This window comes from Pinus tabuliformis, chromosome 6, assembly GCF_031772625.1.
Source record: "Pinus tabuliformis cultivar Carrire ecotype Pingquan chromosome 6, CPIR1, whole genome shotgun sequence".
Lineage (NCBI taxonomy): Eukaryota > Viridiplantae > Streptophyta > Pinopsida > Pinales > Pinaceae > Pinus > Pinus tabuliformis.
In genome coordinates, this window is record NC_142292.1 from 1604287731 (window position 1) to 1604576088 (window position 288358).

A 288358-nucleotide genomic window follows, 5' to 3' on the forward strand; every position below is an offset into this window, starting at 1 on the left:
ACTTCTTTGGGAGGATACTTATATTATCTCACCTTTACGGATGATTATTGTCGCAAGACCTAGATCTAATTCTTGAAGAAGAAGGATGAAGTGTTCACCTAGTTCCGACACTTCAAAGCCTTTATCGAAAACCGATTTGAGAAGAAAATCAAGATATTGAGGACTGACAATGGGACCTAGTACGAATCCAATGAATTCCAAGATTATTGCAGATAAGTTGGCATTAAGAGGGAGACTACAACACCATACACTCCCGAGTAGAATGGTGTGGTTGAAAGGAAGAATTGCTCTATTGTAGAAGTTGTCTGTGCCATGCTTCATGATCAAGGCCTTCCGAAGTTTCTATGGGCTGAAGCTGCAAATATTGCCATGTATGTTAAAAACCAATACCCTCATCAAGCATTGGACTCCAAGACGCCCGAATAAATGTTCACATGTAAGAAACCCGATGTCTCTCATTTTAGAATTTTTGGAAGCCCCGTATATTTTCATGTGCCGAAAGAGAAAAGAAGCAAATTGGGTGCATCTTGGAAGAAAGGAATCTTTGTGGGCTATAGTGAAAATTCTAAGGGATATAGAATTATGTGGCTAGTCAAAAGGAAGTTGAGATAAGTCATGATGTCACCTTTGACAAAGATATGACCATCAGGAAGATCAATAACCTTCCTATCCTAAGGAAGGACAAAGAAGCTGACACCAAAAATCAGGGTGCAAAAGAAGACGAAATGATGCTTGATGTTGATGAACCTATGGATCCTATTGATCCTCTTCCTCATGAGCCCTTCTCCTCGAAAAGGAGACCCTCATGGCTTAGGGAGACTCTCGAAGATGCTGAGAGACATTGCATAAGGGGGAATTTCCGTGAAAGCAAGAAGCCGAATAGGTATCAAAGATATTTGACCGCCATGAGCACTATCATTCAAAATCAGCCTTCATCATAAGAAGTCGTAAAGAAAAAAGTATGGAAGGATGTTATGAATGAAGAATACGAGTCAATTATGAAGAATGGTGTCTAGGATGTGGTCCCTAGACCCCAGGACAAATCAGTTGTCACCTCTAAGTGGCTCTACAAAATCAAGCATGGAGCTGATGGAAGTGCAGAAAAGTTCAAGGCTCGCTTTGTTGCTCGAGGCTTCTCTCAAAAGGAAGGTGTAGATTACGATGAGATATTTGCACTTGTTGCCCGATACACCACCATCCGCTCGATCATAGCCCTTGCTGCCTTGCAAGGATGGAACCTACATCAAATGGATGTCAAGACCGCCTTCTTGCATGGTTCAATCAAAGAGGAAGTCTATGTGGAACAACCCGAGGGGTTTGAAGTACATGATCGGGAATCTCATGTATGCAGGTTGAAGAAAGCTCTCTATGGATTGAAGCAAGCACCCCGGGCTTAGTATGAGAGGATCGATAGCTATTTGATGAAGCTAGGATTCACTAGAAGTGAAGCCGATCCGAACCTTTACTTTAAGGTTGAAAATGATAAATCTCTCATTCTGGTACTTTATGTGGACGACCTCTTACTGACAGGTGCAAACCCTCTCATTCACAAATGTAAGAGGGAGTTGGCTTCTGAATTTGAGATGAAGTGCCTAGGACCAATGCACTATTTCCTAGGGTTGGAGGTCTGGTAGAAGCCAGGTGAAATTTTCCTCTCTCAAGGAAAATATGTTGTGAAGATATTGGACAGATTTGGGATGGTGGATTGCAAGCCTGTGACTACTCCGATGGAACTTAACTTTAAGAAGTTATGTGGCAGTGTTGCTGGACCCGAATTGGTAAATGCTTCTGAGTATCGTCAACTCATAGGAGCACTGATGTTCTTGGTGAACCCCCGTCGGGACATATGTTTTGCAGTTAACACATTGAGCCGATACATGGTTGAGCCTCATCATATACATTGGATTGGTGCCAAGAATCTTCTGAGATATCTTCAGGGCACAATCACTCATGGACTGAGATGCGTGAGGTTGCATGGTTATTATGATGTTGATTGGGCTGGCAGTGTAGTGGATCACAAGAGCACTTATGGATGCTATTTTTCTTTCGGTTCTTCTCCGATATCTTGGATGAGCAGGAAGCAAAAATCAGTTGCCTTGAGCACCGCCGAGGCTGAATACATAGCTTCTAATATGGCCTCCTATGAAGCTGTCTGGCTGAGGAAGCTCTTAAGTGAGATGTTTGGACATGTGTTGGATACCACCATGATTCTCTACGACAACCAGAGTGGGATCCGATTATCAGAGAATCTTGTGTTTCATGATCGCTCCAAGCATATAGATATTAGATACCACTTTATTTAGGACATGGTACAACGAGGAGCAATAAGGATCCATCACATTGGGACTGATGAGCAAATTGCCGATATTCTGACGAAGCCTCCGGGGATGGTCAAGTTCTTGGCTTTTCGAGAACGATTTGGAGTTGTGGAGAGACCCTCTTATGAGGGTCCTGTATGAGATGGACATTGAGCTCTGGGAGCTCGGGGGGCTTGGGGTACTTCTTGGAGCGATGAGCAACCATAGGGTTAGTGGTTCAACCTTCCCCTAGTTGTTTGCTCTGTACAGGGTAAGTGGTTCAGCCTTCCCCTGTGATACCCATTGGGAACATGTAAGAAAGATGAGTGGTTCATCCGTCTCTTGCCGAGACATCCTACCCATGCAATCTGGGACTCATGGGAAGTACCTCTCATCTAGCCAATGAGTAGGGAAATGAGGATAGGGACCATAGTACTACTGATGGACGCATCGTGTACTATCGTACTTTCTATGCTAGGATGACCGATATTGATCTGGGATCAATGGGAACTGACTTCAGGTCAGTGAGAGTGGTATGAGACACTTTCTTTTGATTGGGATTGACTTCGGGTTAGTAGAGAATGGTATAATAAATTCTCGATCGCTTCTTATTCATAGTTCAGTAGAGTAGAGCAATGCATTGATGACAAAGATACTACATATTGGCAGATGGAGTTCTCCCTAGTTGAGAGGGAGTGCTAAAATTGGCAACTAGGGCCAAACTCCTGTTGGGTCATCTTTTTTATGACAATTGATATTTTTCCTGAATTCCTCTCTCCGAGAGGTGTAGGATTGATCTAAAGATCATCTGATTCCGACATGTACAAATGAAGTTATGAATTTATTTTTATTATGGACAAATTGTTAAGGTCGGCCAACAAACTTATGTAGGCTCAAAAGCCCAACAGTCACGTCTATTCATCCTCAACATTTGCTATAAGTACATGATGACTTAGCCTCATTTGGACACACTCACTCCACACACATCTCTCTCTCTCCTCATTGATTGGGTACGCATTTATGGGCAGCTTTCTTTCTCACACGTGCAAAGGAAAGGAGGATGAAATTTTTGTTTTGAGCATTGACCGAAATTCTGGGGTACTTTGACCATGCGTTGACTTGTTTGATTGTGTTTTTGAGTGAGGTGTTTCTGTTTGGGCAAGCTGCATTTTTGGGCACAGAAATCGAGGCCAAACGTTGACTTTGACCAGTGTTGACTGCAGCTAGGGTTGACTACAGGGTTGGTTGTTTGACCAGATTTCACTGGGTTGTTTTGAGGGATGATTCATCTTGTTGTTTGGAGGCCGAAGTTGACTGAAGTTGACCAATTTGTTAAGGGTCAAATCAGCCCCGTTGACCAACGTTGACTTTTCTAGTTAGGGCTCTTTTGCTGCTGTTATAAATTATCAAATTTGTAAATTGTACTGTCTCTCTTTGCTGAACTATTGAAGACTAAAAGAAGATTTGATCAAGGGTTTCTGCTATTGGGGTTTGTCCCTAGCTTGTGCCACATCTTACGTCCTCTTGTCTTGGCTTGTCTTCTACTCTTTATGTTTATGTTCTATCTATCGATCATGTTAATGTGATTGCTAATATGAATATTGATACTGGGCTAATAAAGGAATTGAAGTAACATTGCTCTAAAGCATAGGACATACCATTGTTGCCTAAAATTAACAAATGGAGATGCTATGGAGTGGTGGTACCAAGGACTGATCCCTTTGGGTCATGTACGTGTCACCTCCTACACAGAGTTCACATAGATGCTCGTGGAGAGATTTGACCGAAAGGACACCAGACCCCCTCAAAGGGAGTGGACAGGACGAGGACAGTGAGAGGATGAGACCAGGAGGCATTTTTGCTGGTGGAGATCTAGATTTAGATATCAGAAGCTCGAGGAGGAGGTTGGAAAGGAGAACATGCAGGATGGTGAGGGGCACATCAATATCCCCTATGTAGCACAAGAGTCACTATTGTTGGAGACCTCTTTGATAGCACCAGTTGACACCTTGACAGAGAAACTAAAGCATAGACCCATAGGGCCATCTGATGATGTGGTGTCTATCGTTGATGAGGTGCCATCCATTGTTGAGGTATCCATTGATGAGGTGTCCAGGACTGTGCCCGAATTTCCAAGCGATGTCAGCCCACAACAGATTAGGGAGTTTCTTGGAGACACTTCCATTAGTGAGGTGCTGATGGGCACAAAGGCACCCAGAGCCGTGACAGAGTTCTCACACGACAACTAGCTACAATAGCATGGAGGGTACCTTCAGGAACGTGAGCTAGATGAGGATGTTATGCTTGATGAACTACTTGTGGAGGGACAACTCGGGACTCTAGTTCAGCCCATGGTAGAGGAGGATGGGCAGTCATATTTTGCACCTGCCATCGATGGGGAGAAAGTAGATGGGCAAGCGGGCAACAAAGTTGTAGTACTTCCAGTCAGTAGCTCTCTTCAGACTTACGTAGATGGGGCTTGCAACATTATCAGGTTGCCTCTGCACATTGGAGGGATAGTGGGTGAGTTACCTAAACAAATTGTATATGCTGAACGGACCAGTGAGACGGGGTGACATGAGTTGCATAGGGCGTAACACTTGCATGATGGATTTGTTATGTACTCGTGGGTTCTTGCATTTGATCTGTATCATGGGGTTGGGTGGCAAGAAGTATTGAGTTGGTACTTGGTGACGCTGAAAGGAGGTTAGATGCATCCATGTCCATAGTTCAACAGAGGTTATGGATTACCAGAGGGGCTCGAGGGCCAGACTGTTGTTGGGATCCAGGTGGGATTCTCCATCACATCTTGGAGTTGGTAGGTGATGGTAGTAGCTGCGTGATGGACTCGGTGGTCGGGCACACACACCTTTTCATATCCCCTTCAGAGTTCTTGACAGCACTAGTGACAAGTTGCGCTGATAGGGGATCCAGCAGACTCTGTGAGTCGTATTGGCATGTTGGTCGTGTGTGGGGTCATTGGATGATCAGTGTACCCTTACAGCAGGTTATCAGAGGAGGTGGCATCAGCTGGCCATTAGATAGTTCCTTGTATGGAGAGGAGGATTTCCCATGTATATATGGGGTACAATGGTCATCGAGGAGAGACACCCTAGTGACACCACCATAGGCACATAGGGAGATTTTCTTGCCAGATCTCTGAGGGAGGATTAGGAGGGCAGGCCCACTCATCCGAGAGTATGGAGATGAGAGGGTGGATATGGTGGTATTGATAGGATGCGAGTTGATACTTACAGACATAGTTTTAGGCCATGGCACCTAGGGGTGTATAGGGGCATGCAATGGTGCACAACGATATGCAGTGGAGCACAAAGGTGCGCGGTGGTGCATAGTGGTGTGTAGTGTCGCACCAGGTTGTCGAAGGAGCAGTTCGCATCACAGTACATTACCTCATAGAGTGACAGAGACATCGATACAGGAGGGATACCAGTTGATCCGGGATGATGCAGCAACATGTAGCAGGGTTCGGTGGTGCATAGGGATGTGCCAATGGGTGCAGTTGTATGCCAAGGGGCATGAGGATACATGGTTACATACGGCAACGTGCGGGGCTGCATTGCGGACTAGGAGAGTCTTACTAGCAAGGAGACTACTTGACAAGAGTGTTAGGCACGTCATTTAGGGTGACATACCTAGGTTTGGAGAGCGGTTCGGTCACGGGGCCAGTCAGGAGTGTCCACACGGGTTCTCGACCATACCCTCGAAGCCCAAGATCTCTCACTCATTGGCCTTGCAGGTAGTTTATGGGAGCCTCGTGTCTGATCGAGGCCTACATTGTGGGTAGTGGGACTTCACAGACTTTATTGAGATGACTCTATGAGATTCAGTGCATTAGTGGCATGATAGGGATTCCCCGGTGGGGGGCTATGGTCGGTACGCGAGTTGGCAGCCACGGGCTAGGAGATGAGATGATCTTTTGCAGGGGTGGTATACCGCTCATCTTTGGGCCCACACTTGGGGAGCTGATTATGGGGGAGACATGTGCCTCTACTTCATTAGGGCTTGTTGGGATTCTGCATGAGCAGGGGATACTGTGTATAGCTGAGGCAGTTTTCTAGTGGGTATCCGAGCTTCAAACATTGTATTGCCACTTTACTGAGGGTGCGGATGGCATACTTACTGGTGATGATTGGATGGAGCAGGGCGGATCCGCATACACTAAGACGGTTGCAGGCATAAGCCATCTGTCTATTGGCTGCATTCAGGGGGTAGCTATTTGGCACATGTGGTTACCAGTGGTCATCAATACTACGCAGTGGCAAGCATAAGGTAGTTTAGCATGCATCATATTAGTTCATGATATATGGAGCCTATATATTGATTGCATGCAAGGACTAGAGACGCGGCATGGATGGATTCTCGCAGTTGTTAGAGCTATGTTGTAGTAGGTTTGGTTGTGGGATCCAGGGGTTCAGTTGGTTGATAGATCTGTCTCATAATGAGAGGATTCATGGCAGTGAGTGATCTAGTCCACTTGTGGGCCGACACATGGGGGTTCGGGGACGCCTTCATCGTATGGCGAGGCAAGCTTTCCCTGTTGCTACACAGGTTCAGGGTTAGCTTCGAATGGGTAGGCTTTGGCATCATGGAGACACCTAGGCAGGATGTATTTGGCCTTTATCCGTATTTCACCATCGGGTTCCAAGAGAGGAGGATACGACATGCACATGATGGGAAGTCAGTTGTAATTAGAGTAGTGTAACATCAACATGGCGGCATATTTTTGAAATTAGCATGCGACCCTGGTATCGATGGATTCATTTATGACAGGATGGTGCATGGATTTAGGGTGACCCGGTGGCACATTTAGGACCCCAGTATTGTGTGCAGTCACTGTTTGGGTTCGCTGATCGAGAGGGTGCTTGTTCAGGCATTGCTTGAGGACAAGTAATTTTTGGTGGGGAGGATTGTAATGTCCCCAAATAAATTAATTTTGTTAAGAAGAATTCCCATTTTTGCAATTTGTCCATTGGTGTGAAAATTTCTGAGTCCACATCAGAAATTCTACTCCAATCACTGGTTTATGATCTCCTACTTGTTCTTTACATTTAACAAGTTATTTAATTACATAAACATTGATGAAAACACTATTGCAGACTACACATACATACAGATCATGAACTAAAATAAACTGAGACAATCACACAAGGGACAACGTTATTTTTGGACAATCGTCCTCGGAAAAACCCAACTTGGGAAAACTGGTGCAGCATATAGAGGGTTTGTATTATTAAGCAGATTTCCGAATACAACTAGGGTGCCAAATTTGGCTCACCCAACAGAGAATAAACCTGGAAAAAGTACCTCGATTCGGAGACAGATATTTTGGCAAATCCAGCAACTGGATGATCAAACCCCACAAATGACCCTGTTGTCTCCAGTGCTGGGTAGGGATGGCTGCTCCAAGCTCTGCGCTGGAATCGTGTCACCTCCTCTAGGAGCTGCGTCACCCTCTCAGTGAGCCTCCCTTGCTCAGAAAGTCTATATGCCAAACTGCTCTCTCTCTGCCCCACAGAAAAAACCTAGCGCTTAAGGACTTGCGTCATCCCCTCTGGATTTTGCGTCACCCTCTCTGGAGCTGCGTTGTCTCTCCTGGTGGTGCTCTACCTTTGTGCTATGTATTCTTGGCCTTGGACTGGATGTCCCTTTGCCGAACTGCCCCTCCCACTGCAACTTAGATCACTAGCTCGATTTTCTCAGCAAACCTCGCCCTAGAAAAATCGAACTCTTTGATTTCTTGGTATATCTCCAACTGTCCCTCAAGCCTCCTCTTATACTTTTCTTGTTGACGAATCAATGGCCGAGATTAAGTCCCTAATCAATGGCTAAGATTAAAACAGACTTGATCCGCGTCACTTAGAACTTTCTCACCCATATTCTTATTAATACACATTAATATTTTTATTTCCCTAAGTTTAGACTGAGGAACCCATTAAAACTATTAATTATTTTAATAACTCCTCATCCGGGTGGAATTTCTCCAAACGATTTCTGGGTCTTGGAGATCTCATGTGTTCTAGCCCCTCCATAAAATTTCGGTGCTAGAGCACATTCGATGCTACCCAAAAGCAACACTCTTAGTGAGGAATGTGCTCTAGCAATACTTCCCCATAGAAGCATTACACTGATCTACAACATCGGTCCTCTGTGCTGCTAATGCTTGGCCTGATGCCCTTCATCCACTGCAATGCTGCTTCCTGTATTGCTGCCCATGACTCTGCCACTGTCACTGCTACATCTATACTGCAACTCCCTCTCAAAATGTTGCATCATGCTACCCATAGCACTGCCACTGCTAACTGCCGCACTACAACTCAGTTGCTGAGAAGTAAGCAACTGAAACCTCACCCAAAAACTAACATCCTGGTTAGTATGGATGCCTCGTGATGCTAAAGCTACCTCTGCTGTTAACATATGCTCCCTCTCTGCTGCCACTGCGTTGCTGCAATTTTCTTTGTCCCTCTCGCACTGCTACAACCTCCACTGTGTCACCTCAGACTTCGAAACTCTAGCGCTGCCATTGTCGCTCCATCACGCCTCGCTCCAACTGACACCCGTCATTTTTCTACTCTCGTTAAGGGCTCCCGTAGCCATATGTGATCCAAGAGTTTGGGCACCTCAAGGATCTTGCCCGACATGTAGTCCTCTCGACTACAACTCCATGTTGTCCCACCTCTTCTCCAGAGGCACATGAGCACTCATGGCACAATTGCCATCCTCGCTTTCCTTGTTTGCTTTCACTGGAGCAGCCTTTGAGTCAGAAGCCTCCCCCTTGCCTTTCTTCCAGGGGCACTGAGTGGCATAATGTCCCACTTCCCCACAATTGAAGCATCTAACCTTGGTTATGTCCTTCTTTCTCTTTTGTTGTCCCTACTGTCCCAATGATGCGAGCGCTGCACCCTCGTCCTCCTCCTTCTTGACCCGAGCTCTTGCCCGACATGTAGTCCTCTGGACTACAACTCCATGTTGTCCCACCTCTTCTCCAGAGGCACATGAGCACTCATGGCACAATCGCCATCCTCGCTTTCCTTGTTTTCTTTCACTAGAGAAGCCTTTGAGTCAGAAGCCTCCCCCTTGCCTTTCTTCTAGGGGCATTGAGTGGCATAATGTCTCACTTCCCCACAATTGAAGTATCTGAATTTGGTTATGTCCTTCTTTCTCTTCTGTTGCCCCTACTGTCCCGATGATGCGAGAGTTGCACCCTCGTCCTCCTCCTTCTTGACCCGGGCTCCCTTGTCGCTACTCCCTGTCTTGTTCAACCTCCTGAGATCTTCTTGTTGAAGAGCTACCCACATATCCTCCCAATTGGGGAGAGTCGCTTTGCCTAAGATACTTTGGACAAAAGTCTCCTAATCCTCGGTGAATGCATTTAGAGCAGTCCTGACCATGAACTCAGGATCTAGTGTAAACCCCATAGAAGTCAACTGGTCGTGAATCCCTTGCAACTTGAGAAGGAAGGGACCTATCTCCTCTCCTTTCTGCATTTGGTACTGTCTCAGCTAATTTTCTAATAGCATCTTCCACTGGACGGAAGAGCCCTAATACAATGTGGTTAGCGCCTCCCACATCTCCCTTGTTGTTTCCTTCTCAGTAATGTGTGGTACTATATGATCTTTGACCTCGTCTAGGATCATGCACTTGGCCTTCGCCTGGGCCTCCTCGTACTTTTCTGTCGCATTAGCGTCAGCTGGAACAATAACTACTTTCAAGGCATAGTCCTTGATGCGATGTTTATCTAGGATTGCCAGGATCCTGGCCTTCCAGATGACAAAATTGGATGCTCCATCCAATTTGTCCTGATCCCTCAACACATTCATTGCCATCTTTGTTAAAAATGGGACTAGTTCTCTTCTCCCTCTCCTGTCGTCAATCTAGGAAGACTTAGATCTAGATTTCTTTGGCGCAAGAAGCCCTCTAAGGAATAAGCTCCTCTAGACTCCCTCTAAGTCCTGATTTCCCTCACGGAAATCCTCCGGCCAAATGTCGAATCGGTCCTCTCCAATCCTCCTTTGCTGCTGCAACCCGGATCTAGACTTCTTAGCTAGAAATATGTCAACGCAGTGATTCCCTCTACCTTGGTTCAATCTCCTCAGACACTGTTCTGCACCTACAGAACCAGTGTCCCACCAGTTCCTCAAATCAAAATCTGCTCTGCTCCCCTAGCCCCGGCAACTGAAGAATCTGAGCTCCTCAGGCTCTGTGCAGTCACTGTGTGAGCTAGATCAACTCCTCCTGGCCACTGTGTCACTCCTTCCTCGCTCAGAAAGATGACGTGGCTCTGCGTGAGCCTGATATGCGCCTCTCTGCTTTTGCGTTTGCTTGGACAGTTGACACAGTTGCTACGTGGGCTCCTCCCAACTGCTGCGTCACGTTCACCTGGCTCAAAATGCTGACGCAGTCAATGCGTGAGCCTCTGCGTCACCTCTTCTGCACTGCGTGACACCCCCTTCTGCGTCTTTGGCTTTGGAACAACGTTGTCACTCGAGAAAGCTGCTTCTCTGCAGTGAATTCTCTGGATTTCTTGGCTGGTATCTTTAGTATCCTATGATCTGCGATGCTCTAATACCAAGTGAAATTTTTTGACTCTACACATCATAAATCCTACTGCAATCACTAGTTTATCATCTCCTTCCTGTTCTTTACGTTTAACAAGTTATTTAATTACATAAACATCGATGAAAACACTATTGCAGGCTACACATACGTACAGATCATGAACTGAAATAAACTGAGACAATCAAACAAGGGACACCGTTATTTTTGTACAATCGTCCCCAGAAAAACCTAATTCGGGATAATGAGTGCAGCGTATAGAGGGTTTGTATTATTAAGCATATTTATGAATACAACTAGGATTCCAAATAGGGTGAATACAACAGAGAATAAACCTAAGTATCTCGATCCCGAGACAGATATTTTGGCAAATCCAGTAACTGGATGATCAAACTCCACAGATGACCCTATTGTCCCTAGTGCTGGGCAGCAATCACTGCTCCAAGATCTACGCTGAACTACATCACCTCCTCTAGGAGCCACGTCGCCCTCTCAGTGAGCCTCCGTTGCTCAGAAAGTCGATATGCCGAACTGCTCTCTCTCTCTGCCCCACAGAAAAACCCGAGCGCTGCCTCTAAGGACCTGCGTCAGCCCCTCTGGCTTCTGCGTCACCCTCTCTGGAGTTGTGCTCTGCCTCTCTTCTATGTATTCTCGACCTTGGACTGGATGTCCCTCTGCCGAACTGCCCCTCACTGCAACTCAGACCACTAGCTCGATTTTCTCAGCAAACGTCGCCCCAGAAAAATCAAACTCTTTGATCTCTTGGTGTATCTCCAACCGACCCTCAAGTCTCCTCTTATACTCTTCATGTTGACAAATCAACGACCGAGATTAAGTCCCTAATCAATGGCTAAGATTAAAACAGACTTGATCCTTGTCACTTAGAACTTTCTCACCCATATTCTTATTATAACACATTAATATTTTTATTTCCCTAAGTTTAGACTTAGGAACCCATTAAAAATATTAATTATTTTAAATTTTTAATAACTCCTCATCCAAGTGGAATTTCTCCAAATGATTTTTGGGTCTTGGAGATCTCATGTGTTCTAGCCCCTCAAAAAATTTCGGAGCTAGAGCACATCCGATGCTACCCAAAATCAACAGTTGGGAATGTTTTGGCATGTAAACTTAAGAAAAGTGGGTTGAGGGAGTCCCCACTTAAATTTTGGAGAAATGGAGGCCACCAACATTAGAGAAAAAGAAAATTAAATTGCTAGTGGAATATGGGGCCCACATGAAGTACACACTTGGGGGAGAGGAATTCAAATTCCTTGGGTAAAATCGGATTGGTGGAGGGACCCACAAGGAATGCATGGCCAAAAATTATAAAAAGAAGGAATGAGGGAGAAATAGGGGTCTTTTGTCTATTTGAAAATCGAATTTTCCTTAGTTGTTTAGCTAAGCCAATATTGTGTTGTTTAGCACAAGAGGTTCCCAAGGAGAGAAGCTCAACCTTTCTTCGGTGGACTTCGAGTGCCACCCAAGGAAGGATTTCCTTCATCACTGAAACTGGAAGTAGCATGAGCTTCATGTCCCACGCATTTCTGGAGTAGAGTATGCAGTCTGGGAGGCACCATTGCGCAGAGGGAGAAGTCACTTGTTGTTTGTGGAGCAGTGCTGTCGGGAAATTGAATGGAGAAGCTACAGGGGCGTTCTGTCCTCATTTTTAGGAGTGTGGAGGGGAGATACAGCCAAGAGGACCAGCCTACACGTAGTTTTCACTTCCTCATACACAGGACTACGTCATCTCTTCCATGAGTGCACAGTCATTGGAGTGAGACACTTCGGGGCAGCATCATCTGGGGGAGTTTGGAGCTGGGGTGCTGGGAAATCATTTGGAGGGCCATTTGAGGAGGATTGTTGGAGTTGGGAGAGGAGAGATTGACAGAATCAGTCACAGTAACAAAATTCGAAATTGGAGTGGGAAAATCAGGGAATGAAGTCAGGCAGCAGTGTAGTTTTGGAGTAGCAGCGTAGTTTTCTGGAGGAGCTTGCTATTGTAGCTATTGAGCTTTCTTGTATTCATCACCTAGTGCTTGTAGCTTGCCTTGTGCAAGCCCAGGTGAATTTTCTCGAACTCATTTGTACCACAGCTACTACTATTAATAAAATCTTGGCCAGTTTGTGGATGTGGAGAAATTCCTAGCTTATGTGTATGCATTTCTGAAAATTTTTGTGTTGCTATCTTTGCATGTCTTTATTATCATTGTAAAATTTCCATTAGGAACATTACACAACAATAACCCTAAGCAGATTAGGATTTCAAACATAATCATTGACATACCCTTAGGTTAGGGTTTTCATAATGAACCTTTCTAGGGTTCACAAAAGCAATCAAAGATATGAGGAGGTTAAATTTATCTAATGATGATTCGCCCAATCAAGAATCTTTTAAGATACCTCTTGTCTCTTAATAAACCTTGTACTTCTAATGCTTTGTTCTGTGAGACCACCTTCCTCGAGTTTGTAACTAGTTTTTCCTAGACAAGGAAATAAGAGGTGAAATATGATTAATATTTTATGCAAACAAAACCAGATAGGTAAGGAAAACTAAAAATGAAAATGGTAGTAGGATACTTATTTTTGGAGGTTGATGAGGGCTCCCTCCAAGCGCAAGGGATACCTATAACCTTAAGAACAATTTTATTTTATTTTATTTTATTTATTTATTTTTTTTAATGTTGAACCTACGAAACTAGAAATAAAAAAGAAATAACAAAAACTTAGGTCAAAAGGCTTTAGTAGTGTAAGTCTCTTAAATCCAATTCTTCGGGCTTAGTCTTCTTTGGAGATCCTTCTTCAACTACATTGGCTTGATCCCTGCTTCTCTTCTTGTTCTTCGGATTGTCAGGGCAGTCACTTCTATAATGACCCATCTTTTGGCATTGGTAGCTTTCTATTTTAGACATATCAACCTTCTTTCTTGGCCCTTTTGACTTCTTGGTGTGACTTTTCTTGTGAGAGGCAGAGTAAGCATTTGATACATTTACTTCTTCATTGTTGGATACTAAATAAATTCTCATTTCTTCTTGGGTGCAGGCATTCCACAGTTGTTCAAAGTTGGGAGCTCTTTCCAACTATTGAGACCTGAAGCAAAAGAGCTCAAAGTAGGTGGTAATCCCAATAGTGCAGTGATTACTAGCTCCTTCTTCGGTACTATTTCATCTATATCTTGAAGTTCATCTCTAATCCTTGATATCCTTACAAAGAAGGAAGCCATAGTATTATCCTTTGTCATCTTTGCAGTCCTCAACTCATTTTTCAAGCTTGCTACTTGACCTATCTTCTTGATAGTGAATAATTTTGTCAATGCTTCATACATTTCTTTAGCATGGTTTATATTGGAAATGTATGTGACAAGATTGTCGTTATTGCTTTCTACCATTAGAGTCATAGCCAATATTTCCACGTCCCTACACTTCACTTTGTCTGCATCACTAGATTCTTTGGTAGGTTTCTTCACCTTCCCTTTGACCACATCCAAGTCCTTGTTCTTTTCAAGAATGAGGTCAATCCTCTTCTTCCAAGATCTGTAGTTTGATGCTCCTTCCAACTTGTTCTCACTCTTTAATGTGTTAGACATTGTCCTTGAAGATAGAGAGCCTCTTCTCTTATAAGAGCTCCTTATATGATCCCTAGATCAATCCTTTAGATCCTTCTAGTAGATACTCAAGACTGCTTTTTTCTTCCTTCACCTTAGCTCTGAAACCATGTTAGAAAATCAGAAAGGCAGAAAGATTTTATTATATAGATAATTACGCGTGATTCTTTTATCTTTATGTTCTTCTTTATCTTTTAGTTCATCAAGCAATTACCAAAACAAGAACACATGGACAATAGATGTAGGCGGACAGTTAGGTAAAAACTCCTACCTAGGGGAAAACCCAGTCAACAATTCTTCTTTCAATAGTTTCTCGAGATAATCCAAGACTCTAGACCCAAACATAGAATCCCTCCACACCAAGTCAACCCTCAATCCTTCTTGCAGATGACAACCCTTCCAAAGTAACTTCGACCTAGCAGCATTAGCATTAGCTTCAACCTAGTAACAACTTCAACCCAGCAGATGCAACAGCAGCAGCTTCGACCAGACTTGGAGAACTTCGATCTCCCTTGATACACCTCAAAATTGAGTAAGAATTGTCCCAAAATTTCGATCTTCAGCCCTTCTATCTTCATCTTTAAACTCTCACTTCTTTCCAGCTTCTTTTCCAGCCCTTGGACAATTTCGCACTTTTCTAGCTTCTAGCTTCAAACATCGAACTATGTGAGAGAGATTAAGATTCTCCAAATGAATTTGAACTCCTTGTATTATAGCCCTTGTGTGAGGTCGAATTACTTGTCTTGAGACCGACTTGATCTTCTTGAGGTCGACTTGATGTGGAGCAGACTAAATTCTTTTGTGATTCACAAATAATTCTTTTTACATGATCCAAGAGCCCAATAAGGGTCTCTTTAAATGTACAATGACTCTAATGACTCAGAATAAATCCTACAAGTCCTCAATGGGGACTTTGACCTAAAACATGATGACCCAAGCATGAAACCCATGCTTTAATAAATCATAATAATAATAATAATATTTTCTTCATTCTTTTGATAAGTATATCTCAAATATATTTATGAAGACCGAACCTAGTTACAAATTTCAACACCAACAGAAGGAAAGAGGGGATTTTCAACAGTTTTTGAGATGGCTACTGCAGGGCTTAGAGATCAGGATAGGTTGGATGGACCATCCAACTATGCCATCTAGAAGGCCAGGATGTCCTTCCCTCTAGATGAATATGGCTTGAAAGCCTACATTGATAATGTAGTGGCAGCTCCTCAGGATCCAGACCGGCTTAAGGAATATAGGAAGGAGATGGCACGGACGAAGCGTTTGATCCTGGATGGAGTCTGGGACCATATTCTCTCACATATAGCGACCAAGGTAACGACCAAAGAAATGTGGGATGCTCTCTCCATGCTATACCAAGGTACTTCTGAGCAACAGAAGATGTTCCTAGAGGAGAAGCTGAGATGCATTAGGATGCAGAAGGGGGAAGGCATAGATCCCTTCCTCACCAAGATTCAGGAAGTCTGAGACCAGCTTTTAGCTATTGGGCAACGCCTCAACCTTCAGAGCTAGTGCGATTGGCACTCAACAATGTTTCAGAGGATTGGCAGGTCTCCGTCCAAAGTATATTGGGCAGACACACACTACCAGGATGGGACATAATATTGGCTGATTTGCAGCAGTAGTAGTTGAGACGAGCTCTGTTGAAGAGCTCCATCAGTGGCAACAATAGCAACGGGCAGAAGGTGGTGAAGGAGGAGGAGAATGTAGCCCTAACATCTAAGGGTCCCAGTCAGGGGCAGAGGGAGCAGAAAAAGAAGAAGAAGGACCTGTCTAAGGTCAAGTGCTTCAGGTGTGGTGAGTTCAGTCACTACAACATGCAGTGTCCTCTTAGGAAGAAGGACAAGTCAAAGAAGCAGGACCAGCAGGCAGCATCAGCTGAGATCGACAAGTTGTCCTCCAGGTTGGAGGAAGACTTCGCGATGTTGGCAGCCATACCTCCAAGAGTGAGGTGGGGTGACTTGGAGTTGTAGCCCCAAAGAGCTACAAAGATTGGGTAGGGTCCTTGAGGAAGTCCACCTCATGGATCATTACTTGGCTATAGGGGCCCACAATATTTAGTAGCAGGATGGATCAATGGCAGTTGATGTTGTTAGTACCAGAGTGACAGTTGCAGACTAGTAGTAGTCAAAGGATGAGGAGCGCAGTGCAGAGTTAGCAACAACGTAGATTCTTCAATGACAATGCAGAGGCTAGTAGCAGTCAGGACTCGGGAGACAGATCTATCATACTGAACACAAATGATTCAGTGTTTTGGATGCTTCTTAGTTGCATAGTTGCAGTTGCAACAACAACAGATGAGAGGGAGTTGCAGTGTTGGCAGCGTTATGGCAGTGTCAATAGCAGCGCAGATGCAACATCAAAGTTGCGCAATAGTTTGTGGGCAACAACAACTAGACATCAACAGCGTGACAGAGGTGATATAGAGACAAGGTGTTGTGGCAGGATGTGTAGCACTAGAGAGAGAATACAGTCCTCGCTATGAGGGAGTGTTAGTTTCTGTAGCATCGGATGTGTTATAGCCACGAAATTTGGTGGAGAGGCTAGAATACATAAGATCTCCAAAACCCATAAATCATTTTTGGAAATTACACCTAGAAATGACTTAATTAGATTGTTAACCAGTTTTTAAATATTTCCTAAGTCTAAACTTAGGGAATATGGTTAATTACTCAGAATTAATTAAGTCGAGGTGCGAATCATCTAGAAACTCACACGGATCGACTCCAAGATGATCCTATCCATTGATTAAGTTTTAATCTTGGTCGTTTGTGCTCCACCAGAGGATTATAAGAAGAAGTTGATAGGCACTTGGAGAAAACACTAGAGACACTTGGAGGATTCAATTTTCCGGAGTAGCAGTGGTCAGTTGCCGGAGAGTTCAAGCTTTAGTGAGGAAGTGGAGACAGTGAGGGGTAGGGACAGTGACGTTGGAGGAAGTTTTCCAGATCCAATGAGTGCATTCGCAGAGAGGCCGAGATCTCTCTAGGAGGCTATGCAGAGGCAATGCAGAGCCTCAAGAAGGTAGTTCGATTTGCTGGGAAGGAAGACGTTTTTAATTCTAGAAGTCAAGGAGAGGTTACAGAGTGCCGAAGAGACATTTTCCTAGTCAGCAACAAGTAGTACGACTAGACTAAAAGTTAGTTCGGGCAATAGTTATAGCAGGTAGTATCAGGTTGACGCAGAGCCTGTGCAGGCCCAGTTGGACGACTTTCTTTTCAAAGGTAGTCCAGTGCTGGAATTTCCCAGAGTGAGGGTAAATTCCCTCTAGATATTTTTGCCATTATTTTCTCTGTAGGATAACTAGATTTCGACATCTAGATTATTGTACTCAGAATTTCTCGCTGCTGCATAATAACAAAACCCTCAGCTGTTGCACCGATTTTCCCGAGTTGGATTTTTTCGGGGACATTTGTCCAAAAACAACGGTGTACATTTTATGTGTGTGCTAGTATTTTTTAGTTCCAATGCTATTTATTTTCCACAGTTTTTATTTGTGAAGGTTTCAGTGTGTTTATTTCTATGTTTTTGTAGCAAGAAACTGAATAATTAATTTATCAGTTAGAAGAAATAGTACCAGTTGCTGCACTAGGATTCCTGTTGTGGAATTTTCACATTTGCCACATCAAAGGTCACTGCTCAGAAGATCTTCAAATCTGCCTTCTTATCAGTGATTAGCCACATCAAATCCCTAAATTTGGGCATCACCAAAATTTGCCTTCTATCAATAGTTTGGCTCTTCAAACATACTAAACATAAGGACTTCACCAAGCAACCCTCATATCAAGGATATGTCCCTTGCACACCCTGAACTTAGGGATCTCAAAATATTTCCTTCTTAACAATGAAAAGTATGCTCCTTATTCATTGTACTTATTCATTGTAGTAGGGAACATTTCAATTGTTGTTCAACACCTATGAAAAAAACCTACCACCATAGCAGTCCTCTTCTTAAAGATAACACCAAAACTCATCTTGTAACCTCTGCTCAAATTACAAGGGAATTGGCCCTGTTCAAAATGGAGTTGGCCCTACCATAGTGCGAAGATAACAAACCACAGTTTAGACCCTTACCTCAATTTGGACAACCCTTGAACTTGTCACAATTGGCCTCTACTTGTTGTACAATGCCTCAACCCTCATCTAACATTACTTTAGGTCTTAAGGTCCACTAAACAAGAGATTGAAGGTGCTTCGGTCTTCCTGCAATTCCATAAATATGTTTCAGCCTAATCACATAGCTCCGCTACAGCTCGGATGCACAAAAAAACTCGACCTTGTTCTTAGAGAGTCCTCCCAACTTGCATGCCTAGAAAAATGATGCATAGGACCATCACTAGATACACGACCAACCTCCCTCCTTCGACCTATGCTAGAACATGAGACAAAACAAAGCCAACCATGTCCTTTTTATCGTATCCAGCTTGGCTCCTAAGGTCAACGACTACTAGGTTTGTCTTCGCTTGAGAAGATATGCACTTGTGGATGCTCCAAATGGTCTTCATCTCTTTCTTACTTATAGTCGCTATGAGGGTGACCTTTATCCCCCAAAGTTCATGACATAAGCCCAAGCGGACTTGAGTTTTCTTTGCAAAACCCCAACTACCATTAGAAAATAGATTTCTTCGATTTGTTTAAGTCACCCCATTGTAGCCTTAGGTCCCCCTTAGTCCATCAAGGGTGCCCTCTTGCAAACAATGAATAAACAAGTAATTTTCTCCTTGGTTCTTGTTGACATGGGCGTTGTACACCTAAATCAACAAGGAGGAAATGACCCGGACTTAGGCTCTTTAATAGCCCAAGCCAATTGGAGTAGTTACCACTGACGGGTTTATATTCTCCGTTGGCCTTGGATCCTTTCCACTTACGAAGAAGTGAATCCGGGGAAAACTAATCCTAATCTAAACTATGGTTATGCTATACTATTCTAAATTAATTTTACACTAGATTATGATTAAAACAAACTACAATTAAATGATTAACTTAGCTATACAAATGAAATGATGGGAATCAAATAACCTAAAGCTGATATGAGTATGAAATCAAAAGGCTGAATGTTTCACTGTTAATGAACTACGATATACTAAATAATTTTCATTTATAAATTAGAATTAAGAAATATAATACAATAACCACTGCTACAGAATCAAGATATGATACAAAATGAACAAAAATATGTTACATCAAATAAAGTAGGCTAGAACATAACATAATTGACTCAAAAGAAAGTAGCATTGTCAAAAAGCTTAGCAAACAGTGAAATAGAATTCAGTTATGTTCCAGAATATAACTACAAATTAAATCAATGTAAATAATAACAGAACAAGTAATTGTAAATTTACAGGTTCCTTATCCTGGAAGACAAACACAAATCAAATATATTTATTTTCCAGCTTTTACATTAAGAATAGATGTAAAGGATAACTAATATATCTAAGACAAGCTCCATGTTAAATCTGATTATCGTGGATGGAAGATGTCTCTTGATTTGACCTTGGAAGAACAAGTGATGGATTATGTGCAGGGTAAAATCCTTGAGCCTCCTTCAAACGCATCGGCTGCAGCGAAGACCAAGTGCAATCGGGCTGAAGTCAAAGCAAAGAAGATTATCAGTGATTCCATTGACAAGCATCTAGTGGCCTATATCTCTGAACTGAAGACCTCCAAGGAGATCTACGACATGTTGGTCGACATGTTCAAGGTTAGTAATGCTAATCAAATTCTATTTCTCAAGAATAAGTTGAAGGATATTGAGAAGGGAAAGGACGAGGATATTCAATCCTATTTCTTGAGGATTACTGAGATGAAGAATGATCTACTCTCAATTGGAGAATTCATTCCTGACAGGGAACTTACTCTCACCACCCTTGGAGGACTCCCAACAGAGTGGTATGTATTTAGAACCACAACAATGATCGAATTCTAGGGTTTGAAGAATTGATGTCGAGATGCATTCAAGACGAAACAAGAATGGTGGAGCAAGAAATGCCTTCTAATAGAGGCCACCCCACTGCATTCTCCGCTCATTCCAAGAGGAAGAACAATGCAGGTTCAAAGAAGCAAAGTCAAGGAAGACCGAGATTCAAAAATGGAAGGAAGGGAAGATGCTTTGTTTGCAATAAGTTTGGTCACTATGCAAGGGAGTGTCCTAATAGAAGGGATACAACTCGAGATGATGATTATCATAACAACTCTAGGGGAAACTTCAACAAAAACATGGCGGGTCCATTGACAAGGGAAAAAAGAGTGTAGGACATCTAGGAAATGGTCGATCCTCCAAGAAATCAAGGAACTCCAGGTATGAAGAATCGAATGTTGTTAACAATAAGAAAAAAGAGTACTATCTTATATCATCCCTCTCCACTGCCTCTCCTCTAGACACTTTGGGAAATTGCCTGATTGATAGTGGTGCCTCAAGGCACTTCACCAGATACAAGGAAGCTCTCTCTAATTTGATAGAAAAGGAGACAAAGTTGGAGATCATCCTTGGAGACGATGCCACATATCCCGTGAAGGGAGTAAGGAATGTGACCCTTAAATACAATCAAGGTAACACTATTCATTTGCAAGAAGTACTATATGTACCCGATCTAAATATACAAATCAACAACTAAAATAAACTGAGATAACATAAGGGACACCGTTATTTTTGGACAATCGTCCCTGGAAAAAGCCAATTCGGGAAAACTGGTGCAACATATATTAGGGTTTTATTATTAAGAAGTTTTCCAAATACAACTAGGGTGCTAGAAATGGCTCACCCTTCAGAGAATATCCTCGGCAGTAGTACCTTTCTCCGGAGACAGATATTCTAGCTAATCAGTGACTGGATGATAAGCCCCACAATGACTTCGACTGTTCCCTTAGCTGGACAGTGAAAGCTACTCCAAGCTATCCTATAGAACTGCGTCACCCTCCTATGGCTCTGTGTTAGCTGATCAGCTCCCAGTCAGCCACACAAAAACTCCTTAGCGCAGCCTCTTTAGCCCAGCATCAACCCTGTAGCCGTATGCATTGCCTATGTCAGCCTTTGTGGCTTTTGCGTCAACCTTAATGACCCTCTGCGTCCTCTACGCTGGCCTCCTTAGCCTCTGCGTCAACCCTGGCTGCCTCTGTGTCAACCTTCCTTGGCTCTGTGCCGTTTTTCCGGCACTTTCATTGCCTCTCTACTATTTATTCTCGGCCTCTTGCTGAACTTCCTCTCGCTGCAACAAATCACACACTCGATTTCCTCAGCAAACCTCGCCCTAGGAAATCGAATTCTTGATCTCTCTCGGTGTGTCTCCAACTGACCCTAAAGCCTCCTCTTATAATTTTCCTGTTGACGATTCAACGGTCAAGATTAAGTCCCTAATCAACGACTAAGATTAGAACTAGCTCGATCCTCTTCACTTAGAACTTTCTCACCCATATTATATTAATACACATTAATATTTTAATTTTCCTAAGTTTAGACTTAGGAACTCATTAAAAATATTAATTATTTTAATATCTCTTCATCCAGGTGGAATTTCTTCAAACGATTTTTGGGTCGTGGAGATCTCATGTGCCTTATTCTCTCCACCAAATTTCGTGGCTAGAGCACGACTGATGCTACACAAAATCAACCTCCCTCTTAGCGAGGAATGTGCTCTTGCAATGCTTCACCATAGAAGCATCACACTGATCCTCTGCATTGGTCCAATGTGCTGATATTTTGCTTGTTTCCCCACATCCACTGCATTGTTGATTCCTATACTGTTGCCCATGACACTTCCATTGCCACTGCTACCTCTGTACTGCAACTCCCTCTCAAAATGCTGCCCATGCCGCCCGTAGCACTGCGACTGCTCACTGGTACACTGAATCTCAATTACCGAGAAGTAAGTAACTGACTTCACCCAATCATTGACATCCTGTTCAGTTTGGAAGCCTCGTGATGCTGAAGCTACCTCATATGTTGTCCTATGCTCCCTTTGCTACCACTGCGCTGTTGCAAACACCTTTGTGCCTCTCGCACTGCAGCAACCTCCACTGCGCTGCCTCAAATTTTGGCACTCTAGCATTGCCAATGTTGCTCCATCACACCTTGCTCCACTCGACACCTATCATCATGCTATTGTCGCTAAGGGCTCGCGTAGCCGTATGTGATCAAAGAGTTTGGGAAACTCAAGGATCCTGCCCCTCTTTTGTAGTCCTCTCGACTACAGCTCTATGTCTTCCCACCTCTTCTCTAGAGGCGCATGAGCACTCAGGGCACAATCGTCATCAGTCTCGACCTCCTTCTCTGCCTTTGCTGGAGTTGCCTTTGAATCAGAAGCTTCTCCCTTGCCTTTCTTCCTGGGGCATTGAGAGGCATAATGTCCCAGCTTCCCACAATTGAAGCACTTGACCTTGGAGATATCTTTCTTCCTCCCCTTCTATAGTCCCTACTATCTCGCAGATGCAAGAGCTACATCCTCCTCCTCCTCCTTTCTTTGAATTTCGTCGCTGCTACTTCCTGTCTTGGTCAATCTCCTGAGGTCTTCCTGTTAAAGAGCTGCCCACATCTCCTCCCAATTGGGGAGATTTTCTCTGCCCAAAATACCTTAGAAAAATGTCTCCCACTCCTCGGAGATTGCATTTAGGGCAGTCCTGACTAATAACTCTGGATCTTGAGTAGACTCTACTGAAGTAAGCTCGTCACGAATCCCCTGCAACCTGAGAAGGAAGGGATCTATCTCCTCTCCCTTCTGCATTTGGTATGATCTTAGCTGATTCTCTAATAACATCTTTTGCTGCACAGAAGATCCTTGGTATAAGGAGGTCAGGGCGTCCCACGTCTCCTTCGTTGTGTTCTTCTTAGTAATATGTGGTATGACATGATCTTTGATGTTGATTTGGGGTAGTATCGGATGTGCTCTAGCCATGAAAATTGGTGGAGAGGCTAAAGCACATGAAATCTCTGAGACCCAGAAATGGTTTGGGGAATTCTGCCCAGTGAAGGAGATGTTAAAATAATTAATATTTTTAATGGAGTTCCTAAGTCTAAACTTCGGAAAAATAAAATATTAATGGGTATTAATATAAAACTGGGTTAGAAGGTTCCAAATGACATGGATCATGCCAAATCTAATCTTAGCCATTGATTAGAGATGTAATCTCGACCGTTGAAGGACCAACAAGAAAAGTATAAGAAGAGGCTTGAGGGTCAGTTGGAGAACACACCAGACTGATCAGTCATTCAATTTTCTAGAGCGGGGTTTGCTAAGAGAAATCAAATCAGTGATCAGTTGCAGCGAGGGGCAGTGAGTACGAGGTAGAGAGGCAGAGATAGTGTCAGAGGACTAGCGCAGAAGCAGAGAGGCAGATGCAGAGCTAGAGGGAGCCACACAGAGGCTAGCAGGGACTGCGCAGAGGCTAGAAGGGCCTACGTCATCCATGCAGACGCTGTAGGACTGACGCAAAGGGTCAGAGAAGTTGTGCAGAGCCTTAGAAGGCTGACGCAAAGGGTTTCGGGTTGACGCAAAGGTCAGGAGGGTTGACGATGTGCCTCAGATTGTGCTGGAGAGGGTTTCGTGGGGTAGACTTTTCAAATATCTGCTTTTGAATAGAGAGGTATTACTGTCGGATTATTTTCTCTGTCTGGTGAGGCAGTTTTGCACTCAGTTGTACTCAGAAAGACTGCACAATAATATAACCCTCGGAATTGCTGCACCGGTTTTCCCAAGTTGGTTTTTTTCGGGGAAGATTTTCCAAAAATAACGGTGTCACTTGTGTGTTTGTTCATTTCTTTCAGTTGTTGATCTGTAGATGGTTGAGACTGTATTGTGTTTATTTCAGTATTTATGTGATTAAATAACTTGTTAGTAATTAAACAAGTAGGTGAAATAACCAAAGAATATAGATAAAATTTCTAACGGGTAATACTTAGAAATTTCAACATGGTATCAAAGCGTTGTAGATCACAGGAGAGCTGAAGGCACCAGCTGAGTCAGAACATTTTCAACAGAAACAACTGTCCTGAGTGACAGAAGTTGTTCCTAGCAGAAAGCAGCAGAGAAGGGTTGACGCAAAGGGATTGTGTCATTAGTTCGAGCCAGAGGGAGGTCAGCACAGAGTCTGAGGAGGGTGGAGGAGGCTCATGAAGAGCCACGCAGAGACCAGGAGGGTTGACGCAGTTGGCTAGTGGAGAAATTCAGCCAATGCTGGGATTGCGCAAAGCCTAGAGGCTCAGTTCTTCAATTGCTAGGGCATAGGAAGCTGTAGGCAGATTGCGGGGAGTGAAGCTGGTGGTGTGTTGTTGCTGCCGAGACAGAACAATACCTAACAGGGCAAAACCAAGGTAGAGAGAGTTGCTACCTAGGCAGATTTCCAGACATGGTATCCAGATCAGTGTTGGAGGTGCATAAAAGATCGGAGAGGTGCGACTCGACAGTTGGCAGGCGGATTTCCAAGAGGGAAATCGAGACTCAGAGGGAGTCTACCAGAGAACTTCCAGGCGAGAAGTAGAGATTCAGAGGGAGTCGAAGAGAGAACTTCTAGAGGGAAGTAGAGACTCGGAAGAGTCGAAAGGAAGAGCAGAGAGATGGCCATGAATGGACTGAGGGATCAGGATAGGCTGGATGGAGTGTCCAACTTTGTCGTTTGGAAGGCCAGGATCCTGTCCATTCTAGATAGACATTGCATCAAGGCCTTCGCCTTGAGAACCGTGGCTATCCCAGTTAACTCAGCTGATAATGAAAAGTATGAGGAAGTAATGGCCAAGGCGAAATGCATAATCCTTGATGGGGTTAAGGATCATGTGGTCCAACATATTGCCGAGAAGGAGACGACAAAGGAAATGTGGGACACCTTGAAGACATTGTATCAACACACTTCCTTGCAGAGGAAAGTGTTACTAGAGAATCAGCTACGGTCATACCAGATGTAGAAGGGGGAGCAAATAGATCACTTTCTCGGCAGATTGAAGGAGATCCGAGACCAACTGACTTCCATAGGGGCCACGCCGGATGAGGAGATGTTGGTGAGGACCGCACTCAACGCAGTCTCCAAGGAGTGGGAAACATTTGTCCAGAGCATACTTGGCAGGGTGGATCTTTCAGATTGGGAGGAATTGTGGGCGGCTCTTCGCCAAGAGGAGATCAGGCGGTTGAGCAAGACGAGAAGTGGCAGCAAAGGAGTCTAGATCAAGAAGTAAGAGGAAGAGTATGCAGCTGTGGCATCTGCGAGAAAGAAAGAAAAGAGGAAGAAAAAGGACCTCTCCAAGATAAAGTGCTTCAACTGTGGGGAACTGGTGCATTATGCGAACCGGTGTTTGAGGAAGAAGAATAAGGGAGAGGTGTCTGACTCCAAGGCAGTGCCAATGAAGTCAGAAAAGGAGGTAGAGGAGGATGACGATTGTGCCATGAGTGCTCATGTACCTCTAGAGAAGAGGTGGGGAGACAACGAGCTGTAGTTAGGAAGACTACAAGTGATGAGGGGAAAAACCCTTGAGGTACCCAAACTCTTGGATTAAACCTGGCTACAAGAGCGCCGAAGTGAGAGTAGTAGGATGGCGGATGTCAGTAGAAACAGATGCCGATGAAGCGACAGAGAGTGTTAGAAGTGCAGAAGTGCCATGCAGTGCAGAGGGGGTTGCAGCAGTGTGAGAGGCACAGAGGAGGTTGCAGGAGTGCAGGATGGCATAGAGAGGTTTGCAATGTTGCGAGAGGCACAAAGTTGTTGCAGCAGTGCAGAGGCAGTAGAGGGAGCCTGAGATAGCGGTAGAGAGAGCTTCAGCATAGGGAGTGTTTCTAGCCTGATAGGGATGTCAGTACTTGGGTGGATCAGTTACTCACTTTTCAGTAACTGAGTTGCAGTGCCGTAGCACGATGTAGCATGATGAGAGGGGGTTGCAGTGTAGATGCGGTGTTGGGAGAAAGGACCAACAGTAACACGGATGCAGAGGGAGATTCCGTATAGATGCAGCAGTGGCAGAGCCATGGGAAGCAGTACAGGAAGCAGTAGTGCAGAGGATGTTGGGCGGGGAGGCCCAGCATCAACACTTGTACAGGTGTCGTATAATCAGGGTGATACTCGCTGGTGGAGTATTACTAGAGCACAGTCCTCACTAAGAGGGAGTGTTGATTTGGGGTAGCATCAGATGTGCTCTAGCCATGAAAATTGGTGGAGAGACTAAAAAACATGAGATCTCCAAGATCCATAAATGGTTTGGGGAAATTCTGCCCGGTTTGGGAGATATTAAAATAATTAATATTTTTAATGGAGTTCCTAAGTCTAAACTTAGGAAAAATAAAATATTAATGGGTATTAATATAAAACTAGGTTAGAAGGTTTCAAATGACATGGATCAAGCCAAATCTAATCTTAGCCATTGATTAGAGATGTAATCTCGGCCGTTGAAGGACCAACAGGAAAAGTATAAGAACAGGCTTGAGGGTTAGCTGGAGAACACACCAAAGTGATTAGTTATTCAATTTTCTAGAGCGGAGTTTGCTAAGAGAAATTGAATCAGTGATCAGTTGCAGTGAGGGGCAGTGAGTACGAGGTAGAGAGGCAGAGATAGTGTCGGAAGACCAACATAGAAGCAGAGAGGCAGACGCAAAGCCAAAGGGATCCACGCAGAGGCTAGCAAGGATTGCGTAGAGGCCAGAAGGGCCTGCATCATCCACGCAAAGGCTGCAGGACTAACGCAGAGGGTCAGAGAGGTTGTGCAGAGCCTTAGAAGGCTGACGCAAAGGGTTTAGGGTTGATGTAGAGGCCAGGAGGGCTGACGTTGTGCCTGAGATTGTGCTGGAGAGGGTTTCGTGGGGCAGACTTTCCGAATATCTGCTTTTGAATAGAGAGTTATTACTGCCATATTATTTTCTCTGTCAGGTGAGCCAATTTGGCACCTAGTTGTACCTAGAAAGACTGCACAATAAAATAACCCTCAGAATTGCTGCACTGGTTTTTCCAAGTTGGGTTTTTCCGGGGACGATTGTCTAAAAACAACGGTGTCACTTGTGTGTTTGTTCATTTCTTTCAGTTGCTGATCTGTAGATGTTTGAGACTTTATTGTGTTTATTCAAGTATTTATGTGATTAAATAACTTGTTAGTAATTAATCAAGTAGGCGAAATAAACCAGAGAATACAGATAAAATTTCTAACGGGTAATACTTAGAAATTTCAACATTTGACCTCGTCTAGGATCATGCACTTCGCCCTTGCCTGGGCCTCCTCATACTTCTCATTCTCAGCTGGGTCAACTGGGATAGCCACTACTTTCAAGGCATAGTCCTTGATGCGATGTCTATCTAGGACTGTCAGGATCCTGGCCTTCTAGATGACAAAATTGGAAGCCCCGTCCAATCTGTTCTGATCCCTCAGTCTGTTCACTGCCATCTCTGCTCTTCTCTGTTAGACTCCCTCTGAGTCCTGATTTCAGTCCTGGAAATTGTCCTGTCAATTGTCGAATCACTTCTCTCCAATCCTCCTTTGCTGCTGCAACTTGGTTCTAGATTTCTTAGCAAGAAATCCGTCGAGGTAGTGCTTCCCTCTACCTTGGTTCTGTCTCCTTAGACATTGTTATGCACCGACAGAAACAACGTCCCACCATCTCCTCAAATCACAATCTGAACATCTCCCTTAGCCCCAGCAACTGAAGAATCTGAGCCCTTCAGGCTCTGCGCAATCCCGACGTAGGCTGAAATTGCTCCTCCCAACCAATTGCGTCACTCGTTCTTGGTTGAGAAGGATGATGTGGCTCTCTGTGAACCTGTTCTGCCTCTCTTTGCCTCTGCGTTGGCCCTTCCCTTGGCTCGAAATGCTGACGCAGGCTCTGCGTGAGCCTCTGCGTCACCCTCTAAGCACTGCGTCACTTCTTCTCTCGCCGCTTCAGCTCTGGAACAACATTGTCTCTCAAGATAGCTGCTTCTACTGCAAATTTTCAGATTTCTTCTGCTGGTGTCTTCAGTCCTCCTGTGATTTGCAATCGCTCTGATACCATGTGAAAATTTCAGAATCTAACACATCAGAAACCCCTACTGTAATATCTGGTTTACTATCTCCTACTTGTTCTTTACATTAACAATTTATTTAATAACATAAACATCGAAGTAAACACAATTGCAGCCTTCACAAATATATAGATCAACAACTGAAATAAATTGAGATAACACAAGGGACATCATTATTTTTGGACAATCGTCCCCAAAAAAACCCAATTCAGGGAAACCAGTGCAGCATATATGAGGGTTTTATTATGAAGCAGTTTTCTGAATACAACTAGGGTGCCAGAAATGGCTCACCCTTCAGAGAATATCCTCGACAGTAGTATCTTTCTCCGGAGACAGATATTTCGGCTAATCAGCAACCGGATGATAAGCCCCACGGTGACTTTGACTGTTCCCTCAGCTGGACAGTGAAAGCTGCTCCAAGCTATCCTCTAGAACTACGTCACCCTCCTATGGGTCTGCGTCAGCTGATCATCTCCCAGACTGCCCCACAAAAATTCCTCAGTGTAGCCTCTTCAGCCCAGCATCAGCCCTGCAGCGCTCTGCGCTGCATGCATCAGCCTCTACAGCTTCTGCGTCAGCCTTAACGACCTTCTGCATCCTCTATACTGGCCTCCTTAGCCTCTGCGTCAGCCTTAATGACCTTCTGCATCCTCTGTACTGGCCTCCTTAGCCTCTGCGTCAGCCCTCCTTGGCTCTGCGCTGTCTCTCCGCACTTTCACTGCCTCTCTGCTATGTATTCTCGGCCTCCTGCCAAACTGCCTCTCGCTGTGACAGGTCACACACTTGATTTCCTCAGCAAACCTTGCCCTAGAAAATTGAATTCTTGATCTCTATTGGTGTGTCTCCAACTGACCGTCAAGCCTCTTCTTATACTTTGCCTGTTGACAATTCAACGGTCGAGATTAAGTCCCTAATCAACGACTAAGATTAGAAATAGCTTGATCCTCGTCACTTAGAACTTTCTCACCCACATTATATTAATACACATTAATATTTTAATTTTCCTAAGTTTAGACTTAGGAACTCATTAAAAATATTAATTATTTTAATATCTCTTCATCCGGGTGGAATTTATCCAAACAATTTCTGGGTCTTGGAGATCTCATGTGCCTTAGCCTCTCTACCAAATTTCGTGGCTATAGCACATCCGATGCTACCCAAAATCAACACTCCCTCTTAGCGAGGAATGTGCTCTAGTAATGCTTCACCATAGAAGCATCATACTGATCCTCTGCATCGGTCCACTGTGTTGATGCTTGGCCTACTGCCCCACATCCACTGCACTATTGCTTCTTGAACTGCTGCTCATGACACTGCCACTGCCACATCTGTACTGCAACTCCCTCTCAAAATGTTGCCCATAGCATTGCCACTGCTAACTGCTGCACTGCAACTCAGTTACCGAGGAGTAAGTAACTGACTTCACCCAATCATTGACATCCTGGTCAGTCTGGAAGCCTCGTGATGTTGAAGCTACCTCAGCTACTATCCTATGCTCCCTCTGCTGCCACTGCGCTGCTGCAAAGTTTTCATCACTTGTTAAAGCAACAATAGTGTTGGCCTTATTTTTGTAAATCATGTGTTGCAGTGATGATGTGTTTTCCGTCACTTGTTGAAGCAACAATGATATTTTGGCCTTGTTTTCGTAGCTGGGGTATTGTTTCCATTTTGATGTAAACTTGAACACTGAGTATGTGTTATAAACTCGTGGCAAGTATGGGATGCTTGGGTCATTAGTTGGTCATGTAAGTCATGCATGTAATTTGGAAAACAATGTATTACAAGTTTGTAGAGGTTATAGGTGTCGACTCATTGCTTATGGCTCCAAAGGACAAAGGTGAAGGAGAAGGAAGGGTGACTTATCAGACACTTGTAAGTGCCAATGTTTTAAAACTCCAACTCCGACACTAACTCGGTCGAGGGTCGACTCTGACTCCGACTCCGACTCGGTATCTACTCGGCCGACTCGATTTCAATGATTCGGTCGTTGTAAAAAATACATTAAATATTTATTTTTTTATAAAAAAACATAATTTTAAAGATTTTCATTCATGTTTCCAAACACACAGCGTTAGAATATAGATAGAAGACAAGATATGATCAAAGAAGGCTCATGTATATATCCATTATATCAAAATGGCACCAAGTGCACTGTCCAATACATACATGATGATGATATAGAGATCAAAACAAAAACACATAACCAAGGAGGCTAGAAATGGCCTCTACAACAAAAGTAAACTGTGACCAATACTACTGGCTAGTGGCGTCACTGGCTACTGCTAGAGGAGCCAAGATCATTTGGATCAACCTTTGGATCAGAGTCAAGTAGGGGCCCAATGGCTTCTCCTCATCATCATCTCTGACTGCAACTGTAGAAGTGGTAGCACTAGCAGGCTGTGCAGCAGCTGCAAGCTGAGATAGATGAGATATGCGCTTCTGTCGTGGCTCCACAGAAGAGGCACCTGCAACTGGAGGACTTGGGGCTTGACTTGAGGCTGGTGCAAGTGGATCAGGATCTGCATTCAACTGAAAACTATGTTCGAGTGTTGCCTCCACCTGTAAATCCAAATCAAGATCCTCATCAGAATCAAACTCTACTGGATGACTCTCCACTACCCAATCTGATGTTGGATCAACGTCTTCCAACACAATGGGATTTGAATCAGTTCTTTTGTTCAGCAATTGGTTGCGTTTGAGTCAGAGGTTGTATTGGACATAGACTAGATCATTTAACTGTTTGTGATCCAAACGGTTTCTCTTCTTTGTGTGAATCCTCTCAAAGACAGACCAATTGCACTCACACCCAGTAGCACTGCAAGTTTGACTCAAAATACAAATTGCAAACCTCTACAATTCAAGACAATGGCTACCAAAAGCCTCCCACCATTGTGCTACAAAAAACATAGGAGTGTAATGAGTTAACTCAACAAAATTACAAATTATATCCAACTTTCAAATTATAAATGATTTAACGAAATAAGTATTAAAATTTTAAAATTGAAATCTTTGTTTACCTGGCTCATCTACTTCCCTTGCAATCTTTGCTAGGTTCTTCCCAAAGGTACCTGAGGCACTGCTGAAGGTTGTGGCCTGTCGGTGTATCTCCAACTGATCACACTCCAATGGGATCATGCGATCAATGCAGTCAATCAATCCATCTCTAACCTCACCCTTCAATGCTCCTGTCGCCTTAGCTTTATAATGATACTGTGGGTTCAAAAAATACCCAGCTGCATGTATAGGGCGATGGAGTTGATTGTTCCATCTTTCATCAATGATTGCCCAAATGGGTCCATACTTAGCCACTTTATCCTTGTATGCCCTCTTTACTTGCTCCTTTGCTTGATCCATAGCCTCATAAATGAAGCCCATAGCCAATCTTTCCCCATCCACCAACCGCAACACCTTAACCAATGGCTCAACAAGCTTCACAATCTTTGTTGCCTTTCTCCAAAATATTTCTTCATTAACTTTCTTTTTCAATTCTTTGCCTTCCAGTTTGTGAGACCACTGGCTTTGATTCCATTCTTCACTGGAAAAAATCTTTTGCAAGTTTCTATGTTGTGAAAGCATAGATTGCAATGTCAAAAAATGAGTAGCAAATCTAGTGATGGCAGACTTAATAATATCCTTGCCCCCTATGTGTTTCCTCATCAGGCTCAAAATCCATGAATGATTGTAAATAAATTTTGTTATGCTTTTGGCATGATCTACAGTGTTTTTGACCCAATCTAATTTGCCAATATCCTCAAGCATGAGGTCTATGAAATGTGCAGTACATGGGGTCCAAAAGATGGTTTTGTGCTTTTCCTCTAACAGTTTATCAACAAGAACATAGTTAGAGGCATTATCTGTGATGACTTGAACAACATTGGCCACCCCCACCTCCTCAACAACCTCATCCAATAGCTGAAACAACATTTCTCCATCTTTTACCTTACTAGATGCATCAACTGATTTTAGAAACATGGTTCCCTGTGGGCAGAAGATAAGAAAGTTTATGATGGTACGTTTTCTTTGATCAGTCCATCCATCTGACATGATGGTACATCCTGTTCTTGCCCATGAGTCCTTGAAATCTTTCAAATACTCATTAATGGAGACAATTTCTATCTGCAAACGATACCCCCTTAGCTCATGCATAGTAGGGCCTTTGAAGCCTTTTCCAGCAAGATGATGGCATCAAACATAGGCTCATAATATGGTGAACGGGAAGAATTGAAGGGGATATCAACATCATACCATCATCTAGCTATGTAGTCACAAGCAGTCTCCCTCAATTCTTTCTTCCAATGGTCATCTAAAGTGGGTTGCAAATGACTTCTACTAGGTTGAGGACCATGTTCATTTGATGGAGAGGAGGGAGTGAAATAACTTTTGATATTCATATCACCCTTTTTCATTTTACCCTTTCCCTTTTCTTGAATAGACTCAAAAGAGGGAGGAACATATCGGAAGGGGTTGGATGCATCAATACAAGGGATAGAGGAAGAACCCTCAAATTCAAAATGGGGGTTGGTAGCTAGCATTTTTTGTATATTCCTCTTCCTCCCAATTTCAGCCTCTAACTCTTTTTGCCTAGCCTTATCTTCTTTAAATTTCTCAAAGTTGGCTAACAAATCCTTCTTAATCTCCCCAATTTTTGGTGAGGTACATGGAGTAATTTGGCCTCTAATCCCCGCCAAGTGTTGTTTCAGCCTATTAATGCCCCCAAGACCTTCCTTAATTTTCCTATGGCAAAATTTGCAATGCATTTGACTATCAACCATTTCAACATATGCCCAAGCGGCATCTTTCACTCTAGGTGCCATTTTTTGATTTGGAAATGAAAGCAAACAATTTTAAAATGGAAACCAAAAAAAAAAAAACATTGATTCAATGTTCATTTCTTTCACAAAAAAACACTCTTTAGGATTTCTAGATTTGCACATAAAATTTAATAAGAAAAAACAGATTTTTACAAGTGAAAAAAAATACCTCTAGACACAAACTGCCTCCTCAAGCTTTATCCAAGAAACCAACTCCTCAATGGCAAATGCTACTCCAAATGGCTGCCCAAGAAGCTCCTCACTCCAACTACAATGCTTGCCCAAGACTCCTCACTGCTGTTCCAAAACCAAACTCAACAACTCCTCACAAACTCTCACTGAAATTCTCACTCAAATGCATGAGATGGTTGTGAGAAAATGAGAGGGGTTGGGTGGGTTAAATAGGGTTTAGGTCCTAGGAGAGGGGAATGGACACCAAAGAAAAATTAGAGAAAACACATTCAGGTTTGGAGTCGCCCAAAAAAACAAAATTAAAAAAAATTGACTGAGTTATGGGTTTCTGGGCTGCTAGCTCTAACCCGACCGGGTTAATGCGGGCTCGGCCGACTCAGTATTAACCTGGCCGGCCGAATCGAATCGAAGGCCGAGTCAAACTTTTAAGGCCTGGCTCGGACCAACTCGGCCGAGTCGGTTCCGAGCCGACAGGTTTTGAAAACAGAGCTGCAAAGACCTTTGTGCCTCTCGCACTGCTGTAACCTCCATTGCGTTGCCTCAGATTTCAGCACTCTAGCACTGCCACTGTTGCTCCATCACACCTTGCTCCACCCGACACTTGTCATCATGCCACTGTCGTTAAGGGCTCCCGTAGCCGTATGTGATCCACGAGTTTGGGCACCTCAAGGACCCTGCCCCTCTTCTGTAGTCCTCTTGACTACAACTCTATTTCTCCCCACCTCTTCTCTAGAGGTGCATGAGCACTCATGGCACAATCGTCATCAGTCTCGACATCCTTCTCCGCCTTTGCTGGAGTTGCCTTTGAATCAGATGCTTCTCCCTTGCCTTTCTTCCTTGGGCACTGAGAGGCATAATGTCCGAACTCCCCACAGTTGAATCACTTGACCTTGGAGATATCTTTCTTCTTCCTCTTCTGTAGTCCCTGTTGTCCCGCAGATGCAAGAGCTGCATCCTCCTCCTCCTCCTCCTTGCTCTGAATTCCCTTGCTGCTACTTCTCGTCTTGGTCAATCTCCTGAGCTCTTCCTGTCAAAGAGCTGCCCACATCTCCTCCCAATTGGGGAGAGTCGCTCTACCCAAAATACCTTGGACAAGTGTCTCCCACTTCTCGGAGATTGCATTCAGGGCAGTGCTGACTAATAACTTTGGATCTAGAGTAGACCCTACTGAAGTTAGCTCGTCATGAATCCCCTGCAACCTGAGAAGGAAGGGATCTATCTCCTCTCCCTTCTGCATCAATATGACCTCAGTTGATTCTCTAATAACATCTTCCACTGCATAGAAGATCCCTGGTATAAGGAGGTCAAGGTGTCCCACCTCTCCTTTGTTGTGCTCTTCTCAGCAATATGTGGTATGACATGATCTTTGACCCTGTCTAGGATCATGCGCTTCGCCTCTGCCTGGGCCTCCTCATACTTCTCATTCTCAGCTGGGTCAACTGGGATAGCCACTACTTTCAAGGCATTGTCCTTGATGCAATGTCTATCCAGGACCGTCAGGATCCTAGCCTTCAAGATGACAAAATTGAAAGCCTTGTCCAATCTGTCATGATCCCTCGATCCGTTCACTGCCATCTTTGCTCTTCTCTACTAGACTCCCTTTGAGTCCTGATTTCCCTCCTGGAAATCGTCTTGCCAACTATTGAATCACTGCCCAAGGAGTTATAAGGAGGGAGAAACTCTCATTTTGGATTCATTCTTACATCTTGCAAACAAAATCACTTGACTGTTCGCTTTGTTGTTTAGCTGAGTCAATTGGCTATTTAGCCACGAATCTCTCAAGTGGGAGATTCAACCTCTACTTTGGGGGACCATCCATGCCTGCCCTAGAGAGGTATTTCCACAAGGATTTCAGGAATTCCGGGCAGTGAGATAGTACCACCAATGAGCGCAAAGCAGGGAGTGTGTATTTCTGGGCAGCCAAAGAATACGCAGAGGGAGATATAATCCATCAAAGAGCAGATGTTTACCAGGAGAGTTAGAGAGATGAGGAAGCAACATTAGGCCAACATTATTGCTGAGTTTTACAGCCAGTAGGGCTGACATTCCAGCAGTTCGATTTGCTGGGCTAGGGGACAGCGCAGAGGCCACCCCAACAGTTTTCGTGGAGCTTAGGAGCAAGTGTCTTAGGCCAATATCTCATCCAGGAGGTCGGGGATTTGATTGCAGGGGTCAACCCAGTGCTTTGGAGGCATTTCTAGGAGGATTTATAGGCATTTTCCAACACGCCGAGTTTTGCGATTGCAGCTGAAGTTGGGCTCCAAGAGGGACGAATTTCAGAAGTCTAAACCAGCCAAATCCCTTTCTGGGTTTTTCTGGGTTTTTGGCAAGGATCACACTTCTAATTTTATAGAATTGCTGGGCAGATTTAAGGGGTCAAACAGGGGCCCCAATTGAGCTAGCAGCTATAGGAGCTAAGGGGAATTTGGGCCAAAATTCCGAGGTCAACATTTGGCCAATTCCTTTGTGGGTTTTGTTGGGTTTAGGCCAAGGAGCAAGGAGATGAAATCTCACAATTTTCTGAGCACGAGAAGCAATGATTCCAGCGCTTCAAAGTCAGCAAACATAACAGTTTTCTGGGGCAGTGCAATTCAGTTTGGTGCAGCAGTTGTCACAGCCTTCAATTCAACATTTTCTCACGTGTGTTTTGACATGCTTGTCCATTGAGACAAGCCCAGGTGCACCATTCTATTTTACCATTGTATTTGCTCCTGAAGAAGTAATAAAATGGCTTAACAGTTCTCTATTTCTAGTGTTTCCATGGGTGCTTAATGTATATTTCGTTTTTCTAATTGTTGGATTGTTCGCATGCTTTGTATATCACTTATATTCCTGTTTAGGAACATTACAAATTATGACATTTCTGAGACCATGTATAAGGCTTCTCAACCTTCTTCCAATAGCGCTGAGGCCTTTCGGCCTTCTGCAATAATGCAGGTTTATTTCAGCTTCTGTAACTTGTCCTGAGGCTCAAATTGAGGTTGAGGCTCTAACTGAAGTCTTTATTAGTCAGACTTTGGCCTGTTGCAACTTGTACTGAGGTATCTTCGGTTCTTCTTGTAATCAATCCTAAGGCCTCAACAGAACTTCAATCTCCCTTTTAACTCTGTCAAAACATTGTTGTCTCCTCTAACCAATCTAGGGTTATAGATCTGAGACTTAACTAGGCTTGAACCTTCTGAGATTTGACTAGGGCTTCGACCCTTTGCAACTTTAGCTCAGAGATAAAACAAACTTCTCTTTTAGGGCTGCTCCCTTCCCTTAGCTCTGAATCCATGTTGATTTTTAGGGATCTTCTTATCTGATAATTACTTCTTATGGTTTCTTTGATTAATCTTTCTTTCATTTGCATTCATCATAACGCAATTATGCAGAAAATCTCAACAGTAGAAACATAAACGAAAATAGAGACAGCCAAACACAAGAGACAAGCATTTACTTTGGGAAAACCCACATGGGGGAAACCCAACAAACTTTTCCTTAGATAAATTATCAATTTCAATAGAGATACATCAGTCAAATACAAGGTCAAATAGACCAACAATGTAGTTAGGTCTAGTCATGCTTCCCTCTAGTCAAGTCAACAATCTGCTCCACAAACTTTATTTGATCTACTGCCTTTCTTTGGAGATTCGGTGTTGTACTATCTCAAGAATTTGGTCCTGCAGCCTGGCCTCAGAAAAATTCGGTCCTGCAACTTTCTTGCCTCAGAAATTTGATCCTGAAGCCCTATAACAGCTTGGCCCTACTATTTAACACGTGCAAGGAGCAATAGATGAAGATATCATACGAAGGAAGACAAATAAGAGAGAGATCATCACGCTATTCATCCTTCTAGTCTCCTTCTTCTTCACTGGAATGAACAGAGGAATGTTCTTAAGTGTGATCCGAATTGTGCTTGATGAGGAGGTCAAATGACACATATATATAGTCATCTTGTCATGCTGAATGGATGCCCCTTTACTGGGGTCGACTTGACTAGAGGGGAGCTGACTTGATTTCTTTTGGAGCCAAAAATTCATATTTTCTCTTTTCAAAAGGTCATGAAGAACATGCCTTAATATTTTCTTTTTTGACACAATAGCATAAAGAACATGGTTTACATTATACAAATACATGAAGAGTAAAATATTAATTATGAAGACTGACCATAGCTACAAAATTCAACACTTCGTTGATGTGCTTTTGGTTCAAAGATGGAATGCACTCAATGTTGTTTTGGTTATATGTACTAGTTGTATGATTGAATTTGTATCATCATGATGTAAAACTGTAAATGTTTTAGTTTCTAAATTCTTAAGAGATTTGAGTTTTTGTCTATATTTCATTTTGTATGTGTAACAATTCACTATAATTCACTATTTTGTTTTATATATATATATATATAACTTGTCCTCCATGTCCTGCTTCCAAGCTCACTGTGTCCTGTGTCTGACACTCGTATTTCTGTGTCCTCCGTGTCCCATGTCATCGTGTCAGGTGACTTAGAAGGGGCCTTTTGCTGAACAATATTTATTCCTGCAATTTTCTTATTTTGATTTTACCTGTTGACACTCATGGCTTAATTGTAACTCCATATTTATTAAATGTTCATACTCATGTACAGTCTTGTTGACCCAAAGCATGCTCCAATTGCTTCCTCTACAAGCAGGCAAATAATAAAACCCATTTGTTTACCTGTGCATGCCTGTAAGAGAGAGAAGGCCCTTCCCATATGCCCATTCTGTGTTGACAGCCAACACATTAGTGAGGACATATTTTCTTTTCCAAACAACATCCTGGTAGAAAATTGGGTGGGGATTTCAATGTCTCACACTTGTGCTTGTATGGTGTTTTATAAAAGTTTCTTTTGGGTAATTTCTCTTTCTCAAAGTATGGACTTATTTCTTTTGAATTTAAATAATAACATTTCTCTCTGTTTTCAGCCCCAGTTGCAGCCTGAATCAACAATTCAAAACACAGAGAACTTAAGTACATACACTCGTTCGTTGCTTGAGACTAATGTCAATGCATTGAGAAGAGATAAAAAAGGAAGAATGGTGGAAATTTTGAATTGGCAGGATTGGCAATGTGTGGAAGGTAGTTCACTATTCATTTGCATTGCTACGCCCATTTTTGAAAATACATAAATCCTTTTCTAATCTTCATATGACTTAGCTTACATTAGCTTGCATTGTTTCACTTTTCCTGACACCTGCATACTGTTGTAGGGTTTCAATTTATCAATAAATGAATCGTGTTGTCTTTTATAGGGGTTGGTACTTTATGGACAGATGGTGTTAGACGCAGTATGAGAATACAATCACGTCCATTGGTAATTTTAGTTCCTCAAAGTACTCTTCTTTACATTTATATTTTGATAAAAGGGGACTCAACTTTTTCATCATTTCAGCCCAATTCGACAAGACAAAATGAAATGAACTCAAGTAGGTCTGATAGCCGGCCCCTCGAGAAGAATAAAAGCGCATTGAGTAGACGTCAAAAAGGGAGAATCAAAGAAAAATTGAATTGGCAGGATTGGCATTACCTGGAAGGTATTTCTTTATTTATTTTATCACTACACTTGGTTTTGGAATTGCTTTGAGTCTTGACTGGTAGTAACTTCTGGAAAATTGCATATGCGCTGTGTTTCATGGGATTGCACTGCTTTGAAGTTCATATTTGTCTTGCATCTGCACATCTGTAGGAGTTTCAATTTACAGGTTAACTGAATCATATTATTTCTTATAGGAGCAGGTACATCATGGACAAGTGGTCTAAGACGCAGTACAAGAATAAGATCAAGGCCTCTGGAATTCTGGAGAGGCGAGCGGTTCTTGTATGGGCGCATATACAGTTGTGAGTGTTCAATAGTATTAAATTTCATATTGTTGTATTTGATTGATTTTATGCAATGTAAAGTTTGTGCCTTTTTTGGTGTTGAAAAATTATTTCATATTAGTTTTAAAACAATTAAAAGAGAAAATGTATACAAGCATTACAATAAGGCATTGTGATTATGCATTTCATTAAATGTCTGAGCCGGTGTGAAAATATGCATTTGCAAAGTTCCATGTGAAAAATTCTGAACAAGCAAAACTGAGAATGCCAATACATATGAAATAGATCTATAAATACAACTGTCTAGAAACCTATACTATTATTTATGTGAATAATCAATCTTTTTCACACTACAAGGTTACCAAGTTGTTGTAGCTTATAAAGTTGAACAAAGAAAATGAAGGATGTCAGTATGGAGCCATTTAAATACCAATATTCATTGCCAATCCCACTCCAATATCTTTGATAATGGAAGCGCGGGACACTTTGTGGATATAAGATAGTACCATATCTCTATAATATCTATGGTTTCCAAAGCTATCTCTCCATCCACATTACTGTAGCCAGAAAAGTGTTTTCCATATTGGATTGGTACAGGCTACAGAGGTTCAAGAATCAAATCTATTTCATCGAGTGACTGACTTAAGATATCCATGTCCAAGACAAACTCACTTTGGTTCTTAATATAGAATTCCCCCTGATCATTGCTGGAATCAGACGAATGGTCATCAAAAGGGATTTTCTGTAGCTATTCTTCAAGGTTACAATGTATCTTATACCTTTGATTAAAATCTCTTCCTGGTGGAATCCCTATGTCCTATTGCTTGCTGACTGGCAAGCATCCAGATATTAAGACATAAGACTTTATAATGTAACAAAAAAATCATTAGCTTTCACTTTTAGACCACTTAGTTACTTCTTTTTTCCACGGAAAACCTCACAGTTGAACTTAAGGGATATCTCCCCACATTTGTGAACAGCATCTCTAGTAAACCTTTTGGCATAGACTAGTGTGCCTTACCCAAGTGGATTCAAATGAGGCCAGCTGCAGGCACGGAACTAGTCATATGCCCGTCAACATTATTGACAAGTGGTTATGCAAATCCTTTGTGCTAGACCACTTTGTTGGTATGTTTAGTACCAAAGAAACCAAAATGTGAATTTTTTCTTGAGTATGTACATTGTAGTTGGTCAAACAACAGTTACCAGACTTCAAAAAACACATTTGGACATATCTTTCTACAATGTGGCTGTTTTTCGCTTTAATTTTTCCTCCAGTTTTTTTTTTGTTGCCCAGCCATTTCTCATTGATTTCCTTAAATTATCAACTTGCAAGGAATACTTCTCTGATCCAATGCTTTTGGTGTTTGACCTCTTTCTCATGCAGTGAATAGGTTAACTGCCGAATGAGAACCGGCCTTTTCCTCTTTGCTGCTGGAAGATTATGTTGAAGAATCAAGGGCACTAGTGTGTATTAGGATCCTTATCCAGTTGATAACAATTTGTGAAGCACTTCTACAATTATCTTAGCTTGATCTTCTTCTTGTTATTAGTGTGTGTGTTTCATCAAACTGCTACCAAAAACATAAAGAGAAGACCACAAATGTTGGCTCTCTGCCAGGGCCAAAACCTTTCGCTCTTACAGAGGAAAATCCTTCGGTAAGTTTCTCTTATTGGAGCTTCTTATTGATCAATGCCAAACCCTAGACCCTTGACTAGGATGTCCTCCAAGCACAAATCAAGTCCTCTCCTCTTTTCTGCACTTTGTTCCCAGCACATAGACTTCCTTCTTCTGGCACTTTGCTCCCCAGCACTTCATCCTCCTTCTTTGCTGCTTGTCTAGAGATAGACCTTTCTTGAGAGAGCTTTATATGAGATGTTCCTCTTCTATACTTAGTGATGTCCTTTTCTCAAGTAGACTCCTTCCTTCTTTGACCAAACGAGATGTTTCTTGAGATGTAGGAGCAGACTCGATATGACTGTACAGCAGCCCTAAATTCTTCGCATGTGTGGCAGGGATCCTTGTAGTTTAGGGTCCTTTCACCTTCGTTTGAGAGAGACTTCTTCACTTGACTTGGGAGGCCTTGTAGGCCTAATTTCTAGCCCAACCAATAATGATTCTTGGACTATTCTCTAGCTGCTGTTATACCCACAGATTTACCCTCCCTTTCTTCGCACGTGTGACTGTTTCTAGCCCTAGAAACAGTCCTACACCTTCGCTTTATCTTCTCCTTTCTTCGCTGCACTTAGGAGACCCTTTAGACTTGTCTTTTCCTCTCTCTTCTCGGCTTCTATCCTTCGCTGATTTCAGAGATGCTTGGTGGACGTTGAGAGGGAGTGGACAGCCTCTATATATAGAGGACTGTCCCTCCTTTAGGCTGACTTGCTGTCTTTAGGCCGACATGAACTTTCTTCATCGTTTTGCTTCTTTTGGAGGACGTTGTTGCATGGAGAGGACTTGCACTTGTCTTGGAGGTATTCCTTTGACCTTATACATAGTGTAACATGCCCTCTAAGGGTCTTACATAAATACATTGACCTTTTGACTTCCTAGAAGCACTTAAACATGTGCTTGACCTACTTCAATGAGCAAGAAACTCATTGACAAATAATATAAAAATAATTTCTCTTTTCTTGAATAAATACAAATGTCAAAATTACATTTATGAAGACCGAACCTAGTTACATTTCCTTCAACACTCCCTCTTAACTAGGGAGGTATTCATACAACATTGCAAGGTGTTTGGCTATGTTTCAATCTTGAAGAATTCACATAAGAGAAACTGGATTTGCAATCCATCTGTTATAGCATCATAATAACCAACATTGTTTCCACAACAAGGCCTTGAATGATAGCGCTATCTCTCAATAGATCAGAGCACAATGTTGGCGAGACCAATGACTTATAGTCACCTTAGTCACTGTCTCTTAAAGTACATACCCAGTCGGGTTTTCACTGAGTATGACCTTCTAGGACTATTCTTATCTTGGGTTCCCAACCCGTAAAGAATATCGGTCATGTTGACCCTGCCACCTACACCTACTTACAAGTCAGTGAGAAAAGCCTTCAACCCCACAAGGTGTAGTTGGTGGCAGGGAACTTAGAGAAGGGGTTGTCACACTAATCATGACTCTCTCCGTTTGAGCTATCTCCAAGGTTAGCTAAGGGGGGTGGTCCCTAATGAAAAGTTAATTTAAAAAAGATGTGAGTTTCTAGGAGAATTGTTAGAGTTAAATAGATTATCTCTTTAAGATTTATAAGCAAAAAATTGATATGAGCAATAACCATCATAAGATAAGCATCAAATACATAAACAACATGTGCCTTCCAAGTATTTGCTCTTTAAGAAATGAAATTGTATTTTGCTTAAAATGAAGTGAAATGCTTTCAAATGGAAAGCCAAAATAAACCTGAAAAGTGAAACACTAAATTGTTATCAGAAGATATTATAAATGCTTTCAAGATGAATAAGTCTACAAATCAAAGCATGGAAACTATCTTGCTCAAAAGGATACAAAAACTCAAATGTTAGATCAAGATGACAACAAAGTATGTTACAAAAATAATCTACAAGAGGCTAGGCCAAAGAGTATGAGAAAGCTCTCCTCTTTGACTAGCCATGACTTAGCTCTTTGAAATAGCCAGATATTGATAAATGAAGTACAATACGTAAAAAATAATTTTTTCCAAGTTTGATATTTTGATGCAAGAAATAAAAGCTTTAAGAAACTTGAAAGAATCCCTACAAGACACAAATAAGATATAGATGAGACTTTGGAATTCAAAACATGCGGGTTCTCCTTGAATATTTTTCAAGAATGGGTTGATTCCTTCGAGAATTTCCCCTCACGCTTGAAAAGCTTGACCAAATAATGATTCATCTACAAAACTTCACCACAAATCATTAAATCGACATGAAATTAAATAAGTGCAGTGGAAAGAATTCCTAGAGATACATCTATTATCCACTAGAAGACTAGAAGATTCATTTTCCTAAAGCAAATAATTAATTGTTATGCTAATATGAGATAACTGCATACTAACATAACTTGAAACAAACATGAAAAAAATAATGACATGAGGAAATAAATAGAAGCATAACAAGAAGTCAAAAATTTACCACACATGCAAGGAGAAGAACACCATCATGCTTTACTCCAAAGACTATTGTATTATATTGCAAGTAGTGAATACAATTCTGCAGAGTCTCCTCAAGCACAATAGCTCGTATTACATGATACAATATGAGAGCCCATGGCTCTATTATATAGAGAGTTGGGAGCAAATCCCAATGAAGAATGACAATGACAATTGGCATTGGAGCCAATCCCAATGTAGAAGTGATTAAACAAGTGGCATGAGGTGACAATCTCAAAGAGAAATTCGAATTTGTTGAATGGAGCTTCAATGCCAAGTGTAAAAATCGAATTCTAGCAAGTGGACATTATTTTCTTTTTCCCTTATGTGCCAAATTCCAATTTTATGATAGAATGACAAGTGTATATGGGTGGTAACCCATGTGGGGACAATTTCCCACAAAATCCTCCACCAAATATTCTCCCAAATGTGCATTAACTTCACAAATTCGAATTTCCAAGTAAGCATGTTTCTCCTTTAATGCCAGAAATTCGATTTTATTTGAGCGCATGTCATTTCCTTGATTTTAGGATTCCACATCACCTTGGGACTTCACTTTAACTCCCTCATAATTTTCCACCCCATTTCCACAACATTTAGCATGTGTGGATATTTATTTTTCTCCATTTATTTAATTTCTGGCTTAATTAATTGCCAGATTTCCCACTAAACCTAGGAAAAGTGGGTTTTGAGGGTTCAAAACACATTTTTAACCATCAAAGTGTGTCATAGTAAAAAGTTGAGGGTGAGAGGTGCAAATTTCGTTATTCATACCCCATACAAATTCTCTAGACATCACTTATTACATTACAAATACAATTTCATTAGCAATTTTTGTAGTGCAGAAAATCTAAAAAATTAAAAAATGACTACCTAAACCTAACCAAATTCCACGATTTTTTTTGTGTGATCTACTATGGTAATATACATCTGCTTTAGACACTAATATGTGTTATGGGCTCAACCTTCAAACCGTCACCCTGGCTTTGGGGTAAAACGTGAGTGAAAAAACCAAGAATATTATCCGCCTCTGAAAAAATGGATAATTGACCAGATAAAAAAAACACTCCAAGGTGTACTCATTTTTTGATCGAGTCCCAACATCCCAGGCCTGTTACAGACTCAAAAACTCATCATTACTAGTATCACTTATTACAATTTCCTGCAAGGTGTGGAATCTGGGTACAAGAAAGATTATGAGAAGATAGAAGTAGAGTTAAAAAATTTTGTTGACTGATGATATCTGATGGTACAAGTGTCCTCTAGATCATCCTTGGGCATGCAGTGTTCATATAATCATCAGGTGCCACTTTAGTGGTCAACATTTGGCTCCTTATGGGGATGCATGCTAGATACAAAGTGATAGTGTGCAAGAACCTGGAATCTGCATCAACCGACAAAAGACATATATCAGCAGTATCCATTCAAAATATCATCAAACGAAATAAAGTACAGAACGAAGAAATGGAAATTTATTCTAAGAGCATTGTTGTCGCACAGAATGTCTAGGCACCGCGACAATGCTCAAATCGGGGGTTGTCACCCTGATCCCCAATCTCTTCATTTACGTTGTCTCCCTATAGCAGGCTAAGGGGGGTAGTCCCTATGGAAAAATGGAATGAAGAGGAACTAGTTGGGAACCAACCAGTACGGAAGACACAACGAGGTGAACAAGTACTTGATTAAGATTTAGCAAGACTTAGAATTTGATTAGATTTTAAATGATTAATACCAGTGCCTTATGGAGTCAACGATCTTGCTAAGAAAATGAAAACCAAGTAATTGATTAGCAACTGCTGCTTAAGAAACAAAGATATGAAATCTATTTATAATTTCATGATAAAACTCTTTAACAATCGCTTGAAAATATTTGCAAAATGTCTAACATGTTACGAACATTAAATAATCCAAGCAATGACGATAGGTAGATGCAAGATATTCAACAGATGCACAATGTCTTAGTAATTAAATTTTAAGAGATACAAATACTTTAAACAACCACGAAATTTAAATGTTAATCAATTTAGATCCTAGAATTTAAATGATTATGCTTAGTGACCCAAATCTAGGAAATTCACCACTTTCCAATAGTTAATCTTCAAATATAAAAATTTAAGCACATTTAACTATAGAGAAATGACAAATACTAATACCAGAAAAGTTCACCTTTCGATTTTATCCTTAGTACAAAAGACACCAAGAAGGAATTAAATTTTTTTGACAAATTTAATTAGTCCTTTAGGAAATCTTTTTCTCCATATGCTAAGCAAGACTTAATGCGCAATAAATGATTAATCAAGATTTTCTTTTAATGTGACCAAAGTAAATCGAAAGATTAAATATATTTTAAATTTTTTAATGGGCCAGAAACCACATAAAAAATTTAAAAAATATCTTTTAACGCTAAAAATTTACTTTTGATTTAAAAATTTCAGGATGCCTAAAAATCAAATAAAATTAATTTGAATCCTCTTTTAACCTTTTTTTAGTTTTTTATTTAAAAATTTTAGGGTTTTTAGATTATTTATATTTTTTGAAGACTTTGTGAATAAAAAAAAAAAAAATCAAATTCAAAATAAATAAATAAAAAGAGAATGAAAACAAAAGTGAATTCAAGCAAAAAAAGAGAAATTGAAAAACCAAGAAAATTTCGAATTTCGAAATTTGATTTGTTTGTTTTGTTTTGAAATAAATAAAAAAGAAAATATATCAAAATGAATTAGAACAAACAAAAATCATAAAATGAAGACCCTACCTACCTATCTATAAAACAACGAACACACAAATAAAAAAAATGAAAATCAAAGATGTATGAAAAAATGAAATCTAATGTTTGAAACTTAACAACAACAACAAAAAAGTCATGCGAAAGCCCTAACCTAAATACAAACTTAAAACTAAAATAAACGAAATCGCTATAAATCAAAGCTATACAAAACAAAGCAAATCGATTTTATAGTTTTGCAGGTGTTAAGGTTTTCAACAGCCAAAGGAGAAAGTACCTCAGCGCAGACAGGGATGGAGGTGCGATGGAAGCTGCGTTTGAAGGTTTGCTTGCAAGTATGCGGGAGACTTGGACAGTGGTGATGGGGGACGACGACAGAGGAAGCGCTTCAGATTTCTGTGGTAGGGCTGCGGGTTATGGAGGGCTACAGACAGAAGGGAAAGGGAACGCGGGAGGAAAGCGCAGGTAGGAGGGAAACGTTATGGACGTTGATCTAGGGTTGCAGAATGAAGACAAGAGCTGAGGCAGCAGATAAGGTGAAATCGAAGGCAGGAGCTGAGGCAGCGGATAAGGTGAAATCGAGGGGCAGTAAGGAGTACGTGGAAAGTTTGGGCAGCGACGGTAGAGGATGATTGCGAGGAGGAGCAAAGGATATGATGAGGAGGATGAACGCAGGCAGAGAAGGCTGGAAGAAAAACTAAGGAGCAGCGGAGGGTATCGCAGGCCAAATGAAATCACATGGGGAGATGCAAGGATGGCTGCTCGAGGGTGATGAAGAATGGACGTGGGTATTTCCTGTTGCAGGTGAGCAGAGAAAGAGTAGAGATGGATCTGGCTGAACAGTGGATGATCGATGGTAGGGATGTGGAATATGCAAACGTGCAGGTCTGAAGCAGCGTAAAGGGAGGTAGGCTCAAACGCATGGCAACAAACCCTTAAAAAAATTTAAAAAATAATTCTGCTGGAAAAACCCCAAGCAACAAACAAAATGGAAAATCGTTGCCCAATAAAACCCTAAAATTTCCAGATTAAAATGTAATATTATGCTTCAGGATTTATTAATAAAACCTTTAAAAAAAATTCTCCAGATTTAGAAAAGATTTGAAACCCTGGACTGCAAAACAATGCCCCTACGAAAGCTGGTTTTGAGGCCAGATCTTACCCTCCAGGGCCTAGATCTGGTTCAAAACTAAACTTCACCTTCAGTTCTACAACCTGTTCCTGAAAACACAAACACCCAGAATCCCGATATACAACAGATCTATCAGATCTAGCAAGTGTGAGTCCATCTCCGCTCCCAGATCTAATAATCTAAGGCTCTTAAAAGCCAAATTTATCAATTTAGCATAGAAAATTTTTGAAATTTTAAATTTAAACGGAGGTGCTTCGCCCAAAACCCTTCATGCATCACCAAATAAAATTTCTTATGATAAGCCCGGGATCCAATCAAGTTGGGCTGTTCAGAAAATACAAATTGGAAGTTGGCTGGTCCAACTGAAAGCTTCCCCGAACGCCTGATGATCTAAAAATCAAGAATTTCCTGCACAACTCAATTCAACCATTAACGTGGAGCGAGAAAATGATAATAAAATTTAGATTTAATAGAGATATCTGTTATTATATTCAAAACTTAAATTACCATTTAAACCCCAGTGATTGAGCAAGATACTTGTGCTCAAATCACTCTTCAGAAAGCTATCACCAATGGGTAAAAGGAAATCTATGCATGAAAATAACACATCTTATAGTATTTCCACGAAGAGTAAAACCAGTAGAAATTAACCCCAAAGTCTTTCTTTATTGCTAAAAAAATTACAAGAAAGATTTCACTTAGCACACGACTCCTAGATCGAATCATCTCAACTGACAACTGACCTCCTATTTAAAGATAAATTTTCCAATGGCTAGTTCAAGTGATCCTTGTCAAAGGGATCTCGACCGTTGATGAGGGTCAAAATTTCTTTTAATCTCATCCGTCGAAATTTTAAATATTGAGGAAATTTCGAAATTTTCAATTAAATGCATTTTAATTAATTCAAAAATTAAATTTTTGAATTAATTTCCTCAAAATTTTGACTTTGACTTAACCCCAGGGACCAAAGGCCTAAAATTTAGCAAAATAATCAATTTACCTTAGTCCCTGGGCCTCTTAAAATTTGAATTTTAAGGACCCACGAATTTTGCCTTTGGAAAATTTAAATTTACCTAGGACCTATAATTAATTAAATTTTTGGCTTATGATTTTAATTAATTTTGTCTAAAAAATTTAATTAATTAAATTATTTTTCTAACCCTCAAGGCACTTTACATTTTACATTTTTTTACATCTCAAGGGGAAAACCCATCTGAAAAAGACCCTCACAGACTACTCATTTATGCGACACAAATATAATCCAGCAGACTAAGCAATTTGTAATAAAATAACCTAACCAAATAGTTAGGATTATTCCCAAATCACTTTTACACAGACTCAATCTATAACACTAGGACTCGCCTAAGATCTTGGTGACAAAATTCATTCCGGCTTTGGGGTAAGGCTGAAGGAAAACTCTGTCGAGCATCCGAGAATGGATCGGTGAAACAAAAAACCTCCCGGAATTTAGATCGTTACCAGAAAAATAGGTTTACCTAGGCAATTACATACATGACACAGATCTTTTGAGATTATTTACATCAAATATATGCAGAATGGGTTTACATTAGAACATGATAGTCAGGCTAATGATGATAGTTGGACGACACATTGATCAGGTGCTATCCCTTTTGCGAAAAATGGGGTGTACTGCTATGGGTCGTTGACACTTAATGGTCAACAAGCATAAATGATAAATATTCATGAAATAAAATGACGAGGGATAAGGTTAGAAATATGATACAGAAAGATGCCCCATTGCATCAGATGTGCTCAATGAAGTTCCTGCTAAGAACTTGCTTACTTTGAGGTATATCCATGGGCTGCTTTTTTGATGTGCCCTGTCAAATTCTGAATATCTGAGGACTTTGATCAATCCCAACACTGTGTTGTACATGGCCATCAGATTTACCAAATCCTTTCCGCTTTTTTCTTTTCTTCTTAATAGATTGTGATGTTGATGTTGAGGTGATCAAAGTAGACCTTTTTGCCCGATCTTGAAGATGCTCTGATGGAAAATTCGATGTATCCAAGACTTCTTTGATTTGCCTTTGTCCATTTTGCTTCTTCTCTGACATGGGGGATGTATCAATCTCATAAGTATAAACCTGATTCCCCTCAGTTTCCTTGCTCTCCAAGTCTCCATCAATTGGTTATTTTTCGATGGAGTAAATGACCTCCTCATAATGAGATGAAGATTTCTTCAGTGGATCGGGAGGCTTATGCTTTGTTTCTTTGTTGTTTTCCCATCTGTCATCTGTCCTAAGCTGGAATTTTTGTACTTGTAATCTTTCCATTTCCTCCAGCCTATTCTGAAAAGTGATCTGGTTAGCCTTCATAACACTTATTTCTTTGGCATGATTTGTTTCCATGGTGTTGATTAATTGTACTTGTTTTTCTTCGATGGCGAGCAACCTATTTTGAATAGAGGTCATCTGATTAGAATGATTGACTTCCATGGCTTTTATTGCTTGTGCATGATTTTCGTCCATGGTCTTAATGAGTTGAACTTGGTTGAGTTGCATATCCTTAATCATTTGAGTCAACTCCTTGATGAGATCTTTATCATTCTCATCAGTTTTGGCTTTGATCTTTCTTTCATTTGCATATTTTTCTTCAAAGGCATCAATGATTGATTCTAGAGAATCGAAACTGTTAGCAGGTAAGTCTATGAACCAATCCATAGCATTGTCATCTAATGAAAAGATGAAAGTCTCATTTTAACATCCTCAAGGTTAATATCATGGCACCATTTTCTCACACAAAGGTGGAAATTCCTAAGGTGAGTTTCAATATTGATGGCATTGTTACCTAAAAAACTAGGCAACTCTTCAATGGCCTCAATGGCTTCATCCGGAATGAAATTCGGATAGCCTAAAATGTTAGTAAAATCATAAGGGGTGAACAAATCATTCATGATGTCATGCTCACTTGACCCTGAAAGAAAAAATGGATACCAGAGAGAGGCGCCTGTCCAAGATTAGCAAGAAGTCTACAAGAAGCAAGCTTCATGCAGAAATCCTTGCAAAAAATGAAATAAGTGGAGTCGCCACTTGAACAAGAATCTAACTCTAAAATCTACCATGCCAAAACCAAAAGTTAGTCGATTTCCCAGGTACAAGAAGACTTGTCCCCGACAATGGCGCCAAAGATGTTGACCCTGCCGCCTACACCTACCTACAAATCAGTGAGAAAAGCCTTCAACCCCACAAGGTGTGGTTGGTGGCAGGGAACTCAAAGAAGGGGCTGCCACACTAATCTTGACTCTCTCCGTTTGAGCTATCTCCTAGGTTAGCTAAGGTGGGTGGTCCCTAATGAAAAGCTAATTTAAAAAGGATGTGATTTTCTAGGAAACTTGTTAGACTTAAATAGATTATCTCTTTAAGATTTATAAGCAAAAAATTGATATGAGCAATAATCATCATAAGATAAGCATCAAATACATAAACAACCAGTGCCTTCCAAGTATTTTCTCTTTAAGAAATGAAATTGTATTTTGCTTAGAATGAAGTAAAATGCTTTCAAATGGAAAGCCAAAATAAACTTGAAAAGTGAAACGCTAAATTGTTAGCACAAGATATTATAGATGCTTTCAAGATGAATAAGTTTAAAAATAAAAGCATGGAAGCTATCTTTTTCAAAAGGATACAAAAATAACTCAAATGTTAGACTAAGATGACAACAAAATAATCTACAAGAGGCTAGGCCAAAGAGTATGAGAAAGCTCTCCTCTTTGACTAGCCATGACTTAGCTCTTTGAAATAGCTATATATTGATAAATGAAGTACAATACGTAAAAAATAATTTTTTCCAAGTTTGATATTTTGATGCAAGAAATAAAAGCTTCAAGAAATTTGAAAGAATCCATGCAAAACTCAAATAAGATATAGATGAGACTTTGGAATTCAAAACATGTAGGTTCTCCTTGAATATTTTTCAGGAATGGTTGATTCCTCCAAGAATTTCCCCTCACGCTTGAAAAGCTTGACCAAATAATGATTCACCACAAATAATTAAATTGACATGAAATTAAATAAGTGCAGTGGAAAGAATTCCTAGAGATACATCTATTATCCATTAGAAGATTTATTTTCCTAAAACAAATAATTAATTGTTATGCTAATATGAGATAGTTGCATACTAACATAACTTGAAACAAGTATGAAAGAAATAATGACGTGAGGAAATAAATAGAAGCATAACAACAAGTCAAGAATTTACCACACATGCAAGGAGAAGAACACCATCACGCTTTACCCCAAAGACTGTTGTATTATATTGCGAGTAGTGAATACAATCCCGCATAGTCTACTCAAGCACAATAGCTTGTATTACATGATACAATATGAGAGCCCATGGCTCTATTATGTAGGGAGTTGGGGGCAAATCCCAATGAAGAATGACAATGACAAATGGCATTGGAGCCAATCTCAATGTAGAAGTGATTAAACAAGTGGCATGAGGTGACAATCCCAAAGAGAAATTTGACTTTGTTGAATGAAGCTCCAATGCCAAGTGTAAAAATCGAATCCTGGCAGGTGAACATCATTTTCTTCTTCCCTTATGTGCCAAATTCGAATTTTATGATAGAATGACAAGTGTATATGGGTGGTAATATACATCTGCTTTAGACACTAATATGTGTTATGGGCTCAACCTTCAAACCGTCACCCTGGCTTTGGGGTAAAACGTGAGTGCAAAAACCAAGAATATTATCTGCCTCTGAAAAAATGGATAATTGACCAGATAAAAAAAACACTCCAAGGTGTACTCATTTGCTGATCGAGTCCCAACATCCTGGGCTTGTTACAGACTAAAAAACTCATCATTACTAGTATCACTTACTACAATTCCTCGCAGGGTGTGGAATCTGGGTACAAGAAAGATGATGAGAAGATAGAAGTAGAGTTAAAAAACTCTGTTGACTGATGATATCTGATGGTACAAGTGTCATCTGGATCATCCTTGGGCATGGAGTCTTCATATAATCATTAGGTGCCACTCTAGTGGTCAACGGGTCCTTTTGCCTACTCTTGTCTTGGATGCCCTACACATCCTCAAAGAGTATCGGATGCCAGATGATTACCCTTCTTCCCATTCTTTCTTCTTAAGTGAAGGCAAGAACATTGTGTGTATCACTTCCTCTCAATTGAGGAAGACATGCCCAAGTATCCTCTGACAAGGTACTTGTCCAAGTTCCTTTGTAATTGGGAATTTGTTATAACTCCCTCTTAGCTAGGGACTTATCCATTCATCAAAAACTTCTTCTTCGTGGGTCCTCCAGCTACTTTATCTCCTTCCTTCCTTTGATGTCATGAAGTCTTTGTTCGAACTTCTTCTTGGTAAGGCACCATCCATCAATCACTTTCCTTCCTTCTTTGTCATGTCATTGCTTCCTTCGTGGAAAGTAGCCTTTTTGTCACATATCAAGTTCTCTTGTCATCTAATTATTCCTTTTCATCTTGTCTATGCTTCAGACTACTCTTCACATGGATGCTTCTTTGTACTTGCTTGTTCCCATGCTTTGATCTAGTAGTCCTTCATGACTTCATCCTGATATTGCTTCAACATTAAATGGTGCTTTTGCTGGATGGCTTCTTCATCATGACATATTCGTAGAGTAGAATCAGTTATCTACACCTTTCATATCTCCAAGGCCTTCATAGGTATCAAGGGTCCTTTGATCTTTTCCTTTCTTAGTCAGAGTTGTCCTGCCTTCGTTCGAGAGATGTCTTCAATGGATCTTTGTCAGATAATGATTCTTTGTTATCATGGTGTTCTTTACATGCTTAATTTCTTTCTTCACTTGCTTCTTCTTGGATAGATTGGTCAACCACTTTCTGCGCCTTGTGAGAGCACTTCTTCATTGCTTGCTTCTAGGACTAGTCAACATTTTTTTTTTACATGCTTCTTAGTCAGCAATCTTATACTCCTTATGTGAGTATTTTCTTTTGTTGAATTCCGTTGTATTGTATTACATGCCTTCGAGCATGTCATTGGTGAAAGAGATACTTTCCTACTTGATCATGTTATAGAATTATTCCCATGACTCAATAATATACAAATGATAACATGACTAAAATTTGATGCATACATACCTCATCTTGAATCTCCTTTGATCATCTTAGCTTCATTTGGTTGTCCTTGGTGTGGCCCTTCTTGCTTCATCTTAGCTTGCCTGCATATCATCCTTTTCTTGAATCCCATGAATAGGATTCCCAATGAGATATCTGCTTTTGTTTATGAATCTTCTTTTGAAGATTCCATCATAGGATCTTGAAGACCCTTACCCTACAAATTTTTCTTTCCTTTTGATGATGGAGGTCTTCTAATATTCTTAATCATGATCAATTCTCTTTTTTTGTGGATGAGGTCCTATCCTAGGTATGCTCCTTCTACATGAATATCTTGAGCTATATCTACCATGCTCCTATATTCTAGAAGATATTTCTAACCATGCATTTAGTTATATTTATAAATGCTCCTTCTACATGAGTATTTCGAACTCTATGTACATCATGCTTCTAGATATTAGAAGATGTTTCTAGCCATGCAATTTTATTATATTCCTACATGCTCCTATACTAATCAAAACTTTGAAAGAAGACTTTAAGTAAAGAAGTGGATTTAGTCATAGTAGAGATCTGGAGGATCTTCCTTCTTTTGCTTCTTGTCTTCTTTCATTTCTTGAGTCACATGAGCTTCTTCCCTTTTTCTTTTGTTGTTTTTGTACTTATTTAGTTTAGGACAATTCCTCTTGTAGTGTCCATATTCTTGGCATCCATAGCATTGGATTTTGGACATATCTTTGTTGTTTGTTCTTCATGGACCAAATTTGCCAAATTTTCCCTTTCTCTTGGCCATGGTAGCAAATGCTTGCTCATATGATCCCATATCTTCCTTTTCTTTAAGTCTTGTTTCCTCTATTTTGCATAGGGACCACATTTCACTTAGTGGGGTGGCTTCCTTCTTGGAATATATACTTGATGTGAAGTTGCCACATTCCTTAGGTAGAGCATTGAGTACTACGGTTGTCATTTATCTGTTAGACATGACTTCCCCTAGCTCTTGAAGTTGATCCCTCATCTTAGAGATCTTCATGAAGAAGGGAGCTAGTCCTTCCTTTAATATCTTCATCTTGTATAACTCATTTTGAAGAGATATCACTTCTCCAGCCGTACTTACCGAGAATAGCTCTACTAGTTTATCATAGATTTCTTTTGATGTTTCAAGTTTGGAGATATAAGGAATGAGAGAGTCTTTGATGGATTCTATTAGAATCCTTTGAGCTCTTGTCTCATCCTTATTGTACTTGGTTAAGGCTTGATTTTGTTCCTTAGCAGGAATAGTAACATTCCCTTTGATGTGTTCTAGGAGTTCATTCTCCTTGAGAAGTAAATCAATCCTCTTGTTCCATGCAAGAAATTTATTGGTACCTACCAATTTATTGATTTCCTTGCAAAAATACATTGATGTATATTCAGAAGGGGACATATACTTACTTGATAGATTTTGAGATGTAGTAGACTTGCTTTCTCCTTGAAGACTTGATGGCTTTCCTTCCTTAGATCTTGATGTTCTTCAAGTTGCTTTCTCCAAGTGGGCTTTGCTTGATGATGAGATTTGCTTGATGACTTGTAGCTTGATGTAGGTCCTTCTTTGATCTTCTCTTCTTGTAGGTGCCTTTGTGTAAGGCTCTTCTTCTTGCTTTGTAGTCTTTCTTGATGAAAGATAGATGGTAGACCTTCTTGTCCTTGATGTGATAGAGACTTCTTGGCTAGATGCTTCAACTTTTGTAGATGTTCTTCCTTGATGAGTGTTCTTGAGATGCCCTTTCCTTGATGTGTCACCTTAGCTCTGATACCATGTTGAAGAATCAAGGGCACTAGTATGTATTAGGATCCTTCTCCAGTTGATAACAATTTGTGAAGCACTACAATTATCTTAGCTTGATCTTCTTCTTGTTATTAGTGTGTGTGTTTCATCAAACTGCTACCAAAAACAAAAATACAAGAACACAAATGTTGGCTCTCTGCTAGGGCCAAAACCTCTCTCTCTTAGAGAGGAAAACCCTTCAGTAAGTTTCTCTTATTGGAGCTTCTTATTGATCAATGCCAAACCCTAGACCCTTGACTAGGATGTCCTCCAAGCACAAGTCAAGTCCTCTCCTCTTTTCTGCACTTTGTTCCTGGCACATAGACTTCCTTCTTCCAACACTTTGCTCCCCAACACTTTGTCCTCCTTTGCTGCTTGTCTAGAGATAGACCTTCCTTGAGAGAGTGTTATATGAGATGTTCCTCTTCTATTCTTAGTGATGTCCTTTTCTCAAGTAGACTTCTTCCTTCTTTGACCAAACAAGATGTTTCTTGAGATTTAGGAGCAAACTCGATATGATTGTATAGTAGACCTAAATTCTTCATACGTGTGGCAGGGATCCTTGTAGTTTAGGGTCTTTTCACATTCGTTTGAGAGAGAGACTTCTTCGCTTGACTTGGGAGGCCTTGTAGGCCTAATTTCTAGCCCAACCAATATTCTTGGACTGTTCTCTAGCTATTGTTATACACGCAGATTTACCCTCCCTTTCTTCGCATGTGTGCTAGAAACAGTCCTACACCTTCTCTTTATCTTCTCCTTTATTCGCTGCACTTAGGAGACCCTTTAGACTTGTCTTTTCCTCTCTATTCTCAGCTTCTATCCTTCGTTGATTTCAGAGATGCTTGGTGTACATTGAGGGAGTGGACAACCTCTATATATAGAGGATTGTCCCTCCTTTAGGCCAACTTGTTGTCTTTAGGCCGACATGAACTTTCTTCATCGTTTTGCTTCTTTTGGAGGGCATTGCTGCATGGAGAGGACTTGCACTTGTCTTGGAGGTATTCCTTTGACCTTATACATAGTATGACATGCACTCTAAGGGTCTTACATAAATACATTGACCTTTTGACTTCCTAGAAGCACTTAAACATGTGCTTGACCTACTTCAATGGGAAAGAAACTCATTGACAAATAATATAAAAATAATTTATCTTTTCTTGAATAAATACAAATGTCAAAATTACATTTATGAAGACCGAACCTAGTTACATTTCCTTCAACAGATTAAACACACCACAATCTAGAACTTGGAAGAATCAAATAATAATTCTATAAAACAAGGTATTAATTAGATATGTTAGATTTTCCTATTCATGATAGCAGATATGCACTCAAGATTTTAACATACAGCTGAAAATGAAAATGTTAAGAAACTGTGAAAATTCGGAATCCCTGAATCACTACTATAGCAACTGATTATACTTCTCTTATTGAATCAAGTTATTTACAGTATTATACGGTAAACATCAAAATAAATAGAACTGCAACCTTCACAACTTACATAATATGCATAAACAAGAACTGAACAAGAAATAAATAGCACACAAGTGACACCGTTGTTTTTGGACAAATGTCCTTGGAAAAACCCAATGTGGGAAAACTGGTGCAGCAACAGAGGGTTTGAATTATTATGCAGTAATTTTTTAGTACAATTCTTCAGATGCCCAAACTATCAATCCTATACAGAGATCTAACTGGACAAAAACATAATGATATGATCTCACCCTGTTACTGGGAAATCCGGCACTGATCTGTGCTGGAGATGAGCCTCTGTGTTGTCACTACACAATCTCTGTGCAGTACTGCATCACACCCACACAGTTACTACGTCACTGCTGCTGGGATTGCGTTCCACCTCCTCTCAATCCTCTGCTTGCTGGAAACTCCAACCCTCTAGCCTCCCGGTTTCACACCCTAGCTCTGACACTAAATCCCGAGTGTTCCCCAACAAAAATACAAACTACCTCTGAAGCTCTGCACTGCCGCAGCGTAGCTCTACGTTGCCTCTGCGTGGCCTAGCGCTACCTCTCCAGCCTACTCTCTGCCCTCTCTGCCTTGCACTCTCTGAATCAGGAAAACTTCCTTCGGAAAATTATCCCTACCCCTCACTGCAAGAAATCTCCTCGATCACCTTCTCCGGAAAATGCTGCGCTGATCTCTTGAGAAAATCAATTTCTGATCTCTCACTCAATATGTTTTCCAAATGCCCATCAAGCCTCTTCTTATAATCCTCTCGTTGATCAATCATCAGCCGAGATTAGACTATAATCAATGGCCCTGTTAGCGCTGCTATACAAGGGGATAAAAAAGGATCCATGCATGCTGTTGAAATCTCCAAGTTTGGGTTAAAGGCCTTCCACCAATCAAAACCATCATAAGAGGAAAGCCCTTGGGAAGGCGGAAATACACTATCGGGAGGCGGAACTACCCCAAAAACCATGTAAAAATAAAAGTTGCAGGCATAAAGGACCAAATTAATCTCAGCCACTCGATCTAGCCGATCAACGGTCCAGATCGCGTTGGCATATCGCAAGTCGGGGAGGCAGTGGCAGCGACATAATACATCACCGATGAGCAATCAGCGATATCGCTATCGGCGTATCGCAATGGAGGACTTACCAAAGGGGCTTTATTATTCGCCGACAAGTGATCGCCGATGGGCCGGACCCGATGGTGGTGTTAATTCCTCTGCGTAAAATATCGGGTCCGCAGTGATTGGGGCACAAGACTTCGCCGATGAGCGATCGCCGATGGGCCGGACCCGACAACCATACAATGCTCCATCCTATAATATTTCAAATCCGCGCCCGTCGCATTTTCATTTTTTTTATGTATTCTCTTTGTATAAAGAAAATACGAAGGAAGCCTAGGCAAGTGTCAATTGCGATGAATCCCGGACCCGATAGATGATTGAACTAGGCTTGAGGACTTTTAAAGTCCAAATGAAGCAAAAATGGGTGGGATTTAGAAGTGTTGCAGCATTTTCGCCGTTTATAACCCAAACAGACACAATAACGGAAAAGAAACATTCACAGCTATTGTCTGAAAGGGACTGGTGCAGGGATTTCATAAGAACGACAACCACTCCATTGCAGGTTCAGGCGCCAAGCCATCCGTAGCTGAGTCTTGCAATCATGATACACAATAGAAGAAGGATTCGGCGGAGAAGCGGCGGCCGGCAAACAAAGCCCGGAAAGGGAAGGAGAAGGGCCACTACACGCCTCAACCGAAACCGAACGAAATCATGGAGCGTTAACGGCCCTGCCAGTGTAGCGGTCATCCTAACAAACATAATGGGGCATCTTTGGCACAAAGGAGCTCTCATGCATCACAACAGGCCGCCCAAAACATCTGAGTATGGTTATTCCTCTGTCAGAAAAGGAAAAACCTCCGAGCCATACCTGCCTATTGAGGGAATCAAACGGTTATGGGACAAATCAGACAAGTCCAAGACTCCGAGCCTTCTAGAGAGCTCAGGAGCATTGTAAAGGGCCTATAAAGGGCAGAAAACTAAATGTAACAAGGGTTCAACTTTTGGAGATTATTCCTCCCCTGTTCCTTCAAGCTTCTCATCTGCAGTCTTTAGTAATACAAGCTTCTTTTGCTGTTACATGCTTAATGTCCATTTCTCTTCTGTTCTATGCTTGCACTTGAACAATTTTTTCAGGTTTTCTGTGTGTTTAAGGCCAGATAACTGTCATCTTATCTCTGCTTTGATATATTAGATTTGCAAGCTTCTTTGCTGCCTATGGCTAGCCATTTATATGTGGGATTATATGTGCATCTGCCAGTATAGTCAGTAAGTTCATTTGCTGCCTATAGCTAGCCATTTATATAGGTCCATTTATGCAGTTTGCTGGCATAGTCAGTGTTCTCCATCTATCCATTAAATCTACAAACTATTGAGCATTAGCAGTCTAAAGCCTTGTGTTGTTGGGGGTGTTCATGCATGTCTTGAGTGTGAATAGAGCTGAAATGGTTATCCGACTTGATCCAAACCATCTTTCATTCCAATAGTTCAGAGAACAATATTGAAGATTATATGTTACCAGGCATCTCTGATTTACAACCTCGGAGAGTTTCCTGGAGTGATAACATAATTGGCGCCATTGCCGGGGACAGGAGATTGAAGCTCAACTTCCCTGGGAGACGACACAGCTTCAAGCTTTGATGACAGACAAGGTTTGAACACAGATTTTGGTTGTAATCATCTGTCTGGCGACTCCACTGGAGGAAGGCCATCCTTTGGCGACTCCACTTTGAAGTTCTGGCTCAGTTTGTGAGGCATACTAGAAGAAATCCGCAGAAGTCTCCAGCTGTCCCAGTGCCTGACCCTGAGAAGATTGTTAACCCGAAGAAAACATCACAGAAAGGAGCATCAGGATCAGGTAAGCCCAAGAAATCTTATTTGTCTCTGCATGAGAAGTTTTTAGTTGAGGATACGCAGTTTGAAGATTTAAAGCCTAGTATTGCTAAGGAAGAAATACCTGCAGAGATTCATAAAGCTCCTTGTCCATTTAGTTCCCCTTTGAATCTCAGTCCAAAGAAAGCTTCCCATACTGTCCAAAACATCCCAATATCTCTACCATCCATTACATTATTTCCTACTGCTCCATCTGCTAGTGTTCTTCCACAAATTCCAAACATGGCAGGACCACAAGCACCCACCAAAATGGAAAGAATCATAGCCGCTAGGTATGGACCTCTAATACTGCCCACTCCTTTGAATGCTATGCCCACTGGAGAATATCAGAAGTATATGCCTAAGTTCACTGGGACTGAAGGTGTCACTACTGAAGAACACCTTGAGTCATTTTATAGCTATGCTGATAATCTGGATATTAGTGAAGATGATGTGTGGATGAGAGTCTTTTTCCAAAGTCTAGATGGGGAGGCTAGGAAATGGTTTAGAGAACAAGCCCCAAGATCTATAGTAGATATCGAAGCTTTAAATGATAAGTTCCTAAAGCATTGGGGAGATAAAAAGGACTTGCTATACTATCATACAGAGTTTGGAAACCTGAAGAGGGAAAATGGGAATCCTTGTCTGATTTTAATAAAAGATTCAACCGTATGTATAGTAAGATACCAGCTGAGGTAAAGCCTACCCCCACCTCTGCCAAACTTGCCTACGCCAGTGCCTTTGACTCTGATTTCTGTTTGCTGCTGAGAGAAAGAAGATGTGCCACCCTAGCTGAAATGCAGGATGCGGCACTAGAGGTCGAATCTAACATTATGGCTGCAGAAAAGCTCAAAAGTCACGCTGATAGAAGGAGGCAGAGAGGCGAGGCTTCTTCTGCTTCATCCTCAGATACCAAACTTGATAAAATGACTAGAATGATCGAGTCACTGTCTGCTAAAATTTCTAAGCTGGAGATTGAGCAGAACCCTAGGAAGACAAGGCTCCCAAGCACATTTGCACCAAGAAATCCGAATCCATTTAGAAGAACCAGCGAACAATTGCAAATCATTCAGAGGGGTAAAGAAACTAACGAAGATCAAAAAGTTAAGGCTCCTTTCCAAAATGTGGTCATGGAGGAGGAACATATTGAAGATGAGGATGAAATTCTCTGTATGGAAGATAAAGGCAGTGATGCCTTTTTGACATTCGCTGCATACGAAGAGTCTTTGCTGCAGGAGCAAGACAGTCAAAGGTGGGACAGAGAGGCTGTTCTACAAACTAGTGAGCAGCAAAGATATAATCTAAGGTCAAATGCAAATAATATCAAGGAGAATCCTGCCCAAAAAGCTGTCGTCCAAACAGAGACCTAGAATAGCAGACAAAGAAGACTAGCAGCTGATCCAGTCACCCTCAAAGCACCAGTTCAAGAGGTAAAAAGTCCTGACAAGCTACCTCTCTCTTTTAGCTTCGAATCAGAAGTTCAGAAGTTAAAAATAATCGTGCCTCTGACAGAACTAGTGAAGAGTGAGATGTTTAGAAAGCCTATCCTTGAGGCTCTCGAGCTGAAGACCACACGAACCTCCATTGACTTTGTCAATTTGCAAGACGATAGGCCTGCAGTTGTGCTAAGCCCAATGACTGAACTTGCCAAGGATAATTCCCCATATTTTTATGTCTCCTTGACCATTCATGACAAAATTCTCCACAACTGCCTCCTAGATACAGATGCCAGTCACAATCTGATGCCTAAAACTGTCATGGAAGAGTTAGGCCTTGACATCACCAGACCATATCATGACCTATTCTCATTTGATTCAAGGAAGGTGAAATGTTTGGGATTGATTAAAGATTTAGCCATTCCCTAACCCAGCTGCCCATGAAGAGCATGATAATGGATATTGTGGTGGCAGATGTCCCTCCTAAGTTTCGCATGCTGTTGTCCAGAGGGTGGATTAAGAGACTAGGTGGGACATTGCAGAATGACCTATCTTATGCCACTGTCCCAGTTTTCGGAGGAGAAAGCAGGAGATTGTATAGAGAAGCACAGTTGGCGTACATCATCAGTGATGAAAAGAATCCTTCTAATCATCCCATTTACGCGGTGGACACTGATTTTGGAGCATGTATCCTCCAAATTGAAGAATCTCAGAAGGCCTCGTTGCAGCTCAAGAAACCAATTGTTCAGGCTGAGGGGAAGCAAACAAATCAGGTTTGGGAGATGTTCTTTGATGGAGCGTGTTCCAAGGAGACTGCAGGAGCAGGGGTGGTGCTGATATCTCCAAAACAAGAAAGCACACAGCTGTCTTTTAATCTGGCCTTACAAGTCACCAATAATATAGCAGAGTATGAGGCTCTGATACTGGGCCTTAATGTAGCAAAAGACAGAGGAATCCAGAATCTGAAAGTATTTGGAGATGCTGATTTGATCATTCAGCAAGTAAATAAAACGTTTCAAGCGAAGCACCCAAGGCTGAAATCATACAGAGATGAGGTATGGAGGATCAGAGACTCCTTTGATTATTTATGTATTTCATATATTCCTAGGGCCCAGAATCAGCGTGCTGATTCCCTTGCTGTGTCTGCTAATCTATTTATCCCTCCCATGCAGCCCAGGCTGGTTTACGAGGTCCAAATGAAATATAGGCCATCCTTGCCTGATAATGTCCAGCATTGGAAATTTTTTGATGATGACGATGAGATAAATAGGTTCCTGCAAGTCATTGATGAATTTTCCGAAATGCAAATTGACCAAGAGAACGAAGCCTTGCAAGAGACCCCCCAATCCCAGCTTAGAAACAAAATTTGCAAAGATAGCATTGTTCAGCTTCCCAACAATCATATTCCCAAGGGTCTAATTCCTCTAGAAAGACTGTTTGACCAAAACGATGTACCCTACAAGGCTACCCAAAAAGAAGATCCATCTGCAGTCTGTCAGCATGATATAGGAAGTCCAGGTCAGCCTAGATATATAAAGCTGTCTTCTCATCTATCTGCTGACCAAAGTTCTGAATACTGCAAATTAATGAAGCAATTTGCTGATGTATTCACTTGGGAATATAGTGACCTGAAAACTTATGATAAGAATATCATTCAACATAAAATCCCTTTAGAGAAGGGCACCATACCTTTCAAACAGAAGCTAAGGCCACTAAATCCTATGCTTATCCCTCTAATCGAAAAAGAAATAAAAAAATTGTTGGCTGCCAAAATCATAGTCCCTCTCAGATATTCCAAGTGGGTAGCCAACCTAGTAGTGGTGAGAAAGAAAAGTGGAGAGATCAGACTCTGTGTTGATTTCAGAAACTTAAATAAATGCTCCAAGAAAGACAATTATCCTCTACCCAAGATGGAGCACTTGCTGCAGAAGGTCTCAGAAGCCAAAGTGATGTCTTTCTTGGATGGATTTTCAGGGTATAATCAGGTTGCTGTGCATCCGGATGATCAGGAGAAGAATGCATTCACCACTCCTTGGGGCACCTTTATGTATTCCAAGATGCCTTTTGGGTTGATGAATGCTGAAGCCACCTTTCAGAGAGCTATGGATATAGCATTTGTAGGAGAAAAGGACAAATTTGTCCTTATCTACCTTGATGATATAACAGTATACTCCAGCAGCCATCAAGACCATGTGCAACATTTTAAGAAAGTGTTTTTGAAGTGTAGAAGGTTTGGGATTTCAGTAAATCCTAAGTAGTCATAGTTTGCGTTAGAAGAAGGAAAGTTGTTGGGACATATTGTTTCTGCTGCAGGTGTCCGAATTGACCCAGAAAGAGTAAAAGTGATACAGACCTTGTCTGTCCCGAGATCGAAGACGGACATCCAGTCTTTTCTAGGCAAGTTCAATTTTGTAAGGAGGTTTATCCCAAATTTTGCAGAACTTGTGAAGCATATTACCTCTATGTTGAAGAAGGGGTCACAAATCAAGTGGAATGGTGTAGCGAGAAAGTCATTTGAGTCCATTAAAAAGGAAATTATGGAGGCTCCCACTTTAATCAATCCAGATTATAGCAAGGAGTTCCGCATATTTTCTTTTGCCTCTGACGACACCCTTGCAGCAGTCTTATTGCAAGCAGATGAAGAAGGCTCAGAGCATCCGGTGGCATTTTTCAGTAAAACCTTAAGGGATGCTGAGCTGAGGTATGATATTATTGAGAAACAAGCATACGCTCTTATCAAATCTTTGAAAGCTTTCAGAGTATACATCTTGCATTCCAAAATAGTTGCATATGTGCCTTCTGCTGCAATAAAGGATGTCTTAATGCAGCCTGATGCTGATGGAAAAAGAGCGAAATGGATTGCAAAAATGATAGAATTCCACATAGAGCTGAAGCCCACCAAGCTAGTAAGAGGTCAGGGGCTTGCTAAACTGTTGGCTGAAGAAAATTGCAAGTCGTTGGACGTCGATTTCTTGTTCAATGTAGAAGAAAATGGTCTAATGGAAGAGCATGAAACAGTTGAATCGCAGAGAGGACAGTCAGTGGCCGAGGACCTAGCTTCATGTAGCTGGTATGCTGCAATAATTAATTTCCTTTTAAAGCTAGAAGTTCCCTCAGAATTTTATCAAAGTCAAGCAAGAACGTTAAAGCTCAAGGCAATGAAATATTGCATCAATGATAGCTTGCTTTATTGGAGGGACCCATCTGGAGTGCTTTTAAGATGTCTAGACAAAGAACAGTCAATAGAAGTTATGCAACAGTTCCATAACAGCATGTGTGGAGGACATCATCATTGGAGAACTACAACCCAAAATATTCTCAGAGCTGGGTACTATTGGCCCTCTTTATTTTCTGATGCATTTGCTTTTGTTAAATCTTGTGACAGGTGCCAAAGATTTGAAGGTAAGCAGTAGTTAAAATCCCTGCCCCTAAAACCAATAATTGCAAAAGGACCTTTTCAGCAATGGGGCTTGGATTTCATTGGTGAAATCAACCCACACTCCAGTGGCCAGCATAGGTGGATATTAGTTGCCACTGATTATTTTACAAAATGGATTGAAGCAATCCCAACAAAGAAGGCTGATCATAATGTGGTATTGAAATTTTTATCAGAAAACATTTTCAGCAGATTTGGTTGCCCACATAAGCTTATAACAGATAATGCAGCAGCATTCAGGGCTAAAGAATTGGTGGAAATGTGTGATTCAATGGGCATCAAGCTTGTTCATTCCACCTCCTATTACCCCCAAGGGAATGGTCTAGCAGAATCCTCTAATAAAAGTCTGATCAGGATTATTAAGAAGTTGTTAGAGGATAACAAAAAGAATTGGGATGCCAAGATCAAGTATGCACTTTGGGCAGACAGAGTGACCATCAAGAGATCTACAGGAAGTTCTCCATTCAAGTTGGTGTATGGTACCGAGGCTGTTTTTCCTATCCAACTCACCCTCCCTGTGGCAAAGTTTCTCCAAACAGAGTAGGATGAAGAAGATGATATGGCAAGTAGAATCACTGATTTAACAGAGTTGTATCAGATTAGAGAACAGTTGGTTGAAAAAGCTGCAGCACATCAGAAAAAGATCAAGGAAGCCTTTGATAAAGGGACAAAAACAGATAATTTTCAAGTTGGAGACATGGTCCTTAAATGGGATGCACTAAAAGAGAAGAAAGGCAACCATGGGAAGTTTGATGCTTTCTGGACAGGGCCTTTTATCATTTCTCAGGTCCAAGGGAACAATACCTTCATGCTGAAGAGCATGGAAGGGGAAGCAGTTTTTGATGGCCCAGTCAATGGGTGCTTTCTGAAAATCTATGTGATTTAAGGTCTTTAGGCCTTAAAACTGTAAATATTTTATTTTATCAGTTTTAGTATAAGCAAAGTAGACTCCATGCCTAATGGAACACTAGGAAATTTTGGCTAATTTGTTTTCTACAGGAAAGGCATTGCTCTGAAAGTTCTTGAGACCTCACAGGGAGGATCTCATCCCCAGAAGGAGCCAATGTTAGCGCTACTATGCAAGGGGATAAAAAAGGATCCATGCATGCTGTTGAAATCTCCAAGTTTGGGTTAAAGACCTTCCACCGATCAAAACCATCACAAGAGGAAAGCCCTTGGGAAGGCGGAAATACACTATCGGGAGGCGGAAATACCCCAAAAACCATGTAAAAATCAAAGTTGCAGGCATAAAGGACCGAATTAATCTCAGCCGCTAGATCTGGCCGATCAACGGTCCAGATCGCGTCGGCATATCGCAAGTCGGGGAGGCAGTGGCAGCGACATAATACATCACCGATGAGCGATCGCTGATATCGCTATTGGCGTATCGCAATGGAGGACTTACCAAAGGGGCTTTATTATTCGCCGACGAGCGATCGCCGATGGGCCGGACCCGACGGTGGTGTTAATTCCTTTGCGTAAAATATCGGGTCCGCAGTGACTGGGGCACAAGACTTCGCCGATGGGCCGGACCCGACAACCATACAATGCTCCATCCTATAATATTTCAAATCCACGCCTGTCGCATTTTCATTGTTTTTATGTATTCTCTTTGTATAAAGAAAATACGAAGGAAGCCTGGGCAAGTGCCGATTGCGATGAATCCCGGACCCGATAGATGATTGAACCAGGCTTGAGGACTTTTAAAGTCCAAATGAAGCAGAAATGGGCGGGATTTAGCAGTGTTGCAGCGTTTTCGCCGTTTATAACCCAAACAGACACAATAACATAAAAGAAACATTCACAGCTATTGTCTGAAAGGGACTGGTGCAGGGATTTCATAAGAACGACAACCACTCCATTGCAGGTTCAGGCGCCAAGCCATCCATAGCTGAGTCTTGCAATCATGATACACACCAGAAGAAGGATTCGGCGGAGAAGTGGCGGTCGGCAAACAGAGCCCAGAAAGGGAAGGAGAAGGGCCACTACACGCCTCAACCGAAATCAAACGAAATCATGGAGCGTTAACGGCCTTGCCAGTGCAGCGGTCATCCTAACAAACATAATGGGGCATCTTTGGCACGAAGGAGCTCTCATGCATCACAGCAGGCCGCCCAAAACATCTGAGTATGGTTATTCCTCTGTCAGAAAAGGAAAAACCTCTGAGCCATACCTGCCTATTGAGGGAATCAAACGGTTATGGGACAGATCAGACAAATCCAAGACTCCAAGCCTTCTAGAGAGCTCAGGAGCATTGTAAAGGGCCTATAAAGGGCAGAAAACTAAATGTAACAAGGGTTCAACTTTTGGAGATTATTCCTCCCCTGTTCCTTCAAGCTTCTCATCTGCAGTCTTTAGTAATACAAGCTTCTTTTGCTATTACATGTTTAATGTCCATTTCTCTTCTGTTCTATGCTTGCACTTGAACAATTTGTTCAGGTTTTCTGTGTGTTTAAGGCCAGATAACTGTCATCTTATCTCTGCTTTGATATATTAGATTTGCAAGCTTCTTTGCTGCCTATGGCTAGCCATTTATATGTGTGATTATATGTGCATCTGCCAGTATAGTCAGTAAGTTCATTTGCTGCCTGTAGCTAGCCATTCATATAGGTCCATGTATGCAATCTGCTGGCATAGTCAGTGTTCTCCATCTATCCATTAAATCTACAAACTATTGAGCATTAGCAGTCTAAAGCCTTGTGTTGTTGGGGGTGTTCATGCATGTCTTGAGTGTGAATAGAGCTGAAATGGTTATCCGAATTGATCCAAACCATCTTTCATTCCGATAGTTCAGAGAACAATATTGAAGATTATATGTTACCAGGCATCTCTGATTTACAACCCATGAGAGTTTCCTGGAGTGATAACAGGCCGAGAGCATTTTTGCTTGATCCTCTTCTTCTTATAGAATTTTCACCCCCAGTTTAATTAATTCCCTTTAATTATTTTAATTTCTTAAGTTTAGACTTAGGCATCCATTAAAAATAATTAATTATTTTAATAAAACTGTCTCCACGTGGAATTTTCCAAAATGATTTTTGGGTATTCTAGAATACATGTGTCCTAGCCTCCTTGCAAATTTTGAGGCTTAGAGCACATCCGATGCTACCAGAAATCAACACTCCCTCTTAGCGAGGAATGTGCTCTAGTAATGCAACCTGCTAAAGAATCACCCTAACTCTGTAACATCTCCCTCTACACTACTGATGTCTGACATCACTGCCCACCAACTACTGTGCAAATGCTACATTTGTGTTGCTGTTGCCGACTGCATCTGCACTGCAACTCTGCTCCAACTGCTGTTGCTGCCTTCTTCAACAACTGCAACGGAAAAACATCCAAAATACTGAACAGGTGTGCAACATGATGCATCTATTACTGGGGTTCTGACTGCTGCTAGTCTCTGCGTTAACCCTCTGAAGCCTCTACGTTGCTATAACTCTGCACTATGCCAACTGCACTGCTGCCAACTCTACTCTGCACTACTCAGTCTCTGGAGCTCCTAGCCACTGCAACTGTCATTCTGACACTTCTCTGAACCAACTAACACTAGTCCATCCTGCTACTTATGATGTGGGCTCCTGTAGCAAGGTATTGATCCAAGAGGTGGATTCCTCAAGGATCCTGCCCATCTGTGGTTCTTTCGAACTATAGTACTAGATCACCCCACCTCTCCCCTAGAGGTATCTGGGCAATCATGGCAAACTCCTCCTCCTTGATCTTAGTGGTTGCAGCCTGTGGATCATATTTATCATCCTTGTCCTCCTTCTTGAGAGGACACTGTGTAGCATAGTGACCAAATTCACAACATCGGAAACATTTGATCTTTGAGACGTCCTTCTTCCACCTCTGTTTCTCCCGCTGCCCCGTTGATGCGAGGGTCGCATTCTCTTCCTCCTCCTTGGGCTTCGTCCCACTATTGTTGTTGCTATCAAGTTTGCACTTGACTAAGTCTCGCTTCATCTCTTCCTGCTGAAGAGCGGCCCACATCCCTTCCCAATTCGCCGATTTCTCTCTTCCCAGGATACTCTGGACAAATACTTGCCATTCTTCTGAGACTGAATTCAGGGCCAACCCCACCATCTTTGTAGGCTGATGTGATGACCCTACAACTGCCAACTGATCTCAGACTTCCTGAAGCTTCGATAGGAACGGATCAATGTGTTCTCTCTTTTGCATTCTCACAGATTTCATTTTCTCCTCCAAGTACATCTTTTGTTGCTCGAAATATCCCTGATACAACATAGCCAAGGCACCCCACATCTCCTTGGAAGTCCCTTTGCCAACAATGTGACATACAACATGATCCCTTACTCCATCGAGGATGAATCGCTTGGCCTTCGCCATTTTAGCCTGATACTTCTTGAGTGGATCTGCGTTTGCAGGTTCAGCTACCACACTATCGACATAGTCTTTGAGATCATGCTTATCTAGAAGGCAAGAGATCCTAGCCTTCCAGATCACATAGTTGGATGCTCCGTCCAATCAATCTTGATCTCTTAGCCCATTAGCTGCCATCTCTGCCAACAAAATATCTAACTGCCTCCTCTCTCCTTTGCGAAGCTGCTAGGCTGGCCTACACACTCCTTGTTGGAGTTAGTAGATCTGCTCCTTGCTACTGCTGCTCAACAACTGAGAAATAGAATTCCCTGGCTAGGAATTCTTTGAGGAAGAAATTCCATCAAAAAGTGTCTCCTTCCTTCTTTTGACATTTTTTTTCCCCAGCAACTACTACAGAAAACTACGTCTCACCTAAAGAATGCTCTGTGCTTCTCCCTCTATCGCTGACAAATCTCAATCTGGAGATCTTACCTCTCTGTCAACTCACTCAGAGAGAGATCTTCCTTGAGAATCTTTCCCTCCTGGCCTGCAGTGTGCAATCCCTCTGGGGATTTGATCTGTTTCCTACGCAGCACTTCGATCTTACTCCTCTTCAACATTGGGCTCTTCCAATCTGCTCTCTTGTTTCACCTACGCTCTAATACCATGTGAAAATTCGGAATTCCCAAATCACTAATGCAGCAACTGATTATATTTCTCCTACTGAATCAAGTTATTTACAGTATTATACGGTAAACATCGAAATAAATACAACTACAACCTTCACAACTTAAATAATATGCAGAAACAAGAACTGAGCAAGAAAGAAATAGCACACACAAGTGACACCATTGTTTTTGGACAAATGTCCCCGGAAAAACCCAATGTGGGAAAATCGGTGCAGCAGCTGAGGGTTTGAATTATTATGCAGTAATTTCTGAGTACAATTCTTTCGATGCTCAAACTGTCAATCCTATATAGAGATCTAACTGGACAAAAAAATAGTGAGATGATCTCACCCTGTCACTGGGAAATTTGGCACTGATATGCATTGGAGATGAGCCTCTGTGTTGTCTCTATGTAGTCTCTGTGCAGTACTGCGTCACACCCACGCAGTTACTGCGTCACTGCTATTGAGACTGTGTTGCACCTCCTTTCTATCCTCTTCTTGCTGGAAACGTTGGCCCTCTGGCCTCCCGGTCTCACACCCTGGCTTCTGCATTAGATCCCGATTGTTCCCTAGCAGAAATACGAACTCTCTCTAAAGCTTTGCGCTGCCACAATGTAGCTCTACACTGCCTTTGCATGGCCTAGTGTTTCCTCTCTGGACTATTCTTTGCGTTGCACTCTCTAGATCGGGAAAACTTCCTGTTGATTTGGGGTAGCATCGGATGTGCTCTAGCCACGAAATTTGGTAGAGAGGTTGGGGCACATGAGATCTCCAATACCCAGAAAGGCTTTGGGCAAATTCTAAACAGATCAGGAGATATTAAAATAATTAATATTTTTAATGGAGTCCCTAAGTCTAAACTTAGGGAAAATAAAATATTAATGTGTATTAATATGAATTTGTGTTAGAATGGTCCAAAAAGACATCAATCAAGCCAGATCTAATCTCGGCCATTGAGATGTCAATAGAAAAAGTATAAGAGGAGGCTTGAGGGGCACTTGGAGAACACACTGAGGGAGACCAGTCAGTTCAATTTCTGGAGCGGGGTTTGCTGAGAAATTGAACTAGTGGTCTGGAGAGCAGTTAGGAGGCAGCAAGTATGGAACAGAGAGGTTGGAGATCAGCGCGGAAGAGGCAGACGCAGAGCCAGAGGAAGCCACATAGAGGCAACAAAGACTACGCAGAGCCAGAAGGGCCTGCGTCATCCACGCAGAGGCTGCAGGAGTGATGCAGAAGCCCAGAGAGGTTGCGCAGAGCCTCAGTAGGCTGATGCAGAGGGTTTCATGCTTTAGCAGAGGCTGTAGTAGAGATCAGTAGGGCCTACGCTGGTTTTAGGAAAGTGCTGGAAGTTTGTCTATCTATGGGTAAGCCAATTTGGCACCCTGTTGTACAAGAAAATTGTTGAATAATAAAATCCTCCCTTACTGCACTGGTTTTCCCACATTGGGTTTTTTCGGGGACATTAGTCCAAAATAACTGTGTCAATGTGTGCATATTTTTTTTTTGTATTACGATGTGATATTTGCAGTAGTATTTATTTTAATGTTTGTTGAAGTAATTTCATGAATAACTTATGATGAAATAAGTAGGAAAAGTAAATCAGTTGCTGTAATGATAGAATTTTCACATGGTATCAGAGGAAGTAATCAGAGGCAGAAAGGGAAAATCAATTATGGGTCGAGATCGCGATGCAGAGGCTCCACCTTAGGGGACTCACGCAAATTTTCAAAAGATTGCACAAGAGAGAGATTTCGATTTCTCTATGTTGGCTTCCAGGGTGGAAGAAGTGGCGTGCATGACTAGTGCTGCATCATCAGAAGTATTGTATATCCAGTGGAGCCTCATGGCATATGACGGGAATCAGGGAGTGTTTCTTAGAGTATTGAGAAGAGAAGATGAACTTTCAGATCACCATGGGGAACAAGGCAAAGTGTACTCCAGTAGGAAAGGGTACCATAGTTTTTCAGACAGAATCGGGAGAGCGGTTCTGTGCCACAAATGTGCTGCATGTGCCAGGATTGGGGATAAACTTACTTTCCATGTCACAACTACAAGGCAAGGGCTATGATGTCTACTTCATCAAGGAAAAGATATACGTCAAACACCCGAGCTGGAAAAAGAAAGTGCAAATTAGGATCAAAAGTAATCGGTTGTACAGATTACAACTAGAATCTCCAATGGCACTAATAGGCAGTCATGGGGACAAAGACTTGAACAAACTATGGCATGGAAGGATGGGTCACTTGCACCATGGAGCTTTGAGAATTCTCAGGAGCACTATAATAGGAGTTTTGGATCTAAGTACGGAACAAGATGATGTATGCAGGGGATGCACTCTAGGAAATTATGCCAAGGCGGCATTTCCTAGGAGCAACCACAGGGCCAAGAGTACTAGCATTGATACACTCAGATATCTGTGGACCTATGTCCATCAAAGCTCTCAGCGGTGCCGAGTATTTCCTTACTTTCATTGATGACCACTCGAGGAAAACTTGGATCTATTTTTTTAAAACCAAGGATGAGGTTTTCAATCGATTCAAGGCTCTAGTGGAGAATCTGACAGATAAGACAATAAAAGTCTTGCACTTAGATAATGGTGGAGAACATGTCAATAAGGACTTCACTAATTTTTGCGCTAAGGAGGGCATTAGAAGAGAGTGGACAACTCCCTACAATCCGGAGCAAAATGGGGTGGCAAAAAGGAAAAACAGGACTATTGTAGAAGCAACTAGGGCCATGCTGTATGATCATGATATGCCAAAATTCCTGTGGGTAGAAGTATGCAACACAACTGTCTACGTTTAGAACACGACTCCTCATTGGGAATTGGGCAAGATCACTCCAGAGAAAGTCTTCATTGGGAAGACACCTGAAGTCAGTCATTTGAAGATATATGGGAGTTTGGCATATTTTCGCATACCCGAAGGAAAGAGGAAGAAGCTAGATCAGACTGCAAAAAAAGGATATCTAGCAGGATATAGCGAGAATGCTAAGGCATACAGGCTCTATCTTCCAGGGAGCAGGAAGGTAGTAGTACGACGAGTTGTAAAGTTCATGGAGGACAGAGCATTTAGAAGATCTCGCAAAATGCCTTCCAAGGAGCAGTCGAAAGAGGATCCATTGGTCATGCCTCTTCAACCAACGGAAGTGAAGAATCCTTCCTCGGATCAGGAAGATTCTCAGGATGAGGAAGAGGAGCAAACAGAAGCACCTGTTGGCAGAGGAAGAACCAGCAGGGAACTTCGTCAAATTCTGCGTGATGTAGAGAACTTCATCGGAGAGCCAAGGAACAGTAAGAGGGAGCAAAAACAGCCAAACAGGTATCAGGCGTTAGTAGCTCAGGATGGAGAGCCTGCTTCAAGGAGGCAGCTCAACATCAGGTCTGGCTAGATGCGATGGTGGAGGAGTATAACTCCATAATGGTAAACGATGTCTGGGAGGTGGTGTCAAGGCCTTAAGACAGATCTGTGGTAGGTTCAAGATGGATCTACAAGATCAAATATGTTGTGGACGACAGTATTGAAAAATACAAGGCTAGGTTTGTGGCTAAGGGGTATGCTCAAAAGGAAGGGATTGACTATGAGGAAATCTTCGGCCCGTTAGGCAGGTATACATCTATTAGGACCGTGATATCTCTTGCAGCTCAGATGGGATGGGAGATCCATCGGATGGATGTCAAGACGACATTTCTAAACGGGGTAATAGAAGAAGAAGTATACATTGAACAACCAGAGGGCTTTGAAACTCATGAAAAGAAGTCTCATGTATGCAGACTGAAGAAACCCTTGTATGGGCTGAATCAGGCACCAAGAGCATGGTATGGTCGAATAGATTGCTACTTGCAAAAGATTGGGTTTGTCAAGAGTGACGCGGATCCGAATCTCTACTATCTGGTCGTAGAGAGCGAGCCACTTATCTTAGTATTATATGTGGATGATCTCTTCCTGACAGGATCATCCAGACTCATTGAAGACTGCAAGAAGAATCTAGCCACAGAGTTTGATATGAAGGATCTGGGACGAATGCACTATTTTCTAGGGTTGGAAGTTTGGCAGCAGAAAGGAGAAATCTTCCTTGGGCAAGGAAGGTATGCTATAGAAATTCTGAAAAGGTTCGGGATGGGAGACTGTAGACCTATGGCTACGCCAATGATCACCAACTGGAAAAAGATTGATGCATCAGAAGACAATGATTTCGATCCCACCCTATACTGACAGCTCATAGGGTCCCTGATGTATCTAGTCAATACCAAGCCAGATATTTGCTATACTATCAACACCCTCAATCAGTTCATGGTGGAACCAAAGAGGGCTCACTGGGCAATAGCCAAGCACATTCTCAGGTATTTATAGGGAACAATTGATTATGGGCTCTTGCACAACAAGGGGAAGGATATCAGGTTGAGTGGATTTACTGATGCAGATTGGACAGGAAGTTCAGTCGATTGGAAAAGTACCTCTGGGTACTATTTCAACATTGGATTAGGGATAACCTCTTGGTGCAGTAGGAAACATAAGTCTGTGGCTCTGAGCTCATCTAAGGCAGAATATATGGCAGCAAGCACAACTTCATGTGAGGTCATATGGCTTAGAAAACTGCTGGTAAACCTATTCAAAAGAAATATGGAGGCGACCAGGATCATGTGTGATAATCAGAGTTGCATCAAACTCTCTGAGAATCCAGTATTTCATGATAGGTCAAAGAATATTGATATCCGGCGTCACTTTGGCAGTGATTGTGTCCAACGTGGAGTTGTATAGTTGAGCTACACTCCTACAGGGGAACAAGTGGTAGATATCCTCACCAAGGCCCTTGGAAAGTCAAAATTTGACTGCTTTAGGGAAAAGATGGGGATGGTAAAGAACCCCTTTCAGAATTAGTGTGTTAGCAGCACGAATGAAGAGGGAGTTGCAGTGCAGATGCAGTGTTGGGAGCAAGGACCAATAGCATCACAGATGCAGAGGGAGTTACAGTGCAGATGTAGTGTTGGGAGAAAGGACCAACAACAGCACAGATGCAGAAGAAGGTGCAGTGCTGGGAGAAAGGACTAGCAGCAACACGGATGCAAAGGGAGTTGTACAGATGTAGCAGTGGCAGTGGCAGAACCATGGGCAGCAGTGTAGGATGCAGCAGTGTAGAGGAAGTTGGGCAGGGAGGCCTAGCATTAGCACAGGTACCAATGCCGAATGATCAGAGTAATATTCAGTGAGGAGTATTGCTAGAGCACAATCCTCGCTAAGAGGGAGTGTTGATTTGGGGTAGCATCAGATGTGCTCTAGCCAAGAAATTTGGTAGAGAGGTTGGGGCACATGAGATCTCCAATACCCAGAAAGGGTTTGGGCAGATTCTAAACAAATCAGGAGATATTAAAATAATTAATATTTTTAATGGAGTCCCTAAGTCTAAACTTAGGGAAAATAAAATATTAATGTATATTAATATGAATTTGTGTTAGAATGGTCCAAAAAGACATGGATCAAGCCAGATCTAATCTTAGCTGTTGTTTAGGGACTTAATCTCGACCATTGAGATGTCAACAGAAAAAGTATAAGAGGAGGCTTTAGGGGCACTTGGAGAACACACCAAGGGAGACCAGTCAGTTCAATTTTTGGAGCGGGGTTTGCTGAGAAATTTAACCAGTGGTCTGGAGAGTAATCAGGAGGCGGCAAGTACGGAACAGAGAGACGAGAGATCAGCACAGAAGAGGCAGACACAGAGCCAGAGCAAGCCACGCAGAGGCAGCAGAAACTGCGCGGAGCCACAAGGGCCTGCGTCATCCACGTAGAGGCTGCAGGAGTGACGCAGAAGCCCAGAGAGGCTGCACAGAGCCTTAGTAGGCTGATGCAGAGGGTTTTAGGTTGTAGCAGAGGTCAATAGGGCCTACGTTGGGTTTAGGAAATTGTTGGAAGTTTGTCTATCTATGGATAAGCCAGTTTGGCACCCTATTGTACAAGAAAATTGCTAAATAATAAAATCCTCCCTTGCTGCACCGATTTTCCCACATTGGGTTTTTCCCGGGGACATTAGTCCAAAATAACTATGTCAATGTGTGCATATTTTTGTTTCTGTATTACAATGTGATATCTGCAGCAGTATTTATTTTAATGTTTGTTGAAGTAATTTCATGAATAACTTATGATGAAATATGTAGGAAAAGTAAATCAGTTGCTGCAGTGATAGAATTTTCACACTTCCTACGGAAAATTATCCCTGCCCCTCACTGCAATAAATCTCCTTGATCACCTTCTCCGGCAACTATTGCGCTACTCTCTTGAGAAAATCGATCTCTGATCTCTCACCCAATATGTTTTCCAAATGCCTATCAAGCCTCTTCTTATAATCCTCTCGTTGATCAATCAACATCACATATTAGTTTCTAATTAGTGGCTCAGATCATTTTGGCCTGATCCTCGTCTTCTTCTAGAAGTTTCACCCCCAGTTTAATTAATACCCTTTAATTATTTTAATTTCCTAAGTTTAGACTTAGGCATCCATTAAAAATAATTAATTATTTTAATAAAACTATGTCTGCGTGGAATTTCCCAAAACGATTTCTGGGTATTCTGGAATACATTTGTCCTAGCCTCCCTGCAAATTTTGAGGCTTAGAGCACATCCGATGCTACCAGAAATCAACAGAAACATCATTGAAAACTTTAATGGTGAAAACTAGAAGCATAATAGTATAAATTAGAAGTATAGACACGACATATCAGAATTTCAGTTCAATCTGGTAAGTGTGGAGTGTATTTCTAAGAAACACTAAATTTGCAAATAAAATCCAGACAGGTAGAAACATGTAGCAATAATCACATAACTGATTGTTTGAAAGTTTATTACAATGACTACTTATTTGCTAATACACCTTGTCTCTTTTTGTAGAGTGAGAGAGCGGTCCATGTATGCAAATATGTCCAAGAATAGAAAATTGTAACTCCCCAAATAGTTCACCTCAACAGCACCAAAAATAAGTAGACACATACCAAACACACTACTCCAGGGAATGACCACACAATAACACATGTCAAACCACACTCTTATATGTAACTCGTCAAGTAATGCACCTTAAATGTGCCAACGATAGGTAGAGACACACATGCCAAGCACACTTTATGTGGTGGCCACATGCCAAGTACTCAATTCATTATTTCAATGAAAATAACTCACCAATGACTAATCACTAGTCAACGAATGAACTCTAGTCTATAAATAGAATTGTTAAAAATAGAAAATCCCTAAAAGTATGAAATGACATGTAGTGATTGTTTACTTTATTGTTAATCTCCATTTGATGCCATGTGTTGACCCTCTATTTAATGTATTGGTGGATTTATTGACCTTACACAATGGGCAATTAGCCCACCTTAATTAATTTGACTATTTTGGCTAAGATTGACCTAGTCACACTGTTGGGGCTAGTTAGGATCAAAGTTCTCTTATTAGTTTCATCGACGTCACTGGCAAATGCAACGAAGATCGAATGGCTTGATAGATTTGTCATTATAAACACACAGATCACCCACGTAACCAAAGATGTGAAGGAGAAAACCTATTTGGTAATGATTTTGAATTCGGTTTGATCCAGATACACCAAAAGTATGGAGATCGCATTGTTACACTTCAAATCAAGTTGTTGCTTTGCAATTCAAAGAGATTTCATGGTGGGTGTGTTCCTTTTTTGCATATATTGTTCAGAAATCCATTAGGGCAACATTAGGGTTTCTTATTAGTTTGATTTCTCTTTTATTTGACAATAATAAAATAAGATGCTTCTAGAGGCTTGGTGATTTATCCATCAGATCTATAAAAGAGGAGAAGGAGGACATTTAGAGACATCTTGGATTTAGTATTGTTTCTTGTATGAGAGGTTGAGAACCTGGTTCTCTACTCCAACAGGAGCCCCAGGACAGAAACCTTCGGGTGATTCAGTGAGAGTGGGCGAGCACCCATTTCTTCCCTTGGTGGATCCATTTAGGGTTCACAGGTTGCAGTGATTGATTTGAGTTTGTTTTCTAGGCCCAGTGCATTATTGGAGCAGATTTATTTAGTGGCCATACTCTCAGCCATTTCCAGCTTTCTATGTACTCTTATTTTTAATAAAATAAGGCTGAGGATTTTGCATATATTTCTTGTTCATTTTAAGTTGCAGTTTATGCTTCGTGGTTTGGCTGTTAATTCCATGGTTAAATTTGTGCAAATTTTTTATGGTATTGACGGCTTAAATTTCTGAAGAGTTGTTCCAAATTTGTTTCATTTGGGACATTACAGTGGTATTAGAGCCTTGATCTTGGCTCAGTCGTGGGTTACCTTGAAAGGCCAAGTGTTTATTTCCTTACCAAATTGCTAGAGTTTTCAGAGGGGTAGAAGTTAAAATATTTTCAAGGGTCATAATATTATAAATTTTATTAAGTTTGGAAATATTCAAAGGGAAGCCGTCCAAATTGATCTTGAAGAAGCCGTGAAAGTCAAGTAATTTCAAATGTTGGGACGACAAAGTTAGTGGTAGAGTCCTCTCAGAATAAAGGGCCGCATTATCTCCTTGACTACAGAAATCAAATTGTGGTGAATGCCATCTGTATGTTGGGAGCTGAATCTAAGCCACGTGAAATTCAGGAACACGAGGACTAAGTGAAGTCTCTGCAAGGAAAAATCAAAATGCATTTGTTCACATGCTTTCCTCTTCAAGGTTGCAATTGTTAAGGGAATTCAGACACCAGGATTAGTGACCCGTATCTTGAGCATAGTCGTCACCTTGGAGGCAGCGATCGTCGACGAGGGTCGTGGCATGTCTCTGAGCGTGAAACAATCAGGCAGAATTTTGTTGAGGTAGTCGCACACAAAGATACAAGGGTCGATTAGATGCAGGCCAAGTCCAATCTTAGTAATCCAACAAATCCACGGGAGATGATTTGTGGGGCAGATAATGTTGACACAGTTTTCTGAGGCCAATGTATTTTTTTGTAGAAAAAACGCACCACGTCAGATCCAGTGTTGGCTGCCGAAGACACGCTCCAAACTCGAGGTGAAGTTGATTCTCTTCGAGTGACAACACTGACGCTGGTTCACTTGAGTCATTGAATGCCCTTGAGAAATTAGCGAGAACCTGCTTGCAAGGAAAGCGATCTGGTCAATTAAGCGAACACTTAGACGTGGAGTGCAAGAGCAATCTAAACATCGTAAAGTTGCGCATGAAGAGATTTGGGAGATTGCACATCATTTATACATGAGAGGAATAATTTGTGGTGCGACTTGCTGGTATGATTGGGTAAGCGCAACCAAACTTCAGTTGTTAATGCCATTTAAGCACATTATCAAGTGCTAGTCATAGAAGCTGAAATTTTTTGGATGGACAGGTTGCAGGGTGGAGATCGCAGCTATGGCAATGACCCGGTAGCCGAGGATCGAGACTGTGGCTTGAGAGCCAGTTTGTAGAACGACACGGCCATAGATAGGAAGGCGAGCCAATCTGAAGTTGTGGAATGGTTAAGTTAGTTCCGCGATTTGAAAGGATGCGGGTACCTTGGCACAAAGGCCCACGGGGGTGTTGAACATCAGGGGCAACTGTGCACAAAAAAATTTGAACCTACGTGAGAGTGAAGGCAAAGGTGAAATACGAGTCATTTGTGTGTGACTAAAATTTGTGGATCAACATACACTCCTGAATGTCCGATAAAGTAGCAGATTGAAAATGTGCTGCGAAGGGTAGTGATGTCACTGAAGCAGTTTTAGCAGAGAGAACGTTCCAAGCCAAAAATCTGCAGTGGATGACAAAGAGTTGGTTGAAATCCTTACGTGCTTAATATAGAGTATATGACAAAGGGCATGGAAATCAATAGGCAGAGACAAAAATTGTGTGTGCAAAGATCTCCTTTTGCATAACAGAGTATATGGGGCAAAGTACGCTGCAAAGTGCTGGTATATTATTCCAAGTGGGTTGTATTCTATATTGCTATTGACAACCATCTAATACCAGGTTCCCTCTCTCCTATATAGTCACTCTACGTCCAGTTTTCAAATGAAGTTGTTCTGTTGGGTGTTAGATGTAAATTTTTGGGTCTGATACGAACTATATGAATCCATATGGTCTGTCTTTGAAGTTTGTTGAGTACATATTGACTGTTGTATAATCCTTCTGAAATTCACCTGCAATTGTGTGGACCATTCTCGACGGCATCCATAGCGAAGCAAAGGTATTTTGTGATTTTCATTGATGACTATTCTCGTAAATGCTAGATTTATTTCATGTAGAAGAAGGACTAAACCTTCACAAAGTTTTGTGAGTTCAAAGCTTTGGTCGAGAAAGACTCAGGGAAGAAGATCAAGGCGTTAAGAAGTGACAACGGTGGAGAATATGTCTCTCAAGAGTTTAAGGACTTCTATGCAGCAGAAGGAATTAAACGAGAGTTATCGGCACCTCATAACCCACAGCAGAATGGGGTGGCCGAGAGGAAGAACAGAACTATTGTAGGGGCAGCACGGGCAATGCTGCATGATCAATGCCTACCACTTCACTTGTGGGCTGAGGCATGCAACACAGCAGTCTATTTGTAGAATAGAAGCCCGCATCACATACTTGGGATGAAGACACTAGAGGAAGCTTTTTCCTGTAAGAGACCAGATGTGGGTCACTTCAAGATCTTTGGCTCATCAGTGTATTTCTATGTGACAAAGGATGCATGGAAGAAGCTTGAGCTGACAGCAGAGTTGGGGATATTTGTGGGGTACACTGATACACCTCACTACTATCGGGTGTACTTGCCTACCAGTCGAAGGACAGTGGTTCGCAGAGATCTCAAGTTTGTTGAGCAGAAAGCCATGCGAGTTTCCCTTGAGAGGGAGCTCCAACTACAGGCTGTGGAGGAACTGTTGGGTTCTAAGGAGGAGGAACCTCAGACTGATGCGGAGCAGCCGCATGCAGAGGTTCCAGGAGTGGAGACATCCACTCAAGTAGAGTCTTCTAAAGATGGACGGAAGCACACAAGAGAAGCTGACAGATTGTTGGAGGATGTGAGAGAGAATCTGGGATCACCATATTCTCAGTGCAAACAGAGGAGGTCACTTGAGAGGTATACCGGATACATGGCCCTTGCTGGGGAATGTGTTGAGACCGAGCACTCTTCATTTGAGGAAGCAGTGCAGCAGCCGATTTGGGTTGATGCTATGGTGGAGGAGTATGACTCCATAGTTCGTAACAGTGTTTGGGACGTGGTTCCGAGACCAGAGAACAAGTCAGTTGTGAGTTCCCGTTGGCTTTACAAGGTAAAGCAAGCTGCTGATGGTAGTGTGGAGAAGCATAAGGCAAGATTTGTTGCCCGTGGCTTTTCACAGGTCGAGAGGATCATGTTGCTGCAGTATATTTCGACAGAGGAGCAAGATGCTGACATTTTGACAAAGGCATTGTCAAAGTGTAAATTCGAGTTCCATAGAGACAGGATCGGGGTGGCAAATAATCCCTTTCTTGTTGAGAGGGAGTGTTGAAATATGGCAACAAGAATATTCCAATTTAATTTGTCCTTGAATTAAATTGTGAATTAAAATCGAATTTAGTCTTAACAACTACTTGGAAATAATTAATTAATTATTATAAATTAATTAGTTGGAGAAATTCAAGTTAGAAGTCTTTTTGAAGTCATGCAAGAGTTATCCCTTAAATTAAAGAGATAAGACTGAGTTATATTTGAGTTGTAATTAGTTAACTCATTTTACTGAGTTAAGTCCAGTTAAATTAGTTCCAAACTGTTTGAGGAACTAATAGTGAGTTAATAGTCAGTTGATGCATTAATGCACTCAACTAGTGCTACTCCAGTTAACTGAAGATTCCCTCATCAGAAACTCATGCATGTCTATTCTAAGAAAGACCCAGTTGAGATTAATGTTCAAGGATAGTGTACTATTAGTTGCATGTGCTTTCTCATGGAGAAAAATCATGCATGCAGTCAAGGATTCATCCTTGAGGATTGCATAGTTTTGAAGGTTTGTTTTCCACTTGGTAATAGGCTAATCATCCACAAGGAACAACGTAAGGAAATAGGAGCTTGGAGGGCAGAGAGGAAGGCTGGAGAGAAGCCAAGATTGTCTGTGAGAATCTGTGAGGATTTTACTAAGATCTGGCTAGCTGTGAGAGCTAAGGCTTTGTATAATTCCTATGTATTTCCACCATGTATGATAATACAATAGTGTGGGGTTTTTAGCTGAGGCTTTCCCAAAGTATTTTCATGTGTATTGTGCCATTGCTTCTTCTTCTTCTTGTTATATTGTTCAGCTCGATCTTTAAGCTTCCGCAAATTGATAGTAGAAGTAGGTTATAGTATTCTGCTTTGATTTATATTGCATTATCAGGTTAACTTATCACAGATTTTCTACAAATTTTAATGTAGTTCCTAAGTCTAAACTTAGGAAAAATAAAATATTAATGGGTATTAATATAAAACTGGGTTAGAAGGTTCCAAATGACATGGATCAAGCCAAATCTAATCTTAGTCGTTGATTCGAGATTTAATTTCGGTCATTGAAGGACCAACAAGAAAAGTATAAGAAGAGGCTTGAGGGTCAGTTAGAGAACACACCAGAGTGATCAGTCATTCGATTTTCTAGTGCGGGGTTTGCTAAGAAAATTCGAATCAGTGATCAGTTTGCAGCGAGGGGCAGTGAGTACGAGATAGAGAGGCAGAGATAGTGCCTAGAGACCAACGCAGAAACAGAGAGAGGCAGACATTGAGCCAGAGGGAACACGCAGAGCCCAACAGAGACAGCAGCACAGAGGCCAGAAGGGCCTGCGTCATCCACGCAGAGGGCAGCAGGAGTGACGTAGAGGGTCGTAGAGGCTGCGCAGTGCCTGAGAGGGCTGACACAGAGGGTTTTGGACTGATGCTAAGCTTCAGAGGTTGATTGAGAGGGTTTCGTGGGGTATATTTTCTAAATATTTGCTTCTAAATAGAGAGGTATTACTGCCATATTATTTTCTTTGTCGGGTGAGCCAGTTTGGCACCCAGTTGTACTTAAGCAAAGACTGCATAATAAAATAACCCTCTGAATTTCTGCACTGGTTTTCCCAAGTTAGGTTTTTCCATGATGAGTTATCCAAAAATTATGATGTGACTTGTGCGTTTGCTATTTCTTTCAGTGGTTGACCTGTAGACGGTTGAGACTGTATTGTGTTTATTTTGATATTTATATGTTTAAATAACTTGTTCGTAATTAAACAAGTAGGAGAAATAAACAAGAGAATACAGATAAAATTTCTAACGGGTAATACTTAGAAATTTCAACACAAACCCTCTATATGTTGCACCAGTTTTCCTGAATTGGGTTTTTCCGGGGACGATTGTCCAAAAATAACGGTGTCCCTTGTGTTATTGTCTCAGTTTATTTCAGTTCATGATCTGTATGTATGTGTAGGTTGCAATAATGTTTACATTGATGTTTATGTGATTAAATAACTTGTTAATACAAACAACAAGTAGGAGATGTTAAACCAGTAATTGCATTAGGGATTTCTGATGTGTTAGATTCAGAAATTTTCACATGGTATCAGAGTGATTGCAGATCATAGGCGACTGAAGACACCAATCGAGAATTCCGAGAATTCGCAACAGAGAAGCAGTTGTTCCGAGTGACAGCGTTGTTCCAAAGCCGAAGAGGCAGAAGGAGTGACGCAATGCAGAGAAGGTGACACAGAGGCTCATGCAATGCCTGCATCAGCATTCTGAGCGGGTGAGGGAGACGCAGTGGCTAGGAGGAGCCCACGCAGTAACTGCGTTAGCCATCAGAGCCAGTGCAGAGGCAAAGGGGGGTAGATCAGGCTCACGCAGAGCCACGTCATCTTTCTGTGCCAGGAAGGATTGACACAGTTGGCCAGGAGGAGCTGATCCAACCCACACAGTGATTGTGCAGAGCCTGAAGGGCTCAGATTCTTGGAGTTGTCGAGGCCAAGGGAGTTGTGCAGATTTTCATTTGAGGAGCTAGTGGGACGTTGTTTATGTTGGTGCAGAACAATGTCTAAGGAGACTGAACCAAGGTAGAGGGAATCACTGCCTTGACATATTTCTAGCTAAGAAATCTAGATCCAGCTTGCAACAGCAAAGGAGGATTGGAGAGGAGTGATTCGACAGTTGGCCAGAGGATTTCCGAGAGGGAAATCAGGACTCAGAGGGAGTCTAGAGAAGAGTTGTTGCTTAGATGGTTTCTTGCGCCCAAGGAATCCACATACAAGTCTTGCTAGATTGGTAGCAGGAGAGGGAGAAGAGAATCAGTTCTTTGTTGAGCAGAGATGGCAGTGAACGGATTGAGGGATCAGGACAGATTGGACAAAGCTTCCAATTTTGTCATTTGGAAGGCCAGGATCCTAGCAATCCTGGATAAACATCGCATCGAGGACCATGCCTTGAAATTTGTAGTTGTCCCGGACCCCAGTTGACGCTGATGCAGCTGAGAAGTATGAGGAGGCCCAGGCAAAGGCAAAATGCATGATCCTAAACTGGGTCAAGGACCATGTAATACCACATATTGTTGAGAAGACAACAGCAAGGAAGATATGGGAGACCCTAACCACCTTATACCAGGGCTCTTCCATGCAACGGAAGATGTTATTGGAGAATCAACTGAGACAATATCAGATGCAGAAAGGAGAGGAGATAGATCCCTTCCTTCTCAGGTTGCAAGGGATTCGCGACTAGCTTACTTCCGTGGGGTCTGTTAGTGTCAGCCTTCCCAGCCTTCCTCCAATGATCAAATATGCTCTTACAAAGTGGTCTCAGAGTTTCCAAGTCAAATTTTGTCATTTCAAAGAGTTTTCAAGCAAAATTTGGTCACTAGGCATTAGGTCTAGGGTTTGCCTTAACTCCTTCTAAAGTTGTCAAAATGTTGGTCCATGTCACCATTCAGCTGAGTCTATCATCATTCATAGGGTTTTCATTGTCATGTCAGTGTCTAATGAGTCATTTTACATCTTGTTCATGCTTTAGTTGTGCCTTGGCAAGGTCATTTCCCTCTCCTAGGGTTTTGAAAGCCAATTTCTCTTGGATGGTCAAATCACCGACAAAACTTGTTTCCTGATGTTCATACATCTTCCCCTATCCTTAAAGTACCTTATCAAACACTTCCCATCCCTTAGATCCGCCAAATTCCTCATTTTTGCACAAACCCTAGTTTCTAGCTACAATCTGGCAATTTTCTAGGTTTGGCCTGTGTTTTGCCCTTTTGGACCCCTTCCCCTCACTCAATCTCTGAGATTCCACTTTCCCCTGCTTCCTAACATCCCTCCCTATTTCCAAAAATTTCCCCAAGAATTTAGAAGCCCCCTATCCCCTTCATTTCGCTCCATTTCGACAAAATTCCTTGTTTCACACATCGGGACAAGTCGCACTCAAATGATGTTCCAGAGCAATAAAAGATGAATTTTGGAAAACTGAGGGAGGTTTTTGTCCACAACATGCCAAAGAAGAAAAACCTCCTTCACTTTTTGCACAGGTGTCATGGTTTTAGAGAAATGTCAAAATTACAATCGCCGGATCCAAGGCGGTTGGCCAAGGCACAAAAAAGGAGAAAGAGGCCCGATCCCCTCCATATCTTGGCTGAGGCTTCACTCAAAGATCATGGCACTCAATAGCCTAGCCATAGTTCAAATCCCAAAAAATTCTGAAAGTTTTGGGTAATTTTGGCAATTTTTGGAAATTTACAGGTTTTGGCTCCTCAACGGGTCTAACCCCCGAAACCAGTCTTGGGAGAATTAAGTTTTGACAGGGAAAATAACCTCCAAATCCAAAAATTCCAGTTGGGTTGGAAAGTAGACTCACAGACCTTTCCAACGAGCTATCCTGCACCCAATTCTGACACCTGCAAGTGCCTCAAACAGAGCTCCAAAGGGGCGCGACCCGTTGAGCAGATTTTGCCAGAATTGACTTGTTCAGCCCAGAAAACGCAGATTTGACTCTTTTTGACTTTTTGAGGTTAATGATGGTCCTCTTGGATGTAATTGTGACACTTTTTAGATACTTTTACTCTTGTTTAACACTTCTAGAAGATTCATTTATGTAAAGGGTAAAAATTGAATGTATGAATTGGTTTCCTAGCTTATAGAGGCAAGTTGTTTTGACTGCCTAGATTTTAGTGCTCAGTTTAGAATTAGTTGAAACAACTCCTAGAAGGATGAGCTCGACCCCTAGAGGCAAGGGAAGAGGTTGGCTTGCCTATATTATGTATTTTCTTAATCATTTTCAGAGGTTGGAAGGTTGGACTCATGAGGGAGAAGCTATCATTGTATTATTTCACTTGTATCTCTGCAATTTTTGGCTAAGGAAGACCAGGGTTTTGCAGTCATCTTTGGGATTCTTGTGGACTCATGTGTTGATGGTGTGTTTCTTCATGTTCTTGTAAGCTTTGTTATGTGATTCATTTCCTTTCTTTACTGCTGCACATTAAACAAATGAAGTGTTAAAGTATGAATTCATGCTAGCTATGCTCTGCTTTTAAATTTGTTTAATTTCCATGTTTTCTACTGTCTAAAGGGAATTCAAAGTCATTGTTTGCTCTCTTTAGCTCCTCATCTTTCATTCTTGATCATCCACCTCAGTTAAAGGCATCAATACTGTTTCCTACCTTGCCCCAAGGAATCCCCTGCAGAAACTGTGTCCAATCCCCGCACCCAAAATTGCCATTCCCTCAAATTGCCACCAAAAACCCAAAAAACCCCAAATCAACCTTTTTAATCAGTTTACTAGCCTAATATCAGTGTTACCTTGTTGGTCATCTCATCCCATTGAAGATCTACCGAGATTGACCGGAGAGAGCCTTCTCCTGCCCCGTAGGGCTAGCTACGAGGCTAAATGGTTTGATGTAGCCTTGAGGTTTACCTTTCTCAGCCTGAGGTGAAATTTCAAGCGCTAACATACTGGCGACCATACTAGGGAGAACAAACTTGTTTATGGATTGATGTGTGTGTTTCATAAGTCTTAGACGGAGCCTGAAGTTATGCCAGGTAGCCTTCGAAACGCTTTTGCTTTGCATAAGCGGAAGTAGATAAACGCTGCTTCAGTCAATCTCCGTGAGCTTGTGAATACAACACTTCATTTATATTTCACCCCAGTACATGTATCAAGTTCAGATCTGATTGTTGATGGTGAACAACGATCAGACACTTACAAGGCTGAAATCATTCACTGGCGACTCCTTCACTGAAAACTCCAGAGATCAATGCTTCATGGTGACTTCACGGCAGAGAGATCAGTAGCTCTGAGCTTTTCAAGATGGACCAAATCACAAGAAGATATGCTCCCTTGAGCCGAGATCACATTCCAGGTTTTCCAAATAAAATTCTGAAGGTAGATTGGTCAAGGAATCTGCCTACATTTAATGATGATGGTAAGAAGGATGCTGCGTTACATCTAGTTAGATTTCATATGCATATTCGCAAGTTGAAGGTGGATTTTCCTGAAGATTGCTTGATGAAGATATTCTTGGCCACTCTAGAAGGTAAAGCTCAATCTTGGTATGAAAGTTTGCCGCCTGCTTGTATTTACTGTTTAAAGGATTTTCATGCTATGTTCATTGAAAGATATAAGGACTCTTATCCATCATTGAATTTAGTTCAAGACTGTTGCAAGCATGCCTATAGTTTTATTGAAAGCCTTGAGAAGTTTTATGAAGATGATAATTTCATGGATGAAGAGATCATGGAAGCCCTGTATGAAAATCCGTTTCAGCAGCACATAGAAATCTTAGAGGATACTTGTCAAGATCAGCAGGTTGAAGATGGCCATATGGTTGTAATTGATGAAAGAGAAGAGCTTGTTTCAGATCTGCCCACAGAAGAAGACAGCGTGCAGGGTAACCAAGATTCAATTTTAGAATGTAATGCAGTCAACTCAGCTATTTCAGATCAAAATTCAGATCATGGTGACCAAGAATACCTTGTGTTGAATCCTATAAAGAAGAACTCGACTGTTGAGATCAGTTGGCATGAAGAAAACAAAGTTACAAATCTAAGTGCTCCCACCTCACCGGAACTAGATCTTCATGAGGAGGTCATTCAGTGAGCTCATGAACAACAAGGTGAGATCTTTGCTCAAGCAAGTGAAAAAGTTTTTCTGCATGAATTTGTGGTAGACGATATAAATGATCATCTTGTGCTTCAAGGACCATCTGAAGTTTCTTCTCTTATGATTGATGAATGTAATGATAATCTGGCTATCATATCATATGAGGATGACTTACCATGTATTCAAACTACAAAAGATCAGATCATTGAGGATTCCATTTCAGATTCTTCCTCATATGTCTCATGTTTTGAAATGTTATTTCAAGAGGAGATATGCTCATCTACTTGTTCATAATTTTTTGAGGACCAGGAACATACTCTTTCCGAAGCATATGATGAAGGCATATCAGAATTTGAAGCAAAGGATACCTTGTTCTTTCAGCAGGAGGTGGCAATGTCAAGTCTTCATGTTTTCCAGGATCCAATGGCAGATTTGTTGCAGCCAGCAGTGATAGTGTTTATTGCAGTATTCAGTGATGAAGGAGAATATGGTCAACTATGTTTTTGGATGCCCAGTGATAGGTTTGTATTGTTGACTAGAAGATCTAATTAGGAGAGTCAATCAAGAAGGCATCTGCTTGATTGGTTGCATTGGCATTTTGATATAGTTTGATGTATATAGTCTTGTAAGAAACACCGGTGGTTGTCATCATGATTTCACATCTTGATGGACTGCTGCCCTTCTCTTGTTTTAGTTAAGTCAGTCATGAGTCATTTGTGTTTGGTCTATTGAGTGAGTTTTCTTCAAGTTATTTCAGTTTGCCATCGAGTCGGTTTGAGTCAAGCTTCAGTTAAGTTTCAGTCAGTTTTCAGTCAAGTTTTCATTCAATAAATGTGTCAAAGTTTTGTGTCAAAGGTGTAAATAATGACTCCATCGCCCAATGGTTGCAAGCACTGGTCTGCTCTCCCAAAGGTCTAAGGTTCTTGGCACCTCCAAGGAGCTACCATCCCCATTGGAGCCAATGTTAGTGTCAGTCTTCCCAGCCTTCCTCCAGTGATCAAATATGCTCTTACAAAGTGGTCTCAGAGTTTCCAAGTCAAATTTTGTCATTTCAAAGAGTTTTCAAGCAAAATTTGGTCAGTAGGCATTAGGTCTAGGGTTTGCCTTAACTCCTTCTAAAGTTGTCAAAATGTTGGTCCATGTCACCATTCAGCTGAGTCTATCATCATTCATAGGGTTTTCATTGTCATGTCAGTGTCTAATGAGTCATTTTACATCTTGTTCATGCTTCAGTTGTGCCTTGGCAAGGTCATTTCCCTCTCCTAGGGTTTTGAAAGCCAATTTCTCTTGGATGGTCAAATCACCGACAAAACTTGTTTCTAGATATTCATACACCTTCCCTTATCCTTAAAGTACCTTATCAAACACTTCCCATCCCTTAGATCCGCCAAATTCCTCATTTTTGCACAAACCCTAGTTTTTAGCTACAATCTGGCAATTTTCTAGGTTTGGCCTGTTTTTTGCCGTTTTGGACCCCTTCCCCTCACTCAATCTCTGAGATTCTACTTTCCCCTGCTTCCTAACATCCCTCCCTACTTCCAAAAATTTCCCCAAGAATTTAGAAGCCCCCTATCCCCTTCATTTCGCTCCATTTCGACAAAATTCCTTGTTTCACACATCGGGACAAGTCGCACTCAAATGATGTTCCAGAGCAATAAAAGATGAATTTTGGAAAACTGAGAGAGGTTTTTGTCCACAACATGCCAAAGAAGAAAAACCTCCTTCACTTTTTGCACAGGGGTCATGGTTTTAGAGAAATGTCAAAATTACAATCGCCGGATCCAAGGCGGTTGGCCAAGGCACAAAAAAGGAGAAAGAGGCCCGATCCCCTCCATATCTTGGCTGAGGCTTCACTCAAAGATCATGGCACTCAATAGCCTAGCCACAGCTCAAATCCCAAAAAATTCTGAAAGTTTTGGGTAATTTTGGCAATTTTTGGAAATTTACAGGTTTTGGCTCCTCAACGGGTCTCATCCCCGAAACCAGTCTTGGGAGAATTAAGTTTTGACAGGGCAAATGACCTCCAAATCCAAAAATTCTAGTTGTGTTGGAAAGTAGACTCACAGAACTTTCCAACGAGCTATCCTGCACCCAATTCCGACACCTGCAAGTGCCTCAAACAGAGCTCCAAAGGGGCGCGACCCGTTGAGCAGGGGGCGCGACCCGTTGAGCAGATTTTGCCAGAATTGACTTGTTCAGCCCAGAAAACGCAGATTTGACTCTTTTTGACTTTTTGAGGTTAATGATGGTCCTCTTGGATGTAATTGTGACACTTTTTAGATACTTTTACTCTTGTTTAACACTTCTAGAAGATTCATTTATGTAAAGGGTAAAAATTGAATGTATGAATTGGTTTCCTAGCTTATAGAGGCAAGTTGTTTTGACTGCCTAGATTTTAGTGCTCAGTTTAAAATTAGTTGAAACAGCTCCTAGAAGGATGAGCTCGACCCCTAGAGGCAAGGGAAGAGGTTGGCTTGCCTATATTATGTATTTTCTTAATCATTTTCAGAGGTTGGAAGGTTGGACTCTTGAGGGAGAAGCTATCATTGTATTATTTCACTTGTATCTCTGCAATTTTTGGCTAAGGAAGACCAGGGTTTTGCAGTCATCTTTGGGATTCTTGTGGACTCATGTGTTGATGGTGTGTTTCTTCATGTTCTTGTAAGCTTTGTTATGTGATTCATTTCCTTTCTTTACTGCTACACATTAAACAAATGAAGTGTTAAAGTATGAATTCATGCTAGCCATGCCCAGCTTTTAAATTTGTTTAATTTCCATGTTTTCTACTGTCTAAAGGGAATTCAAAGTCATTGTTTGCTCTCTTTAGCTCCTCATCTTTCATTCTTAATCATCCACCTCAGTTAAAGGCATCAATACTGTTTCCTACCTTGCCCCAAGGAATCCCCTGCAGAAACTGTGTCCAATCCCCGCACCCAAAATTGTCATTCCCTCAAATTGCTACCAAAAACCCAAAAAACCCCAAATCAACCTTTTTAATCAGTTTACTAGCCTAATATCAGTGTTACCTTGTTGGCCATCTCATCCCATTGAAGATCTACCGAGATTGACCGGAGAGAGCCTTCTCCTGCCCCGTAGGGCTAGCTACGAGGCTAAATGGTTTGATGTAGCCTTGAGGTTTACCTTTCTCAGCCTGAGGTGAAATTTCAAGCGCTAACAGTGAAAAATTTTTTCTGCATGAATTTGTGGTAGACGATATAAATGATCATCTTGTGCTTCAAGGACCATCTGAAGTTTCTTCTCTTATGATTGATGAATGTAATAAGGAACATGATAACCTGGCCCTTATGTCATATACAAATGACCTACAGCACATTCACACCACAGAAGATCAGACCATTCGGGATTCCATTTCAGATTCTTCCCCATATGTCTCATGTTTTGAAATGTTATTTCAAGAGGAGATCTGCTCATCTACTTGTTCAGAATTTTTTGAAGCCCGTGAGCATACTTTTACTGAAGCACATGATGAAGGTAGATCAGAATTTGAAGCAAAAGACACCTTGTTCTTTCAGCAGGAGGTGGCAATGTCAAGTCTTCATGTTTTCCAAGATCCAATGGCAGATTTGTTACAGTCACCAGTGAAAGTGATTATTGTTGTGTTCAGTGATGAAAGAGAATATGGTCAACTATGTTTTTGGATGCCCAGTGATAGGTTTGTACTGTTGACCAGAAGTTCTGATAGGAAGAATCAGTCAAGAAGCCATCTTCTTGATTGGTTGCATTGGCATTTTGAAATAGTTTGATGGTATATTGTTTTGTAAGAAACACAGGTGGTTGTCATCATGATTTCAAATCTTGATGCACTGCTGCCCTTCAATAAGCTTTGTAAGTTCTTGTTTTAGTTAAGTCAGTCATGAGTCCTTTGTGTTTGGTCTATTGAGTGAGTTTTTTCAAGTTATTTCAGTTTGCCATCGAGTCGGTTTGAGTCAAGCTTCAGTTAAGTTTCAGTCAGTTTTCAGTCAAGTTTTCATTCAATAAATGTGTCAAAGTTTTGTGTCAAAGGTGTAAATAATGACTCCATCGCCCAATGGTTGCAAGCACTGGTCTGCTCTCCCAGAGGTCTAAGGTTCTTGGCACCTCCAAAGAGCTACCATCCCCATTGGAGCCAATGTTAGTGTCGGTCTTGAAAGCCCTCCATCAGTGATCAAAGCTCTTTGCATTTGCATTAGTAGGTGTCTCATCAGTGTCAAATTTTGCATCCCGTTAGGCATGCCATAACCCTGATGGAGGAGCTAGTTTATTTGCACCCCTCTTGGTTTTGCTGGATCAGGTCATATCAGTCATCAAGCTCTTTCAAGCTTGTCTTGTTTTGTCTTAAGGTCAAAGGTCCTAGGTCTAGGGTTTTGGTCATTTATCCCTGCAAGGTCATGTCTTTGAAAGTACTTAAGTGCCCAGCAAGCCAGAGGGAGGATTGTAAACATGTTTCTTTGATATTTTCATCATGTACAGTTCATTTTTAACCTTGGATTTAAAAACTCTGTTTTTAAAGCCAAGGTCATGTTAAAATTTTGTAAAAAGAATAAAATTCCAAAAAATCTTCAAAAGGGCAGCAGTAAGTCCCCTTGCCAAAGTCCCTCAGATGATCTACCTGCAAAAAGAATCAAGTCAAAGCACTCAATGAGTCAAATTCAGGATAAAGGAAACCAAAAATCAGTGGTATAAAGTGTCAAAAGAAAAACATTAGAAAGTGGGTTTGTAAATGAAATTTTTTCAAATGAGACTTATAAAAGCCCAAATTCCCTCCTTTCACTCTCATTGTGCATTTTAACGCTTGCAAGAGAGATAGAGAGAGTGATTGAGAGAAAGGAGCAAAATTACAGCGATTTTGGGCAGCTGAGAGGGGCGCGACCCGTCGAGAGAGGCGCGCGACCTGTTGGGTGGTGCGCGACCCGTCCAGAGCCCTTCTGCAGTTCAAAAAATCAACGTGCGCGACCCGTTGGGAGGGGCGCGACCCGTTGGGCGGCCTGTGCGACCCGTTGAACCGCTTGGCTGCAAACTTCAAGGAAATTTCCCTAATCTTCTTCCAAATCACCGAATTTGCTCGATCATAGATTTCAGCACTTTTTGCAGGCAGAGACAGCAGTTCAATTTGTCCACTTTGCTCCTAAACCATGTCAGAAACCGAAACTTATGAGAAAAGTGATGACCATTCATTATCTACAGAGGTTGAGGTACAGAGGAGGCCTCGTAAGGGTGGTAAGGGTGGACATCATAAGCGAGAGGAGCCCACCTCTTTGGCAGAATTACAGGCTTGTCCCATGGAAGTGACTTGTTTTCAATATATGTCTTGTTATGATTTCTATGAGAGGATTTCCCGGATTCAGCACCATAGAGAGTTGGCCCACTTGTTTGTTTTACACCTCCATGATGGACATGTCACTCTGGCAGGGGTGAACTTTACATTGACACCCGAGGTGATCTCACAGGCTACAGGGATACCGAATGTGGGTGAGGTGTGGCCTAAGTGCAGGTTGCTAGATTTTGTTCAATTTGAGCCCTATGTCCGGCCACCATTCGTGAGACTTTTGACGGGTGTCAGAGGGGCAAAGAGCCCATGATTCATGAGGGTCCGGTGATTGATCTTGAGGCCAGTTCTCCTAGCCAAGAGGCGAAGGAGATCATTCAGCATCTCAGGGCTGAAAATGATGTTTTACAGAGGAGACTTGAGGGTGCCCAATGGACTATTACTTACCTGGAGCAGCGGAACAAACAATTAGAGGAGGAGAAAGCACTTGATGAGCTTTGGAGGATTCGTAGCGACCGAGTCTTGAACCGTAGAAGACCCGGTGATCCATTGCCTGCTGACCGAGAGTCAATGCTCATTAAGGAGAATGCCCACTTGGAGAGGTTGTTGGCTAAGGCCAACCAAGAGAAAAAGCTGCTGAGAAACATGAAGAATCACTATTGGGCAAGGATGCATGTATGCAAGGCCAAAATGAAAATGTTCCAAAGGAGGTTGGCCAAGGCACAAAAAAGGAGAAAGAGGCCCGATCCCCTCCATATCTTGGCTGAGGCCTCATTGAAGGATCAAGGCACTCAATAGCCTAGCCACAGCTCAAATCCCAAAAAAATTTGAGAATTTTGGGTAATTTTGGCATTTTTTGGAAATTTATAGGTTTTGGCTCCTCAACGGGTCTCACCCCCGGTGAGACCCTTTGTCATGGCAGCTCCTTTTTGCAAAAACTTAGCATTTCTAGATTTTTCATGCAAAGTTACATATGCCTATGGATGGACTTGAGTTTTTATGGAGTTTTGGGCCTCCAAAAGGTCAAAATACATGCAAAATTTGACTTTCTGCCCATTTTTTGAGTTGCAAAAACCAGTCTTGGGAGAATTAAGTTTTGACAGGGAAATGACCTCCAAATCCAAAAATTCCAGTTGGGTTGGAAAGTAGACTCAAAGACCTTTCCAACGAGCTATCCTGCACCTGATTCTGACACCGGGAAGTGCCTCAAACAGAGCTCCAAAGGGGCGCGACCCGTTGAGCAGACTTTGCCAGATTTCACTGTACAGCTCGGAAAAGCACAGTTTGACTTGGTTTGACTTTTTGGGGTTGAAGATGATTATCTTTGATGTAATTTTTGTAACTCTAAGACACTTTTACTCTTGTTTAACACTTCTAGAAGATTCATTCATGTCAAGGGTAAATATTTAATGAATGGATTGGTTTCCTAGCTTATAGAGGCAAGTTGTTTTGACTGCCTAGATTTTAGTGCTCAGTTTAGAATTAGTTGAAACAGCTCCTAGAAGGATGAGCTCGACCCCTAGAGGCAAGGGAAGAGGTTGGCTTGCCTATATTATGTATTTTCTTAATCATTTTCAAGGGTTGGAAGGTTGGACTCTTGAGGGAGAAGCTATCATTGTATATTTTCATTGTATCTCTGCAATTTTTGGCTAAGGAAGACCAAGGTTTTACAGTCATCTTTGGGATTCTTGTGGACTCATGTGTTGATGGTGTGTTTTCTCAATGTTCTTGTAAGCTTTGTTATGTGATTCATTTCCTTTCTTTACTGCTGCACATTAAACAAATGAAGTGTTAAAGTATGAATTCATGCTAGCCATGCTCTGCTTTTAAATTTGTTTAATTTCTATGTTTTCTACTGTTTAAGGAGAATTCAAAGTATTATTTGCTCTCCTTAGCTCCTCACCGGTATTTTCCATCCACTCACCTCAATCAAAGGCATCAATACGGTCTCCTACCTCGCCCCAAAGAACCCCCTGCAGAAACTGTGTCAAATCCCCGCACCCAAAATTGCAATTCCTCAATTTTCCACCAAAAACCCAAAAAACCCCAAATCAACCTTTTTAATCAGTTTACTAGCCTAATATCAGTGTTACCTTGTTGGTCATCTCATCCCATTGAAGATCTACCGGGATTGACCGGAGAGAGCCTTCTCCTGCCCCGTAGGGCTAGCTACGAGGCTAAATGGTTTGATGTAGCCTTGAGGTTTACCTTTCTCAGCCTGAGGTGAAATTTCAAGCGCTAACAGGGTCTACTCTAGATCCGAAGTTCATGGTCAGGACTGCCCTGAATGCAGTCACCGAGGACTGGGAGACATTTGTCCAAAGTATTTTGGGCAGATCGACTCTCCCCAGTTGGTAGGAGATGTGGACAGCTCTTCGACAAGAAGAGCTCAAGAGATTGACCAAGGCGGGGAGTAGTGGTAAGGGAGTTCGAATCAATGAGGAGGAGAAGGATGTAGCTCTCGCATCAGCGGGACAGCAGGGGCTACAGGAGAGGAAGAAGAAGGACATCTCCAAGGTCAAGTGCTTCAATTGTGGGGAACTGGGACATTATGCCTCTCAGTACCCCATGAAGAAAGGCAAGGGGGTGGCTTTCGACTCAAAGGCTGCTCCAGCAAAGGCGGAGAAGGATGTCAAGGATGATGACCATTGTACCATGAGCGCTCATGCGCCTATAGAGAAGAGGCGGGGCGATATGGAGTTGTAGTCGATAGGACTACAAGAGGGCAGGATCCTAGAGGTGCCCAAACTCTTGGATCACATACAACGATGAAAGCCCTTAATGCTAGTAGAAAAATGACGGGTGTCGGTTGGAACGAGGTGTAATGGAGCGAAAGTGGCAGAGCTAGAGTGCCAAAGTCTGTAGCAACACAGTGTAGGTTGCAGTAGTGCGAGAGGCACAAAGCAGATTGCAGCAGTGCAGTGGCAGCAGAGAGTCAGCACAAATTAGCAGTAGAGGTGACTCTAGCATCACGATGCTTCACGACTGACCGGGATGTCAATTTTTGGGTGGGGTTTCAGTTACTTACTTCTCGGTAACTAAGTTTCAGTGCAGCAGTTAGCAGTGGCAATGTTATGGGCAGCATAAGGCAGCATGTTGAGAGGGAGTTGCAGTACAGATGTAACAGTGGTAGTGGCAGAGTCATGGGTAGCAGTATAGGAAGCAACAGTGCAGGGGATGAAGGGCATCAGGCCAAGCATTAGTAGCACAGAGGACTGATGCAGAGGATCAGAGTGATGCTTCTATGGTGAAGTATTGCTAGAGCACATTCCTTGCTACGAGGGAGTGTTTATTTTGGGTAGCATCGGATGTGTTCTAGCTCTAAAATTTGGTGGAGGGGCTAGAACGCATGAGATCTCCAAGACCCAGAAATCGTTTGGAGAAATTCTACCTGGATGAAGAGTTATTAAAATAATTAATATTTTTAATGAGTTCCTAAGTCTAAACTTAGGAAAATAAAAATATTAATGTGTATTAATAAAATATGGGTGAGAAAGTTCTAAGTGACGAGATCAAGCCAGTTCTAATCTTAGTCGTTGATTAGGAACTAAATCTCGGTCGTTTAAGGCTCAATAGGAAAATTATAAGAGGAGGCTTAAGGGCCATTTGGAGATACACCAAGAGATCAAAGAGTTCGATTTTTCTGGGGTGAGGTTCGCTGAGAAAATCGAACTAGTGATTTGAGTTGCAGTGAGGGGTAGTTCGTCAAGGGATTTTTTGTCCAAGGCCGAAGAATACATAGTAGCAAGGCAGTGCGGCGCTTGGAGAGAGTGTAGGCCCAAAAGGGGTGACATAGAGCTTGTAGGAGCTGATGTAGAGGACGCAGAAGTCGTAAAGCCTGTCACATGCCCTTAGAGGCAGTACTGGGGAGATTCTGTGGGGCGGAGAAGGAGCAGATCAGCAAAATCATATTTCTGAGCAAGGGAGGCTCACTGTCGGGGTGACATAGCCCCTAGAGGAGTGATGTAATTACAACACAGTGCTTGCAGTAGCCATCGCTGTCCAACACAAGGAATAGACGGGTCGTTGTGGGGTTTGATCTTCCAGTTGCTCAATTTGTCGGAATATCTGTCTCCGGACAGAGTTGCTACTGGCAAGGATATTCTCTGTTGGGTGAGCCATTTCTGGCACCCTAGTTGTATTCACGAATTTGCTTAATAATAAAAAACCTCTATATGTTGCACTGGTTTTCCTGAATTGGGTTTTTCCAGGGACGATTGTCGAAAAATAACGGTGTCCCTTGTGTTATTGTCTTGGCTCATTTCAGTTCATGATTTGTATGTGTATGTGTAGGCTACAATAGTGTTTGCATCGATGTTTATGTAATTAAATAAGTTGTTAATACAAACAAGAAGTAGGAGATGTTAAACTAGTGATTGTAGTAGGGGTTTCTGATGTGTTAGATTCAAAAAATTTCACATCAACACTGGTCAACAGTCAACGTTTAGCCTCGATTTTTGTGCCCAAAAATGCGGCTTTCCCAAACAGAGATAGCGCTCACAAAAACACAGTCAAAGGAGGTCAACGCACGCTGGTCAACGCTTGGTCAAACTATCCAGAATTTTGGCCTCCTGAAATTTCGGCCTTCTAAAATTTCCGACGCGTGGAGAGAGAGAGGCCCAGAAATCCGTACCCAATCAATGAGGGGAGAGAGAGAGAGAAGTGTGAAGATGAGTGTGTCAAAATGAGGCTAAGTCACCTTCTATTTATATGCAACGTTGAGGATGAATAGACGTGACTGTTGGGCTTCTGAGCCTACATAAGTTTGTTGGACGACCTTGACAATTTGACCATAATCAAAATAAATTCATAACTTCATTTGTACATGTTAGAATTGGATGATCTTTAGATCAATCCTACACCTCTCGAAGAGAGGAATCTAAGAAAAATATCAGTTGTCATAAATAAGATGACCCATGTGGAGCTTGGCCTTAGTTGCCAATTTTAACACTCCCTCTCAACTAGGGAAAACTCCATCTGTTAATCCATCTATCAATCTGTACTATCTCTTCCATCAATGCACTCCTTTGCTCTACTAAACTATAAAGAAGAAGAAGTGATCGAGAATGTATCATACCATTCTGTATTGATCCGAAGTCAGTCCCAATCAAAGGAGAGTGTGTCATGCCACTCTTACTGACCCAAAGTTAGTTCCAATCAAAAGAGAGTGTCTCATACCACTCTTAATGACCCGAAGTCAGTTCCAATTGATCCCAGATCAATATCCGTCATCCTAGCATAGGGAGTATAGTAGTACACGATGCATCCATCGGTAGTACTATGGTTCCTATCCTCATTTCACTACTCATTGGCCAGATGATAGACACTTCCCATGAGTCCCAGATTGCATGGGTAGAATGTCTCAGTAGAAGGATGAACCACTCATCCTGCCTACATGTTGCCAAGGGATATCGCAGGGGAAAGCTATACCACTCACCCTATACACAACAAACCGCTAGGGGAAGGCTGAACCACTTACCCTATGGTTGCTCATCGCTCCAAGAAGTACCCCAAGCCCCTCGGAGCTCCCAGAGCTCAATGTCCATCTCTTATAGGACCCTCATAAGAGGGTCTCTCCAAGACTCCAAGTCATTCTAGGAAGGCCAAGAACTTAACCTTCCTCAGGGGCTTTGTCAGAATATCGGTGACCTGCTCATCAGTCCCAATGTGATGGAGCCTTATTGCTCCTCATTGTACCATATCCCGGATAAAGTGGTACCTGATATCTATATGCTTGGAGCGATCATGAAACATGGGATTCTCTGAGAATCAAATCTCAATATGGTTGTCGTATAGGATCATGATGTTATCCAGCACATGTCCAAACAACTTATTGGGATTCCTCAACCAGAAAGCTTCACATGAGGCCATACTAGCAGTTATGTATTCGGCGTCAGTGGTGCTCAAGGAAACTGATTTCTGCTTCCTACTTATCCAAGATATCAAAGTAGAACCCAAAGAAAAACAGCATTCAGAAGTGCTCTTGCGATCCACCATACTGACAACCCAATTAGCATCAGAATAACCATGCAGCCTCACATCTCCGACAATGTATCTCAATCCATGAGAGATTGTGCCCCGAAGATATCTCAGAAGATTATTGGCACCAATCCAATGTATATGATGAGTTTGAACCATATATTGGGTCAATGTGTTAACTGCAAAACATATGTTTGGACGGGAGTTCGCGAAGAACATCAGTGCTCCTATGAGTTGACGATACTCAAAAGAATTTCCAATTCAGGTCCAGCAACACTACCACATAACTTCTTAAAGTTAAGTTCCATTAGAGTAGTCACAGGCTTGCAGTCCATCCCAAATCTTTTCAATATCTTCACAACATATTTTCCTCGAGAGAGGAACTTTTCACCCGGCTTTCACCAGACCTCCAACCCTAGGAAATAGTGCATCGGTCCTAGGTCCTTCATCTCAAATTTTGAAGCCAAATCCCTCTTACATTTGTGAATGAGAGGTTTTGCACCTGTCAGAAAGAGGTCATCCACATAAAGTGCCAGAATGAGAGGTTTATCATTTTCAACCTTAAAGTAAAGGTTCGGATCGGCTTCACTTCTAGTGAATCTCAGTTTCATCATACCAAGCCCGAGGTGCTTGCTTCAATCCTTTCATACCAAGCCTGAGGTGCTTGCATCAATCCAAAGAGAGATTTCTTCAACTTGCATGTGAAAATTTCTAACACAAAATTCAATCCTCTCATACCAAGCCTGAGGTGCTTGCTTCAATCCAAAGAGAGATTTCTTCAACCTGCATGTGAAAATTTCTAACACAAAATTCAACTACAGTAACTGATTTATTTCTCCTACTTATTTCTCACAATAGGTTGTTTCCAAAACCCTTCAGCAAACATCAAAATAAATTCTACTGCAGTTATCACATAATAACATAGAGAAAAATAGTAGTGATATACAAGCATGAGAATCAATCACATCATCATAGTTATTTTTGGACAATTGTCCCCGAAAAAACCCAATGAGGGAAAACCAGTGCAGAAAATGAGGGTTTATTATTATTCTTCAGCGAAAATCTCTTTAGAAGGAATAATTTTGCAGTACATAGAAAAACCTTCAAGAAAACACCTGAGATAATTTTCCTCCTCAACTAGGAGAAATTTTGACAGCCTAGAGACCCCTTAGCCTCCACTGCATCACCCCTGCATCATCTGCATGAGGACTGCGTCATCTGCGTGAAAACTCATCCCTGCCTGCATTGTCTCTCAGAGCTCTCCCTCTGCACTGTCTTTCTGAGGTACTGTGTCACCTCCTCCTCAATCCCTGGTTGATGCTAAAACCCTCCTCTTCCTTCACCCTGCAACTCTCCCTCTGAAATCGAAATCTTTCTCCTTGAGAATCGATTTCCCTTAGGATACTGAGTATTTGCCTGGTGTGTCTCCAAATGACTCTCAAGTCTTCTCTTATACTTTTCCTTTTGATGAATCAACGACCGAGATTAAGTTTCTAATCAACGGCTAAGATTAAAACAGACTTGATCCTCGTCTCATAGAAGCTTCTCACCCATATCTTTATTAATATTCATTAATATTTTTATTTTCCTAAGGTTAGACTTAGGAATCCATTAAAAATATTAATTATTGTAATTACTCCTCATCCGGGTAGAATTTCTCCAAACAATTTATGGGTCTTGGAGATCTCATGTGTTCTAGCCCCTCCACAAAATTTTGGAGATAGAGCACATCCGATGCTACCCAAAATCAACACTACATACATGAGATTCTCAATCATGAACCTTAAACCCCTCGGGTTGTTCCACATAGACTTCTTCTTTGATTGAACCATGCAATAAAGCGGTATTGACATCCATTTGATGTAGGTTCCATCCTTGCGAGGTAGCAAGGGCTATGATCGAGCTGATGGTGGTGTATCGGGCAACAGGTGCAAATATCTCATCATAATCTACACCATCCTTTTGAGAGAAGCCTCGAGCAACAAAGCGAGCCTTGAACTTTTTTGCACTTCCATCAGCTCCATGCTTGATTTTGTTGAGCCAGTTAGAGGTGACAACTGATTTGTCCTAAGGTCTAGGGACCACATCCCAGACATCATTCTCCATAATTGAATAATATTCTTCATTTATAGCATCCTTCCATAGTTGATGCTTCAGGGCTTCTTCGAATGATGAAGGCTCATTTTGAATGATAGTGTTCATGGCGATCAAATATCCTTGACACAGTTCGGCTTCTTGCTTTCACGGAAAGTCCCCCTTGGTGCAATGTGTCTCTCAGCATCTTTGAGATTCTCCCTAAGCCATGAGGGTCTCCTTTTGGAGGAGGAGGATCAATAGGATCCATAGGTTCATCAACATCAAGGATTGTTTCGTCTTCTTTTGCACCCTGATTTCCAGTGTCAGCTTCTTTGTACTTCCTTAGGATAGGAAGGTTGTTGATCTTTCTGAGGGTCATATCTTCGTCGAAGGTGACATCATGACTTACCTCAACTTCCATTTGACCAGCCACATAAATTCTATATCCCTTAGAATTTTCACTGTAGCCCACAAAGATTCCTTTCTTCCCATATGCACCCAATTTGTTTCTTTTCTCTTTTGACACATGAAAATATACGAGACTTCCAAAAATTCTAAAATGAGAAACATCGGGTTTCTTACCAGTGAACATTTCTTCGGGAGTCTCGAAGTCCAATGCTTGATGAGGGCATCGGTTTTGAACATACACGACGGTATTTGCAGCTTCAGCGCATAGGAACTTCGGAAGGCCTTGATCATGAAGCATGGCATGAACTGCTTATACAATAGAGCGATTCTTCCTTTCAGCCACACCATTCTGCTCAGGAGTGTATGGTGTTGTAGTCTCCCTCTTAATGCCAAGTTCTCTGCAATATTCTTGGAATTCATTGGATTCATACTCCGTCCCATTATCAGTCATCAGTTTCTTTATTTTCTTCTTAGATTGGTTTTCGATCAAGGCTTTGAAGTATCAGAACCACGTGAACACTTCATCCTTCTTCTTCAAGAAGTAGATCCAGGTCTTGCGAGAATAATCATTCGTAAAGGTGAGATAATATAAGTATCCTTCCAAAGAGTTTACGGGCATCATACCAGATATGTCGGAGTAGATCAATTGCAATATATCTGTGGTGTTGCTATTACTTGAGGGGAATGGTCCCCTTGTAAGTTTTCCTTCGGCACATCCTAGACATACACCTTCATGCTCTACTTTGAACTCGGGCATACCTTTCACCATCTGTCTCACATCAGGTAGGGCCTTATAATGAAGATGGGAAAACGTCTGGTGCCATAGTTCAAATTGTAGAGATGTGTCGCAAGACATGGCTCCCAATGGACTTCCTCCAACTTGATACAAAGTGTCAACCCTGAACCCAAGAGTAAAAGCATCTTTAAAATTTCTTTTCCAAAAACGTACCTTTCCATCAATGAATTCCACCTTGAATCCTTTGTTCTCCATTACTGAAATGGACACCAAGTTTTTTTTGAGATCAGGTACATATAGTACTTCTTGCAAATGAATAGTGTTACCTTGATTCAATTGAAGGGTAACATTCCTTACTCCCTTCACGAGATAGATGGCATCGTCTCCAAGGATGACCTCCAAGTTTGTCTCCGTTTCTATCAAATTAGAGAGGGCTTCCTTGTATCCGGTGAAGTGCCTTGAGGCACCACTATCAATCAACCAATTTCCCAAAGTGTCCAGTGGAGATGCAGTGGAGAAGGTTGATATAAGATAGTACTCTTTTTTCTTATTGTTAACAACGTTTGATTCTTCATACCTGGAGTTCCTTGATTTCTTGGAGGGTTGACCATTTCCTTGATGTCTCGCATTCCTTTTTCCTTTGCCATTGGACCTGCCATTACTTTGATCATTGTTGTTGAAGTTGCCCCTAGAATGGTTGTGTTAATTTTAGGAAACAATGGTATGTTTTATGCTTTAGAGCAATTTTACTTCAATTTCTTTATTAGCCCAATATCAATATCCAGATTAGCAATCACACCAATTTGATAGTAAAACGTAGATAAAACATAAACATAAACAGTGGAAGACAAGCCAAGACAAGAGGACACAAGATGTGGCACTAGCCAAGGACAAACCCCAATATGGGGAAACCCTTGATCAATTTTTCTTATATTCTTCAATAGTTCAACAGAGAGAGAGTACAATTTATAAATCTGATAATTTATAACAGCAGCAAAAAAGCCCTAACCAGAAAAGTCAACGCTGGTCAGCAGGGCAGATTTGACCCTCAACAAATTGGTCAACTTTAGTCAACTTAGGCCTCCAAACAGCAAGATGAATCAGCCCTTAAAACAGGCCAAAATCAGCCCAGTCAAATCTAGTCAAACAGCCAACATGCGGTCAGCGCTAGTTGTAGTCTACACTGGTCAAAGTCAACGTTTGACCTCTATTTCTGTGCCTAGAAATGCGGCTTGCCCAAACAGAAATATCTCACCCAAAAACACAGTCAAATAGGTCAACGATGTTGGCCAACGCATGGTCAAACTGTCCAGAAATTCAGTGTCCTGAAATTTCGGCCTCCTAAAATTTCGCTCTCTTGAAATTTTGGCCTCCTGTAATTTCAGATTTGTGGAGAGAGAGAGAGGCCCAAAAATCTGTACTCAATCAATGAAGAGAGAGAGAGAGAAGTTTGAAGATGAGTGTGTCCAAATGAGGCTAAGTCACCTTCTATTTATATGCAATGTTGAGGATGAATAAACGTGACTATTGGGCTTCTGAGCCTACATAAGTTTGTTGGCCAACCTTGACAATTTGACCATAATCAAAATAAATTCATAATATCATTTGTACATGTCAAAATCGGATGATCTTTAGATCAATCCTACACCTCTCAGAAAGGGGAATCCAAGAAAAAATATCAACTTTGATAAATAAGATGACCCATGTGGAGTTTGGCCGTAGTTGCCAATTTTAACACTCCCTCTCAACTAGGAAGAACTCCATCTTCTAATCCATCTACCAATTTGTACTATCTCTACCATCAATGCGCATATGAAGAAGAAGTGATCAAGAATGTATCATATTCTCTACTGACCTTAAGTCAGTGCTAATCAAAGGAGAGTGTGTCATACCACTCTTACTGACCCGAAGTCAATTCCAATCAAAATAGAGTGTCTCATACCACTCTTACTAACCCGAAGTCAGTTCCAATTGATCCCAGATCAATATCGGTCATACTAGCATAGGGAGTACGGTAGTACACGATGCGTCCATCGGTAATACTATGGTCCCTATCCTCATTTCCCTACTCATTGGCCAGATGAGAGGCACTTCTCATGAGTCCCATACTGCATGGGTAGGAGGTCTCAGTAGGAGAAGGATGAACCACTCATCCTGCCTATATGTCACCAAGGGTTATCACAGGGGAAGGCTGAACCACCCACCCCGTACATAGAAAACCACTAGGGGAAGGCTGAACCACTCACACTATGGTTGCTCACTACTCCAAGAAGTACCAAGAGCTCCCAGAGCTCAATGTCCATCTCATACAGGACCCTCATAAGAGGGTCTCTCCACGAATCCAAGTCATTCTCGAAAGGTCAAGAATTTGACCTTCTCCAGGGGCTTTATCAGAATATCGGTGACCTTCTCATCAATCCTAATGTGATGGAGCCTTATTGCTCCTCGTTATACCATGTCCTGAATAAAGTGGTACCTGATATCTATATGTTTGGAGCGATCATGAAACACGGGATTCTCTGATAATCGGATCCCACTCTGGTTGTCGCAGAGGATCACGGTGGTATCTAGCACATGGCCAAATAGCTCACTTAAGAGCTTCCTCAACCAGACAACTTCACAGGAGGCCATACTAGCAGCTATGTATTCGGCCTCGGCGGTGCTCAAGGCAACCGATTTCTGCTTCCTGCTCATCTTGGATATCGAAGCAAAACTCAAAGAAAAGTAGCATCTAGAAGTGCTCTTGCGATCCCCCACACTGCTAGCCCAATCAACATCAAAATAACCACGCAGCCTCACATCTCCGACAGTGTATCTCAGTCCATGAGTGATTGTGCCCCGAAGATATCTCAGAAGATTCTTGGCACCAATCCAATGTATATGATGAGGCTCAACCATATATTGGCTCAATGTGTTAACTAAAAAACATATGTCCGGACAGGAGTTCACCAAGAACATCAGTGCTCTTATGAGTTAACGATACTTAGAAGCATCTCCCAATTCAGGTCCAGCAGCAATACCACATAACTTCTTAAAGTTAAGTTCCATCGGAGTAGTCACAGGCTTGCAGTCCACCATCCCAAATCTTTCCAATATCTTCACCACATATTTTCCTTGAGATAGGAAAATTTCACCTAGCTTTTGCCACACCTCCAACCCTAGGAAGTAATGCATCGGTCCTAGGTCCTTCATCCCAAAGTTAGAAGCCAACCCCCTCTTACATTTGTGAATGAGAGGGTCTGCACCTATCAGAAATAGGTCATCCACATAAAGTACTAGAAAGAGAGGTTTATCATTTTCAACCTTAAAGTAAAGGTTCAGATCGACTTCACTTCTAGTGAATCCCAGCTTCATCAGATAGTTATCAATCCTCTCATACCATGCCCGAGGTGCTTGCTTCAATCCATAGAGAGCTTTCTTCAACCTGCATCCATGAGATACCCGATCACAAACATCAAGCCCCTTGGGTTGTTCCACATAGACTTCCTCTTTGATGGAACCATGCAAGAAAGTGGTCTTGACATCCATCTGATGTAGGTTCCATCCTTGCGAGGTAGCAAGGGCTATGATCAAGCGGATGGTGGTGTATCGGGCAATAGGTGAAAATATCTCATCGTAATCTACACCTTCCTTTTGAGAGAAGCCTTGAGCAACAAAGCGAGCCTTGAACTTTTCTGTGCTTCCATAAGCTCAAAGCTTGATTTTGTAGAGCCACTTAGAGGTGACAACCGGTTTGTCCTGAGGTCTAGGGCCCACATCCCAGACATCATTCTTCATAATTGACTCATATTATTCATTCATAGTATCCTTCCAAACTTGATGCTTCACGGCTTCTTCGAATGGTGAAGGCTCATTTGGAATGATAGTGCTCATGGTGGTATTTGCAACTTCAGCCCATAGGAAATTCGAAAGGTCTTGATCATGAAGCATGGCACGAACTGCTTCTACAATAGAGCAATTCTTCCTTTCAACCACACCATTCTGCTCAGGAATGTATGGCGTTGTAGTTGTTGAAGTTTCTAAGTTTACTTAGTAAGAAACCCTCCATGCACTTTATCTTATTTATTCCTACCTACTTGTTATTTTACTTAACAAGTTATTTACAATGTAAATACTGAAAATAAACACTAGTGCATGCTTACCATATTACAGATCAGCGACTAAAGGAAACGGAAACAAACACGCCATATGACACCATTATTTTTGGACTAATGTCCCCAGAAAAACCCAATGTGGGAAAACTGGTGCAGCTCTCTGAGGGTTTTCTTATTAAGCAATATCATAGTACAATTTGGGTGCCGAAATTGGCCTACCCAACAGAGAATTTCCTTATCAGTAATACCTCTCTGTTTCTGACAAATCTCCTATCTGAAACCCTAGATAATCCTTCCGGCAGCTACTCAGCACTAATCTGCCCCAGAAACCCCAGCGTCAGCCTCTGCCTAGACTGCATCAGCCCCTCTGCCTCATGCTGGCCCTGCGTCACCTAGGATGAGTCTGCGTAAGCCCTGGGAGGCCTTGTGTCAGCCCTCTGGCCCTTTGCGTCAGCGACGCTGGCCTCTCTGAGGCTTTGCGTAGCTCCTGGCTGCCTCTACGTGGCCCCGCGTGAGCCCTGGCTGCCTCTGCGTCACTCTCCTTGGCTACTACGCTGCTCTCCCAGCACTATCTCTGCCTCTCTATCTCTCTGTACTCAAATGCCCCTCAGCTGCATCTCCCGATCACTAATTCTATCTCTCTTAACAAACCCCGCTCTAGAGAATAGAATGACTAATCACTCTGGTGTATTCTCCAAGTGATCCTCAAGCCTCCTCTTATACTTTTCCTGTTGACATATCAACGGCCGAGATTAAGTCCCTAATCAATGGCTAAGATTAGATCTGGCTTGATCCATGTCTTTTGGACCATTCTAACATAGTTTCATATTAATCCACATTAAAATTTTAATTTCCCTAAGTTTAGACTTAGGGACTCCATTAAAAATATTAATTATTTTAATATCTCCTGAACTGTTTAGAATCTGCCCAAACCCTTTCTGGGTATTGGAGATCTCATGTGCCCCAACATCTCCACCAAATTTCGTGGCTAGAGCACATCCAATGCTACCCCAATTCAACACTCCCTCTTAGCGAGGATTGTGCTCTAGCAATACTCCTCACTGAGTATTACTCTGATCATCCAACATCGGTGCCTGTGCTGATGCTAGCCCTTCCTGCCCAACATCCTCTGCACTGCTGCCCATCGTTCTGCCACTACCACTGCTGCATCTGTACAACAGCTCCCTCTGCATCCGTGCTGCTACTGGTCCTTTCTCCCAGCACTGCATCCACACTGCACCTCCTCTCATCATGTTGCATCGTGTTTCCCACTGTTGCACTGCAACTCAGTTATTGAGAAGTAAGTAACTGATCTCCCAATCTAACCTCCCTATTGGGCTAGAGACACCCACTAATGTTGAATCTCCCTCTGCCACTAACAAGTGCTCCCTCTCTGACCTCTGCGTTGCTGCAACAACTCCGTGCATCTTGCATCACTGCACACCTCTCTATGCCATCCTACACTAGTGCAACACTCTTGTGCCTCTCGCACTGCTGCAGCCTGCTAGCCTTGTGTTGTCTCGGGACTCCTGCACTGTAGCTCTCTTTGCCGCTCCATCTGCATCTGTCTCTACCCACTCAGCCAGTCCTGCTACTCCTCGTAGGGCCTCTCGTAGCAAGGTCTAATCCAAGAGGTTGGGTACCTTGAGGATCCTGCCCCTCATCACTTGTAGTCGGCCTGACTACAGCTCAATGTCTTCCCACTTCTTCTCAAGTGGCATGTGCGCACTCATGGCACACAAAACAGACAGGATCCTAGCTTTCCAGATGACAAAGTTGAACACCCCATCCAGCGTGTCCTGATCCCTCATCTTATTTATGGCCATCTCTCTGCTCTTCTTTGTCGACTCCTCCGAGTCTCGCTACTTCCCACCTGGAAGTTCTCGATTCTACTCCTGGGGAGTCTACTTTCCTTCTGGAAGTTCTCTGTTCGACTCCTACTGAGTCGACTTCCTAGTTGGAAGTTCTCTATTTGACTCCTACTGGGTCTACTTCCCGGCTGGAAGTTCTCTGTTCGACTCTTGCTGAGTCTACTTCCCGTATGGAAGTTCTCTGTTCGACTCCTGCTGAGTCTACTTCCCATCTAGAAGTTCTATGTTCGACTCTTGCTGAGTCTCTCTACTTCCCCCCGGGAAGTTCTCTTCTGGACTCCCTCTAAGTCCCGATTTCCCTCCTGGAAATCCTCCTGCCGCTATCGAGATGCCCCCTACTCTGATCGTCTTGTCCAACGCACCACTGATCCGGTTTCCTCGGCTAGAAACCCTCAGTAGCAACTCCTCTGGCCTTGCTCTATTAGGTACTGTTCTGACTACAGTACCTCACCAGCTCCACTCTGCAATATTCTCGCAGCCTTCTAAACCCCAACAACTTGAAGGTGAGAGACCGTATGCTCTGTGCAATCCCGGCACCAGCAACTCGGCCTCCTCAGCCAACTGCGTTAGCCCTCCCAGCTACTGCATGAGGCTCCCTTTGCCTTCCTTAGCCTCTGCGCTTCCTCTTCCCGGCTCACCCTTGATGATGTAGGCATTGTGTCACCTTTCCCTTGTTGCTGCTCTACTAGAAACAACTTTTGTCACCTCGGGACAACTATTTTCTGCTGCTATTGCTCCGCTCGGATGATGTCCTTAGTCCTCCTGTGATCTGCAATCTCACTCTGATACCATGTTGAAGTTTCTAAGTTTACTTAGTTAGAAACCCTCCATGCACTTTATCTCATTTATTCCTACCTACTTGTTATTTTACTTAACAAGTTATTTACAATGTGAATTACTAAATACTGAACATAAACACTAGTGCATGCTCAACATATTGCAGATCAACAACTAAAGGAAACAGAAACAAACATGCCATATGACATCATTATTTTTGGATTAATGTCCCTGGAAAAACCCAATGTGGGAAAATTGGTGCAGCTATCTGAGGGTTTTCTTATTAAGAAATAGCATAGTACAATCTAGGTGCCGAAACTAGCCTACCCAACAGAGAATTTCCTTGGCAGTAATACCTCTCAGTTTCTGACAAATCTCTTGGCTGAAACCTCGAATAATCCTTCCGGTAGCTACTCAGCACTAATCTGCCCCATAAACCCCAACGTCAGCTTCTCTCTGGACTGCGTCAGCCCCTCTCTGCCTCACGCTGGCCTTGCATCACCCCGGATGGGTCTCCGTCAGCCCCGGGAGGCCCTGCATCAGCCCTCTGCGTCAGCAACGTTGGCCTCTTTGAGGCTCTGCGCAGCTCCTGGCTACCTCTGCGTGAGCCCTAGCTGCCTCTGCGTCACTCTCTTTGGCTACTGCGCTGCTCTCCCGGCACTATCTTTGCCTCTCTGTCTCTCTGTACTCAAATGCCCCTCAGCTGCATCTCTCGATCACTAATTCTATCTCTCTTAACAAACCCCGCTCTAGAGAATAGAATGACTAATCACTCTGGTGTATTCTCCAAGTGACCCTCAAGCCTCCTCTTATACTTTTCCTGTTGACATATCAACGGCCGAGATTAAGTCCCTAATCAATGGCTAAGATTAAATCTGGCTTGATCCATGTCTTTTGGACCATTCTAACACAGTTTCATATTAATCCACATTAATATTTTAATTTCCCTAAGTTTAGACTTAGGGACTCCATTAAAAATATTAATTATTTTAATATCTCCTGAACTGTTTAGAATCTGCCCAAACCCTTTCTGGGTATTGGAGATCTCATGTGCCCCAACATCTCCACCAAATTTCGTGGCTAGAGCACATCCGATTCTACCCCAATTCAACAGTAGTCTCCCTGTTAATGCAAGCTTCTCTGCAATAATCCTGGAATTCATTGGATTCGTACTCGGTCCCATCATCAGTCCTCAATATCTTGATTTTCTTCTGGAATTGGTTTTCGATCAAGGCTTTGAAGTGTCAGAACCAGGTGAACACTTCATCCTTCTTCTTCAAGAAGTAGATCCAGGTCTTGCGAGAATAATCATCCGTAAAGGTGAGATAATATAAGTATCCTCCCAAAGAGTTTATGGGCATCATCCCAGATATGTCGAAGTGGATCAATTGCAATATATCTATGGTGTTGCTATTACTTGAGGGGAATGGTCCCCTTGTAAGTTTTCCTTCGACACTTCCCGGACATACACCTTCATGCTCTACTTTGAACTCAGACGTACTTGTCACCATCTGTCTCACATCGGGTAGGGCCTTATAATGAAGATGGAAAACCTCTAGTGCCATAGTTCAGATTGTAGAGATGTGTCGCAAGACATGGCTCCCAATGGACTTCCTCCAACTTGATATAAAGTGTCAACCTTGAACCCAAGAGTAAAAGCATCTTTAAAATTTCTTTTCCAAACAGGTACCTTTCCATCGATAAAAGCCACCTTGAATCTTTTGTCTTCCTTTGTCGAAATGGATACCAGGTTCTTCTTGAGATCGAGTACATATATTAATTCTTGCAAATGATTAGTGTTACCTTGATTCAATTGAAGGGTAACATTCCCTACTCCCTTCATGAGATAGGTGTCATTGTCTCCAAGGATGATCTCCAAGTTTGTCTCCTTTTCTATCAGATTAGAGAGGGCTTCCTTGTGTCCGGTGAAGTGCCTTGAGGCACCACTATCAATCAGCCAATTCCCCAAAGTGTCTGGAGGAGAGGTAGTGGAGAGGGTCGATATAAGATTGTACTCTTTTTCCTTATTGTTAACAATATTAGATTCTTCATACCTGGAGTTCCTTGATTTCTTGGAGGGTCGTCCATTTCCTTGATGTCCCGCATTCCTTTTTCCTTTGCCATTTGACCTGCCATTCCTGTGATCGTTGTTGTTGAAATTTTCCCTGGAATGATTGTGATCATCATTATGTGATGTGTCCCTTAGATTTGGACACTCCCTTGCATAGTGGCCAAACTTATTGCAAACAAAGCATCTTCCCTTCCTTCCATTTTTGAATATCGGTCTTTCTTGACTTTGCTTCTTTGAACCTGCATTGTTCTTCCTCTTGGCATGAGCGGAGAATGCAGTGGGGTTGCTTCTATTAGAAGGCATTTCTTTCTCCACCATTCTTGTTTCTTCTTGAATGCATCTCGACATCAATTCTTCAAACTTTGGAATTCGATTATTGTTGAGTATGGTGGTTCTAAATACATACCACTCAGGTGGGATTCCTCCAAGGGTGGTAAGAGTAAGTTCCCTGTCAGGAATGACTTCTCCAATCGAGAGTAGATCATTCTTGATTATTAATCCTCAAGAAATAGGATTGAATATCCTCATCCTTGCCCTTCTTAATATCCTTCAACTTATTCGTGAGAAATAGAATTTGATTAGCATTACTAACCTTGAACATGTCGACCAACCTGTTGTAGATCTCCTTGGAGGTCTTCATTTCGAAGATATAGGCCACCAAATACTTGTCAATGGAATCCCTGATAATCTTCTTTGCTTTGACTTCAGCCCTATTGTACTTGGTCCTCACAGCATCCAGTGCATTTGAAGGAGGTTCAGGGATTTTACCCTGCACATAGTCCATCACTTCTTTTTCTTCCAAGGTCAAATCAAGAGACACCTTCAATCCATGATAGTCAAATTTATCATGGAGCTTGTCTTTACCCAGGAAGTAGGATGAGGAACCCATTGAAACTTTTGTCCTTGTCCAACTGTCTTTGGTGATTGCTCTTTCACTCTTGCTTGGGCTTTGTCTTCACCTCACCTCTGATACCATGTTAATTTTAGGCAACAATGGTATGTTCTATGCTTTAGACCAATTTTACTTCAATTTCTTTATCAGCCCAATATTAATATCCAGATTAGCAATCACATCAATGTGATAGTAAAATGTAGATAGAACATAAACATAAATAGTAGAAGACAAGAGGACACAAGATGTGGCACCAGCCAGGGACAAACCCCAATGTGGGGAACCCTTGACCAATTCTTTTTATATTCTTCAATAGTTCAGCAGAGAGAGATAGTACAATTTACAAATCGGATAATTTATAACAACAGCAAAAGAGCCCTAACCAGAAAAGTCAACATTAGTCAACGAGGCAGATTTGACCCTCAACAAATTGGTCAACTTCAGTCAACTTCGGCCTCCAAACAGTAAGGTGAATCAGTCTTCAAAACAGGCCAAAATGAGCCCAATCAAATCTGGTCAAAGAGCCAACCTGTGGTTAGCCCTAGTTGCAGTCTACGTTGGTCAAAGTCAAGACCTCGATTTTTGTGCCCAAAAATGTGGCTTGCCCAAACAGAAATATCTCACCCAAAAACGCGGTCAAACATGTCAACGTTGTTGATCAATGCATGGTCAAACTCTCCAAAAATTTGGTCTCCTGAAATTTTGCTCTCCTGAAATTTTGGCCTCCTAAAATTTCAGATGTGTGGAGAGAGAGAGGCCCAGAAATCCGTACCCAATTAATGAGGAGAGAGAGAGAGAAGTGTGAAGATGAGTGTGTCCAAATGAGGCTAAGTCACCTTCTATTTATATGCAACGTTGAGGATGAATAGACATGACTGTTGGGCTTCTGAGCCTACATAAGATTGATGGCCAACCTTGGCAATTTGACCATAATCAAAATAAATTCATAACTTCATTTGTACATGTCAGAATCAGATGATCTTTAGATCAATCCTACACCTCTGGGAGAGGGGAATTCAAGAAAAAATATCAACTTTCGTAAATAAGATGACCCATGTGGAGTTTGGCCATAGTTGCCAATTTTAACAGATTGTGAACATCATCATGCGATGTGTCCCTTCTATTTGGATACTCCCTTACATAGGGACCAAACTTATTACAAACAAAGCACCTGCCCTTCCTTCCAACCTTAGATCCAGGTTTCCATGGAAATGACCTTTAGACCCTGCATAATTTCTCCTTTTGGCATCAACGGAGAATGTAGTGAGGTTGCTTCTATTAGAAGGCATTTCTTGCTCCACCATTCTTGTTTCTTGTTGTTGTGGGGAAAAATGCCTATGCAGGACGATCCTATCCACCTAAGATGTGACAGCGCCTTAGCAACAAACGAATATAGCTATTATGATTTCTTCCTTTATGAAATGGGAAAGAGGGCAGATCGGTAGACTTACCGTTGTCTTCCGGTTGTCCCTCGAACTAGATCCTCTTCTCTTTGTCTGTCCACAGCTACTTGCCTCCTCGCTTGATCAAGAGAACAGCTACTTGAATCCCACGAGATCACAAGAGAACAGCTACCTGTGACAAGAGAACAGCTACTTGCGACAAGAGAAGAACACAATACAAAGGCAAATATACATATTCATAAATGATTCAGGATTAGAAGTAAATCAAATACACTAATGTAATCATACAAAATACATCAGCGTATAGGAAAGAATCAAGATAGCTTTATTGATAAGTAATAGGGTTCAGGAAGAGATACAACCCATAGGGCTCCAATCCAGCATCTCCTTCCCAGCAAAATGGAATTCCTTCTTCAGCTCCCTTCAAAGCATTAAGCACCCAATGTTTCCAGTCACAAACCAACAACAATTCTTTGCAATCACCAAATTCCAGCCCTTAGATCCCATGGAGGAGAGATCCATATATAGATGTTTGGAGAGAGGATGAGTCAGCTTGAGATCTGACTAGTGTCCTCTCCCTCTCTCAGTTCTTGAGTCCACTTGGAGGTTCTTGCTTCCACTTGGAGATTTGGAACCTCTTACTCATCACCAGTCGAATTCCTTGATGCAAGTGTCATTTTGGAAGCTTCCTGGGCATTGACACCTTGAGGAATGACCCTGCCACATGTCCAAACTCGCTCAGCGCAGGTAGCTAGTGTTGGAGTTGACATTCAACGCAGGTAGCCAGTGTAGCAGTTGACATTCAGCGCAGATGCTCAGTGGAGCAGTTGACATGATCCAGAATTAGCTTGTTTTTGAGTGTTTTCAGGTGGAGAACTTCTGTGAATTGCTGTGGTTAGTTTGCCTTGTTCCTCTAGGGGTAGGAACAACATGTTTGGGGACTTTGGATCCCTTAGATTATGGACATTTCATGCTCGAGGTTGTAAGGCACAAAAATGTCTATAACAGTTGCCCCCTAAAGTATGAGGCCGTTTATCGGGTGAAATGCTTTATCCAGGAGGGTCCGAAGTTCATCCATTTGCTGGGAGGAGACCTGTTATAAAATACAATACAATACATTATGATTCATACTGCTTTCATGATCTAGCTGAGGCGGGCATTCCCATGCTCAGCTTTATAAATTCATTTTTGTACATAGAACAGACGATCGTCTGATGGTAGACTTATAATTTTGGTAAAATTATCATCCTTTGAGTAGGATGATCATCTGCTGCAATGATGTACATGTCAAATGTCTTTATTTTTCCTGAATATGTATCGCAGCCCGGATGGATGAAACTAGATCCGGGGTCTTCAAACTCGTTCGATCTTCACTCTAAGTACAAGTCGATCCATGTGAGAATTGCGCTGAAGTCGAACATGGAAAGACATCGCTTGATTACCGGTCAATGATGTAAACCATTAACAAGCGCGAGAGGAATCACCGATAATGATAGTGACCCTCAAGGTACTGCAGTACAATTCACGTGGTGTGAATAAAGGACTTGGCGTCGAACACCACGCAAAATCTTCTGGTCGAAGGTCATTGATGTATACCTGTCGCCGGAAGTGAGAAACTTGCCATTGAGGCATGCAAGCTTCAAAGTACTGAAAGGGTTGTTCCTAGATCGACTTCTTGGATAATGAGCTGATGTCGACAAGAAGCGATCCGTCAAAGGAGGGCCTTAATGAATCCCACATCAGTGACACGGAACGGAGCTAATGATTTTAATGGAGGTGAAAACGATCTGTGACATATGATTCAGGGTGGCGGTCATGAATGGATGAAGGATAATGTATGGCAGTGGATGGGACCCGGTTGACTCTTTCTGAACGACTTCTCTTGAACATATGGCGACACTGATGCGATGGATTGGTAGCATTACCCCAAATATGGATGGTATGGTGAGACCATGGTGATGTGACCGGTGAATGAAACAACCCAACCCGAATGTGGTACGGAGGAAAAGTGTCATGTTCAAGCGCGACCTGCTACCATCAAAGTTTTCTTGATTTTTTCCCAATTTTTCCCCAGTCATTACTGACCAGTACCTCTTTATTTTTGTCAAGCTTGAGGAGGATAACATATGCTTGTTCTATAACCTGCCCTTCGGGCAAGCCCATCGCTATGTTTTAACGAGCTCAGCGATAGTGAAACTCGTTCTCGTCTAAAGACAAGTTTGTCGCTATTTAATAATTTTAACGAGTCTAACGACAAGGATAACTCGGTTCTTTTCATTTTTAGAGAGTCTGAAAAGGTACATAAAGTTAACTCCAAAATTCCTTTTTCGTCATCTAATCCCTTAAGTCCAAAAAAGTATAAAACAATACAGAAGGGATGAGTTTTCGATAATTTTAACGAGCCGAATAAAACAAGCGCTCGACCTTTTTGTGCAATAATCCCTCAGGTCCAAAAAGATTAAAATCTAGAGGAGGGATAGCTCTTCCTGTCCTTTAACGAGCTGGAAGGCCAAAACTCGGCAATCTTTTCATATTTTACGAGTCAATTGAAAAGAGCTTAAAGAAGACTCGTCTTTTGAGAAACAAGTGATGAACAGGGTTAGCAGTTGATTCCAGGTACAGGTTGGAATTTTCCAATCACGGCAGTGTCACAAGGATGGCTAGGTGAAATCACTCTTTACAGCTGTTCCTCAAAATGGGTAAACAATCATATGGAGGTGAACGATCGGCCAAATGAAAAGTGGAGGTGGCAGGTGCAAACACGACCATGGCTTTAACGGCTGATAAATTACATTCACAGTGGTTATTTACCGGGATAGGTTCATTTTTTAGTTAAAAATGAGCTTAAACACTGAAGGAAACTCTGCTCACTGCTTATATTTATTTTTTAACGAGCATGAAGACCGCGTTAAAACTGCTCGGATCTTGCATTTATTTTTTAACGAGCATGAACTTTATGCTAAAACTGCTCGATGATAATTTTGCATGCCTCCAGCATAATAATGCAAATCGAGGTGCATGCATATTGGTCACTATTTAAGCATAGTAACACTTGAGGTACAACCCATTACGGGGTTGCGCCAGTGGAATTCCGTCATAATCCATTAACTCGTAGGCTCCTTTTGCTAACACCCTTTTGACAATATAGGGGCCCATCCATAAGGAATTAAATTTACCCGCTCCCAATTTATCGGATTCTTGGTCATAAAGCAAGACCAAATCACCTTCTAAGAAGACACGGGGTTTGACATTTTTGTCGAACTGCGCCTTGACTCGTTTCTTATGGGCTTCGTTAGCCAAAGCGGCGTCACGACGGGTTTCATCCAATTGGATTAATTCCAAGAAACGAGCCTCTTCTTCCAAAGTTCCGGGGAGGAAGTCAATTGCGAGTTTAAGCGACGAAATTTCGCACTGGATTGGCAAGACTGCTTCCAGGCCATACACCAGTTGGAAAGGTGTGAACCCGGTAGCGTTCTTTACCGACGTTCGGTAAGCCCACAAGGCTGAGTACAGGATTAGGTGCCACCTTCTTTTATGAACCTCGATCATCCTTTGCAACATACGCTTCAGGACCTTGTTGATTGCTTCAACTTGTCCGTTGACTTGCGGATAATACGGGGTAGAGCTGTCGTGAGATAGCCCTAGCTTGGCAGCTAATTCGACCATCATGTGATTGCGAAAATGCGATCCATGATCTGTAACTATAGCCTGTGGTACGCCGAACATGGCGACTACATGATTGAAAAAGAAAAGGGCAATTGTTTCACCAGTGTTATCCAATGTAGGCATCGCCTCGGCCCCATTTGGTAAAATAGTCAACAGCGACTATAATATACCCATGCCCCCCGGTCGAGGTGGGGTTACATTGCATGAAATCGATGCCCCATTTGGCGAAAGGCCCAACAGCAACTATTGGCTGTAAAGGTGCGGGCGGTCTTCTGGTTTTGCTATCAAAAATTTGACAAGCATGGCAACTTCTGATTGCAATTATGCAATCTTTGAACATGGTTGGCCAGAAGTATCCTGCTCGTAAGATTTTTTGTGTTGTTGCATATCCAGATTGATGCCCCCCACATGCGCCTGAATGATACTCATTCAGGGCTTTTTCGGCCTCCTCATGGGTAAGGCACCTTCTCAGAACTGTATCGATACCACGACGGTAAAGCGTATCACCGACGATCATGTAGTCTTTAGCTTGGTATCGTATACGTTTTTGTTCATAGTGAGAGGTGTTAGGCCTGAACTTTTGTGTTTGGAGATAAACTATTATATCCCCATACCACTCATTGCTTGCAGATATCAGAAACAAACTTTCGTCCACGATTGATTCTTCGGATGTTTCATCGTTGGACGACGATGGGAGATCTCACAATAATTCCGCGAAAACTAGAGCTTTCTTTGATTTGGATTTTACAAATTCCAGATCAAACTCTTGAAGGATCGCTATCCATTTTGAATACTTGCCCCCCAGCAACTGTCGCGACAGTATATAAGTCATGGGGTTGCAATCTGATAAAATGGTAGTTTCCCGAAAGAGGACATAATGTCGAAACCTTTGTATCGCTTGAACAGCTGCAAGCGCTAGTTTTTCAACATAAGAATATTTACTTTCTGTATCATTCAAGTTTTTACTTAAATAATATATAGGATGTTCAATTCCATCGACTTCTTGAACTAAAACCATCACAATGGTCGTATCCGCTGCAGCCAGATACAGGTTAAAATCTCTTTGATAGTTTGGGCCATACATTAATGATGCTTTTACTAGAGAATCTTTCAGTGCATCAAAGGAAGCTTGCGCTACCTGATCCCAGACAAAAGGTACATCCTTTTTCAAAAGACGAGTGTAACCTTTAGCAAGTTCTGCGTAATTTGGAATGAACCTCCTCAGAAAGTTTGCTTTCCCTTGGAGTTTCTGAATCTTAAGCAAATTTGAAGGTGGAGGCAAATTAATGATTGCTTGAACCTTGCAAGGGTCGAGACGAATCCCATCCTTAGAGACTACAAAGCCAAGTAAACGACCAGAACCGACGCAAAACACACACTTGTGCGGATTGAGTCTTATCTTGTAGTGTCGGCAACGTAGAAATATCGCTCTTAAATGCTGCGGATGATTAGTCCGCTTTCGCGAATGAGCCGGAAGGTCGCCGAGATAAGGTTGAACGATGTTCTTGATGTCATGGAATGCATAATTCATTGCCCTCTGAAACGTCGCCCCTGCGTTCTTTAAACCAAAGGGTAATTTTCAATAAGCGAATATGCCCCATGGACAAATAAATGCAGTCTTTGACTGGTCCTATGGGCAGATATTTATTTGATTATACCCGGAAAATCCATCCATAAATGAAAAGATTTCACATCCGGCGCATTCATCAATTATCTGGTCGATGAAGGGTGTAGGGTAGTTGTCCTTCGGACAAGCTTGGTTTACATCCCTGTAGTCGACACACACTCTAATTGTTCCTTGTTTCTTCATAACAGGGACAATATTCGATACCCAATCGGTTAGAGGAACCGGGTAGATGAATCCAGCATGGAGGAGCTTTTCAACTTTTGCTTTAATGGCAGTGGCTTTCTTAGGGTGCACCTGCCGAAGCCGTTGTCTTACTGGTTTGACATCAGGATACATTTTAATTTCATGTTCAACGATTCTCGAATCTATGCCTGGCATTTCATCATATGACCAAGCAAAGACATCTTTGAATTCGCGAAAAAGAGCGTTATATATTTCCATTTCTGAAGGGGAACAACCTTTGCCGACATAAATATTCTCTACAACATTTGTTTTAGTCGAGATATTTATGGCTATAGTCTCTTCAATATTGGATAAGTTTCGCTCGGAATCCACCGTATTTACAGTGTTTGATAGGAATTCAAAAACTAAAGGGTGATAAAGGTCATGTTGAGTATCTTCTTCATATTCTGGAAGAAGGGAATGATGGTGGTGATCATTCCATGGTGCCCCCTCAATCAACATTGATTGTAGAATTCCTTCGTCAGTCCCATGTACTTTCGACCAAGGATCTAATGGGGTACCACATTCTCTAGACCTATCTACCCAAACGCTTGATGAGCGTTGATTTGGGTTCGCCTCCCATGCTCGAAACATTGATTGCTACAATATTTCTATAGGGCTTGGGGGCGAAACCATTGCATGATCCATTTCGACATCGTCTTCTGAGATCTTTGTGGAAGATATCATGTTGCAGGCTCTTACAAATGCTACTTCTCCTATATAGAATGGAGGTGGAAGTGCGAAAGTTCCCATTAATGTGGGATCTTTCAGTAGGCCTACTCCGATGTCTTGAAGCGAATGGTTGCTTCCATGGATCATGGGAATGCTTCCTGTAACTTGTGAACCATTAGGGAGGAAGTTTTGTTGGTCGACGACCGTAATCCCTCCTTCAAATGGGAATGCGATCTTCCTAAAATAAGTCGACACAACAGCTGCCATGGCATAGATCCATGGTCTACCCAGTAGGATGTTGTAGTCAAGATTCCCATCGATGACCTCAACATCAATTTCCACTGTTTTTCCTCCCAGTTCAACCTTCAAGTTATTAAGGATACCGTACGGGGTATAATTCCTTCCGTCGAAAGCTTTTAATGTCGTCGAAGATCGCGACAAGGTTGGAGATCCTAAAGTTTTCCAGCAACTCATCGACATGATACATGTAGATGCTCCCTCATCAATAATTGTTCTGTGAACAATTTTGTTGAGGGCTTTCACTTGAATAAGGAAAGCTAGTTGAGTTGGTAACTAAGGATCGTATCCTTTGTGATCAAAAGATACAAGATTGGAATCCTTAGGATCAACCCCACCAATAGCTGATAACAAACCCTGCCTTTGGGATGGGCAATTCTGTAGTACTTCAAGAGTCGACATAGCGGATGGCGATTGGGCCAAATCTTCCACTATGTTATAATGCTGCGCCGCTCTGGCGTGAGGATTAAATGTCGACTTGTGCACTACTCCCTTTGGCGGTTTTATTGTTAATTCAGGAATGATGGGCGGTACAACTTCTGTCAAAGTTGTTGTCGAACTACTTGGTTGATCTTTACATTTGTCGTTCGACAGCTGCGGATTCCCATAATCTTTGTTCCTTTTTGAAATCAAAGCGTCATTCTACTGTTTTGAAACCGACAACATAAGCACTTACGACGGGGAAGCGTTTTTCACTATCAACCAGATTTTGACCTGGGTTGGGAAATGGATCAGTTAACACAGCTGAGGTTTGGGAACTTTTAAAGAACCTCTTCAACTCAGCTTTGAATGGACAATTCTTTGTATAATGATCCTCTTCATCACATATTTGACATGGATAAATTGGTTTCCCTTTCCCAGGAGGGTTTGAAGAAGTTTTTCCAGGAGATGACTCACCCTGTTTCTTCTTCTTCTCTTTGTTTTGCTTCTTCTTGCTTCCTGGTTGATTGGTTTCTTTGCCTTTATCTGCTGATACGGCATTTACTTCCGAAGCAAGAATTTCTTCTTTTGCATTTTGATCTGAATTCTTACGGGCTTTCTTAGACGAAGCCTTTATCGATTTCGTGTTTGTCGTGTTAATCACGCCATCACCGGCATGAGAGTTACTATTGGATTTAGGAGGAGGAGGAATTGAAAATTCCGGTCTAGGGGCGTCGAGTATTTTGTCGTAGAGCATGCCAAACTGAGTATAAACTAAGTCTAGATATTGTGCACGAGCAATAACTTGCTCCTCTGTTACGACTCCCCCCTTCGCCACATCTTCCGTTATAGCAGGAAGTAACGACTTTATAAACCATTCAGCTAACAGCTGATCGGGAACGTATGTTTTCACCATCCTACGACGACGACGCCACTCATGTATATGATCAGATATATGAGTGGCAGTTGTCTGCTTGAAGTTGGTTAATATTTCGGTTCTCGTTTCATACCTTATCGGTAATTGAAAATGGGTTAAGAAAGTCGTGGCTAGGGAACTAAAATTGTCGAATGAGGCTCTAGGTAATTCAATATACCATTTTGCCGCTGGACCCGTTAACGTCCTCTGGAAAAGGCGAAGCCTTATCGAATCATCATTCAGGGTGTTTGATGAACACCACAGATGAAAAGTCATTACGTGATTCGATGGGTCTTCACCTGGATTTCCATTGAATTTAGGAATGTTAGATGGAAGTTTGTGAGGAATCGCTGGCCACCAAGGGGCGTAAGCAATCGGATCGTTGGTTAACCGGTGTAAATCGGGTAACTCTAAAGTTGCCACAAATGGTATCTGTTGATTCAGGTTAGGTGAAGCATAACCAGGGTACGATGGAATCGCTTGAGCAGTGGGCCTTTACATACCAACATAATGTAATTGATGTTGGTATGACTGATACGGTTGGTGGACTTGACCACTGTAAAGTGGTTGGTTTTGACCGTTTTGAATATACGGTTGTCCACTGTTCGCAAAGATCTGCTGCTCAGAACCTTGGTACACTTGCTGGAATTGTGGTTGTTGGTATTGCACTAGCCACGATTGTGAAGCCATATTCTGTTGTGTTATGCTAACCGTTGGACCAAGGTGTGGGGTAATTGTACCCGTTTGGACCTGTGTCGCCCCACCAGTTGGCGATTGTGGTTGTGACCCATGGTCAAGGGGCTGTTGCATTACAACCTGAGAAATCTGAGGTTGACGTGCAACAGGCATCGCTTGAACTTGTGACACTGTTACAATAGCCGGTGTGGTTGGGATGTTCATCATAGGTACACACTGTTGCATAGAATATACAACCCTTGGTTGTTGAGGTAGCATAGGTACCCAGCCATTTGATGTAATTCCAGTATAACCTGAATACTGTTGTGAACTCCCGTATGGATACCCTCCCGGAGGGGGTAATGAAAGGGCATACTGCCCCCCATACGGTAGCAATCCGGAACTCAAGGGGATTGATTGTCCTTGGGGACTGGATTGCCCAAACTGACCTCCAAACGGATCAATCTGGCAAGTCTCAACATAAGAGTTGCCGGATATTATTCCGGATGAACAAACTGGAACAGACCACACTGTCGAAATAGTCCCTTGGTGGACTCCTTCTAGCTGTTGCAAGCTAGTCGGGACAGATGGTATGCCGGCAAACATTTTCGGAGTGACAGCAGGGGCTTCCGCTGTCGCTGTGTCATTTGACACAGTCCTAGATGTTGACGGTTGCTCAGACATTTTAAGTCTATCCAATAGATTGCCTAGCAATTCTACAGGAACCTCCACTTGTGGTGGATTAACTTCTGATGAAGGAAATAGAGTGACCCCGAATCCAAAATGGGTTGGAGTACTTGCTTGCGGATCCTCTGCAATTTCCTCTATCGCAATCAAACCAGGTGGAAGAGGAAGACCGTCAGGTCCGTAAAATATTTCTGGTGCCGAAGAAGGGGTTGTTTCGACAACGACAATTGTTTGAGGAACAAAACTCTCTGGACCGGTTACAGATGGAACTGGTTCAGTTACACAAGTATTTGCCCCCAGACTAGGATCAGTATTACTGTCCCTCTGTGGCTGTTGAACTTCTTCTATAGAGGCAGGGTTTCCAGAAATGTTTGGAGTAACCGAAATCTCAGATGTAGTTGGAACACTTGTTCTAACTTTGATGGGAGATTTTGAACCGGTTAAACGAGTTCGCTTTGTCCGTACTGTTTTCGATTCCGGAGACAAAGACGGTTGACTCGTAAGCCTCCGCGAACGACGGGGTTTCAATTGACTTTCTTCCATGATTGCGGATTACTCGATCAACCAAAATACAAAAAGGGGAAATTGGTGTTTCCGAATTGAATGAATTTTATTAGACGCTTTAGACACAACTTGTTTTTTCACTTTTAAAGAGTCAAGAAAAAGCTAAAGATGACTCTAGTCTCCTTCGATGTTTTAACGAGCCCGAAGTGACAAATACTCGGATGGACTTTTTCTGTTATAGAGTCTGAAAAAGGCCAAAAGAAACTGCTCTGGAGTTCTAGGCAGAGGGTGTGCCAAACTTTTCGCAAAACCGCAGAATACTTTTTAGGGTACGGGCGGTCGATCTTCGTGAATGCTGTGTTCACTGCATTGCGATCAGTAGGGCGGCCAACACGGCTTCCTAAGGATAAAAGATATATGCCTATAGGGGTCTCCCAATATATACGTGACGGTACGTGGGAGCACAATCCGTACTAGCGCTACCGTCTCTCAGGAGGAATCACCCACCTTCCACAAGATCGACAGTCACTAGGCTTAACGACGCCGGAACACGTCTCTAGCCTAGACCTCTATGTTGTGCGTTATGTTACAAAGCGTTGTTAGGTTCATTCAGTTTATTTTAGGTTGATCTTTTTAAAGTTTGCCTTTCAAGGTTCACCATGAGATGTATGATACAAATTCCTAAATGCAGTCTAAGATGATAAGCAAGATTTATTATCTTTTCAACTTTGAAAATCCTAGCTACTAAGGGAAAAGAATAACACTATCTTTTCTCAAAGAGCAATTAGCACACTCTAATGCACTTTCCTTAAATCCAACATGCAAACTATCAAATGCAAAATGCACAATGCAGGTGTTTGTTTTCCACTTTCTTAGTATAAATGCCTACAAAGAAAGCTTTTTGCACAACTTTGAATTTGCTTTTACAATGATCAATACAAACAAGTTCACTTTCTTCGAAATCAACAAGGGTAGAAGAGATTACAATCACTTTGCGATTTTCGAAATAAAGACTTGTTTTGACACTTTGAAAGAGACAAATTCAAACCAATAAGCAAAAGTAAATCTATAATCAATCTGAAAACAGCCAATGAACTCTCTTCTAAGATCACTCTAAATCAGATCTGAATCAAAGGCTACAGGATGACTACTTTACTTATGCAAAGGAAAACTGTAAATGACGCCACAAACACATAAAAACATTCACAGTCTTTTTGTACAAAAAAAAGGCGGAATTCAAGCAAAGAAAAAGGTTTATCAGACTGGTACCTATGCTGGTTAAAGGCTGCAAAAACAGAGATCAAAACAGGGCAACAGAGGACAAAGAACCCCAGCTGCACAAAGCCAAACTGGTTCAGCGCAACCTCAACACTGAGGACTTGACATTCAGTGCAGGTAGCCCCTTCGGGACCTGCGTTGAAATGCAGACTGCCTTCACAGTAGTTGCGCTGAAAGAGAAACTCTCGTTTCCCTTGAGTTCTGGGTCATAAAATGCTCAAAAATCAATTGTTTCAGGCCAAATCAGAAACACAAGCAAGGTATAAACAGAGGGATACTTTGATAGGGTACTAAAGACTATCACAAGGATCATCAAATCATTTGTGGATCTAGTTTAGATCATAGACAAGTCCAACCACTGGATCAAAGCAGCAACTTTCTACTTTGCATCCGGGAAAGATGCAGTTCAATAGTTGCTTTCAAGTCTATGAAGTAAACAAATGACGGAAACACAAATGAAATGAATAAACAAGTTCGTCCCCAGTGGAGTCGCCAATTTGTTGTGGGGAAAAATGCCTATGCAGGACGATCCTATCCACCTAAGGTGTGACAGCGCCTTAGCAACAAACGAATATAGCTATTATGATTTCTTCCTTTATGAAATGGGAAAGAGGGGAGATCGGTAGACTTACCGTTGTCTTCCGGTTGTCCCTCGAACTAGATCCTCTTCTCTTTGTCTGTCCACAGCTACTTGCCTCCTCGCTTGATCAAGAGAACAGCTACTTGAATCCCACGAGATCACAAGAGAACAGCTACCTGTGACAAGAGAACAGCTACTTGCGACAAGAGAAGAACACAATACAAAGGCAAATATACATATTCATAAATGATTCAAGATTAGAAGTAAATCAAATACACTAATGCAATCATACAAAATACATCAGCATATAGGAAAGAATCAAGATAGCTTTATTGATAAGTAACAGGGTTCAGGAAGAGATACAACCCATAGGGCTCCAATCCAGCATCTCCTTCCCAGCAGAATGGAATTCCTTCTTCAGCTCCCTTCAAAGCATTAAGCACCCAATGTTTCCAGTCACAAACCAACAGCAATTCTTTGCAATCACCAAATTCCAGCCCTTAGATCCCATGGAGGAGAGATCCATATATAGATGTTTGGAGAGAGGATGAGTCAGCTTGAGATCTGACTAGTGTCCTCTCCCTCTCTCAGTTCTTGAGTCCACTTGGAGGTTCTTGCTTCCACTTGGAGATTTGGAACCTCTTACTCATCACCAGTCGAATTCCTTGATGCAAGTGTCATTTTGGAAGCTTCCTGGGCATTGACACCTTGAGGAATGACTCTGCCACATGTCCAAACTCGCTCAGCGCAGGTAGCTAGTGTTGGAGTTGACATTCAACGCAGGTAGCCAGTGTAGCAGTTGACATTCAGCGCAGATGCTCAGTGGAGCAGTTGACATGATCCAGAATTAGCTTGTTTTTGAGTGTTTTCAGGTGGAGAACTTCTGTGAATTACTGTGGTTAGTTTGCCTTATTCCTCTAGGGGTAGGAACAACATGTTTGGGGACTTTGGATCCCTTAGATTATGGACATTTCATGCTCGAGGCTGTAAGGCACAAAAATGTCTATAACACTTGTTGAATGCATCTCAACATCAATTCTTCAAACCCTGGAATTCGATCATTGTTGGGGCCGGTGGTTCTAAATACATACCACTTAGTTGGGAGTCCTCCAAGGGTGGTGAGAGTAAGTTCCTTATCAGGAATGACTTCTCCAATCGAGAGTAGATCATTCTTGATCTCAGTAATCCTCAAGAAATAGGATTGAATATCCTCGTCCTTTCCCTTCTTAATATCCTTCAACTTATTCTTGAGAAATAGAATTTGATTAGCATTACTAACCTTGAACATGTCGACCAACATGTCGTAGATCTCCTTGGAGGTCTTCAATTCGGAGATATAGGCCACAAGATGCTTGTCAATGGAATCTCTTATAATCTTCTTTTCTTTGACTTCAGCCCTATTGTACTTGGCGTTCGCAGCAGTCGGTGCATTTGAAGGAGGTTCAGGGATTTTACCCTGCACATAGTCCATCACTTCTTTTTCTTCCAAGGTCAAATCAACAGACATCTTCCATCCATGATAGTCAAATTTGTCATGGAGCTTGTCTTCCACGGGGAAGTAGGATGAGGAACCCAATGAACCTTTTGTCCTTGTCAAACTATCTTTGGTGATTGCCCTTTCACTCTTGCTTGGCTTTGTCTTCACCTCACCTTTGATACCATGCTAATTTTAGGCAACAATGGTATGTTTTATGCTTTAGAACAATTTTACTTCAATTTCTTTATTAGCCCAGTATCAATATTTAGATTAGCAATCACATCAAGATGATAGTAAAATGAAGATAGAACATAAACATAAACAGTGGAAGACAAGCCAAGACAAGAGGACACAAGATGTAGCACCAGCCAGGGACAAACCCCAATGTGGGGAAACCCTTGATCAAATATTATTTTAGTCTTCCATAGTTCAGCCGAGAGAGATAGTACAAATTACAAATCTGATAATTTATAACAGCAGCAAAAGAGTCCTAACCAGAAAATTCAACGTTGGTCAACAAGGCAGATTTGACCCTCGGCAAATCGGTCAACTTCATTCAACTTCGGCCTCCAAACACCAAGATAAAATAGCCCTCAAAATAGTCAAATTCAACCCAATCAAAGTGTGGTCAAACATCCCACTTGAATTCAACCCTAGTTGCAGTCAACATTGGTCAACAGTCAACGTTTAGCCTCGATTTCTGTGCCCAGGAATGCGGCCTGCCCAAATAGAGATAGCCCTCACATGCAGTCAAAGGAGGTCAACACATGTTGGACAATGCTTGGTCAAACTATCCAGAAATTGGTCTCCTGAAATTTCGGACGTGTGGACAGAGAGAGGCCCAGAAATCCATACCCAATCAACGAGGAGAGAGAGAGAGAAGTGTGAAGATGAGTGTGTCCAAATGAGGCTAAGTCACCTTCTATTTATATGCAACATTGAGGATGAATAGACGTGATTGTTGGGCTTCTGAGCCTACATAAGTTTGTTGCCCGACCTTGACAATTTGACCATAATCAAAATAAATTCATAACTTCATTTGTACATGTCATAATCGGATGATCTTTAGATCAATCCTACACCTCTCGGAGAGAGGAATCCAAGAAAAATATTAGTGGTCATAAATAAGATGACCCATGTGGAGTTTGGCCCTATTTGCCAATTTTAACAAGATTACGATGAGATATTTGCACATGTTGTCCAATACACCAGCATTTGCTCAATCATAGCCCTTGCTACCTCACAAGGATGGAACCTACATCAGATGGATGTCAAGACCGCCTTCTTGCATGGTTCAATCAAAGAGGAAGTCTATGTGGAACAACCTGAGGGGTTTGAACTTTGAAGTTCATGATTGGGAATCTCATGTATGTAGGTTGAAGAAAGCTTTCTATGGATTGAACCAAGCACTCGGGCTTGGTATGAGAGGATCGATAGCTATCTAATGAAGTTGGGATTCACTAAAAGTGAACTTGATCCGAAACTTTACTTTAAGGTTGAAAATGATAAACATCTCATTCAGGTACTTTATGTGGACGACCTCTTTATGACAATTGCAGACCCTCTCATTCAAAAATGTTAGAGGGAGTTGGCTTCTGAATTTGAGATTAAGGACCTAGGGCCGATGCACTATTTCCTAGGGTTGGAGGTATGGCAAAAGTGAGGTGAAATTTTCCTCTCTCAAGGAAAATATGTTGTGAAGATATTGGAAAGATTTGGGATGGTGGACTGCAAGCCTATGGCTACTCCAATGGAACTTAACTTTAAAAAGTTATGTGATAGTGTCGTTGGACCTGAATTGGGAAATGCTTGTGAGTATCATCAACTCATAAGAGCACTGATGTTCTTGGTGAACTCACGTCTAGAAATATGTTTTGCAGTTAACACATTGAGCCAATACATGGTTGAGCCTCATCATATACATTGGATTGCAGCCAAGAATCTTTTGAGGTATCTTCGTGGAACAATCACTCATGGACTAAGATACACTGCCGGAAATGTGAGGTTGCATGGTTATTCTGATGTTGATTGGGCTGGCAGTGTGGTGGATCATAAGAGCTCTTATGGATGTTGTTTTTCTTTGGGTTCTGCTTTGATATCTTGGATGAGCAGGAAGCACAAATCGGTTGCCTTGAGCACCCCCGAGGCCAAATACATAGTTGCTAGTATGGTCTCCTATGAAGTTGTTTGGTTGAGGAAGCTCTTCAGTGAGTTGTTGGACATGTGCTGGATACCGCCGTGATCTTCTATGACAACTAGAGTGGGATCTTATTATCAGAGAATCTCGTGTTTCATGATTACTCCAAGCATATAGATATCAGGTACCACTTTATTCTAGATATGGTACAACGAGGAGCAATAAGGCTCCATCACATTGGGACTGATGAGAAGGTCGCCTATATTTTGACAAAGCCCCTCGGGAAGGTCAAATTCTTGGCTTTCCGAGAATGACTTGGAGTCGTGGAGAGACCCTCTTATGAGGGTCCTGTATGAGATGGACATTGAGCTCTAGGAACTCCGGGGGGCTAGAGGTACTTCTTGGAGCAATGAGCAACCATAGGGTGAGTGGTCCAGCCTTCCCCTAGTGGTTTGTTGAGTACAGGGTGAGTGGTCCATCCTTCCCCTGTGATACCCCTTGGCGACATGTGAGTAGGATGAGTGGTTCATCATTTTTTCTGCCGAGACATCCTACCCATGCACTTTGGGACTCATGGGAAGTACCTCTCATCTGGCCAATGAGTAGGGAAATGAGGATAGGGACCATAGTACTACCCATTGATCTGAAAATGGGGCACTTAGGCTTTTTGTCTAACTTACAAGGACTTCTTCCACTTCCAAAGTTTAAATGTTCCCAAGTCTTATTGATTAACCAATGCGAAATTGATAATATGCTTGAAAATATAGGTGTATGCTTATGTTTGTTTTAAACTGTTTATGTGCTTTTAAAATTCTGTTGTTTGTGTTGATATGTAAATACATATGACAGTAGACAAATGCAGCAATAAGCACACATAAGACAACAATTTAATATGGATTTCACCCAAAACCCTTGGGCTACGTCTCCTTGAGCTCTAGTCAACTCAACTAGGCTCTCTAGGATTCTGCTAGCTTCTTCCTCCTGTGCTCTCAATCGTGCTCTCTGGCTCTTTTGAGGCATCTTCCCAGCTTTTTGGCTTCCCTGGCCATTTCTCTACGATTCATTGTCCCTCTGCGGCTCTGTCGCTTCACAATGCATCATTGCCTGTAAAAACGCCTACTGCAGCGTGGCATGATGATCAGGAGCGGTTATAGAAGGAATTGGGGCCGTTTCATAGGCAAAAACCCGAAAATGGAGAAAATCCCATTACACAGGGAAGGCCCGCAAAATACACTATCGGGCGTGATTTCCGGACGTGAAATCCCATTCAATCGCCCCTAAATCCCTATCGGGTCCGCCATTAGGCGTTATATCGCATCGCATTAATGTGTTGGGCGAGATCCCTAATACACGGGAAAACCTTCAAAAACCCGACAAAATCCGTCCTATCAGACTTCAAAATATTATCGCAATCGCCCTAAAATCGCATCGGGTTTGCCTTGGGTTGCTTTCACAATCCCCACCGTCGATCTGTTGGATCTCCGATCAACGGTCGATATCCAATTTCGGGCGGCTTAGGAGTAGGGAGGTTACCTGCCCGAAAAGGCAGTTTTCCTCTCTCCTCTGCTAGCCACGTGTTGACCAATGTGTGGGCTCGGGTGAAGCCAGCCCAATACCGCTTTCCGCCTAAGGCCCGCCCGAAATCCTGCCTTATCAGAACTCAAATTTTATATATCACACCTTTAATTCCCCTTCGGGTCCAACTATATTGCTTCGGGGGCTTTTTCCTTTGTATTTCGATTTTTATGCCAAAACACTCTTATACATGGGAAATTCCTTTTTTTCGGAACTCAAATATTATGATGTCAGGTTTATAAAACCCATCAGGTCTAGCGATCGCATGTGCATGTACTATCGCCCCTTTTATCGTCGCAATATGACGTTGCGATGCGATATATCGCAATCGCTCGTCGCATAGCCCGGGGGGTCTGTCCCTTGTCTTATGCCATCACCGATGCCAATCCGCCAATCGGCGATCGCAATGTCGCATCGGCCCAGGTCCTTCCCTCACGTTATATGCACCAGCCTACCTCCGACCCGATATGTCGGGGATCGGCAATCGGGGGTGGCTTCCCCTCTCCGCTTAAGTCCGATTTTGGCCCTCCTCCGATGCGATTTCCCTTTATAAGGGTTTTTTGCCCATTTTAGGGGATTTTGCCTCTTTTTCTAAAGAACAAAGGGCAACTTCTTTTGGTGATAACTTCTGCATCCTAAGTCCATTTTTTCCCATTCAAGTTGCAGTGGATTCAGAATGAAAAGATCTCTGCAATGGGGCTATTTCCAGGAACTTCCTTGGACTTTCATTTTCCTCTGTGAGAAACACTCAGATTTGGGAGTCTATCCAAAATCCATTTTGGATCACCGATGGATGCATCGTGTACTACCGTACTCCCTATGGTAGGATGTTCGATATTGATCTGTGATCAATGGGAACTGGCTTTGGGTCAGTAAGAGTGGTATGAGACACTCTCTTTTGATTGGGACTGACTTCGGATCAATAGAGAATGGTATGATACATTCTCGATCACTTCTTCTTCTTCATAGTTCAACAGCGCAGTGTAGAGCAGTGCATGGATGGCAGAGATGGTATAGATTGGCAGATGGATCAGCCGGTGGAGTTCTCCCTAGCTGAGAGGGAGTGTTAAAATTGGAAACTAGGCCCAAACTCCACATGGGTCATCTTATTTATGGGAGCTGATATTTTTATTAGATTCCTCTCTCGGAGAGGTGTAGGATTGGTCTAAAGATCATTCGATTTTGACATGTACAAATGAAGATATGAATTTATTTATATTATGGACAAATTGTCAAGGTCGGCCAGCAAGAAAAACAGGGACACAAGCCCCCAATTCATCCTCAACGTTGCAAATAAAAAGGAGACCTTAAGTCACTTTCACCATCATCTTATCACACATATCTCTTTGTCCTCTTGTGATTGTGCACGCTATCTGAGACAATCTTCTCTCTCCACATGTGTGAACTAGGGTTTCTGTTTGCTGCGTTGACCGAGTTGCTGGGACGCTGTTTGATTGCATTGACCTGTTTTGACTTTGGTTTGGGTAAGGAATCTCTATCTAAGCAGGCCACAATTTTGGGCACAAAAATTGAGCAGTTTTTACCAGCGTTGACTGTGGTTCGGGCTGACCTCAAGTTGACTGTTTGACTAGAATTTCACTGTTTTGAGGGCTATTTAATCTTGCTCTTTGGAGGCTGAAGTTGACTGAATATTTGAGGGTCAACTCTACCCTGTTGACCAGCGTTGACTCTTCTAGTTCGGGCTCTTTTGCTGCTGTTATAAATTATCAGAATTTGTAAATTGTACTCTCTCTCTGTTGAACTAATGAAGACTAAAAGAAGATTTGATCAAGGGTTTCTCCACATTGGGATTTGTCCTTGGCTAGTGCCACATCTTGTATCCTCTTTTCTTGGCTTGTTTTCTACTGTTTATGTTTATGTTCTATCAGCGTTTTACTTACATGTTTATGTGATTGCTAAACTGAAATTGATCTTGGGCTCATAAAGAAATTGAAGTAAAATTGCTCTAAAACATAGAACATAACATTTTTGCCTAAAATTAACATATCCCTTATGAATAAAGGGAGAATAGTTGTTTTTAAAGTTACAATGATGATAAAAATCCGTGTTTTACAAAAGGAGTTGTATGAGGTTCATTTGGGGTGCTTGAATGCTTCAATTTAACCAAATTTTGGTAGCATCTCCCTTTGTAATTTCGCTGGCCTGTGAAAAACCAGCAAGCAAACAAGAGTAAAATATGGCCAAAAATGGTTTGGAACACCTTCAAATGTTAGTAGACTAATCCCCAAAAGTACCAAGTGAAATGCTAGAATAAAAGTTATAAATTTCTACAATATGCAACTAAGGAAAAGCCAACTTAACTTGGATTTTTCTTAGCTGATTTTACTGTTGTTAGGACAACAATTAATTTAGCCTTCACAATGCTAGATTCGACAATGAAATTCTTCAAAATCGAACCAGAGAGACTAATGATATTTTAGAATTTTATGTTAGAAGGGAAGAGAGAGAGATTGGTGTCTTCAAAACAATTGGAGACACTTGGTGCTAAGTGGGAATAAAGCTTCTTATTGTTTGAAGATGGGTGCTCCAACTAAGGAGGATCCCAAATCTTCAAGCTTAAGGCAACTGATAAAACTTAAGATCTTTGCCAAGAAAACTTGTTAATAGATAGGTGCCCCCTACACATGAAATCTCAAAAATATGTCAATCGACCGAGATGAACATATAATCTAGGATTTCAAAGTGTAAGAAAGAAAATAGACTAACAAATAACCAGCTTTTTGAGAGTCTATTCCTACTGGGTGAAAACCTCCTTTCAAATGCTTAGTATAACAAAGGAATTCAAAAGCAAAATAATTAAATCAATTATACCACAATTTGGAATCAAGCAACCATGCAAAACTTTACACCATGTAGCCTCCAAAGCCTTCTTTTATTAAAATAATAGAACAATACAATAGCAACAGCAATTGCCCAAGCACTCTAACTCCTCAACATTAGCTTACAATGGAGGAGAGAGCTTCAATTTGTAACAATTTAGGGAGGAGATCCCAAAGAGAAAACATGGATCCCAATGCATGGAGGATATCCCAAGGCAAGTATGAGTTTCTAAGTGTAGCATGTGTAGGCTCCAAAGGAGAATGCGTAGGCCTCAAGAAGAATGTGTATGGCCGAGTGGAGCAATGCGTAGCATAAGGACTAAAGGGGGAGTGAATTCCCCACTTAACTGGTGCACACCCTAAGTGTAACTCGACCTCACTTTAAGTGCAACTCAACCTTCAATTAATGAACCAACTCGGCCCCCTTAACTTGTGAGATAACTCGCACTAAGGGAGCTAACACACTCTTCTTAACTCGACCTCTTGAGTTGGCCTCCACTTCATCACTCCACTAATTCATAAGTGGTTACTCACTCATCTTAAGCAATTGAGAGAGCCACTTGGACTGGAGAATATTTTCATTTTCATGTATTTTTCCCTCACTTTTTAAGTAACTCCATTGATTCATAAGTGCTTACTCACTCATCTTAAGTGATTGAGAGAGCCAGTTTGACTGGAGAATATCTTCATTTTTCATGTATTTTTCCTCACTTTTTAAGTAAAAATGAGTTTTCACAAGGAAAAAAAAATCTACCTTGGAGTGCATACTAGAATAATATTGGTACTCTAAAGATAATAGAGACCATGTGATTAATAATAATTATAATCAATAATTATCATTATTAATAATTAATAATTATAATTATCAATAAAACATTTTGACTTGGTTAAATTAACTAAAACTAAAATTAAAATAAAATAAAAAAACATAAAATTAATAAATATAATTATAATTATAATCAATAATTAAACCAACCTAGTTCCATCCTAACTCCGTATGTACCAAGCGTAAAAAGATTTTATCACTTTGAGCTTGGTAGATCCAGAGTTAAGATAGATCTAGGTTGGTGTAAAATAATTCAACATGACTTGCAAAATCTCTAAAATTAAATAAACAATAATCATATATAATTTTATAAATCTTCATTTTATTTATGGTAACCTAGAGTTAATAAAATAAAACAAAAAAAACTTATATCAACAAAAAATTAAATTACAGATGCAAATACAAATACATATAAAATATCATGTGAAGAACAATCTAAAAGAACCAACTGTTAAATTGGCAACTAGGGCCAAATTCCATGTGGGTCAGCGTATTTATGGCAGCTGATATTTTTATTGGATCCCTCTCGTCGAGAGGTGTAGGATTGATCTAAAGATCATCCGATTCCGATAAGTATTTATGGAGATATGAATTTATTTTGATTATGGAATTATTATCAAGCCGACCAGCATCTTATGTAGGCTCAAAAGCCCAATTGACGTGTCTATTCAACCTCTACATTTTTAGTATAAATAAGAGAGGATTTGGAGTCATTAGAGACACATTCTTCATGTGATCTCCTCTCCACGTCTTGGGTTTTTGGAGGAGGAGAGACACTAATGAAGGATGCCCTAAGATAATCCCCTAATTCAACGCTGGAAATAGAGACACTTAGCCGTAGATCAAGGAAGACATTATTACGCTGTTCATGGAGATCTATACACCGTTAATAATGAGGAACTGCACGTTGTTCATGCTGGAGACTATTACGCTGTGAATAGAAACCCTATACGCTGAGCCGGCAATGAAGTTATTAACGCAGTTAAGGGAACGCTGTCCAGAAGCAACCTGCACACTGTTCATGCTGGAGACTATTACGCTGTGCATAGAAACCCTACACGCTGAGCCGGCAATGAAGTTATTAATGCAATCAAGGGAACACTGTACAGAAGCAACCTGCACGTTGTTCATGCTGGAGACTATTACGCTGTGAATAGAAACCCTATACGTTGAGCCAGCAATGAAGTTATTAACGTAGTGAAGGGAACGATGTCCAAAAGCAACCATAAAAGCACAGAACTCATATTCAGATGGTTCTGAGATTGGAAGAGGAGCCGCTGTGATATGAAGGAACCCGCAGTATATATGCACTCAATCACTGCCTTGAAGACTTTAATACGCAGTCATAAAGACCTTTGTGCGCAGATAGACATTGATACACAGTCAAAGGAACTCCACATGCAGTCATGGAGCAAAGGCACAGCTATGTGTGATAGCAAACGCACAACTACATGAACCCTAATCCATTGTATATATGCGTTATGAAGAATGTCATGACCATATACGCACAACACTCTGTCATGATATAACGCAGTCTATACGGGAAATGCAGTCAGGTATGGAAACATCTAATCCGTTGGCAATGCTCTATACGCACAACAATGAACTATATACGCACGGCTATGACTATACGTTGTCATCTATCATAGTGCATGAAGACTCATGACCTTGAAGACTTGATGGTTCAGTAATGCTGATATAGCAGTCAATGGTATGACTGTAACAATCTTCAGTGGAATTGTGTTAGCATATCCATTGACATGGCATGGAAGACACACTATGTATAATATGGCAGACAACATATATGGCATGGGCAGCATCATGATGTAGATCAAGCATAATGCAGCATAGAGATGAGATCATGAGCAGCATGATATATATATATATATATATATATGGGCAGCATGATGTATGAGATCATTTGCATGGGCAGCGCAATGATACATGGAGCATGGACAACATCATGGTGAATGTAATCATAAGCATGGGCAACTTGATGATGAATGAGACCATGGAAGATGCAGCAAGATGAGAAACATGAAGATGAGAGCAGCTCAGTCACCTAGGTCTAGCACGGTGATGGGGCAACATGATACTACACGGTAAGGTGCGACAAATGGACGAGATGTAGTACTATGATAGGTGAAGGAGTCACCTTATAGAATCAGTTGAAGCAATATGTCTTCAACTGATCTCTGCAGATATCAAAATTCAAAGTGTTGACTTCTATTGTAAATGTACTATCTCTCTCGCTTTCTCTGCTGAACTTTGAAGAACATAAAAGAAGAATTGATCAAGGGTTTCCCCACACATTGTGGGGTTTGTCCCTGGCTTGTGCTAAATTTTGTGTCCTCTTGTCTTGGCTTGTCTTCTATGATTTATATTTATGTTCTATCTGCAGTTTATCTTAATGCTGATGTGATTGCTAACTGTGAAGTTTTAAATAAATTGCTCTCGCATAGAACATACCTAAACTTAACATGGTATCGGAGCTGAGGTGAAGACAATGCCCAAGCAAGAGTGAAAGAGAAATCACCAAAGACAGTTGGGACAAGACAAAAGGATCAATGGGTTCTTCTCAATTCACTTAGGGTGAAGTCGAAGTAGAGCACATTATCGGAATGGCGCAGCAGAACTTCTGATGGCATACCTAAAGATCACTTCATTGGGAAGTTCAGATCTAAGGGTGGAAGGAAAGGTAGATGTCTTGGTTATGAGTTTGGCCCTTATGCGAAGGAGTGTCTGAATGGCAAAGATGCAGGTCATCAAGGACATGGCCGACTCTCAAAGGAAGCAAGGAACCCTAGGAATGGAAGTCGAAGGTTTTAAGGTGGCATTCATCGATGGAAAGGTACGTGTTTGAAAATAGAATTTTCAAAGATGATTTTGAGTGCAGGGATGTATTAAGTTACAGGAAATCTACTGGGGACCATGTCCATTGACACATAGCACCGGAAGTCTGTGAGTCAGATGGTGATAGGGAAACCTAAATTCAAAAGGAGGATGAAGATACATGTCTGAGACGTACCGAAGGAAAATCTTATAAGGGGACAATCCCCCTCATGCCACAGGTCCACAGGTTTGGAACAACCTGAGGATTTTGATTCATGATCAGGAGTCTCATGTATGCAGGTGATAGAAATTCCTCTATGGCTTGAAGTAAGACACCCTGAGCATAGTATGAGAGGATCAACAGCTGTCTAATGAAGCTGAGATTCACTAGGAGTGAAATCGATCCAAACCATCCGAAGGTTGTGGATGACAGACCTCTCATATCGACACCTATGTCTAATAGGTGCAGACCCTCTCATTTGTAAAAGACAGAGGGAGTTGGATTCTGAATGTGGAAAGATAAATTGCTAGCCTGTGACTACCTCGGGGATCTTAACTTTTAGAAGTTATATGGTAGTGATGACGAACCAGATTTGGGAAATGCCTCTGAGTTTCAAAACTCATTCGCGTTGATGTTCTTGGTAAACCTCTGTCTGAACATATGTTTTGCAGTTAGCATTGTGAGCTCATATTTGGCTGAGCCTCACTAGATTGGTGCCAAGAATCTTTTGAGATGTCTTCAGGACACAATCTATCATGGATTGAGATACACTACCGGAAATATGAAACGGCATGATTATTCGAATGTTGATTAGGCAGGTAGTGTGGAGGATCATTAGAGCACTTCTTAGTGTTGTTTCTCTTTGGATTCTGCTTCGATATAATGGATGAGCAGGAAGAAGAAGTCGGCTGCCATAAGCACCGCCGAGACCGGATACATATCTACGAGTATGATCTCGTATGAAGCTGCCTGGTTGGGGAAGCTCTTCAGTGAGTTGTTTGAACACATACCACTGTGATTCTCTGTGACAACCAGAGGTGGGATTTGATTATTGAGGAATCCTGTATTCATTAGCATATAGACATCGTCTGGGATATGGTAAGTTGATGAGCAAGGAGGCTCCATTGCATTAAGATGATGTACAGGTTGCTACACTTTGTCAGAGCCTCGGGGAAAGATCAAATTTGTGATTTCCCCGAACGACTTAGAGTCGTCGAGAGACCTTTGTAAAAGGGTCCTGCATGTTGCATACATTGAGCTCTGGAGCTCTAGGGGCTTACGGTTCTTACTAGAGCAACATACGACCACAAGGTGACTCACCCTCCCCTGGTGGTGCGCACTGGAACAAGATGATTCGCTCTCTTGTGGGACAAGATGATTCGCTCTCTTGTGGAACAGGATGATTCACTCTCCTGTGTAGCAAGATTGATGTGTTCTCCTGTGAGGCCTATATTGATGTGTTCTCCATGGCGATTGTAGCAGGATTGATGTGTTCTCCTATGAGGCCTGGATTGATGTGTTCTCCATGGCGATTGTAGCAGGATTGATGTGTTCTCCTGTGAGGACGGGATTGATTAAGTTCTCCTGTCGAGACATCCTACCCATGCAGTCTGGGACTTATGGGAAGTACCTCTCATCTAATCAATGAGCAGGTAAATGAAGTTAGGGGCCATAGTAGTACCGATGGACGCATCGTTGTATCTACTGCACTCCCTATGCTAGGATGACCTCCATTGATCTGGGATCAATGATACTGGTCTGGGACCAGTGGTAGGAGTTGTACCATACTATGACACTGACTTCGGGTCGGTTGAGACTGGTCTGGGACTAGTGGTACATACTCTGAGACTGACTTCGTTTCAGTGAAGTACTGGTCTGGGACCAGTGAGAGTGGTACATACTATGACGTTGACTTTGGGTCGGTTGAGACTGGTCTAGGACCAGTGGTACACTCTCTGAGACTGCAATACTGGTCTGGGACCAGTGGTAGGAGTGGTACCTACTATGAAGCTAACTTCGGGTCGGTTAAGACTGGTCTGGGACCAGTCGTATGCTCTCTGAGACTGACTTCGGGTTAGTAGAGAATAACATGAGACATTCTCGATCAATTCTTCTTCTTCATAGTTCAGCAAAGCTAAGTTGAGCAGAGCAGAACAGAGCCAACAGAGCTGAGCAGAGCTAGGCAGAGCAATTCAGGGCACTGATGGCAGAGATAGTACAGTCGGACTTGTGGATCAACAGATGGAGTTCTCCCTAGTTGAGAGGGAGTGTTAAATTGGAAACTAGGGCCAAACTCCATGTGGGTCAGCTTCTTTATGGCAGCTGATATTTTTATTGGATCCCTCTCGTCGAGAAGTGTAGGATTGATCTAAAGATCATCCGATTCCGATAAGTATTTATGGAGATATGAATTTATTTTGATTATGTAATTATTATCAAGCCGACCAGCATCTTATGTAGGCTCAGAAGCCCAACCGACGTGTCTATTCAACCTCTACATTTTTGTATAAATAAGAGAGGATTTTGAGTCATTAGAGACACATTCTTCATGTGATCTCCTCTCCACGTCTTGGGTTTTTGGAGAAGGAGAGACACAAATGAAGGATGCCCTAAGATAATCCCCAAATTCAACGTTGGAAATAGAGACACTTAGCCTCAGATCAAGGAAGACATTATTACGCTGTTCAGGCCGTTAATAATGAGGAACTGCACGCTGTTCATATTGGAGACTATTACGCTATGAATAGAAACCCTATACGCTGAGCCGGCAATGAAGTTATTAACGCAGTCAAGGGAACGCTGTCCAGATGCAACCTGCACGTTGTTCATGTTGGAGACTATTATGCTGTGAATAGAAACCCTATACACTGAGCTGGCAATGAAGTTATTAACGCAGTCAAGGGAACGTTGTCTAGAAGCAACCTGCATGTTGTTCATGCTGGAGACTATTACGTTGTGAATAGAAACCCTATACGCTGAGTCAACAATGAAATTATTAACGCAGTGAAGGGAACGTTGTCTAGAAGCAACCATAAAAGCGCAGAACTCATATTCGGATGGTTCTAATATTGGAAGAGGAGTCGTTGTGGTATGAAGGAACCCGCAGTATATACACACTCAATCACTATCTTGAAGACTTTAATACGCAAGGCATAAATACGCAGTCATAAAGACCTTTCTGCGTAGATAGACATTGATACACAGTCAAAGGAACTCCACACACAGTCATGGAGCAAACGCACAGCTACGTGTGATAGCAAACGCACAGCTACATGAACCCTAATCCATTGTATATATGCGTTATGAAGAATGTCATGACCATATACGCATAGCACTCTGTCATGATATAACGCGGTCTATACAGGAAACGGAGTCAGGTATGGAAACATATAATCCATTGGAAATGCTATATACACACAACAATGAACTATATACGCACAGCTATGACTATACGCTGTCATCTATCATAGTGCATGAAGACTCATGACCTTGAAGACTTGATGGGCAGTAATGTTGATATAGCAGTCAATGGTATGACTGTAACAATCTTTAGTGGAATTGTGTCAGCATATTCATTGACATGTCATGGCATGACATGGCATGGAAGACACACTATGTATAATATGGCAGACAACATATATGGCATGGGCAGCATCATGATGTAGATCAAGCATAATGCAGCATAGAGATGAGATCATGAGCAGCATGATATATATATATATATGTGTGTGTGTGTGTGTGTGTGTGTGTGTGGGTAGCTTGATATATATGGGCAGCATGATGTATGAGATCATGTGCATGGGCAGCTTGATGATGAATGAGACCATGGAAGATGCAGCAAGATGCGCAGCATGAAGATGAGAGCAGCTCAGTCACCTAGGTCCAGCACGGTGATGGGGCAACATGATACTACATGGTAAGGTGCGGCAAATGGACGAGATGCAGTACTATGATAGGTGGAGTCACCTTAGAGAATCAGTTGAAGCAATATGTCTTCAACTGATCTCTGCAGATATCAAAAGTCAAAGTGTTGACTTCTATTGTAAATGTACTATCTCTCTCGCTTTCTCTGTTGAACTTTGAAGAACATAAAAGAAGAATTGATCAAGGGTTTCCCCACACATTGTGGGGTTTGTCCTTGGCTTGCGCCAAATCTTGTGTCCTCTTATCTTGGCTTGTCTTTTGCGATTTATATTTATGTTCTATCTGCAGTTTATCTTAACGCTGATGTGATTGCTAACTGTGAAAATTTAAATAAATTGCTCTAGCATAGAGCATACCTAAACTTAACACCAACCATTAAAAAAAATAGCTAGACAAATAGGAGTGCCTGTCAAATTTAAACCCTAATTATTAACATCTTATTACATGCATAAATAGATAATCAACTGTAACGTATTACATGCATAAAGAGATAATCAATTGTAATAAATCTCATTTAGCCCATCTTGTTAAAAATAAAACTTTCCTTACCATTTCGCAAGACAAGGATAATCAAGTTTTGGAGGTACATTGACGCCACTCGGATATTTTCAGAATGAAAACAATATTACAAGTGGCCAATGGTTGGAGTATGCGAGGCTCCTATGATGAGCGGGTGCACGAAAAAGATACTCCCCCCATAGTGAACACTTCAGTGGAACTATTCACAGAGGATGATATCTAGTGGTGAATAAATAATTTAGCAAGCGGTAAAGCAGAGGACATAGACGACCTTAAAGCTGAATTCCTAAAATGGGGAGTTGAGCTCCTTGCTCCTCATTTAAAAGGAATTTTCAATGGGATCATCCAAGACGGCTTTCTAGGAGAGTGGACTACTAGTGTGGTCATTCCTCTCTTTAAGAGTGGAGATATCAATAACCCCTCTAACTACCGCACTATTATGGTCAACCCCCTCATGGGCAAGCTTTTTGGGAGCATGATAGAGCGAAGAATCAACAATTGGGCAAAAAGTAAGGGAAAAAGGGCAAAAGGACAAGCAAGCTTTAGACCTAGACACTCTACCATTGACCATTGTGTCACCCTTAGACATTTGATAGAGAAAGTTTGGGACAAGCAAGGTGAAACAACCTATTGTTGTTTTGTGGACTTCAAGAAAGCCTTTGACACAATGCCTAGAGACAAATTATGGAACAAGATGGAAGAGTTGGGTATCCCAAATGATTATAGAGGAGCTGTTCACAGACTTTATGAGAAGGTTAGGGCTAAAATCAGAACAAGTGAAGGAATGTTTGAATGTTTTGGTAGTGACATTGATGTCAAACAGGGATGTCCTCTATCCCCCACTTTGTTCGGTTTATATATCGATAAGCTAGAAGCTTGGTTAAGCAAAGCACATGGAGAAGGGGTTCATCTAGAAAGCTATGTGGTAAAGTTGCTTCTATACGCAGATGATCTTATCCTAATCTCAAAAACAACACATGGATTAAGAGAACACTTAAAGGTCTTAGAACACTTTTGTCAGGAGGTGGGGATGCAAGTGAACATTAACAAGACCAAAATCATTATTTAAGTAGAAAAGACAAACCAGACACTTTTCTTTTCGAAGGTAGTCCTTTGGAGATAGTGAAAGAATACAAATATCTTGGGATTGAATTCCACCAGAAGCTCAGTTGGGAGTCTTGTAGGATGAAGAGAATTCAGGGAGGATGGAGAGCCTCATACTTACTCCAAAATAGGTGCATAAAAGTTGAACTTTGGGATTGGAAAACCAAGAAAACTCTTTTTGGTTTGTTGGTTACGTCGGTTGTTCTCTACGGTTGTGAAGTATGGGGAAGCAACATGTCAACTTGCAGGTGGAGACAGTTAGAAAGAATACAAAAACATCTAATTACTAGAAATCTCAAAGTTGAAGCCATAGTCCCATACGAAATCCTTTTCAATGAAGAAGGCACTTTTCAATTGGAGGAAACAATGATAACGAGGTTAATATGCTATTTAAATAAGCTAGAAACATGAATAACCAGTGTTGGCCCAAGATAACTATGGAAGATGGATTAGATTGTAAGAAAAAAACTTGGATGAAGCAAAACAAAAAGTGGTTGAGTGAGTGGAATATCAAGTTGCATGAATGCCCTTGCACCAATGATGAAATAAAAAAAAAATGGGATGGAAAAATTTAGGACTACCATGTGGACCAATCACAATGGGAATAAAAAAGCATACTACATCAAAGAGTTCAATCCAACTTGTGACCATGGTGAGAAAACATATTTAGGAGCATATATTAAACGAAAAGAAAGGGTGCTAGTGGCACAGTTGAGGACAGGGTCACGTCACCTTAGATGTGAAACTGGCAAGTGGAAGAACCCTAAGGAAGTTTGGGAAGAGAGAACTTCCATTTTCTACGATAAGGGTGTGGTGGAGATGGAATGGCACTTTGTCATGGAGTGTGAAGCATATAAAGATATATGCATTCAATATGAAAACAATCTAAAGGTTAACAACATGCACCATCTATTTGACAAGGATAAGATCAATCAGATTGCTAGCCTTCTAGTCAAGACTCATAGCGAAGATCTGACATCAAAAGGAATATGAAGATGAGTTAAGGTTGTTATTCTCTAGGTCCCTTATGCTGCTTAGCCTCGTGAACGCCATTAAAATCATTCATTCATTTAGCCATCAACATCAAGGATATGGTACATTTGGAAGTATCATATGATCTTCTTCCCCTAAATTGTTCTTTTGTGGTTATCTTCACTATCAAATCTGGGGCGTTAATCTTTAATTGCAAATTTTGTCCATTTGTGGTGGGAGAACTTGTACCTTTGGGCTTGTAGATGATGAGTGTCCATCGTTTTCTTTTTAACTACACCCATGCTCTCTTTTACTCCATTGGGTTCAGTTTCAATGGAATTGATCACATCAATATACCAGTCCTTCATTTGGTTTTACTTCCTTACCTAGTTCCATATGGCTCAGCGTCTTGATCTTCGTGGCCAAACTTTGTAATTGGTTTTCAACAGTTCAACAGACATACATTGAAGTAAATTTTATGCTTTACGTTGGCTTGGATTGATTTTTTCCTTTATAAAAACATATTTCTATGTTGTAATTGCAGATGCATCTAGGGATTTTCTCAATTTCGTTTGGCCTCCTTCCTTGAGACGTGTCTAGGGTTTCATGACTAGTGGCCCATCCCTTGCCTGTGTGAATCTATTGACTATGTTGCAATGTCGATTTGAACTTGTGGTTGGTTGTGGTTAAATCTATACAGGAGACACTGCCCATTCTTGTGTTTCGGGGCATGGTACATAATGTTCAGGTCGTGGCTCGATTACTCATTGATCGCCTGTGGCATAGATTGTGTCTATGACCTGAGATAGGTGCGTGGATGTCTTTTTTTTGTGGCGGCAACACATAAATTTATTTCTTGGGACTTCAAACACCATTATGGGTTTTCTCATTAGTCACCATTCATCGGATGACTCAAAAATTGTGACCACTTCCTCGACATCACTCGTGACTCTAAAAATCCTGTTTATATACAAAGTTGCAATCTGAATGTCGTTATTGTTATTTGCATATTTGGACTCTGTGCAATCGTTGGACACAAGAATCTCCTTCAAAGCTATTTTTTCTGTAATATTACTGTTGTAGCGGCTACAACCACCCTCCAAAATTTTGGCCTGCATCCAAATTCGGAGCCTCCCTTGAGAGTTTCACTTGATGACTGCACACACTCAGGTTCACTTTGTGAGCTCATGTGAGTCTTCACACCCACCTTGCTTGATCATTTCACCTAAGTTTTTGCATGTTGATTTCAAAGTCATACTTGCAACCATTTTCTGGTTGTACTCAAAATCTTCGCTTCGTGTGTACTCATTGTGTTTGCTATGAAAGCATCTGTCACACTCACACACGGAGGTCACAATCACTGTTGCGCAAGCGTCGTCACGGTCGACCAACGATCAATCACAAGTGTCGCGCTTGTCACTTGCACCATCGGTCAGTCATGTTGAACATGTGTGTCTGGATGGTTTGAATCGTCTTGTTGTTGGGTCATGTAAGTGTGTGTTTGTAGGATCACATATGCATCTTTCACTCGTTCACACACTTAGTCATTTTGCTGAAGTTCTGACGACCGGAATCCCCTCTGATAGCCAGACCATCACCCTGCCATCGACTCAATCGATTGTCACCCAGAACAGCGCAGAAGCACCAAGCAAGTCATCTCAAGCTGTGCTTCCTGTAAGCAAGTCAATCAGCCTTCATTTTGGTCAACCGAAGAGTTTGACCCGATAACCACCTTGGGACTTACTCCCCTCAAAAATTGCGCAGAGGTTGCAGACCTTGCCTGCTTCGCTGACTGAGAAAATTGTGGAGACAGGTCGGACAGACACTAAGTGCCCATCCCTGTCTCCCTCAAAAAATTGTGCAGTTTTTCTAGCCAGCCCTCCCAACAGTGGACCGGCTGCTCACCAAGAAAATTGCGCAGTTTTCATGAGCAACCCTCTGCTGCCCGGCAGTGTTCTCAGCTCAGAAACTACGCAGAGGTGATCAGCAGGCCAGCCTCCCAGCATTAGCGCAGTTTTTCCCACCAGCCCACTGCCAATTCCCTCTAGGAATTGCGCAGTTTTTGCTGCCAAGCTCCAACAACTGACTGCCAATTCCCCTCAGGAATTGCGTAGTTTTTGCTGCCAATGACCCAGCAGATAACTGTCAATTCCCTCCAGGGATTGCGCAGTTTTTGCTACCAGTTCCCTCCAGGAATTGCACAGTTTTGGCTGCCAAGCTCCCGCTGCTTTCTCGTTCAGGAAATTACGCAGATTTGGCCTGCCCAGCCTTCCCGCAGCCCAAGATTGTTCCTCTCAAAAACTGCATAGTTTTGTCCTCCAGCTGAGCCAGACCCCGCAGACAGTCACTGTCAATTCGGATTTCCCATCTTCATCACCCAGTGACTCTTGCACATTTTTCATCAGCAGTACCCAGAGCCTCCATCCCGCCTCGCAACCTTGCTACCTCTCCTAGTCACCTGCATCCAAAATGATCATGCATCATGGTAGACTAGGAGGTTTTTGGATTTGATGTCATCTCGTCATGAGTGACTGCAGGTACAGGTACACAAACAAACATGGCACGACGACGGATGGGATGAATGAAGGGAGCACATGCAGAAGGACATGTTCGCCAATGGATGAACAAACGATGCATGCGAAGAGATGTGCTCGCGAATGGATGATCATGCAAAGATGTGTTCGCAGACGGACGGACGAGCAAACATGCAAGATGTGTTCACTGACAGATGAACGGACGAATATGCACTTTTCGTAAACGAACGAACCTGTCAAACCTTCCAACATACAAGCAAGGAGCAACGTGCAAAAGCAACATCAAGTGAACCAACGACCATCGAAGACTCTGCGCATGTTGCCATGCGAAGGTGAAGCTGTGACACACCATGAGGACATCCATCACCAGCAACACTGCAGCTCGACATGCACACCAACAACAGCACGAATCACCAGCACTGTCATGAGTCAGGTTGTCCACATCTCTACTGTGGGCCACACTATCAATCAATGTAATGTAACTTGGAAGTACAAGAGACCCACTTGTTGTATGAAGAGTCATGTAAAGTCGAAGAGTCATGGAAGTCAAACAGTCATGAGGGTAGTCTAACGACCACAAGGGTTAGTTTCACCCTTGGCTATAAATACCCCCTCATTTGTACATGCAAAGGACTTTTCACCTAAGCTTCTCCCACATAACCTTGAGAGTCTATAATCTTTTCTTTAAGGAGTAAGTAGTGGCTCCAATGCCCCGCCCATGGTGTTAGTGATGTATGGTGTAACGATGTTGTTAAAATTGGCAACTAAGGCCAAACTCCATGTGTGTCATCTTATTAATGGCAACTAATATTTTTCTTGGATCCCTCTCATGATAGGTGTAGGATTGATCTAAAGATCATCCGATTCTGATAAGTATTCATGGAGATATGAATTTATTTGTGCTATGGGACAATTCGTCAAGGTCGGCCGACAACCAAATAAACCCCACTTGTGCTCAACGTTTTAGTATAAATAAAGGAGGACTTCAAGTCATTTAGACACTCATCTTCTTGGTGATCTCTTCCTCTCCACTTGTCTTTGGGTTTTGGTGGGAGGAGAGACCTAAAGAGGATACATTTCCCTAAAGGATGCCCTATCCTATATGATGTCATGAAGGAGACCTTTACATTTCCCTAATGAAGATCAAGCTTCAGTCTTGGAGGAGATCTGGCCGTAGATCTAAGAATACCTAGCTACAGTCAATAGGAGTTCTAATGTATAGCAAAGGGAGCCCTAATCCGCAGCAAAGGTAAGGCTCTAATCCACAGTCAAAGGGAGCTCCAATATGCAGCCCTGTCCACAGCAAAGAGGGAGCCCTATACGCAGCCAAGTGGAGGCCCTAATCCGCAAATCTAAGGAGCCCTATATGCAGCCAAGTGGAGGCCCTAATCTGCAGTTAGGAAAGGTCCTAATACGTTGTCCAAAAGAAAATCATACGCAGTCCAGAAGGAGCCTTAATATGCTGTTAACATAGGCCCTAATACGCTGCCTGAAATAGCCCTTATCCGCAGTCCTAAGGGAGCACTCATTCACTGTCAATAAAGTCCTAATTCAGCAACAAATGCAACAATGTTTGTTGTAGGTGACTGTGTGTTAAAGGAAGTTGATATAGACATTAAGCCGCAGTCACGGTTATATAGTGAAGGAAGTGTTGAAGTCTGCTCCTTTGTGTTGCTGCATTAATTTACTTCAGAGTTGCTATGTGCTAGGCCATAGGCCATAGCATCATAGCAAGGGTTTCTTAATGACTGCGTGGAGGGTTGTTAAATGCTACAGCTAGGCCTAGTTTGAAGAAAGAAGGACGCAGGTTTGTGTGGGCAGTTTTAAGGTAAGGGGAAAAAGTTGATTTGGTTGGCTGTAGGTGACAGCTAGTGCAACAACATGATGATATGGTGCAGCAGCATGATGTGTGCAGCATGATGATCTAGATGCAGCAGTTGGATGCAGCATGGAGTGAGAAGCAACAGGATGATGAGGTATTGCAGCATGCATTTGGATGCAGCTTAGTGCAATGAAGAGCTCAGCATGGTGCAGCATGAGGAGATGCAGTACTGTGATGGGTACAGTCATGATTAGCGAAGCATGATGAAATGCAGCATAGTGATGATGAGTGCAGCATGGTACAACATGGTGAAGTGCAGCATGATGACGAGATGCAGCACTATGATAGGTGAAGGAGTCACCTTGGAGAATCAGTTGAAGCAGCATGTCTTCAACTGATCTCATGTATCATCATCCTAGGAGATGATCTATGCTCTGATCTAGATAAGTCAAAGTGATGACTTATGTTGTAAATGTACTATCTCTCTCTCTCTATGTTGAACTATTGAAGAACATATAAGAAGAATTGATCAAGAGTTTCCCCACATTGGGGTTTGTCCCTGGCTAGCGCCACATCTTGTGTCCTCTTGTCTTGGCTTGTCTTATGCGATTTATGTTTATGTTCTATCTGCAGTTTACTTTAATGCTGATGTGATTGCTAATCTGGAAAAGGTATTGAGCTAACTATGAAAATTGAAATAAATTGCTCTAAGCATAGAACATAGCCAAAATAACATGGTATCAGAGCTGAGGTGAAGACGATGCCCAAGGAAGAGTGAAAGAGCAATCACTGAAGACAGTTGGGAAAGGAAAAAAGGATCAATGGATTCCTCATCCCTCTTCAAATTCACCAAGGGTGAAATCGAAGCAGAGAATATTATGAGAATGGTGCAGCGGAAGCTTCTGATAGCCTACCTAAAGATCACTTCAATGAGAAGTCTGGATCTAAGGGTGGAAGGAAAGGTAGATGCCTTGGTTATAATAAGTTCGGCCATTATGCGAAGGATTGTCCAAATGGCAGGGACACATCACTTGATGATGATGACAATCATTCCAGGGACATCTTCAATGATCAAAGGAATGACAATGCAGGTCATCAAGGTAATGACCGACTCTTCACGAAAGCAAGGAACCCCAAGTATGAAGAATCAAATGTTGTTTCTAATAAGATAAAGAAGTGTTATCTTGTATTGGCCCCCTCTTTCAAATTCTTTGGGAATCTGGCTTATTGATTGTAGTGCTTCAAGGCACTCCATCGGATAGCAGGGTACTCTCTCTAATTTGGCAGAGATGGAAATAATCGTGGGATTATACTTGGAGCCAATGCCACCTATTCCGGAAAGGGTGTAGGGAATGTTACCCTTCAATTGAATAACAGTAACTCGATTCACTTACAGAATCTCTTTTATGTACCTGATCGCAAGAAGAACCTGGTGTCCATTTCGGTAATGGAAGTCAAAGGTTTCAAGGTGGCATTCATCGATGGAAAGGTACGTGTTTAAAATAAAATTTTCTAAGATGATTTTGAGTTCAGGGTTGGCAATTTATATCAAGTTGCAAGATGGTCCATTGAGGACCATATCAGTTGACACATCTGATCTATAGCACCGGAGGTCTTCTTATGGGGCCCTACTCGATGTGAGTCAGAGGGTGACTTAGATGCCTGAATTCAAGAAGAGCATGAAGGTACATGTATGAGATGTACCGAAGGAAAATCTTACAAGGGGACCATTCCCCTCATATAGCAAGTCCACAGGAGTTTGAGATTCATGATCGGGAATGTCATGTATACAAGTGGAAGAAAGCCCTTTATGACTTGAAGCAAAACACCCCGGGCATAGTATGAGAGGATTGATAGTTGTCTGATGAAGTTGAGATTCACTAGGAGTGAAACCGATCCAAACCATTGCTCAAGGGTTGTGTATGACAGACCTCTCATACCGGCACCTTTTGAGGACAACCTATTTCAGAAAGGTGCAGACCCTGTCACTTACAGAAGTAAGAGGGAGTTGGATTCCATATATGGAATGGTAAACTGCAAGCCCGTGACTACCTCAAGGATCTTAATTTTCAGAAGTTATATGGTGATGATGTAGGACCAAATTTGGGAAATGCCTCTGAGTTTCATAAACTCATCTGCATTGATGTTCTTAGTGAACTTCCATCTGGATATATGTTTTGCAGTTAGCATGGTGAGCTCATATTTGGTTAAGCCTCACTGGATTGGTGCCAAGAATCTTCTGAGATATCTTTGGGGCACAATCTCTCATGGATTGAGATACACTGTCAGAAATATGAAGCTGCGTGATTATTCGAATGCTAACTAGGCAGGTAATGTGGAGGATCGCTAGAGCACTTCTCAGTGTTGGTTCTCTCTGGATTCTGCTTCGATATCATGGATGAGCAGGAAGCAGAAGTCAGTTGCTATAAGCACCACCAAGACCGAATACATAGCTACAAGTATGATCTCGTGTGAAGATGCCTAGTTGTGGAAGCTCATTAGTGATCTGTTTTTACACATGATGAATACCACTATGATTCTTTGTGACAACCAGGGGGGATTCGAGTATTGAGGAATCTTGTATTCAATGATTGCTCCTGCAGATAGACATTAGATACTACCTTATCTGGGATATGGTAAGTCGATGAGCGAGGAGGCTCCATTGCATTGAGATTGATGTACAGGTCACAGGAACTTTGTCAAAGCCCCAGGGAAAGATCAAATCTGTGATTTTCCCAAACGACTTGGAGTCGTTGAGATACCTTTGTAAAAGGGTCCTACATGTTGCATGCATTGAGATCTGGGAGCTCTGGGGGGATTGCGGTACTTACTGGAGCGACATACGACCACAGAGTGACTCACCCTCCCCTGGTGGTGCGCTGTGTATAGGGTGACAGGTTCAACCTTTCCCCATGATACCTCGCGGCGACTATGGAACAGGATGATTAGTTCTCCTGTGGGTCGGGATGATTAGTTCTCCCGTGGAAACTATGGAACAGGATGATTAGTTCTCCTGTGGGCCTAGATAATTAGTTCTCCCGTGGCAACTATGGAACAGGATGATTAGTTCTCCTGTGGTCCGGGTTGATTAGTTCTCCCGTGGCAATTGTGGAACAGGATGATTAGTTCTCCTATGGGCTGGGATGATTAGTTCTCCCGTGGCGATTGTGGGACAGGATGATTCATTCTCCTGTGGACAGGATGATTAGTTCTTCTAAAGAGGTATCCTACCCATGCAATCTGGGACTCATGGGAAGTACCTCTCATCTGATCAATGAGCAGGGAAATGGGGTTAGGGACCATAGTAGTACTATCGATGGACGCATCGTTGTATCTATCGTACTCGCTATGCTAGGATGACCTCCATTGATCTGGGATCAAAGTAATTGATCGGGGATCAATGTAACTGATCTGGGATCAATATGAGTGATTTGAGACACTCCCTTGTGATATTGATCTGGGATCAATAAAACTGACTTCGGGTCAGTAAGATGAAACTGACTCTGGGTCAGTAGAGAATGGTATGAGACATTCTAGATCAATTCTTCTTCTTCATGGTTCAACAGAGCAGAGAAGAACTGAGCAGAGCAGTGCAGTGCACTGATGGCAGAGATAGTATAGTTGGACATATGGATCAGCGGATGGAGTTCTCCCTAGTTGACAGGGAGTGTTAAAATTGGCAACTAGGGACAAACTCCATGTGGGTCATCTTATTAATGGAAGCTGATATTTTTCTTGGATCCCTCTCATCGAGAGGTATAGGATTGATCTAAAGATCATCCGATTCCGATAAGTATTCATGGAGATACAAATTTATTTATGTTATGGGACAATTTGTCAAGGTTGGCCAGTAACAAAATAAACCTCACTTGTGCTCAACGTTTTAGTATAAATAAAGGAGGACTTCAAGTCATTTAGACACTCATCTTCTTGGTGATCTCTTCCTCTCCACTTGTCTTTGGGTTTTGGTGGGAGGAGAGACCTAAAGAGGATACGTTGCCCTAGAGGATGCCCTATCCTATACGTTGTCATGAAGGAGACCTCTACGCTGCCCTAATGAAGATCAAGCTTCAGTCTTGGAGGAGATCTGGCCGCAGATCTAAGAAGCCCTAGCTGCAGTCAATAGGAGTTCTAATGCACAGCAAAGGGAGCCCTAATCCACAACAAAGGGAAGGCTCTAATCCACGGTCAAAGGGAGCTCCAATACGCAACCTATCCGTAGCAAAGAGGGAGTCCTATACGCAGCCAAGTGGAGGCCCTAATCTGCAGATCTAAGGAGCCCTATACGCAGCCAAGTGGAGGCCTTAATCCGTAGATCTAAGGAGCCCTATACACAGCCAAGTGGAGGCCCTAATCTGCAGTTAGGAAATGTCCTAATATGTTGTCCAAAATAAAATCATATGCAGTCCAGAAGGAACCTTAATATGCTGTTAACATTGGCCCTAATACGCTGCGTGAAATAGCCCTTATCTGCAATCCTAAGGGTGCACTCCTTCACTGTCAATAAAGTCCTAATTCAGCAACAAATGCAGCAATGTTTGTTGTAGGTGACTGTGTTAAAGGAAGTTGATATAGACATTAAGCCACAGTTATACAGTGAAGGAAAGTGTTGAAGTCTGCTCCTTTGTGTTGCTGCGTTAATTTACTTCAGAGTTGCTATGTGCTAGGCCATAGGCCATAACATCATAGCAAGGCTTTCTTAATGACTGCATGGAGGGTTGTTAAATGCTACAACTTGGCCTAGTTTGAAGAAAGAAGGATGCAGGTCTGTGTGGGCAGTTTTAAGGTAAGGGAAAAAAGTTGATTTGGTTGGTTATAGGTGACAGCTAGTGCAACAGCATGATGATATGGTGCGGCAGCATGATGTGTGCAGCATGATGATCTAGATGCAGCAGTTGGATGTAGCATGGAGTGAGAAGCAGCGGGATGATGAGGTATTGCAGCATGCAGTTGGATGCAGCTTAGTGCGATGAAGAGCTCAGCATGGTGCAACATGAGGAGATGCAGTATTGTGATGGGTAAAGTCATGATTAGCGAAGCATGATGAAATGCAGCATAGTGATGATGAGTGCAGCATGGTACAACACGGTGAAGTGCAGCATGATGACGAGATGCAGCACTATGATAGGTAAAGGAGTCACCTTGGAGAATCAGCTGAAGCAGCATATCTTCAACTGATCTCATGTATCATCATCCTAGGAGATGATCTATGCTCTGATCTAGATAAGACAAAGTGATGACTTCTGTTGTAAATGTACTTTCTCTCTCTCTCTGTTGAACTATTGAAGAACATATAAGAAGAATTGATCAAGGGTTTCCCCACATTGGGGTTTGTCCCTGGCTAGCGCCACATCTTGTGTCCTCTTGTCTTGGCTTGTCTTCTGCGATTTATGTTTATGTTCTATCTGCAGTTTACTAAAATGCTAATGTGATTGCTAATCTGGAAAAGGTATTGAGCTAACTATGAAAATTGAAATAAATTGCTCTAAGCATAAAACATACCCAAATTAACATATGTGTCTTGGAACTTTCTCTTAATTCAGAAGCCTACCAACAGGCCAACACGTTTTCACACATGTATTGTAACTGTTGTAAGAGTAATCTTGAACACTTGTAATGCATGTTGCTTTAACCTGTGTTTAACACTTGAACTCATTCACTTGTTGTAATACATATCTATTAATGAAAATGTGTTGTATATGCTGTTAACGTTGTCTCGCTCGTGTTGGTTACCTCCCTGGACATCAAACAGACCTTTCACATAAAACTTGCTATAACAATCGTTGCACTCGCGCAGACTCATTCGCTGAGTGTTGTACGTGTTATCTTCCCTTGTGTGTTGTGACTGTCGCATCCATGTGGATTGTTCTTCCGGAAGTTGTGCACGTCCTATTGTGTTGTGTGTTCCTAACAGAGTTGGGGCTTCCTCCCAACCGACTTGGGACTCACTCCCACCCTCTCCCTCTACAGTGAAAGAACCATTGACACAAGTAACACTAGCAATCACCAAGCACGCGAACCTTACTTCTTGGAGACAAAGCGAACCATTCTCCTATGGTGACAAGCAAGAGTTGAGGCAAATATTTAAGATAATGGCAATCAGGCCATCATATCGAATGGGACTCCCACACCAAACGGTGTGAGTTCTAGTTAGGACTTCATACCGAGGTGATCCCCTGAATGTTAGCGGGTCCAGCGCCGTCAACAAGTACACTGCAATGTAATAGTGGTGAATCTAATGATGGAAGGGCGAACAAGCCCCTTGCTTCCGAGTCGTCATCCAGCTACGTACTTTGGTGTGATTGTAATTATTACAAATTTTTCGGCAGAAAAATGTTTGGTAATATACTCTAACATGAGGTCTAACATAGATACAGTGAGGTAAATTCTACATCCACAATTGTCTGGTAAACCCATGGTTGGATGCATGGTTAGTGACAGCTTGGTCGACATTTTCTTTTGCCCATTTTAGATAAGATAAGATAAGATAATTATATTTATGTCCAACTAATGACCACAAAGTAGGTCAAAGGGACTGTTGAGTACAATGATGTCCATAAAATGTGGGAGAACCAAACGGTCTCCTATAAAAAATACAATGCATGAATATAAAAGGTACAATGTAGGAACATAAAAGATACAATGTATGGAATGCCCTGACAAAGAGGATCAGACCCATCTCTCCTAACATCTAAGACTGATTGAAGAGCACTGAAAAAAATTCCACAAAGTTTGCTGGCCTGATGAAGGGTCAGTGGGAGGTACGGATTGTCCACTAACTCGTTGTCTAGGGGAGTTTGTGCACTGCTGAGGTCTGGAGGACCTAGTCCGTCTCCCAGGGACAAATCTGAGATGGTTTAGCTACTGAGGTCTTGTGTGGCAGGGTGATGTCCCACAGATCCTCATTGGTATAGAGTCTGGATATGAAATGGTATCAATCGTTCTCTTTGTGCCCCTGTCTAAAGATAGTACCCTGAAAAATGTCACGATCCTCTATGTGGGATCTGGTCTGATGGGAGATTGAAGAATATGCGCTTGGAACCTAAGAGCCTCACCTAAGAGCCTCCTGCATATATAGGGCCAAACATCTCTGATTGGTTTACTTGAAAAATTTTGTGAGGGTCTGAGAGTCTCTGAACAAGCAATGGAACCTTCCTCTGATCTCGTAGTAGATAGGACATCCAAAAATGAAGTGCACCTAGGTCTCTACTTCCTGTAAATGACATACCTCACAGATTATGTCTGGCCTATCAATCTAGTGATTCGTCTCTACCCGAAGTCTATGAAAACCTACTCTGAACTGGCCTAGAGGAATGCGAAGAGCATGCATCCAGTGGTGAAACGTATACTAGGGTCGAATAATGAGTCTGTTTCTCAACTCCAAGTGCTCAGCATAGAAGGCCATCTTTGGGTGCAACCCTCCCAGAGGATTGACCCAGGTGACCTGGACGAACTGCCTGTAGATGTCTGTAAGGCTCTGAGTCATTATTCCAGAAATGTAAAGCTCTAAAACATAATATGTGTTTTTTTTAAATCTGCTTACATCTTAAATGACTTAACCAACATTCATATAACTAAATTACTCACTTCGGTATGGAGTACCTACCTGTATTCTCGCGGTTGATGATGCCTCAAGCTGCTCCTGCTTCTGTTACCAAAAGACCAGAAACACCTAGCCAAACTGAGCAGAACCTCGCTCCTCAGTCCAGTAAGCTTCTCAGTTGAAGCAAACTGTCCCCCGTGCCCAGAAACCTCAGAACAACCAGCTCTCCTTCTATTGGTAACTCAAGTCTGCAAAGATTTGTCCTTCTTTAGTATCCCCTTCCTTCGTTCTCCCTTCCTGCCTTGAAAACTGTTCTTTCTGGTTTATATCGTGTTTCTTGACAGTCGTCGCCCTTTCACCAGCGACCCACCGTTTCATCTCCTCGTGACACCCTCCCATGTCACGTCATTTCTTTTAATATAAAGGTATTATGAATTTAAGTTTAATATTCTCTTTTTTTATTTTATTGCTTTTAATATAAAGGTCCTAGGATTATACTAGGAACCTTACCCTTAGTTTATTTATTATTTATATTTTTCTCTAATCATTTAATTAACTTATTAATATAATTTATTAATAATCTAAATGTATAATTATATAACCATCTTTTAGGATTTAGCTTATTTTTTAACATTTATCTTTTATAATTATTTTTACGTTATACATTTTAAATTTCGTATTTACCCATTAATCATGACGTATTTAAGCAATATGGGTATTGATGGGTGAATATAACTTCTGTTTGAAGAAGCGTCATGATATTTAATACTTATAGTTAATTTAGTATATAAATACTAGTGCAGTGCATGCGACACATGCATATGCAGCTATCATATGCATGCATCGTATGCCTGCTATTATTCTTGTGTTCTCTGTATTATAGATAGGTCGTTACAATGTCCTCCTTGATGATCTTGTTAAACTCTTGTCTAGTAGTTAGAAGGTGACCAGGAGCATCTAAGGAATATCCAAAAGGAGGGAGATGATCCAACTGAATGCCCACCGACTCTAAGAGATCTAAAACTCATATAAACCAACATCTAGCCTAGCTTAAGGGAGTAGAACGAGCAATATTCTTAGAAGAGAAATATGCCAAGTAAGGGTAATGGTCCCTACTCTTTATCGAGTCTGCAAATCCCCGGACACAATGCAAGAATGAGACCAAACTGAAGACTGTCTCAAGATGAAAGGGTTGAGCTCAAAACTTTGCAAATATGATGTGCTGAGGTATTTTTTGTTTGCATCTAATGATGCGGTGGAGAAGAAGAGTCTGGACTCTCCCAACTAAAGCCCAATCTGACTCAAGTAAAGACAATCCCCAAATCCTTGAGCCATATAGAACAGTGGGATGATTCAAGGTGTCCATGAGGCTCATCTTGGACGAGATGTCCTAGAAGTGATGTTGAAAGCACTGTCTCTCGAGAAGGGCTAAGAATCCATATCCTTTGTTGATCCGAGGCTGAAAAATTGGTCGCAAACTAAAGCGGGGACCTGAGAATTGCACCCCCAAGTACGTATACATGTTGGTGATATCAACCTCCTCCCCTCTAAATAGGAAGTGAAGGTCCGAAGTTTTCTTCACCCCATTGAAGATCATAACCTTGGTTTTACCCAGGTTGACCGTCAACTGTCGAAGATCACAAAACAAAGCTAAGGCATCCAACTGCCTCTGTAATCCTTCTGGAGATGAGGAGAGGAGGACCACGTCATCAGCAAAGAGTAGAATAGATATCATGACCTGGTGAAGAAGGCAACCATCAGTGTCCTAGATATGCTTGTGTAGAAAAGCCTCCAACTCATCAATATAGATCCCAAACAGGGTAGGGGACAATGGACAACCCTGTTTAACCCCAATAGTGCTTCGGATGAAATCATACATCCCATGAACCATGTGGATACGACTAAGGATGGACTCATATAGGCACATAATAGTTGTCAATAGGGTTGTTGAGATGTCAATATCTCTAAGTCTTTAGAGTAGGGCTTCCCTCGGAACAGAGTCAAAAGCTTTCCGAAAATCTACGAAACAGCGGTAGACTTTCGAAGAACGATATCGTGCCTCCTCAATCACGGCGCGAAGGGTGAAGATGTGGTCAATGGTCTGATGAGCTGGTCGAAAACCTGCCTTTCCCATAGCTTTGACTTGTCTCTGCTCAAGGTCACTGGAGAGCTTCCTATGTAGAACAGTAGCATACAACCTCGAGAACGTGTGGCCCACCATGATTGTTCTGTAGTTATTAGGATTTGAGTTGAAGCATGATTTGTGGATCGTATGGATGATGTGGTGTGACCATGTCGGTGGAAAACCTTCACAGACTACATGGTTGAAGAGATCGACCAAGTAACTAACCAAAGCACGGAAATCGTATTTAAAGAACTCTGCTTGGTAGCCTTCCTCATCAGTTGTTTTGCTGTTGTTCATCACCCAAATGGCCTCTCTAATATCTTTGTTTGAGAATAGGTAACATGAAGGGGGTGGGGAGGTAACACGAACTTGGCCTTGCCCCAAAATATCATAAAGGTTGGAAGTGTGAGAGAACATGGATGTAGGGTCGAGGTCAGATGGAAGAGGTGAGCGTCGAGGAAGGACGGTATGCCAGAATTGTTTCGGGGAGTGGGCAAGGAGAGCAAAAATTTCTCGTCTTCTATGAGAGACAAAGAGTCATTTCTTGCGACGAAGGAGACGATGGTAAGAAGATTTGATGTTAGGGTAGAAGTGTTGAGAGTGGGTGAAAGAATATCAAAGTTCTCGATGTAGAGTCTTGCATTCGTCATCGTACCATTTGTCCATGGGGCAAGATCTAACTTTTCGGGAGTTGAAAGTGGAACGAGTGGAGTCTATCAGTGTATCAAATCTCAAAGAAGTTCAAAATTCTTTATCTCCTCAGATGCATCCATAGAAGCACTGTTGTCTTGTCTCACGAAACTAGAAGATTGATCAATCTTGTTTCTCCTATATGTCCTCCCATCTGACATGATAGTGCATCTGATTTGTCTCCTTGAATCACTAATAGCTTGCATGATCTCTTTTACGTATCGAACTACTTCAAGCAACATATAAATTCTTAAGGCCTCAGAGGCAGAGGCTTTGAAGCCTAGGCCAACAATAACAATAATATCTATCATTGCCTGCCAAAGGATCCTAGCCACGTTGACGGGAATAGTTGAGTAATAGTAGAATTCAATCAATCTTGGCTTGTTCATGACATCTTTCCTCCAGCCTATGTTACCCAAGGTAGGTTACGAGCTTGGTCTAGTACCAAGTGCTAAGTCGGCATGCACATTGCCTCAACCGGCATTAGGAGCCTTAGTAAGTTGCCCCCCTTAAGAGAATTCAGTCTATCAAATCACAAAGAAGTTCCACATTCTTTATTTCCTCGGATGCATCCATAGAAGCATGGTGCTCTTGTCTCACGAAACTAGAAAATTGAGCAGTCTTGTTTCTCCTATATGTCCTCCCATTTGACAGATAGTGCATTTGATTTGTCTCCATGAATCACTAATAGCTTGCAGGATCTTTTCCACGTCTCGAACTGCTTTGAGCAACATATAAATTCTTAAGGTCTCAAAGGCAGAGGCTTTGAAGCCTAGGCCAGCAACGACAATAATATCTATCATTGCCTGCCAAAGGATCCTAACCACGTTGACGAGAATAATTGAATAATACTAAAATTCAATCATTTCTTTTCTTGTTCATGACATTTTTCCTCCAGCCTATGTTACCCAAGGTAGGTTAGGAGCTTGGTCTAGTACCAGGCACTAAGTAGGCATGCACTGTTACCCCAACCGTGTTAGGAGTCTGAGTAAGTTGCCACCCGCTCCCATCCCCCGCCCTTTTGTTTCTATGTATTCTTTTGAGATAACCCAATTTCTAGGAATTCTTGTTGTTTCTTTACTTTTGCTTCTTCTTCAGAACCATACTTTGCATCTCTTGCCGGTTTATTAAATGACCCACCAATATCAGCGATGCTTTTACTCCAAGACTCAAGTTGAATTTTGGTCTCATGGGAGGTTTTTTGTTAGGCATTCGTTATTGCCTCACCATATGTATCCTTGCATGTAAGACGCATTCCCACTGTTACCTAGAATATGAGCAATTTGTAGTTCATGTTAATTGTATTGGGTGTCAACTAGGACCAATCCATAGAGACAATTTTACTGCTAGATCATGTTTGAGTCTTCAGAGTCCTAAGAATTGAATTTTACACCTATGTTTGAACTATGCAATGAATACGCACACCCATGCCTATGCTGTCACGAGATACATGACCATGCTTTTCCATCACAGCATCCGTTGAAAATAACCCTGGAGAGGTAAGGGGTCTCCTTTATTTTGGTTTTACACTAGGTTTACCTCTACAAACACATGAATTGTTACATTTCGTATTTATGTTTTATTGACCAAACTATTACGAGCTGCTGATACTATTCGATATGTGGTCTTCATATTTAATTTAGTTTTCACGATCAGTTGTCTAAATTCTTAAAATTATCAGAGATTTGGCATGCATGGCATCTCTGGTTACTTCTATGTATTGTTATAGATCTAGTGTCATTCCAGGAATTGGTAAAGTTTGTTTTTGGAATAAATAATGACTTGAGTAGATAACGTGACAAGTGTTTATAGCTTTGTTATAAGGGGATCGGTCCTATCTCAAAATCACTCTAAAATGAGAACGTCACTTTAATATCTTAACTGAGTGAGAATGCAAAGACACTGTATGTATTCTCCTTTTCCAATATGGTTGATTTTCTTCCAAAGTCATGCTTCAGTGCAAAGGTACAAAAAGATTGATTGGAGGAAATGCATGATATAGTTTACTATTCAAAATGTTGTTTAATGTGAGGTGTAGCTTATCTTTGTTGGTTAGTATTTTGGACAAAAGCTAGAGAGACATTTAAAAGTTGTGTGAATCCCTTTGGTTACGTTTATGTAATGCTTCTGAGCCAACTTTTATTTGATACATGTGGAAAATTGTTCAGCAATTTTGAAATGCACGAAATTTGCAATTCAGTTATCTCTGTCCTTTCATGAAATGTGCCAAATTATGGTTTTATATGGTCAAAATCTATCCTAATTTATAGCCCTTTTCTAATTCTGAAGTAGTTGGTAATGCTATATGCTTATGTTATTTCTCTAATTCTTCAGTGTTTGATATGCGATTGCTATATGTTGTTGTTAAATATTTGAAAGTATACTTCATTGTTATCCTTCATCCATTACATGTTTTATATGGAAATCCCTGACTGAATCATCAAGTAACCATTAAATTAAACATTAATTGTAGTATTTTTTAACTAATTTGACACTATCTGTCTGAATACTGGTATCAAAATGTTTTTCAAATTGTTTGAATGATTATTTAGATAAATTAAATCAAGATTTATGTAATTGGCAGGTATGACAACCGTCATCGGTATCAAATACAGATCTCCAAAACCTTCAATGGTGAGAAAGGACAGTGTTGGAACCTTCAAAGTACAGTCATATGTAGGCAAAAAACATTCTCGCATTGTCAAATTTGCTGCCTTGTAATGATGTTTGCTTAGTTATTTCATTACTTTTATTACTGTGGAGCTTTTTATGCACCATAAATTTGAATCATATGTATATTGATTCATGATAGAATCAATAAATAGGTTGAATTTTACCGATGATGTTAATAGAAATCATTCACCGCCCTTACATCTGTTGTCGAAGGTCTCCACTTTGAAAGAATTATTTTATTGCCTAAATTTTAGTTGCTCCATTATAAATTTAGAAATATGCCATCATATCCTATTTAGTCACATACTTGTGCAATCATATAAAACTAGCTTAGATCCATCTTAACCCTGGATCTATCAAGCGCTGAGAGGTATCAAATCTCTTGAGGTGCAAACCTATTTTTTGAGTGCAAAACTTGAGGAAAGGCTTGCACCTCGAGAGATTTGATCCCTATCGGCGCTTGATAGATCCGAGGTTAAGATGGATCTAGGCTGGCTATATAATACTATATAATATCTATATTTGTATCTATGTGTCTCTTTCTTATTTTGTCTCTCTATCTCACCCCCCAAACATACACACACTCTCTCTCTATATCTATCTATATTTCTCTCCCTTCCTCTTCCTCTCCCTCTCTCTCTCTTCCCCTTCTCTCACTCTATCTTCCCCTTCTCCCCCCCTTTCTCTCATGTCTCTTCCCTCCCGCTCTCCTCTCTCCTTCACTCTCTCTCAATCTCTCCCTTGTCACTCACTCTCTTTCTCCCCCTTGTCACTCTCTCTCTCTTCTCTTTTCTCCCTCTATGTCTTTCTTCTTCTGTCCCTCTCTCTCCCCCCCCCCAACACCAGCTCTCTCTCCCTTTCTCTGTTGAGTCCTCTCTCTCTTCCTTCCTCTCTCTCTCCCTCTATCTCTCTCCTTCTCTCTATTGATTCCTCTCTCTCTTCCTTCCTCTCTCTCCCTTTCTCTCCCACCTCCCTCTATCTCTCCCCCTCATCACTCTCTCTCTCTCTCTTCCCTCCAACTCTATCACTATCTCCCTCCCTCTATCATTCTCTCTCTTCCCTCCATCTCTATGTCTCCCTCCTCTCCTTATCTCCCTCCTCTTTTCTTCTCTCTCTTCCCTCCTCTCATCTCTCCCTCACTCTCTCTCCATCTCTCCCTTGTCACACCCTCTCTCTCTCCACCTCTATCTCCCTATGTGTTTGTTCTTTCCTCCATCTCTCCCCCCTCCAACTCTCTCTCTCTCTCTCTACCCTCCAACTCGGTCACTATATCCTTCCCTAACTCTCTCCCCCCCCTCTCTTCAATTTGATCCCATTGTATTGGGTTTAAGAAAGTATCTCAATTAAAAAAAACTCAATTGATTGTAAAATATTGAACCAATATTTTGGATCAATCATGTCAAAGAAAACACAATAATGAAAAACTTAAACGAATCATGCACTATATTTCCTATATTATTGTTAGTCACTTTGCTTGCTCTCATCGCTTGGATTCTTAGTTAAGATGGATCTATGCTACTTCTTAATAATAATATCTATATTATATTAATTTCACATCTTTATATATAAAAGTATTCTCATTTTTTATTTTATTAAAACCTTGATTTCATTTCTATAGGAATATTTTAGTAGTCCCGAAGATAGAGGGTTTAGATATATCAAAAGTAATTATAACATTTTCCCATTTATATTTAATTAAAAAAGTATTATAAAATTAAATTAAATTCAAATAAAATATTTTGATTGTGAAATAAGTTACGTTTTTTTGGCATGTGGCATTGATAATCCATGGTATTGTAACAAAGCTTATTCACAAGTTAATAACAAAAACAAAATATAACAAATTGAATTTTATTATTTTTATTACTTTTAACTTTTTATTATTAATTGAACCAACATTTAAATGTTTACACTTATCACAATAATGGGGTTTATATTTCTTTTAACTTTTTATTTATTACTTTTAACTTCTTCTTTTTTATATTTTTTAATTGACCCAACAATTAGAATTGTTTGCATACTTACATTACACCTACACATCTACCCTATATTGTGTTGTAGAACGCTCGGCGCAATAATGGTGACGAGAACAAAGCTAAAGCAATACAATTTTTAATATATTTGCCGACCCATTGTTGTAGAGTTATCTTTATTATAATTAGTACTAATTTATAGATTTTATCTTAACTTTGAGGTTACCTTTTCTGTTTTAAGGTTGAAATAGTAAATTACAATAATATATACTCCATTTTGTCTAACTAATTAGACACCTAGTTAAAGATAAATACTGCATTAATGTGTTTTAATGGAATAGTGTTTCAAACTTTCCTAACATAAATCAGATTTGAAAATAAGTTATAACAATAAATATGTTCATTTAGCTTCTTTTGTGTTTCATATATCATTTAACAAAATTTGTTTATTGTTATTTCAAATTGACATACATGACCAACACAAAAAGTTAGATATATGAATACACAAACTTTGGATGTCAATGAACTCTCCATACACAAACACACATATATAATAAACTCTCCATACACAAACACACATATATAAAAGGAAGTTGCTAGTGTATACCATGAACTTAATACAAGTTGGTACAACTCATGCTCTCCAAATATTAGCAGCTTAGCAAGAGCATCCACCATAAATAGCAAGCCCTAGCCACTAGCTACTTGTAACTAGGAATCACTCACAACCAAAATTGGTTGCTTTGTGAAAGCTTCTCCACAAGCAAGTATGCACACCAAAAAGTCTTCCATGGTGTCTACACTTGCTTCTCACAAGTGTGCAAGAGAATCAACAGATTATCTCTTCATCTTCTCCACATCAAGCACTTCAAGTAGTACAAGGGTTTTCAACCAACACAAAACCCTTGCCTTCTTCTTTCACAAGCCCTCGAGATCAAGTAACCGTAAATGCCACTAACTCACACCGCATAAGTACTTGGACTTTCCATACTACAATAATTTATAGTGCATTAATTTTGCATTGAAAAGTTGTCATTCAAGAAATTGAAATATTTTTTTATTAACTAGCAACAAACAAACTTTTTTAGAATTATAGCCCAAATAGGAACTTTGCACATATGTTTAGTGTGAATGTGCGAGAAATAATTTGAGGTAATTTTCGAAAAGTAATTTTTGTGTTTGGAAAAGTAATTATATTTTGTAATTCACCTTAGTATAATAAAGTGAAAGTCTTGTTTTTAGAAGTTTAGTATAAAAATGTATTTCATGCATGACTTAGACTAGGAGTGGTCTTAAAAATAGGTTTTCAGCGAAAATTCTAAACATAGGTCATGGTAGAGGCCTTTAACACACTTATAGGTTGAGCAATAGGAGAGAATGCATGCAACCAAGAAAGAGACATTTTTAGACAATGCGTAGTCCCATATGGAGATATGTACAATTTTGTTTAACATATGGATTAGTTTTGTACATCTATACTAAAAATTTGAATGGTCATACAAACATACCATACAAAAGTTTGTACAATCAACTGCACTTCTCATGTGCTTGCTTCTCTCAAGTTCTGGGTGATTTTGATAATCATGTAGTGATATTTTTGTGGGTAGTGTGTGGAGGTTTCATTGTAAGCTTTTTTAAGGAATGAAAAGCTAATTTGAAGAAGTACTAGTGTATGTGTGAAATTGTGTCTTATGCTTCCGCTATTTAATTTCTAGCTATTATGTAATTGATATTATGGACTAAAATTTAATTTCAATATTAATTAAATTCGATGATATACTTGTTTGATTGAGATCAAAATGAAATTAGTCACTTAGAGCTTGAAATTTTCACATGGCATCAAAGCTAAATTCTCTGATTGAGATTCTCAAGGGTTTGTAGTTGTAAATCAATTGTCGAGAAGGAGAAACAATACTTAGAGGGTTTTAAAGTTTTATTATTAGATTTGGGATTTTTTGTTGTAGATCTTATAGAAGGCATCGACTAGCCTTAGTTTAGAGGACATATTGGATGGTGGCTTGAATTTCCTAGCGTGGAAGGTGAGAGTTATACTCTTAGTAAAAGAGAATGATATTTGTGATATTTTCAAGGACACTATGACTTCGCCTATAGATCCATGGTTGTTGGAAGCTCACAACAAGAAGGAAATGAATGCCAAGCGAATGAGCTTGGATGCCATAAAGGATAATCTAATCCCTTATGTATTTCATAAGAAGACAATGAAATGGGTGTTTGATGCATTGGTTAGTCTTTTCCAGAGTTAGAACATAAAAACAAACTTAGATCCATAGAGATGACCAAATCAGGAAAAGTATTAATTACCTTATGAAGATTCATATTCGTGATAAGCTTGCCACAATTAGAGAGAAAGTTGAGTACATAAAGCTAGTGAACATCGCACTAAATGGTTTCTCAGCTTCATGGGAATCATTTGTCAAAGGCATTTGTGCTTGGGAAAACCTTCTTGAATTTGAGAGGCTTTGGGATGATTTTATCTAGGAGGACATTCAAATGGAGTCAAAAGCCATCAAGAACGGTGGTGATGGGAACCCAACTCTATTTGGTCAGTCAAATAACAACAAAGGTAAAGTACCCAGCAAGGGTAAGGGAAAGAGTGAGGAGTCAACCTCACAACCAAGAAAGGACTTGAGTAAAATAAAGTGATTTGTTTGTTATAAACATGGTCATTATGCATCACATTGTCCAGAGAAGAAAAGGGTAAAGGGAAGCAACAATAGAAGCAAGTAGTAGTGTTTACAAAAACTCATATGAACAAGTTTATTGCCATGTTCGAGAAGGATTTCTCAATTATATATCACCATCCTACCAGTGTGATTATGAGGAATGTTTGGTATGTGGACAATGGGGTTTCCTGACATATAACATTAGGTCGACATTTTTTTTCTAATCTGAAGAAGCAGGACTTAAGAGTACAAGTTGAGCTTGGTGATGATGCCAAGTACCTAGTAGCAGGAGTTGGTACTATTCCCTTCCATATTTAGTTAGGAAATTCTTTATATTTTTATAATGTGTTGTTTGTTCCAATTCTCATGAAGAATTTGCATTTAATTTCAATCATGGAAGTTATTGGATTTGTAGTTGAATTTCATAACCAAGTATTCATTATCCCAAAGAATGCTAGCCAATATATAGCTTAGAAAATAAGGGTTAGAGAAAGTTATTTTGTATAAGCTACATGGTGAATGCATTCAAAATTCGGTGCATAATAGTCACAACATGTGCGAGTTGTAGCACAAGAGGATGGGCAACTTGCATAACAGGGCATTGTCTATTTTAAGGGAGTTGGTCAAAATTCTTCCAGAGTCCATTATTGAATAGCATGGTGTATGCAAAGGGTGCACAATTGGCAAGCATGCCAAAGTTGCTTTTCCAAGCAATAGACATAGGTCTAAGGGGATGTTAGACTTAGGACATTCAGATGTTTGTGGACCAATGTTAGTAGCATCAACAGCATGAAGCATGCATCATGTTTCCTTCTTGATGATTTCTCATGCAAAACTTGGAACTACTTCTTAAAGACTAAGGATGAGGTCTTTAGTAGGTTTCACGAGTTCAAAGCTCTAATTGAAAGGTAGACAGGGAAGAAGATCACAGTCTTGAGAGAAGACAATGCAGAAGAGAATACCTCTAAGGAGTTCAAAGGATTTTATAAGTAGGTAGGAATCAAGAGAGAGTTAATAGTTTCATATAAGATACGATATGGGGTTGCAAAGAAAAATAATTGATCCATTATAGGGGTTGCCAAGACTGATAAATAATTAGGAATTGTCAATTCTCTTTTGGGCAGAGGCATTCAACACATCAATATACATCCAAAACTAGTGTCCTCACGGGATCTTGGTGGACAAGACATTAGAGGAGGCATTCATTAGTGTGAAGCTAGATGTAATTCATTTTTGCATCTTTGGTTGTTTGGTTTATATTCACATACTAATGGAGAAGAAAAGCAAGTTGGTGCTCTCTGGCATGAAGGGTGTATTTGTGGGTTATAGTGAGACTCCAAAGACTTATAGAGTCTATATTCAATGGCAGAGGAAGACAATAGTGATCTAGGATGTAAAGTTTGAGGAATATTTTGCAACCAGGAAGTCTCATGAGCTTATTCTAGTGATAGAGGATGAGGAGTAGGGAGCTCTTAAGGTTGAGTCAGGGTCACTAGTGATTTCTAGGATAGTAGAATAGCCTTTAGGTGAAGAGGAGGAGACGAGAGCCCCTTCCAACACACTTCAGCAGTTGAGTAGGTTGAATGATAGAGAGAGGGAGAAATCATAGGAAGCCATGAAAGAGATGTTTTCAAGTAGTGTCTAGTCTTGTACATGAATCCATAAAGTTCCATACATGAAACTATGTATGGAACGATTCTATATATTCAAATGGAAGTCCATACAATCATATGGATATGATTGTACAGATTCATACAATGACACATACATATCATACATGTGTTCATATAGTCAGTTGTACTTCTCATGCAATTGCTCCACTCACATTCAAGGTGATTTTGATAACCATGTAGTGTTGTTTTTGTGGGTACTTGTGGAGGTTGCCTTGTAAGTATTCTAAAGGAAAAGTTGATTTAAAGGAGTAATTACTTACGTATTGTGAAATTGTATTTTTGTAAATTTTTAGGGCTAGTTTGTTCTCTGTTGTAGATAATTGCATTTTTTTTGCTTCAAATTTTCAACAATTTCACATTACATTCACCCCATAACATTATATCATCATTAGTAATCATGTAGAGATAAAAATAACATTAAAAATGCAGTGGAATAGTAAGGAACAACAAAAGAAAAGCATACACAATATAGACATCAGGATTTTGGTCAGAGACTAGGGCAAAACCCCACAAGGGGGAAAACCCATAAATTAATTCCTCTTCTTCTGTTAGATATTCATCAATGTTCAACTGAGATACAATATACAAATATCATGAGACACAAGTCTTTCAACATCAATCATATTAGGCCTCATAAGTCCAACTTGAGATCATACATGATCCTCGTAAGTCAAGCAAAGAGACCATTGAAAGGGGCAATCTCCAAATCACTGTAGATAGCATTGATCTCTGCCTGAAATGGCACTGACAACGCAATCATAAGTATCATTGTCTTCAATGTCATATTACTATCATGTACAAGGACAAGTAACATTTCCATGCACTGCCATTACCATACACTGTCATAAACCATATATCACTATTATTATTGTCACGATGGCACTATCACACATCATTTTCAGTATTGTCATGAAGGCACTTTAACCCACCATTGTCAATATTGTTAATATTTTCATATTGTCACACATCACTATCGCTATTGTCATATTGTCACATGTTACTGTCAATATCGTTACACTGTCATGAAGGCATTGTCACCCATCACTGTCAATATTTTCATATTGTCACACATCACTATCAATATTGTCGTGAAGGCACTATCACCCATCTCTATCAATATTGTCATATTGCCACACATCACTATCAGTATTTTCATACTATCACACATTATTATCAATATTGTCATATTGTCACACATTACTATCAATACCGTCATATTGTCACACATAACTGTTGTTATTTTTTTGGCAGATCAGTGACAAATTCCAACCATGGGACAAGATTCCTCTTTTCGAGAGGACCAATTTTGTTTATTGAAGCGCTCGATTTAGACAAGGGAAAGTGTATTTTTGAAGAAAAACCCACGATGTCTCATTTGATCAGGATGGCCCTCACAGGAAATTGGTCACCCTAGGAAGCATATAAATACAAGTGGCTTCAAGCTCATTTGGATATCATCAGGCATCATCTTCTTCTCTTCTACATTTATTCTTTTGCATAGGTTTAAGGTTGGGTTGAGGAAAGTGGTTCGTGCAGGTCCAAAAATACAGGGTCCGAAGCTCACACATGTTCTAATGTTTTGGGTCACAACTGCAGGCTCGTCAAAAGCATTTTTCCGCTGTAACTGCATGCTTGTAGGCACAAGGGTGTGGTTGGAAGATCTCAGCTACACACATCCTTCTTCCTCCATGTAGTTGAGTTCCAGGGTTGGATTTTGACATTTGACCGAAGGCGGGACAAGTTGACTTTGATATGGGCTGATACAGGGAACATAACTGTGAAATTTGTTGAGTTAATTTAGCTGGATGATTTTGTATTGGGATCATTATACTCTCTACTGAACATTTTATGACAATCTAATAGAAGAATAATTTTCAAAGGGTTTTCCTTATAGTGGGTTTTTCCCTATTTTTTACCAAAATCTAATATCTCTTTTTGATGTGTTGATTGTATCCTTTGTCATTGCATTTACTGTTCTATCTTCAATTATTGTTGATTGGAAATATCGGAAATATTAATTAGTGTTGAAAGATTTCTAATTGAAGAATTGAAGTGGGATAAAGTAATTGAATCAGCATTGAGTGGTGGGAAAATTAACATGGAATCAGAGTTAAGGTGAATCTCAAGCCCATAAGTAGACAATAGTTGAAGCAATCATATTTGGAAACTTCAATGAGCCTATCTAATCAAGTCAGTATGTCTTCTTCAAGGAACATGAGAAGTTGGGTGACTCATCTAATTTTGCCTCTTGGAAGATCAGGTTGGAGGATCATAGATGATAACAACGATGTTTTGGAATTCATTCAAGGAAAAGTACCTGAGCCTCCAGAGAATGCTGATGAGCACCAGTATTGCAGCAAGGATGCTGCAACTCCTGGGCTACCTGTTACACTAAAAAATGTCACCATGACTATTTACAGTCAGTATGGCTCAATCAACAGTCATACTACCCTTTTGAGCAAGTCTTAGGCCTCTGCTATTCATGTCAAAATCCAAGAAAGAGAGAAAGTCCTTGTAAAATATGTTTATCTCTGGGTACGCAGGTTCTCTCAAGCCTTGCCTGCGGGTACGCACCTTTTGTTCACAAGGTCTGCGTCCAAGGACGCTCTGTATCTTAAGGGGCAGGTGCGTCCCTCTGAAAAGGTTAAAATGCGCGAGTTTCATCTTCAAAAACTTACTTGTGGTCACTTCTAGAGCTTTCTAGAAGATTCTTGGATGAATATTGAGCGCCTCCAGATGGTTCATGCACTCCTATCAAAGAGGAACTTATCCCATCAATAAGGGAGTGATCCCATCCAAAGAGGGGACTATCCCATTGATGGTGGACCTGATTAACTTCCTCTTGAGCACTATAAAAAGAGGCATTGAACCAAAAGGAAGAAGGTGGAAAGCTATAGATTTCTAAGGGTAAATGCTGCAGGAATTAGGACTCCCATTTAGAAGTTTGTGAGGAGAGATTTTCACCCTTACTTGTTCTACTTGGAAGTGGGTGAGCTTTGTCAAAGTAGAGGAAGACTCTTGTGGACCCTGGAAGGAGCTTGCACAACACCAAGGCTCAGGTTGTAATGGTTCCTTTTGATTACCTTTAATGCAAATTGGTCCATTCTTCTCAATAGCTTGTTGTTAATGGGTTATTTCATGTACTCCTTGGTCTATATGTTGAATATGCTTTGTTTTATGTTATAATCAGGTGCTATTTAATTGTTTGAACTGTTGGTGATTGCAGGTTTTGGAGAACGGGAGGAGCTCATCCGGATCAACAAAGCTTGGACTTCTACAATAGCGTTTGGACAGAGGTAAGAACGAAACACCTTGATTTCTCATATCATAATGTATGTTTAGAGAAGGATAGCTCCAGTTTGTTTTGTTTGTCATTAGAATGTCTTAGACTTCTAGGAAGGTCAGTTGTGTCCGCACCCTTGACCGATTCCGTGTGACAAATTGGCGACTCTGCTGGGGATAGTTTCCATTAATGAAAAGAGTCCTTTCTTTTGTTTGAACTTTGCTTTGAGAAAATTGATTTCTTTTTCTGGTTTTGGCTCTGTGATCTTGTCTCTGGGTGGGTTAGCTTAGGATTAGTTTGATTTTTGGTTTTCTTGAGTTTTTCAGTAGGACGCACCCTCTGAGTGCTGCACAGTGCGTCCCTGGACGCACTTTTGCTGTGTGCACAGAGCGGGCCCGCACCTGTGCTAACGGGTTGCTTGCGTCCCCTGCCAAAATTTAAGAAAATTCCATTTTTTGCCTTTTTTGCTCTTAGATTTTGTTTTTTCTTAGTTTTTTCTGCCCAGATTCATCAGTCCCTTGTCCAGAATCTTCACCTGAACTGGTTTCATTAGTATTAAGTGTTTTAGTGGATTTCGTCGAAGTGTAAGCCCTAGGGTTTGATTTTGAGTAGGTCTTGTAGTGACTTTAGCGGTAGGAATTGTCAAAGCCTTAGATCTCTCTGGTTTTGTCAACTTTCTAAGAAGTCAGACCTGTTCTAAAAGCCTACCTATAGAAGTAACTTACCATCAAGTTGTCTTTTGGGCCATTTTCGAAGTACTTGTTATTTAAGTCTTGAATTCCATTTTATGAAAAGAACAAAAAGATTTGAATTTTGTTTTGGCTAGTCTTTTGATTCTGCATTAGCTAGCCCTTGATTTGCTTTTGATCAAGTAAAACATCCTAGAATCGCCTTTATGAGCTTTTGCCTTGTTAGGTTTACTTAGAGTAATCTCTTTTTTGGTTTGCTTGTGAGTTAAAATTTCATAGTTTTATAGCTTTTGAGATTGTTTTTGTTAAAGGTAGGTTTACACGCTTTATTGAAAATAGAAAATACAAAAATATCTCCTTTGAATAGTTTTGTTTCAAGTAGCTTTAAAATTTTTTGAAAGAAAAAGAGTTTTTCGTGCAAGTAAAGAGTGGTTATGTTTGTATGCTCGAAAAGAAAAAAAGAGAATTGTTTCTTTGATTGTCTTTTCTAAAGAAGTTGTTTCCTCTAAAAATTGCATTCTCTCAACTCTTTTAGTTAAAGATTTTCATTGAAAAAGCAAAAGTAGTCTAGATCATCTTAGGTGCATCTTTATAGTGGTTGGAGTCGAGTCTATACACCATCGGTTTCACTTCCATCACCTTGTGACTTTAAAGAACAACCTTAAAAGTAACGTTTAAAGTAAAATTGAACTAGTAACTTTTATTTTCTAGGGCTCTAAAGCACCAACATAGCTTAGGCTAGTGTCTTGGAATAGGTGAGTACTTAACTCTCCAAGGCAGTAAAACAAACAAGTAGTCGATCTTGTGATAGAATCAAATCCAATTGTTACATTTACACTCTGGGAAAGCTCCTCTTAAAGGAGAAGCACGAGCTCATGTCCGAACCAGTGAGGGGATCATTCCCCCCTCGTTGGGAACGACGCCAGGCAGTACGTATTACAAACGGTAAACCTCGGATTAACCATTGTCGAGGAGCCAGGGGTCACTTATCGGTAAACCTTGGATTACTGTCAAGGAGCCGGTAAGGGGATTGAGCTTGCTACTCTGCCCTTGCGTGCTGTCGGAGTTTAGACTGTTCCCCCAGGTGTACTTGTGGCCGTTGGTAACCTTAGTGACCATAATCTCTAGGATTCTACCCAAGGTGACGGTGGAGGGAAGGTCCCACTGTACCTGGAGCAGACGTCGGCTATACTCACTTGGATTTTCTGGGGGGTTCACTTCACTTCGAGACGGTTAAAGTGGAGGAACTTGGTCCAGTCTATTCATTAAGCAGGTTGTCGGCGTAACTGTTCCACCCGCCATTTCTGTACTGAATCCTGCGAGGTTGGACCTAATCACCAACTAGCGCTTTTGGTCCGGAAGATACTGTTTGTGTTTGGTTTGACGCTCTAGATTTTTTAGGCGTGTGATTCAATTTGTTTGGTTCTTTAGAGGCTTTAGGTGGTTTGATTTGAAATTTTATTTTGTTTTCGTGTGTAGTAGTTAAAAGTTTTAGCTGTGGCGGAATTACCGAGACAGTCCCGTAGAATTCGGGGCAAGTCTCCTGAGATTGTTACCGGAATAGATTTGTTAAGAAAACTTCGTAAATCGCGGGGTGAATCTCCTGAAGACATTCCGGGTCAGTACGAAGGGTTAAAGGTCCTTGTAACTCCTCCTAGTGACAGTAGAGTAGGTTCACCTGAAGAAGGAGAATCTTCCTTGGTAGTCCATCCAGATTACCAAAGTTTAGAAACAGGTTACAATCCCGAAACTGTTACAGTTTCCGAGCTTGCTGGTAGTTTTTCATCTGCCAGTGAAACAGGCGAAGAACCTGAAATATCCGAACCTGTTACTCCGACTCCTAGTGTTCTTGATTCACCGAGAATAGAAAGAATTATCACCGAAAATCTTCCTGTTGGTTTGATTGCTATAGAAGAACTTGTTCCAGAGGAAGAAATAGGCGTCTCTGATCCTGAAGATCAAATTACCCTTGATCTAAGGGAGCGTGAATCCATCTTTTACAGTCCTCCTAGAAGTACTACTTGGTACCTCTCATTAACCAATTATTTAGAAAACTTTGGTTTTTCCACACCTCGAACTCCTTTTCCACCTAGAGGAATTCATACTCCTGTAAATATGTCTGGTTAGTCATCTGTGTTTACACAAAGTCCTGAATCTTTTTTACATGGCGGTCCTTCTGTTCCTACTGGGTATCAATCTCTTTCTGGTACCTTTGCGGGAGCATCTCCTCAACCCATTGATCATGGGTTATTAGTTGGAAACAGTGGTAATGTACCATTGAGTGTAGGAGACATTTACATGATGTCAGGTTCAATTCCCGTTACCCAACCTCAAGGTGGCCAATTACCGCCTGGGGGGCAACCTTCATTAATGCCTGGGGGGCAACCTCAAGGTACTTCATTCGTGTCTGGGGGGCAACCTCAAGGTCAGTACGCTCCTATGGGGCAATACATACCTCAAGGTCAACCCCAGCCTCAATATGTACCCCAAAGTCAACCTCAGTATCCATATCAACCTCAAGGATGGCAACCTCAAGGATGGCAACCCCAAGGGTATCAACCCCAAGGGTATCAACCTCAAGGATACCAACCTCAAGGTCAAGGTCAACCCTAGTACCCGTATTTACCTCAAGGTTATCAACCTCCGGGTCAATACTCTGGTCAAAGTTATCAACCACCTCAAGGGAAATCATATGGGACTGCACCTTACAATTATCAACCCTATCCTCAATCCGGCTATGGATCTCAGTATCATCAACTTGTTATGGGTCAATACCCTGGAATGTTAGTGTGGGATCCGTCACAGGGTCAACAGATGTTGCAACCAAGTATACAGTCGGTACCTCAAGCAGGACAACCTGTAGTTCCTGGTCCACCCCAGCAACCGCAACCTGTCAAGTCAAGTGTTCAGACCCCTGTAACTTCGGTAGTTACTCAGCCGCCAGTTGCACCTGGTACTCCATCTCAAACGGCTGCAGCAACTACCGCCACATCTACCATACTTACTTCTGGAGTATCGGCAGCTCCGGTTTCTACTGTCCCTGTAACCACTCCTCAGACATCTGTACCGTTGTCTGGATCTACGATTCAAACCACAGTCCAGATGCCTGTAGGCCAACCTGGTATAAGTACGGTTGTTACTACTCAACCTCAATTTGTTCAACCTCCGTACCAGGGACAGTATCAACCTGGGCAAGCTGCCCAACAACCGGTTTACCAGTATCAACCGTATCTTGGGTACACTTATCAACAACCTCAGCGACCCCAGTACGGTCCGGTTAATCCTGGTTTTCCAGGAGGATATAATATCCCAAATGCGACTCCTGTTCCTAGTTATCCTGGATATCCTCCTCCTGGGGCCGGTATTGTGACCCAGAGTTTTAGAGATCCTAACCGGCAGTTACCGTTTATCGCAACTTTGGATTTACCAGACTTGACGCGCCTAACGAACGATCCAATTCAATATCTTTCGTTCTGGCCGTCAATGCCAAATAAGTTGCCCAGCGATATACCCAAGTTCGAAGGTAAGTCTGGAGAGGATCCGTCCAATCACGTGATGACTTACCACCTCTGGTGTGCCTCAAATTCCATCTCGGATGATTCGATCCGTTTACGTCTTTTTCAGCGTACACTCATTGGTCTCGCGGCCAAGTGGTACATTGAGTTACCACGGGCCTCTTTTTACAATTTTAGCCAGTTAGCTACCTCGTTCTTAACTCATTTTCAGTTACCAGTCAGATACGATAACGGTACAGAGTTATTAACTTCACTAAAACAATCGACCTCCACGTATATTTCAGATCACATCCATGAGTGGAGACGTCGAAGAAGACTAGTGAAAGTTTTTATCCCAGACCAAATCTTAGCTGAATGGTTTGTTAAATCATTATTACCAAGAATTACTGAAGATGTAGCTAAGGCCGGAGTAGTTACTGAGGAGCAAGTCATTGCTCAGGCACAATACCTTGACTTAGTTTACACGCAGTTGGGTACATTACACGAGAAGATTCCGGATCTTCCAAAGTCGAACCAAATCGCTGCTCCTCCTTCGGGATCTCATGCCGCTGATGGTATGATTGGTATCGTGACTACAATGAGTAAGAAGAAGTCTTCCAAGGCTTCAACTACTCCTATTATCACTTTGCCCGATTCCCCGACAGGAGAGTCTTCTCCTGAACTTACCGCCGATATTCACGCTGTAGAGTCATCTACGGCCAAATCAAAAAACGGTGGGAAGAAGAAAGGAAAGAAGAAGGCTAAAGCAGACAAGGCTCCAAAGGAGAAAACTGAAAAGTCGGAAACCAATGACGAAAAGCGCAAACCTCGATATCCTTGTCTCATCTGTGAAGAGGATCATTTTACGAGAGACTGCCCTCATCGGGCCGAGGTAGTGAAAATAGTCAAAGGTTCTCCCACTCCTGCTGTGTTAAAAAATCCATTTCCGGAGCAGGAAAATAAGATGATAGGTTCTTCCTCGAATGCCAGTGAAGAACCCATTTTGATGATGTCTCATGTGAGGATTGCGACTCGATCGCAAGATTATGGTAGTAAGAATCCTGTTGATGGCAAAGAAGCAGAATCTTCTCACTCTAACCCATCAACCTCAGCTCCTGGTTCCGATCCACTACAGATCGAGAAACCTAACTCAGACTTAGTAATTAAACCACCCGCCAAGGGTGTACTTCGAAGGTCTGCTTTCAATCCACATGCGAGAGCGGCCCAGAATTACAACATTGTTGAGGACTTAGTTGTTTCACCCTCAGCAATGTCGGCGTTAGAAGTGCTGCAATCATGTCCAGCACAACGAAAATTGCTTTTGTCGGCTATAGGAGCTGTTGACGTTCAGGATCCGAATCTAATGATCTTCGATCTAGAAAATAGTACACCACGACTCCCCCATCAAATGGCTTTCCAAATTCCAGTGATAGTAAAAAACAGGCCTATTCATCGCACTGTGATTGATGAGGGAGCTTCTACGTGTATTATGTCCATTCAATGTTGGAGATCCCTTGGTTCTCCTTCGTTGAACCAATCCCCCACCATCCTTAAGGCCTTTGATGGCCGTGGGTTCCGTCCGTTTGGTATTCTACAGGAATTGCCTATAGGGGTAGAAGGTAAAACCGTTAGTCTGGATGTGGAAGTGGTTGATGCCCCTCTAGACTACAACCTTCTTTTGGGTCGAAGTTGGTCATATGCTATGACAGCGGTCGTTTCATCGGTCTTCAGAGTAATTAAATTCCCACACAACGGTAAGATCGTGACAATTGATCAGCTGACATACTTTTCATCCGACCCAGCCTCTTCAGAGAGTATCCAGCATGTCAGTAAGACGACAATCCCTTATAAGGACGTTGGTGTAGGTTTAGTTAAGGATTCCGGTTTACTGGGAACTTTTCCTCTCCCTCCACTCAGCGTAGAACCTTCGTTTGCAACAATTCATATGATCACGTCAGAAAACATTATTTATGATGATCCTTGGTATGTTCCATCTGACTCTGAGTTAGACTCGTTCGGTGATGTTATGCCGTTGAGTCCGTATGAAATTGCTTATGAAGCTCTTATGTCTTTTACCGACTTTCATTCAACCGAAGTCGACCAAATGAATGTGGTCAGTGAAGAATCACTTTTCACCTCAAACTTAGAACGGATAGCGTTTCCCGAAGTCGTGTCATCTGACGAACAACTTCGCGAAATCCTAAGTGTAGACAATCTACCATGGGAGGATCTCCATCACAGATCTTCGTTTTTACCTAAAGATGATGCATTTGAAAATGATTTTTCATCTATCTTTACCGCTGAATATGTCAAAGACGCTCAGGATCCAACGAAACATTCTGATTCAGAGTTGAATTTAGGGAATATTTCTCGTACTATTCCCATTGATATTTCAGTAAAACCCGGAATTGAGGAGAACATTCATATAGGTGCCTCATGTACAGAAGAAGAAATCCAAACTTACAAGGCCCTATTCCAAGAATTTCGCGATGTGTTTGCATGGTCTTACGAGGAAATGCCGGGAATCGATCCTGCCATTGTTGTTCATGAAATCAAAACCTACCCGGATGCTAAACCCATTCGGCAACGGTTGCGTCAGATTCACCCTCGAAAAGCGGCTGCGATTAAAGCAGAAGTCGAAAAGCTGTTGAAAGCAGGTTTCATTTATCCGATCCCGTTAACGGATTGGGTATCGAATATTGTTCCCGTCAATAAGAGACAAGGAACAATAAGAATCTGTATCGACTATAGGGATATCAATCGAGCTTGTCCAAAAGACAACTATCCTACGCCTTATATCGATCAAATTATTGATGATTGTGCCGGAAGTGAAATGTTTTCCTTCATGGATGGTTTTTCGGGCTATAATCAAATCAATATTCTACCTGCCGACCAACCAAAAACGGCATTCATTTGTCCATGGGGAACGTTTGCTTATTGCAAATTACCTTTTGGGCTCAAGAATGTCGGGGCCACTTTTCAACGGGTGATGTCTTACGCATTTCACGACATCAAGCACATTGTGCAACCGTATCTCGATGATTTGCCTGCTCATTCTTTACGACGAGCTGATCACCTTGACCACCTACGAGCAATCTTTATGAGGTGTAGGCATTATCGAATTCGTTTGAATCCCCACAAGTGTGTTTTCTGTATAGAAACAGGTCGATTGCTGGGATTTGTTGTTTCAAAAGCCGGCATTCGCGTCGATCCCTCGAAAGTCGAAGCGATCATCAAATTGCCTCCTCCTTCGAGTTTGCGCCAACTCCAAAGTTTGCAAGGGAAAGCGAACTTTTTACGTCGATTCATCCCAAACTACGCCGAGGTCACTAAAGGTTTTACACGGTTGTTGAAACAGAACGTTCAATTCTTTTGGGACGAGATTGCCCAACAATCTTTTGATGCACTTAAACACGCGTTGACCCATGCACCGTTATTGCATCCTCCCAACTACAACCAGGATTACTTCTTATACCTCGCAGCTTCACATTCCACCATTGGGATGGTGTTAGTTCAAGAAGATGAATTCGGAGCTGAACATGTGATATATTATCTTAGTCAAACCTTAAATCCCACTGAGTTAAAATATTCACATGTGGAGAAATTGGCCGTGGCAGCCGTTCAAGCTGTCCAGCGTTTTCGTCACTACATTCTTCTCCGTAAAACTACAGTCATTTCGGATTGCAACCCTATGATTTACATTTTGACAAGACAATTGCTAGGGGGCAAGTACTCTAAATGGATTGTTATCCTGCAAGAGTTCGACTTGGAGTTCGAGAAGTCCAAGTCTAAGAAATCTTTAGTTTTTGCGGAATTGATGTGTGATTTCCCGCGTACTGACACAGAGACTGTGGCAGAAGAGTCCATTGCGGACGAATCTTTGTTTCTTATCAGTACTTTAGATCCGTGGTTCGGGGATATAATCATCTATCTCCAAACCCAAACCTTTCGGCCTGAAGCTTCCAAAGAGGAACGGCGAAAAATTAGGTTTCAATCCCAGCAATACAAAATCATTGGAGATACACTTTATCGCCGGGGGGCAGACTTAGTTTTTCGACGTTGTCTAACTCACGAAGAGGCTGAGAGAGTTTTGAATGATTGTCACTCTTGAGCATGTGGCGGTCATATGTCTGGGTATGCCACAGCTCAGAAGGTGTTGCGCGCTGGTTACTTCTGGCCATCTATGTTTAAAGATTGTATCATTGCAGTCCGGAAGTGCCACAACTGCCAAGTGTTTGATCGAAAGATGCGCGCACCACCTGCTCCTCTCCACCCTATAATTGCCGTTGGTCCATTCGCCAAATGGGGTATCGACTTTATTACTTGTAACCCTCACTCGGCCGGGGGGCATGCGTATATCATCCTCGCGGTTGATTATTTCACTAAATGGGCCGAGGCGATGCCTACATTCGACGCAAGCGGCAAAACAGCTGCAGTTTTCATATTCAATCATATAATAACTAGGTTTGGTGTCCCACAAGCAATTATTACTGACCATGGAAGCCATTTTCGAAACACCATGATGACTGAACTTACAAGCCAGCTTGGTTTGCGCCATGACAGCTCTACTCCTTATTATCCGCAAGCCAACGGTTTAGTTGAGTCTATCAACAAAGTTCTGGTTATCATGATCCGACGAACCATTGGTATTCATCAGTCGAATTGGCATAACATGTTATTTTCGGCGCTATGGGCATACCGAACCTCAGTAAAAAAACTCAACAGGGTTCACTCCTTTCCAGCTAGTTTATGGCTTAGAAGCAGTGTTACCCATTGAATGTGAAATCCCATCACTTCAAATGGCTGTCGAATTACTTCCAGCTACTTCCGAAGAGGAGAAACGTTTATTGTACTTAGCTAAATTAGATGAGACTCGACGTGACGCTACATTGGCAATCGAGACTCACGCGAAGCGAATGAAAGCTCAGTATGATAGAAATGTGACCCCTCGAAATTTTTCAAAGGGAGACCTAGTGCTTTTATATGATCAAGCTAACGATAAGCTAGGTGCTGGAAAATTCGTTCCTATGTGGCATGGACCCTATATTGTAAAGCGAAAGCTAGCAAAAGGGGCTTATGAGCTAGTAGATTTTGATGGGGACTCTTTGGATAAACCCAGAAATGGGCTTTACCTAAAGAGGTATTATGCTTAAATGGTGGGTATGGAGATTTTTAGTTAGGTTAGGTTTTCTTTCTAGCTAGTTTGATTGTTAGTTAGTCAGTGTGCTTAGTTTAGTGAGTGTGTTTCGTCGTTATTATGGCTTATCTTGGTTTTGCTCTTGATATTGTAGATGTCGACGCCCCTCCAAACATACATTGGATTCGCTGATGGTGCTTGTCGTAATACACGGAATATCTCTTCCGCAGCTTGGGTTATCTATTCACCCTCTGACGAGTTAGTTTCTATGCATGGGGTAAGCCTCGGTCAAACAATGAATAACATTGCAGAATACAGTGCAGTGGTTGAATTATTATCCGAATCTATTTCATTTGGAATTCGACGTTTGATAGTGAGGTTAGATTATGAACTTGTTGTATTACAGCTTAATAGAGTTTATGCCATTAGAAATCCTGTGTTATTAAGGTTGTTTTTGAGAGTGCGTCTCTTGGAACGTGAATTTGATTACATTGAATATCAGCATATTCCAAGGTCCTTGAATACATTAGCAGATGCAATTGCTTCTCGAGTGTTGGACAGACATTTACGATAATCATGCAAGTAAATTTAAAAAACATTTCATCATACATGTTAAACAAGATAAGCCGATAATAATGATATATATATAGATAGGAGTGTGTCAAAAAATATACATCGTCTTCGATCATAGGTTGAAAAACACCTTATGATCGGCAAAATGATAAGTACAAAAAGTCAAAATGTCACATGTGTCCACAAGTGACTAGCTAATCACTGGTGGTGCTCCCTGTACGACACCACTGCACGAGCTACCTTGCGCAAAAATCTCCTCAACGGTCCAGGGACCGCGACTACGTAGCGCTGTAGTCTGATAGGAATGTCATCCATAGATGTCTCTGGTATATCTGCCGTCAGACGTTGTAGATCATGCTCCAACTCAGTCAGTACCTCCGCAGCCGCCGCGTCCTGTGGGGCCGGTAGCGGTGCAACTGGATGTCGCCTCTCAAAAAGCCGGAGGTTGGCTGGACGCTGTGGACCAACGTCTGCATTTTGAAAATTTTACTGTCAGTTTGAGACAATATATATAAAAAACAAACAAAAAAATACATAATTTGAAAACTCGTGAAAAATAAAGTACCTCTGTCATCCCATTGTTCTCCCTGTGGAAGAACCATGTCCGGATCACCTCGAAAATCTATTCCGGCATACGAAAAATCCTGGATCGCAAACACCTGGTCCTCTAACCAGTGAAAATAACTGTCAGTGAATCGAACAACTGCCGCACCCTCATCCGGATGCCGGGCCATCACAGCAACCCATCGTACCAGCTTTGGCTCCTGAGGACCCGAAATATCAACAGTGAGATGCTGAGGGATCAGCATTGGTACCCTCTCTAAGGCAAAGCTCACGACTATAGGCCCATATCCAAAGGTCTTTAGTCTGCCGGTCTTTGCCTTGGTCAGTTGGACTTTCAAGTTAGCCAACAGTGCATCGCACCAGTTGAAAATGGTGCCTTGGAGACAATCAATTGCCATCCGAAATTGAGACCCAGTAGCAATATGTAAAGTGGCTGAGCCACAAATTCTGGTCACAGTGAAAGCCAAGACCATGATTTCACGTTGAGAGACATATTTGATCTCTATGCCTTTCTTGTGCTCTCGATCAGGTACGCACCAATCTGCTCGGAGACTATCAAGGGATTGGCCACCCGGCCTAGTCCCAGCCAGATTGAGTTGCTCACCTCTGTTCGGCAAGCCAGTAAGAAAGTAAATGTCAGCAGGCTCTATGTCGAGTTTTTGCCCGCCGATATAAAAGCATTGTTCCTGAACGTTCCATCTCTCAACCAGCCACTCCAAGAACCTTACCTGAGCTCTCATACCGGGAATGGACCAGTATTTGTATAAACCACATCCTCTTAGGGCATCGAGGGAGGGTTGATGATTGATTGCAGCTTCATCAACCTCCTCATGCTCTCTTTCTCTCCAATCCAGCATGATAAGTGCCCTACACATGATTACACAGGCATTAAAATTAGTTTTGAGAAATTTCATTGGGTGGTTTGGGAGTTTGGGGTTTCAAAACCCGCGTTTTGCGGGGGACGCACCCCGCGTTTGGCACACAGTGCGCCGGGACGCAGGTGGCCTGAAGGCAACCTGCGTCCCCCGACCTTTTCCCTGTGTAGGAAAAAGTCGGGGGATGCAGGTCAGCCTTTAGGAAAGCTGCGTCCCCCGCAAGGCGGTTTCCAAAACCCAAAACCCCCTAAAAATCAAAAATGAAACTTAAAACAAAATTCTAAACGGATGAAATTGACAAGGAGGATGTTGTGAAATACCTGGAAGAGACGGCGTTCGATTCTAACGGTCGGTTTTTCCGCAGCGACCACAGGAAGTTTCTTGTCAAAAGCTCCTTTTTCAACCTCAACAGTCAAACGGTAAAAATGACATGGTAAAAAGTCTTTTTATAGGTTTTTTGGATGAATTTGTTCATTTTTCACCATGAAAAGATGTTTTTCGATGAATTTTTGCCTATCTTAAACAGGTATGAGTAATGTGTCGCTTTTGTGCATGACAAAGGGACTTAGAGGGAAAATTGTAATTTTTCACAAACAAAATATCAGAGTCATCTTTTAAGCCCTTTTCTGACTCCTAAAACATGAAAAGATTGCCGAGCGTTTCTTTTACACTCGTTAAAACGGAATTAAAAGACGGTCCCCTTATAGCTCTTTTCTGACCGTAAAATCAGGAAAAGATTGCCGTGTTTTTGTCGTTTCAAACTCGATACGGAAATAAAACGACGTGTCCTTGATCGCTTTTTACTTTTCAGGTCATTGACACTAACTATGAAAGTACTCCTTGGTCGTAAGATCAAGCGGTTCCCCCAGGTATTATTTTATACTTTTTCGGGCTTGAGGGACACAAATTTACGAAAAAGTTCAACTTGGAGTTTCCTTAAGTTTTTCAGACTCTCTAAAATTGAAAAACGCCGAGTTTCTCCTATACTGGGCTCGTTAAACATTTCACAGTAAAGGACCTGTTCAATTACAAACAGGAACGAACCACTCCTTCCTAGGGTTCGAATCAAAACTAGGTTGGACTCGTCCGAAGGATGAGCTTATAATCAAGCATATGTTATCCTCCTCAAGCTTGTTAAAAATAAAGAGGTACTTGCCAGAAATGGTGGGGGAAAAGAGAGAAGAATGAGCCTATTTGTTACCATTTGTCTCAAAAGAAACTTTATTACCACTCTTGGACACGACACTTTTCATTCACCTGGGTTGGGAAATCTTTTACCTCACAGTCAACCAAACCACTTTTTGAAAGTCTTTAACCGGGTTCTGGGGATTAACTTTGAGTTATTTAGCACCAAACCATCTGTCGTGTCGTTATGTGTTCAAGAGGCCTGCAAACAAAACTTTCATCTGCAAAATACTTGTCATCCATTTGACCATCCCTGAGTCAGTCCTTAAAGCAATATTTCTTCAACTTGAACAATGATTTCGTGTTGTGGGCTTGCCTGCAACGAGTCTCTTTCTATCGACATCAACACATTATCTAGAGAGATGACTTAGAAATCGTCGGTGCCTTGAAGTCTGCATGCATCAATGGCAGGTTTCTCGCCTTTGACGTCAGTTTACATCATTGACTTTCGATCGAAGGATTCCGTGAAATGTTCGACACCAACTCATTCATTCACATCTCATGGATTGTACTGGGTACTTTGAGAACCATTGACATTACTGGTGGTCTCTCTCACGCTTGTTAACAGTTCACATCATCGACTGGTAATCAAGTGGTTTCTACCATGTTCGACATCGACTCATTTATTCGCATGGCTAGAATCGTACCAATTCGAGAAGTAGGAATGAAGACCCTGGATCAAATCTTTACCGTCCAGGCTGCGAGGAGTTTTGTATTCATTATCTAAGTAGGCTAATCATAAATAGATGGCTGCGCCCATACTGTGTCTACAAAAGTCTATGATTATGATGTACTACAAAATCATTTCTGTATCAGAGTAGTTTAGTTTGTTAGTTAAAGTTTTTAATTTGAGTATGGGAATGCCTACCTCAGTGATGCTATAATCTTATCCATGTATTTTGTGTTGAAAATTGCAGGTTCCAACCAGGTTCTCCACGAGATAATCCTCGAAATGATAAAGCGCTTCACCCTTCCTAGATAATACAAAACCCTAATCTATTCCAGGCTTCGCACTTTAGGGGGCAATCTGTTACACTAAAAAATGTCACCATGACTATTTACAGTCAGTATGGCTCAATCAACAGTCATACTACCCTTTTGAGCAAGTCTTAGGCCTCTGCTATTCATGTCAAAATCCAAGAAAGAGAGAAAGTCCTTGTAAAATATGTTTATCTCTGGGTACGCAGGTTCTCTCAAGCCTTGCCTGCGGGTATGCACCTTTTGTTCACAAGGTCTGCGTCCAAGGACGCTCTGTATCTTAAGGGGCAGGTGCGTCCCTCTGAAAAGGTTAAAATGCGCGAGTTTCATCTTCAAAAACTTACTTGTGGTCACTTCTAGAGCTTTCTGGAAGATTCTTGGATGAATATTGAGCGCCTCCAGATGGTTCATGCACTCCTATCAAAGAGGAACTTATCCCATCAATAAGGGAGTGATCCCATCCAAAGAGGGGACTATCCCATTGATGGTGGACCTGATTAACTTCCTCTTGAGCACTATAAAAAGAGGCATTGAGCCAGAAGGAAGAAGGTGGAAAGCTATAGATTTCTAAGGGTAAATGTTGCAGGAATTAGGACTCCCATTTAGAAGTTTGTGAGGAGAGATTGTCACCCTTACTTGTTCTACTTGGAAGTGGGTGAGCTTTGTCAAAGTAGAGGAAGACTCTTGTGGACCCTGGAAGGAGCTTGCACAACACCAAGGCTCAGGTTGTAATGGTTCCTTTTGATTACCTTTAATGCAAATTGGTCCATTCTTCTCAATAGCTTGTTGTTAATGGGTTATTTCATGTACTCCTTGGTCTATATGTTGAATATGCTTTGTTTTATGTTATAATCAGGTGCTATTTAATTGTTTGAACTGTTGGTGATTGCAGGTTTTGGAGAACGGGAGGAGCTCATCCGGATCAACAAAGCTTGGACTTCTACAATAGCGTTTGGACAGAGGTAAGAACGAAACACCTTGATTTCTCATATCATAATGTATGTTTAGAGAAGGATAGCTCCAGTTTGTTTTGTTTGTCATTAGAATGTCTTAGACTTCTAGGAAGGTCAGCTGTGTCCGCACCCTTGACCGATTCCGTGTGACACTACCAACTTTACTTATAAACCTGGGGTTCGTACAAACTTGGAGGTGACAGTGCTATATACACAAGTAGAAGTGAAGGTCATGCATGTTGTCACTTGTTCGTCTGGCAAGAGAACCCAGGGGTTCCAAGCTAGACTTTTATAGAGTCAGAAGAAGCTTGATTCTTTGATGGAAGAAGAGAAAATCTATTCTTAGAGAGCTACTCTACTGCAGGAATGAAGAAAACAACATGTCATGCTAAATCACACCATATCCTAATTAACCATTTAAACAGTTATGCTAAGTAGAATTGTTAAATCAACACTAACCTAATGTTGTTGTCTAAGTTACAGAAGTAAAGAGCATCAAACCAAACTAATGAGTAAGAAAGGAAGCTAAACTAAATCTGTTTTCACGTTTTTGTTTTTCTTTGGTAAAATCAAACACGCAAGGAGTCAAGCGGAAGAGCAAGCGAAGATCGGAATCAGTGAAAGGAGGATGTAACGAAGCAGAAATGCATAGGAACCGTTGGATCAATCAGGAACAATATTAACGAGAGATGGGCGGCGAAGATCTTATCACAAAGATTACGTGAATAGATGGACGAACATGGTGAATGAAAGATGAGCAGCAAAGATCTTATCGTGGAGATTAAGTGAATAGATCAACGAACAATGAGCGATGGAGATCTTATTGTGAAGGTTAAGTGAATAGATCAACGAACAGAATGAACAAACAATGAGCGGTGGAGATCTTATTGTGGAGGTTAAGTGAATAGATGGATGAATAGGGTTAAATGGGAGATGAATGGCGGAGATCTTATCGCGGAGGTTTAAGTGAAGACACGGATGGACCACATCAAGTCACGTGGCAACAGGAGGGCAAAAAACGTGTGGAATAATGGAGCGGGTTTTCATAGGTGGTAAGAAGTTTATCGTGTGCCCTCAAAGTTGTAAGCTATATTCTAAAATTTTATGCGATTAGCCTAACTGGATGACACGTAGCACGAGAAAACCACTTTTCTCGCGTGCTCTCGGGCGGATATCGGTCGTGCAAGAATCCGCGCGAGATTGCGCGATAGCCATCAGATCATGTGTGTTTGATCAATGGTGGAGATCAGCCAAGCTAGTTGGTGATCAGGTGACATGATAGCCATTGGATCGAGGACGTGACAGATCGACGGTGGAGATTTGGAGTGCATAAAGTAGGTGGAAGACGACGCGATAGTCGTTGGATCAAGCTAGGAAGATCGACGGTGGAGATCTAAAGCGCATAAAGTCAAGCGTTGAAAGGAATACGCATGTGGTTAATGGTGATTGGCCAGGTTCGTTGTAGATCGGATGGTAGAGAGATCTACATATAATCTGATGAAGACGTGAGTTATTGGCTCCCGCTTAAGCATTTCGCGTTGAAGGAAATGAGAACGTGAGTGAGATCTATTACAAAAAGAGAGTGATGGAAAGAGATGATGACGAAATGAACCAAGTATTGAATCAAAACAACAACTCCAAAGCTCAGGCGATAACTAGAAATCTGAAACACAACCAATCTACTCTACACCACTGTAATGGAAATGCAGCTATTTAAGCAAATGAACGATTAAACCATGAATCTACGCTAACATACATGTACAGTAAAGAGGAGCCTTAGCTGCTAGGGTTGGGCCCTAACCAAAGAGCTTTAGCCCTCTGAGTTAACTTAGTGTTGGCTCAAAACAAAACACATTCTTATTATCAGAACAATGATTACATCAACAACTGTCACAAGTCTTGCAACTTGAAAATAAAGTAAAGTTTTACAATCAAAAGTTTGAATCCTACTGAGGTCCTAGGCCTCTCTACTTATACTTCTGAAGTCTCCAACAACTTCCTTAAAATTAGGGAGGCTCGACCCTCAAACTAGAGATAAACTAGTGTTTTGACTTCCACTTGCTCGGCTGCCTTCTAGTCCTCATGATTTGGCTGTTTGCACTCCGAGTTGATGAAGGAATATTCGAATGGGGGGTAGTTAATGAAGAGGATTTACCTCCTATAATTCCTCTCCCTTGTCCCATTCGAGTTTTGACCAAGGTCTTTGCGAAAATTCCTTGCTTTTATCCTTTAATCCTGCATTACATGCACAAATTTAGACCACAAAGCGAAATATCCAACTCTAACTCATTTCATAAGCAAAATATAATCAAAAGTATGCAATAAGTTGTGAGAATAGTTGATTTGTCTAAGCTAGGAGGTGAATTAAGTCCCATATAATTACCCAATGATGAGGCTCATCATCACCCCCCTATTGAAAGTGTTGCTCATCCTCTGAGCAACTTAGTCAATGTCCATGTCCTTCATGGCTCTGGTAGCCTCTCTGACATCCCATGCCTCTGCTGTTGTCTCTTCTTCTTGTGCATAGAAACTTGCTTTCCTTTCTACTTCTTCCCACTGCCTCTTTTCCTCTTCTTCTTTTCTCCCTTCTAGCATCCCTAGGAGTAGTGGTGGACTAAGTTTTAGGCCTCTCCAATTGACCTTCAACCTTTGCATTGATTGCTTATACATAGGTGTCCTGTCGGGTGCCTCTCTCAACCTTTGAGGTGAGTGATATCCTCTGATCTTCAAGCTGTGTGGCAGTGTGTTCCATCTCCTTGAGCAAGCATGTATACTATTATCTCCTAGCAGCCTAAACATATCCTCAAAATGTGAAATTGCTTACTCCTATGCAGCAATATATCTAGGTTCCAGCTGACGATCATTTGCAATTAGATTATGGTTGTTGATCAGGGCCATGGGATTTGATTGTTTAGCTCTGATGAAAAGAGGTTCATTTTTCTCTCTAGCCAATATTCTTTTCGTCTCTACAACCCTTGACTCCTCATGGTTCATCCATGATGTCAAAGCCATTAATTGTAGATCTCCTAGCTCGGCATTAGGATCCAAAACAGTCATGTCTGTGAGGGCCATGTTTTGTAAGTAAAACTCGGCCATTTTGGCCCTATTCTCTAGTGTACTTTGATCACAAAGATCAATAAACTGCCTATAGTCCCGAAATGGCATGGTGCCCCTTTGTGCTAGTGTTTTAATCTGAAATTGCAGTCATTGTTCTATGAGGTAAAGAGCATATGATTTAGCTAGCATCCTACACTGGATGGCCTCCAAGGAGAGGTTGGCCATACATGCTAGTTGGTTTTATCTTTCCTGCAGTTGTCCTCTCAACCATGTATTTTCCCTCTCAAGTTGATCTATCATTATTGCTTCATTGTCCTTAAGCCACTTAGCTCTTTGTTTTTCTTATCTTCTTCCTCTTGCTGTTCTTTCTCATCCCCATCAGTTTCTTCCTTCGTTTCCTCCTCTGTTTCAGCATCATCCTCCTTCTCTTCTTTGCTTCATCATGTTCCTCTATATCAATTTTTTCTTCATCCATCTCATCCCCATATAGCTCTGTATTTTCTTCTTCTTGTTTTGCCTCCTCCTCACTAACAGAAGGACTAACATTATAGGTGAGGGTTTTGATGTCATCCTTTGCCGGTAATTATCTGAAGACTGACCATGTTATAGGGATCCTGAGGTTTTGGAGGGCATCCTCAATGAGGAACCTGATCAACCCATGGTGAGCCAATTATTGGGAATTCCCTTCCTTTACTTTTTTGTTGGAGTTTATGAGTGATTGTATCAAGAAATAGGGTATGCTAAGTCTTTGGTGAACTGGCGTTTCTACCCCATATCTCAATTCTTCAAGCATCCTAAAATGGTAGCCATAAACAACATTGTATCTACCCTCACATGAGATATATTTGATGGGTTGGTAACCTACCTCACTCCATGGATATGGCAGACTGTCCCTCCTTACTCCATTTTTATCCTCTATGGGTTCTTCACCTTCTAAAAAGAATATCCTTTTTGCCACCTGACTGTCTACTTTGTCTCCTTTTCTCCATGGAATTCCTAGGGGAAGTGTGGTGACCCTATTGATGAGCTCTAGGGTGAGATCTATAGTGAACCCTCTAACTATAATAGTGGCATGGATTCTGTTGTGTGGAGTGAGGGAATGAGCAAATTCTTGAGCCACCTCATCATCATACCCTGTGAATTTTTCGAAAAACCCCATCCATTGGTGTCTTATAAAGATTTCAAGCACTTGGGGGTGTTGTTGTATCCTCACAATGTTTGTGGGTTCTCTCTTATTAAACCCTCATGTCGTCTTGCTTGTGAGGCTTGAGGAGGAAATGAGAGGTTTGACACAAGAATTTTAAATTCAGGAGAAAACAGAGTTTCCTGTGTATGTACTTCACCTCCCACAGTTGTTATATCCACTAGCTTTTAGAGCATTTCTAGTTCATTTTCTTGTAAATGGGGATGGATTTTTAGATCCTACCTCTTTAGAATGGTGGCAGTGGACACCTCTCGTGATATTCCCTCTTGAACCCCTCTCTTCCTATCCTCTAGACTACTTCTGTGGACTGTTTCTGGAGGCTGTTCATGTGCATGCTCCTATAGAAATTCTCTTGTAGAACGATGGATCCTTGCTTCTGGTGGGTGGCCAGAGTTATAAGAGCGACGTGAGGGAGGGAGTTTTGAGGAGGTGGAATGCATGCATGCATGCAAACAATGTTTTGTTTCCCACTCCTCGTAATCAGCTCCCACCTCGTAGATTCGTAGTTAACCACTTCTTGTCCTACTCCTCCTTTGTCTTTGAGTTGACTGCGGCCACATGTGAGAGGACACCCAGTTTTTCATGTGATGATTGAACGAAGGTGGCCAAGTTAACTGGTCACATTTTCACTTATAAACCAACTACCTCGTAACCTTTACAACTTTTGATCAAATTATGCATATGAGTGAGTGAGCGGGATACTTACCTGTGCTCTCGATGCCATGCTGCAGTTGTCGAAGATCAAATGTTCTGCTTTGTTTATTTGTTGCATGGTCATTCTTCTTCCTCCTCTGCTGGCTGCTGGTTGTTGTCTGTTGTCTGCTGTCTGGATCATCTTGGTGAAGACCTATAGTTGATGATTGATATTCTGTGGGATAGGTTGCTATAGGACCTAACCAACCTACCATTCACCCTTGGATTGCTTCCAGTAGGTTTTCAGGGTATCCTGTAGGAATACAGGGAATCCTGTAGAAAACACATTCTTCGCCTGAATTAAAGCAATGAAGTGAAAAAACAATGGTATTGATGGAGGGATGCATGGTAAGGAGTGGAGGAGGTGAATATGTGTGAGGTAGGGTTCCCTTGGGATCTTCTCTTTGCTCCTTGATTGTCTTTCTCGCCTACCTGCAAATAACAATTATGTCTTTTTTCTCTTTTCTCTTTTTTATTTTTTTTTATTTTTATTTTTTCAAAAAACACATATGCTGCCTCAGAGAGGTTTTCACCCTAGATGTTTGCCCTGGGCACCTCAAGGAAGGTTTTCACCCAGGGATCTTCTCATTCATTTTTCATTTTTTTCATCATTGAGCCGCCTCACGAGGTTTTCAACCCAAAGATGGGACTCAGGCGCCTCATGGACGTTTCACCTAAATCCTCATTCTTTTTTTTCTTTTTTTTCCCTTTTTTTCAGTGACCTGATGAGGGAGGAGCTGGAACTTGCTCCACCATCATCACTATCTTATTGATATTGTCAATGAACTCTTGTTTTGATAAAGGCCTCTTGTACATTTTCAATCAGTGTCCATTAACAAGCAATGGGATGGCTTCTTCATCTATAGTTCTGATTTGCACTGAACCATTATCATGGCATCTTTCCACCACATAAGGTTTGAGCCTTCTTGTCCTTAGCTTGCCCTTGAAGTCTTTATACCTAGAATCATATAACAATGCCCAATCGCCCTTTTGAAATTGCTTCTCCTTAATATGCTTATCATGCCATATCTACCTCTGAAGTTGAACTGTCTCTGTATGTAGGAGGGCTTGCATTCTGAATTCATCCAAGCCATTCAATTGGAACAATCTTTCTTTCTGTGCATAACTAAGATCCAAATCTAGTTGGGCTTCCATCCTCAATGTGTTATATTCAAACTCAATGGACAACAAAGCCTTTTTCCCATAGACCAACTCATAGGGTGTAAATCCAGTGGCGGCCTTTCATGTTGTATTATAGGCCCAGGTGGCCTCAACTAGTCTCTATACCCAATCCTTCCTGTTGCTGCTCACTACCTTGGTTAAGATGTTCTCCAGTGCCTTGTTGGTCATCTCCACTTGCCCATTAGCTTGTGGATGATAAGGAGTGGAGGTCTTATGCTTGATTTTGTGATGTCTGAGCAGTTCTTCAATCATGTTGGAGGTAAATTGGTTGCCTTGGTCTGTGACTATCTCTCTAGGGTACCCAAATTTGTAGAATACATTCTCCCTTAGGAACTCATCCACCTTCTCTTCTGTTGTTGCCTTAATCACCTTGGTTTCAGCCCACTTAGTCAGATAATCAGTGCACACAATAATGTATTGTTTTTGCTTTGAAGGAGGGTTGATAGACCCAATGAAGTCCATGCCCCACTTGTCAAATGGCTCGAAAGTCACTTGAGGTTGTAGGGGCATTTCATCTCTTGGAGTAGGCTTTCCCATCGTCTGGCACCGATCACACTAACTAATGTACTTCTTCACATCCTGATGAAGAGTGGGCCAATAATAGCCTGCTTGTAACACTTTGAATGTTGTCCTCTTTGCTGCAAAGTGAACTCCACAAGGCCCATCATGACAGGTCAAAAGGATGTCAAAGACTTCATCTCCCCTTACACACCTTCTCAAGATTTGATATGGGCCAAGTTTGAAAAGATTGCCCCCAATCCAGGTGAAGGGGGCGCTTTTCTTGACTATCTTGATCCTTTCTTTGGAGGGCAAGTTTGGTGGGAACTGTGCTGATACTAAATAGTTTGTTATATCAGTAAACCATGGGGAGAGAACTGAAATAGAAAACAAATTCTCATCTGGTAACTGGTCATCCACCATTCCTTCTTCACCTATAGGTAGATTCATCCTTGATAGAAAGTCTGCAACAACATTTTCTTCACCAGGCTTATCAACAATAGTTATATCAAACTATTGTAATAAAAGTAACCATCTTATAATCCTAGCATTCGCATCTGGTTTGTTCATTAAATTTTTTATTGCAGCATGGTCAGTATGCACAAATGTTTGATAGCTTGTAATGTAATGCTTAAATTTGTTTAATGAATGCATAACAGCCAGGAGTTCCTTTTCGGTCACAGTATAATCTAGCTAATCCTTTGACAGGTTCTTACTGATAAAATAGATGACATAGGGAAATTTATCCTCTACCTGTCCTAAGGCTACTCCTATGGCTTTGTGTGACGCATCAGCATGAATATGAAAAGGGACGGCCCAATTTGGGCCTTGAAGAATTGGTGCAGTGGTCAACTTACCCTTTAAAATGTCTAAGGCCTCTTGACAGCGTTTTGACCATATAAACTTTGAATCTTTGGCCAACAACCCAAATAAAGGAGAGACCAACTTGTTGAAGTCCTTTATGAACCTTCGATATTATCCAGCTAACCCCAATAAACTCCTGACATCCCTTTGCTTTTGAGGAGGTGGGACCTTTTGGATGATTGCTATTTTGTTTGGGTCCACCTACAGTCCTTGCTGAGATATTGAATGACCTAGCATGGTCCCTTTAGTCATCAAGAATTCACATTTTTCTGGATTGAGAGACAGGTTCATTTCAATTCATTTGTTCAATACTTTGCCTAGGTTAATCAAGGTTTCTTGAAAATCATAGACATAAGGTGTAAAATCATCCATATAGATTTCCACTACATCGTGTACTAATTCGGCAAAAATACTCAAGACTGCTCTCTCGAAAGTGGCAGGAGCATTGAATAGGCCAAAAGGAAGGACCTTATAGGAAAAAGTACCCAAAGGACAAGTGAATGTGGTCTTATCTTGGTCTTCTGGGCAGATTTGGATTTGGTTGTACCCACTAAATCCATCTAGGAAAGAGAAAAACGTTTTCCCTGCCAGGCCATTTAGCACTTGGTCAATGAAGGGTAGGGGAAAATGATCCTTCTTTGTGGCTTTGTTCAACTCCCTGTAATGTACACAAATCCTCCACTTACCATTTTTCTTGGGAACTAACACTAAAGGAGAGACCCACTCACTGTCAGAGATAGGGTAAATGAATCCTGCATCTAGCAGTTTTGCAGTTATTCTTTGACTATATCTTTAAGAGCTAGATTCATCCTCCTTTGTGGTTGCCTGACTGGTTTTCAACCTTCTTTGATGTATATGTGGTGAGTACACACTGATGGGTGTACTCCCTTCATTTCCTTATAACTCCAAGCGAAGGCTTCTAGGTTTTCTCTCAACATGTTGCATAACTTTTCCTCTTCAAGAGCAGATAGAGATGGATTAATTTTCAAAGTTTTCTCTGGGCCAAATTCTATGGTTTTGACACGGAGTGGGTTGGAATTGGCCAAGCATAAGTCAATGGGGTGATTATTCTAGGTTTCCCTTACTTCTTCTTCTAATCGTAATTAACTAGGAGTTGGACTTTGGAGCAGATGCTCAATTAAGTCACCCTCATCTTGTTGTCCTCCTCCTATGGTTTCTTCCAAAGCATAAAGTTGGGTTGAATAAACCTCATCTTCTTCCTCCTCCTCCAACCATAAAGGTTAATCATGCTCTAGAGAAGGTTGAGCAGGAGGGTATAGGACTAACTGTTTGGACATATGCCTATTCTTGATGGTCATATTCCCAGCTCTGCAGCTAATGTAAGCATCAGTTGTAGCCAACCATGGACTCCCAAGGATGAGAGGGTAACCATAAAGCTTAGCCTTAGGCTAGAGAACTAGAAAGTCTGCAGGGTACTCTCAGGAGTCAATGGAGACCATCACATCCTCCACAATTCCCTCAGGGGTGACTGTGGAACGGTCTGCAAGTTGTAGAATTGTTGTGGTCTTCCTCAATGACCCTTGGAGGTTGAGCTTGAGCATGGTGTCCTTGGTCATCACATTAATGGCAGCCCCAAGATCAATCAGAGTGTGTGGGACAATGGTTACATTGATGTGCACATATACTACAGGGCTTCCAGGGTCCAAATATTTTGGACATATTACCTGCCCCAGCATTAAGTCAGACAGTTGCCCAATGACATTAATGGTAGGGGCATCCCTTTTTCTTCTTCCTGGATGCTTGAATCATTTCTCCTTAATCAACTTATTGTAAATGGGAACATCTTTTATCGCCTGGAAAAGAGGGATCTTTACACATAGATTTTTCAATTCTCCCAGAAGTTCAGTTTCTTCTGGGGTAGGCTGGAGTGGTTGGGCTAATCTCTCAGGAAATGGTGGATTTACTTTAAGGTTGCTTTCCTCTCTTTCTTCCTCAACCTCCCTATGTGGAGAGGGAGGTTGGTTATCTAGGAGAATTCTCCCAGATCTTAGGTTGATCTCTTGGATTTCTACAGCATAAGCTGGGTATGATGTCTCTCCATTGTATAATTGTTGAGCCTGCCTATTGTTTGGGTTTGGATTTGGCTGGGCAAGCATCTGGGGTTGCTTGGGTGGAGCAGAGTGTAAGAGTTGTGGTTGGGTAGGTGGTGGAGGCAATAGAGCTGGAGCATTGTTGTATTGGGGCCTTCACCCCTAGTGTGGGTTATTCCACTAAGGCTGTGGCTAAACATAAGGTTGGACTGACTGGCTGGCTGGATGGGAATGATACTGAGATGCATAGGACCAAGGAGGGGGTGTAGACCAGGAAGGATGAGTAGGGGGTCCCCAAGAAGGTATAGTTGTGGTTTGGTTGGGGTTGTAATATGAATGGGATGACCCTTGCATACCTTGCTGGTATGGTCTAGGCCTAGGAGTTCTCCTTTGGTTGATGTAGCAAAGCTGCTCAGTGACCCCTTCAGCTCCTTGATATACATCTTTGAGTACGGGTAAATAAGGGAACTTGTTCGTGGAGTGGTTTTCTTCAATAACTGAGCAAATCTCAATGCAGTTCAATGGACATTCGTTCCTAGGATGCCTCATAGTGCATCTAGGACAAAAGATGGCCAAGGCTCTCTTTGCTTCCTCTTGCTTCCTTTTGATATTCATGGAGTCCAATTGCAAGGCAAGGATTTTCAGCATCTCACTTTTGAAATCTTCTAGTATATTTCCAATTTCACCCTTGATGGATGAGTTGGAAGATGATGTACTAGCCATAGGTTGACTACTCCTACCCTTCTTCCTGGCTGCCCTAGAATGGTTTCTAAAGACAGTCTTGATATCCTCATAGGGTAATTGGTAGATATCTCCTCCTGCTAACAGATGTAAGGTATCCTGAAGATCTTCCCTTACTCCTCTAAGCAGGACCAGCTTTAGTGACTCAGGGTCAATTGTGAACCTGGCCCTTTTGTAACTATGTTGGAATCTTTCTTCATAGTCTTCTAAGGATTCATCCTGGCCCATGATCATTCTGAAAATCTCTTCTTTAGTATCCTTTGACCTACAGTAGTCCCTATATTTGTTAAAAGCATGCTGCATCTGAGCCCAAGTTGTGATGCTATCTCCAGGTAAACCCATGAACCAACGCAATGTTGCATCCTCGAGGGTAAATGGAAACATTTTCAACTTTTGCTCATCATCTGTATAGTCATAGGTTCGGCATATAACAACAAACTCAAATAGGAAAGTGTCAGGGTCCTCTGTGGTCAGGGCATGGAAATGAGGTAGAGCAAAGGGACTTATATTCTTCATCTTAGTGTCCCCATTGGTTTCCCTGATGGGGAAGGCACCCTCAATTCTCTCTCTATTTCCTCTGTCATTTTGGTTTTCAGCCATTAGTTCAGTAGGAATGGGTTCCTCTTCTTCTTCTTCCCCTGTAGGCTCTTCAAATATGTCAGGTTGCTCAGCGAAAGGTTCCTCTAGTTCACAGCCACTGAAGAAGAGAGAAGGTTGGTTGTTGGATGCAGTGGGGGTATTTGGCAAGAATTTTCCTAAATTTTCCCTACTCCTACGAGGCATGAAAGGAAATGTTTTTGGGTTGGTTTTTGGAAGATTTTTTAGCAAGAAAGTACTTTTCAGAAATTAAATTATTGATTGAATGAAAACTACTGACATAAAGAAACTACTTGTTGAATTGAAATTCTATTTGCAAAATGGAAAGGGAAGCAGATAATGACAATTAAAAGAGAGGAAGCTACACTTTTGCATAAATAAACTAATGGAATAAAATTGAAGACTAGAAATAAAATAAAAACAGTAATCACATTCTACTCTGACACCTCTTCGACAACGGCGCGAAAAAGTGATGAGCGCCAGTATTGCAGCAAGGATGCTGCAACTCCTGGGCTACCAGCTTTACTTATCAACCCGAGGTTCGTACAAACTTGGAGGTGACAGTGCTATATGCACAAGTAGAAGTGAAGGTCATGCCTATTGTCAATTGTTCATCTGGCAAGAGACCCCAGCGGTTCCAAGCCAGACTTCTATAGAGTCAGAAGAATCTTGATTCTTTGATGGAAGAAGAGAAAATCTATTCTAAGAGAGCTACTCTACTGTAGTAATGAAGAAAACAACATGTAATGCTAAATCACACCATATCCTAATTAACCATTTAAACAACTATGCTAAGCAAAATTGTTAAATCAACACTAACCTAATGCTGCTATCTAAGTTACAGAAGTAAAGAGCATCAAACCAAACTAATGAGTAAGCAAGGAAGATAAATTAAATTTGTTTTCGCGTTTTTGGTTTTCTTTGGTAAAATCAAACATGCAAGGAGTCAAGCGGAAGAGCAAGCAAAGATCGGAATCAGTGAAAGGAGGACATAACGAAGCAGAAGTGCATAGGAACCGTTGGATCGATCGGGGACAGTATTAACAGGATATGGGAAACGGAGATCTTATCGCAAAAGATTATGTGAATAGATGGACGAACAGGGTGAACGAAAGATGAGCGGCGGAGATCTTATCGCGGAGATTAAGTGAATAGATCAACGAACAGAATGAACGAACGATGAGCTGCAGAGATCTTATCGCAGAGGTTAAGTGAATAGATCAACGAAAAAAATGAACGAATGATGAGCAAAGGAGATCTTATCGCGGGGGTTAAGTGAATAAATGGACGAAAAGGGTTAAATGGGAGATGAATGGCGGAGATCTTATCGCAGAGGTTTAAGTGAATAGACAGATGGACCACATCAAGTCACGTGGCGACAGGAGGGAAAAAACATGCGGAATAAAGGAGCAGGTTTTCATAGGTGGTAAGCAGTTTACCGTGCGCCCTCAAAGTTGTAAGTTGTAGTCTAAAATTTTACACAATTAGCCTAACGGGGTGACACATAGCATGGGAAAACCACTTTTCTCTTGTGCTCTCGGGTGGATATTGGTCATGCAAGAATCCACGCGAGATTGCGCGATAGCCGTCAGATCATGTGGGTTTGGTTAACGGTGGAGATCATCCAAGCTAGTTGGCGATCGGGTGACGCGATAGCCGTTGGATCGAGGGCGCGACAGATCGACGGTGGAGATTTGGAGCGCATAAAGTAGGTGGAAGACGACGCGATAGTCGTTGGATCAAGCTAAGCAGATCAACAGTGGAGATCTGGAGCGTATAAAGTGGGTGGAAGACGACGTGATAGTCGTTGGATCAAGCTAGGCAAATCGATGGTGGAGATCTGAAGCACATAAAGTCAAGCGTTGAAAGGAATACGCATGTGGTTAATGGTGATTGGCCAGGTTCGTTGTAGATTGGACGGTTGAGAGATCTACGTATAATCTGATGAAGACGTGTGTTATTGGATCCCGCTTAAGAATTTCATGCTAAAGGAAATGAGAACGTGAGTGAGATCTATTACAGAAAGAGAGTGATGGAAAGAGATGACGATGAAATGAACCAAGTACTGAATCAAAACAACAACTCCAAAGCTTAGGTGATAACTAGAAATCTGAAACGCAACCAATCTACTCTACACTTCTATAATGGAAATGCAGCTATTTAATCAAACGAATTATTAAACCATCAATCTATGCTAAGATACATGTACAGTAAAGAGGAGCCTTAGCTGCTAGGGTTGGGCCCTAACCCAAGCGCTTCAACCCTCTGAGTTAACTCAGTGTTGGCTCAAAACAAAACTCATTCTTATTATGAGAACAATGGATTGCATCAACAATTGTCACAAGTCTTGCAACTTGAAAATAAAGTAAAGTTTTACAATCAAAAGTTCAAATCCTACTGAGGTCCTAGGCCTCTCTACTTATACTTCTGCAGTCTCCAACAAATTCCTTAAAATTAGGGAGGCCCGGCTCCCAAACTAGAGATAAATTGGTGTTTTTACTTCCACTTGATCGATTGCCTTCTAGTCCTCATGATTTCGTTGTTTTCACTCCGAGTTGATGAATGAATATTCGAATGGGGGGTAGTTAATGAGGAGGATTTACCTCCTATAATTCCTCTCCCTTGTCCCATTCGAGTTTTGACCAAGGTCTTTGCCAAAATTCCTTGCTTTTATCCTTTAATCTTGCATTACATGCACATTAGACCACAAAGCAAAATATCCAACTCTAACTCATTTCATAAGCTAAATATAATCAAAAGTATGCAATAAGTTGTGAGAATAGTTGGTTTGACTAAGCTAGGAGGTGAATTAAGGCCCATATAATTACCCAATGACGAGGCTCATCAAATGCTTCTGCCGCTTCCAAGAACAAGCACAAGAAAGGTGAGTTAAAAGCAAAACAAATTATAACTGGTGGGTTGCAAGATCATTTACTGATTATATTGGGAATTTGAATAATTTTAAGGACATGCATGATAAGTTGGTCGGCATCTATGAAGTCAACAATTTGATGAAATCATCACCTTGAAAGATCAATTGAAATACATGAAGATGAATAAAGGAGAGAATGTGCAATCCTATATCATGAGGATCTATCGTCTTAAAGATAAATTGCAAAAGAGTTGGAGAAATTGTACCTGATAGGGAATTGGTAATTGTGATTCTTAGAGGTCTCCCTCCTGTTTGGGAAACCTTCATTACCGCCATAAGAAATAACAACAGTTTTCTGTCATTTGTTGAACTTGTTGGAAATATCACTCAAGAAGAATCTAGGATGATTTCAAGAGGGATAATTCATAAGCATGGAGAAGAAGAACCCACTGCATTTGCTACTCAAGATAAGAAAATGGAAAAAGGAAGAACATCTGGTTCAAAAAGGTCCTCTCCCAATTCAAGGGACTCTTATAGAAGATTAAGGGATGCTAAATGTTTCAATTGTCACAAGTGTGGCCATTATGCCCAAGATCATCTGAAGAATAGAGATTCTCCAAGATCTGATCAAAGCTACAACAACAACAGGTACGATGATGGAAGAAGAAGTCATGATCGAATAAGTGATTATAAAATAAGGTGAGATGATAGAAGAGAGAGAGAGACGAACGATAAAGAAGAGATATTTCAGATGATCATGAAGAAAGCCCTCATCCTCAAAAGAAGTCAAGAAATTCTAGGTATGAAAGTAACATAGCTACTAGCCAATCTGAATATATTCTTATTTCAACCCTCTCTAGTTCTTCTCCTTCGGATTCGTACAATAGCTAGTTGGTTGATAGTGGGGCTTCTAGACACCTCACCGGGTATAAGGAAGTTCTCTCAAATCTGGTTGAGAGGGAGATAGGTTTGAATATTATTCTTGGGGACAACTCTAAATATTCAGTGATGGGATTTCATACTGTCATATTTGATTTAGAATATGGAAAATCTATTATTCTTCATGAATTAATGTATGTTCCAGAATTAAAGAAGAACCTAATATCTATTTCTGCCTTGGAAGATAAAGGAATGAGAATAGCCTTCATTAATGGAAAGGTCCTCTCTTGGACGAAGGGATCCCATATGAAAGATGCCTTTACTTTGGGATCTAGAGTGGGAGGACTATATAGAGTCATTGGAAGACCTCTTCTAGCAAAGAGTCACAACACCGATCATAAAATTGAGATATGGCACCAAAATAAAAGGAAGACTGGGGGACCGTTGCCCTCTAACAGGATCAAGTCTGATGATAATTCCGAGCAGGATAATGGAGTAGTGAGAGAACATGTTTGGAAGGATACTATGGTCAAAGAATCGATTATGAAGAAAGATGTTTGGGATATTATTCCTAGACCGCAACGTGCAACTTCAAGATGGATTAAGGAGCATAAAAGCTTTGAAAGATACAAGAAGGAAGTATGTGTTGAACAATCTTAAAGCTTTGATGTACAGGACAAGAAGTCTCTCACTATCAGTTTGAAGCAAGCACCCCGAGCCTATGTCCATATTGATAGTTACTTGATGAAGTTTGATATCACAAGGAGCGAACTAGTCCAAAATATGACATTGATTTTGATTTTATATATTGAAGATATAATCTTGATAGGTAGTGGGCCTCCGATGATCAAACTTTAGAAGGATTGTGGTCTGAGTTATACTTATAGAGATATGATTCTATATGGATTCACCACATTTCGTCATATTTCTACTGATGAGTAGATTGCAGCATGGATTGTTGTGACCCTTCTAAGAAAGGGTTTGCGCTGACCAAGGAAACTGAGTCAAATCTCCCCCCCTGTCTGAGCTCCTAGGGTGTGGAATTGAGATATAGGGCTCCTGAGGTTGAGGGATCACTAGAAAACAAGGTATCAACCCTATTTGTTACCCATAGGGTCAGATATGTTGCTCCCCTATCTTGGTCTATGCAGAGTATACCCTCGTTGGAATTTTTCTTTCCCATCCATCTCGCCAATGGGTGTTAGCTGCTTGAGTTAGGCGCAATCCTTACTACTTATGGTAAGTGGCATCCCTCTCAAGCTAGAGATGTAGGTGGTCTACCACTTGACACTTCAGGGTCATGTTGGGAAGGTTGACAGAGCTTCTCGAGTTGTAGCATTGGGCTCCCCGCTGGTAGAGTTTCCCAGGTTGTAGCATTGGGCTCCCCACGGGTAGAGTTTCTCGGTTTGTAGCAATGGGCTCCCCACTGGCAGAGTATCTCGGGTTATAACATTGGGTTCCTCGCTGTCATAGTTTCCCGGGTTGTAGCACTGGGCTCCCTGCTGGAAGAGTTTCTTGAGTTGTAGCATTAGGCTCCCTGTTGACAAAGCTTTCTTGGTTCGTAGCATTGGCTCCTTGTTGGCATAGGTTTCCCGAGTCGTAGCATTGGCTCCCCGCTGGCAGTGGTTTCCCAGGTTGTAGCATTTTCTCCCTGCTTGCAATGATTCCGGGTGGTAGAAGTGGCTCCCTGATGGATAGAGGGAGGTAGTTGAAGCTCCCCTTGTTAATCTAGGTTGTCATTGATGTCAATATAGCAGTGTTTGTGATGGAAAATTCTTTGATACATGATGTTTCCTATTGATTCCCATTGATCATAATGCTCATAGTGATGAAAGTTTGATATATGATGATATGACGAGATGGAGGACCCAAGTGGATTAAATACATATATACAAACAGAATAAAAGTAGTAGACCCATGAAGCAATTTATCGGAAGCCATAATGAAGCCAAAGAGTAAGAGGAAGAGGTCATTGGAAGCCATCGAGAAGCAAAGAGGAACACATTGGCGGAGGAGCATAAACAGTGTTATCGAAGGAGCTAAGAACCCAATCTAAGAAACAAATCATGGAAACCTTTTAACAAAAGTCCACAAGCGCATCAGAGAAATTGTATCGGCGACTTTATTATGTGTCACATTGATATCCCCGATTGCGATATGAGCATTACAGACCCGATAGGACTATCGACACAGGTTTAATGTAATATCTCATCTGCCTTAATATAATAGTGATATCGAAGGAGTATTGCGGACCCTTTGGTTCCATTGCAATATGCCGTAATACAACATCATGTCTGCCACATTGGAAGGTATCGAAAACTCTTAAAGGTATGTCACACCAAAATCCGCGATTACGATATCACTGTAGACACGAAATAGGTTATGGTAACAACCCTATACAATATCGTATTTGTCGCATAATCGCGAGCCATAAAGGGATGTTCTGTTCAAATCTGCAGATTTTGATATATATGCGGACGCGGCCGCGCCATTAGAATACACCGTTATGTCATATCGTGTCCGCCTCGTCGGGATTTATATCACAAGTCTTAAGGGTTGACTCGGCCAAACCGTAGATTGTGATAGAGGTTGTGGACCCGACAGATTTTTTAACAATTGTTTAATATTGTATCGCATCTGCTCTGTCAGGGAATCGACTATGTTATGTGTAAACCTTCGAAAGTTGTGATTGCAATTAAAACTATGACATGGCGTGTGGGGACCTCTATTAATGTAGATTTTCATAAAGTTGCGAGTCTTATGAAATCCAATTACGATAGAGTGGTGGACCCTGGACCGTAGATTGCGATAATATTGTGGACCCGATTGGCTTATCAAAAACAGTTTATTGAATATCACATCCGCTCCGTCGGGCATCAGCTATGTTATATCGGAAGACATAGCATGTGCATAACTTGTAAGACCTCCGATTTTCATGAAGGTTGCAATTGCAGGGGTAAGGTGATGAAGTGGCAAGTGGGACCACCCATTATCCAACATAATATGGTTTTTGCTATGTTACTATGTAATTTCTGTGAATAACAAGTCTATGTTGTAATTGTTTGAATATTAAAAGGGCCCTCCGATATATTTTAATATACCACCTCATGCACAAGTTCCCCCCTCCACCAATGAATGTGTCATTTCGTTTACTCATATATATATATATATATATATATATATATACAAGTTGAAACGCTTCACTTGAGGTAGGTGAATTGGGCATCAATTACAGAGAAAAGAAGTAACATTTCACAACTAGTGAACTTGAAACAATAGAGGAAGTCGAAGATCTAGCGGGAAGGAAGAAAGTCGAAGGTGCAGCAGGAAAGAGGGAAGTCGTAGGATGAGCAATTCTGTTGATTGGGTTAATATTTGAAAGGCTCGGACCTGTGATGAATTAATCAAGTACAGAACACAACCTGAAGAACAGTTCTGTGAAGGGAAAATAAAGTTTCATCTGTCATCGTTTGAAGGGAGTAGTAGACAGCACCTGCATTGAAGCATTTGAGTTTGTTTCTTGGAAGTAAGATATCGCAACAGTGAGAAAAGTGAGAACTAGTCACTCATGAAACAATTACCACAATAGTAAGAATAAAGGATTGAAAACACAGAATTTTCTTTGTGCATACATTGAGGGCTTAACGTAGCTTATAAAAGATATCCTGTTGAAAAGCATCAGCATATCTTGGAAAATTGTTGGAGATCATGATGGTTATTTAAAATCATCATGAGGTAACTTCGCAAACTTTGTTTGGGAAATATGAAGAGTTGTGAAGGCTCCTTCTTATGAAGACAAGTTGTCATTAATGTAGAGGTGAAGTTGTAGATTGACAGAATACAATGAAGAAGATTTTGAGATCAGTGTAATACAATCAAAACATTCCTTGACAAGATAGGGTCGGAGCCCTTGGGGTTGGTGCCTCAGAATTGGAAGGATTGGTGTCCTTGGATTTGGTGCTCCTAAATCCGAGGTTGGTGCCTTGACAAGATGGGGTCGGAGCCCTTGGGGTTGGTGCCTCAAAATTGGAAGGATTGGTGTCCTTGGAGTTGGTGCTCCTAAATCCAAGGTTGGTGCCTTGACAAGACAAGGTTGGTGCCCTAGAGGTTGGAACCTCACAAAAGACCAAGTTGGTACTTGGCAACGAGTTGGAGCCCTATATATATTGTACCTGATTTATTATAAAGATTATATCAATAAAATCATTTATTCCTATTATTCATTTTGTGTTGTAAATATAATTGATTTAACTGGTAAAAATAACAATTGAAAAGAAACATTGATTCACCCCCCTCTCAATGTTTCGAACAATTGGTATCAGAGCCAGTGCCTTCACTCAAAGCCTAACAGCTTGAAGGTTGATCAATTAGAACACAAATGGTGAATCCAAAGAAGAAAGTCTCCAGGCCTCCTAAAGATGTGTCTCCCTCAACCACCGAAGTTGAAATCAATCAATTTGTGAAGACTCCATTATTCAATGGAAACTTTGATATATGGGAAGCAAGAATGAGGAATTTCTTAAAAACTCAAGGTATTGAAGTTTGGAAATAAGTGATTATTGATAATATGATGGATGAAGAATCCAAGGAGTATAATACAAAAGCAAGGAAGTCAATCCTGAATGGGCTACCAAATTGTATAAAGGACAATTTAGAAAAGTGTTCATCAGCAAAGGGTATATGGGACAAACTTCATGACCTTCACTCAAGAGGAGCATTGAACATGACCAATAGTCAAGAAGATGATGGAAAGCAAGAAGGAAATATAGAAACCATCATGGAAACTGAAAATGAGAATGATGACATCAAGGTTAAAGAAGACCTAGAAGATGAAGAGAATGAAAAAGATTTCGAAGAAGATCTCCTCAATAAACTTATGGCTGCCATGGAAGAAATTATTAGTTTGAAAAAGGAAAATGAAGAACTTAAGAAGAAAGATCTAGCTAGTGACCAAGACCAAACAAGGAAGGAAGTTGACCTTGTTAAGCTTCAAGTACAAGAAAGAGATGAAGAGTTTTCCAAGCTTAAGGAGGAGTTTCATCAAAACAAAAGAAAGCATCATGAAGAAATCATATCCATGAAAAATCATTTGTATAAGGCAAAGAAACAGGAGGATACATTGTTCAGCCACCTTGAACAAAGGCATAAAATCTTGAACAAATTTGAATCAGAGATTGGTCAATACAAGGAGGAGGTCTCCTCTCTTAAATCTCAACTAGAAGAAGCAAGAAAGCTAGGACAAGGAGCAGAGAAAACAATGGAAGCATTGATAATCATAGAAGGGCTGGTTGATGAAGCAGAAAAGGAAAGAAACACCATGATATGCCAACTAAAAGCAAAGGATGAAGAAATATTCAAACTAAAATCTGACCTGAGCCTTCTCAAGGTTGAAACACGTAAATCTACAAGCATCATGGAAGAAATGGAGAGCAGTGCAGCTAAGGAAAATGAAGAAATATTCAGAATGAAATCAGATATCATCTCTCTTAAAAGAAAAGCAAATGAAGCAACCTGTATCAAGGAAGAGATTGAGAAACAACTTTCTAAGAAGAACAATGATTGCGAAAGATTGGAAGAAGAGATTGTCTCCCTTAGAAAAAAGGTTGAATGGATGGACAAATTTTTGAAGAGATCCCAAGCCTTGGATGACATGCTCAGCCATCAAACATCCCGATTTGATAAATCAGGTCTTGGATATGAAGGAGAATCCTCAAGCAAGAATGCTAATGCTTCAAACAACAAGGATGTGAGGAAGCCAGGAAGAAATATTAATGCTCCCAGTTCCAACAAAGGCAACGATAAGAGTTAAGGCAACAATGAAGCAAGTCTCGTTCTGAGAAGAAATGTAGATGATGTCAATGATGCAAGAAGAAATGGTTATAATCAAAGGATCTCAAGGCAGAAAGACTTCAGAAGTACATCAAGGAAACATTCTTCTCCCAAGTACCAAAGTATATTTCTTCGTTATTGTTATTCTTGTACAAACTTTGGAAACATGGCAAACGATTGTAGGGCATATCACAAAGATAGACATTATGGCCCCTGACAATCTCCGAGAAGAAATTCTGCAGGAATAAATCATGAATTCTTATTCATGAACAACATAGAATGCTTCAAGTGTCATAACATTGGTCATATGGCACGTGATTGTAACTTAACTTGGGCTCCTACACAAGCTAGAACCATGTCAGAGAAGAAAGTTACACAAGTATGGAGAAGAAAGCAAATACAATTCGAAAATCTCCTGAACTCTCAAGCCAACAACACATGTTGTTGACTTAATGAATATATCCTTGATATTCCAAGTGTTTGATAATGGGATTCTGCCAAAAAGAGACCATGCATACAGTTAAGGGGAGCTTGTGATTCTTGATCATTATTGCAAAAGCTATTCTTGAAAGGGTCCTTATGAAATCCTTGATGAGTTATATTAACAATCATTCTTTGATAGATCATTTCTCAGGAACACTCCATTGAAAGAACATGATCTCTTATCTAACCAATGGACTGTTGTTAAAGATGTTTTCCACTTGATCTCTAAGCATAAATTGGTGTAGCAGAAAAGGCCATCTAATGCTAATAAGGCGAATAACTATGTTATTGTTATTACAGAAGTTGAATGTTTCGACCCAAGGATTTAACGTGAGAACAAGTAAATTATGGACACAAATAGAGGCAACCTTCAAGCAAACAGATATATCTGGGAATGGAACTTGAATCAAGAACAGTTGGCAGCATCTAACAAAATTGAAGCAATGCAAAAAAACGCTGCCAATCAGTAACAAGAATTCAAAAGACAGTCACGGATTGGATATCAAAATCTGCTATTAGAAATAACTTGCAGAAACTTTTACTAGAACACAAGGAAAAATGACTCATCAAAAGTAATATAGAAAGAAGAATGTTGCACAATCGAATATAAGCTTAGTTTAATGCAGGTCACTTTGGAAAATAGCAATAGTGAGGCACAATTTCTCACCATTTCATCCGAACGCAATAATGTTAAAATATTGAATGGCAGTGACTTAAGGAGAAGCACAGAAATACAGAGGAACTCAGATTTGAAGAAAGATAGCGAGAAAGACAATTTTAGTGACTTTTTATCTTTTTTCGGACTATGAAGACCTCTTAAATCTGACTATAGAGACAACAAAATATGAACAACAATCCTTCTATCTTGAGCAATAAGAAAAGCACCATGACAGGGGGATTAGTTTAACAAGAGGAGCAGTTCGACAAGGGGAGTCCTTATTGTTAAAATTGGAAACTAAGGCCAAACTCCATGTGGGTCACCTTATTTATGGCTACTAATATTTTTTCTAGATTCCTCTCATCAAGAGGTGTAGGATTGATCTAAAGATCATCCGATTCAGACAAGTATTTATGGAGATATGAATTTATTTCTAATTACTTGACAAATTTTCAAGGTCGGCCAGCAGCTAAGTGTGTGGCACACATGCCCAGCGTTTCATATAAATAGAAGAGAGGTTGAGTCATTTGTAACTCATTCAATCACTCATCTTCTCTCTCTCCTACGCATCAAAGTAGCCTCTCTCTCTCTCACATGTGTGGCTGGAAAAGAAGATGCAGTAGGGTAAGGCGAACACAGGAAGAAGGAAGCAGGGGATGCAGGTCATCTCTTTGACTAGCGTTGACCATCTAGGAGTGTAGATTTGGTGTGGTTGCCTCTCCTAGGCAGGCTGTAGATTTTGGCATGAAAATTGAGGTGATCTGACCTCTGGTTTGACCAGTGTTGACTGCCTTAGTTTAGGACAGCAAGCTGACTTCAGTCAACTACAATTTGACTACTTTTTCAGGGTTATTCAAGGGTTGTTTCTTCAGGCTGTTTAAGGGTTAGCTGACCAGAAATTGACCAAACACATTGGAGGTCAATTTCCACTCGTTTGACCAAGTTTGACTTTGCTAATCTAGGGTTTGTTGTTGCTGATATAAAATTATAGAATTCTGATTTAGTACTATTTCTCTCTGTTGAACTATTGAAGATAAAAGAAGATTTGATCAAAGGGTTTCCCCGCATTGGGGTCTGTCCCTGGCTAGATGCCACATCTTGTGTCTCTTGTCTTGGCTTGTTTTCTGTCGATCATTTAATGTTATATCTGCACTTTACTTTATGTATATGTAATTGCTAATATGTGGGTAATAAGAAGAAAAATAAGTAAACTGCTCTAAGCATAGAACATACCATAATTTAACATGGTATCGGAGCTGAGGTGAAGACATAGCCCACGCAAGAGCAAGATCAATCACTGAAGAAAAGGTTGGCAAGGCTACCTTAAAGAAATCATGGGGTCCTCTACACACTTCTGTGCTGAAGACAAACTCCGTGAGAAGTCTGATTATCACGGATGGAAGATTTCTCTCGATCTAACATTGCAAGATCAGGAAGTGTTGGACCATGTGAGACGTTGGATTGTTGAGCCTCCATCAAATGCATCCGTTGCTGCTAAGAACAAATGGACCAAGGGAGAATTCAAAGCAAGGAAGATCATCCAGGATTCTATCAACAAGTGCCTGGTGGCCTATGTTTTCGAGCTGACCAACGAAATCTATGATAGACTGGTGAGTTTATTTAAATTTAATGATGCAAATCAAGGTTTGTTCCTTAGAAATAAGCGGAAGGAAATTAAGAATGGCAAAGATGAGAGTATGCAAGCATATTTCTTAAGGATCACCGAGATCAAGAAAGATCTCCTATCTATTGGGGAAGTAATTCCTGACAGGGAAATGACACTCACAACTCTTGGACTGCCACCTGAATGGTATATATTCAGGACTACTCTTCTCAAAAATAACATAATTCCTAGATTTGAGGAATTGATGGCCAAATGCATTCAAGAAGAAACAAGGATGGAAGAGCGAGAAATGCTCGTACTTAAAGGTCATCCCTCTACCTTTTCTTCTCATGCTAAAAGAAGAAACAATTCCGAGGCTAAATTCAAAGGAAAGGTTGGACCGAACGGTGGAAGAAAAGGACGATGTTACAATTGCAATAAAACGGGCCACTATGCAAGGGAGTGCCCTAATAAAGGGACTCACATCGGGACGATGATCAAAATCACTCTCAAGGCAATCAAAGGAAAGGCAGGTCAAATGGTAGAGGTAAAAGAAATGCCGAAAATCAAGGAAGAGGACGACCATTCAAGAAGGCAAGAAACTCCGGATATGAATCTAACATTGTTAACAATAAGCAAGATGAATATTATCTACCAACAGCTCTCTCTACTATTGCTCCCCCAGACTCGCTGGGAAATTAGCTTATTGATAGTGGTGCTTCAAGGCACTTCACTGGTTACAAAGAAGCTCTCTCTAATTTGGTAGAGAAGGAGACCAACCTGGAAATTGTTCTTGGGGACAATTCAAAATATCCTGTGAAAGGCGTAGGGAATGTCACTCTTCAATTGAATCAGGGGAATACAATTCATTTACAAGATGTATTATATGTACCTGATCTTAAAAGAACATGGTGTCCATTTCGGCAATGGAAGACAAAGGCTACAAGGTGGCCTTCAGCGATGGCAAGGTACGTGTATGGAAAAAGAACTTTAAAGATGCTTTTACTCTTGGGTTTCGAGTTGATTCATTATATCAAGTTGGAGGAAGTCCGTTGGGTGTCATGTCTTGTGACACATCTCTTCAGTCCGAACTATGGCATCGGAGGTTTTCTCACCTTCATTATAAAGCTCTACCCGATGTGAGAAAAATGGTGACCGAGATGTCCAAGTTCAGATTAGAGCAAGAAGGTGTATGTCCAGGATGTGCCGAAGGAAAGATCAAAAGGGGACCATTCCCCTCAAGCCAAAGCAAGACCTCTGATATATTACAGTTGTTTCACTCTGACATATCCGGTATGATGCCTGTGAACTCCTTGGGAGGATATTTATATTACCTCACTTTTACAGATGATTATTCTCGCAAGACTTGGATATACTTCTTGAAAAAGAAGGATGAAGTGTTCTCCTAGTTTCGGCACTTCAAAGCCTTGATCGAGAATCAGACCGAAAAGAAGATAAAGATCTTAAGGACTGATAATGGGACTGAATATCAATCCAATGAGTTTCATGAATTTTTCAAAGAGGCTGGCATTAAGAGGGAGACAACTACACCATATACTCCTTAGCAGAATGGTGTGGCGGAAAGGAAGAACTGTACGATTTTGGAAGTTGTCTGTGCTATGCTCCATGATCAAAGACCTCTGAAGTTTCTATGGGCCGAAGCTGCAAATACCGTCGTATATGTACAAAACCGATGCCCTCATCAAGCATTGGGTTCCAAAACTCCCGATGAAATGTGCACTGGTAAGAAACCTGACGTATCTCATTTTAGAATTTTTGGAAGTCCTATTTATTTTCATGTGCCGAACGAGAAAAGGAATAAACTAGGTGCATCTGGAAAGAAAGGAACCTTCATGGGCTATAGCGAAAATACTAATGGCTATAGAATCTATGTGGCTGGTCAAAGGGAAGTCGAAATTAGCCATGATGTCACCTTTGACGAAGATATGGCTCTTAGCAAAGTTGACAATCTTCCTACTCTAAGAGGATCTAAAGAAGCTAACACTAGAGAACTAAAGGAAAAGGAAGACGAGATAATGCCCGATGTGGAAGAACCTATGGATCCTATCGATCCTCCTCCACAAGAGCCTTCCTCTTCTAGAAAGAGGCCTTCATGGCTTAGGGGGACACTTGATGATGCTGAAGGACACATTGCACCCAGAGGAACCTTCCGTGAAATTAAGAACCGAACAAGTATCAGGGATACTTGACCATCATGAGCACGATCATCCAAAATGAGCCTTCATCATTCACAGATGTTGTCAAGCATCAAGTATGGAAGGATGCTATGACCAAGGAATATGAGTCCATCATGAAAAACGATGTTTGGGATGTAATCCCCAGACCCCAGGACAAAGCAATTATCACTTCGAAATGGCTTTACAAGATAAAGGATGTAGTTGATGGAAGTACGGAAAAGTATAAGGCTCGTTTTTTCACTCATGGCTTCTCCCAGAAGGAAGGTATAGACTATGACGAGATATTTTCACCTGTTGCCCGATATACCACCATCCTCTCGATCATAGCCCTTTCTGCTTTGCAAGGATGGAACATACATCAGATGGATGTCAAGATTGTGTTCTTACATGGTTCAATCAAAGAGGAGGTCTATGTGGAGCAACCCGAAGGATTTGAGATTTATGATGGAGAATCTCATGTGTGCAGGTTGAAGAAGGCCCTCTATGGGATAAAGCAAGCACCCCGAGCATGGTATGAGAGAATCGATAGCTACTTGATGAAGCTGCGATTCACTAGGAGTGAAGCTGACCCTAACCTTTACTTTAAGATTGTAGATGGCAAGCCTCTCATACTGGTGCTATATGTTGATGACCTCTTTCTAATAGGTGCAGACCCTCTCATTCACAAATGTAAGAGGGAGTTGGCTTCTAAGTTTGAGATGAAAGGCCTAGGACTTATGCACTATTTCCTAGGACTGGAAGTCTGGCAGAAACCAAGGGAGATTTTCCTATCTCAAGGAAAATACGTGGTGAAAATATTGGAGAGATTTGGCATGGTGGACTGCAAGCCGGTAACTACCCCGATGGAGCTTGACTTCAAGAAGTTAAGCGGTAGTGTTGCCGCACTTGTTTTACGAAATGCTACCGAGTATCATGAACTCGTCGGAGCACTGATGTTCTTGGTCAACTCCCATCCAGATATATGCTTTGCATTCAACACATTAAGTCAACATATGGTTGAGCCTCACCACCCACATTGGATTTGTGCCAAGAATCTATTGAGATATCTCTTGTGGCACGATCACTCATGGCTTGAGATACACTATCGGAGATGTGAGACTCCTTGGATATACCGATGTTGACTGGGCAGGCAGTGTGGTGGACCGAAAGAGAACTTCAGGTTGTTGTTTCTCTTTGGGATCTGCCTCAATATCTTGGATGAGCAGGAAGCAGAAGTCGGTGGCTTTGAGCACTGTCGAGGCAGAATACATTGTTGCTAGTATGGCCTCCTATGAGGCAGTCTGATTGCGAAATCTCTTCAGTGAGCTGTTTGGATTTACATTGGATACCACCGTGATCCTGTGTGACAACCATAGTGGGATTCGTTTATCATAGAATCCCGTATTCCACAATCGCTCCAAGCATATCGATATCAGACACCACTATATTTGAGATATGGTGCAGCGGGGAGCAATAAGGCTCCAACATATCGGTACAGATGAACAGGTCGCCGACATTTTGACAAAACCCCTAGGAAAGGTCAATTCTTGACTTTTCAAGAATGACTTGGTGTCGTTCAGAGACCCTCTTATAGGTTTAAGTATGATGTATTGAGCTCTGGGAGCTCTAGGGGGGCACAGGGTACTTCTTGGAGTGACATGTGACCACAGGGCGATTCACCATGCCCTGGTGGTGCACTATGTATAGGGGAAAGGTTCAACCTTCCTCTATGACACCCCATGGCGACTGTGGAATAGGATGATTAGTTCTCCTGTGGGCTAGGATGATTAGTTCTCCATGGCATCTATTGGACAGGATGATTCATTCTCCTATGGGCCAGGATGATACGTTCTCCGTGGTGACTGTGGAACAGGATGATTAGTTCTCCTGTGGGCCAGGATGATTATTTCTCCGTGGCATCTATTGGACAGGATGATTAGTTCTCTTGTCAAGGCATCCTACCCATGCAATTTAGGACTCATGGGAAGTACCTCTCATTTGATCAATGAGCAGGGAAATGAGGTTAGGGACCATAGTAGTACTATCGATGGACGCATCATTGTATCTACCGTACTCCCTATGCTAGGATGACGGTACTATCGATGGACGCATCGTTGTATCTACCGTACTCCCTATTCTAGGATGACATCCATTGATCTCGAATCAATGATACTGATCTGGGATCAGTGAGAGTGGTACACACTCTGAGACTAACTTCGAGTCGGTGGAGGATGGTATGATACATCCTCGATAATTTCTTCTTCTTCATAGTTGAAAGTAGAGTAGAGCAGAGCAGGGGTCAAGTTGTGCAGGGCAGTGCATTTGATGGATGGATAGTAGCGACGATCAAACGGATTGCAGATGGAGTTCTCCCTAGTTGAGAGGGAGTGTTAAAATTGGAAACTAGGGCCAAACTCCATGTGGGTCACCTTATTTATGGCTGCTAATATTTTTCCTAGATTCCTCTCATCGAGAGGTGTAGGATTGATCTAAAGATCATCCGATTCCGACAAGTATTTATGGAGATATGAATTTATTTCTAATTACTTGACAAATTGTCAAGGTCGGCCAGCAGCTAAGTGTGTGGCACACATGCTCAACGTTTCATATAAATAGAAGAGAGGTTGATTCATTTGTAACTCATTCAATCACTCATCTTCTCTCTCTCCTACACATCAAAGGAGCCTCTCTCTCTCTCATGTGTGGCTGGAAAAGAAGACGCAGTAGGGTAAGGCAGATGCAGGAAGAAGGACGCAGGGGCTGCAAGTCATCTCTTTGACCAACATTGACCAAGCATTGACCATCTAGGAGTTTGGATTTGGTGTGGCTGCATCTCCTAGGCAGGCCGCAGATTTTGGCAAGAAAATCGAGTTGATCTGACCTCTGGTTTGACCAGTGTTGACTACCCTAGTTTAGGACAACAAGTTGACTTCAGTCAACTATAGTTTGACCACTTTTTCAGGGCTGTTTCTTCAGGCTGTTCAAGGGTTCGCTGACCAGAAATTGACCAAACATATTGGAGGTCAATTTCCACTCGTTTGACCAAGTTTCACTTTGTTGATCTAGGGTTTGCTGCTGCTGATATAAAATTACAAAATTCTGATTTTGTACTATTTCTCTCTGTTGAACTATTGAAGATAAAAGAAGATTTGATCAAAGGGTCTCCCCACATTGGGGTTTGTCCCTGGCTAGCCGCCACATCTTGTGTCTCTTGTCTTGGCTTGTTTTTTGTTGATCATTTAATGTTCTATCTGCACTTTAATTTATGTGTATGTGATTACTAATCTGTGGGTAATAAGAAGAAAAATAAGTAAACTGCTCTAAGCATAGAACATACCATAATTTAACACTTGTGCACTCCTTTTACATTGATGTCAAAGGGCGAGACAGGAAGAATATTGCCATCGATGAAAAAGGGGGAGATTATTAATCTAGGTTGTCATTGATGTCAATATAGCAGTTTTTGTGATGCCAAATTCTTTGATACATGATGTTTCCTATTGATGCCCATTGATCATAATGCTCATAGTGATGAAAGTTTGATATATGATGATATGGAGGACCCAAGTGAATTAAATACATATATACAGATAGAATAAAAGCAATAGACCCAAGAAGCAGTTTATCAGAAGCCATCATGAAGCCAAAGAGAAAGAGGAAGAGGTCATTAGAAGCCATCGAGAAGAAAAGAGGAACACATCGGTGGAGGAGCATAAACAGTGTTATTGGAGGAGCTAAGAACCCAATCTAAGAAACAAACCATGGAAACCTTTTAACAAAATTCCACTAGCGCATCGGAGAAATTATATCGGCGCTTTATTGGTAGCTTTATTATGTGTCACATTGATATCCCCGATTTTGATATGAGCATTACGGACCCGATAGGACTATCGACACAGGTTTAATGTAATATCGCATCCACCTTAATATAACATTGATACCTAAGGAGTATTGTGGATCTGCTGGTTCCATTGCAATAAGTCGTAATACAACATCACGTCCGCCACATCGGAAGGTATTGCAAAGCCTTAAAGGTATGTTACACCAAACTCCGTGACTGTGATATCACTACGGATCTGAAATAGGTTATGGTAACATCCCTATACAATATCGCATCCGTCACATAATCGCAAGCCATAAAGGGATGTTTCGTTCAAATCTGCAAATTGCGATATATATAAGGACCCGACTGCTCTATTAGAATACACCGTTATGTTATATTGTGTCCACCTCGTCGAGAGTTATATCACAAGTCTTAAGGTTTGACTCGGCCAAACCACTGATTGCAATAGAGGTTGTGGGCCCGACAGATTTATTAATGATTTTTTAATATTATATTGCATCCGATCCATCGGAGAATCAACTATGTTATGTGTAAACCTTTGAAAGTTGAGATTGCTATTAAAACTATGACATGGCGTGTGGGGACCTATATTAGTGTAGATTTTCATAAAGTTGTGATTGTGGGAGTCTTATGAAATTTCGATTGCGATAGAGTGGTGGACCCCGGACCGCCGATTGCGATAATATTATGAACGTGATTGGCTTATCAAAAACAGTTTATTGAATATCGCATCCGCTCCATCGAAGTAGGGGCATCAGCTATGTTATATCGGAAGACAGAGCATGTGCATAACTTGAAAGACCTCCGATTTTCATGAAGGTTGTGATTGCGGGGGTAAGGTGATGACGTGGCAGGTGGGACCACCCATTATCTAGCATAATATGGTTTTTTCTATGTTGCTATGTAATTTCCGTGAATAACAAGTCTATGTTGTAATTGGTTGAATATTAAAAAGGTCCTCCAATATATTTTAATATACCACCTCATGCACAAGTCGGCCCCTCCACCAATGAACGTGTCATTTCGTTTATTGGAAAAACTCATATATATATATATATATATATATATATATATATATATATATATATATATATATATATATATATATATATATATATATATATACAAGTTGAAATGCTTCACTTGTGATAGGTGAACCGAACATCGATTACAGAGAGAAGAAGTAACAGTTCACAACTCGTGAACTTGAAAGAACAAAGGAAGTCGATGATCGAGCAGGAAGGAAGAAAGCTGAAGGTCCAACAGGAAAGAAGGAAGCCAAAGGACGAGAAATTATGTTGATTGGGTTAATCTTTAAAAGGCTCGGAACTATGGTGAATTAATCAAGTACACAGCACAACCTAAAGAACAGTTTTGTGAAGGGAAAATAAAGTTTCATCTGTCATCGTTTGAAGAGAGCAATAGACAGCACCAGCATTGAAGCGTTTGTGAGTTTGTTTCTTGGAAGTAAGATATCGCGACAGTAAGAACAATGAGAAGCATTCACTCCTGAAACAGTTATCACAACAGTGAGAAGAGAGGGTTGAAAATAGAGAATTGTCTTTGTGCAGATATTGAGTGTTTAACGCAGCTTATCAAAGATATCCTGTTGAAAAGCATCAGCAAATCTTGTAAACATTGTTAGAGATCATGGTGGCTATTTAAAATCATCATGTGGTAACTTCGCAGACTCTGTTTAGGCAATATAAAGAGTTGTGAAGACTCCTTCATATGAAGACATGTTGTCATTGATGTAGCAGTTAAGTTGTAGATTGACACAATACAGTGAATAAGCTTTTGAGATCACTGTAATACAATCAAAACATTCCTTGACAAGATAGGGTCGGAGCCCTTGGGGTCGGTGCCTCAGAATTGGAAGGATTGGTTTCCTTGGAGTTGGTACTCCTAAATCCAAGGTTGGTGCCTTGACAAGATAGGGTCGAAGCCCTTGGGGTTGGTGCCTCAAAATTGGAAGGATTGGTGTCCTTGGAGTTGGTGCTCCTAAATCCAAGGTTAGTGCCTTAACAAGACAAGGTTGGTGCCCTAGAGGTTGGAGCATCACAAAAGACCAAGTTGGTACTTGGAAATAGGTTGGAGCCCTATATATTTTGTACCTGATTTATTGTAAAGATTATATTAATAAACCATTTATTCCTATTGTTCATTTTGCATTCTAAATATCATTGATTTAACTAGTAAAAGTAACAATTGAAAAGAAATATTGATTCACCCCCCCCAGTATTTCAAACAATTGGTATCAGAGCCAATACTTTCACTCAAAGCCTAATAGCGTGAAGGGTCATCAATTAGAACACAAATGGTGAAGCCAAGGAAGAAAGTCTCCAATCCTCCTAAATATGTGTCTCTCTCAACCACCGAAGTTGAAATCAATCAATTTGTGAAGACTATATTGTTCAATTGAAACTTTGATATATACGAAGCAAGAATGAGGAATTTCTTAAAAATTCAAGGCATTGAATTTTGGAAATGAGTGATTACTGATAATATGATGGATGAAGAATCCAAGGAGTACAATACAAAGGCAAGGAATTCAATCCTGAATGGGCTACCAGATTCTATAAAGGATAATTTAGAAAATTGTTCATCAGCAAAGGGTATATGGGGCAAACTTCATGACCTTCACTCAAGAGGAGCATTGACCATGACCACTAGTAAAGAAGATGATGGAAAGCAAGAAGGAGATCTAAAACCCATCATGGAAACTGAAAATTAGAATGATGACATCAACATTAAAGAAGACCTAGAAGATGAAGAGAATGAAAAAGATTTCGAAGAAGATCTCCTCACTAAACTTATGGCCTCCATGGAAGAAATTATCAGTTTGAAAAAGGAAAATGAAGAACTTAAGAAGAAAGTTCTAGCTGGTGACGAAGACCAAACAAGGAAGTTGACCTTGTTAAGCTTCGAGTACAAGAAAGAGATGAAGAGCTTGCCAAGCTTAAGGAGGAGTTTCATCAAAACAAAAGAAAGCATCGTGAAGAAGTCATATCCATGACAAATCAATTGGATAATGCAAAGAAACAAGAGGATACATTGTCCAGCCACCTTGAACAAAGGCAAAAAATCTTGAACAAACTTGAAGCAGCGATTGGTCAATACAAAGAAGAGGTCTCCTCTCTTAAATCTCAACGAGAAAAAGCAAGAAAGCTAGGACAAGGAGCAGAGAAAACAATGGAAGCATTGGTAATCATAGAAGGACAGTTTAATGAAGCAGAAAAGGAAAGAAACACCATGATATGCCAACTAAAATCAAAGGATGAAGAAATATTCAAACTAAAATCTGACCTCAACCCTCTCGAGGTTGAAACACGTAAAGCTACAAGGATCATGGAAGAAATGGAGAGAAGTATATCTAAGGAAAATGGAGAAATATTCAGAATGAAATCAGATATCATCTCTCTTAAAATAGAAGAAAATGAAGCAACATGTATCAAGGAAGAGATTGAGAAACAACTTGTTATTTGCGAAAGATTGGAAGAAGAGATTGTCTCCCTCAGAAAACAGGTTGAAGGGATGGACAAATTTTTGAAGAGCTCCCAAGCCTTAGTTGAGATGATCAGCCATCAAAGATCCCATTTGATAAATCAGGTCTTGGCTATGAAGGAGAATCCTCAAGCAAGAATGATAATGCTTCAAACAACAAGGATGTGAAGAAGCCAGGAAGAAATATTAATGCTCCCAGTTCCAGCAAAGGCAAGGATAAGAGTCAAGGAAACAATGAAGGAAGTCCCATTCCAAGAAGAAATGTAGATGATGTCAAGGATGCAAGAAGCAATGGTTATAATCAAAGGAGCTCAAGGTAGAAAGTCTTGAGAAGTACATCAAGGAAACCTTCTTCTCCCAGGTACCAAAGTATATTTCTTGGTTATTGTTATTCTTGTACAAACTTTGGACACATGGCAAAATATTGTAGGGCATATCACATATATATACATTATGGTCCCCAACAATCTTCGAAAATCAATTCTACAGGAAGAAATGATGAATTCTTATTCATGAACAACATAGAATAATTCAAGTTTCATAACATTGGTCATATGGCACATGATTGTAACTTAACTTGGGCTCCTACACAAGCTAGAACCATGCCAGAGAAGAAAGTTACACAATATGGAGAAGAAAGCAAATACAATCCAAAAATATCTTGAACTCTCAAGCCAACAACACATGTTGTTGACTTGATGAAGATATCTTTGACATTCTAAGTGTATGATGATGGGATTCTGCCAAAAAGAGACCATGCATACAGTTAGGGGGAGCTTTTTATTCTTGATCATTATCGTAGAAGCTATCCATGAAAGCGTCCTTATGAAATCCTTGATGAGCTATATTAACAATCATTCTTTGATAGATCATTTCTCAGGAACACTCCATTGAAAGAACATGATCTCTTATCTATCCAATGGACTGTTGTTATATATGTTTTCCACTTGATCTCTAAGCATAAAATGGAGTATCATAAAAGGCCATCTAAGGCTAATAAGGCTAATAACTATGTTGTTGTTATTACAGAAGTGGAATGTTTCAAACCAGGGATTTAATGTGAGAACAGGTAAATTATGGACACAGATAGAGTCAACCTTCAAACAATTAGATACATCTGGGAATGGAGCTTGAAGCAAGGATAGTTGGCAACATCTAACAAAATTGAAGCATTGCAAAAAACCCCTCATTGAGGTAGTAATTCAATGCATTATTCATCCAATGCATTCTTGAGTTTCATAGGGGATAAATGGCTACAAGCTGCCAATCAGTAAAAAGAATTCAAAAGACAGTCACAGATTGGATATCAAAATTAGCTAATTGAAATAACTTGCAGAAACTTTTACTAGAACATAAGGAAAAATGGTTCATCAAAAGTAATATAGAAAGAAGAATGTTGCACAATCGAATATAAGCTCAGTTTAATGCAGGTCACTTTGGAAAATAGCAACAGTGAGGCACAATCTCTCGCTGTTTCATCTGAATGCAATAGTGTTAAAATATTGAATGGTAGTGAATTAAGGAGAAGCACAAAAATACAGAGGAACTCAGATTTGAAGAAAGATAGCTAGAAAGACAATTTCAGTGGCTTTTTCTCTTGTTTCGGACTATTAATACCTCTTAAATCTGACTATGGAGACAACAGAATACGGACAGCAATCCTTCTATCTTGAGAAATAAGAAGAGCACCATGACAGGGTTAGCAGTTTGACAAGAGGAGAAGTTCAACAAGAGGAGTCCTTGTGCACTCCTTTGCCATTGATGTCAAAGGAAGAGAGAAGAAGAATATTGCCATCAATGACAAAGGGGGAGATTGTTAATCTAGGTTGTCATTGATGTCAATATAGTAGTGTTTATGATGGAAAATTCTTTGATACATGATGTTTCCTATTAATGTCCATTGATCATAATGCTCATAGTGATGAAAGTTTGATATATGATGATATAATGAGATGGAGGAACCAAGTGGATTAAATACATATATACAGAGAGTAAAAGTAGTAGACCCAAGAAACAGTTTATCGGAAGCCATCATGAAGCCAAAGAATAAGAGGAAGAGGTCATTGGAAGCCATCGACAAGCAAAGAGGAACACATTGGCAGAGGAGCATAAATAGTGTTATAGGAGGAGCTAAGAACCCAATCTAAGAAACAAACCATGGAAACCCTTTAACAAAATTCCACAAGCACATTAGAGAAATTGTATCGACGCTTTATCGTCGCCTTTATTATGTGTCACATTGACATCCCTGATTGTGATATGAGCATTACGGACCCGATAGGACCATCGAAACAGGTTTAATGTAATATCTCATCCACCTTAATATAACAGTGATATCGAAGGAGTATTGCGGACCCGTTGGTTCCATTGCAATATGCCATAATATAAAATCGTGTCCACCACATAAGAAGGTATCGCAAAGTCTTAAATGTATGTCACACCAAAATTTGCAATTGCGATATCACTGCGGACCCGAAACAGGTTATGGTAACAGCCCTATACAATATCGCATTCATCGCATAATCGCAAGCCATAAAGGGATGTTCTGTTCAAATTTGCAGAATGTGATATATATGCGGACCCGACCGCTCCATTAGAATGCACCGTTATGTTATATCGCGTCTGCCTTGTCGGGAGTTATATTGCAAGTCTTAAGGGTTGACACGGCCAAACCGTCAATTGCGATAGAGGTTGTGGACCCGACGGATTTATTAACGACTGTGTAATATTATATCGCATCTGCTCTACCGGGGAATCGAATATGTTATGTGTAAGCCTCTAAAAGTTGCGATTGCAATTAAAACTATGACGTGGCATGTGGGGACCTCTATTAATGTAGATTTTCGTAAATTTGTGATTGCGAGAGTCTTATGAAATGTCAATTGCAATAGAGTGATGGACCGTGGACCGTCGATTGAGATAATATTGTGGACCCAATTGGCTTATCAAAAAAAAATTATTGAATACTGCATCCCCTCCGTTGAAGTAGGGGCATCGGCTATGTTATATCGGAAGACAAAGCATGTGCATAATTTGTAAGACCTCTGATTTCCATGAAGGTTGTGACTGCGAGGGTAAGGTGATGATGTGGCAGATGGGACCACCCATTATCCAGCATAATATGGTTTTTGCTATGTTACTATGTACTTTCTGTGAATAATAAGTCTATGTTGTAATTGGTTGAATATTAAAAAGGTCCTATGATATATTTTAATATACCACCTCATGCAGGTGAATCAAACATCGATTTCAGAGAGAAGAAGTAACAGTTCACAACTCGTGAACTTGAAAGAACATAGGAAGCCGAAGATCAAGCAGGAAGGAAGAAAGTCGAAGGTCCAGCAAGAAACAAGGAAGTCGAAGGACAAGAAATTATGTTGATTGGGTTAATATTTAAAAGTCTCGAACCTGTGATGAATTAATAACGTACATAACCTTACCTGAATAACAGTTATGTGAATGGAATATAAAGTTTCATCTGTAATCGTTTCAAGGGAGCAGTAGACAGCACCAGCATTGAAGCGTTTGTGAGTTTGTTTCTTAGAAGTAAGATATCGCAACAGTAAGAATAGTGAGAAGGAGTCACTCCTGAAATAGTTACCACAATTGTAAGAAGAGAAGGTTGAAAACAGAGAATTGTCTTTGTTTAGACGTTGAGGGCTTAGCGCAACTTATCAAAGATATCATGTTGAAAAGCATCAGTAGATCTTGGAAACATTGTTGGAGATCATGATGTCTATTTAAAATCATCATGAGGTAACTTCGTAGACTCTGTTTGGGCAATATGAAGAGTTGTGGAGACTTCTTCATACGAAGACATGTTGTCATTGATGTAGCAATGAATTTGTAGATTGACATAATACAATGAAGAAGATTTTGAGATCAATGTAATATAATCAAAACATTCCTTGACAAGATAGGGTCAGAGCGCTTGGGGTTGGTGCCTCAAAATTGGAAGGATTGGTGTCCTTGGAGTTGGTGCTCCTAAATCCAAGGTTGGTGCCTTGACAAGATAGGGTCAGAGCCCTTGGGGTTGGTGCCTCAGAATTGGAAGGATTGGTGTCCTTAGAGTTGGTGCTCCTAAATCCAAGGTTGGTGCCTTGACAAGACAGGGTTGGTGCCCTAGAGGTTGGAGCCTCACAAAAGACCAAGTTGGTACTTGGCAACGGGTTGGAGCCCTATATATATTGTACCTAATTTATTGTAGAGATTATATTAATAAAAGAATTTATTCCTATTGTTCATTTTGTATTGTAAATATAATTGATTTAACTGGTAAAAGTAACAATTTTCGAAAAATTGGTATCAAAGCCAGTACCTTCACTCAAAGCCTAACAACTTGAAGGTTGATCAATTAGAACACAAATGGTGAAGCCAAGGAAGAAAGTCTCCAATCCTCTTAAATATGTGTCTCCCTCAACGACCGAAGTTGAAATCAATCAATTTGTGAAGACTCCATTGTTCAATGGAAACTTTGATATATGGGAAGCAAGAATGAGGAATTTCTTAAAAACTCAAGGCATTGAAGTTTGGAAATTGGTAATTATTGATAATATGATGGATGAATAATCCAAGGAGTACAATACAAAAGCAAGTAAGTCAATACTGAATGGGCTACCAGATTCTCTAAAGGACAATTTAGAAAATTGTTCATCAGCAAAGGGTATATGGGACAAACTTCATGACCTTCACTCAAGAGGAGCATTGACCATGACCTCTAGTCAAGAAGATCATGGAAAGCAAGAAGGAAATCTAGAACCCATCATGGAAACTGAAAATTAGAATGATGACATCAAGGTTAAAGAAGACCTAGAAGATGAAGAGAATGAAAAAGATTTCAAAGAATATCTCCTCAGAAAACTTATGGCTTCCATGGAAGAAATTATCAGTTTGAAAAAGGAAAATGAAGAACTTGAGAAGAAATCTCTAGCTGGTGACCAAGACCAAACAAGGAAGGAAGTTGACCTTGTTAAGCTTCAAGTACAAGAAAGAGATGAAGAGCTTGCCAAGATTAAGAAGGAGTTTCATCAAAACAAAAGAAAGCATCATGAAGAAGTCATATCCATGAAAAATTAATTGGATAAGGCAAAGAAACAGAAGGATACATTGTCCAGCCACCTTGAACAAAGGCATAAAATCTTGAACAAACTTGAAGCAACAATTGGTCAATACAAGGAAGACGAATCCTCTCTTAAATCTCAACTAGAAGAAGCAGAGAAAACAATGGAAGCATTGGTAATCATAGAAGGATAGGTTGATGAAGAAGAAAAGGAAAGAAACACCATGATATGTGAACTAAAAGCAAAGGATGAAGAAATATTCAAACTAAAATCCGACCTCAACCTTCTCAAGGCCGAAACACGTCAAGCTACAAGGATCATGGAAGAAATGGAGAGCAGTCTAGCTAAGGAAAATGAAGAAATCATTAGAATGAAACCTGATATTGTCTCTCTTAAAATAGAAGCAAATGAAGCAACCTGTATCAAGGAAGAGATTGAGAAACAACCTACTAAGAAGAACAATGATTGTGAAAGATTTGAAGAAGAGATTTTCTCCCTCATAAGAAAAGGTTGAAGGGATGGACAAATTTTTGAAGAGCTCCCAAGCCTTGGATGACATGCTCAGCCATCAAAGTTCCCCATTTGATAAATCAGGTCTTGGCTATGAAGGAAAATCCTCAAGCAAGAATGATAATGCTTCAAACAACAAGGATGTGAGGAAGCCAGAAAGAAATATTAATGCTCCTAGTTCCAGCAAAGATAAGGATAAGAGTCAGGGCAACAATGAAGGAAGTCCCGTTCCAAGAAGAAATGTAGATGATGTCAAGGATGCAATAAGAAATGGTTATAATCAAAGGATCTCAAGGAAGAAAGGCTTCAGAAGTACATCAAGGAAACCTTCCTCTCTGAGGTACTAAAGTATATTTCTTGGTTATTTTTATTCTTATACAAACCTTGGACACATAGCAAAAGATTGTAGGGCATATCACAAAGATAGACATTATGGTCCCCGACAATCTCCAAGAAGCAATTCTGCAGGAAGAAATCATGAATCCTTATTCATGAACAACATAGAATGCTTCAAGTGTCATAAAATTGGTCATATGGCACGTGATTGTAACTTAACTTGGGCTCCTACACAAGCTACAACCATGCCAGAGAAGAAAGTTACACAAGTATGGAGAAGAAAGAAAATACAATCCGAAAATCTCTTGAACTCTCAAGCCAACAACACATGTTGTTGACTTGATGAAGATATCCTTGATATTCCAAGTGTTTGATGATGGGAATCTGTGAAAAAGAGACCATGCATACAGTTAGGGGGAGCTTGTGATTCTTGATCATTATTGCAGAAGCTATCCGTGAAAGGGTCCTTGTGAAATCCTTGATGAGCTATATTAACAATCATTCTTTGATAGATCATTTCTCAAGAATATTCCATTGAAAGAACATGATCTCTTATCTATCCAATGGAATGTTGTTAAATATGTTTTCCACTTGATCTCTAAGCAGAAATTGGAGCAGCAGAAAAGGCCATCTAATGCTAATAAGGCGAATAACTATGTTGTTGTTATTACAGAAGTTGAATGTTTCGACCCAGGGATTTAATGTGAGAACAGGTAAATTATGGACACAAATAGAGGCAACCTTCAAACAAACAGATACATATGGGAATGGAGCTTGAAGCAAGAATAGTTGGTAGCATCTAACAAATTTGAAGCATTGCAAAAAGCTACCAATCAGTAAAAAGAATTCAAAAGACAGTCACAGATTGGATATCAAAATCTGCTAGTAGAAATAACTTGCAGAAACTTTTACTAGAACACAAGGAAAAATGGCTCATCAAAAGTACTATAGAAAGAAGAATGTTGCACAATCGAATATAAGCTCAGTTTAATGCTAGTCACTTTGGAAAATAGCAACAGTGAGGCACAATCTCTCACCATTTCATCCGAATGCAATAATGTTAAAATATTGAATGGCAGTGACTTAAGGAGAAGCACAAAAATACAGAGGAACTCGGATTTGAAGAAAGATAGCGAGAAAGACAATTTCAGTGGCTTTTTCTCTTGTTTCGGACTATGAAGACCTCTTAAATCTGACTATGGAGACAATAGAATACGAGCAACAATCCTTCTATCTTGAGCAATAAGAAGAGCACCATGACAGGGGGAGAAGTTTGACAAGAGGAGCAAGTCGACAAGGGGATTCCTTGTGCACTCCTTTTCCATCAAAGACAAAGGGGGAGATTTTTAATTTAGGTTGTCATTGATTTCAATATAGGAGTGTTTGTGATGGAAAATTCTTTAATACATGATGTTGTCTATTGATGCCCATTGATCATAATGCTCATAGTGATGAAAGTTTGATATATGATGATATGATCGGATGGAGGACCCAAGTGGGTTAAATACATATATATAGACAGAATAAAAGCAGTAGACCCAAGAAGCAGTTTATCGGAATCCATCATGAATCTTGTTAGACTCTATCTTGTCAGAGTATAATTCACCAAGGTTCATTTCCCGTCACTGGCAGTCATTAAAGGCCATGTTGATCAAAAGAGTCATTTCGTTTTCTTGACACCTTTCATGAAGGAAAAAATTTCCAAATAACCCAACTTTCCAAAAATTTCTATGTAACTGGTGTGTTGCAAGTTTTCCATTCGCAGATTGGGGAGCTTCTTTATGCAGGTCAAAGTCCTACATGGCTAAAAAATGAAGGTGTTTGGTTCTATAAGTATAACTACTTTCTTCCACAAAGCAGTCTACATGGGCACCTTGAAGAGAATATTCTGCCTTCTCTAAACACATTAGAATGGCAACCCAATGGTGAAACAGTACAATCCATCATAAACTCTCTTCATTTCAAGTTATTTTCAGATGTACAAGGAGGAATCAAGGAAAATGGCAGTGTTCGTGTGCATTTTGCTGGAAATTGGTGCAACTTTTAAGCGCGCTACGCATCAGCAGAGGTGCGCTACGCACCCAGGGCGCGCTACACATCAGCGCGATTTTCTCAGTGTAATTTTGCTCAAGCGCCACGCACCAGAGGGGCGCTACGCGTTGGGTAAAGCACGCTACGCACTGAGAATTTTGCCTAGAAACTTCGCTAGCAAGCATTCAACTCCTCTTCTTACTCAATCAAACCACAGCTTGGAGTATTTCCAGTGTTTTTTGTGGATGGGGATCCTCCAGTTTTAAAATCACCAGCACACATGGTCCGCTTTAGTAGAATGACAGGGATTGCTTTCTTGTCGTATGAAAAAGCTGAATGTATCAAAATTGGAATGCAATTTTGTCTTCAATCGAAGTATTGAAGAATGTGTGGAGCTGTTAGAACTTATGGGAATGCCAGCTTTAAGAGCAAAGGATGAGGCTGAAGCACTTTGTGCACAGATAAATAGAGAAGGCTGGGTGGATTCTTGTATTACAGTTGATAGTGATGCATTTCTTCATGGAGCTAAATGCATAATAAAGTGTCTCCAAGCATATTGTAAAGAGCCCATTATAGAATGCTATAGGGCATCTGATATTGATATGATTCTTGGTTTGAAGAGGAAGCATCTAATAGCCCTGGCATTATTGGTAGGTTGTGCATGCGGTGTACTAGGAAATGGGCTTAACACTGTAGTGAGCATAGTCCGCTTATTCAAGGAGGATGAGATTCTGAACAAGCTTCGTGATTTAGGCAAGGGGAATGCATCATCACCTTCATAGATGGGTACATCAGTATTGAACTATGTTGAACCAGAACTTCCTAGTGACATGCACACTAAAAGAGAGCACCATTGTTCTCATTGTGGGCACTTGGGGAAGAAAGGAGATCATATGAGGCTTGGTTGTGAGGCTTGCAAGACCCTTTACAATGAAGAAAGGTGTGTAGAAAAATCTCAAGGATTCAAGTGTGAATGTTCAGGCTGCCTGCAGGAAAAGAAGAGGAAAGCGACCTCCACTGGAAAGCAACTCAATATTACATCATATTTTAAGTCTACGAAAGGGCCAGTTATGTCAAAACATCAGGAAAATGGTCTATTCGCATCAGATAGTTGGTGGCCGCATTGAGTTGTTTATATATAAGTCGTTGTTTTATGATAGAACCTTCTGCAGATGAATTAAAGATATCAGTAACGTGGCAATCGTAAAGGTATCAGATGAATTAAGCACATGGAAAATGTAACGTGGCAATCGTTGCAATATGTGGGCATTCGATTCATCTAAAAGAGCATATGTGGCAGTTTGACCCATATTTTAGCAATTTCCGTAAAGTGGCAAAGCGTATCTCCAGAAATTTGAGAGCAGTTGCAAAGTGGCATTCAAAGGTTCGATTGCCTATTTCTGTCTTCACGCTGGAATAATGGAAGGCTTTTCTATCTTTAAGAGCAGATGGAGGATTCTTTTCTATCTTCATGGCTTTAGTTGAAACAGCGCCCCTGTTTTTGGGTCGATTTGTTTTCTCCTAGAATAGTTTATTTAATGTATTAAAAAATCATTTGTAAGAGATTTTTGAGGGGGAGAGAATTCTGAGAGGTGTGCGTGTAAGAGAAAACAGAGCTTCCATTTTACAGTCTTTGACAGAGATTTTAATGAAAATACACAGCTCTGGCTTCTGAGATTCCTATGGTATGAGATTTAACATTTGTGTCCTCCCTTGTTACATGTAGCCTGTTATGTGTTCATTTCATTTCATGATCGTTTCCAATTGAACAAATGAAGTGTTAAGGTAGAATTCATAATTTGTATGCTCTGCCTTTAAGTTTGTTCATATTTAATGTTTTCTTCTGTTTGACAAGGATTCATCCTCTATGCCCTTGTCAGCTCCTCAGCAGTCTTGCCATTCCATTTAATCTCAATTTGATGTTAAAATTTCTTGCCTACCTTGCCTCAGGAGACAATCTTTGTTTTTTATTACATTTCTCTGTTCAAGTTGTTTCTTTTCCCCATGCAGCCCAGAAACACCCCATCATTTTATTAAAAACCCCTTTTTTATCAATTTACTAGCCTAAAATCAGTTTCTTTTAAAGTCATCTCAGCCCCTTTTAGAAAACATTTTGCTGAGATAGACTCAAACCACAAGAGATTGTCTCAAACCACTCATACTGATCCCAGATTAGTTTCATTGCTCTTAGCTCAATGGAGGTCATCCTAGCATAGGGAGTACAGTAGATACAACGATGCGTCCATCAATGGTACTACTATGATCCCTAACCCCATTTCCCTACTCATTGATCACATGAGAGGTACTTCCCATGAGTCCCAGACTGCATGGGTAGGATGCCTTGATAGGAGAACTAATCATCCTATCCACAGGAGAACGAATCATCCTTTCCCACAGTTGCCACAGGAGAACTAATCATCATGTTTCACAGTTACCATGGGAGAACTAATCATCATGTTCCAAAGTTTCCATGGGAGAACTAATCATCCCGGCCCACAAGAGAACTAATCATCCTATTCCATAGTCGCCATGGGGTATCATAGGGGAAGGTTAAACCTATCACCCTGTACATAGTGCACCACTAGGGGAGGGTGAATCGCCTTGTGGTCGTATGTCGCTCCAAGAAGTACCTTGTGCCCCCCTAGAGTTCCCACAGCTCAATGTGTGCATCATACATGACCCTCATAAGAGGGTCTCTCAATGACACCAAGTCGTTCTCGGAAAGTCAAGATTTTGACCTTTCCCCGAGGCTTTGGCCAAATGTTTGCAACCTTTACATCAATCTCAATGCGATGGAGCCTCCTCGCTCATCAACTTACCGTATCCCATATAAGGTAGTATCTGATGTCTATCTGCTGGAGCAATCATCGAATACGAGATTCCTCAACAATCGAATCCCCCCTGGTTGTCACAGAGGATCATGATGGTATTCATCATATGTACAAACAACTCACTGAAGAGCTTCCAAAACTAGGTATATTCATACGAGATCATACTCATAGCTATGTATTCGGTCTCGGCGGTGCTTATAGCAACCGACTTCTGCTTCTTGCTCATCCATGATATCGAAGCAGAACCCAAAGAGAACCAGTGCTGAGAAGTGCTCTAGTGATCCTCCACACTGCCTGCCCAGTCAACATTCGAATAATCATGCAGCTTCATATTCCCGGCAGTGTATCTCAATCCATGAGAGATGGTGCCCCAAAGATATCTCAGAAAATTCTTGGCACCAATCCAGTGAGGCTCAACCAAATATGAGCTCACCATGCTAACTACAAAACATATGTCTGGACAGAAGTTCACCAAGAAAATCAATGCAAATGAGTTTATGAAACCCAAAGGCATTTCCCAAATCTGGTCCAGCATCATCACCATATAACTTCTTAAAGTTAAGATTCTCGAGGTAGTCACGGGCTTGCAGTTTACTATTCCACATCCAGAATCCAACTCCCTCTTACTTCTGCAAGTGAGAGGTCTGCACCTGTTTGAAATAGGTCGTCCTCAGAAGGTGTTGGTATGAGAGGTCTATCATCCATAGCCTTCAAACAATGGTTTGGATCGACTTCACTCTTAGTGAATCTCAGCTTCATTGGACAACTATCAATCCTCTCATACTACACCCGGGGAGTTTTGCTTCAAGCTATAGAGGGATTTCTTCCCCCTGCATACGTGAGATTCCTGATCATGAATCTCAAACCACTCGAGTTGTTCCAAACCTGTGGACCTGCTACATGGGGGGAATGGTCCCCTTGTAAGATTTTCCTTCGATACATCTCAGGCATGTACTTTCATGCTCTTTTTGAATTCAGGCATCCCTGTCAGCGTTTGACTCACAAACCTCTGGTGCTATGTGTCAATGGACATGGTCACCAGTGGACTTCCTGCAACTTGATACAACCCTGAACTCAAAAGCATATTTGAAAATTCTATTTTCAAACACGTACCTTTCCATCGATGAGTGCCAGCCTGTAACCTTTGACTTCCATTACCGAAATGGACACCAGGTTCTTCTTGCGATCAGGTACATAAAAGAGATTTTGTAAATGAATCGAGTTTCCCTCATTCAATTGAGGGGTTACATTCCCCACACCCTTTCTGCGATAGGTGGCATCGGCTCCAAGTATAATCCCACGATTGTTTCCATCTCTACCAAATTAGAGAGTGGACCCTTCTATCCGATGAAGTGCCTTGAAGCACTACAATTAATAAGCCAGATTCCAAAAGAATATGAAGGAGAGGGTCAATACAATATAACGCTTATTTATCTTATCAAAAACAACATTTGATTCTTCATACCTGGGGTTCCTTGCTTTCTTTGAAGAGTCGACCATTTCCTTGATGACCTGCGTTACCTATCATTCCTTTGATCATTGAAGATGTCCCTGGAATGATTGTTATCTTCATCAGGATATGTGTCTCTGCCATTCATACACTCCTTCACATAATGGTTGAACTTATTGCAATCAAGGCATTTGCCTTTCCTTCCACCCTTAGATCCAGACTTCCCAATGAAGTGATCTTTAGGTAGGCCATCTGAAACTTTCGTTGCGCCATTCTGATAATATTCTCTGCTTCGACTTCACCCTCGGTGAATTTGAAGAGGGATGAGGAATCCACTGATCCTTTTGTCCTTTCCCAACTGTCTTCAGTGATTGCTCTTTCACTCTTGCTTGGGCATTGTCTTCACCTCAACTCTGATACCATGTTAATTTTAGGTATGTTCTATGCTTAGAACAATTTATTTCAATTTTCACAGTTAGCTCAATATCTTTTCCAGATTAGCACTCACATCAACATTAAAGTAAACTGCAGATAGAACATAAACATAAATCGCAGAAGACAAGCCAAGACAAGAGGACACAAGATGTGGCGCTAGCCAGGGACAAACCCCAATGTGGGGAAACCCTTGATCAATTCTTCGTATATGTTCTTCAATAGTTCAACAGAGAGAGAGAGAGATAGTACGTTTACAACAGAAGTCAACACTTTGACTTATCTAGATAAGAGCATAGATCATCTCTAAGAAGATGATACATGAGATTTGTTGAAGACATGCTGCTTCAATTGATTCTCCAAGGTGACTCCTTCACCTATCATTGTGTTGCATTTCGTCATCATGTTTCACCTCACCGTGTTGCACCATGTTGTACCCATCATCACTATGTTGCATCTCATCATGCTTCATTAATCATGACTGTACCCATCACTGTACTGCATTATGTGTCATTGTTGCACCATGTTGCCATACTGACCTATATGTTGGCTGCACCTTTCTTGCTTGTTGTTCCATGCTTGATTGTTGTCCCTAGCATGCTTATTGTCCTTAGCATGCTTGTTGTTGCATGCTAGTTGTCCCTTTCATGCTAGCTGTACCAATACATGCTTGTTGCACTAAGTATCATGTTGTTGTCCCAATATTAGTTTGTTGTCCCTTGCATGCTTGCTATAACATTGCATGCTTGGTGTATTTGTTGCTAAGTACCATACAGCTATCCCAATGTTAGTTAGTTGTCCCTTGCATGCTGCTCTCTTTCAGAGACATATGGTCCAACTGAAACCTCGGATAAACACTTCGGCAGCTCTTCAACTCCAATCTACACCAGGAAAAACCCCAGTGTCAGCCTCTAGGGACTACATCAGCTTTCCCGGAGTTCCGGATATTCCTGAAAGTTCCAACTTCTGCCCTCTGTGTCAGCTTTCCTGGCAGTTCCAGTTGTTCCCAACAGTTCCAGCAGTTACCCGAAGTTCCGGCTGTTCCCCGCAGTTTCGACTTCTACCCTCTGTGTCAGCGTTCCTAGCTGTTTCGGCAGTTCTCGACAGTTTTGGATATTCCCAGCAGTTCTGGCTTTTGCCCTTTGTGTCAGCTTTCTTGGCTATTCCGACAGTTCCAACTGTTCTTGGCAATTCCTGCTTCTGCCCTTTGCATCAACTTTCCCAGCAGTTCCGGTTGTTCCCGAAAGTTCCAAATTCTACCCTCTGTGTCAGCTTTCCTAGCTGTTCCGGTAGTTCCCACAGTTTCGGCTGTTCCCGACAGTTCTGGCTTCTACCCTCTGCGTTAGCTTTCCCAACAGTTCTGGCTTCTGCCCTCTGCATCAGCTTTCCCGGCTGTTCCGGCAGTTCCGGCTTCTGCCCTCTAGATTAGGGCAGTGTTATCCCTTTGGATCTCTCCTCCTACTAAAACCCAAAGACAAGTAGAGAGGAAGAGATCCCAAGTGTGTTGAAATGACTTGAATGCCACCTCTATTTATACTAAAACGTTGAGCACAAGTGGGGTTTATTTGGTTGTTGGCCGACCTTGACGAATTGTCCCATAACACAAATAAATTCATATCTCCGTGAATACTTATCAGAATCAGATGATCTTTAGATCAATCATACACCTCTCGATGAGAGGGATCCAAGAAAAATATCAGCTTCCATTAATAAGATGACCCACATGGATTTTGGCCCTAGATGCCAATTTTAACAAGGTTTGCACAATATCTAGGGTTTGTTTGAACAATTCAAGTATGATGCCATCAATGACAACTTTATTCAACAATATCCCCCTTTGTCATTGATTGCAAATGGGCTGCCCAAGTACTCCCCCTATCAAGTTGCTTCTCAACATGTTGCTCCATCGTGTTTTATTCTTCAATGATAGTACTCCATGATAGATATGTTGCTCCCCCTGTCATGTTGCTCCTTCTTGTTATGTTTCTCTTTGCAACTCCCTTTGTTAGTATGCCTTTCTTTAATGGACTTTCTCCCCCTAAGCCTTTGCATGCTTTCATGGAAATGGATAAGGTAGATGATGTTTTCATTTCTTAATGTGACCAACCAACTCTCCTTGCATGCATAAACTCCTTTAGCTCTTCTTTTTTCTCAAGACAAGAAATATTGTTGCCTTGTGATCAAGTGGAAGACATCTTCAACAATGGATGTGTAGTGAAGACACAATATCATGATTTTCTTCAATGGAATTACTCCCGAGAGATGATATATCAAGAGATGATTATCCATGTGTGACTCATCAAGGGTTTCATAGGGCTCTTCACGGATAGCCTCTGTAGTAATCGTCAAGAATCACAAGCTCCCCCTATTAGTATCCTTTTTTGGAAAAATTTTATCATCAAGACTTGGAATATCATATCTGCCAAAGATGTACTCATTAGATCAACAACATGAGTTGATGTCTTGAGTGTTCAAGAGGATTTATGATCCAATTTTCTTTCTTTTCCAAACTTGTGTGACCTTCTTCTCTTGCTTGGTATTCATGTTTTTAGCTTGGTTAGGAACCCAAGTCAAGTTACAATCACGATCCATATGACCAATATTATGAAATTTGTAGCATTCAATTTTGTACATAAATGAGGAAGAATAATTTCCTCCTGCAAAGTTTCTTCTCAGAGATTGATGGGGACCATTATATTTGTCTTTGTGATATTCCTACAATCTTTTTCCATGTGCCCAAAGTTTGTACAAGAAATATACTTTAGTACCTGGGAGATGAATATTTCCTTGATGTACTTCTGACGTCTTTTTGCCTTGGGATTCTTTAATGATATTCATTGCCTTTTGTATTCTTGACACCATCTGCAAGTCTCCTTGGAGTAGGATTTCTTCCACAGTTTTCTTGACTCTTCTCCTTGCCTTTGCTGGAACTGGGAGCATCAACATTTCTTTTTTGGCCTCCTCACATCCTTGTTGTTTAAAGAATTATCATTCTTGCTTGAGGATTCACTTGCATAGCTAAGACCTGATTTATCAAGGGGAGACTTTGATGACTTACGATGTCATCTAGGGTTTGATAACTTTTCAAGTTCTTATTCATCAAGTCAACTTATTTTTTAAGAAAGACAATTTCTTCCTTCATTTTCTTGCATTCTTCATCCCTCTTTGATAGAATAATCTCCATTTCTTCCTTCATTTTGGTTGCTTCACATGATTTGGCGTTAAGAGAAGTGATTTCTAATCTTAACTTGGTGATGTCATTATACTTTTCTTCTAGTTGGCACATCATAGTGTTTCTCTCGTTTTCTGCTTCATCAACTTGTCCTTCTACGAATGCCAAAGCTTCCATCACCTTCTCAGCTCCTTGTGCTTGTTTTCTTGCTTCTTCTACTTGAGATCTAAGGGAGGAGACCTCTTCCTTGTATTTACCAATCTCTGCTTCAAGCTTGTTCAAGTTATTGAGTCTTTGGTCAAGGTGGCTTGACAAAGTTTCTTCCCTTTTCTTTGCCTTATCCAATTGATTTGTCATGGATATGACTTCTTCATGATGCTTTCTTTTGTTTTGATGACATTTCTCCTTAATTTTGGGGAGCTCCTCATCTCTTTCTTGTACTTGAAGCTTGAAAATGTCAAATTCCGTACTTGTCTTGTCCTGGTCACCATCTTGCGCTTTCTTCTTAAGTTCCTCATTTTCCCTTTTCAAACTGTTAATCTCTTCCACGACAGCTATAAGTTTAGTCAGTAGATCTTCTTCAAAGTCTTCTTTGCTTTCTTCTTCTTCTAGGCCTTCTTTGGCCTTGATGTCATCATTCTTATTTTCAGCATCTTTGATGGGTTGTGGATTTCCTTCTTTCTTTCCATCATCTTCTTGACTAGTGGTTATGGTCAACGTTCCTTTTGAGTGAAGGTCATGAAGTTTGTCCCATATATCTTTTGTTGATGAACATTTTTCCAAATTGGCCTTTATAGAATTTGGTATCGCATTCAAAATTGTCTTCATTGCTCTTGTATTGTACTCCTTGGATTCATCGTCCATCGTGCTATCAGTAATCACTGATTCCCATACTCCAATGCCTTGATCCCTTAATAAATTTCTCATTCTTACCTTCCATACATCAAAGTTTCCATTGAACACTGGAACTTTCTCAATTTGATTGTCTTCCATTTTCATGGTTGAGGAAGAGACATCTTTAGGATGGTTGGAGGCTTTCTTCCTTGGCTTTTCCATTTGTGTTCTAAGGATCAACCTTCAAGCTGCTAGGCTTTGAGTGAAGGTACTAGCTCCGATACCAATTGTTGCAAATACTAAGAGGGGGGGTGAATCAATATTTCTTTCAATTGTTACTTTTAACAGTTAGATCACTTATATTTAGAACACAAAATGAAAAATAAGAATAAATGCTTTTATTAATTTCTTCTTTACAATAAATCAAGTAAAATATATGTAGGGCTCCAACCCTAGATGAAGACATCGATCTTCAATCTCCCAAGCTCCAACCTATATTTTCCAAGCACCGACTTGGACTTCCAAGGCTCCAACCTTGTCAATTTTGAGGCACCAACCTCAAGGGCTCCAACCCTATATCTAGTTCAGGCTCCAACCTGGTTCCTTGAGGACTTTGATCCTCTAGGGCTCCAACCTTATCCTCCGGGGCTCCAACCCCATCCTCCAAGGCACCAAACTTGTCTTTTCGAGGCTCCAACCCTTACTTTACTTCGTCAATATGTATTTGGTTATACTTCATGCCTCTCAATGACTTCCTCAACAAGCTTTGTTAATCTTCAGCTATGCCTTCCCTTAGTCTCCACATCACGTCATCAATGACAACCTTGTCTTCTTAGAAGGTATCGCCACTGCTCTTCATGTCACCCAAACAAGATCTCCAAGGTTACCTCATGATGGCTTCAATGCATCATGGTCTTCAATGATCTCCACAAATCTTCAATATGCTACTTCACAAAGTTCTCCAACTCTGCCCTATTTTGTTCTCAAAAGAAGACTTCAACAAGCTCTATTTGTCCAATCCCAATAAATCAACACTTCAACCATGACAACTTCAACCACGGCAACTACGATAGTTTCGACCACAGCAACTTCAATCATGGTTGCTTCAACCATGGCAACTACAACAACTTCGACCATGGTAGCTTCAACCACGGAAACTACGACAGCTTCAACTGCGGCAACTGCTACCACGGAGACTACGATAGCTTCAACCACGACAAATACAACAACTTCAATCACAACAACTATGACAACTTCTCTGCTCCTAGCTCGAATCTGTGGGAGACTATTTAACTCAAGAACAATTCCATAAATTTGTCTTCCTTGCTTATCTATGTTGTGGCTGCTTCTCTACCTCTTGTCTTGTCTCCACCGAAAAATCTAAGCTTGAATAGACAAATTTAGGTTTATATTTATAGTGTTTTTTCCATATTCTGAAGGGACACGTCTCTTTGCCTATGGTTATCAACCTACTCAAGTCGGCTTGGACAGTTTGACAATTTTTTACATATGCTAGTTTCAAAAATTGATTTCTCTTCAACGATAAGGAATTAGGAGGCAAGTGAGTACTCATTAGAAAGCTTATGACCTCCTCTATAAGTTGATATGGTATTCCCTTCAATATATGACCTCTAATGATGGAAATTTAATTTTTATTTCATCATATTCATATTCTTTCATAACAACCCTATTAAATAATTTCTTTTATGGAATTAGAGCATCAAGTGGATTATAATTTTTTCATTATTTTGACATGCTAGTGCATGTGATCTTCATGCATTAGGATTCCATACAAGGACTAGGGTTTCATTGAAATATTCATACATCTAGGGTTTCATCACATGGGAATTATGAGCATCATTCAACAAGGCTGGGGCGCCTTTTCAATATGTCTTCATGGGCATCTTCAACATGGTAACTTATTTCTTAGGGCATCTCCAACAAATCTTGGGTAATGCATATAAGGGAAATTTATTAGCTTGCCATCATTAACGACTGACATGGCTAGCTTCAACAATGCAAACATGATATCATAATGACATCATTGCTATCACTTCATTATGGCAAGTGCATCTAGAATTTCATTATTATACACATGCACCTAGGGTATAGTCAAGTATTTAGGGTTTAGGTCTCCTAGGGTTTGCACAATATCTAGGGTTTGTTTGAACAATTCAACTATGATGCCATCAATGACAAATTTATTCAACACATGAATCCCATTCCTTGCAAGTATCTATCATTGTGCTCATAACACGCCCTAGGACCCTGCTTGAGCCCTTACAAAGCTCTCTTCAACTTGCACACGTGGGTATCACTGTTGTGTGCCACAAATCCCTATGGTTGTTCTATGTATACCTCTTATTCCAACTCACGATTAAGGAATGTCATCTTTACATCCACCTAATAGATTTGTCATCCCATCTGCATTGCTAATGAGATCATGGCTCATATAGAAGTATACATGGCCACATGAGTGAATGTCTCATCATAGTCTATTCCCTCCTTCTGAGAGAACCCCTTGGCCATGAACCTCTCCTTATATTTCTCGATGTTGCCATCTACACCATGCTTGATCTTAAAGACCCAGCGTGATCCAATCATTTCCCTGTTTATCGGTCTAGGCACAACCTCCCACACATCATTTTGCATGATTGAGGTGTATTCCTCAACCATCGCATCTCGCCACACTTGTTGTGCAGCTTCCTAATAGCTAGAAGGCTTGCTATCTACTGACTAACTGACCAACGCCATGTAACCAGTGTGCCTCTCTAGTTGTCTCCACTTTCTATTGCCCATCATAGGAGCTCCTACAAAACCCTAAGCATCACTAAGTGTTTTTTGAACCTCACGGTTCCTCCCACCAACTGTAGAGGGTGGATTGTCAACCTCCACGTCCTCCTGATGCATCTCCCTAATCTGTTGCATATACTATGCCATACTCTGCGAACTCTGGGGAACTCCCGCACCTGAACCTGTGATCATACTAGTAATTGTACTCATGCTCTGTTGCCCATGATCTTGATGCTCAACTCTTGAAGCGTCTGTTAGTTTCTCACTATGATCATCTACTAATGGAAAATCTTTGGACCTCTTATATGCCTTGTCCTCCGTGAACTTGACATCTTGTCTGACAATAATCATCCTAGCCCCTGGAATGAATATTTGATATGCCTTTGAGGCCTCGTTCTAGCTCACAAAGTACCCCCTCTCTGCAGTCTAATCTAACTTGGATTGTTGATCTCCCAGAACATTGTGATAATACACCAAACTGCCAAATATCTTTACTTTACTAACATTTGGCCCCTTCACTATGAATGCCTCTTTTGGTGTCATCTTCTCTAATGCCTTATGTGGAGCATTATTTTGTATATAAAGTTTCATACTACATGCCTCTAACCATAAGTAATGTAGCATATCCTGGTCCTATAACATAGCCCTCACTGCCTCTGATATAGAACGATGCTTCCTCTCAGCAACCCCATTCTGTCGCGGGTTATAAGGAACCATCCACTCTCTCTTGATTCCTATCATGATACATAACTCCTAGAAATCATTCCATGTGTACTCGCCTCCATTGTCTAGTCGAGGAGCATTCACCTTCCTAGCTGGCACATTCTCCACTAGTGCTTTAAACTCCTAAAAGTGATTGAATACCTCATCCTTGGTCTTTAGGAAGTTTTTCCAGGTCTTCCTGGAGAAATAATTGATAAAAGTAATGAAGTACTCGTATCCCCTGAGATACTTTGTCGATATCGGTCCACAAACATCTGAATGCACTAGATCAATAAATCCCTTTGATCTGGTGTCACTACTTGGAAAATTTGTTTTCGTAAACTTCCCCAACACACATCCCCTGCATACATCATCATGCTTTGTGCTCACCTCTAAAGCACTATCTCATGAAGAAATTTGAGTGATCCATGATGTATATGGCCCATCCTCCTATTCCATCGCTCCCCTGAGCTCTAGGATTACTACTGGTAACCAGTGCCTTAGGAGTGTCAAACTACAACTTGTAAATTCGGTTGCTCCTAACTCCAATTGCTATGGATGATTTCCAATCTTTGTGCTTGATCAACACATGTGCCTTTCTAAAGACTACATTGTACCCTTTATCATAAAGGATAGATATGGAAATAAAATCCATGCCCAAGCCTCACATATGAAACACATCATGACTAGGAATCAGCTTGCCATTATTCCTCAGAAAGAAAGCAGCCCCTCTTGCAATTATATTACACTTGGACTTGTTCCCCATCTGAATCTGGAATATGATGTCCTCTTCCTTATAACTGGAGAAGTACTCCCTAACTCCTATGATGTGAAATGATGCCCCACTATCTATATACTTAACATCTTCTGAGGTTGAGCTAGATAGGCAAGCAATAAGTGCAAATTCTTGTTCCATCCTGCTAGAGAGCTCATATGTGCTTGTTGAAGTTGTTGCCTACTTATTTCCCTTCTTTTCACTCCTCTTTCTCTACAGAAAATTGCTAACATAGTGGTCGAACTCATGATAGTCGTAGCATTTTAACTTGGAAAGGTCCTTCTTCTTCTCACCTTTTGGGTTTGGTCCTCTCCTAGATCCCTTCTTCGCTTTCCCTTTTCCTGTCAAGGCCACATTTTCATGTTGATCTTCACTTTTCTGATTTTTATTGTTGTTCCCACTAACAAGACTAAGTCTAAGCTCCTCCTGAGTGAATCACTCTGTAATCAACCTCATCTCGGTAAGGTGTCTCGTCCATTGATGACTTGAATGAATACATCCCACTACTTAGTAAACCCATTCAATGTTATTCACATTAGCTCATCATCATCCAGTTTATCTCCAACTGCAGCCAACTCGTCCTCGAAAAGTCAAAGTTTGATGCGGTAACTTGTAACATCTTCATCGTTGTTCATCTAGGTATTATTAAGCTTTTCCCTCAGAATAAATTTCATGTTCATGGTATCATTTTGGTACATATTCATAATTACATCCCACATTTTCTTTGTTGTGCCTATCTCTATGATATCTGAAACTATTTGGTCCTTAACACCGTCAAGGATTATCCTCCTTGCTTTGGCATCTTCCTTCCTATATGTAGTGAGATATGTTGAATCTATCGGTACAGGAATCACACTAGTTTCATATTAATTGAGACCATTTTCCAGTACGATTAACAGGATTTGGCTTTCTATACACCAGAAAAAGAGACTCCATCTAATATTTCCTAATCTCTCAAAACCATTGAGGCCATTTCTAAATAACTCTTGGAAATATAACGAAACCCAAATTGTAAAATTTCCATGAATGTAGTAAATGGATATTTATCTCCTAACTTATGCAGTTTATTTGTCTTTAGAATTATTACGGAAAATAATGATAAATTCATTACTATAATTCTTCACAAAATTAAATACTAGAATGGAGAAAACAATGCACACACACACAATTGGACACTAATATTTTTGGGCAAAATGTCCCTGGAAAAACCCTAATGTGGGGAAAACCAATGAAACAGATGAGGGTTTCATTATTATTAATATTCAAAAATTTGGGAGTACACTAATTTTATTGGCTGATACTGGCAAAGCTTCGGTTAATAAGAATCTCCACTAGCAATATAATCTGGAGACACAAAGTGTTGATTTTCCACGACACTAGACAATATAGGTTAGAATATTAGAATATCTAACATAACCAACTCAAATGCCACAACAAACTACTTTTCACAAATAGACGACAATAAATAACATTAAATCAACTCATGCACAAATAGACCAATTTTTACAATTTTTCAATAACCCAACTTCATTATATTATCAATCTATGGTATAATAGTCCAGGGCTCCCATACCAGGGATCATGGCCCTCATACAATCACTGATACAAGAATATAGAACTAGGGTTTGGTGATAGTCCTTCGACAACCAATCTACCTCGAACAAGACAATCCTTGACCTACTTGTTGATGTGGCACCCCTAATCTCTTTCAGTCCATGTGAAATGAACACATCTATCGATCCCTTTGCTCTCGATCTGCAACTTTTCCTCTATCAATGGATCCTGGTCCTTTAGGTCATTGAACATGACTCTCCAATTTTTCCTCTAGCTGATCATTAGTCCATCAACGAATCTACACACAGGGTCTTCTTGCGAGTTGTTCACAATTTTGTTTGTGAAAAACTCCTTGAATGCCCGCTGCTACTCCTCAGCTCTTAGGTACTTCTTCCCTTTATTTCCTTCTTGTGTTGCTCCAATGAGGCAAACTTAAGGCATGGAGGGTTCCCCTCTTTTACTACAAGATGTCCTTCTCTTCAACAAACTTGGGCTAGTTAAATTGCTCTCTTGAATTCCTTCTTTTGTTCTTCAAATATCAGTCCCTAGGCTTCCCTTCTTTTGCCCTTCCTCTTTTTCCTTTAAGAGGCTATACTTAGGGCTTGGAGCAAGCCACTACAACCCTCCCAAAATTGTTCCTTTTGACTGCTCCAAATACTGTCCTAAACTAGGAAAACCATCCTCTAGTAACCAACATCAATATAAGAGATAAACATATCTTGCTTTGCAACCTTCTAATGCTCTCCTTGTCCTTGGCTTTTGTGCAATTTCTGAGCTTTGTTGAGGGGACAACAACAACCCTAAAATATGCTCTAAAATCCTACGTTCTTCTTCTACTTGAACCCTCACACCTTCATTTTCCCTTGTTGTGTATGTGGCCTAGAGTAAGACACCTTCTACCTACAATCAACACAGAAGTATGCAGCCAAAAATAGAGAAGGAAAACACCTCAAATATGCACAAAAACTGCCTAGAAATGCTTCTCCTAGCCTCGGCCTGCACTTTATCCTACTCAACCCTCAAATTTTGAGAATACACCAAACTTGTCCCTCCTCTCCTTCGTTTAAGCTCCTTACAAACCTGTGGCTAGTTCAAAGATCTATTCCTTTGATGTGTTGCTTCTTGGATCACTGAAATGAACCTCCAAACATCTACTATTTATATATTTCCACGGGTGTTGTCTTGCCTTTCCAAGAGGGGTCTCTACAACTAAGGTCGACTTGAATCTTAAGATAATTTTCCCACTTGAAACGCATAAAGTTTATTTTCTCTCAATCCACAAGGCCTCTCTTGGTGCTTCAACCAGTCCCTTGCTCCTTGAAGGGTGCCCTACAATCTCCAAGTATCCAAAAATCATCATGGATTCACACCCACAACTTTGGGTGAAAAGCCCACATTTTGGGTTCTTAGCCCACAAATCCCTTTTGTGGTACCAATTCCTCCATAACCTTGTCCCTTAGGGTTTGGAGTATCTCCCAAGCTACAAATATAAACACTCCCTCTTAGCAACGGAGGTACTTCCAACACTAGGAATTAACCCATCATTGGCGACATTAGTGCATCTAGCGTCGACCACTACAACATACTTTGTATAATGAACCATGTTATCTTGGTAGTGCCTCTACCTTATCTCATTTCAACCTGAAGAAATCAATACTTCTATGGGGCTACTTCCTTTGAAGCTAGACTCCCTCTAAGTCTACACAATCTCCACTGACTCAACCTACTATTGATCTCATGTCCTACAAGGTTATTCAAATCTACAGTGGAACATAGGCCATCATCATTGTGACCTAGTCCTACAAGCATTCATACTCCTAGATCAAACACAACTCACGCACATTCCTCCAATCTCATATATGCAACATCATGATCCAATGAGGAAACTAGCCTTGCCAACATGTTGTCCATCACATGAATAAATCTCGATCATACCGATCCCTTCCATTCCAAAGCAATCCTCAAGTTGTCCCAACAATATATGGTAAGTCAAAGGAAGACCGTGATCAACCACCTTCCCTACAACAAACTGTTGTTCACTAGGTTCTCCACCAATCCACCAGAACTCCCAGCCTATCTTGCTACCAATCCAGTCAAGACCACATCTCCATGTCTTCAGCGTAACCCTTTTCTCCATGATCTAGACAATCTCAACTCCCTCTGATTCGCTTCACTATGCACACTTTGATTCACTAGCCCTTCAAAGTAGCTCTGATTCCATGTTTATTTTCCATGGCACGATAGAATCTGGGTTAGAGTCGTAGAATCTCTAATGTAAGCAACTCAAGTGAGACAACAAATTACCTTTCACAGCGGAATATAAACAACAGTAAATCAACACGTGCACAAATAGACAACTTTTTACAATTTTTCCATAACCCAACTTCGTTATATTATAAATCTATAATACAACAGTCTAGGGCTCTCGTACCGGGGATCATGGCACTCATACACTCATTGATACAAGAATATACAACTAGGGTTTAGTGTCAGTCCTTCCACAACCAATCTACCCTGAACAAGACAACCCTTGACCTACTTGCGGATGTAGCGCCCCTCAGCCCTTTCATTCCACATGTCCTGAACACAACTGCCAGTGCTTTTTCTCTCAATCTGTAGCTCTACCTCTATCAATGGATCCTACTACTTTAGGTCACTCAACACGACTCTCCAATCTTCCCTCTATATGATCATTATTCCATCAACGAATCAACACATAGGGCCTTCTTGCAAATTGTTCACAAGTTCGTTTATGAACAAATCCTTAATTTCCCACAACCGCTGCTCGGCTCTTAGGGACTTCTTCCATCTATTGCCTTCTTATGCTACTCCAATGAGGAAAACTTAGGGCATGGAGGGTTTCCCTCTATTACCGCAAGATATCCTTTTCTTCAACAAACTTGGGCTAGTTAAATTGCTCTCTCGACTTCCTTCTTTTGTCCTTCAAATATCAGTCCCCAAGCTTCCCTTATTTTTCCCTTCTAATAACTACTCTTTTTCTTTCGAGAGGTTATACTTAGGGCTTGCAGCAAGCCACTACAACCATCCCAAAACTATTCCTTTTGATTTCTCCAAATATTGTCCTAAACTAAGACAACCATCCAGTAGAAAACAACATCAATACAAGAGGCAAACATACCTTGCTCTACAACCTTATGTTGCTCCCCTTGTCCTTGTCTTTCATTCAATTTTTGAGCTCTGGTTAGGGCACAACAACAACCCTAAAATCTACTCCTAAATCCTGCATTCTTCTTCTATTCAACCCTCACACTTGTGTTGTCCCTTGTTGTGTATTTTACCTAGAGTAAGACATCTTCTACACCTCTTGGCCCTCCCAAAAGGATGTGCCATCCACCTGCAATCAACACAGAAGTTTTTGGCACCAAATAGAGAAGAAAAACACCTCAAATCCTCAAATATGCACAAAATTTTCCCATAAATGCTTCTCCTAAGCTTGGCATGCACTCTATCCTACTCGGCCCTCAAAACAATCTTGAGAAGACACCAAACTTATCCCTCCTCTCCTTTGCATGAGCACCTTTCATATTCGTGATTAGTTCAAATATCTATTCCTTTGATGTGCTGCTTCTTGGATGAATGAAATGAACCTCCAAACATCTTTTATTTATATGTTTCCATGGGTGTTATTCTTTCCCTTCCGAGAGGGATCTCTACAACTAAGGTCAACTTTAATCTTAAGACAATTTTCCTACTTTAAACACATAAAAAATGTTTTCTCTTAATCCAAAAGGCCTCTCTTGGTGCTTCAAGCATCCCCTTACTCCTTTAAGGGTGCCCTACAATCTCCAAGTGCCAAGTGTCCAAAACTCCTCATGGATTCACAACCACAACTTTGGGTGAAAAGCCCACATCTTAGGCTCTTAGCCCATAAATCCCTTTTGTGGTGACAATTCCTCCACAACCCTGTCCCCTAGGGTTTGGAGTACCTCCCAAGATACAAATCTCAACACAAATTCTGCTTTGCAACTCGATCTACCCTCTCCCAACCAACTTGTAGTTCTTATAGTTATTCACACTACCTACCAGAAATACGCCTTGTTGCTCCAGGATAATTCACATAGCCTCTGGAATCACTCCCTACAAGTTGTTTTGCCTCCAAAACTACTCTTGGCCCACTCGCTCTGCCTCTGGGTGATAGATATGGAATTCTCTCGCTGGAACGAGTTCATCTACCACTCGTACTGTTAAACTGGTTACTCATATTGGTTGAATCGGCCTCCCTTTCTGCAGATAAATTGACCTCCTTTCAGATCATTGAGACACTAGAAAATTTGATGAAATCCTTTCCAAAACTCACCTCCCAAATCTCTATTGAAACCTCGTTGTTGTTGTCTCCCTCTGCTTCAACTACGCCCTTACTAAATCACTGCAACTAGGTAAGTCAAACTGTTTGAATGTCCTATGTGTCTTCTCCAAACTCCATCGACTTGCTCTTATAATCTCTCATTGAGCAATCAACGGACATGATCTAATCATGATCGATGGCTAAGATCATCTTAACTCCATCAAGTGACTTTTCTGAAAGTCTCTAGAGAAAAATTGATTTCCCTCGATTAATCTGATTTAATTAAACATTTTACCTAAGTTAAACTTAGGAAATATGTAATTATTGGTCAATTAATTTAATTGAGGTGTTCCTAAAGCGTTTCTTGTGAAATGTTTTCTGGGTTTGGATATCTCATGTTCCTTAGCCTCCTAGACACCATAGAGACTAGAACACTTATTCGATGTTACCAAAAACTAACACTCCCTCTTAGCAAGTATAGTGTTCTCCACTACTCACGTCTTATCCCTGAAGTAAACAAACTTTTCCTTACCCAAGGCCTTCATGAGTATATCTGCAACCAGCTAATCTGTCGGAACATGTTGTAGCTGAACCGATCCATGTTGCACACAATATCTGATGAAGTGGTACCTTGTGTCGATATGCTTTGACCTACATGAAACATTCGATTTAGAGAGAGCCTAGTGCAACTCTGATTATCACAGTAGATACTGGTTGAATCCAACTATTGACCAAACAAAATCACTAGCAACTTTTGAAGCCAAATAACTTAACATGTGGCCATGCTAGCTGCCATATTATGCCTCTGTAGAACTCAACGCCACAAAGTTATACTTCCTGCTACACCAAGAGACAACCCTTGATACAATATTGAAGCAACACCCTAAAGTGATATTCCGATCCACTGAACTGCTTGCCCAGTCTGCATTTGTATATCCACACAAACTAGCACCATCACTTCAAGTATATCTTAACCCATACTCGACAGTTTCATGCAAGTACCTCAAAATGTGTCTCGTCGTTTACCAATGCACCCTCTTTAATTCCACCATGAACTGACTAAGAGTGTTGACTGCTAAACAGATGCATGGCCTTGTGATGACGAAATATATGAGTGAACCGATGAGCTACCTATAGAAAGTTTGGTCGACATCTATGTCCTCTGATGCATCTATCTTCCTCTAGTTAGTAATCATAGGTGTGGACATGGGTCTACAGTCCTGCATCCTAAACTTCTTCAGGATATCCATAGTATATCTCCCTTTCCCAAGGAAGATCTCGTCCATATTCCATACCTCCAAGCTTACAAATTAGTACATCATTCCCAAATCATTCATCTCAAATTTTGCTCCCCATTTCCTCTTGTATTCCTCTATGTGTCTTGATAACCTTGTCAAGAAGAGATAGTCCACATACAAAACTAGGATGAGTGGCTCACCTATAACTATCAAACAATAGAGATTAGGGTTTGCTTCACTCTTCACAAAGCCCATTTTCCGCAATTAGTTGTCTATATGACCATACCAAGCCCTGGGATCCTATTTGAGCCTGTATCATGCTCTTTTCAATTTGCACTGTGTGTGCCTCTCTCATGCGTCTCGTAGCCCTAAGGTTGTTTGATATACACCTCCTCCTCTATCACCTCATTCAAGAATGATGTCTTAACATCCATTTGGTGAATCTTCCATCCCATCTGCGTTGTTAGAGATATCACTGCTAGGATGGAAGTATATCTAGCCACTGGTGTGAAGGTATCCTCATAATCGATCCCTCCCTTCTATGTATACCCTTTGGCCATTAACCTAGCCTTGTACTTATCTACATTTCCATCTGCAACATACTTGATCTTGTAGATCCATCTAGAGCCCATAAATGACCTATCCACAGGTCTAGGAACGACCTCCCATACATCATTGATCATGATGGAGTTGTACTCCTCCACCATGGAATCCTTCCACACCTGATGTTGTGCAACCTCATCATAACTAGAAGGCTCCATGTCGTTGACCTATGTCACCAACGCTTTGTACCTATCTGTTTGTCTATGGTCCTTCTTGTCCGTCTTAGGATTTCCCACAAACTCCTACATGTCCTTCAGTGTTCGACAACCTTATCTACTTATTCTACCATTGGTGGTGGCTAGAGCTTCTAGCTCTTATTCCTACCCTTGCTACTCTGTCTACTTCGAACTCGTGGGATTACCTATGCCCAAGCTAATGTCCATACTCGTAATTATACTCATGCTCTGTTGTCCCTGCGATTGTCCATGTTGATGTTTTTTCTTAGCCTTGGAGCATTTGGCAGCTCACTATGATCACCTGTTGGCAACTCGCGATGAACTTCACGTCCCATCTTAGATGATCCTCCTGGTACATGGAACATAGATCTAATATGCCTTGGATTTTTCATTGTACCCAACAAAATATCCCTTCTCTATAGTCTAATCAAGTTTAGTGTGTTTTACATCCAACACATGGCAATATGTTATGCTACCAAATATTCTAAAGTCACCTACCTTTGGTTTCTTCCCTATGAAGACCTCCTCTGGTGTTATATTCCCCAATTCTCTATGAGGAACCTTGTTATGTATAAACATCATTGTGGTACATGACTCTGCCCATAGAAACTTGGGCATATCCTAATCATACAACATAGATTTTGCTATCCCGACAATAGTCTTGTTCTTTTGCTTTGCTACTCCATTATACTATGTATTGTATGGAGTTGTCCACTCCCTCGTGATTCCCTCCTTTGCATAGAACCCTTAGAAGTCACATTCTATGTGCTCTCCTCCATCATTTATATGAAACACCTTGATCCTTTTTCTTATCATATTCTCTACAAGAGCCTTGAACTATTGGAAGCGACTAAAGACTTCATCCTTTGTATTCAAAAAGTAGATCCAAGTCTTCCTTGAGTAGTCATCTATGAAGTTCACAAAGTACTTGTACCCTCTGTTAGCGCTTGGAATTCACCTAGGCTGAGATAGACAAACTCTCAAGGCTACATCAAACCATTTCACCTCGTAGCTAGCCCTACGAGGTATGAGAAGGCTCTCTCGGGTCAGATTTGATAGATCTTTCAATATGATTAGGCTGACCAATTAAGAATAAAGATTTTAGGCTAGTAAATTGATAGGGGGGTTGATTTAATGATTTTTGGGGTTTTTGGTGGCAATTGGAGGGAGTGCAATTCAGGGTGCGGGGATTGAGCACAGTTTTTGCAGGGGGATCTTTGGGGCAAGGTAGGAGTGAGCATTGATGCCTTAATCTGAGATGGATGATCAAGGATGATAGAGGAGGAGCTAAAGAGGGCAAACAACCGTTTTGAATCCTCTCTAGACAGTAGAAAACATAAATATTGAACAAACTAAAAAGCTGAGCATGTCAAAGCATGAATTCAAACTTTACCACTTCATTTGTCCAATTAGAAGCAAAAGAGAGATGTGGAATACATAAACAAACTTACAAGAACATGTAGAGAACACACCATCAACACATCAAATCCACAAGAATCCACAATGATGTCTGCAAAACACTGGCCTTCCTTTCCTTAAATTGCAATAATAGATGTACAATATGCAATAATACTTCTCCCACAAGAGTCCAACCATGAAAATGAGAAGGAGAGAGCATAATATAGACCATCTAGACCATCTAACTCCTTTCCCCACCTCTAGGGGTCGAGCTCAGCTTCCTAGGGGCAGTTTGAACTAATTCTAAATTAAGCACTAGATAATAGGCAGTCCAACAACTTGCCTCTATTACTTAGCTAACTGATTCATGCATTAATTATTCACTTTTTACATCAAGGAAGCTTCTAGAAGGGTAAAGAGAGATAAAATCTATCAAAGTGCCATGAAAATATTACATTTATCCATCATCTACAAGTAAAAATGGTCAACCATAGTCAAAACAGTGTTTTTTGACAAAAAAGGTCAATTCTGGCAAAGCTGGCTCGAATGGTCGCGCCCCTTGTTCAAATGGTCGCGCCCCTTTGCAGCTACTTTTGAGTGGGTTCCACTGGTCCAAATCAGGTGCAAGATGGCTCATTGGAAAGCTTGGTCTGTCTATTTTCCATCCCAAGTGGAATTTCTGAATTTGGAGTTGTTTTTCCCCCTCAAAAACCATTTCTCCCAAGGTCACTTTCTGCAACTCAAAAAGTGGGCAGAAAGTCATTTTTTTGATGTATTTTGAGCTTTTGGAGGCTCAAATCTCAAAATCAGGCTTCTCCCAAGTCTTGGTAATTTTTCTCTTTGCATGCCCTTTCCAAAAATGCCAAGTTTTCAAAATTCCGAGCAGTCCTCCAAAATGGTCTCACCCAGGGTGAGACCATTCCACGGGAAAAACCTGTAAATTGCACAAAAAATTCACAAATGACAAAATTTTCTCCAAATTTCTTGAAATTTGGGCTGGGAGTCCCCAATCAAGTATCATGCTCAGTCAAAGAGGCTTTGGCCAAAGTTTGGAGTGGATCGGGCGTTTTCCTTCGTTTTTGTGCTTTGGCCAACCGTCCTTGGAGCACCTTCATTCTCACCGGTATTTTTGACATTTCTCTCAAACCATGACACCTGTGTAAAAAGTGAAAGAGGTTTTTCTTCCTTGGCATGTTGTGGACAAAAACCTCTCTCAGTTTTGCAAAATTCATCTTTGACTGCTCAGAAACAGCTTTTGAGTGAAACTTGTCCCGATGTGTGAAACAAGGGATTTTGTCGAAATGGAGCGAAATGAAGGGGATAGGGGGCTTCTAAATTCTTGGGGAAATTTTTGGGAGTGGGGAGGGATGTTAGGAAGTAGGGGAAAGTGGAATCTCAGAGATTGAGTGAGGGGAAGGGGTCCAAAAGGGCAAAACACAGGCCAAACCTAGAAAATTGCCAGGTTGTAGCTAGAAACTAGGGTTTGTGCAAAAATGAGGAATTTGGCGGATCTAAGGGATGGGAAGTGTTTGATAAGGTACTTTAAGGATAGGGGAAGGTGTATGAACATCAGGAAACAAGTTTTGCCGGTGATTTGACCGTCCAAGAGAAATTGCCTTCAAAACCCTAGGAGAGGGAAATGACCTTGCCTAGGTGCAACTGAAGCATGAACAAGGTGTGAAATGACTCATTAGATACTGACATGACGATGACAACCCTCTGAATGATGATACACTCAGCTGAATGATGACATAGACTGACATTTGGGCAACTTTGAACAGAGTGAAAGCAAACCCTAGACCTAATGCTTAGTGACCAAATTTTGCTTGAAGACTCGCTGAAATAACAAAATTTGACCTTGACACTCTGAGATCACTTTGTAAGAGCATATTTGATCACTGTAGGAAGGCTGAAAAGACTGACACTAACACCCTCTAAGAGATCTAGTGGACATCGAGGCATAAATATATAAATGTACAAGCTGCAACACACCATCTACTCTACTATCACTTCTTGGGAACGTTGCCTTAGAAAATTTCCCAAGCACTCACCCCCTGCACACATGCTCTGACCAAATATTGGATTTCAGTCTTCAGACTTTGAGGAAGGACCCGACCTCAACAAATGGTCTTAATGCTTTGCAGCCTTTGTATCCTCAGGAACAAACTGATGTATCAGACCTTGTATATCAATACCCTATCTCAATCTTGACCTCATTATCCAATCTCTTTTTCATAATGCCAAACATTATTAGCACAAATACCATTCGCAGTTACCCAATACTTAATTTAATAGAGGACATATCAAAGTGATATTTGAGTACCATATTTCAACGAATGAAAATTTACATCTTCAGTGCTTCACTGAATTTATTCTTAGACCGAGGTCATACTTTGTTTGGCCACTTGAGACATCAGTCCATACATTCTTCATAGGGATGCTTTTGACTGAGGCAAGTTGACATTAAAGATATTTTTATTCTTTTCAATAAATTTGACCTTATCTGGAATTGGCTTGAGAAACTATTATAGAGATAAGACTTCAATATCATTATCATGAGAATAGATCTGATACAAAATAGACCTTAATGACTTTCTCAATCATGAGATTTTGCCTTACTTTTATTGAGTTGTCCCTTATATGCCTGAATTAGGGATATCATACATTATTGTTCAAATCCTATGAACGTACCTTCTTCATTGTTATTTCTAGCACACAACTTCTGCTAGATTAGTCCCTCACTAGTCAATTTGTAACATCCTTCCTTTCTATCCAGAAGTTTCTCACTTCTTTTCCAACAACCTGAGTGCATTATTGGCATAATACCACAGAGATAACATGAATGTCTTAAGGCCCTGTGGCCCTTAACTAGTCAACATATCGATCCCTAATATACCTCCTTACATACCTTGCTAACTCATCCTCCATGCGCTGACCCTGAGCAAATGTCACAAACTTTTGGAACAAATTTCTTGACATTGCATACACTTGAACGGTGCCCTAACTAGGGCATACTATATTGTGCACTAACCACCTTATGATCCTCAAATAAGACATATGGAGACCTCATATTAAAGAATGTCTTTTTAGACTTCATTTGGAAGGTTTGAATATCTTATAGTCAAGGTCATTCGGCATTAGACAAAAATGTTTTAATGATACTGCCTTTTGAACCAAAAATGTCTATTTAGCAAATTTTCTGAAAGATCACTTAGCATTCTTTCGATTCCTTAGGAAGAGGAATAATTGATGTATAATATCCCTATGTTTATTGGACTTAATTACTGCATCTCAAAAAAGTGATCGAATAGAGGCAAACTTTGAGATTTCAGTACTTTCTAAGGTTATAAAAAAAACATTCCAATGCACATTTCCTCAGACAATCTTCTTGATTTCTGAGATGTTGGCGCTTCAGGACTTTCACTCTAGAGCTTGAAAAGGAAGACATAAATCACTTGAAACTATATTTCTGATATTTTTGAATATTAGATCTCTAACTAGAGCTTCCATGATATAACTTGGCTCTCATACCATGTTGATTTTTACATGGAATTTCATATCAATGTCTATATTTTATCATTTTAATTCTTATTTGCAATCCACCATTCAATATTTACATAGAAAGACATCAACCATATAACCCATTAGTACAATAAGAACATGAAGAGACAAATGCACAGGAACACAAGAAATTTACCCTGGGAAAACCCTCATGGGGAAAACCCAGCCAACCTTTTCCTTAGAGAATCAATGCAACAAGTGATACATCAAAGTCAACAAACCTCACAAAGTCCAAGTCATCCCTCCACCAATTTGTTCAAAGAGGTTTTGCAACAAGGTCAAAAAGTGTCCTCTAAGTCTGCTTGAAACTTGCACGATGCCGCAGAGATATTGGAAATCTAAGAGAGACCAAATTATGTCCTCTTTCTCTTAGATATCCACACAGAAACACAATCTTTAGATACACACTAAAATATAGATGATACCAGCCTCAGGTTCATAGTGAAATATATGTGTTACAGGTCAATTTGTTGCATTCAAACAAATGGTCCTAAACTTGGATCTATCACCCTCCATTTACACCTTGAAATCATCCCTACAAAGCCAAAAACATTCTCTCTCCATAAGTTATAAGAATCCTGGACTACATTAGCTGAAAACCCTAATTTAAGACCTCATCACACTTACTTTCTTGACAAACTGAGATGGTGTAGGTTGCACACACGAAACTTGTGCCGATCAACGCAGGTTACTCTTACAGAAAGTGTGATGACACCTGGAAATGAGTATAAAAAAAAAAATCGAAGTTTCTCTCTCTAGAAGCTTCCGGAGTGTATTTAACCATTTACTATTGGATCTGATCTCAAACTCCTACTAATGAGATCTTATCTCTTATATCCTAGAACTTACCTCCCTCTAAAGTGGATTTAATCCCTAGAATGGTAAATCCAAAACTGCCTCTTTTACCTTATAAATGCAGCACCTGCTATAGAGTCTGGGTTGGCATTTGGAGACTCTGATTATGCCTTTATGTTGTCTATTTGTGTTTGGAGGTCCATAACCCATCCATGTATTTTAGGAGTGATTGAAGGCTTACCATTATGGCAAAAGTAGGACAAAATAGTTGGAAGAGATTCACAAAGTCAAGGCCTACAAGGGTTGTAATATTTTCCTGCCATTATTAACACAAAAGTGCATTGTTTCTCCTATACATTATGTCTTGATTATGCATATGTAGAACATGAATCCTAGAATTATTTTTAGATTTTTTTGTATATGTTATCTTGTATATTTTGTTCTCTTGCTTGTTTTGGATGATTTTCAGATTCCACTTTTAGAAATTGGAGTTGGAGCTACAGCCAACAAGAAGGGAGAAGAAGGAAGCTTGCATTGGATCCCAAGTAGGTTTTCCTTTCATATTTAAAACGTCTCTAAGGAAAAACATTGTAGGTTTGTCTATGTTGTTTTTACACTGAGCCACTTGGTCTAGGGACATTGCGTCTATCCGTAGAAGGAATTTATCCACAAAACAACTTGGCAACTCCACTAGGGAACGGGATGTTATTTAGTGGGTTTCTTTGCCATAGCCTATAGGATGTCTGTAATCGAATCTATCTATATGTTCAGACTGTTATTGGATTTGGGAAAGTTTAATTTCCAGCTTGGTTAGGGTTTTTCTTTCGTATTTTAAGCGAATTTTCCCCACCTCACTTGTCCATTTGAGATAGTGTGTATAAGCACAGTCTCTCTATTCAATAAGTGAGATGACTCGCACTGGTTTCCATATGTTACCTACGATAATCTTGGAAGTGTAAAAAATATTTCATTTTCCATATCTTGTTCTGAATCCTATCTTGTTTGTTGTTAGGTCCCTATAATACTAATGATTCCCCCATTACTATTGTCGTTGTATCACTTATTAATATTGTTGTGCCCCTATTGTCCCCATATTGTTATTATTGTGCCCCATAGAATCCCTCTATTGTTATTTTTGTGCCTTTATATTATTATTGTTAGGTCGGCTTGGTTATATTGTGACCCCTTAGACTCCTATATATAAAAAGGAGATTTTGTCATTTGTATCATCCAAGAATTGTTCATTTGTGTAATGTAAAGGAGGTTGCCCCCTCGAAGAGGCTCAATTATAAGGCATTGATCTATCTTTTCTATATTTGTGTGAGCTGGTTTCATAACATTTGGTATCAAAGCTTTGGATTCTAGGGTTTCGCTGCTCCAAACAGGTCATCGTGGCATTTGCGCTATAAAAAAAAATTCTGCGATGTTTCAAACGCTAAAAAAAACCCATTTGGGTTGAAATCCTTCTGTACCTCAGGTCTGAATTTTAGAGCTTTTTGCGCTATATTTACGGAGATATGATCTGAGGAAGTTGGCCTTTTTGCAGACTCCCGAATTACATTCCAAACAGGTGACCTGGGGAAAATAATCATAACTTTTGTTTTGAGAATCAGATTTAAATTTCGTCAAAAGTTACAGAAAGAGGACGAACTGTAGTTTCCTGTTTATATTTTTAGATCCTAAGGTCAAAAAAGTGACACGTGGCACTTCATACAAGTTCGCTCTTCTGAAAAAGGTATATAATCAAGTCATCTTGGGAGATTGTGCATCATTCTTTCTTGGAGAATCTAAATTTGATCAGACTGGTGGCATTGGAAAGAGGACGCCGAGGGCTACTGCAGGTCGCAATTTCAGAACTGGAAGATCTGAAATTACAGAGATACATCAGATGCAATATCGAGCTCCTACAAAGTGAAAAAAGGTGTGTATTTTTTTTAAATTTTTGCATAAGCTTGGTTTGAAAAATTAGTTTGAAGGAATTCAAAGAGCATAGTGAAGCATTATTATCGATAATTGATGTCTTGAAGAAAGAAAATGGAAACACCTAGTAAGAAACCTGAAAGCTCTAGCATGACTCATGAAGAAGAGGAAGAAATGCAACATGATATATCAAAATTACGAGACCAAGTGCAACAAATGTCACTCGCACAAAAAGTAACAGAATCTAATATGGATGGTTTAAAGAAAGATGTAGAAGCTAAGATGAATGGTTTACAGAAAGGTGTGGAAGCTAAGATGGGTGGTTTAAAGAAAGGCGTAGAAGCTAATATGAACGACGTGGAAGCTAAGATGGATGATTTGAAGATAGATTTGAAGACAGATTTGAAGACAAATTTTGACAAAGTTTCTACAAGAAATGCTTACTAATGACGAAAGGGTAGTAAAGGAAACTCATGATGAAAACAAAATAAACGTTAATCGTGATTTCATAGACTCTAGCGTTGGATTGAAGAACCACCATGTTCCAAAGATCGATATGAGGAAGTTTGATGGCAAGGATCCCGGAACATGGATACAACAGATGGAACAATTTTTCGATCTCCATAATGTGAAAAACACACAAAAGGTATGTATTGCAACTTTATATTTGGAACCAAATCAGTTTATATGGTATCGAAGGCTTTTCTCTCGTAAACAAATTGTCACTTGGGCAATTTTTACGGAATAAATGACAGCACATTATGAGGATACAAAAAGCAACACTTTTTTTAGCCAATTGATAAATCTCAAACAAAAGGGTTCAATGATGGAGCACATTGAGGACTTCCAAAAATTGAACATAAGGGTAAAAGATATTCCAGAGGAGCATAGGATTGATGTGTTCATAGGGACTTTAAAGGATATTATCCACATGAGGTTTGCCTTTGGGAACCTGATTCATTGCAGAAGGCATTCATGTTAGCAAGAAAAGTGGAAAGCAAAATTATGGCAACCAGGAAGCCTACCACTCACAACTATAAAGATGGAAGTGTTGTTGCCCCTAGCCTTCCACAGCCTATAAGGTTGACACCACAACAATTGGAAGAAAAAAGAGCAAAAGGGCTTTGTTACTATTGTGATAGCAAATACATTAAAGATCATAAGTGTGCTGAGAAGAAATTATTCTACATAGATTGTGAAGAGGAGGAAGAAAAGGAACAAGAAATTTCAAAAGAAGAGGATATACTCTAGGAACAAACCCTAGATAAAGAAGAAATGAATCTGACCATATCTTGTAATGCATTGGCTGGAATTACCACACCTCAAACTATCAAGATAGAAGGACATATCAAGAAGAAAAAGGTAATAGTGTTGATTGATTCAAGAAGTACCCACAATTTTATTCATTGTAAGGTAGCAAAAGAATTGAATTGCTTCTTATATCTAGCACCAGAGTGTCAAGTGATGGTTGCAAGTGGAGGAACCATAAATTGCTTTGGAAAGTGCCATAATATCAATCTATCCATGGGAGAATATGTATTGAATAGCCCAATGCTTTCCATTCCAATGGGTGGTGTTGATGTTGTACTAGGATTCCAATGGCTACAATCCTTGGGTACAATAGCTTTTAATTTTCAAGAACTTTTCATGAAATTTTCTGCGGAAGCAAAGGAAGTTGACTTAAGGGGTATTGCAGGGAAACCAAGAAAGATAATTAGCTCTAACGGTATGATAAAGCTTCTAAAGAAGGAACAACAAGGTGTAATTGCACAATTATGTTCACTAGATGTTTCCACATCGAAATCATCTATTTCTCCAAATCTCCAAAAAGTCTTAGACAATCATTCCAAGGTATTTGAGACTCCAAAAGGTCTCCCACCTATTCATGATCATGATCACACTATTCATTTGATTCCAGGAAGTATTCCTCCAAACATCAGGCCGTACAGATATCCCTATGCCTAAAAGAGTGAAATTGAACGTGTGGTTGCAGAAATGCTAGAGGATGCTATAATTCAACCTAGTCAAAGTTCTTTCTCTGCTCCAGTAGTATTGTTTCACAAGAAGGATGGATCTTGACGCATGTGTCTAGGTTACAGGGAGCTCAACAAGCTCGCTATTAAAGATAAATTTCCCATTCCTATCATTGATGAATTATTGGATGAATTGCACGGATCAATTTACTTCACCAAGTTGGATCTTCATTCAGGATATCATCAAATTAGAATGAAGACTGAAGACATTCCGAAAACAGCATTTAGAACTCATGAGGGTCATTATGAATTTTTGGTCATGCCTTTTGGCCTTACCAATGCACCTTCTACATTTCAAGGTTTGATGAATTCCATTTTCAAACCCTTCCTTAGAAAATTCGTGTTAGTATTTTTTGATGATACTAATCTACATCAAATCTTGGAAGGATCATGTTGAACATTTTGACAGGGTGCTCAAACTATTGAAGGAAAAACAATTATATGCAAATAGCTCCAAATGTTTCTTTGGAGTACAAGAGGTGGAATATCTGGGTCATATTGTATTTCATGAAGGTGTTAAGGTAGACCCTAGAAAAATTAAATCCATTAAGGAATGGAAAATCCCCACATCCATAAAGCATCTGCGAGGATTTCTCGGGTTGACAAGGTATTATCGCAAGTTTGTTAATAATTATGGGAGAATAGCAACACCTCTAACAACATTATTGAAGAAAGATGCATTTTCATGGACTCCAGAAGCAACAAAGGCCTTTGAACATCTTAAAGAGGCAATGTGCCAAGCACCGGTCTTATCTACACTAGACTTCACAAAAACCTTTATTGTGGAATGTGATGCTTCAGGAAATGGAATTGGTGTTGTTTTAATGCAAGATGAAAGACACATTGCTTTCGAAAGTCGCCCAATCAAGGGAAAGTATTTACACAAAGCTATCTATGAGAAGGAAATGTTGGCAATACTACATGCACTTAAGAAATGGCAACCCTACCTAATGGGAAGACACTTCAAGGTAAAAATGGATCATGATAGTCTTAAATACTTTTAAGAACAAAGATTTTCCTATGAAGAGCAACAGAAATGGTTCACAAAGATGTTGGATTATGACTTTGAAATCGTCTACAAAAAAGGGAAGCAAAATGTTGTGGCAGATGCACTCTCAAGAAAGGATGAGGATGTGGAAGCATTATTGTGCGCCATTTCTATTATCCAACCAGATTGGATAAACGAAGCAAGGGAGGAATGGAAGAATGACGAAGAAGTGTGGGCACTTATTCGAAAGTTACAACAAGATTCCAGTGCATATGATACATTTAGCTAGAAAAATGATTCGTTAAGGTATAAAGATCACTTGTACCTCTATAAGAATTCCCAACTCAAACAAAAGATTCTTATGGAATTGCACACTTCTTCCTTAGGAGGGTACTCGGGATTTTTAAAAACTTACCACAGGGTTAAGAAGGAAATTTTTTTGGGATGGCCTTAAATCGGATATTCAAAAGTTTGTGGCATAATGTTTGGTTTGCCAACAAAGTAAAGTTGAAACAATTAAGACCCCAGGTCTATTACAACCTTTATCCATTCCAAGCCAACCTTGGGAGGAGGTTTCAATGGATTTTATCACAGGTTTACCCAAGTCTGAAGGAAAGAGTGTCATCATGGTGGTAGTTGACAGACTTACCAAGTATGCACACTTTTGTGCATTATCACATCCATTTAAAGCCAGTACAGTTTCTACTGCATTTATGGAAACAAGTCAAAAGCTACATGGAAACCCAAAGATTATTGTAAGTGATAGAGATCTCATTTTCACTGGAAATTTTTGGACATAATTATTTTCTTGTCTTGGTACTCAATTAGCTCATAGCTCATCTTATCATCCTCAATCTGATGGGCAAACTGAGATAGTAAAAAAATGTTTGGAAGGATATCTTCGTTGCTTTGTATCTGATAAACAAACACAATGGCTCAAATGGTTGCCTCTGGCTGAATGGTGGTATAACACTTCCTTCCATACTGTAGCAAAAATGACCCCATTTATGGCACTTTATGGATATCAACCACCATCCATCACATCATATTTAAGATAAAATTCTAAGGTTCAAGCAGTGGAACATCACATCGAGCATCAACAACAAGTTCTCCAACTCTTAAAGGATAAACTCACTGTTGGACACCTAATCCTCAATGGGTTAGTGTGGAAGCCGAATAGACAAAAAGAAGTCCAAGAGACCTTGGGATGTGAAACCCCAACGGTCAAACAATGTACTATAAATGTATATCAGTTGTTAATAAAAGATGTACTCTCATGTTTTACCTTTCATATTATCTTGTTGCCATGTGTGTGTTTAACATGGTATCAGAGCAAGCATATTCCTACCCTGCATAATTAATTTGAGCCATTTGTTTTATGGCCTTTCTGTGTAGGTTATTTCTGCCATGACTTCTGCATTTCATGAATATTTTCTCAGCTAAATTTTAGCTGCAACTTGTCAGTTCTGCTACTATCCATCAAACCTGCCCACTGTTCTCTGCCCATGAATCAGAAGAATTATTAGTGTGTCATCATATCACCCATCAAGCCAGCAAACATTCCTCTCTCTGTCAGCGAAATTGCAGCAAATTCTCTTCCGATCAAAGCGCAGGTCTCAAATTAGTTTTATATAATGTAACTCCTCTGACATTTCTATTGCCCCAACAGACTGCGTACAATGTTTCTTTCCCAAATTTAGTTTCTTTCTGCAAAACTTGAACGTTTTATTTCTGGTTCATAGCTGGTTCATAACTGCTCCTGATTCATAAACACCCGCTCTTCCTGAAAATAGAGTTTCCTTGCAAAGAACCATCTATGGTACATTATTACTGCTTATCTGCGCCATTTATCTGCATTATTATTGTGAAGTACAACTATGAGCGCTTTCAAATGCGTATTGGCATATACGAAACCCATCTCTGATTTGAACGCTGAACGCTGCTCCAGGTGGGCAAACTTCCTCATTGCAAGAGGTTGAAGTTTCAGCTATCCAGCAATACCAAGATGTTTTTGAAGGCCGAATTGTGTGAGCATCTTCAGAAATTACTATGCCAAGGAAGAAGCCGATTTTTCCTTCACCAAAGAGGCAGAGTATTCCTGTAATTTATTGGCTCAAATTTTCCAGTCCAAGAAGGTCGCCCTCTATTGCAGTGTTATTTCAACCCCATTGAGTTTAAGTTAATTTGTTGTAAGCTGGAGAGATGAAGAGTGGAAAACATACATGATAAATTTGTTCCATTAAAGTCTTACTTGGGATGGTGATTAAATTGCCCAGACTCTGAAGTTACAAGGCACTTGCAACGTTGTGGATTTATAAGAATATTTCTCATTACCTTTCCATGTTATTACGAAGAGTACCTCTGATGCAGAATTCAATGAAAAGTTCATAAGATTATCAATGTATTACAGCTCCCTTACGATGAGTTTTGGGCGGCAATTATTGGTTTGGAGACTACGAGATATCTTGGCCTTGCTGTAGAAAAAGAATGAAGTCTCTTGGACATTGCAGCGTGGCAATGGACAAAGATTTACTTCCTTCTTTATGAAATACAGTCATAATTGATTTATCATCTGTTTTAATTGTATTTCCAGGAATGATGGCTTAATTCTCTTTGCATGGAGGAAAGGATGACTGGTATCCATTAACATAGAATTGCTACTTGCCTGTTAGAAATTGAACGCAGTTGACCATCATTAAATCAGCAGTTGAACACTGGAAGTTCATACACAATTGAACGCTGGAAGTTCATCTGAAATCCCAAGTGGTGTCGCTGGCCTATCTATCATGCGGGACTGGTATTGTCCATAATCTGCGAATCACTATGCTGTTCCATTGCGCACTTCGTATGGAGGGATTTGTGGTCTAGCCATGTGGCTGTTTCATTGCACGAGTATGGAGAGTATTACGATGCCCTAGAAAGACGAATAGCACGGGTGGAATCTGAAGCATTACAGGGGAATGAGGAGTTTCGACTTGCACAATTCATGTCACTGCTTGAGTATTGTTGCAAGGATAGTGTGAAATAAAATTCCAATAGAATACCTATACTGGCAAGAAGTTGGTACCTATACTGGTACATTGTAGCATCGATAGCATATAGGCCATTTGTATTAGACAGAGAATTTCTTTTCATAATGTGACTGGACGGTGTTGGAGTTGTCATTCTTTGTTACCCTGATTGTTCCACCACTCGAAAGCAATAAATTGTCCTGGTGCTAGTATTCCTAAGCCATAATGAGCCTGCCCATTTGAGTATGTATGCTATGCGTTTCCTAGACCTAAAATTGTATATGCAGGTAGTAGAAGGCGTTCAACTTAACAGGTGTCAGACAGGAGCGTGATCCAATTGAAAGGGTCCGTAAACTTGTGCTAGCCAATAACATAGCCACAACAGCTGAATTGAAGGATATTGAAAAGGAAGCAAAAAAAACAAAGAAGTTGATGATGCAATTGCCCCGGCAAAGGAAATTCCAGTGCCAGATCCTTCAGAACTTTTTGGTCATGTATACATAAAGGGGTTTGGAACTGAGGCATTCGATGCAAATAGAAAGGAACTGAAATGTTTATTGCCTTGATGAATGTTCTTTACACTCCAATTTTTTGAGTTACAGTTGAATAGCAAATAAGAAAGCAAATGTTCAGTGGATGAACTTAGCATATTCTTTTGTCGTTATTGTACAGTTGTTGGAGCTCCTGTGTAAAATTGATAAAATACACTGTATTTCTTGAATAGATGACTGTGTAAAGCTTGCATCCTTGCTGATATATATTTCTGAGTGGAAAAACAAGTATTTTATTTGTTGTAGCATTTGAGTCTCATTGTTTGGGAATGCACAATATACTTTCCTTGTATATGAATGCAACCAACCATCGTTGTGTGTGGGTTTGGAGAATAAGTGTAGAGTTAAAATCTTGCTTTTGATTCATTCCTCAAGGAATAATCTCATTTGATTGTTGTAGTTTTCTGGGAGAACAAACTTTGAGAACACCTTGTAGTGACATTGGTTCATAGTTGGTTTAAAGTGTAAGTTTAACATTGGAGAAAATGGCCAGAATCAATGAAGTATTAGAGTTCTTCAAAACTCTGATATTGTCTACTAATCATGATACATTAAAAGTCAACAAAGTTTCTCTCACAGACATTCAGGTCTGTCTGCAAAATGCACAAGAGAAGATAGAATTTTTGCAGCTTGAATCTCAGCTACATCAAGAAGAATTAAAACAGAGGAGTCATTCTGAACATGTTTTTGTTCAGAACATTGAGACTGCAACGCAGCAGAAGAAAGTCAATAATGTTATAGTTCATTCAGATTTAGTACCCAATAAAGCAATAGTTGTACATGCAGATGCAGAAACTCAGTTTGCACTTCCCAAGCCCATCATTAGACCTTGGGAACAGCTTGTCCATAACAAGCACAGAATAGGTCTTGGATATGACAAGGAGGTTTCCTTTCATATTCCAGACTACTCCAAACCAATCCAATTTCAAAGTGTTGGATTCATTCATGACAGTTCACCTGCTCCTCATGACAGTTCACCTCCAGTTGTTCCAGATTCTGCCCCTCTTCCACAACAACAGCAACAACAATAGATTGTGAAATGCCAACACTGTGACCGAGTTGGCCATTTGAAAGATCATTGTTTTGATCTTCATCCATGTAAGCACTGTCATAAAACCACCCATTCTTCACACAGATGCTTCAGAAACAAACGTCCTGCAAGAACAAAGATTCATCTTGGATGGATCGCTTCTTGGCAATGGGCATCAACAGCCAAGAAGATATTCCAATCACATGTAAGAACTTGTTCCATAGTATTGAATAGTCTTATAGTTGAGTTTTCTCCATCATCTCACCTTGTATCTGACAGGGGGGGAAATGATGGTCATCTCCAAGCTTCAAAGCCACATCAAGCGAGCCTGAGCCACAACCTGCCACACCAGTTTCAGAGTTGTAGCTAGAGACAAAGATGCCCCTGAGCATGCCATCAGTTGGTAATCTGGGACACTTCCTCTAGCAGAAGACTTCAACTTCTTGCCAGTTTCGGAAGAATTCCAGGAACAAATTGAGAACACTTCCTCTAGCAGAAGACTTCATCTTCTTGCCAGTTTTGGAAGAGTTCCAAGAATTTCATTAAGCATTCCAGAGTTGTTGGTCATCCTTAAACCATCACAAGTTGATACTTCCATTTTCAGGTTGAAGTTCTCCCTTTTATGCGGGGTGAGACCTCCCTTTCATTGTTGAAGGTTTCCCTCTTCAAAACAATAGGAGCACTTCCTCTAGCAGAAGACTTCAGCTTCTTGCCAGTTTTGGAAGAGTTCTGGGAATTGCACTAAGCGTTCCAGTGTTGGTGGTCATCCTTAAACCACCGCCCTTTATACCAACATTTCAGAGAGCACATTCAGCCTAGTGCTGCCATGCTTTTTTGCACATTTTGTATTACAGCTCTCTTCTTGGACTCGTACATAACCCTTCGAATTAAGGGGGGAATGTTGGACACCTAATCCTCAATGGGTTAGTGTGGAAGCCGAATAGACAAAAAGAAGTCTAAGAGACCTTGGGATGTGAAACCCAACGGTCAAACAATGTACTATAAATGTATATCAGTTGTTAATAAAATATGTACTCTCATGTTTTATCTTTCATATTATCTTGCTGCCGTGTGCGTGTTTAACACTCACGTTGGCACAGAATAGAATGAAACAACAGGTAGATCAACATCGCAGCGAAAGAAGTTTTGATGTAGGTGACTGGGTATTCCTACGGTTACAACCATATAAACAAATGTCCCTCAAGAAAGCTAAGAAGGATAATAAATTATCACCAAAGTATTATGGTCCGTATAAGGTGTTGCAAAAGATTGGTACTATGGAATACAAATTGGATCTTCCTGCAGCTTCTCGAGTGCACCTAATTTTCCATATTTCATGTCTAAAGAAGGTTATAGGCGACAAGCTCCCAGTTCAAAAAATATTGCCAAAACTTGACGAGGAAGGAAAAATTATATTGGAACTGGAAGCGATCACAGAAACAAGAACTCGACAGCTACGAAATCGATCAATTTCGAAGTATCTCATCAAGTGGAATAACTTATCTGCTGAAGATTCCACATGGGAGGATGAGAATTTTATACAAAAGCATCCATAACTACTCAAGCGTTGAGGACAACACTTTTTTGAAGAAGAGGGGCATGTTAGGTCCCTATAATACTAGTGATTCCCCATTACTATTGTCGTTGTATCCCTTATTAATATTATTTTGCCCCTATTGTCCCCATATTGTTATTATTGTGCCCCATAGAATCCCTGTTAGGTAAACTTGACTCAGGATAGAGTCAAAGTTGACCAAGTTAAACAATGATGGTTTTGGGGCACATGGTATTGTGCACCCATAGTATTTTGCCCGTGGTATTATATGTAATGGAGCTTATAAAAGGCTGGAAGGACTTCATTGTAATGCAAGACATGGAGGTGAGCGGTGAAGGCTCACTTGGTCGGATTGGCCAAGGTTTTGGCCAGTAAATTTTTTAACAACTGGTATCAAAGCCAGATATTGGCTTCAAAGGGATTCTTTGATGCCAGGGGTTTATAGTGCCTGATGAGATAAATGTAGCCTTTTTACAGATCTGGGTCTGGAAAATAATGGTGGAACAATCGTACGCGGAAGAACCTCGAGGAGAATGTGTGGAAGATAGTGCCGTCACTGCCAGGGATCGCAATGCATTTGTGATATTTACCGGTTTGGAACATGCTGACGAATTGTTCGGGATTCATGCAGCTATTTAAAGAAGGTATTGTTCATGCGACTTTGAAAATTGTTCATTTTTTGCTACGTGAGGCCACCGGTGCTGGAATCTACGAGGTTCTCGTCGGGCTCACAATTGGAGCGGTTTGATAGAAGTTTTGAGCAAATCAAATTGAGAGAGGATGGATTAGAATCGCAGCAGTAATAAACAAAACAAAAAATTAATGAAGTCAAAATTATTGCATGTAAATGGGCATACTACTGTAAGACCTGGTAAGGCATGTGTACCCCTCGGTGATCACCGGTAAAGTCTCGGTTAGACCTAGGTGATAGGGGGGATGTCGGGTTAACAATACCCCGGGTAAAAACTCTACGGGGGCTAAGAGCTAGAGTGAGCGGGATTGTCTCACTTAGCAGGTTTGGCTAGAGTTAGTCATGGAACCCCAAGTCAAGTTTAAGGGGGGAATTGTTAGGTAAACTTGACTCAGGATAGAGTCAAAGTTAACCAGGTTAAACAATGATGGTTTTGGGGCACATGGTATTGTGCACCCATAGTATTTTGCCCGTGGTATTATATGTAATGGAGCTTATAAAATGCTGGAAGGACTTCATTGTAATGCAAGATGTGGAGGTGAGCAGTGAAGGTTCACTTGGTCGGATTGGCCAGGGTTTTGGCCAATGCTAATGAGATCTTATTAGGTTGGGTATTTCCCCAGATTTGGGGTTTTCCCGGATAAACATTTGTGTTTATGCATTTATGGTTGTTGCTGGTTATTTTTATATTTGTTTCTCTTAGTAATTCTCCGTAATTAATTTGTGTTCTTGGGTAAATTTCTTAACAATCCCTCTATTGTTATTTTTATGCCTTTATATGTTGAAAAGTGTGCAACAAGAAATGCTAAATTTAGGAAGTGCTAAAAATAGAACTGCTAAGAATAGCACTTCTAAAAATAGCAGTTTGGCCAATGAGCATTTTGGCCACCTTGGGTGAGAGGTGAAACTGCTAAAAATAGAATCTTCTAAAAATAGCATTTCTGGGTCCCTTCCTATTTATAGCAGTCCCTGGTCTATCTATAGGAAGTAAATTTGAATTTGGTCTTACCAACAGTTTGGAATATTAGTTAATTAATTCTCCATGAGTTAATTAGTTAAGGAAAAGAAAACTTGAAGTCTTTGTGAGAACATGCAATTATTTCTCCACTAATTGGGGAATGTGTCCTTGATTTGCTCCACTGATTAAGGAATTAAGGATGAGTTCTATATTGAGAGGATCAGTTGACTTAGTTTAACTTAGTCAAGTTCAGTTAGATTAATTTAACAACTTGTTAAATTAATGAGATACAGTTTGTTGATGCTTGCATGCATGTGACAACTGTTATTTTCATATAATTGTGTATTCGCTCATGGATAACTAATACATGTCAGTTCTGTCAGAGACCCAGTTGAGATCAAATGTGGGACAGTGTACTATCAGTTGGATGAATATTTTTCCTATAAACTAAGCTCATCCATGATGAGGATTTATCTCCTTCAGGTTTTTGCAGTTATTTCAGAGGTCAGCATTGTGTGTGAGGTGAGAATCACACAGGTTGCAGCTAGAGGACCCAGGAAAAATTGTGCATAAAAATAGGAGGCTTGGAGTGCAGAGGAGAAGGTTTGTGAGAAGCCTTTGACTGTCTATGAGCAGCAGAGGGATTGTACTGAGAGCTAGATAGCTTCCAAGCTAAGGCTTTGTGTAATCCGGACATATATCCACTTGTATGATAATCAGAGATGGGGTTTTAGGCTAGTGCTTTCCCCTGGTTATACCTTCTGTGTTATATGTGTTTTATTTCTCCATATTAGTTATATGTGTTCTTATTGATGTTGGTCATGTTCGATTAAGCTTCCGCTAAATTGTTTGTAGAAGTACATCAAGTGTTTTGCTTTAGTACATTGCATTACCAGGTGATCTACAATGGGAATTTCTACATGGTATCAGAGCTAGTTGATTTGTAGAAAAAATTCTACATGGTATTAGAGCTAGCTGATTTGTAGAAAAATTCTACAAAATTCTACATGGTATCAGAGCATAGGTTAATCAAGGAAGAACAGTATATTGAGAGGAGATTTCAAAGTTTTGAGTTTTGGGCTGAGAGTTTGCATAGCAGATCTGAAAATTAATGTACAAAATTTTCAGAAACAAATAGCAGATTTGGATTCCTTGCGGAAAAAGACCCAAGCTCAAAAAACAAATCGGCTGAATCGGAGTTCAGATGAGAGAGATATCGTTGATTTAAAATCAGCTCTTTTTTCCAAAAAAAAATTGTGATGGCGGGAAAGTGGAAATAGATTGATGTGCTAGCCAAGAACCTGCATGCACTTGAGGTACAAGATGCATGAAAAGCCTTGAGGAGCAAGGCAAAGGTTAAATACTTGGTGGTTGAGAGGGAGAGTAAATTATCTCTCAACATGCAGCGCCAGAAGAAGTCTCAGACGATTGTGGAGGAGCCACGATTGCTGAAGCAGCTTCAGGAGGTTGTGGAGCAGCCACAACTAGAGAAGCTGAGAGGAGATCGAGTAGAGAAATCTACTCATGCAGAGACCTCCAGTAGGGGGAAACTTCAAGCCAGGTAGGCTGAGGGATCACATGCAGCCATACCTCTAGGTAGGAGGTGGGGCGATGTAGAGTGATCGTCCCAAGGAGGAGGGGCAGGATCCTTGAGGTACCCAACCTCTTGGATAAGACCTTGCTACGGGAGCCCCGATGTAGAGTAGCAGGAACTGACTGATTGGGTAGAGACAGATGCAGATGGAGTGGCAGAGAGAGCTACAATGCAGGGAATCCCGAGACAGCGTAGAGCATGCAGGCTGCAGCAATGCAAGAGGCACAAGTGTGTTGCACAGTGCAGGGTAGCACAGAGAAGGGTGCAACAGTGCGAGATGCATGGAGATGTTGCAGTAGCACAGAGGTCAGAGAGGGAGCAATGTCAGCAGCAGGTAGAGCTTCAGCATCAGAGTATGTTTCTAGCCCAACAGAGAGGTCAGTTAGGAGTTTTTTGTTCCGAGTGTTGCTGGAGCAACCGCACTTGGTAGATGTTTTGCATGCAAAACATTCCAGAGTTACAGGATCGGGTTCAAGAGGAAGCCTTTATTATTGAGAGGGAGTGTTGAAAAGTGTGCAACAAGAAAAGCTAAATTTAGGAAGTACTAAAAATAAAACTGCTAAACATAGCACTTCTAAAAATAGTAGTTTGGCCAGTGAGCATTTTGGCCACCTTGGGTGAGAGGTGAAACTGCTAAAAATAGCATCTTCTAAAAATAGCATTTCTGGGTCCCTTCTTATTTATGGCAGTCCCTGGTTTATCTATAGGAAGTAAATTCAAATTTGGTCTTACCAGCAGTTTGGAATATTAACTAATTAATTCAGTTTGAGTTAATTAGTTAAGGAAAAGAAAACTTGAAGTCTTTGTGAGAACATGCAATTATTTCTCCACTAATTTGGGAATGTGTCATTGATTTACTCCACTGATTGAGAAATTAAGGATGAGTTCTATATTGAGAGGATAAATTGACTTAGTTTAACTTATTCAAGTTCTGTTAGCTTAATTTAACAAGTTGTTAAATTAATGAGATACAGTTTGTTGATGCTTGCATGCATGTGACAACTGTTATTTTCAGATAACTGTGTATTCACTCATGGATAGCTGATGTATGTCAATTCTGTCAAAGACCCAGTTGAGATCAGAGAAGGGACAGTGCACTATCAGTTGGATGAATATTTTTCCCATAAAGGAAGCTCATCCATGATGAGGATTTATCTCCTTTAGGTTTATGCAGTTAGATCAGAGGTTAGTGAGTGTGTGAAGAGGCCAATTCACACAGGTGGCAGCACTAGACCCCAAAGAAAACTGCACAAGGAAATAGGAGGCTTGGAGGGCAGAGGAGAAGGTTTGTGAGAAGCCTTTGACTGCCTATGAGCAGCAGAGGGATTGTACTGAGAGCTGGATAGCTTCCGAGCTAAGGCTTTGTGTAATCCGGACATATTTCCACTTGTATGCTAATACAGAGATGGGGTTTTAGGCTGGTGCTTTCCCCTGGTTATATCTTCTGTGTTATGTGTGATTGATTCCTTCTTATTAGTTATATGTGTTCTTATTGATGTTGTTCATGGTTGATTAAGCTTCCGCTAAATTGTTTGTAGAAGTATATCAAGTGTTTTGCTTTAGTACATTGCATTACCAGGTGATCTACAAGTGGGAAATTTCTACATGGTATTGGAGCTAGCTGATTTGTAGAAAAAGTTCTACATGGTATCAGAGCTAGCTGATTTGTGGAAAAATTCTACAAAATTCTACATGGTATCGGAGCTAGCTGATTTGTAGAAAAATTTTTACATGGTATCAAAGCTAGCTGATTTGTAGGAAAAATTCTACATGGTATCGAAGCACAGGTGATCAAGGAGAGAACAGTATACTGAGAGGAGATTTCAAAGTTTTGAGTTTTGGGCCGAGAGTTTGCAGAGAAGATCTGAAAATTTATGTACAAAATTTTCAGAAACAAATAGCAGATTTGGATTCCTTGCAGAAAAATACCCAAAATCAAAAAAAAAATCGGCTGAATCGGAGTTCAGATGAGGGAGATATCGTTGATTTAAAATCAACTCTTTTTCTAAAAAATTTCGTGACGGCGGGAAAGTGGAAATAGATTGGTGTGCTAGCCAAGAACCTGAATGCACTTTAGGTACAAAATGCATGCAAAGCCTTGAGGAGCAAGGCAAAGGTTAGATACTTGGTGGTTGAGAGAGAGAGTTAATTACCTCTCAACATGCAGCGCCAGAAGAAGTCTCAGACGATTGTGGAGGAGCCACGATTGGTGAAGCAGCTTGAGGAGGTTGTGGAGCAGTCACAACTGGGGAAGCTGAGAGGAGACACAGTGGAGGCATCCACTCATGTAGAGACCTCCAGTAGGGGGAAACTTCGATCCAGGTGGGCAGAGGGATCACATGCAGCCATACCTCCAGATAGGAGGTGGGGCAATATAGAGTGATCGTCCCAAGGAGGAGGCGCAGGATCCTTAAGGTACCCAACCTCTTGGATGAGACCTTGCTACAAGAGCCCCGATGTGGAGTAGTAGGAACTGACTGATTGGGTAGAGACAAATGCAGATGGAGTGGTAGAGAGAGCTACAGTGCAGGGAATCCCAGGACAACACAGAGCATGCAGGCTACAGCAATGCGAGAGGCACAAGTGTGTTGCACAATGCAGGGTAGCATAAAGAAGGGTGCATCGGTGCGAGATGCATGGAGATGTTGTAGTAGCGCAGAGGTCAGAGAGGGAGCACTTGTCAGCAGCAGGTAGAGCTTCATCATTAGAGTATGTTTCTAGCCCAATAGAGTGGTCAGTTGGGAGTTTTTTTGTTCCGAGTGTTGCTGGAGCAACCACACTTGGTAGATGTGTTGTATGCAATACATTCCAGAGTTACAGGATCGGGTTCGAGAGGAAGCCTTTCTTGTTGAGAGGGAGTGTTGAAAAGTGTGAACAAGAAATGATAAATTTAGGAAGTGCTAAAAATAGAACTGCTAAAAATATCACTTCTAAAAATAGCAGTTTGGCCAATGAGCATTTTTGCCACCTTGGGTGAGAGGTGAAACTGCTAAAAATAGCATTTCTGAATCCCTTCCTATTTATAGTAGTCCCTGGTCTATCTATAGGAGTAAATTCGAATTTGGTCTTACCAGCAGTTTGGAATATTAATTAATAATTCTCCATGAGTTAATTAGTTAAGGAAAAGCAAACTTGAAGTCTTTGTGAGAACATGCAATTATTTCTCCACTAATTGGGGAATGTGTCCTTGATTTGCTCCACTGATTGGGGAATTAAGGATGACTTCTATATTGAGAGGACCAGTTGACTTAGTTCAACTTATTCAAGTTCAGTTAGATTAATTTAACAACTTGTTAAATTAATGAGATACAGTCTGTTGATGCTTGCATGCATGTGACAACTGTTATTTTCAGATAACTGTGTATTCACTCATGGATAACTGATGCATGTCAGTTCTATCAGAGACCCAGTTGAGATCAGATGTGGGACAGTGTACTATCAGTTGGATGAATATTTTTCCTATAAAGGAAGCTCATCCATGATGAGGATTTATCTCCTTCAGGTTTGTGCAGTTATTTCAGAGGTCAACGTTGTGTGTGAGGTGAGAATCACACAGGTTGCAGCTGGAGGACCTAGGAAAAATTGTGCATAGAAATAGGAGGCTTGGAGGGCAGAGGAGAAGGTTTGTGAAAAGCCTTTGATTGTCTATGAGCAACAGAGGGATTGTACTGAGAGCTGGATAGCTTCCGAGCTAAGGCTTTGTGTAATCCGAACATATTTCCACTTGTATGATAATACAGAGATGGGGTTTTAGGCTGGTGCTTTCCCCTGGTTATATCTTCTATGTTATGCGTGTTTGATTTCTCCATATTAGTTATATGTGTTCTTATTGATGTTGTTCATGTTTGATTAAGCTTCCACTAAATTGTTTGTAGAAGTAGATCAAGTGTTTTGCTTTAGTACATTGCATTACCAGGTGATTTACAGTGGGAATTTCTACATGGTATCAGAGCTAGCTGATTTGTAGAAAAAATTCTACATGGTATCAGAGCTAGCTGATTTGTAGAAAAAATTCTACATGGTATCAGAGCTAGCTGATATGTAGAAAAATTCTAGAAAATTCTACATTATATTATTATTGTTAGGTCGACTTGGTTATATTGTGACCCCTTAGACTCCTATGTATAGAAAGAAGGTTTTGTCATTTGTATCATCCAAGAATTGTTCATTTGTGTAATGTAAAGGAGGTTTCCCCCTCGAAGAAGCTGAATTATAAGGCATTGATCTATCTTTTCTATCTTTTTGTGAGTTGGTTTCATAACATTTGCAATATCTTCCTGAGTCTCTGGTCTATCCAAGGTCTTTATAAATGCAACAACTTGTGTGAAATTAAGTGTGACTGTCTTTTGATAAGAGATCGCTTCTATTGATTTCTGGTAGCATTGGATGTGCTCTAAGTCTCAAAATTTGCAGGGAGGCGTAGACACATATATTCTCCAATACCCATAAATTGTTTTGGGAAATTCCACCAGGAGACAAGTTTATTAAAATAATTAATTATTTGTAATGGGACCCTAATTCTAAACTTAGGAAATTAAAATAATTGATGGGTATTAATCTAAATTGTGGGTGAAACTTCTAGAAGAAGACGGAGATCAAGTCAATATTATCCTAACCATTTATTAGAATCTAATCTAGGGCATTTATTGATCAACGAGAGGATTATAAGAGAAGGCTTGATGGGCACTTGGAGAGAAGACACAAAGAGAGTTCAGAAGATCATGTTTCTGAAGCAGAGTAGTTGTTGGTGAGAAATTCGAGGTGACCTTATGTCTTTTCTCAACTTGCTCAGATCCAAACCATTAGGGCCCCTTAGGGGTTCCAACCAAGGAGCACGGAGATCCCAAAAACGCATCATTTCCCCTCCAAAGATAATTTCTCTAGTCGGAGAATGCGGCTGCTGGCACTGAGTTAGCCGATGCTTATTCCTTAGATACCGTCATTTTTTCTTCTCCGAGAAAAGAAGTTCATGACCCGTGGGCCTTCTGCCTTCACGCAATGAGGGGCTAGGATAGTATCCGAAGGGAAATCTTTCCCAGTCGGAGAATACTCAACAGAGAAGGCAGAGGGATATCCAATAGTGGTAGCGCAGAGCCAGAGGGGTTGACGCAAAGCTACGCAGACCCACGCAGAGGCAACGCAGAAGCCGAGAGGAAGTCCGAAAATTTGCTGGAGGGTTCGATTTCAGAAGCTGGGAGTCTGGGTGTGAGACCGAGAGGCAAAAATCGAAGTCCCTGGGTAGAAAATTGACCAGCTGGAGGAGTGACGTTGTCCCCAGAGGAGTTGACGCTGGGTTGACACAGACACTGCACAAAGGCAGCTAGGGGCATTCATTTAGGGGCTGGATCAGCCAGGATTTGCAGTGACAGTGTGAGGTAATCTCTTAGATCTCTCTGTCAGTGATATTCTCTGTAATTGGATTGTCAGGAAGGCATCCAAAAGTTGTATTAATAAATTACTACTGATAATAATAAAACCCTCAGAGCTATTGCACTGGTTTTCCGGAGACATTTGTCCAAAAATAATTGTGTCATTATATTGTATCTTTTTCTTGTTAAGTTTCTTGTTTCGGCATATTATTTTTAAATAGTGAATGTTTCAATTGTATTTACTTTGATATTTACCATAGAACACAGTCAATAACTTGTATGGATTAACAAGTAGGAGAAGTAACATCAGTTTGTTGCAGTAGTGATTCTGATCTAGGAATTTTCACATGGTATCAGAGTTGTAGGTGAAGCAATAAGAACAGAGCCGGAAGACCCAACGCTGAAGGAAGAAGGGAATTTGAACCTCTTGCAGAGGCAGAAATAAAATCCCCAAAGGGATTGCACAGTTCAAGCCAGGAGGACAAAAATTCTTGAGGAAGGCCTCTCTCTGAGTGAGTCGACAGAGAGGTAGGATTTCCAAATAGAATTCTATCAGCAACAAAGGGAGTAGGGCAGCAGAAGCTTCAGTGAAGAGGTTTTTTTTTTTTGGTGGGACGTAGTTTTCTGTAAGCAGTTGTTGTGCAGAAAGACATCAGAGGGAAGAGAGAGACATAGTTGAGGGAATTCTTACTTAGAGGACTTCCAACCAAAGAGTCTGAATTCTCACTAGTTGAGAAGCAATGGAGAGAGCCAAGTCTACAAGCTCCAGAAGGGAGTATGTAGGCTAATCCTATGCTACGCAGAGGAGAGAGGAGGCTATTCGACTTTTCGATTGGAAAAGATGGCAGCCAGTGGACTGAGAGCTCGGGATAGGTTAGATGGAGCATCCAACTATGTGATTTGGAAGGCAAGAATGTCATGCCTTCTTGATGAGCATTTTCTCAAAGTCTATGTCGACAGCGTGGTAGTTGAGCCCACATATCCAGATCAACTCAAGAAGTATAGGGGAGAAATGGCGAAGACAAAAAGAATGATCCTTGACAGAGAGAAGGATCATATAGTTTGTCACATAGTTGGAAGAAATATTGCTAAAGAGATGCAGGATGCATTGTCAACGTTGTATCAAGGATCTTCCGAGCAACAGAATATGTACTTGGAGCAGAAGATGAGATCTACGCAGACGAGTAGCAGGGACGCATTGATCCGTTCCTCACGAAGCTTCAGGAGACCCGGGATGAGTTAGCAGTTGTGGGGTTAACACCTCAAGGATCCAAGATGGTTAGATTGGCCCTCAATTCAGTCTAGGAGGAGTGGCAAGTCTTTGTCCAGAGCATCCTGGGCAGGGTGACTTTGCCACACTGGAATGAGATGTGGGCATATCTTAAGCAAGAGGAACTAAGGAGGGACTTGGTCAAGTGTAAACTTGATGGAAGTAGTAGCAGTGGGTCGAATCCCAAGGAGGAGGAGGATAATGAATCCCTCACATCTAAGGGGCAGCAGGAGCAATGGAAGCGGAAGAAGGACATTTCGAAGATTAAATGCTTCAGGTGTGGCGAAATGGGTCACTATGCAACACAATGTCCTCTTAGGATGAAGGAAAAATATGAGAAGCATGATCCAAAGGTTGCTCCAGTGAAGATCGAGGATGATGATTTTTCCATAATAGCCGAAATACCTCCAGGAGGGAGGTGGACTGATTTAGAGTTGTAGTTCGAGAGAGCTACAGATGGGCAGGATCCTTGACGATCCCACCTCTTAGATCAATACCTTGCTACATGGTCCAAGATCAGTAGTAGCAGGATGGACAAAGTGTCAAATGATGCAGAGGAGGTTGAAGTGATAGTTGCAGTGGCTAGGAGCGCCAAAGACTGAGCAACGCAGAGCAGAGTTGGCAGCAGTGTAGTTGGCACAGAGCAAAGGTCAGCAGTAGTGCAAAGGCTTCAGAGGGTCAGCGCAAAGACTAGCAGCAGTCAAACTCCAGTAGTGAGATACATCATAATGAAAACCAATTCAATAATTTAGGATGCTTTTCCATTGTTGATGCAGTAGTAGCAATATTTAGAGAAGGTTGCAGTGCAGATGCAATTGGCAGTGGCAGTGCCAACAGCAACACGGATGCAGAATCGAGAGGGAGTTGCAGTATAGATGCAGTGTTGACAGTGGCAGGGTTAGCATTAGTACAGATGCAGCATTTGCGCAGTAGTTGGTGGACAGGATGTCAGACATCAACAGTGCAGAAGGATATGTTACAGAACAGAGTGACGCTGCAACAGGTTGCATTGTTAAAGCACATTCCTCGCCAAGAGGGAATGTTGATTTTTTGGTAGCATCGAATGTGATCTAAGTCTCAAATTTTGCAAGGAGGCTTAGACACGTGTATTCTCCAATACCCAAAAATCGTTTTGGGAAATTCCACCCAAAGATAGTTTTATTAAAATAGTTAATTATTTTTAATGGGACCATAAGTCTAAACTTAGGAAATTAAAATAATTAATGGGTATTAATCTAAACTGTGGGTGAAATTTCTAGAAGAAGGCGGAGATCAAGTCAGTATGATCCTAGCCATTGATTAGAAACTAATATGGGTCGTTGATTAATCAACAAGAGGATTATAAGAGAATGCTTGATGGGCACTTGGAGAGAAGACACAAAGAGAGTTCAGAAGATCGAATTTCTGAAGCAAAGCAACTGCCGGTGAGAAATTAGAAGTGAGATTTTGCAGTGAGGGGCAGGATAGTATCCGAAGGGAAATCTTTCTCGGATGGAGAATACTCAGAAGAGAAGGTGGAGGGAGATCCAGCAGTGGCATCGCAGAGCTAGAGGGGTTGACGCATATGCAGCGTAGGCTGACGCGGAGGTAACACAGAAGCTGAGAGGAAGCATGAAAATTTGTTAGAGGGTTCGATTTCAGAAGATGGGAGCTAGGATGTGAGACCGGGAGGTAAAAATCAAAGTTCCTGGGTAACAAATCGGTCAGCTGGAGGAGTGATACTATCCCTAGAGGGGTTGACGCAGACACAACGCAGAGGCAGCAAGGGGCAGTAATTCAGGGGCTGGATCAGTGAAGATTTCCAGTGATAGTGTGAGGTAATCTCACAGATCTCTCTGTCAATTATTTTCTCTATAACTGGATTGTCGGGAAGGTATCCAGAAGTTGTATTTAGAAATTACTACTACATAATAATAAAAGTTGTTGCACCAGTTTTCCTGCATTGGGTTTTTTTGGGGACATTTGTCCAAAAATAATTGTGTCACTGTGTTGTATCTTTTTCCTATTCAGTTTCTTGTTTCGGCATATTATTTTTAAATAGTGAATGATGCAGTTGTATTTACTTTGATATATACCGTAGAACACAGTAAATAACTTGTATGGATTAACAAGTAGGAGAAGTAACATCAGTTTGCTGCACTAGGGATTCCGGTCTAGGAATATTCACAGATGCTTCTTGCTTCTTCTTGTAAAATAAGGTTTTATCATTTGACTTTGTTATTGATTTGTTAAAGAAATTTTCATATTATAGTAACAATTTGATTGAATTGTTTATGATTCAATAATATAGTCATATTTTCATTTTTATTTACATCTAAATTGAAAGAAAAAGAAAAAGAAGAAGTTTCACTTTTTCATGCATTAGGGCTTTGAATTTTTGAATTGGAATAGTAAATTTGAAGATCTTGTTTGGAAGTTGTTGTTTTTTGCATCATTGTTTGAAACTCCTTCCCTTATTTAGTTAGATCTTCATCGAATGAAAAGAGTTCTTTCTCATGCTAGTTGCATTTTAGGAGTTTAGGTGAATTTGTTTCGATCCTTGAAACTGAAACTTTAATAAAGATAAACATTAAAATTTATCAATGAATCTAAGGAGCACTTGAAACAATAAAGACATGTCTAGTTTATCTAGGCTAGAAGACATGTTCCGACGTATTTAAATGTAGGAGATTTCATTAATTCTTTGTGTTACAATTTGCGGGTGGTCGGTACTCCGCGTACTTCCAAGTATATAGGATCGTTCTTCCACGTACCCTCAGGTATATTGGAATGGTGCTCCATGTCTAATTGACCCTTCCCTAGGTATATTGGAAGGGTCACTAGGTAAAGGGTCCCACGTAGAATTCCAAGATTGTTACTAGGGACCCTTTGTACTTAGTGACCCTTTTTGTTGTTATTGTTTCTTTGATTGATTTATCACCTTAGTATACCTTAGGTTGAATCAGATGGCGATAGTTTCTGAGCTTGCTAGTCAAGGAAACTTGTTTGACGGGAATCCTAGTCCTTTTCCTTCTTTTGGAAATATTGGTGCTCCTTATATGACTACGTTGTCCCTTCCTGGATTTACCATAGGTTTACTGGTATGGTTGTTTTCAACCTCCTTGGTTTTGAATGTCCAAACTACTCCACAATCGAGCCCTCCACCTTCACAACACCAACCTCCAGTTGATCGTTTTCCTTCTCCGTCCATCGTCTCTTCATCCCTTTCTTCTTCCTTGCCTAGTGAAATTCTTAATGCTAGTAACCAAGAAGCTAAGAAGAAGAAGAAAAGGAAGAATAAGAAGAAGCAAAATAAGCAATGGGGCAACCAAACAACCATTGCTATGAATGCATCTAATGTTGAGAAACCTTCCAATAGACCCCTAAAATCGAATTCCCTTGAAAGTTTTGTAAGGGGACAACCTTCTTAGAGATTGCCCTCACATTCCCCAAGTATTAGAAGTGTGGTCCATAGGCTCACATCAACCCTTATCGTCAATCTTTGGAGATCATGCTGGTTGCAAACCATCGACTAGTGACAATAAGATTCTTGGGAAGAAGGGTAAAGTTAGGTTTCCTTCTAGGTTATGTGAAGGGAGTCATCAAACTCACCATTTCCCTCATATGTATGAAGCCTCAAAATTATTGGAAAACCTTATTGTTTCTCAGCAACAACTTCCAACTGGTTACGGTAAGTTTTCCCCCAATCCTCCATTAGTAGATGAAGTGATTGATTCGACTCCATCTACAATCAATCCCACTCTCTCTAAATGCGAACCTCGTGAGTCCTTTTCCAACCAACCATTGGTTGAGAAAGTGATCGACTTGATTCCATATTTTGTCGACCGTACTCTCCCCTTAGAAAGTGAAGTTCATACTACTGAAGTTATTCTTGTTACTTCGGATCATACCAAACAAGGGGGAATTTCTCCCGTTCTCACGAAACCCCTCCAAGTAATCAGGTCATTACCTTTGATTGGAATCAATTGACATAACCTCGTCTCCCTTCTTACATTCCCTTCCAAATCATGGTGAAGGCTTGGGATAAGAACATCTATCATATTGTTATAGATGAAGGAAATTTTTTAGAGTTTTATCCTTGGTTGCTTGGCAAGCTTTAGGTTCCCCGCAGCTTATGTCTATTACTCAGAGTTTGTTGGCTTTTAACAGAAGAACTAGTGAACATTTAGGGATGACCTCAAATTAAAACTGAAGGTTTCATATAAAGTTTTGCAAGCTAGTTTATGTCTTATGGGAAATGGATCATGAGTGCAAAAGCACACAAACTAAGTTAAATTTTGTAGATTTTGACAATAAAAAATGGATAATAAGTAGCATCACAACACAAAAAATTGATGAAGGATTTTACCCCTCCTAGGTCCAACTTCCAATGGTGGCCCTTTATATTATATTCTCAAATATGAAATTACATAAACATACAATGCTCAAATTGCTAAAAGAGCATTGCCATTGCATTCATAATGCCCAAAATCCCCTGTGTAGGCTCTTCTTAGGCTCAAAAAGGCTGAAAAATGGCCAAGTTAGGCCTCCTTCTCCATTATGCATGTAAAATTGTTCTACAAAACTCCCTGCTCTGCAAATGGGGCAACGAACTCTCCTTTGGCAAAATGGTTAGGTGAAAATTTTCTTACCCAAAGGTCGTGGGTTTGACCCACGATTCCTAACGTGTTGTGTGCAAATTGTCGAATCGTTAATAATTTTTTTTTAAACAAATTGGGTCACACCCCTTTTCCTCTACCCTAAGGTTGGTCACATGGCAATATACATGATTGTGGGGTGCAGGCCATAGGCCACACGCCTCTCGAGCCCACTCTTGGTCACTTGTCAGGTCACATAATTGTGGGCTAGAGTGTGGACAGGGTGCCACGCACCCCGCCCCTCCCGCAAACTTCGTCGATGATCTTGTTGGAATAACGAAACCATAGGATGGGGAATGGGTAAGGTGCCATGTGCCCCACCACTCCTGTCTGATGCCTTTGGTCACGTTAACCGCCATACCACCTAGGTTTGGGTCGGTCGAGCATGCCCACTAGACCGACCATCCCCCCAACAACGCCAATGGTAAAATTTAAATATAATCGTGCCACTATGGTTTAACAAGAAACATCATGGCATGTTGGTGTGGAAGTTTGTTGGTTGTTATGCGGTCAATGGTTCGAATCATGCGGAGGTCCATTCTAGTCCATAGAAAAAAAATTGCGCTAAAAACCCTGACATTTGGTGGCCTCTCATAGGGCTTGGCACCCTCTGATTGACCCACGTGGCGACCTATGATTGGTCCACCACAATAACCTTTCAACCAATCACCATGCGCAACATGCCCTCCTATCACTGGTCCAACCTGTAAACCATACATCCTAGTAAAATATTGATTTCATCATCACATTATCATACGTACTGCCATGTGGTAGTCGTACAGTGACCAAACAACCCTGCAAGTTGACTTTTTAGTTATTTGCCAAAAAATTCAGAACGCAATACCTTCCTCATACTGTGTCGGATTTAGGCAATTCAAGTGTCGTTGGAATCAAAATGACTAGATCTACGATTTGGTATTGGTTTCGGGAGAATTTGAGCACTTTATTTGGATCATTCCTCCCCACTGGAAGATTTTGGGAAAAAAAAATTGTTTTTACTTAGAAGGTAAGTGAGGGTACAACTGCCTCACTTTCTTGATCTCTATCCACCTTTCTTTACGTGGATTGCTACCTTTGAGCCCCACTGGAAGATACTCCACATTGCCTCTGTGTTAAGTCCTTATCCTCCTATCAAGAATTGAGTCTTCCTGCAACTCATTTAAATATTTAGGAGCAAAATATTTTATAGATGGAATATGAACATTCTCTTCTTGATCATCAATCATTGGAGGCTCATACAATCTCAAGTTTTCCACATTCACAATAGAATAAATTTGCATGTAAAGTGGCAAATCTAATTGGAAATCATTGTTACCAATCTTCTCCAAGATTTTGAAAGGACCATATATGATTGGCTTGAGCTTTTTACCTTCACCTTGTAGCCTTTCCATGTTGATGTACAACCAAACTTGATTTCCCACTTGGAAATCATGATCAACTTGATGTTTATCATGTTTTTCTTTGTACTTGGATTTGCTTTTCTCCAGTTTTTCTTGTACCCTTAGATGCACTAGCTGAATTTTTTCAATGAAATGCTTGCCTTTGTCCACATCACTATGTCCATCTACTACAATATCTTTACCAGAGATAAAATCCAAAGGAGACTTTGGCAAATAACCCAAAGAAGATTCAGATGGAGATACTTGTGTAGATGAATGATTGGCACGCTTATAGGCATGTTAGATGTAATGCAAATGCTCATCCAAAAGTTTAGGATGCTTACCATAATATCCTCAAAGGAGATGCACTATTGTTCTGTTCACTACTTCTGTTTGGTCATCGATTTGTGGATGAAATGGTGTGCTCTTCTTCAACTTTATGTCAATGAACTCCCATAAACTTGACCAAAACTTCACGAAAATTTGAGAATCTCGATAAAAAATAATAGAAGTGGGTAAGCGAAAGTGAACCCATACATTTTGGAAGAACATATTTGCAGTCTGTTCAGATGTAACTTGTTTCTTACATGGCATCAACACACACATTTTTCTAAAACGATCCACTACAACATATAGATAATCATGACCTTTCCTAAACATTGGTAGTCCCCCAACAAAATCCATAGAAATACTTTCCCAAGGACAAGAAGGGATAGGAAGTGGAGTGTACAAACCTAATTTCCTATTGTTTGTCTTTCTAGTTGTGAAGACCAGTTCTATACTATATATATATATATATATATATATATATATATATATATATATTGTGGGGGGAAACCCTATGGTTGGATGGATGAGACTATGTCATAGCAGTGATTACGAAACTATAGTGAGTTTGGTGAGGTAAAGGATTTAGAGAGGGGACTCTTGAGCCAAGGAGTGCTCTCCTCTAATAGCTTAAACAGTTGGAAAACGTCCCACATCAATGTATCATCATGGTTTATGGTGTTGGCCCAAGCACATTTCAAAAAAAAAAAAAAAAATTAGAATTTATGGAAGTTGGTACTCTTTTGATTGAAATTTATAGGAATTTCAAGAACTTATAAAGGCATAAATTGTTCCTTTGGAAGTATATAATAATAACAATAAATTATAGAACCACTCACGTTGGTTATGATTTTTATTTGATTGTTTTTTTTTTCTTAAAAGGAAAAATCGTATTAAATTGTGGCAGGTGAACCACGGTTAGAAGAGGTACAAGAAGGAGTGGGGCAACTAAAGGGCACAACATGGCGCCACCACAACAGCGAACTCCTACCATCCCACCTAATGAGGGGGGAAACATATCAACACAAGAACAGATACCAGCTGGAGAAGTGTTGAACTTAATGAGATCATTCCAACACATGTCTGAGGCATTAATAAACCATTTGGAACAGGAGCATGGAGGACCTGTCATACAAAACGAAGCAACCCAAAACACCACAATAAATGATGTACGTCGAGATTTGCAAAAGGTAAAATTTCTAGAGTTTTGGGGGTCCACAGATGGTCAATTTGCAGAGGCATGGTTGGAAAACATGGCTATGTGTTTTACCCTAAGAGATTACACCTCAAACATGAAGGCCAAGATGGGTATATTCCAGCTAAAGGGAAACACACTACTTTGGTGGAAGACATTATTAACCCAATTGGGGATGGATATATCAGAAGTAACTTGGGAGCTATTTGAAGAAAAATTTAGAGAACGTTACCTGTCAGAGGAGTTCCTTGAGAGACAACTAAATGAATTCAATTCATTAAAGCAAGGGAGTCGCTTACTACTAGAGTATGAGGCACGCTTCATGAAATTACTCCGTTATACCCCTCACCTAAACATAGAAAAGCTCAAGGTGAAAAAATTTGTGTATGGATTAAATGCTAACATTTATACCAAGGTTAGAATCTTAATGCCTCACACCTTGCACGAGACAGTTCAACGGGTAATCATTGCAGAGGAGGAGATCATGAGTAGTGAACATAGTAAGTCAACAAGGCCCACAAGATCAGGAGTACCAGGTGGAAACAATATGGAACACAGAAATTTGCAAGGGGTTCCTGCGCTTAATCATCAAAGGTGGCTAGGAAGAATTCAAAGAACACCATATAGGCATCCAGCTCAGCATCCGCACAGGGTACCGCAACAAACTCGTCAACCACAACCGCACCGGCCTATGCGACAGCACCAAGTCACACCACCTCAACACCGATCTTCTTTCCAGCAGAGTTCCAGACCAACTCCCGGTTTAGTTGGTAGTAGGAGCCAAGCCCCTAAGAGGGGGTGTTGGACTTGTGGAGGTCCTCACTACGAGAGGGATTTCCCTCAAAAGATAGGTAATACCAACTCAACTAAGAATGCAACTATAGTGGGGGATCTGGGGAAGGCTCATCGCATCCATGCAGCGGTGAACAATCGCCAAGTCGAACACCAGTCCACTGTGTTGGAAACCTTAGGTAATATTGATGGTATGAGTTTTGTCATTTTAATAGATCCAGGGGCTACTAATTCATTTATTTCTCTAAATGCATTATCATTGATTAAACAAAAAGTAACTCCACAATATGAATTTAGACATGTAGAAATGGCATGTGGTATGAAAAGAAATGTAGGAAAGATGGTAAAGGATTGTGAGGTGGACCTGCGTGTATGTAAGATCAAGGTATCCTTGTACTTTACAATCTAGGAGTTTATGACGTAGTTATGGGAATCGATTGGTTGGAATGACATGAGGCACTCCTAGATTGCAAAGACAAGATTCTACATTTCACCGACGATGACGGCCAAAGAAAATCATTAAGGGGAAAGAACCGAGGGGTGTCCCTGAGGTTCATCTCCTCCATGCAGCTAATGAAATTTAGGCAAAAGGGATGTCAAATGTTCTCGACGGTAGCTCTAAATGATAAGGGTGACTCTGTAGACCTTGATAAACATCCATTCCTTGTTGAATTTAAGGATTTATTTCCCGAAGAACTACCCGGGCTACCCCCAAAAAGGGAAATCGATTTCACCATCGACCTTAAACCAGGCACTGAACCTATTGCAAAGGCACCCTATCGTATCTCGGCTCCAGAGCTAAAGGAATTGTAGATCCAATTAAAGGAATTATTGGACTTGCGGTTCATACAACCTAGCATATCTCCATGGGGAGCCCCTGTGATTTTTGTTAAGAAAAAGGATGGGTCTTGGCGACTGTGCATTGATTACCGCCAGTTGAATAAAGTGACAATAAAAAATTAATACCCTTTGCCAAGGATAGATGACTTATTTGATCAAATGAGGGGGGCGACTGTGTTTTCAAAGATAGATCTGAGGTCGGGATATCATCAGTTGAGAATCAAATAAGAAGATATTTCAAAGACAGCCTTTAAAACAAGATTTGGGCATTATGAGTTTGTAGTTTTACCCTTTGGACTGACAAATGCCCCGGGTGTTTTCATGAGTTTGATGAACAGAATATTTCGAGATCACTTAGACAAGTTTGTACAAGGCTTTATCGATGACATTTTGATCTACTCAAAGACCCCAGAAGAGTATGACGAACACTTGAGGATAGTTCTACAATGTCTTAGAGAAAACCAATTATACGGAAAGTTATCAAAATGTTCCTTTTACCAAACCAAGATTCATTATCTTGGACACATTATCTCTGGGGAGGGTATCGCAGTAGACCCGGTAAAGATCGAGGCCATCATGGAATGGCCAACACCAACCAATGTTCATGAAATATGAAGTTTCATGGGCATGGCAGGGTACTATTGTAGATTTGTCGAAGGGTTTTCAAAAATAGCAAACCCCATTACCGAGCTCCAAAGAAAGAACAAGAAATTCATTTGGACTGAAAAATGTGAAGAGGCATTCCAAAGGCTAAAGGTGTTATTAATGACATCACCAATTTTGAAGGTGCCAGATATGGAACAAGAATTTTTGGTTTGCACTGATGCCTCCAAGGAAGGGCTGGGTTGTGTGTTGATGCAAGAAGGAAGAGTAATAGCCTAGGCATCAAGGAAACTTAGAAACCACGAAGAAAACTACGCAACCCATGATCTAGAAATGGCAACAATTGTTTATGCACTAAAGATTTGGAGACACTACCTTCTCGGAAGGAAGTTTGATCTTAGGACTGACCATTCTGGGCTACAACACATATTCACTCAAGATCACTTAAATGCAAGGCAAAGACGATGGTCTGAGCTAATTAATGAATATGATTTTGATATCACTTACATCAAAGGAACGGTAAATAGGGTGGTTGATGCTTTAAGTAGGAGGCCGCATATATTTTCAGTGATTCCCTTAAAGACAAATTTGAGGGAGAAACTGCTTGAATTACAAACTAAAGACACTTGGTATCATAGCTATGTTGAACCCTTGAGACCTATGGGCCCATGCATGCATGACTAAAATAAATTACTATGGCAAATCAAATTTAAAATAATAATAATAATAATAATATTGCAACTCTTTTTTCTGCATGAAAACAATGCCAGGAAAGCTCCAAAACGGCTTATAGGTATACGACGGCTAATTTAACTGCTATCCAACTCTTTTTTCAACATAAAAACAATGAACAGAGCCAAATATATAAATCGAGTTGCAATCACGTTTTGATTGCAGTGATGTGGAGAATCGTTGTATCATTTGGAGGTCTAAGACTCTTTTGGCATCTGATCTTGTCTTCGTTGGAGGAGTTCTATCTCAAGAATTTATTTTGGGTTAAGGTTTTTTCAATTTGGGATTTTTGTTGTTGTGCATGACCTTGAGTCCTTTCTTTTTGCAGGTGGTTTACTGTTGAACGTCTGAGCATTGTTTACATCTTTTTGAGATATGTGTTTTGATTTAAAATGTGCGTGTTTCAATTGCCAAGAGTCTGATAACAAAGTATACATCTAACTTCCAAAGCGAGTAAAAAAATAATAATTTGCACATGGGACAAAATGTTTAGCTGTGTCTAGATCTGGAGAGTATGAAATTTGCAAGAAACATTGTCAGGACCAAACCCTTACTTAAAGAACAGTACACAGTTTCAGCTTTGCGCTTATTCAAAAGAATGTTTGCATTATATAGCCTGGATTATCATTAATGGAAAAGAATTGGAATTCCTTTTGACGAGTTTGTAAACATTCTTTAATCTTTTGGCCTTGCGAGTTGATCAGAAAAACCTGGAACGTTATCTTCTATATTCCTGTATCTTTACTTATCATATTGACCAAGTGATTGTTTCAGAAATAATTATAGAATATGGTGAAGAAGTTTTGAGGATCGGTATATATGTGGACGAGTTCCTAAGGAGTTTCTGTTATAGGAGTTTGTGCACATTTATGTGGCTGTTGAGAGATCTGGTATGATTGGATGCATGTTGGCGGAATCTATTAATCCCAGAGCCTAGGTCGAGAGTGGTCTTACATACCCATTTGGCTAAATTATCCCTGACACAATTAATAGAATGAAATATCTTGCAAGGCTTGGCTAAGTCCATGTAAGCTCAAGTCAAAACCTGTCACAACAAAATCAAACCAAGAAGGGACGAGGGATTGCCAATTTCTATTTACTCCAATTAATTTCTTGGTTGAATTTTTCTGGTGTCCCTACTTCAGTTATATGTCTTATATGTTTTAGTTAAGCTAACATGAAATGTTTTCTCTGTATGGCACATTAATACGAGTACTAAAATTTGGCATCTATCTTCCAGAGTTAATGCTATTCCAGAGTTTTCTCATAACCCATTTCTGGGTCCTTACACTTGGTATAGAACTGGTCCTTACACTAGTAACACACATGGAACATCCTTTTACGTATCTTGATACAGTTTCATTCATACGACGCCAATAACAATACCTCTAACTTTGAGCAACTATTTTTCCTACATCAAAGTGGCCAACAATAAGATAAGTGTGGGCTCCCATTATGACATTGACTCTTTCACCCTATGGAACACATAACTTGCTAATATGATACAACAACTTGTTATGAACATGATAATCCAACTATTCAACATGATTACCTTGACTGAAAGTTGCATAAACATCTTTAAAATCTTCATCTTGAGCATTATGTTCAATATAGCTTTCATGCATGATTGAGTTATGCTTAAGAATAACATATGCATTAACAATAGGCCTTGATAACATATTTACAACTTTGTTGTATATATCTTTGTTATACCTTATTACCAAATGAAATTGTTGTAGGAATCTCATCCACCTGAAATGTCTAGCTTGTTGTAACTTGGTTTGCGATTGTAAATATTAAAAAGGTTGATGGTCGGTATGAATAATTGTTTCTTTACCCATCAAATAATGATTTCATTTCTTCATGCTTTGTACCAAAGCATATAAATCTTTATCATAAGTTGGATAGTTAATTACTGCATTGGTAAAGGTTTCAGAATGATAACATATTGGCTTACCATGTTGCATCAAAACTGCTCCCGTAGCATATTCGCTTGTGTTGGTTTGAATTTCAAATGGTTGCTTAAGATCTAAAAGTGCTAGAACTAATGTTGTACTAATTTTCTCTTTCAAAGTGTTGAAGGCTTTCTGGTGCTTGCCTCCCCAATAAAAGACCTGCTTCACACTTATCAAAGCATGTATTGGTGTTGCAATGGGCGAGAAGTTAGCGATAAATTTGCTCCAATATTGGCCCACTCCCAAAAAGCTTCTAACTTTTGTTACATTGTTGGGTTTAGGCCAATTCACAATAACATCAAATTTTGAGGGATCGATCTTCAATTCACCCCCTCCTACAATATGACCCAAATAAACCAAAGAGTTTTTCCCAAATTCACATTAAGACATCTTCAAATACAATGTTTCCTTTTTCAGTATATCTAAAACTTGTTTCACATGCTTGACATGCTCTTCACGAGTCTTACTGAAAATCAGAATATCATCTAAGTAGACTATGAAAAAATCATCAAGGAATGGTTGCAATACTTCATTCATAACTCTCATGAATTTTGCAGATGCATTGCAAATCCCAAATGACATAACTAACCATTCAAAAAAACCTTGTTTTGTCTTGAAAACAGTTTTCCAAGTATCATCTTCAACAATCCTTGTCTAATGATACCCACTTCTCAAATCTAACTTAGTAAAATAAACATCTTCCTTTAACTGGTCTAGAAAATCATCAATGTGAGGAAGAGGACAACAATTCTTTACCGTGATCTTGTTCAAAGCTCGGAATCCACACACATGCGCCATGTACCATCTTTCTTTGGAACCAAAACAATAGGTGACCCACAAGGATATGTGTTAGGCCTGATAACCCCTTTGTTAATCAACTCTTGAATTTGCTTCTTAATTTTTGCATTCTCTAAAACTGACATTCTATACATGTTGATATTTGGAAGTCGTGCAGCCTACTACAAGTGAATCTCATGTTGGATTCCTCTTTTGGGAGGTAACCCTTTAGGTTTGTGAAACATCTTGTCATAAGTGTTAACAACTTCAACCAATTCATGCTTGAGTTTAGAATCACATCTTGTGAAACCTTCAGATTCAACAATATCTTTAGCTTTAATCATCAACAACACAAAATTATTACTAGCATTTACAAGACTTTTCATATGACCAACACTAACAAGTGATAAGTTCATATTCTTCCAATGTGCTCTAACAATATACTCAACTCCATCTTTAAAAAGATTGTAATTTTTCTCATGGTGATAGAATATGGATTTCCGGTCATACAAGGATGGACTCCCTAAAACAATCTCACAAATATTAAGTGGTACAATATCAAGCTCTACCTCATCTATAAAATTAGCAATGATGGCGAATTTGAGTTTACATTTTCTTGTCACTTGTAATTTGGCATCATCACATACCCAACCCAAAGGGTAAGTTTTAGCATGAGGTGTATTTTCTAAATTAATTTTCTTGACAAGTGCTTCATAGATGAGATTGACTTGGGATCCACTATCAAACAATGTATCAAACTTTGTATGTTTCGTAAAGACCCTGATATGAAAAATATCACTTCTTTATTTATCATTTTGAGATTCAATAGGCTTACTAGAAGAACTAGTACTTGCATTATAAGTTATACCTTTCATTCCCATGGCTGTGATTTTGGTTTCATCACCTGAATCAGATCCTAGATTTTGTTGAGTTGTAGCAACAGTCTTTTGTTTCCCCTTGTTATTGAACTTCTTTGGTCTCAATTATGGATGTAATTTCCAATAGTGGTCTTCATCATGGCCATCGTTTGAAAAATGTTTATAGGTAAGTTTCTCTCCCTCTTTCTTGACAATATCATTATTTTTTCCTTTGCCTTTACACTTCCCATTTCCTTTGTCACCAGTTGTAAAAGGTTTCTTGCTAGTCTCTTGAGGAACATTCTTGCCTCTTAATTCTAAATGAGTTGTTTGAACACATCGATGGGTGGGATTAAACATAAGTATAGTATGTCTCAAATAACTATGTAATCCACCTATGTATTTAAGGAGAGTATCTTGCGAAGACAAATCAACGTCCAAGATTAAATCTCTTCTTCTAAATTCTTGTGTGTAACTTTGGACACTCTAACTTTTAACTTGTCTAAAATTTTTCCAATCCATAATTTTTTTTTGCATGTAAGCTAATGGATAAAATTTCCTTCTTAATGCAACTATAAAATCATTCCAAGAAGAGATAATTTTACCACTTTTCTTCAAATCTTCTTGAGTTCTGGCCTCCCACCAAATGAGGGCTGCACCTTCCAAGAAAAGAGAAGCACGCTAGATATTTGTGACATCATCGTCAATCTTTTTGAATCATGCAACAGACTTCAATTTGATGAACCCAATTATCCAACTTTTCAGCATTTACTTCTCCATTGTACATAGGCAATTCAAACTTGACATCAAGATTAATCAAAGGAGACTTAGCATGCCCTTTTGGAGATAGAGGAGGAGTAGGTCTATGAGATGAAGGAGGTGAAGAAGGAGGTGACGATGGAGGTGAAGATGGAGGTGAAGGAGGAGGTGGAGGTGGATGCTTACTGCCATCACCACCATTACCTTTTGGTTGATTAGAACTTTTTCCTTGCAACCTTGCTATCTTCTCGTTGTACAACACTTTCACCATCTCAGACATATCATAGAAAGCCTTTCTAAAATCTCTCTCATCCTCAGACATCAGTTCTTGTCATTCTTCATGTGCCATGACTTGTAGTGTTTGTGGCCTCCTTAAGCCAATTTGAGGATTTGGTTCTTCAAGTACTCCTCCTCCACTTTTCAATTTATACCTTGTAATCATTCAAAAAAAAAACACTTGAAAAATATGTCAAACCTTCACAAAAACCATGCTTTGATATCAAACGGATCTGAAATTAAAATTGAAGGTTCATGTAAAGTTTTGCAAGATAATTTATGTCTTATGGGCAATGGAATGTGATTGCAAAATCACACAAACTAAGTCAAATTTTTCATATTTTAATAGTTAAAAATGGATAATAAGCAACATCACAACACAACAATTTGATGACAGAGTTCACCCCTCCTAAGCTACATCTCTAGGTCCAACTTCCAATGGTGTCCCTTTATATTATATGCTCAAATGTGTAATTAAATCAACATATAATGCTCAAATTGCAAAAATAACACTGCCATTGCATTCAGAATGCCCAAAAACCCCTGTGGTGGCTCTTCTTGGGCTCAAAAAGTGATCTGAAAATGGGGCTCTTAGGCTTCTTGTCTAACTTACAAGAACCTCTCCCACTTCCAAAGCTTTAAATTTTTCCCAAGTCTTAATGATTAACCAATGCAGAAATCAGAAATGCTTGAAAATATGGGTGCATACTTGTATTTGTTTTCAGTTGATTATTTACTTTAAAATCTATTG

At 40.8% G+C, this 288358-nt stretch overlaps 2 protein-coding genes across 2 annotated transcripts; both read left to right on the top strand.

Annotated features, from left to right (window-relative positions):
• Positions 1 to 38384: 38384 nt before the first annotated feature.
• On the top strand, positions 38385 to 160340 carry LOC149265010 (uncharacterized). The gene is made up of 5 exons (XM_089391118.1): positions 38385 to 38534; positions 38708 to 38769; positions 38848 to 38989; positions 39186 to 39293; positions 160066 to 160340. The coding sequence occupies exons 1-5, from the start codon at positions 38492 to 38494 to the stop codon at positions 160200 to 160202; spliced, it is 492 nt and encodes a 163-aa protein (XP_089247244.1). The 5' UTR covers positions 38385 to 38491; the 3' UTR covers positions 160203 to 160340.
• A 64871-nt stretch (positions 160341 to 225211) lies between these two features.
• Positions 225212 to 225670, top strand: LOC149265011 (flap endonuclease GEN-like 1). Its single transcript, XM_089401505.1, has one exon. It carries the CDS (start codon positions 225212 to 225214, stop codon positions 225668 to 225670), a length of 459 nt encoding a protein of 152 aa, XP_089257631.1.
• Positions 225671 to 288358: the final 62688 nt, after the last annotated feature.

Excerpts from the sequence above, each read along its gene's own strand:
- LOC149265010 (XM_089391118.1), top strand. The coding sequence starts at position 38,492 with ATGGTGGAAATTTTGAATTGGCAGGATTGGCAATGTGTGGAAG. Across the intron at positions 38,535-38,707 it reads GGATTGGCAATGTGTGGAAG|GGGTTGGTACTTTATGGACA; the intron begins GTAGTTCACTAT and ends TGTCTTTTATAG. Across the intron at positions 39,294-160,065 it reads GTATGGGCGCATATACAGTT|GTATGACAACCGTCATCGGT; the intron begins GTGAGTGTTCAA and ends TGTAATTGGCAG.
- LOC149265011 (XM_089401505.1), top strand. The coding sequence starts at position 225,212 with ATGAAAAAGCTGAATGTATCAAAATTGGAATGCAATTTTGTCTTCAAT.